The sequence below is a fragment of the Argopecten irradians genome, chromosome 5, assembly GCF_041381155.1.
Source record: "Argopecten irradians isolate NY chromosome 5, Ai_NY, whole genome shotgun sequence".
NCBI classification, from domain to species: Eukaryota; Metazoa; Mollusca; class Bivalvia; order Pectinida; family Pectinidae; genus Argopecten; species Argopecten irradians.
In genome coordinates, this window is record NC_091138.1 from 4,002,576 (window position 1) to 4,290,933 (window position 288,358).

At 38.6% G+C, this 288,358-nt stretch overlaps 6 protein-coding genes across 14 annotated transcripts; 4 read left to right on the top strand and 2 right to left on the bottom strand.

Moving 5' to 3' along the window:
• The first annotated feature begins 53,342 nt into the window (after positions 1-53,342).
• Positions 53,343-170,277, top strand: LOC138322681 (protein qui-1-like). Of its 5 annotated transcripts, none has more exons than XM_069266714.1 (24): positions 53,343-53,646; positions 104,933-105,078; positions 105,445-105,647; positions 112,112-112,211; positions 113,154-113,244; positions 113,935-114,089; positions 116,567-116,641; positions 116,990-118,321; positions 118,749-119,054; positions 119,640-119,873; positions 127,874-128,131; positions 128,322-128,445; positions 139,669-139,853; positions 142,018-142,146; positions 145,255-145,334; positions 159,258-159,440; positions 162,218-162,335; positions 163,922-164,112; positions 164,760-164,950; positions 165,456-165,618; positions 166,093-166,279; positions 167,092-167,307; positions 168,728-168,858; positions 168,973-170,277. In XM_069266714.1, the coding sequence occupies exons 2-24, from the start codon at positions 104,952-104,954 to the stop codon at positions 169,099-169,101; spliced, it is 4,908 nt and encodes a 1,635-aa protein (XP_069122815.1). In that variant the 5' UTR covers positions 53,343-53,646; positions 104,933-104,951; the 3' UTR covers positions 169,102-170,277. The 5 variants fall into 5 exon arrangements, with proteins under 5 accessions (XP_069122815.1, XP_069122813.1, XP_069122812.1 ...); XM_069266712.1 differs by lacking the exon at positions 53,343-53,646 and adding an exon at positions 94,740-95,208; XM_069266711.1 differs by lacking the exon at positions 53,343-53,646 and adding an exon at positions 95,245-95,384.
• A 707-nt stretch (positions 170,278-170,984) lies between these two features.
• Positions 170,985-186,938, bottom strand: LOC138322684 (alpha-(1,3)-fucosyltransferase 10-like). Of its 2 annotated transcripts, none has more exons than XM_069266718.1 (6): positions 186,791-186,938; positions 185,764-185,806; positions 184,977-185,158; positions 176,583-176,989; positions 175,084-175,258; positions 170,985-174,793 (listed from the first exon to the last, which is right to left on the bottom strand). In XM_069266718.1, exons 1-6 carry the CDS (start codon positions 186,881-186,883, stop codon positions 174,263-174,265), a joined length of 1,431 nt encoding a protein of 476 aa, XP_069122819.1. In that variant the 5' UTR covers positions 186,884-186,938; the 3' UTR covers positions 170,985-174,262. The 2 variants fall into 2 exon arrangements, with proteins under 2 accessions (XP_069122819.1, XP_069122817.1); XM_069266716.1 differs by having other exon boundaries at positions 184,977-185,161.
• A 9,192-nt stretch (positions 186,939-196,130) lies between these two features.
• On the top strand, positions 196,131-204,746 carry LOC138322679 (alpha-(1,3)-fucosyltransferase 10-like). The gene is made up of 8 exons (XM_069266709.1): positions 196,131-196,862; positions 200,005-200,055; positions 200,247-200,353; positions 200,691-200,956; positions 201,354-201,518; positions 201,935-202,182; positions 202,468-202,639; positions 203,285-204,746. Exons 2-8 carry the CDS (start codon positions 200,033-200,035, stop codon positions 203,813-203,815), a joined length of 1,512 nt encoding a protein of 503 aa, XP_069122810.1. The 5' UTR covers positions 196,131-196,862; positions 200,005-200,032; the 3' UTR covers positions 203,816-204,746.
• Positions 204,747-215,476: 10,730 nt separating this feature from the next.
• On the top strand, positions 215,477-227,795 carry LOC138322686 (dnaJ homolog subfamily B member 14-like). Of its 3 annotated transcripts, none has more exons than XM_069266721.1 (10): positions 215,477-215,638; positions 217,324-217,513; positions 218,206-218,351; positions 218,556-218,684; positions 219,250-219,306; positions 220,027-220,106; positions 221,745-221,854; positions 222,039-222,202; positions 223,343-225,639; positions 225,699-227,795. In XM_069266721.1, the coding sequence occupies exons 1-9, from the start codon at positions 215,506-215,508 to the stop codon at positions 223,453-223,455; spliced, it is 1,122 nt and encodes a 373-aa protein (XP_069122822.1). In that variant the 5' UTR covers positions 215,477-215,505; the 3' UTR covers positions 223,456-225,639; positions 225,699-227,795. The 3 variants fall into 3 exon arrangements, with proteins under 3 accessions (XP_069122822.1, XP_069122823.1, XP_069122824.1); XM_069266722.1 differs by having other exon boundaries at positions 223,343-225,593; XM_069266723.1 differs by having other exon boundaries at positions 223,343-225,593; positions 225,745-227,795.
• A 2,226-nt stretch (positions 227,796-230,021) lies between these two features.
• On the bottom strand, positions 230,022-255,616 carry LOC138322687 (WD repeat domain phosphoinositide-interacting protein 4-like). Its single transcript, XM_069266724.1, has 12 exons — positions 255,404-255,616; positions 250,481-250,583; positions 250,123-250,197; positions 249,815-249,919; positions 248,758-248,857; positions 248,298-248,392; positions 244,098-244,171; positions 243,585-243,707; positions 240,553-240,638; positions 235,181-235,282; positions 233,473-233,591; positions 230,022-230,160 (listed from the first exon to the last, which is right to left on the bottom strand). Exons 2-12 carry the CDS (start codon positions 250,524-250,526, stop codon positions 230,054-230,056), a joined length of 1,032 nt encoding a protein of 343 aa, XP_069122825.1. The 5' UTR covers positions 250,527-250,583; positions 255,404-255,616; the 3' UTR covers positions 230,022-230,053.
• A 245-nt stretch (positions 255,617-255,861) lies between these two features.
• LOC138322685 (pre-mRNA-splicing factor RBM22-like) lies at positions 255,862-277,017 on the top strand. Of its 2 annotated transcripts, none has more exons than XM_069266719.1 (9): positions 255,862-255,931; positions 261,949-262,002; positions 263,123-263,285; positions 264,030-264,130; positions 264,688-264,860; positions 270,667-270,867; positions 272,529-272,776; positions 276,045-276,212; positions 276,651-277,017. In XM_069266719.1, exons 1-9 carry the CDS (start codon positions 255,878-255,880, stop codon positions 276,791-276,793), a joined length of 1,305 nt encoding a protein of 434 aa, XP_069122820.1. In that variant the 5' UTR covers positions 255,862-255,877; the 3' UTR covers positions 276,794-277,017. The 2 variants fall into 2 exon arrangements, with proteins under 2 accessions (XP_069122820.1, XP_069122821.1); XM_069266720.1 differs by lacking the exon at positions 255,862-255,931 and adding an exon at positions 261,060-261,162.
• Positions 277,018-288,358: the final 11,341 nt, after the last annotated feature.

Here is a 288,358-nt window from a genome sequence, read left to right on the forward strand (position 1 = left end):
CTGCCCCTACTGTTGTTTATCTACAATATCCCTGCCCCTACTGTTGTTTATCTACGATGTCCCTGCCCCTACTGTTGTTTATCTACAATGTCCCTGCCCCTACTGTTGTTTATCTACAATATCCCTGCCCCTACTGTTGTTGATCTACAATGTCCTGTCCACGCTGTTTGTTTTATTCACTGTCCCTGTCCATATTGTTGTTTATCTACAATATCCATGTCCATACTTTTGTTTATCTACAATGTCCCTGTCCATACTGTTGTTTATCTACAATATTCCTTTTCATGCTGTTGTTTCTCTTTAATGCCCCTGTCTATTCAATAGTTTATGCACAGTATCCCTGTCCGTGTTGTTTATCTCCAACATCCCGTCTATTCTGTTGTTTATTTACATTGTTTCTCTCCATGCTGTTGTTTATTTACATTGTTTCTCTCCATGCTGTTGTTTATTTACATTGTTTCTATCCATGCTGTTGTTTATCTACATTGTATCTGTCCATGCTGTTGTTTATCTACATTGTATGTGTCCATGCTGTTGTTTATCTACATTGTCCTCGTCCGTACTGTTGTTTATGTTCAATACCCCTGTCCATACTGATGTTTATCTACAATGTCCTTGTCCATGTTGTTGTTTTTCTTCAATGTCCCTGTCCATAGTATTGTTGATGTACAATGTCCCTGTCCATGATGTTGTTTATCTACAATGTCCCTGTCCATGTTGTTGTTTATCTACATTGTCCTTGTCCATACTGTTGTTTATCTACATTGTCACTGCCCATGGTGTTGTTTATCTACGATGTCCCTGTCCCTACTGTTCTTTATCTACAATATCCCTTCCCCCTACGGTTGTTTATCTACGATGTCCCTGCCCCTACTGTTGTTTATCTACAATATCCCTGCCCCTACTGTTCTTTATCTACAATATCCCTGTCCCTTCTGTTGTTTATCTACATTGTCACTGCCCATGGTGTTGTTTATCTACGATGTCCCTGCCCCTACTGTTGTTTATCTACAATATCCCTGCCCCTACTGTTGTTTATCTACAATATCCCTGCCCTTACTGTTGTTTATCTACAATATCCCTGCCCCTACTGTTCTTTATCTACAATATCCCTGTCCCTTCTGTTGTTTATCTACATTGTCACTGCCCATGGTGTTGTTTATCTACGATGTCCCTGCCCCTACTGTTGTTTATCTACAATATCCCTACCCCTACTGTTCTTTATCTACAATATCCCTTCCCCCTACGGTTGTTTATCTACGATGTCCCTGCCCCTACTGTTGTTTATCTACAATATCCCTGCCCCTACTGTTGTTTATCTACGATGTCCCTGCCCCTACTGTTGTTTATCTACAATATCCCTGCCCCTACTGTTGTTTATCTACAATATCCCTGCCCCTACTGTTGTTTATCTACAATATCCCTGCCCTTACTGTTGTTTATCTAGGATGTCCCTGCCCCTACTGTTGTTTATCTACAATATCCCTGCCCCTACTGTTCTTTATCTACAATATCCCTGCCCCTACTGTTGTTTATCTACAATATCCCCTGCCCTTACTGTTGTTTATCTACAATATCCCTGCCCTTACTGTTGTTTATCTACGATGTCCCTGTCCCTACTGTTCTTTATCTACAATATCCCTGTCCCTACTGTTCTTTACCTACAATATCCCTGCCCTACTATCCTGTACTGTTGTTTATCTACAATATCCCTGCCCTTACTGTTGTTTATCTACAATATCCCTGCCCTTACTGTTGTTTATCTACGATGTCCCTGTCCCTACTGTTCTTTATCTACAATATCCCTGTCCCTACTGTTCTTTATCTACAATATCCCTTCCCCCTACGGTTGTTTATCTACAATGTCCCTGCCCTACTGTTGTTTATCTACAATATCCCTGCCCCTACTGTTGTTTATCTACAATATCCCTGCCCCTACTAATTGTTTATCTACGATGTCCCTGCCCCTATGTTTTTACTACAATATCCCTGTTGTTTATCTACAATATCCCTGCCCCTACTGTTGTTTATCTACGATGTCCCTGTCCCTACTGTTCTTTATTCTACAATATCCCTGTCCCTACTGTTCTTTATCTACAATATCCCTTCCCCCTACGGTTGTTTATCTACGATGTCCCTGCCCTACTGTTGTTTATCTACAATATCCCTGCCCCTACTGTTGTTTATCTACAATATCCCTGCCCCTACTATTGTTTATCTACGATGTCCCTGCCCCTACTGTTGTTTATCTACAATATCCCTGCCCCTACTGTTGTTGATCTACAATGTCCTGTCCACGCTGTTTGTTTTATTCACTGTCCCTGTCCGTATTGTTGTTTGTCTACAATATCCCTGTCCATACTTTTGTTTATCTACAATGTCCCTGTCCATACTGTTGTTTATCTACAATATTCCTTTTCATGCTGTTGTTTCTCTTTAATGCCCCTGTCTATTCAATAGTTTATGCACAGTGTCCCTATCCGTGTTGTTTTATCTCCAACATCCCGTCTATTCTGTTGTTTATTTACATTGTTTCTATCCATGCTGTTGTTTATCTACATTGTATCTGTCCATGCTGTTGTTTATCTACATTGTATGTGTCCATGCTGTTGTTTATCTACATTGTCCTCGTCCGTACTGTTGTTTATGTTCAATACCCCTGTCCATACTGATGTTTATCTACAATGTCCTTGTCCATGTTGTTGTTTTTCTTCAATATCCCTGTCCATAGTATTGTTGATGTACAATGTCCCTGTCCATGATGTTGTTTATCTACAATGTCCCTGTCCATGCTGTTGTTTATCTACATTGTCCTTGTCCATGCTGTTGTTGTTTATCTTCAATGTCCCCGTCCATACTGTTGTTTATTTACAATGTCCCTGTCCATGTGTGTTCCATTACATGCCCTGTCCATGTGTGTTTATGTACATTGTCCCTGTCCATGGTGTTGTTTATCTACATTGTTCCTGTCCATGGTGTTGTTTATGTACATTGTTCCTGTCCATGGTGTTGTTTATCTACATTGTTCCTGTCCATGGTGTTGTTTATGTACATTGTCTCTGTCCATAGTGTTGTTTATGTACATTGTTCCTGTCCATGGTGTTGTTTATCTACATTGTCCCTGTCCATGCTGTTGTTTATCTACATTGTCCCTGTCCATACTGTTGTTTATCTACAATGTCCCTGTCCATACTGTTGTTTATCTACATTGTCCCTGTCCATGCTGTTGTTTATCTACATTGTCCCTGTCCATGGTGTTGTTTATCTACATTGTTCCTGTCCATAGTGTTGTTTATGTACATTGTTCCTGTCCATGGTGTTGTTTATCTACATTGTTCCTGTCCATGGTGTTGTTTTATGTACATTGTCCCTGTCCATAGTGTTGTTTATGTACATTGTTCCTGTCCATGGTGTTGTTTATCTACATTGTTCCTGTCCATAGTGTTGTTTATGTACATTGTCCCTGTCCATACTGTTGTTTATCTACATTGTTCCTGTCCATGGTGTTGTTTATGTACATTGTCCCCGTCCATATTGTTGTTTATCTACAATGTCCCCGTTCATATTGTTGTTTATGTACAATGTCCCTGTCCATGCCGTTTTTTTTATATATATTGTTTCTGCCCATGCTGTTGTTTATCTACATTGTTCAGTTCAATTCCGTTGTTTATCAATCTACAATGTCCCTGTCCATACTGTTGTTTATCTACATTGTTTCTGCCCATTCTGTTGTTTATCTACAATATCCCTGTCCATGCTGTTGTTTATCTACATTGTCCTTGTCAATGCTGTTGTTTGTCCATTTACAATGTCCCTGTCCATACTGTTGTTTATGTACAATATCCCCGTCCATACTGTTGTTTATCTACATCTGTTGTTTGTCCCTGTCCATACAATGTCCCTGTCCATACTGTTGTTTATCTATAATGTCCCTGTCCATACAATGTCCCTGTCCATACAATGCCCCTGTCCATACTGTTGTTTATGTACAATGTCCCTGTCCATGCTGTTTGTTTATGTACAATGTCCCTGTCCCTACTGTTGTTTATTTACAATATCTCTGCCCCTACTGTTGTTTATCTACAATATCCCTGCCCCTACTGTTGTTTATCTACATTGTTACTGCCCATGGTGTTGTTTATCTACAATATCCCTGCCTCCACTGTTGTTGATCTACAATGTCCTGTCCACGCTATTTGTTTTTATTCACTGTCCCTGTCCATATTGTTGTTTATCTACAATATCCCTGTCCACTGTTGTTTATCTACAATTCCGTCCATACTGTTGTTTATCTACAATATCCATGTCCATACTTTTGTTTATCTACAATGTCCCTGTCCATACTGTTGTTTATCTACAATATTCCTTTTCATGCTGTTGTTTCTCTTTAATGCCCCTGTCTATTCTATAGTTTATGCACAGTATCCCTGTCCTTGTTGTTGATCTCCAACATCCCTTCTATTCTGTTGTTTATTTACATTGTATCTGTCCATGCTGTTGTTTATCTACATTGTACCTGTACATGCTGTTGTTTATCTACATTGTCCTGTCCATACTGTTGTTTATGTTCAATACCCCTGTTCATAATGATGTTTATCTACAATGTCCTTGTCCATAGTATTGTTTATGTACAATGTTCATGTCCATGCTGTTGTTTATCTACAATATCCTTGTCCATGCTGTTGTTTATCTACAATGTCCCTGTCCATGCTGTTGTTTATCTACAATGTCCCTGTCCATGCTGTTGTTTATCTACATTGTCCCTGTCCATGGTGTTGTTTATCTACATTGTCCCTGTCCATGGTGTTGTTTATCTACATTGTCCCTGTCCATGCTGTTGTTTATTTACAATGTCCCTGTCCATACTTTTGTTTATCTACAATGTCCCTGTCCATACTGTTGTTTAGGTACAATGTCTCTGTCCATACTGTATTTAATCTACATTGTTCCTGTCCATGGTGTTATTTATGTACATTGTCCCATCCATATTGTTGTTTATCTACAATGTCCCCGTCCATATTGTTGTTTATCTACATTGTTCCTGTCCATGTTGTTGTTTATCTACAGTGTCCCTGTCCATGGTGTTGTTTAGTTACAACATCCCTGTCCATGCTGTTGTTTATCTACATTATCCCTTTTCATACCGTTGTTTATGTACAATATCCCAGTTCATATTGTTGTTTATGTACAATGTCCCTGTCCATGCTGTTTTTTTATATATATTGTTTCTACCCATGCTGTTGTTTATCTACATTGTTCAGTTCAATTCCGTTGTTTATCAATCTACAATGTCCCTGTCCATACTGTTGTTTATCTACATTATTTCTGCCCATGCTGTTGTTTATTTACAATATCCCTGTCCATGCTGTTGTTTATTTACATTGTCCTTGTCAATGATGTTGTTTATCCATCTACAATGTCCCTGTCCATACTGTTGTTTATGTACAATATCCCCGTCCATACTGTTGTTTATCTACATTGTCCCTGTCCATGGTGTTGTTTATCAACATTGTTCCTGTCAATGCTGTTGTTTATCTACAACATCTCTGTCCATGCTGTTGTTTATCTACATCGTCCTTGTCAATGCTGTTGTTTATCCATCTAAAATAGCCCTGTCCATGCTGTTGTTTATCTACATTGTTCCTGTCCATGATGTTGTTTATTTACATTGTCTCTGTCCATGGTGTTGTTAATCTAGACTGTTACTGTCCATACTGTTGTTTATGTACAATGTCCCTGCCCCTACTGTTGTTTATCTACAATATCCCTGTCCCTACTTTTCTTTATCTACAATATCCCTGCCCCTACTGTTCTTTATCTACAATATCCCTTCCCCCCACGGTTGTTTATCTATGATGTCCCTGCCCCTACTGTTGTTTATCTACAATATCCCTGCCCCTACTGCTGTTTATCTACAACATCCCTGCCCTTACACTGCTGTTTATCTACGATGTCCCTGCCCCTACTGTTGTTTATCTACAATATCCCTGCCCCTACTGTTGTTAATCTACAATATCCCTGCCCCTACTGTTGTTTATCTACGATGTCCCTGCCCCTACTGTTGTTTATCTACAATATCCCTGCCCCTACTATTGTTTATCTACAATATCCCTGCCCCTGCTGTTGTTTTATCTACGATGTCCCTGCCCCTACTGTTGTTTATTCACAATATCCCTGCCCCTACTGTTGTTGATCTACAATATCCTGTCCTCGCTGTTTGTTTTATTCACTGTCCCTGTCCATATTGTTGTTTATCTACAATATCCATGTCCATACTTTTGTTTATCTACAATGTCCCTGTCCATGCTGTTGTTTATCTACAATATCCATGTCCATACTTTTGTTTATCTACAATGTCCCTGTCCATGCTGTTGTTTATCTACAATATTCCTTTTCATGCTGTTGTTTTCTCTTTAATGCCCCTGTCTATTCTATAGTTTATGCACAGTATCCCTGTCCGTGTTGTTGATCTCCAACATCCCGTCTATTCTGTTGTTTATTTACATTGTTTCTCTCCATGCTGTTGTTTCATCTACATTGTATCTGTCCATGCTGTTGTTTATCTACATTGTATCTGAACATGCTGTTGTTTATCTACAATGTCCCTGTCCATGGTGTTGTTTATCTACAATGTCCCTGTCCATGGTGTTGTTTATGTACAATGTTTATGTCCATGCTGTTGTTTATCTACATGTCCCTGTCCATGCTGTTGTTTATCTACATTGTCCCTGTCCATGTGTTGTTTTATCTTGTGTCCTGTATGTGTTGTTTATCTACATTGTCCCTGTCCATGGCTGTTGTTTATCTACATGTCCCTGTTGTTTATCTACATGTCCCTGTCCATACTGTTGTTTATCTACAATGTCCCTGTCCATGCTGTTGTTTATCTACAATGTCCTCTGTCCATACTGTTGTTTATCTACATTGTCCCTGTCCATGGTGTTGTTTATCTACATTGTCCCTGTCCATAATGTTGTTTATCTACATTGTCCCTGTCCATGTGTTGTTTATCTACATTGTCCCTGTCCATGCTGTTGTTTATCTACAATGTCCCTGTCCATGCTGTTGTTTATTACATTGTCCCTGTCCATGCTGTTGTTTATCTACATTGTCCCTGTCCATACTGTTGTTTATCTACATTGTCCCTGTCCATGTGTTGTTTATTACATTGTCCCCTGTCCATGTCCATGCTGTTGTTTATCTACATTGTCCCTGTCCATGCTGTTGTTTATCTACATTGTCCATGCTGTGTTTATATGTCCGTGTTGTTTATATTACATTGTCCCTGTCCATGCTGTTGTTTATCTACATTGTCCCTGTCCATGCTGTTGTTTATCTACATTGTCCCTGTCCATTGTTGTTTATCTACATATCCGTTGTCCATCTGTTGTTTATCTACATTGTCCTGTCCATGCTGTTGTTTATTACATTGTCCCTGTCCATGCTGTTGTTTTATCTACATTGTCCCTGTCCATGCTGTTGTTTATCTACATTGTCCCTGTCCATACTGTGTTGTTTATCTACATTGTCCCTGTCCATGCTGTTGTTTATCTACATTGTCCCTGTCCATGTGTTGTTTATCTACATTGTCCCTGTCCATGCTGTTGTTTATCTACATTGTCCTGTCCATACTGTTGTTTATCTACATTGTTCCCTGTCCATACTGTTGTTTATCTACATTGTATCTGTCCATGCTGTTGTTTATCTACATTGTATCTGTCCATGCTGTTGTTTATCTACATTGTCTTTGTCCATCACTGTTGTTTATCTACATTGTCCCTGTCCATGCTGTTGTTTATCTACATTGTCCCTGTCCATACTGTTGTTTATCTACATTGTCCCTGTCCATGCTGTTGTTTATCTACATTGTCCTGTCCATGCTGTTGTTTATCTACATTGTCCCTGTCCATTGCTGTTGTTTATATCTACATTGTCCCTGTCCATGCTGTTGTTGTTTATCTACATTGTCCTTGTCCATGCTGTTGTTTTTTATTTACATTGTCCCTGTCCATGGTGTTGTTTATCTACATTGTCCCTGTCCATGCTGTTGTTTATTACATTGTCCCTGTCCACTGTTGTTTATCTACATTGTCCCTGTCCATACTGTTGTTTAATCTACATTGTCCCTGTCCATACTGTTGTTTATCTACATTGTCCTGTCCATCTGTTGTTTATCTACATTGTCCCTGTCCATACTGTTGTTTATCTACATTGTCCCTGTCCATGCTGTTGTTTATCTACATTGTCCCTGTCCATGTGTTGTTTATCTACATTGTCCTGTCCATCTGTTGTTTATGTACATTGTCCCTGTCCATACTGTTGTTTATCTACATTATCCCTGTCCATGCTGTTGTTTTATTTACATTGTCTCCTGTCCATGCTGTTGTTTATCTACATTGTCCCTGTCCATGCTGTTGTTTATCTACATTGTCCCTGTCCATGCTGTTGTTTATTTACATTGTCCCTGTCCATGGTGTTGTTTATCTACATTGTATCTGTCCATGCTGTTGTTTATTTACATTGTCCCTGCTGTTGTTTATCTACATTGTCCCTGTCCATGCTGTTGTTTATTTACATTGTCCCTGTCCATGCTGTTGTTTATCTACATTGTCCCTGTCCATGCTGTTGTTTATCTACATTGTCCCTGTCCATGCTGTTGTTTATCTACATTGTCCCTGTCCATGGTGTTGTTTATCTACATTGTCCCTGTCCATACTGTTGTTTATGTACATTGTCCCTGTCCATACTGTTGTTTATCTACAATATCCCTGTCCATGCTGTTGTTTATTTACATTGTCCCTGTCCATGCTGTTGTTTATCTACATTGTCCCTGTCCATGCTGTTGTTTATTTACATTGTCCCTGTCCATGGTGTTGTTTATCTACATTGTATCTGTCCATGCTGTTGTTTATCTACATTGTCCCTGTCCATGGTTTTGTTTATCTAGTATGTCCCTGTCCATGGTGTTGTTTATCTACATTGTCCCTGTCCATACTGTTGTTTATGTACATTGTCCCTGTCCATACTGTTGTTAATCTACATTGTATCTGTCCATACTGTTGTTTATCTACATTGTCACTGTCCATGGTGTTGTTTATCTACATTGTCCCTGTCCATACTGTTGTTTATGTACATTGTCCCTGTCCATACTGTTGTTAATCTACATTGTATCTGTCCATGCTGTTGTTTATCTACATTGTCCCTGTCCATGGTTTTGTTTATCTAGTATGTCCCTGTCCATGGTGTTGTTTATCTACATTGTCCCTGTCCATACTGTTGTTTATGTACATTGTCCCTGTCCATACTGTTGTTAATCTACATTGTATCTGTCCATGCTGTTGTTTATCTACATTGTCACTGTCCATGGTGTTGTTTATCTACATTGTCCCTGTCCATACTGTTGTTTTTGTACATTGTCCCTGTCCATACTGTTGTTTATCTACAATATCCCTGTCCATGATGTTGTTTATTTACATTGTCCCTGCTGTTGTTTATCTACATTGTCCCTGTCCATGCTGTTGTTTATTTACATTGTCCCTGTCCATGCTGTTGTTTATCTACATTGTCCTTGTCCATGCTGTTGTTTATTTACATTGTCCTTGTCCATGCTGTTGTTTATCTACATTGTCCCTGTCCATGCTGTTGTTTATTTACATTGTCCATGTCCATGCTGTTGTTTATCTACATTGTCCTTGTCCATGCTGTTGTTTATTTACATTGTCCCTGTCCATGCTGTTGTTTATCTACATTGTCCCTGTCCATGGTGTTGTTTATCTACATTGTCCCTGTCCATGGTGTTGTTTATTTACATTGCCCCTGTTCATACTGTTGTTTATCTACATTGTCCTTGTCCATGCTGTTGTTTATTTACATTGTCCCTGTCCATGCTGTTGTTTATCTACATTGTCCCTGTCCATGCTGTTGTTTATTTACATTGTCCCTGTCCATGGTGTTGTTTATCTACATTGTCCCTGTCCATACTGTTGTTTATCTACATTGTCCCTGTCCATACTGTTGTTTATCTACAATGTCCCTGTCCATGGTGTTGTTTATCTACATTGTCCCTGTCCATACTGTTGTTTATGTACATTGTCCCTGTCCATACTGTTGTTAATCTACATTGTATCTGTCCATACTGTTGTTTATCTACATTGTATCTGTCCATGCTGTTGTTTATCTACATTGTCACTGTCCATGGTGTTGTTTATCTACATTGTCCCTGTCCATACTGTTGTTTTTGTACATTGTCCCTGTCCATACTGTTGTTTATCTACATTGTTACAATATCCCTGTCCATGATGTTGTTTATTTACATTGTCCCTGCTGTTGTTTATCTACATTGTCCCTGTCCATGCTGTTTATTTACATTGTCTGTTTGGTTGTTTATTACATTGTCCCTGTCCATGCTGTTGTTTATCTACATTGTCCCTGTCCATGCTGTTGTTTATCTACATTGTCCCTGTCCATGCTGTTGTTTATTTACATTGTCCCTGTCCATGCTGTTGTTTATCTACATTGTCCTTGTCCATGCTGTTGTTTATTTACATTGTCCCTGTCCATGCTGTTGTTTATCTACATTGTCCCTGTCCATGCTGTTGTTTATCTACATTGTCCCTGTCCATGGTGTTGTTTATTTACATTGTCCCTGTCCATGCTGTTGTTTATCTACATTGTCCTTGTCCATGCTGTTGTTTATTTACATTGTCCCTGTCCATGCTGTTGTTTATCTACATTGTCCCTGTCCATGCTGTTGTTTATTTACATTGTCCCTGTCCATGCTGTTGTTTATCTACAATGTCCCTGTCCATGCTGTTGTTTATTTACATTGTCCCTGTCCATGCTGTTGTTTATCTACAATGTCCCTGTCCATGCTGTTATTTATCTTCAATGTCTCTGTCCATGCTGTCGGTTTTCTATAATGTCCCTGTCCATACTGTTGTACAATGTCCCTGTCCATACCGTTGTTTATGTATAATGTCCATGTCCATACAATGTCCCTATCCATACAATGTCCCTGTCCATACAATGCCACCGTCCATGCTGTTGTTTATCTACATTGTCGTTGTCCATGCTGATGTCAGGATACCGCCATTGACAGCCAGTGAATATATTGATCACTTTATAGTATGCGTGTTCATCATCAGTTTAATTTCTACGTAAAGTTTTGATTGATTAAGTCAGTTTCCAACCAAATCCCAAGACGTATCACTGAATGTTTGGCCGGCAATCTCAGTGATTTATGGAACAATCTATAAAGGTATTTCCGGGATATTACAAAAAGTGAGGACGGAACTGATTAAAGTCTTATTACTTCAGATACGACGGCCCGTCAGGTCTGCAAAAGGAAATGTGTATTTGTTATGCTTTATAACAACCATGATTCTAATAAATGGTGAAGGAATATCACTTGGGAAAACACGGCGTTTAGACAACTCATGGGTAAAACAAAATGGCAATTATAGACAGAACCTAGACAAAACTCATTTTTCTGGGGAAAAAACAGTGTCTGGGGACGAAAGCGTTCATACAAGGAAACCCTGTCTCCATTCGGAGAAAAGCTTTTCATTATGAACCCCTTCCTACTTTATGGCGATAAAGCCTTCATACAGGAAGATCTCGACTAGGAGTGAAGACGTCAAAGATAAACAAAGCTTCCCTCTTAACGAACCATTTCTATGTCTGGAAACGATAACCTAACCAAAATCGAAAACGTCAAACTGCGATAAAGTGTCTCTTCGATGATCATGATCAAAGATATTATATTATATGCATTCAAAGTTTGCGCAATGATGCTAACGTGATTTATAATTGTTAATAAAATATTTTCTTCTTCCTATTATATAAACAGAAGGCGCGACCGATTTAAAGTCAACGATGAATCCGCCTGACTACGTCGCTGACATACAACAGGCTCACACCGCAAACCACAATCACACACACACTCGGTGCGAAGTGCCGACAGATATAGACATATTTGACGCCTTGTCGCAAATAGGCGCCGACGTCCTGGTGTAAACCGAACCTGAATACTCCAGTCGTGCACAGACCCCATCAACAATAAATAGGTGAGGCAGTGATATTCCACGTTAACGACAGGGATTACTGCGTAACCATGATTTGTCAGAAAATAAGCGTATTGGTAATGTAACATGGATGACATACGATCTGCTTCCGAGTCAGTGGGAATGCGAGTATGTAGGTTTAGTGGCGAGCAAACAGGTTCCGGCGTTATTGTCACGGGCCTAATACAGATGTATGTCTACATAAAGTACATACCAACTGGTCCAAGCTGATAGCCTAGTCTCCATAAAACGTTTTGTTCCTGGTGTCATAAGCACCTGTACTGTTAGAATTGCAGAAGTCGCAGATATAATCAGTCGAAGGAAACCCCTCACAAAACCCTCCATTCTATTTTTATGCCATTTAGTTGGAAATGGTATTTTTCTGATTGACCGTACTCCTTCCCTGAAATAACCTCAATGTAAGTAACCAGTTTAGCCCCAACCTTACCCTATGACCTAGGTGGTTACCTGTGATTTTGGCCTTTAATCACCTCTTTAACCTTAACCGTGTTATGAAATGACATTGCTGGTTAACCAGTAATGGAACCCTTCAATGACCTTGGTAACCATAGTAACGTCCTTACATTACATAGTAAACTGTATAATATCTTAAAGGACTCGGTAAACGTGAATAAGTCAGTCATTACTGCAATCCAAACGTCCCTGGCTCTAGCCATCACGCACGTGTCATTCACCAATGAAAATATAGGTACGCTATGACGTAGTCAAATTCCAAACAAGTTTATGCATGCAAATATAGTCCAAACCATGATACTGTAGTTGTACAGCCCTTCTGTTCAAATACAGGCCCCGGTGTAAGTAAATAGTAGAGAGGGCGGTCTGTTGATCTATGTGATTTTAGCACACTGATACGTTAGGCAAGGCTAATACCCCTCAAGCATTTCCCCGACCCTGCTGACGACAAGACAACCGGAAGTAGTCAAGGATCTATATTGATTCCTAATTGAATAATGGCAATTTCTGGTCGAAAATAACTTTCGTTATTCTCTTTTGATATTTTGATTCTAATTTTAGTTTCTCTGGATAATATATGGATATTATTAGTAAATGACGTTCCCCGCTTGTAATATGTAATCTATATTGTCAGCGCGCGTGGCTTGAGAATTAGCCAACTACATGGAACCGTCAACATTTATAAATGCAAGAAAGTTTCATGACCTCTAAACTTTCATTTAGATTTACAACCACGTCCAGTCCAAATTAAGTACCGATCCTTCAGTTGAACCTGTACGAAATGTCAATAGCTAGTTTGTAAATTGCAAGTAGTAGCAACAACATAATTATGAGTAGATGTGCACGACTGAGATGTGGCTTGAACTATTTCCTTTGTGTGTGACAGCTGATCATCAGCACATCTGACGTCATAACCGTTTACAATGTTTAGCAATCTAAAATGTTACATCTTACTAATTCGATTTCCGGGTAATGACGTATACATATAGTTTTAAACTTCATGGGCGAGGCGGAAGGAGCAGAATGGCCTGAAGTGACCATTTTGTTTTAAACACGTCCGATAAATCAGCAAAGGGAATGATGATGACGTGAACATTTCATTAAACCTTTACCTGTACGTCTGTAATAAATAGTGCACAATTCTCCTCCACACATGGTGAAATTATTTATGACTAAAATGACCAAAGCACATTAATCACATTACCAATTTACATATTAAGACGATTAAAGATATTTAAACACATTAGTATTGCAGATAAAAAACGGTGTTGGACATGCGTTATAACGAAAGTGTAGTGACGATTATAGGGATTACGGAAGTGAACTGCACTAGCATATTCGAGTTTCAACATTAATATAGCAAAATTAATGTGTGTATGCAGTGGTGTAGGTTTTGGGGCATTGCGGTATATTCGTGTTGTGTCTTCTTGTAACATGGAACTGTTGCCTTTTTACAGTGATATATCTCTGAAGCATGTCGCCGAAGACACCAGGTAACAGGCGAGTTCGATCATTAACTATTGTCGGGTCAACTATAAAACAGGAAACGCTAATGCGCATGTCATAGATCGAACCCGCTCTAGTTTCAGTTTGAATTAGTCAACATGGCAGCGTTTAGTACCTTCCATTGACTGTACATCGTATTCTTCGAAATTGACGACGATGAGTCCATTTTTGGTTTCGTGAAACAGCATCGGTTGGCAGCAGTAGCCGCCGCATCAATGCCCAGAGACTATATGCCAAATTACCAATTATATGAGCGCAGTGTTTAAAGCTTTCAGAATCCCAGAACATATAGACGACTTCCGTACACATTTTAGGATTAGTACCAGCTTGTTTGAGGTTATGCTACAAGAGATATACATCTTTTTAAATTTTAAGGGTTCTAGACCACACGCACCCATATCTCCCGAAAAACAATTGCTCGTTTTTTTAGTGGTATGTGGCAAATAAGAATTCTATGAAAGAAGTTTCCCATTTATTGATTATCAAAATCTACGATGCATACTGCAATATTCAGAATGTATGGGCTGGTTGTGTCCATGATGCAAGAGTATTGCACAATTCTGGTCTTTACACTGGTGCTGAAGAGGGGACTTGGTGCCACAAGATCACCATACCTTAGCAGACAATACCTACCCACTTTGGTGCCACAAGATCACCATACCTTAGCAGACCTACCCACTTTGGTGCCACAAGATCACTATATCTTAGCAGACCTACCCACTTTGGTGCCACAAGATCACCATATCTTAGCAGACCTACCCACTTTGGTGCCACAAGATCATCACACACCTTAGCAGACAATACCTACCCACTTTGGTGCCACAAGATCACCATATCTTAGCAGACAATACCTACCCACTTCGGTGCCACAAGATCACCATACCTTAGCAGACCTACCCACTTTGGTGCCACAAGATCACCATATCTTAGCAGACCTACCCACTTCGGTGCCACAAGATCACCATACCTTAGCAGACCTACCCACTTTGGTGCAACAAGATCATTATATCTTAGCAGATCTACCCACTTCGGTGCCACAAGATCACCATACCTTAGCAGACCTACCCACTTTGGTGCCACAAGATCACCATACCTTAGCAAACAATACCTACCCACTTTGGTGCCATAAGATCACCACACCTTAGCAGACAATACCTACCTACTTTGGTGCCACAAGATCACCATACCTTAGCAGACCTACCCACTTTGGTGCCACAAGATCACCATACCTTAGCAGACAATACCTACCCACTTTGGTGCCACAAGATCACCATATCTTAGCAGACAATACCTACCCACTTTGGTGCCACAAGATCATCACACACCTTAGCAGACAATACCTACCCACTTTGGTGCCACAAGATCACCATATCTTAGCAGACAATACCTACCCACTTTGGTGCCACAAGATCACCATATCTTAGCAGACCTACCCACTTTGGTGCCACAAGATCACCACACCTTAGCAGACATTACCTACCCACTTTGGTGCCACAAGATCACCATATCTAAGCAGACCTACCCACTTTGGTGCCACAAGATCACCATATCTTAGCAGACAATACCTACCCACTTTGGTGCCACAAGATCACCATATCTTAGCAGACCTACCCACTTTGGTGCCACAAGATCACCACACCTTAGCAGACAATACCTACCCACTTTGGTGCCACAAGATCACCATATCTTAGCAGACCTACCCACTTTGGTGCCACAAGATCACCACACCTTAGCAGACAATACCTACCCACTTTGGTGCCACAAGATCACCATATCTTAGCAGACAATACCTACCCACTTTGGTGCCACAAGATCACCATATCTTAGCAGACCTACCCACTTTGGTGCCACAAGATCACCATATCTTAGCAGACAATACCTACCCACTTTGGTGCCACAAGATCACCATATCTTAGCAGACCTACCCACTTTGGTGCCACAAGATCACCACACCTTAGCAGACAATACCTACCCACTTTGGTGCCACAAGATCACTATATCTTACCAGACCTACCCACTTTGGTGCCACAAGATCACCATATCTTAGCAGACAATACCTACCCACTTTGGTGCCACAAGATCACCACATCTTAGCAGACCTACCCACTTTGGTGCCACAAGATCACCACACCTTAGCAGACATTACCTACCCACTTTGGTGCCACAAGATCACCATATCTAAGCAGACCTACCCACTTTGGTGCCACAAGATCACCATATCTTAGCAGACAATACCTACCCACTTTGGTGCCACAAGATCACCATATCTTAGCAGACCTACCCACTTTGGTGCCACAAGATCACCACACCTTAGCAGACAATACCTACCCACTTTGGTGCCACAAGATCACCATATCTTAGCAGACCTACCCACTTTGGTGCCACAAGATCACCACACCTTAGCAGACAATACCTACCCATTTTGGTGCCACAAGATCACCACACCTTAGCAGACAATACCTACCCACTTTGGTGCCACAAGATCACTATATCTTAGCAGACCTACCCACTTTGGTGCCACAAGATCACCATATCTTAGCAGACCTACCCACTTTGGTGCCACAGGATCACCATACCTTAGCAGACCTACCCACTTTGTAACTGGCTGATTGTTCTATTCAATTTAACTCCTCAGCAGGTTCGGTTCAATAAGCGCCTTTCCTCAGTGAAACAGACAGTGGAAAAAGCATTTGCTCATATGAAAGGAAGGTTTAGGAAATCCAGGAGGTACCCTTCCACATACTTGAAGAAGTGTGAAGTCTTATACCTACAGTGTGCATTCTGTCTTTTGCATTGACAATGCTGATCATGTTGAAGATCCTTTTCAGGAACAGGAAGATAACCCAAATCAGAAGCAGAACATTTATGAAAATGGACAAAAAGGCATTGTAAGGCGGTTAAGATTGGTTAACATTAATTGAATGTTCAGAATATTTCCATTGCATTTAATGCACGATGCCAGCTGCATCTAAACTTATTTAAATTTAGATTAAAAGCTTAAAGGTTTTCTATGGCTGTATTGTGAACATACAAATATGAATCCAGTATTAAGAAAACAAAAGACAAAATGAAACTTTAAGCATTCATTGTAAAAAATTAAAGTATATGTTTTTCCTGTAATCTTAGGCCCTGACATGATCAATGTTTTACACCAATATGAAAATGAAACTGAACAGTTTGAATGGACATTATATTTGGCACAGAAAATGCATACATGTATGTGTTTGCATTTAAAAAATAAAAAGTAAAATTATAATTACATTTCATGTGCTAATAAAACTTAAGCCACATGTGGAATGATCAAGACTTTTACATGATCAATCTTTACAAAAATTAATTTAAAAAAATAGTTTGTGTGAACATTACAAATTGGCACAAAAAATGTATATGTATTTGCACACTGTAAATATAAAAGATAAAAACACAATTACATTGAATCCGCTAATAAATCACTGGCCAACTATGGAATGTTTCGTTTTGAGAGTGGGCAAAAAAACCCAAACAAAATTAAGTGTCCCTTCATGTGGTTATATTCCATGATAATCATATATATTCCCATTATTTAATCATCAGGTTTTATATATATATATATATATATATATATATCCTCTTCGTAAATATCTAAAAGTCTATCAAGACGTTTCATTTTGTCTTCGTGAATTTCTGTAACCTTTTCATCAAGACATACCACTTTATATAGAAATTATGTCTATTGTTAATCGCTAGGAATCTTATGTAATGTTTTACGCTAACAAATAGTGGTTATATCTGTATATATTTGCTTCTGTAGACTAGCCACTAACCAAGATCATTTACGATAAGTGATGAACCCAAGTAGAAACGTCACATCTTGGGGACAATAAATTATGATGTTCTGACTAGCATGCAAGACAAGCTGACGATAAGCTACATGCAAGGTATCTTCATGCGAAATATTTTGCTGATGACCGAGTGGCTCTAAAACAGCCCAAAGTGATACCCTCCCCTGATAGGTTCGTCAAATCACATGAGCGATGTGAACAAAATCGTGTCTTCCTCGTATTCCACGTCTTCGGAACTTTTCTTCCTTGTATGATGGTCCGAGGCGACGAAATAACGTCTAGGTCCAGTTGACCGTGAACGGTTGTTTTTTCAGGATTGATAGATAAGGATTCCATAGACACAATACAAAGTTGGATCTAGCTGTTGGATGGTTTCAAGACAACAAATCTATTTTGTGGACTACACCGTTCAAGTGTTTATCATGACGATGAAAGAATTTGTTTACATCGAGCATGGAAAGCAGAATATCGTTTTGGTGTTTAGTCGATGTAACAATTACATGTAGTTGCATTTTAATTAAAAGTATTATAATGGGTTGTTACCGGTGCCCTCGGGAAATATGATTTTCTTGTACGATCATATCTTAATATATGTCAGTAAGATGTAATGGATGCATATTATTGCCTAGTTCCTAAACAATTACATGGCTTTAATACATATGTCTGGGTGTTCTTATCTCAGTGTTGCGATGCAAAGTATGAGCAGGACGCGAAGGCGTACGTATGTACTATTATGTTGTACTTTTCCCGCCTGTACACAGCACGTGACCGATACGCGCCCAGGTCGTGCACTTACACGTCCTCGAGACACCACAGAGAAATAATTCCCTACACGTAGTCCGCTAGCATTGGTACTGGTGAATTCTCCTGTAACATGTGTCATCGCACTTTTGGAGAAATTAAATGGAAAAAAATAATATATGAAAAGTCTATCAGTTGTTCCATCGAAAATAATATACTCGTCAGCCATGTTTCTCTTGTGTCATGGTTCGTTGTTATGGTTTGACCACTTTCACCCCTATAGGCTACTCTGGTATGTCTGCATATATAAATTCAAATTTATTGGCTCAATAATAATGTGGAATATTTAGCAAAAATAATGATAACGTTAGCACTATTAGTTGAGCGCTATTGTCTCAGCGGACTTATGATATCATTATAGCATTTCCTAGAAAATTCAATTCAATTGTTGAAATCGAGATTATTGTTAGTATTGGCTAATAAGGAATTGAATCAAAAAATTTGATTTCCTGTGAAAGTACACGTACATTGTACCTACTAGAAAGAATCGATTGATATTGTCTGCGAGTTTACCAGTGAAGAAATCTCCGCCTACATTTTACACATTATGTCTTAACAGGTGCAAGCTGAAACATCGTAAAAATACAGAAATCGTACGAATTTTATCTTAGCAGCATTTTGAACTTCTGTAGTGGCTTTTAGAAACAACAGGGAATAAAGTTGCTAGAACACGCTATGTGAATATAAGTGTGTGAGGATAACAGACAAGCAATCAGCAATGCTATGTGATAGTTACCGTCGCGTGAACATGGACTTCAGAAAAAGCTAATTTATTTATTCTTCACAGAACTCTTACCGGGCCGTATTTTACACGTTACATGCCTTGAGCTGTAATTCATTTGTGGTCAAAGCATTATATGATATGACTACCCGGTAGTTATGATTTTTCCTGTTACCTGTCCTCAAGGTCACATTTGATATTTACTAGGCTGGCGACTCTCTGACCCACCTCACCGTTGTCTTCCTGTTCCGGTTTGCCGTGTTGTAGCAGACATAATTTGATTTTGTCCTTCTATAATTCGTTCTGTCTAGATTTTTATTTATTTATCCTGTTGAAAGCCAGTACCACTTGTGTCAGTTTTAGTTTGGTATATTATATTATTTAAGGACGGCCTCCTATCGATGTGGTGTCTTGAGTGTGTGAAGGGCGAGGTGCGTGTCCTTTTTAAAGTGCTATATCACTGAAGCCTGCCGCCGAAGATACCAAGCAACACACCCCACTCAGTCACATTATACTGATTGTGACAACGGGCGAACCAGTCGTCTCACTCCCTTTATGCCGATTACTAATTAGAAACAGAAACTACCACTTTGATAGTGTTTCTCGACCAGAGGATACAACCCAGAGCCTTTCTAAGGGGGTGGGGGTTGGGTGGGGGTTGGGAGAGGGGGAGAGAGGCAAGCACTCAACCGAAGGTCAAAAAATGAAGCAGTGTTAAATGAGACGTTAGTATGAGAAGTTTGGAAGAAAGAAAAGATGATGTTCTTAATTTAGTCGCATTTTACGTCATGCAATAGGGGTAGAAAGTACGATTGTTACATCCTAATTACATGACCGTCTTTGTCCGACTATTCCATGCATGTTTATCATCCTTTTCTTTTTGGAAAAAATAATTTTCTATTTCCTGATGTTCAGTCTGCATTTTCGATCCATAGTTTGATTTGGAAGTGACCATTTAAAAACGTCAACCATGTCCGTCCTTGCTCTCATGTATTGTAGTGTTGGTAAGTCCAAATCGATAAGCCTTTCAATATAGCCTTGGTTTGTATGGATTTCACTAGACTGGTAGCTCTAAGTTGTACGCTTTCAACGGCTAAAAGTGCATCTTTTTTAAGATAGCTGACCAAACCGGTGATTTATATATTATATTTTATTATGTATATGTCCTTACAAAAGATTTGTGTAGGATGTTAGTTATGTACATGTAATCAACCCAAGTTATTTAACAGACATCTGGAGGTGAGCTGAGAAGTTCACTTTACTATCTATATATACTAACTCCCTTTCTATTATTCGACATCGACTTACTCAGTTAAGAGTTCGAATATTTCCAGAATTGCAACTGCTTATCTTCTACTTCTTCTTATGTATACGGGACGCCGTCAAAGTATGACGATTATGTCACGGGGGACCTGTAGGGTGCAAGGGTGTGAAAGGATTAGATTTGTGATTTTTTTTTTTTTTTAGTATATAGATAAAAGGTGTGTGCAGAACTATTTTGTGAGGGCTTCAAGGGCTACGTTGGAAATATGTGCCTTGAAGTCCTCGAGTGTAGTGCATTGTACTGCTGCTACAGGGAGGAGATTCCATTGTGTTATTGTTTGTGGGAAAAATTAATATTTGTATGTGTCCTTTGTAGCAGAGATTTGTCTGAAGCAGTGTGGATTGGAGTGTCTGGTTCTGTGGTCTACTGGTATGAGTATGGTCTGGTATTCGACGGCAACTATATTGTGTATTATTTTGTAGAAAAGTATGAATCTTGTGTGTAGCCGTCGTGTCTGTAGTGTTGGCCAGTTGAGTTGATGTATCATGTTTGTAACTGAACTGGTGTCGTGATATTTGTTGTGAACATATCTTGCTGCTCTGCGTTGTGTTTTTTTCTATCTGTTGAATTTGGTGTGTGTTGTGGGGATCCCATATGGAAGAGCTGTATTCCAGTTTGGGTCGAACTAGTGCTTTGTATGCGTGTGCTTTTATATGTGGTGAATTAATTTTTAAGTTGCGCTTTAAAAACCCTAGTGATCTGTTTGCATTTGCGGTGATATTATTTATGTGCATGTCCCATTTTAGGGTTTTTTGTAGTGTTAGTCCTAGATATTTGCTTGAGTTTACTTACTCGAGTGTGTGATTGTGGAGTGTGTAGTTGTGATGTATTTTGTTGCGTTTTGGTGTAATACTGATTATGTTGCATTTATCTGGGTGAAATTTCATTAGCCAGTCTGTTTCCCATTGTGCTGCTGCTGCGTCCAGATCTTTCTGTAGTTTTATTGTGTCGTCTTTGTTGTTTATTGTTTTGTATATAATACTGTCGTCTGCGAATAATCTTAGTGTGCTGTACTGCATGTATTGATGGAAATCGTTAATGTATATGAGAAACAGAATTGGGCCCAAACATGTTCCTTGAGGGACTCCTGAAGTTACTTGTATTTATTTGATTGTTTTCCCTCAAGTACTACTGTTTGGGTGCGTTTTCTCTTCCAAATTTACTTTTTTCTTCCTCATCTTCCTTGATATCTCCTTACTTAAGCACTTGAGTTGGTCGTTGGGTGATGAAGTTATAAAAAAAAATGACACGACTAGTTTGCCTGCTGTCAGTATAATGTGACAGGGAGGGGTGTACTGTCGGGTGACAGGCGGTAAGATAGAACACACCCAGCAAAATGACACGACTAGTTTGCCTGCTGTCAGTATAATGTGATAGGGAGGGTGTGTACTGTCGGGTGACAGGCGGTATACTTCAGTGACCATGGATAGAACATACCACAGCAAAATGACACGACTAGTTTGCCTGCTGTCAGTATAATGTGATAGGGAGGGTGTACTGTCGGGTGACAGGCGGTATACTTCAGTGACCATGGATAGAACATACCACAGCAAAATGACACGACTAGTTTGCCTGCTGTCAGTATAATGTGATAGGGAGGGGTGTACTGTCGGGTGACAGGCGGTATACTTCAGTGACCATGGATAGAACATACCACAGCAAAATGACACGACTAGTTTGCCTGCTGTCAGTATAATGTGATAGGGAGGGTGTACTGTCGGGTGACAGGCGGTATACTTCAGTGACCATGGATAGAACAAACCACAGCAAAATGACACGACTAGTTTGCCTGCTGTCAGTATAATGTGATAGGGAGGGGTGTACTGTCGGGTGACAGGCGGTATACTTCAGTGACCATGGATAGAACAAACCACAGCCACAGCAAAATGACACGACTAGTTTGCCTGCTGTCAGTATAATGTGATAGGGAGGGTGTACTGTCGGGTGACAGGCGGTATACTTCAGTGACCATGGATAGAACAAACCACAGCAAAATGACACGACTAGTTTGCCTGCTGTCAGTATAATGTGATAGGGAGGGGTGTACTGTCGGGTGACAGGCGGTATACTTCAGTGACCATGGATAGAACAAACCACAGCCACAGCAAAATGACACGACTAGTTTGCCTGCTGTCAGTATAATGTGATAGGGAGGGGTCTGATACTTGTCGGGTGACAGGCGGTATACTTCAGTGACCATGGATAGACATAGAACATACCACAGCAAAATGACACGACTAGTTTGCCTGCTGTCAGTATAATGTGATAGGGAGGGGTGTACTGTCGGGTGACAGGCGGTATACTTCAGTGACCATGGATAGAACAACACCACAGCAAAATGACACGACTAGTTTGCCTGCTGTCAGTATAATGTGATAGGGAGGGGTGTACTGTCGGGTGACAGGCGGTATACTTCAGTGACCATGGATAGAACATACCACAGCAAAATGACACGACTAGTTTGCCTGCTGTCAGTATAATGTGATAGGGAGGGGTGTACTGTCGGGTGACAGGCGGTATACTTCAGTGACCATGGATAGAACATACCACAGCAAAATGACACGACTAGTTTGCCTGCTGTCAGTATAATGTGATAGGGAGGGGGTGTACTGTCGGGTGACAGGCGGTATACTTCAGTGACCATGGATAGAACATACCACAGCAAAATGACACGACTAGTTTGCCTGCTGTCAGTATAATGTGATAGGGAGGGTGTACTGTCGGGTGACAGGCGGTATACTTCAGTGACCATGGATAGAACAAACCACAGCCACAGCAAAATGACACGACTAGTTTGCCTGCTGTCAGTATAATGTGATAGGGAGGGTGTACTGTCGGGTGACAGGCGGTATACTTCAGTGACCATGGATAGAACAAACCACAGCCACAGCAAAATGACACGACTAGTTTTTACCTGCTGTCAGTATAATGTGATAGGGAGGGGTGTGCTGTCGGGTGACAGGCGGTATACTTCAGTGACCATGGATAGAACAAACCACAGCCACAGCAAAAATGACACGACTAGTTTGCCTGCTGTCAGTATAATGTGATAGGGAGGGTGTACTGTCGGGTGACAGGCGGTATACTTCAGTGACCATGGATAGAACAAACCACAGCAAAATGACACGACTAGTTTGCCTGCTGTCAGTATAATGTGATAGGGAGGGTGTCTACTGTCGGGTGACAGGCGGTATACTTCAGTGACCATGGATAGAACATACCACAGCAAAATGACACGACTAGTTTGCCTGCTGTCAGTATAATGTGATAGGGAGGGGTGTACTGTCGGGTGACAGGCGGTATACTTCAGTGACCATGGATAGAACATACCACAGCAAAATGACACGACTAGTTTGCCTGCTGTCAGTATAATGTGATAGGGAGGGGTGTACTGTCGGGTGACAGGCGGTATACTTCAGTGACCATGGATAGAACAAACCACAGCCACAGCAAAATGACACGACAAGTTTGCCTGCTGTCAGTATAATGTGATAGGGAGGGTGTACTGTCGGGTGACAGGCGGTATACTTCAGTGACCATGGATAGAACATACCACAGCAAAATGACACGACTAGTTTGCCTGCTGTCAGTATAATGTGATAGGGAGGGTGTACTGTCGGGTGACAGGCGGTATACTTCAGTGACCATGGATAGAACAAACCACAGCCACAGCAAAATGACACGACTAGTTTGCCTGCTGTCAGTATAATGTGATAGGGAGGGTGTACTGTCGGGTGACAGGCGGTATACTTCAGTGACCATGGATAGAACAAACCACAGCAAAATGACACGACTAGTTTGCCTGCTGTCAGTATAATGTGATAGGGAGGGGTGTACTGTCGGGTGACAGGCGGTATACTTCAGTGACCATGGATAGAACATACCACAGCAAAATGACACGACTAGTTTGCCTGCTGTCAGTATAATGTGATAGGGTAGGGTGTACTGTCGGGTGACAGGCGGTATACTTCAGTGACCATGGATAGAACAAACCACAGCCACAGCAAAATGACACGACTAGTTTGCCTGCTGTCAGTATAATGTGATAGGGAGGGGTGTACTGTCGGGTGACAGGCGGTATACTTCAGTGACCATGGATAGAACAAACCACAGCCACAGCAAAATGACTCGACTAGTTTGCCTGCTGTCAGTATAATGTGATAGGGTAGGGTGTACTGTCGGGTGACAGGCGGTATACTTCAGTGACCATGGATAGAACAAACCACAGCCACAGCAAAATGACACGACTAGTTTGCCTGCTGTCAGTATAATGTGATAGGGAGGGTGTACTGTCGGGTGACAGGCGGTATACTTCAGTGACCATGGATAGAACATACCACAGCAAAATGACACGACTAGTTTGCCTGCTGTCAGTATAATGTGATAGGGAGGGGTGTACTGTCGGGTGACAGGCGGTATACTTCAGTGACCATGGATAGAACATACCACAGCAAAATGACACGACTAGTTTGCCTGCTGTCAGTATAATGTGATAGGGAGGGTGTACTGTCGGGTGACAGGCGGTATACTTCAGTGACCATGGATAGAACATACCACAGCAAAATGACACGACTAGTTTGCCTGCTGTCAGTATAATGTGATAGGGAGGGTGTACTGTCGGGTGACAGGCGGTATACTTCAGTGACCATGGATAGAACAAACCACAGCCACAGCAAAATGACACGACTAGTTTGCCTGCTGTCAGTATAATGTGATAGGGAGGGGTGTACTGTCGGGTGACAGGCGGTATACTTCAGTGACCATGGATAGAACATACCACAGCAAAATGACACGACTAGTTTGCCTGCTGTCAGTATAATGTGATAGGGAGGGTGTACTGTCGGGTGACAGGCGGTATACTTCAGTGACCATGGATAGAACATATATACCACAGCAAAATGACATGACTAGTTTGCCTGCTGTCAGTATAATGTGATAGGGAGGGGTGTACTGTCGAGTGACAGGCGGTATACTTCAGTGACCATGGATAGAACATACCACAGCAAAATGACACTACTAGTTTGCCTGCTGTCAGTATAATGTGATAGGGAGGGGGTGTACTGTCGGGTGACAGGCGGTATACTTCAGTGACCATGGATAGAACAAACCACAGCAAAATGATACGACTAGTTTGCCTGCTGTCAGTATAATGTAATAGGGAGGGTGTACTGTCGGGTGACAGGCGGTATACTTCAGTGACCATGGATAGAACAAACCACAACCACAGCAAAATGACACGACTAGTTTGCCTGCTGTCAGTATAATGTGATAGGGAGGGGTGTACTGTCGGGTGACAGGCGGTATACTTCAGTGACCATGGATAGAACAAACCACAGCAAAATGACACGACTAGTTTGCCTGCTGTCAGTATAATGTGATAGGGAGGGTGTACTGTCGGGTGACAGGCGGTATACTTCAGTGACCATGGATAGAACATACCACAGCAAAATGACACGACTAGTTTGCCTGCTGTCAGTATAATGTGATAGGGAGGGGTGTACTGTCGGGTGACAGGCGGTATACTTCAGTGACCATGGATAGAACAAACCACAGCAAAATGACACGACTAGTTTGCCTGCTGTCAGTATAATGTGATAGGGAGGGGTGTACTGTCGGGTGACAGGCGGTATACTTCAGTGACCATGGATAGAACAAAACACAAAACCACAGCAAAATGACACGACTAGTTTGCCTGCTGTCAGTATAATGTGATAGGGAGGGTGTACTGTCGGGTGACAGGCGGTATACTTCAGTGACCATGGATATAGAACAACCACAGCAAAATGACACGACTAGTTTGCCTGCTGTCAGTATAATGTGATAGGGAGGGGTGTACTGTCGGGTGACAGGCGGTATACTTCAGTGACCATGGATAGAACAAACCACAGCAAAATGACACGACTAGTTTGCCTGCTGTCAGTATAATGTGATAGGGAGGGGTGTACTGTCGGGTGACAGGCGGTATACTTCAGTGACCATGGATAGAACATACCACAGCAAAATGACACGACTAGTTTGCCTGCTGTCAGTATAATGTGATAGGGAGGGGGTGTACTGTCGGGTGACAGGCGGTATACTTCAGTGACCATGGATAGAACATACCACAGCAAAATGACACGACTAGTTTGCCTGCTGTCAGTATAATGTGATAGGGAGGGGTGTACTGTCGGGTGACAGGCGGTATACTTCAGTGACCATGGATAGAACATACCACAGCAAAATGACACGACTAGTTTGCCTGCTGTCAGTATAATGTGATAGGGAGGGGTGTACTGTCGGGTGACAGGCGGTATACTTCAGTGACCATGGATAGAACAAACCACAGCAAAATGACACGACTAGTTTGCCTGCTGTCAGTATAATGTGATAGGGAGGGGTGTACTGTCGGGTGACAGGCGGTATACTTCAGTGACCATGGATAGAACATACCACAGCAAAATGACACGACTAGTTTGCCTGCTGTCAGTATAATGTGATAGGGAGGGGTGTACTGTCGGGTGACAGGCGGTATACTTCAGTGACCATGGATAGAACATACCACAGCAAAATGACACGACTAGTTTGCCTGCTGTCAGTATAATGTGATAGGGAGGGGTGTACTGTCGGGTGACAGGCGGTATACTTCAGTGACCATGGATAGAACAAACCACAGCCACAGCAAAATGACACGACTAGTTTGCCTGCTGTCAGTATAATGTGATAGGGAGGGGTGTACTGTCGGGTGACAGGCGGTATACTTCAGTGACCATGGATAGAACATACCACAGCAAAATGACACGACTAGTTTGCCTGCTGTCAGTATAATGTGATAGGGAGGGTGTACTGTCGGGTGACAGGCGGTATACTTCAGTGACCATGGATAGAACAAACCACAGCCACAGCAAAATGACACGACTAGTTTGCCTGCTGTCAGTATAATGTGATAGGGAGGGTGTACTGTCGGGTGACAGGCGGTATACTTCAGTGACCATGGATAGAACAAACCACAGCCACAGCAAAATGACACGACTAGTTTGCCTGCTGTCAGTATAATGTGATAGGGAGGGGTGTACTGTCGGGTGACAGGCGGTATACTTCAGTGACCATGGATAGAACAAACCACAGCAAAATGACACGACTAGTTTGCCTGCTGTCAGTATAATGTGATAGGGAGGGTGTACTGTCGGGTGACAGGCGGTATACTTCAGTGACCATGGATAGAACAAACCACAGCCACAGCAAAATGACACGACTAGTTTGCCTGCTGTCAGTATAATGTGATAGGGAGGGATGTACTGTCGGGTGACAGGCGGTATACTTCAGTGACCATGGATAGAACAAACCACAGCCACAGCAAAATGACACGACTAGTTTGCCTGCTGTCAGTATAATGTGATAGGGAGGGTGTACTGTCGGGTGACAGGCGGTATACTTCAGTGACCATGGATAGAACAAACCACAGCAAAATGACACGACTAGTTTGCCTGCTGTCAGTATAATGTGATAGGGAGGGTGTACTGTCGGGTGACAGGCGGTATACTTCAGTGACCATGGATAGAACATACCACAGCAAAATGACACGACTAGTTTGCCTGCTGTCAGTATAATGTGATAGGGAGGGGTGTACTGTCGGGTGACAGGCGGTATACTTCAGTGACCATGGATAGAACAAACCACAGCAAAATGACACGACTAGTTTGCCTGCTGTCAGTATAATGTGATAGGGAGGGTGTACTGTCGGGTGACAGGCGGTATACTTCAGTGACCATGGATAGAACAAACCACAGCCACAGCAAAATGACACGACTAGTTTGCCTGCTGTCAGTATAATGTGATAGGGAGGGTGTACTGTCGGGTGACAGGCGGTATACTTCAGTGACCATGGATAGAACAAACCACAACCACAGCAAAATGACACGACTAGTTTGCCTGCTGTCAGTATAATGTGATAGGGAGGGATGTGCTGTCGGGTGACAGGCGGTATACTTCAGTGACCATGGATAGAACATACCACAGCAAAATGACACGACTAGTTTGCCTGCTGTCAGTATAATGTGATAGGGAGGGGTGTACTGTCGGGTGACAGGCGGTATACTTCAGTGACCATGGATAGAACATACCACAGCAAAATGACACGACTAGTTTGCCTGCTGTCAGTATAATGTGATAGGGAGGGGTGTACTGTCGGGTGACAGGCGGTATACTTCAGTGACCATGGATAGAACAAACCACAGCCACAGCAAAATGACACGACTAGTTTGCCTGCTGTCAGTATAATGTGATAGGGAGGGGTGTACTGTCGGGTGACAGGCGGTATACTTCAGTGACCATGGATAGAACATACCACAGCAAAATGACACGACTAGTTTGCCTGCTGTCAGTATAATGTGATAGGGAGGGGTGTACTGTCGGGTGACAGGCGGTATACTTCAGTGACCATGGATAGAACAAACCACAGCAAAATGACACGACTAGTTTGCCTGCTGTCAGTATAATGTGATAGGGAGGGGGTGTACTGTCGGGTGACAGGCGGTATACTTCAGTGACCATGGATAGAACAAACCACAGCCACAGCAAAATGACACGACTAGTTTGCCTGCTGTCAGTATAATGTGATAGGGAGGGATGTACTGTCGGGTGACAGGCGGTATACTTCAGTGACCATGGATAGAACACACCACAGCAAAATGACACGACTAGTTTGCCTGCTGTCAGTATAATGTGATAGGGAGGGGTGTACTGTCGGGTGACAGGCGGTATACTTCAGTGACCATGGATGATAGAACATACCACAGCAAAATGACACGACTAGTTTGCCTGCTGTCAGTATAATGTGATAGGGAGGGGTGTACTGTCGGGTGACAGGCGGTATACTTCAGTGACCATGGATAGAACATACCACAGCAAAATGACACGACTAGTTTGCCTGCTGTCAGTATAATGTGATAGGGAGGGGTGTACTGTCGGGTGACAGGCGGTATACTTCAGTGACCATGGATAGAACAAACCACAGCAAAATGACACGACTAGTTTGCCTGCTGTCAGTATAATGTGATAGGGAGGGGTGTACTGTCGGGTGACAGGCGGTATACTTCAGTGACCATGGATAGGAACACACCACAGCAAAATGACACGACTAGTTTGCCTGCTGTCAGTATAATGTGATAGGGAGGGTGTACTGTCGGGTGATAGGCGGTATACTTCAGTGACCATGGATAGAACAAACCACAGCAAAATGACACGACTAGTTTGCCTGCTGTCAGTATAATGTGATAGGGAGGGGGTGTACTGTCGGGTGACAGGAGGGTATACTTCAGTGACCATGGATAGAACATACCACAGCAAAATGACACGACTAGTTTGCCTGCTGTCAGTATAATGTGATAGGGAGGGGTGTACTGTCGGGTGACAGGCGGTATACTTCAGTGACCATGGATAGAACAAACCACAGCAAAATGACACGACTACTAGTTTGCCTGCTGTCAGTATAATGTGATAGGGAGGGGTGTACTGTCGGGTGACAGGCGGTATACTTCAGTGACCATGGATAGAACATACCACAGCAAAATGACACGACTAGTTTGCCTGCTGTCAGTATAATGTGATAGGGAGGGTGTACTGTCGGGTGACAGGCGGTATACTTCAGTGACCATGGATAGAACATACCACAGCAAAATGACACGACTAGTTTGCCTGCTGTCAGTATAATGTGATAGGGAGGGGGTGTACTGTCGGGTGACAGGCGGTATACTTCAGTGACCATGGATAGACAAACCACACAGCAAAATGACACGACTAGTTTGCCTGCTGTCAGTATAATGTGATAGGGAGGGGTGTACTGTCGGGTGACAGGCGGTATACTTCAGTGACCATGGATAGAACATACCACAGCAAAATGACACGACTAGTTTGCCTGCTGTCAGTATAATGTGATAGGGAGGGGTGTACTGTCGGGTGACAGGCGGTATACTTCAGTGACCATGGATTAGAACAAACCACAGCAAAATGACACGACTAGTTTGCCTGCTGTCAGTATAATGTGATAGGGAGGGGTGTACTGTCGGGTGACAGGCGGTATACTTCAGTGACCATGGATAGAACAATACCACAGCAAAATGACACGACTAGTTTGCCTGCTGTCAGTATAATGTGATAGGGAGGGGTGTACTGTCGGGTGACAGGCGGTTACTTCAGTGACCATGGATAGACAACCACAGCAAAATGACACGACTAGTTTGCCTGCTGTCAGTATAATGTGATAGGGAGGGTGTACTGTCGGTGACAGGCGGTATACTTCAGTGACCATGGATAGAACATACCACAGCAAAATGACACGACTAGTTTGCCTGCTGTCAGTATAATGTGATAGGGAGGGGTGTACTGTCGGGGACAGGCGGTATACTTCAGTGACCATGGATAGAACATACCACAGCAAAATGACACTACTAGTTTGCCTGCTGTCAGTATAATGTGATAGGGAGGGGGTGTACTGTCGGGTGACAGGCGGTATACTTCAGTGACCATGGATAGAACAAACCACAGCAAAATGATACGACTAGTTTGCCTGCTGTCAGTATAATGTGATAGGGAGGGGTGTACTGTCGGGTGACAGGCGGTATACTTCAGTGACCATGGATAGAACAAACCACAGCAAAATGACACGACTAGTTTGCCTGCTGTCAGTATAATGTGATAGGGAGGGGTGTACTGTCGGGTGACAGGCGGTATACTTCAGTGACCATGGATAGAACAAACCACAGCAAAATGAAAATGACACGACTAGTTTGCCTGCTGTCAGTATAATGTGATAGGGAGGGGGTGTACTGTCGGGTGACAGGCGGTATACTTCAGTGACCATGGATAGAACATACCACAGCAAAATGACACGACTAGTTTGCCTGCTGTCAGTATAATGTGATAGGGAGGGTGTACTGTCGGGTGACAGGCGGTATACTTCAGTGACCATGGATAGAACAAACCACAGCAAAATGACACGACTAGTTTGCCTGCTGTCAGTATAATGTGATAGGGAGGGGTGTACTGTCGGGTGACAGGCGGTATACTTCAGTGACCATGGATAGAACAAACCACAGCAAAATGACACGACTAGTTTGCCTGCTGTCAGTATAATGTGATAGGGAGGGTGTACTGTCGGGTGACAGGCGGTATACTTCAGTGACCATGGATAGAACAAACCACAGCAAAATGACACGACTAGTTTGCCTGCTGTCAGTATAATGTGATAGGGAGGGTGTACTGTCGGGTGACAGGCGGTATACTTCAGTGACCATGGATAGAACAAACCACAGCAAAATGACACGACTAGTTTGCCTGCTGTCAGTATAATGTGATAGGGAGGGGTGTACTGTCGGGTGACAGGCGGTATACTTCAGTGACCATGGATAGAACAAACCACAGCAAAATGACACGACTAGTTTGCCTGCTGTCAGTATAATGTGATAGGGAGGGTGTACTGTCGGGTGACAGGCGGTATACTTCAGTGACCATGGATAGAACAAACCACAGCAAAATGACACGACTAGTTTGCCTGCTGTCAGTATAATGTGATAGGGAGGGGTGTACTGTCGGGTGACAGGCGGTATACTTCAGTGACCATGGATAGAACATACCACAGCAAAATGACACGACTAGTTTGCCTGCTGTCAGTATAATGTGATAGGGAGGGTGTACTGTCGGGTGACAGGCGGTATACTTCAGTGACCATGGATAGAACAAACCACAGCAAAATGACACGACTAGTTTGCCTGCTGTCAGTATAATGTGATAGGGAGGGTGTACTGTCGGGTGACAGGCGGTATACTTCAGTGACCATGGATAGAACAAACCACAGCAAAATGACACGACTAGTTTGCCTGCTGTCAGTATAATGTGATAGGGAGGGGTGTACTGTCGGGTGACAGGCGGTATACTTCAGTGACCATGGATAGAACATACCACAGCAAAATGACACGACTAGTTTGCCTGCTGTCAGTATAATGTGATAGGGAGGGGTGTACTGTCGGGTGACAGGCGGTATACTTCAGTGACCATGGATAGAACATACCACAGCAAAATGACACGACTAGTTTGCCTGCTGTCAGTATAATGTGATAGGGTAGGGTGTACTGTCGGGTGACAGGCGGTATACTTCAGTGACCATGGATAGAACAAACCACAGCCACAGCAAAATGACACGACTAGTTTGCCTGCTGTCAGTATAATGTGATAGGGAGGGTGTACTGTCGGGTGACAGGCGGTATACTTCAGTGACCATGGATAGAACAAACCACAACCACAGCAAAATGACACGACTAGTTTGCCTGCTGTCAGTATAATGTGATAGGGAGGGGTGTACTGTCGGGTGACAGGCGGTATACTTCAGTGACCATGGATAGAACATACCACAGCAAAAATGACACGACTAGTTTGCCTGCTGTCAGTATAATGTGATAGGGAGGGTGTACTGTCGGGTGACAGGCGGTATACTTCAGTGACCATGGATAGAACAACCACAGCAAAATGACACGACTAGTTTGCCTGCTGTCAGTATAATGTGATAGGGAGGGGTGTACTGTCGGGTGACAGGCGGTATACTTCAGTGACCATGGATAGAACAAACCACAGCAAAATGACACGACTAGTTTGCCTGCTGTCAGTATAATGTGATAGGGAGGGTGTACTGTCGGGTGACAGGCGGTATACTTCAGTGACCATGGATAGAACATACCACAGCAAAATGACACGACTAGTTTGCCTGCTGTCAGTAGAATGTGATAGGGAGGGTGTACTGTCGGGTGACAGGCGGTATACTTCAGTGACCATGGATAGATCATACCACAGCAAAATGACACGACTAGTTTGCCTGCTGTCAGTATAATGTGATAGGGAGGGATGTACTGTCGGGTGACAGGCGGTATACTTCAGTGACCATGAATAGAACATACCACAGCAAAATGACACGACTAGTTTGCCTGCTGTCAGTATAATGTGATAGGGAGGGGTGTACTGTCGGGTGACAGGCGGTATACTTCAGTGACCATGGATAGAACATACCACAGCAAAATGACACGACTAGTTTGCCTGCTGTCAGTATAATGTGATAGGGAGGGGTGTACTGTCGGGTGACAGGCGGTATACTTCAGTGACCATGGATAGAACAAACACACCACAGCAAAATGACACGACTAGTTTGCCTGCTGTCAGTATAATGTGATAGGGAGGGGGTGTACTGTCGGGTGACAGGCGGTATACTTCAGTGACCATGGATAGAACAACCACAGCAAAATGACAAACGACTAGTTTGCCTGCTGTCAGTATAATGTGATAGGGAGGGTGTGTACTGTCGGGTGACAGGCGGTATACTTCAGTGACCATGGATAGAACATACCACAGCAAAATGACACGACTAGTTTGCCTGCTGTCAGTATAATGTGATAGGGAGGGGTGTACTGTCGGGTGACAGGCGGTATACTTCAGTGACCATGGATAGAACATACCACAGCAAAATGACACGACTAGTTTGCCTGCTGTCAGTATAATGTGATAGGGAGGGTGTACTGTCGGGTGACAGGCGGTATACTTCAGTGACCATGGATAGAACAAACCACAGCAAAATGACACGACTAGTTTGCCTGCTGTCAGTATAATGTGATAGGGAGGGTGTACTGTCGGGTGACAGGCGGTATACTTCAGTGACCATGGATAGAACAAACCACAGCAAAATGACACGACTAGTTTGCCTGCTGTCAGTATAATGTGATAGGGAGGGGTGTACTGTCGGGTGACAGGCGGTATACTTCAGTGACCATGGATAGAACAAACCACAGCAAAATGACACGACTAGTTTGCCTGCTGTCAGTATAATGTGATAGGGAGGGTGTACTGTCGGGTGACAGGCGGTATACTTCAGTGACCATGGATAGAACATACCACAGCAAAATGACACGACTAGTTTGCCTGCTGTCAGTATAATGTGATAGGGAGGGGTGTACTGTCGGGTGACAGGCGGTATACTTCAGTGACCATGGATAGAACATACCACAGCAAAATGACACGACTAGTTTGCCTGCTGTCAGTATAATGTGATAGGGAGGGGTGTACTGTCGGGTGACAGGCGGTATACTTCAGTGACCATGGATAGAACAAACCACAGCAAAATGACACGACTAGTTTGCCTGCTGTCAGTATAATGTGATAGGGAGGGTGTGTACTGTCGGGTGACAGGCGGTATACTTCAGTGACCATGGATAGAACATACCACAGCCACAGCAAAATGACTCGACTAGTTTGCCTGCTGTCAGTATAATGTGATAGGGAGGGTGTACTGTCGGGTGACAGGCGGTATACTTCAGTGACCATGGATAGAACAAACCACAGCAAAATGACACGACTAGTTTGCCTGCTGTCAGTATAATGTGATAGGGAGGGGTGTACTGTCGGGTGACAGGCGGTATACTTCAGTGACCATGGATAGAACATACCACAGCAAAATGACACGACTAGTTTGCCTGCTGTCAGTATAATGTGATAGGGAGGGTGTACTGTCGGGTGACAGGCGGTATACTTCAGTGACCATGGATAGAACATACCACAGCAAAATGACACGACTAGTTTGCCTGCTGTCAGTATAATGTGATAGGGAGGGGTGTACTGTCGGGTGACAGGCGGTATACTTCAGTGACCATGGATAGAACAAACCACAGCAAAATGACACGACTAGTTTGCCTGCTGTCAGTATAATGTGATAGGGAGGGTGTACTGTCGGGTGACAGGCGGTATACTTCAGTGACCATGGATAGAACAAACCACAGCAAAATGACACGACTAGTTTGCCTGCTGTCAGTATAATGTGATAGGGAGGGGGTGTACTGTCGGGTGACAGGCGGTATACTTCAGTGACCATGGATAGAACATACCACAGCAAAATGACACGACTAGTTTGCCTGCTGTCAGTATAATGTGATAGGGAGGGGTGTACTGTCGGGTGACAGGCGGTATACTTCAGTGACCATGGATAGAACATACCACAGCAAAATGACACGACTAGTTTGCCTGCTGTCAGTATAATGTGATAGGGAGGGGTGTACTGTCGGGTGACAGGCGGTATACTTCAGTGACCATGGATAGAACATACCACAGCAAAATGACACGACTAGTTTGCCTGCTGTCAGTATAATGTGATAGGGAGGGTGTACTGTCGGGTGACAGGCGGTATACTTCAGTGACCATGGATAGAACAAACCACAGCCACAGCAAAATGACACGACTAGTTTGCCTGCTGTCAGTATAATGTGATAGGGAGGGGTGTGCTGTCGGGTGACAGGCGGTATACTTCAGTGACCATGGATAGAACATACCACAGCAAAATGACACGACTAGTTTGCCTGCTGTCAGTATAATGTGATAGGGAGGGGTGTACTGTCGGGTGACAGGCGGTATACTTCAGTGACCATGGATAGAACATACCACAGCAAAATGACACGACTAGTTTGCCTGCTGTCAGTATAATGTGATAGGGAGGGGTGTACTGTCGGGTGACAGGCGGTATACTTCAGTGACCATGGATAGAACAAACCACAGCAAAATGACACGACTAGTTTGCCTGCTGTCAGTATAATGTGATAGGGAGGGGTGTACTGTCGGGTGACAGGCGGTATACTTCAGTGACCATGGATAGAACAAACCAAACCACAGCAAAATGACACGACTAGTTTGCCTGCTGTCAGTATAATGTGATAGGGAGGGTGTACTGTCGGGTGACAGGCGGTATACTTCAGTGACCATGGATAGAACAAACCACAGCAAAATGACACGACTAGTTTGCCTGCTGTCAGTATAATGTGATAGGGAGGGTGTACTGTCGGGTGACAGGCGGTATACTTCAGTGACCATGGATAGAACAAACCACAGCAAAATGACACGACTAGTTTGCCTGCTGTCAGTATAATGTGATAGGGAGGGGTGTACTGTCGGGTGACAGGCGGTATACTTCAGTGACCATGGATAGAACATACCACAGCAAAATGACACGACTAGTTTGCCTGCTGTCAGTATAATGTGATAGGGAGGGGTGTACTGTCGGGTGACAGGCGGTATACTTCAGTGACCATGGATAGAACAAACCACAGCAAAATGACACGACTAGTTTGCCTGCTGTCAGTATAATGTGATAGGGAGGGGTGTACTGTCGGGTGACAGGCGGTATACTTCAGTGACCATGGATAGAACATACCACAGCAAAATGACACGACTAGTTTGCCTGCTGTCAGTATAATGTGATAGGGAGGGTGTACTGTCGGGTGACAGGCGGTATACTTCAGTGACCATGGATAGAACATACCACAGCAAAATGACACGACTAGTTTGCCTGCTGTCAGTATAATGTGATAGGGGGGGTGTACTGTCGGGTGACAGGCGGTATACTTCAGTGACCATGGATAGAACATACCACAGCAAAATGACACGACTAGTTTGCCTGCTGTCAGTATAATGTGATAGGGAGGGGTGTACTGTCGGGTGACAGGCGGTATACTTCAGTGACCATGGATAGAACATACCACAGCAAAATGACACGACTAGTTTGCCTGCTGTCAGTATAATGTGATAGGGAGGGGTGTACTGTCGGGTGACAGGCGGTATACTTCAGTGACCATGGATAGAACAAACCACAGCCACAGCAAAATGACACGACTAGTTTGCCTGCTGTCAGTATAATGTGATAGGGAGGGTGTACTGTCGGGTGACAGGCGGTATACTTCAGTGACCATGGATAGAACAAACCACAGCAAAATGACACGACTAGTTTGCCTGCTGTCAGTATAATGTGATAGGGAGGGTGTACTGTCGGGTGACAGGCGGTATACTTCAGTGACCATGGATAGAACAAACCACAGCAAAATGACACGACTAGTTTGCCTGCTGTCAGTATAATGTGATAGGGAGGGGTGTACTGTCGGGTGACAGGCGGTATACTTCAGTGACCATGGATAGAACATACCACAGCAAAATGACACGACTAGTTTGCCTGCTGTCAGTATAATGTGATAGGGAGGGGGTGTACTGTCGGGTGACAGGCGGTATACTTCAGTGACCATGGATAGAACAAACCACAGCCACAGCAAAATGACACGACTAGTTTGCCTGCTGTCAGTATAATGTGATAGGGAGGGTGTACTGTCGGGTGACAGGCGGTATACTTCAGTGACCATGGATAGAACAAACCACAGCCACAGCAAAATGACACGACTAGTTTGCCTGCTGTCAGTATAATGTGATAGGGAGGGATGTGCTGTCGGGTGACAGGCGGTATACTTCAGTGACCATGGATAGAACAAACCACAGCAAAATGACACGACTAGTTTGCCTGCTGTCAGTATAATGTGATAGGGAGGGGTGTACTGTCGGGTGACAGGCGGTATACTTCAGTGACCATGGATAGAACAAACCACAGCAAAATGACACGACTAGTTTGCCTGCTGTCAGTATAATGTGATAGGGAGGGGTGTACTGTCGGGTGACAGGCGGTATACTTCAGTGACCATGGATAGAACATACCACAGCAAAATGACACGACTAGTTTGCCTGCTGTCAGTATAATGTGATAGGGAGGGGTGTACTGTCGGGTGACAGGCGGTATATACTTCAGTGACCATGGATAGAACAAACCACAGCAAAATGACACGACTAGTTTGCCTGCTGTCAGTATAATGTGATAGGGAGGGTGTACTGTCGGGTGACAGGCGGTATACTTCAGTGACCATGGATAGAACAAACCACAGCAAAATGACACGACTAGTTTGCCTGCTGTCAGTATAATGTGATAGGGAGGGTGTACTGTCGGGTGACAGGCGGTATACTTCAGTGACCATGGATAGAACATACAACCACAGCAAAATGACACGACTAGTTTGCCTGCTGTCAGTATAATGTGATAGGAGGGGTGTACTGTCGGGTGACAGGCGGTATACTTCAGTGACCATGGATAGAACATACCACAGCAAAATGACACGACTAGTTTGCCTGCTGTCAGTATAATGTGATAGGGAGGGTGTACTGTCGGGTGACAGGCGGTATACTTCAGTGACCATGGATAGAACATATATACCACAGCAAAATGACACGACTAGTTTGCCTGCTGTCAGTATAATGTGATAGGGAGGGGTGTACTGTCGGGTGACAGGCGGTATACTTCAGTGACCATGGATAGAACAAACCACAGCAAAATGACACGACTAGTTTGCCTGCTGTCAGTATAATGTGATAGGGAGGGTGTACTGTCGGGTGACAGGCGGTATACTTCAGTGACCATGGATAGAACATACCACAGCAAAATGACACGACTAGTTTGCCTGCTGTCAGTATAATGTGATAGGGAGGGGTGTACTGTCGGGTGACAGGCGGTATACTTCAGTGACCATGGATAGAACAAACCACAGCAAAATGACACGACTAGTTTGCCTGCTGTCAGTATAATGTGATAGGGAGGGTGTACTGTCGGGTGACAGGCGGTATACTTCAGTGACCATGGATAGAACATACCACAGCCACAGCAAAATGACACGACTAGTTTGCCTGCTGTCAGTATAATGTGATAGGGAGGGATGTACTGTCGGGTGACAGGCGGTATACTTCAGTGACCATGGATAGAACAAACCACAGCAAAATGACACGACTAGTTTGCCTGCTGTCAGTATAATGTGATAGGGAGGGTGTACTGTCGGGTGACAGGCGGTATACTTCAGTGACCATGGATAGAACAAACCACAGCAAAATGACACGACTAGTTTGCCTGCTGTCAGTATAATGTGATAGGGAGGGGTGTACTGTCGGGTGACAGGCGGTATACTTCAGTGACCATGGATAGAACATACCACAGCAAAATGACACGACTAGTTTGCCTGCTGTCAGTATAATGTGATAGGGAGGGGTGTACTGTCGGGTGACAGGCGGTATACTTCAGTGACCATGGATAGAACAAACCACAGCAAAATGACACGACTAGTTTGCCTGCTGTCAGTATAATGTGATAGGGAGGGTGTACTGTCGGGTGACAGGCGGTATACTTCAGTGACCATGGATAGAACAAACCACAGCCACAGCAAAATGACACGACTAGTTTGCCTGCTGTCAGTATAATGTGATAGGGAGGGTGTACTGTCGGGTGACAGGCGGTATACTTCAGTGACCATGGATAGAACATACCACAGCAAAATGACACGACTAGTTTGCCTGCTGTCAGTATAATGTGATAGGGAGGGGTGTACTGTCGGGTGACAGGCGGTATACTTCAGTGACCATGGATAGAACAAACCACAGCAAAATGACACGACTAGTTTGCCTGCTGTCAGTATAATGTGATAGGGAGGGGTGTACTGTCGGGTGACAGGCGGTATACTTCAGTGACCATGAATAGAACATACCACAGCAAAATGACACGACTAGTTTGCCTGCTGTCAGTATAATGTGATAGGGAGGGTGTACTGTCGGGTGACAGGCGGTATACTTCAGTGACCATGGATAGAACAAACCACAGCAAAATGACACGACTAGTTTGCCTGCTGTCAGTATAATGTGATAGGGAGGGTGTACTGTCGGATGACAGGCGGTATACTTCAGTGACCATGGATAGAACATACCACAGCAAAATGACACGACTAGTTTGCCTGCTGTCAGTATAATGTGATAGGGAGGGTGTACTGTCGGGTGACAGGCGGTATACTTCAGTGACCATGGATAGAACAAACCACAGCAAAATGACACGACTAGTTTGCCTGCTGTCAGTATAATGTGATAGGGAGGGGTGTACTGTCGGGTGACAGGCGGTATACTTCAGTGACCATGGATAGAACAAACCACAGCAAAATGACACGACTAGTTTGCCTGCTGTCAGTATAATGTGATAGGGAGGGGTGTACTGTCGGGTGACAGGGGGTATACTTCAGTGACCATGGATAGAACATACCACAGCAAAATGACACGACTAGTTTGCCTGCTGTCAGTATAATGTGATAGGGAGGGGGTGTACTGTCGGGTGACAGGCGGTATACTTCAGTGACCATGGATAGAACATACCACAGCAAAATGACACGACTAGTTTGCCTGCTGTCAGTATAATGTGATAGGGAGGGTGTACTGTCGGGTGACAGGCGGTATACTTCAGTGACCATGGATAGAACATACCACAGCAAAATGACACGACTAGTTTGCCTGCTGTCAGTATAATGTGATAGGGAGGGATGTACTGTCGGGTGACAGGCGGTATACTTCAGTGACCATGGATAGAACATACCACAGCAAAATGACACGACTAGTTTGCCTGCTGTCAGTATAATGTGATAGGGAGGGTGTACTGTCGGGTGACAGGCGGTATACTTCAGTGACCATGGATAGAACAAACCACAGCAAAATGACACGACTAGTTTGCCTGCTGTCAGTATAATGTGATAGGGAGGGTGTACTGTCGGGTGACAGGCGGTATACTTCAGTGACCATGGATAGAACAAACCACAGCAAAATGACACGACTAGTTTGCCTGCTGTCAGTATAATGTGATAGGGAGGGTGTACTGTCGGGTGACAGGCGGTATACTTCAGTGACCATGGATAGAACATACCACAGCAAAATGACACGACTAGTTTGCCTGCTGTCGAGGCGAGTATAATGTGATAGGGAGGGGTGTACTGTCGGGTGACAGGCGGTATACTTCAGTGACCATGGATAGAACATAACCACAGCAAAATGACACGACTAGTTTGCCTGCTGTCAGTATAATGTGATAGTAGTCAATATAATGGTAGTATGGCATTAGAAAGCCATGTTGTGTTATGTAAACAAATACAAAAGCCGATCAGGAGGGATCACTCCGCGAGACTAGAATCGTGTGCGAATATTAAGGATTCTGCTGTGCTGTTCATTTCAATACAATGAGATTAGAAGTGTGAAATTGTGTAGCTGACCTAAAATCGAGGTAGGACAGAGTTGGATGAGCAGGCGTGATATTAGCTGACAGATTAGAACCAACCAGTGGTGGAAATGAGTAGCACACCGACCTCGATATTTAAGCCTAAGGACAGTGTAACGATAGCTAAAGGTGTACTTGGGGAGAGGTGATCTGAAGACATGAGTAAGGCCATGTCTGTGATCCTTTAAAGAGTGTGATGTAGGATGGATTTATCAGGTTAGGGTGGATAGCTGTCGGGTTAGTAGCCTCTTTTTTTATTTTTCGGCTACTGTATAAAGCTTTTGTCTATTTTATAACGTCATGATATGGAACGCCATAGCTGCCTTAAGACTATAGGTTTTATTGCATCACGACCCCATGTTATTGCATCACGACCCCATGTTATAGCATTGTGTCACCATGTTATAGCTTCGTGTCACCATGTTACAGCATCGTGTCACCATGTTATAGCATCGTGTCACCATGTTATAGCATCGTGTTACCATGTTATAGCATCGTGTCACCATGTTATAGCATCGTGTCACCATGTTATAGCGTCATGTCACCATGTTATAGCATCGTGTCACCATGGTATAGCATCGTGTCACCATGTTATAGCTTCGTGTCACCATGTTACAGCATCGTGTCACCATGTTATAGCATCGTGTCACCATGTTATAGCGGCATGTCACCATGTTATAGCATCGTGTCACCATGGTATAACATCGTGTTACCATAATATAGCATCGTGTTACCATGTTATAGCATCGTGTTACCGTGTTATAGCATCGTGTCACCATGTTATAGCATCATGTCACCATGTTATAGCATCGTGTCACCATGTTATAGCATCGTGTCACCATGGTATAGCATCGTGTTACCATGTTATAGCATCGTGTCACCATAATAAGAATCGTGTCACCATGTTATAGCGTCGTGTCACCATATTATAGCATCGTGTCACCATGTTATAGCATCGTGTTACCGTGTTATAGCATCGTGTCACCATGTTATAGCATCGTGTCACCATGTTATAGCGTCATGTCACCATGTTATAGCATAGTGTCACCATGGTATAGCATCGTGTTACCATGTTATAGCATCGTGTCACCATAATAAGCATCGTGTCACCATATTATAGCGTCGTGTCACCATGTTATAGCATCGTGTCACCATGTTATAGCATCGTGTCACCATATTATAGCATCGTGTCACCATATTATAGCATCGTGTCACCATGTTATAGCATCGTGTCACTATGGTATAGCATCGTGTTACCATGTTATAGCATCGTGTCACCATAATAAGCATCGTGTCACCATATTATAGCGTCGTGTCACCATATTATAGCGTCGTGTCACCATATTATAGCATCGTGTCACCATGTTATAGCATCGTGTCACCATGTTATAGCATCGTGTCACCATGTTTTAGCATCATGACACCATGTTATAGCATCGTGTCCTCATGTAGTAGCATCGTGTCCCCATGTTATAGCATCGTGTCACCATGGTATAGCGTCATGTCACCATGTTATAGCATCGTGTCACCATGGTATAACATCGTGTTACCATAATATAGCATCGTGTTACCATGTTATAGCATCGTGTTACCGTGTTATAGCATCGTGTCACCATGTTATAGCATCATGTCACCATGTTATAGCATCGTGTCACCATGTTATAGCGTCGTGTCACCATGGTATAGCATCGTGTTACCATGTTATAGCATCGTGTCACCATAATAAGAATCGTGTCACCATGTTATAGCGTCGTGTCACCATATTATAGCATCGTGTCACCATGTTATAGCATCGTGTTACCGTGTTATAGCATCGTGTCACCATGTTATAGCATCGTGTCACCATGTTATAGCGTCATGTCACCATGTTATAGCATAGTGTCACCATGGTATAGCATCGTGTTACCATGTTATAGCATCGTGTCACCATAATAAGCATCGTGTCACCATATTATAGCGTCGTGTCACCATGTTATAGCATCGTGTCACCATATTATAGCATCGTGTCCTCATGTAGTAGCATCGTGTCCCCATGTTATAGCATCGTGTCACCATGGTATAGCGTCATGTCACCATGTTATAGCATCGTGTCACCATGGTATAACATCGTGTTACCATAATATAGCATCGTGTTACCATGTTATAGCATCGTGTTACCGTGTTATAGCATCGTGTCACCATGTTATTGCATCATGTTACCATGTTATAGCATCGTGTCACCATGTTATAGCGTCGTGTCACCATGGTATAGCATCGTGTTACCATGTTATAGCATCGTGTCACCATAATAAGAATCGTGTCACCATGTTATAGCGTCGTGTCACCATATTATAGCATCGTGTCACCATGTTATAGCATCGTGTTACCGTGTTATAGCATCGTGTCACCATGGTATAGCATCGTGTCCCCATGTTAGAGCATCGTGTCACCATGGTATAGCATCGTGTCACCATGGTATAGCATCGTGTCACCATGTTATAGCATCGTGTCACCATGTTACAGCATCGTGTCCCCATGTTATAGCATCGTGTCACCATGTTATAGCATCGTGTTACCATGTTATAGCATCGTGTCCCCCTTGTTATAGCATTGTGTTACCATAATATAGCATCATTGTGGCCCTGCAGGTAGGGCGTTAGAAGTTTACCTGCTGCCTTTATTGCATGATCGTAAAAGGCGACTAAATTTAGGATCTTATCTTTTCTTCCTAACCGACTTTATGTTTCCTTGTGCCTTATGTTTCCCTTAACACCGCCTCACTTTTGGCCTTGAGTTGAGCGTACGCCCCTGTGAGGAAGGCTCTGGGTTCTGTCCCCTGGCCGAGACACACCAAAGTCTATAATAGTGGTAGTTTCTGCTTCTGTTTACCGCTCAGCAAACAGGGAATGGGACGACTCGTTCGCCCGTTGTCAGTATAATGTGACCGGATGGGGTGTGTTGCTTGGTGTCTTCGGCGGCATGCTTCAGTGATATAGCACTATAAAAATACAACACGAACATACCGCAGTCTCCCAAAACACGCACCTCGCACTACACACACACTAAACACTGTATACAAGGGGGGGGGCGTCCTTACATGACCGTGGCTTATCTTCAGTGTTGTTTGGCGGGAGGACGTTTGGTAGGATAGTTCGATATTCAGCTACAAAATGGCAATTTTCCGATGATTTTTAAAGGACTAATGACTGTTTCGTATCTTTCTAAAGTATCTCCTGTTTTAGGATTCAGTCGCTCTATTTTTGGCGGTGTACAGTCAAACAGAAGTGCTTAGTTTAAAAGGTCCGAGTGAAAACTGTTCCGTTTAAGAATTATACACAACGGTTCTGTTTCTATTAAAATTCAAGAAACATATTACGGCTTTGTTGTTAATTCATTGTTCTACTGTTTACGTTGTATATTTCAAAGTATTGCTGTATGAAAGTACATGTATATGTAAATAAAACAACAGAAATTATAACAATCAATATAAAGTTATCGTGTATTTCCTTTTTTATATTATTTTCTTAAAATATTAAATTTATCTTATTTATCTTATTTGTGTAGTAAAGAAATATTTGTCTAGAACTACTTAAATCGCCCCTACAGTAGTGTGTTTACCTTATTAGATGTATGTTATCTCAGTGGTTATGTATTGCATTTGTTTAACGTGCGTGACTTTGGCTCGAGTACGGGTACAGCGTACATGTTGTATCTACTTAATGTATTGATCAACGATTTAGAATTTCAACAGTATCAATCAAAATAATTAACAATGTCGTGAAATTTATCAACATTTCAATGTTTCATTAAGGAATGTAGACCAATACTTTTATGTCATATTTTGCTTCGTGGATATGTAACAGAATTAGGTAGTAATAATTATAAGCATAAATATGATTATCACATTTTGGCTGATTCGAAGGTAGATCCATCAAGTGAACAAGTTATCAATGTTCGCACGTCTCTCTAAAAAATCTTTGCTTGCAGTCAGTAGATAGCTCTAGAACATGTGGGTCATATATAAAGGAGACCACGGTAGCCCCGTTTGCCCGAAACGTGGTGCGCCGTGGAATTTTGGCTATTTTTGTATCTGTATTCAAGTTGAGCTAGGTCTTGTGAAGTTTTGCCACGGTCTTTTACGGATTACGTGGTGGACCGTGGATACAGGTGAAAGTGCTGTTCCCGGAGGTCAAAGGAACACTACGACTTTAGCACGGTCTATCAAGGATACCACTACGTTCTCTCCTGGCCTGTTACGATCTGATGAGGTCTGCTACGTTTTACACGTTTTGATCGAACTCAAATACGTTTTTCACGATCCGCCAAGGCTTACTAGGATGGAAGTCTGATGCCGGGCTTTTTGGAGCAACTGAAATAATATTTATTGCCGAAAATGTCATTTCAAACACGTTTTAATTACAAAATTTGTTAAAAGCATATTTGGTATAAATATATTAAATATTAAAGCCAAGTGTTTCTACGCAAATATTTTTTGTGTACTCTTTTAATCTGCTTTTTGCAATAATAGCTTTGGTATAATTTGAGGGTTAAACGTGTTTGGTAGTGACTATTTCTATTTATTAATACAAATAATTCAATGAAGTAGCAAATATGTACCAGGAGAGGCAATGGTACTCCATCATATTTTGCTTGCAACGTAAGACCGTAATAAAACGTAACAAGCCGTATCACGTCGGACTTTCAACCGCTACAAGCCGTGAGATGCCTTGACAGAACGCATCAAAACGGTTTTCATCCACCTTGGCTTGCCGTAAAAACCTTGACAAACCTGGACAAAACGGCACAAAACGTGCAGCCAATCTGCATCAACCGTGATAAAACGTGGAAAAAATGCAACAGAACGTCACAAAACTCGAACTCACCGTGAGATTCCGGTGAACGTGCTTGCTGCCCGTTCCACCACGGACCGTATTGAAGTTCTGTTACGGCCTCGTGCGCACTGTTACGTTTTGTTACGTCAATTCCGTTTTATGACGTCCTCTGGCGTTCACCATCTGTACCGTGACTGCCGTGGCAAATTTTTTGACAGTTTAAAAATCTGGCACGGCATCCACGGTAATCACGACCGCTCACGTTTGTCTATCACGTCCTTCTGCGTTGTCTCACGTTGTCCCGCGGTCACCACGTTTTGTCCACGGTGGCCTGAAACGGGGCTGCCGTGGCCGACGGGAACATAGTGTAAACCTAGCATAAGGGATGGGCCGTTTAAATTTTTGTTTCTTTATTTATTATTTTACAAGTCCGTTCTGCCACACGTCCCGCTCAAGTTTTTAAAATATATATATGACATTGACTTTAAACATATTTTATTGTCATAATAGGACAAATGGATATATGACTACTAGTATAAGTCACACAAAACTACATATGTATGATTCTTTAAATTCTAGGAATGCGATACATATACAGCTATTTTAGATTGCGATAATGGACTGCATGTTTTAATGACATCACCAATTTTTTTTTTTTTGAAAGTGAACGTTTTATAACATGAAAACGCATTATCTTCTTCTTCTCTCTGTGAACTGCCCACAGACAAAGGAAAGTTCATCAAAGTAGAATTTTGGAGTGAAAGTTTGACTAATAAAATGCACATTATTATATCAATAAGCCAATGTATGTATGTATAGGTAATCCCTCCGTTTACTTTTCGGAGCACTCACTGGTAGTGTAGCCACATACATTCCTAGCTGCAATATTGTAGCTCAAAAGACTTTTAGACAGATAATGGTGTCGTCTTTAGAGCTACAATTGGTGCCTATTACTGCTAATGGAGCAAAGAAATGTTTGTGCAAACCATTATTAAAACGTCTGTATGCATTTTGTCTTATTTGTTTGATATCAATGACCTACTAGGCAATCAAACTGAACCGTGTACAATATCAAATTCCTAGCGAGATATTATTTTTTTCACATATAAATATGAAGGAAAATTATACGGCAAGTCTACAAAATTTGAATTGACGTCTTATGAGTGGTAAATTAGATATAGGAATGATCGTTGTGTTTCTTTAGACAAAAGTAATATATAAATGAATGCATACGCTTAAAATAATAGGAAACCTATAACAAAGTATAGAAAACTGTGCCCTAGTGATTTTCTGAGGCAGTGCTCCACTACGACATATAGGGGCCATTTCGTACCCGGCCGAAAGGTACAGTAGGCCGGGTACGTGTATTTGTTCTAATATATTCCCCTTGGGGATTACTGGGTATGTATGGTGCATGGCATATCCGTAACCTAATATTGTACATATATAAACCGCCACCAATTCAACTGTAACATATATATATATATGTATATATATATTGAATAACATTAAATTCTCAGTGTCCGGTAAACATATAGAAAAATAAAAAAAAATGAAACACGTTGTTAGTTTAGCATTAGCGCTTTCATCATGTTCTTCAGATGCTTAACAACATAAGATGACGTCATGACAGTATAGTCATTGTGTATTGTGACGTCATATTAAGGGAGGTAATTATACATATAACAATTGATTTATACAATTACAACAAACGATTCAGTTTCGGTTTCAGAGTTCTAATAAATTGTTTTTCTTGTTCTTTTCTTTGGATGGTATTATTATTTAACATTTTATAGAACGGAAATATAGTAAACCTTTTCTTTCCGCAAATGTCCAAATGTTCACTTAAATTTATTTTCCTGTACTCCGGTACATTAATATGTTGTTTATGTACACGGACACGGGCCCTCGGACCTTCTGTATATATATATATATATATAGAACGTGGTAACATTCCATCCTACCTTACCACATCTCCCTTCTATCCTTAGGAACCACTGGAAAATCATTGTTTTCCTTCCCACAGCCACCGCTACTAGCCTACCGCAGACTAAAAATTGTAATAGAACTTGTAGTGAGCAGCAAACTTCCTCCTCTTGCTCCTGCTGCACAAACGGTTCATTCCAGACATGCAACAATAAACGGTGCATGATGTGTCCATACACAGCATCCACAGACACACTCGAATGTGCTATCAACAACAGAGCATACAACATCCGACAGAACCTGACGTGCAAATCCAGCAATGTCGTCTACCTGCTCCCGTGTAGGAAATGCACAATGCAATACGTTGGGGAAACCGGTGGTCCACTCAACGTCAGAATCAACAATCACCGCTAGTCTATCAAACAGAACAAACCTGACTTTCCGGTTGCCAGATGCAGGTGATTGCAATTGAGCACTGTTCCTACTGGACACAAACCAAGCGTCGATCGAGAGAGAGAGATTCTGGATTACCTTTCTACAGACCCGCTATCCCAAAGGCATTAACGAACGTTAAATATACTTATCTACATCAATTGATCACTTGCTTTTCAATAAGTTATCCCTACTTCCAGCATTTTCCCGTTCTGTTCTACGCGTTTTTGGTCCTTTACATATGCTACCCAGCATAAGGCGACTAAATTTGGGATTTTGCTTCTTTGTCAACACACTGAGAAGACAGGCGACTAAATTTGCAATGAGCACTATATATAGATAAATTTCGCCACTCATTTGACGTCACACGTGGCACGCTTTCCAGTCATCGCTCACATTTTAGCGTTCTGCCGAACAGCATGGATACATTTTGGTAGATCCGGCCTTCGGCTGCCACTGCCAGAGTGTAAATTGCGCTCCATTGTGCTGTATAGTTTAATATTTGTCTACTTTGTCCCGCATTACTGTTCGTATCCTAATATGTAGTCGTGTTCGTTTTATTTGTCTTGATAAATGGGCAGATCGCCTCGAAAATTTGACAATTTTGTTTTGTCCACACGGTTGGAATTACTTCCTTGTCCCATATAAGAATACAATAATATACAATTTAATTATGAACATATATATATAGAATACCAATTATCCGCCAAGCGCCCGGGACTGGAGAATGCTCTGACACCTGTTGTTGTCAATAGAATCAATAAAAATCAATTAGCTGACCAGTCCAGTAAGTCACCTGACTGGTACCTACCCTCACAAATAATCAAACAATGCGCTCATCAATCCAACACTCACTCATTCCAGGTAACATACAGGTATACAGGTAAACAAGAATGCGACATACAGACAGTAGGAGTGCAGCTAATTCCAGGTAACATACAGGTATACAGGTAAACAAGGATGCGACATATAGACAGTAGGAGTGCAGCTAATTCCAGGTAACATACAGGTATACAGGTAAACAAGGATGCGACATATAGACAGTAGGAGTGCAGCTAATTCCAGGTAACATACAGGTATACAGGTAAACAAGGATGCGACATATAGACAGTAGGAGTGCAGCTAAAGATTTAGATACATAAATACAGCAATACTAAGTACTTAAAACTAATTAATTATTTTATTAATTACCATGCCACATTTGAGATGACAATTAAAGATACAATTAAAAAGGTTACGTCTATTCTATAAACTTCTTTAAAGTTATGATGACATTCTACTTAAATTAGAGATATATCGAAAACAGTATGTACGATTATAATGGCTGATTAGTAAAATTAGAAGAGGTGTTTGTAATACTTACGATATTGTTTCCTTAATTGTATATTTTTATGTATGTATAATAAATTTGAAGAAAAATCCTTATGGACGAAATCTATAAGAAATAAAAACAATAACGATTGCCTATAGTTACGTAAGCGCTTTCGCCCCATTCAACGGAGCTTTTCAGCTCTTTATGCATGTACATATGTTATTAGTATATATACATTGCATTTATAAATCATTTTCTATAGAATAAAAGTTTTTATGATATCTTCATTGAACTGATGATGCCGCCCAACCAAAATCACGGACTACAGCCAAATTATATATATATTAGATAAGCGTCTTTATAGTTTTCATAAACTTACCGGTGAATACATAACGATATATACGCAGCTTATATCATATGTATCTGACCTTTGGAGTTCCAATATATATCGAACGATCATCATACAAAATTACACTGATATTTCGGTAAAAAATTAACGGTTTAATAAACTGGGGTACAATGACATTTCAGTATACACATTCTTCAAAAAATGTGTAATGGGTTAAGTTATATATTCCATTCTTAAAAGGTTATCTTTGGATGAATTTCTCTGACAAAAAATCACACCTTAACGAAATGAATTTCGTCTGATGATTCTTGTTCATGCATTCATGTTGATTTGAATAAATATAACACACATACACCTTCTAAAACAAAAATTTAGATAGTATAAATCAGGGATGTTATTCTTATCATTGATGTACATACATGTATACATGTAGATCTACAATGTACATGTAGGAAAAAGGTAGAGCTATGAAAAAGACAAAAATAACGCTTTACGTTTTACAAGGGAGGTAACCCTCTGTGATATACGTATAGTCCTTCATGTAGTCGATAATTTGGCCACTGTCCGGCGGGTCACAAAACAGTTAGTTCGAAGAAATGGGCGAGGAGTTCCGATTGGGCCTAGCAGGTAGCGAACGGGATCGTGTTTGCGTTTGACTGTAATGTAGAACCCAAATCCATTCCGAGTAGTCTTAATAGAAAAGGTCTTTTAAAATAACTTGACAACACGATGCAATAACATGTTGACATAATGCTATGACATGATGACACGATGCTATAACATGGTGACGTAATGCTATAACATGGCGACACAATGCTATAACCTGGTAACATGATGCTTTAACAAGGTGGCACGATGCTATAATATAGTGACACGATGCTGTTATGTGGTGACACGATATTGTAATTTGTTATATATGACTGTGCGTTTTGTCGTTTTCTGAATAGTCTAGACCGCTCGGACAGTCTTGGCAAAATGCAATGTCAAACTGTGACTGATTTCAAATCCGGTAACCTGGCTATAAATAGACACAGGGAATTCCCTGTCCCTTCCACATTTTTGACCAATCAAAATAGAGTATTGGCGATGATCATCGGGCAATAACCGAATCCAACATGACAGATAACAGTTATTCTTGATTCCTTTTGACTCTTGGATTTTACACATTCATTTTCAATATATTCTTATACATACATCCCAGCATGCTCTCTAACTATCTCTCTCCTCTCATCCCAACTAACACCTCGTATATGTATCAACCATCATCTCACCATTTCATTTTTGTCATCCCGTCTCATCCGCCATATCACTCCAACATCTCGTCTCAATCGCTATCTCACTTCTACTGCCATATCACTCCACCATCTCGTCTCATCCGCCATATCATTCCACCATGTCGACTCACCCGCTATCTCACTTCTACCGCCATATTACTTCTACCACCATCTGTGGTCATTTTGATACCTCATTTGTCTACTTCAGTTGAAAAATGTCAATGTTATGACTATTTTTCACTTTTTAGTGAAATTCGAGATGGCGGCCATTTTGATGACGTCATAACTGGATTTATACAATGTTAACATTGGTTTTTGTTGTTGTTGTTATTAAAACTGATTGATAAGAGGCCAAAAACTTATAAGAAATAATAGATTGCTGTTGGAAAACATTTTTGCTGCGGCAAGCCGGATATGAAAAATTTGGTTAAAAAATTACAATTTTTTAGCTTAAAATCCGATTTTTTCATTTCCTGTGTAAAAATCACTACTTATATTGGATTATTTGGTTCTGATATGTATTTGTGGTTCTAATGTGGTCATTTTGTTACCTTATTTGTCTACTTCGGTTGAAAAATGTCAATGTTATGACTAATTTTTCATTTTTTAGAGAAATTCGAGATGGTGGCCATTTTGATGACGTCATAACCGGAAGTTCATCCCAACTTATGCAATGTTAACATTTTGATTTGTGATCAGTGGGTCATAAGGTTTAAGAAAAAAATTTGTTTCGGAGGTTTGGGAGGGGGGGGGGGTGCATGTGGGACCCTCCTAGCCCATGGCCTAACACTTTCTTTGATCTTTTTACCTTATGTTATAGAACACACCCATGATGCTATAACATGGTGACACGATGCTATAACATGGTGACACGAGGCTATGACATACCGACACGATGCTATAACATGGTGACGCGATGCTATGGCTGGTGACACGATGCCATAACATGGTGACACGATGCTATAACCTGGTGTCATGATGCTAGAACATGGTGACACGATGCTATAATATGGTGACATGATGCTAAAACATGGTGACATGATGATATAGCATGGTGACTAGTCTTAAGGCAATTATGGAGTCCCATATCTTGATATTGATGAACATACGCGTCATACTCACCACAGCAATCCAATCACTATTTCAGAAGTTATAGATGTAATACATTCCGATGTAGCAGCACAACAGCCACCACACATCGCACGTGCAGCTGTGTACTGGAATGAGCAGTCAGAAAAACAAGACTGCTGTTTGATATGGATCATACCTTGTGCAATGGTTAACACCTTATGGAGCATGGAGGACATATCAGGCACATTAACCTTTCGAGAGCATTGTTTAAGACAATAAAACCTAACATAGTGGTACTACGCTTGATTCAGCTAAAAGCATTGATAAGAATCTGTATATAACCGCTGTCTCTGTGAGACAATCTGAAATCTGTTACGGTAGAAGATGTTACACGGTAACCCGTGTGTTATCCACGTGTTCGTCACCGATCCAACACCCTACACACCGTATCGATCTCCTGCTGTTTGGGATTTCTATAGGACGATGGCAGCTTGAAACAATACACGCGTTGATTAATGTCCGCGGATTATTGAAGAAATGACCGAGAGATGATTCTGTCAGTCTACACACTAATGGCCATTTTCAAACTCACAGCGGTCACTAATAATCGGCAGCACTTCCGGATCCAATGATTGCGCCAAATCCTACCAAAGTCCAGGACTAATACACCAAGTATATCGCGCGACAGTCCAATTCGTTACCATGGCGATCAAGCAATCCATCAGGCATTGTAAACTTTGTAGACATCCATAACATTACAATTGACACCGAGGGAGTATCCTATGTCTAGAAGTCTTAATAACGATCGGATTGACAGCTGAGAGGTAAGTGGATCTAATCGGATGATTATCATTCAAAAATCTGAAATATCACGGCAGACAACCTCAACTTCTAATCGGATGTATCATTCAAAAATCTGAAATATCACGGCAGACAACCTCAACTTTTCATTTGGAAGGGGTGTTATGTAGTTCTATATTATAACGATTCTCTTTAAGATTACTTAGGCCCGGTCCCACTGGCGTTTAGAAAGATTTGCGAATGCATTGCGCACAAAAATGGCTGATATTCGCTGAACATACGCAATAGTCGTAAATCGTACTTGTATCGGCCGCTCAATATCCGCACACGTCCGCAATTGTCCGCAATGGCATGTTTTTCCGTTCCCAGGTTTTTTGAACTGCACAAAATTTTGTTCGCGGAAATCATTCGCATCACATACGCTATTCGTACGCAATATATACTCAATTCATGCTTAGTATATGCGCTGTATATTCGCTGTTATTCGTTGTTATCCGTAACTGACAGGGTTTTGCGACTTGATAGCGAACAGAGACAGTTTGTAAAACGAATATGTATCGTATCTTTCACGTCGACATTACGAATTAAAGTAATTTGTAGCGAATGCATACTTAGTTAAGAGTTTATATTACGTCTGTTTAGCATTTGATTTGAGAACAATTTGCGAATGCATAACAAACGTGTTGCATAAACCAAAACCACTGTATAAATATGGCAGAAATCGACATATCTGCCTATTATTTCTAGTCTGTCTAGAAGTAGAGTTGTAGCAATGGGTCCTCGGCAGAAATCGACATATCTGCCTATTATTTCTAGTCTGTCTAGAAGTAGAGTTGTAGCAATGGGTCCTCGGCAGAAATCGACATATCTGCCTATTATTTCTAGTCTGTCTAGAAGTAGAGCTGTAGCAATGGGTCCTCAGCAGAAATCGACATATCTGCCTATTATTTCTAGTCTGTGTAGAAGTAGAGTTGTAGCAATGGGTCCTCGGCAGAAATCGACATATCTGCCTATTATTTCTAGTCTGTCTAGAAGTAGAGTTGTAACAATGGGTCCTCGGCAGAAATCGACATATCTGTCTATTATTTCTAGTTTGTCTAGAAGTAGAGTTGTAGCAATGGGTCCTCGGCAGAAATCGACATATCTGCCTATTATTTCTAGTCTGTCTAGAAGTAGAGTTGTAGCATTGGGTCCTCGGCATAAATCGACATATCTGCCTATTATTTCTAGTCTGTCTAGAAGTAGAGTTGTAGCAATGGGTCCTCGGCAGAAATCGACATATCTGCCTATTATTTCTAGTCTGTCTAGAAGTAGAGCTGTAGCAATGGGTCCTCGGCAGAAATCGACATATCTGCCTATTATTTCTAGTCTGTCTAGAAGTAGAGCTGTAGCAATGGGTCCTCGGCAGAAATCGACATATCTGCCTATTATTTCTAGTCTGTCTAGAAGTAGAGTTGTAGTAATGGGTCCTCGGCAGAAATCGACATATCTGCCTATTATTTCTAGTCTGTCTAGAAGTAGAGCTGTAGCAATGGGTCCTCGGCAGAAATCGACATATCTGCCTATTATTTCTAGTCTGTCTAGAAGTAGAGTTGTAGCAATGGGTCCTCAGCAGAAATCGACATATCTGCCTATTATTTCTAGTCTGTCTAGAAGTAGAGTTGTAGCAATGGGTCCTCAGCAGAAATCGACATATCTGCCTATTATTTCTAGTCTGTCTAGAAGTAGAGTTGTAGCAATGGGTCCTCTGCAGAAATCGACATATCTGCCTATTATTTCTAGTCTGTCTAGAAGTAGAGTTGTAGCAATGGGTCCTCGGCAGAAATCGACATATCTGCCTATTATTTCTAGTCTGTCTAGAAGTAGAGCTGTAGCAATGGGTCCTCGGCAGAAATCGACATATCTGCCTATTATTTCTAGTCTGTCTAGAAGTAGAGTTGTAGCAATGGGTCCTCGGCAGAAATCGACATATCTGCCTATTATTTCTAGTCTGTCTAGAAGTAGAGTTGTAGCAATGGGTCACATATCTGCCTATTATTTCTAGTCTGTCTAGAAGTAGAGTTGTAGTAATGGGTCCTCGGCAACATACTGTACATGTTCAAGCCAAGCAACTGTTTCAAAAACAGAAAAGAAAACTTTGTCTGTTTTGATTTGAGTTTCAAACAGACTGGACCTTGTTTGTATCTAGAGGAGGTAGGATAGGAGATGCAGTCTGATCATCTCTGTTGCAGTCTTTTTGTTGTGAAAAGTGGGATCGAATGCGCTTCTTGTACCCCCTCGATTCAGATGCCCAACATGCGCAACACAATCGCTCTTACCGCTGCACTTGCGCAATGCATTATCAATAGATCCGTAATGATTTCGTAAAAATCGCAATACTTACGACCTATTTTCTCAATATATGCGTTAAATATTCGTAATTGTTTCTTACATAACCGGAATATTGGAGAATTCCAAATTTAGTCTTCTTTCATGATCATGCAGTGGGGCAGCAGGCATAATCTCAGTGAAGGCGTTGCTTGAAATTAGGCTCATAAAACAAGCCTAAATAATTCAAAATCCTACTTTAAACATGGGAAAACAGCATATGCTAAGTGGACAAATGATACCATTTATTAAATATGACCTAATTTATGCACGTGACCTAGCCATTGTAACCATAGGATGTGATTATCTTAAAGTGAATAGTCGGGCAAAGAAAACCAGTCTAAATGCGTTCATTGGCCTTCCAAAAGTTCTCACATTTTAATACGACGGTCAAGTTCTGCTTACGTTTCCCAGTTCTGACCACTGAAATAAAGAAAGTTGGAAGCATTGAAAGCGAGGCTGCGTGGAAATGTAACCACGGTCATAGTCAGCCGGGAGGACGTTTTAGGATTGCTATAATTTAAATTAATTTCTTCGTACGCAGACAGATTTTGACGAGAGATTTTATTTTTCTATTTCATAAGAAGTTATACTGGATACATTCACACCATTTTTACCGACTTTAGCCATCCTTGCCCGACTGTTCACTTTAAGCAGGTCATGTCAAGATCCTTATGCAGTACTTAACATAAATTGCAGGCTATCAAATCTTTGAAAAATCCTAGTTTTCAGCAAAAATATTAAAGTTTTTAATGGTAAAATAGAATAAATGCTTAACAATGTCACTGTGACCTACTTTTTGAACTTTTCATCAGTTTTCTTAGCTGAACTTCACAAACCCAATAGTAACAGGCAACATCTGCAAAATTTTATCTCTGTTCTAATATTTAAGTAATTAGGACTTAAACAATGAGAATTTGAATTTTCACACTTTGACCTTTGACCTCTAAAATTACCATGAGCACAGAAAAAATAAGTTATTCTGAATAGCATACAATATGCAGCTGACCCTAATGTATCTTCATGCAAAATATTTGGCTTATCCCTGAGTGGCCGTAAAACGGCCCAAAGTGATACCCCTCCATTGTTATTTTTTTGCCAATTTTGTTGTGAATGACAACGAACGGCTGAAATTTGTAAACTCAGTTCATTCGTAATTAATCCCCTCTTCAGTGGGACCGGGCCTCTTACATAGTTCATCTATTGCAGGTTAAAACTGAATTAAATCTTATTTTTGACATTATTATGACACCATTTTCAAGATTGTAATGTCACATTAGAAGGTGCCATTATGCGATATTTCCTGCACTCGTTCATTTGTCTTTTATCAATCCAAACTTTTTCAATTATCGGAAATTTTATTGATTAAACATACTTTGAGTAATGTTTCCAAGACTTCCTATATGAAACGAATTTGAATGCACTTTAAATTGGATTTTACCTAGCAAATATAAAACAGATAGCTGTACGAAATTCACATGGTGAGACCATAAATCTGACCCTACCTTTTAAGATCACCTGAGACGAAATCTCAAGTGAGCTATTGTAATCGCTTTTTATCCGTCGTCGTCCGTCGTCCGTCCTATGTCCGTAAACAGTTTACGTTTAGCAAGTTGAACGATGGTTTGCAAAGCCTTCTAAGGCATAAGTCCAATCAATGTGAGTTATATGGTCCCCAAACCCCAGGGGGCTGTGGGAGGGGTCAAAAGGGGTAAAATTGACTAAAATTGACCCTGGGTTCTCTCGTTTCCCTCTGGGGAGGGGGTTGAGGGGGTAAGTTTACTATAATTTATTTAGGGAAAACACATTTTTGAGCAATAGGAAATGAGTCAAATGAAGTCAGAGTTATCAGTATAAAATGGCCATCAGATCCTATAAACAAATTTTCCATGACTGACCCCCAGGGGCCTAAGGGGCGGGGTCAAACGGGGTCAGATAGGCTAAAAGTTCAAAAATTTCTACTAAAATTCCGGAAATGGTAGAATCAAATACGCTTTACAAATTGAAAGGTCTTAAGGTGTTTTATAAATTTTGTGAATTATATGACCCTGGGGTCTCACGTTTCCCCCTAGGGAGGGGGTCAAGTTTACCTTAGTAAAAATATAGGAAAAGCACATTTATGAACATTATTTGCTAATTTTCATATGAAATAAGTCAAACTTTCTTAGAATAATGAGCATGAGATATAGCGTTTTAGCATCTCTATCAGTCCTCGCTGAACCAGGGGGACCAGAGGGGCGGGGCAAAACAGGATCAAAATGACTAAAATTTCCAAAATTTTTCTTCTGAGTTCACAGGTTTGCTTGAAGCAAATACTCTACATATATTAAAAAGTCAAATTTATAAAATCATTGACCGACTTCAAGGGCCAGTATATAGTGTTCGAATTAAAGGTCTGTCAATCGCAAGAAGACACAGCCACACTACCAGGTAGGCAAAAGGTCTATCTATCGCATAGAAACACGTTATACTAGAAGGTATAGGCTAAAGGTATATCTATCGCATAGAGACAAAGTAACACTACAAGGTAGGCTAAAGTTCTGTCTATCGCATAGAGACACAGTAACACTACAAGGTCGGCTAAAGTTCTGTCTATCGCATAGAGACACAGTAACACTACAGGGTCGGCTAAAGTTCTGTCTATCGCATGGATACACGTTACTACAAGGTAGGCAAACATTCTGTCTATCGCATGGAGCCACAGTAACACTGCAAGGTAAACTAAATGTCTGTCTATCGCAAGGAGACACAGTAACACCACAAGGTATAGGCTAAAGGTTTTTCTACCACGATAGGCGGTGTTATTCAACTCTCAGGACATTGAATAAACACTGCAGCTGTTGATTAACAATTTGTTTATAACACACGTTATATCAACTTTTTACGCATTTTGATTAGCTGACACGGTGAACTTTGACCGAAACACTTTTTTCTCAGTGTCACGTCATCATTGTCAACGTCATCAATGATCAAATGACGTCATTCTATGTTGTGATCGCCGCTTGACATCCAAATCTGCTGTTGGGAAGCGTATGCGTCGTGGTCGTTGTGTCAAAATACTTGACGTTTTCATACATGTTAAATTGACCTTAAGTACTAATAATACATCTTGACGGACAATATTTTACTGATGAGTTTTCCTAGATTTAACGTGTATAAAACGAAATTGATCTTGATGGTAATGGCTTGATGATTATCTGGCGGGAAATAGACGATGCAGTGTCGCGCGAATGCTTTTACATGTATACATGTAGTCAGACATTGAGTTTTATTTTCTGAAAGCAACTATGAAGATTTGAACTAACTTAGCAGAAAACGGTAGATTTGGACTATCTATGAAAATAAGGCGTATGCTTTAGAATTATAAATATAGTCGTTAACTGTAAAAAATACAAAAGTATATATATTAGCACAACTTTTGCAAGTACAATTTGATATTTTGATATAGTTTTGGCCATATTCTGCGCTTATTTATGCATGTGAATACCATGGTAACAACCAAAAAATACCTGAAAAATTGCAAAATATCATGATTTTTAGCCCAAAATTGCAGAAAATTGTACTCATTTTTTTTCTTAAGACCTGCCTTAAAGTGAGCACTTCTATCACAATGGCAAAATAAGCTTATTTATTTCATAGGTCGATTGTGTCAGGCCAGGTCGGGCCAGGTGAGCTAACGCCAGGTGAGCTAACGCCATGGCGCGGCGTCCGTCGTCCGTCGTCCGTCCGTCCGTCAACATTTCCTTTAAATCGCTACTTGTCCTAGAGTTTTGCATGGATTTTAACCGAATTCGGTCAGAAACTTCCTTAGGGGAAGGGGATCAGATTTTGCATAAATGGTGACCCTGAACCCCCTGGGGCAGGAGGGGCGGGGCCCAATAGGGGTAATAGAGGTAAATCCTATAAATCGCTACCTGTCCCAGAGTTCTGCATGGATTGCAACCAAATTTGGCCAGAAACTTCCTTAGGGGAAGGGGATCAGATTTTGCATAAATGGTGACCCTGACCCCCCTGGGGCAGGAGGGGTGGGGCCCAATAGGGGTAATAGAGGTAAATCCTATAAAACGCTACTTGTCCTAGAGTTCTGCATGGATTGCAACCAAATAAGGCCAGAAACTTTCTTAGGGGAAGGGGATCAGATTTTGCATAAATGGTGACCCTGACCCCCCTTGGGCAGGAGGGATGGGGCCCAATAGGGGTAATAGAAGTAAATCCTATAAATCGCTACTTGTCCTAGAGTTCAGCATGGATTGTAACCAAATTTGGCCAGAAACATCCTTGGGGGAAGGGGAACAGAACTTGTATAAATTTTGACTCTGACCCCCCGGGGGGCAGGAGGGGCGAGGCCCAATAGGGGAAATAGAAGTAAATCCTATAAATCGCTACTTATCCTAGCGTTCTGGATGGATTGTAACCAAATTTGGCCAGAAACATCCTTGGGGGAAGGGGAACAGAACTTGTATAAATTTTGACTCTGACCCCCCGGGGGGCAGGAGGGGCGAGGCCCAATAGGGGAAATAGAAGTAAATCCTATAAATCGCTACTTATCCTAGCGTTCTGGATGGATTGTAACCAAATTTGGCCAGAAACATCCTTGGGGGAAGGGGAACAGAACTTGTATAAATTTTGGCTCTGACCCCCCGGGAGTAGGAGGGGCGGGCCCAATAGGGGAAATAGAGGTAAATCCTATAAATCGCTACTTGTCCTAGAGTTCTGCATTGATTGTAACCAAATTTGGCCACAAACATCCTTTGGGGAAGGGAAACAAAACTTGTATAAATTTTGGCTCTGACCCCCCTGGGGGCAGGAGGGGCGGGGCCCAATAGGGGAAATAGAGGTAAACCCTAAAAATCGCTACTTGTCCTAGAGTTCTGCATGGATTGTAACCAAATTTGGCCAGAAACTTCCTTAGGGGAAGGGGATAAGATTTTGCATAAATGGTGACCCTGAACCCCCTGGGGCAGGTTAACAGAATTCTTATAAATTTTGGCTTTGACCCCCTGGAGCAGAAAGAGTGGGGCCCTATAGGGGAATTAGAGGTAAATATTCAAATTCCTTTAGAAAAGAAACAATGAACTTATATTCAGAACATTACATAGCATTACAAACCAGGTGAGCGATACAGGCCCTCTGGGCCTCTTGTTCAATATTTTTGCCTAAACCCGCACCATGGATTTTCCTTAAAGAAAAGTTAGCATTTCCGGTCAAGACGCACTTCCGGAGGAGCCCAGAATTGTAATCTCTAACCCATTTTTGTCATGTTTATTTTTGAAAAAAAAAATGGAAACTTAAATCAAACCCTCCATATTGGATGTACCAATTCCAGAATATATTTGATTTTTAATTTTTTATGCATGGCTCAAAACATGGGCTTCCCACTTAATAAAAATATAGACCGGGACTAGGCTGTTCTTCTCTGGTCTGCTACCTTAATAAGACGTTAAATGAGTATTATTTAACCCTAAAACTATTCCCAATTAGAAGAATTTGATATTGATGGATTCCTTATCAAACCCTGAATTTTGAATACTAGTTAGTGTCTTTTTGCTGATGAAAATATTACTACACCTTATTTGCATATTTCGGTAAATACACGTTACAGTATCCCTGGCGTATTTCTATCGGCTAAAAACGAATGTGATTGTGGTAGAAACAGGTCACACTACTCTTGGTTGTTGATTATTGACTTTATTCCACACTCGTAAGTGATTTTTTAAAAGTTACTAAAGACACTCGCTAAAGCTCGTGTCTTTTTTAACTTTTAAAAAAATAACTTACTCGTTAAAGATTAACTTGAATAGATTTTTTATGTTATGGAGATATAACACAAAAATCTAAGTGTACTCTAAATAAACCGCGAAGCGGTTTATGATGGGAGTACACTCAGATTTTCGTGTTATATCTCCATAACATGAAAAATCTATTCAAATTAATCCTTGTAATTCAATTTACTAAAGATAATCTCTTCAATATTCAGGTTTCACTTTGGGACTTTTTTGTCTATGAAATCATTACGCCGTCATCTCAACCAATTAGAAGCAACGTTACAAACGGCGACGCCATTTTTTCCATTATGGGCCAATAAAGTAAATTTTTAAGCCAATGAAAATGCTCGCAACAAGCAAAATTGAATTATTGTGGAATAAATTCAATATTCATCAACCACTCACTGTGTAACATCTATGTCTAGGTAGACTAACAGTCTGTCTATCACATGGAGACACGTTATACTACAAGGTAGACTAACAGTCTGTCTATCACATGGAGACACGTTATACTACAAGGTAGACTAACAGTCTGTCTATCACATGGAGACACGTTAAACTACAAGGTAGACTAACAGTCTGTCTATCACATGGAGACACGTTATACTACAAGGTAGACTAACAGTCTGTCTATCACATGGAGACACGTTATACTACAAGGTAGACTAACAGTCTGTCTATCACATGGAGACACGTTATACTACAAGGTAGGCTGACGGTCTGTCTATCACATGGAGACACGTTATACTACAAGGTAGACTAACAGTCTGTCTATCACATGGAGACACGTTAAACTACAAGGTAGACTAACAGTCTGTCTATCACATGGAGACACGTTATACTACAAGGTAGTCTAACAGTCTGTCTATCACATGGAGACACGTTATACTACAAGGTAGACTGACGGTCTGTCTATCACATGGAGACACGTTATACTACAAGGTAGGCTGACGGTCTGTCTATCACATGGAGACACGTTATACTACAAGGTAGACTAACAGTCTGTCTATCACATGGAGACACGTTAAACTACAAGGTAGACTAACAGTCTGTCTATCACATGGAGACACGTTATACTACAAGGTAGTCTAACAGTCTGTCTATCACATGGAGACACGTTATACTACAAGGTAGGCTGACGGTCTGTCTATCACATGGAGACACGTTATACTACAAGGTAGGCTGACGGTCTGTCTATCACATGGAGACACGTTATACTACAAGGTAGACTAACAGTCTGTCTATCACATGGAGACACGTTATACTACAAGGTAGACTAACAGTCTGTCTATCACATGGAGACACGTTATACTACAAGGTAGGCTGACGGTCTGTCTATCACATGGAGACACGTTATACTACAAGGTAGGCTAACGGTCTGTCTATCACATGGAGACACGTTATACTACAAGGTAGACTAACAGTCTGTCTATCACATGGAGACACGTTATACTACAAGGTAGACTAACAGTCTGTCTATCACATGGAGACACGTTATACTACAAGGTAGACTAACAGTCTGTCTATCACATGGAGACACGTTATACTACAAGGTAGACTAACAGTCTGTCTATCACATGGAGACACGTTATACTACAAGGTAGGCTGACGGTCTGTCTATCACATGGAGACACGTTATACTACAAGGTAGGCTAACAGTCTGTCTATCACATGGAGACACGTTAAACTACAAGGTAGACTAACAGTCTGTCTATCACATGGAGACACGTTATACTACAAGGTAGGCTGACGGTCTGTCTATCACATGGAGACACGTTATACTACAAGGTAGGCTAACAGTCTGTCTATCACATGGAGACACGTTATACTACAAGGTAGACTAACAGTCTGTCTATCACATGGAGACACGTTATACTACAAGGTAGACTAACAGTCTGTCTATCACATGGAGACACGTTATACTACAAGGTAGACTAACAGTCTGTCTATCACATGGAGACACGTTTATACTACAAGGTAGACTAACAGTCTGTCTATCACATGGAGACACGTTATACTACAAGGTAGACTAACAGTCTGTCTATCACATGGAGACACGTTATACTACAAGGTAGTCTAACAGTCTGTCTATCACATGGAGACACGTTATACTACAAGGTAGACTAACAGTCTGTCTATCACATGGAGACACGTTATACTACAAGGTAGACTAACAGTCTGTCTATCACATGGAGACACGTTAAACTACAAGGTAGTCTAACAGTCTGTCTATCACATGGAGACACGTTATACTACAAGGTAGTCTAACAGTCTGTCTATCACATGGAGACACGTTATACTACAAGGTAGACTAACAGTCTGTCTATCACATGGAGACACGTTATACTACAAGGTAGTCTAACAGTCTGTCTATCACATGGAGACACGTTATACTACAAGGTAGGCTGACGGTCTGTCTATCATATGGAGACACGTTATACTACAAGGTAGTCTAACAGTCTGTCTATCACATGGAGACACGTTATACTACAAGGTAGGCTGACGGTCTGTCTATCATATGGAGACACGTTATACTACAAGGTAGACTAACAGTCTGTCTATCACATGGAGACACGTTATACTACAAGGTAGACTAACAGTCTGTCTATCACATGGAGACACGTTATACTACAAGGTAGACTAACAGTCTGTCTATCACATGGAGACACGTTATACTACAAGGTAGACTAACAGTCTGTCTATCACATGGAGACACGTTATACTACAAGGTAGACTAACAGTCTGTCTATCACATGGAGACACGTTATACTACAAGGTAGACTAACAGTCTGTCTATCACATGGAGACACGTTATACTACAAGGTAGACTAACAGTCTGTCTATCACATGGAGACACGTTATACTACAAGGTAGACTAACAGTCTGTCTATCACATGGAGACACGTTATACTACAAGGTAGTCTAACAGTCTGTCTGTCTATCACATGGAGACACGTTATACTACAAGGTAGACTAACAGTCTGTCTATCACATGGAGACACGTTATACTACAAGGTAGACTAACAGTCTGTCTATCACATGGAGACACGTTATACTACAAGGTAGACTAACAGTCTGTCTATCGCATGGAGACACATTATACTACAAGGTAGTCTAACAGTCTGTCTATCACATGGAGACACGTTAAACTACAAGGTAGACTAACAGTCTGTCTATCACATGGAGACACGTTATACTACAAGGTAGTCTAACAGTCTGTCTATCACATGGAGACACGTTAAACTACAAGGTAGTCTAACAGTCTGTCTATCACATGGAGACACGTTATACTACAAGGTAGACTAACAGTCTGTCTATCACATGGAGACACGTTATACTACAAGGAAGGCTAACGGTCTGTCTATCACATGGAGACACGTTAAACTACAAGGTAGTCTAACAGTCTGTCTATCACATGGAGACACGTTATACTACAAGGAAGGCTAACGGTCTGTCTATCACATGGAGACACGTTAAACTACAAGGTAGTCTAACAGTCTGTCTATCACATGGAGACACGTTATACTACAAGGAAGGCTAACAGTCTGTCTATCACATGGAGACACGTTATACTACAAGGAAGGCTAACGGTCTGTCTATCACATGGAGACACGTTATACTACAAGGTAGACTAACAGTCTGTCTATCACATGGAGACACGTTATACTACAAGGAAGGCTAACAGTCTGTCTATCACATGGAGACACGTTAAACTACAAGGTAGTCTAACAGTCTGTCTATCACATGGAGACACGTTATACTACAAGGTAGACTAACGGTTTGTCTATCACATGGAGACACGTTATACTACAAGGAAGGCTAACGGTCTGTCTATCGCATGGAGGGACGTTATACTACAAGGTAGTCTAACGGTATGTTTATCGCATGGAGACACGTTATACTACAAGGTAGGCTGACGGTCTGTCTATCACATGGAGACACGTTATACTACAAGGTAGACTAACGGTCTGTCTATCACATGGAGACACGTTATTCTACAAGGTAGTCTAACGGTATGTCTATCACATGGAAACACGTTATACTACAAGGTAGGCTAACGGTCTGTTTATCGCATGGAGACACGTTATACTACAAGGTAGACTAACGGTTTGTCTATCACATGGAGACACGTGATACTACAAGGAAGGCTAACGGTCTGTCTATCGCATGGAGACACGTTATACTACAAGGTAGTCTAACGGTATGTTTATCGCATGGAGACACGTTATACTACAAGGTAGGCTGACGGTCTGTCTATCATATGGAGACACGTTATACTACAAGGTAGACTAACGGTCTGTCTATCACATGGAGACACGTTATTCTACAAGGTAGTCTAACGGTATGTCTATCACATGGAAACACGTTATACTACAAGGTAGACTAACGGTCTGTCTATCACATGGAGACACGTTATTCTACAAGGTAGTCTAACGGTATGTCTATCACATGGAAACACGTTATACTACAAGGTAGGCTAACGGTCTGTTTATCGCATGGAGACACGTTATACTACAAGGTAGGCTAACGGTCTGTTTATCGCATGGAGACACGTTATTCTACAAGGTAGACTAACGGTCTGTCTATCGCATGGAGGGACGTTATACTACAAGGTAGACTAACAGTCTGTCTATCGCATGGAGACACATTATACTACAAGGTAGGCTAACGGTCTGTCTATTACATGGGGACACGTTATACTACAAGGTAGACTAACGGTCTGTTTATCGCATGGAGACACGTTATACTACAGAACACTCATTATAATAAACATACTTAAAAAGTTATGTTGTAGATAGGGAAGTTTAGCAAAATATAACTTTACTACAATTAAGAAGATGACTGTCGTTTTGGGTTTATAAAGGTCCAACAGTCATCCGTCATAATATATTGACATGTGCGTAGGCTTTGTTGGAAACTATTTTGCTGTCAATTTAAACACGTTTATTATAAGCCTGAAACAGTGGTAACATTCAATGGTCATGCTCTATTGTCGGATATTAATTTTCCTGTTACAATGTAATGAGTGCCAGGCTTAGTCGTTGTATATTTCCGAGTCCTCGAATTGTTAAAATGCCAAAAATGGCCATGGAATGAATTTCCAATGGAGCAGGATGAGAAGCTCTTGTTCCGTGATAACAATGCACATTACAACTGTAGCGAGAAACACGGTTTATTGACAGGGAATTAGTGCTGAAGACGGCCCTGTAATCCGGTATTAGTGAACGGCACACACAGAGATGATCGGGAGGTCGGTGATCGTGTGGCCTGGCCGCAGACAGTTTGACCACTTGGTTTAATATTGTCCCTGCCTTTCTGAATACAGCGTCATTTAATATCTGCTATCAGAGGAAGACTCCTCTCCTGATGCATAATTGATATAGTAATTCATCCACGTGATAAATTGAATACATTACTGACGAGTTTATTGAATTCATCAAGTCCGATGGAGCTGATGAATGAATCTTGATTGCGGCATTCATCAGCTGATGTGAATATATTTCCTTTTATTCTGCTGCTTCTCAGAACTTTACAATGGTGTTATGTGATTTGTTTGACCTTTGACACTGATAACGAACCTTCTCACATAAGATATATAAATACGTTGCCATTATTGACAGTGATTACCATTGATAATTGGCTGACATACTGATTATTAAAAACACGTTAGGGTGATGAAGTTACTGTTTATGTATGTAATATTGTAAACAACATATTGTCGCGTATTTCGTGGGCGATCAGAATTCGTGATAATAATTCTCCATAAAGATATTCTACGTAAAGTACAATAGAGCGATTATATGTAAATATAAATAAAGTTACTGTGAAAATGGTTCACAGTAAAATGGTTCGTGACAAAAAAGACAATTGATAGTCTCCTACAAACTTATTCCCTAGGGTATCATCTGACGCTGGAGAATATTTGATTGGTTAGATACACAACATAAATAGTATTTGTTAAAATAAGAAAGGCAAAAGCAGCATCTGTAGATGTTGGGGAATACAAAAGAAAAATCTTAAGAATGAAATCGTCCCGATAAAGAAAACATTCTCAGATAGTTTCAACAAAAGCGTGCTCATAAAAGGACTGTGCCAACTATCATAGCAATATGACTAGATACAGAAATCGCTCTGATAAACAGTCGATCTAATACAGCAGGCGCTTTGATAAACAGATAAACAGTCGATCTGATTCAGCAGGCGCATTGATAAACAGTCGATCTGATACAGCAGACGCTTTGATAAAAAGTCGATCTGATACAGCAGACGCTTTGATAAAAAGTCGATCTGATAAACAGTCGATCTGTTTCAGCAAGCGCATTGATAAACAGTCGATCTGATACAGCAGACGCTTTGATAAAAAGTCGATCTGATACAGCAGACGCTTTGATAAAAAGTCGATCTGATAAACAGTCTATCTGATACAGCAGGCGCTTTGATAAACAGTCCATCTGATTCAGCAGGCGCATTGATAAACAGTCGATCTGATACAGCAGACGCTTTGATAAAAAGTCGATCTGATACAGCAGACGCTTTGATAAAAAGTCGATCTGATACAGCGGGCGCTTTGATAAAAAAGTCGATCTGATAAACAGTCGATCTGATACAGCAGGTGCTCTGATAAACAGTCGATCTGATACAGCAGGCGCTTTGATAAACAGTCGATCTGATACAGCAGGTACTCTGATAAACAGTCGATCTGATACAGCAGGTACTCTGATAAACAGTCGATCTGATACAGCAGACGCTTTGATAAACAGCCGATTTAATACAGCAGGTGCTCTGACAAACAGTCGATCTGATACAACAGGTGCTCTGATAAACATTCGATCTGATAAAGTAGGCGCTTTGATAAACAGTCGATCTGATACAGCAGGCGCACTGATAAACAGTCGATCTGATACAGCAGGCGCTCTGATAAACAGGCGCTCTGATTCAACAGGCGCTCTGATACAGCAGGTGCTCTGATACAGCAGGCGCTCTGATACAGCAGGCGATCTAATACAACAAGCGCTCTGATACAAAAGGTGGTCTGATACAGCAGGCAATCATATAAAACAGGCGCTCCGATACAACAGGTGCTCTGATACAGCAGGCGCCCTGATACAGCAGGCAATCTGATACAACAGGCGCTCTGATACAACAGGTGCTCTGATACAACAGGTGCTCTGATACAGAATTCGTTCTGATACAGCAGGCGCTTTGTAACAACAGGAGGTCTGATTCAGCAGGCGCTCTGATACAGCAGGCGCTCTGTTAAACAATCAATCTGATACAGAAGGCGCTCTAATAAACAGTCGATCTGATACGGCAGTCGCACGCTCTGATAAAACAGGCGCACTGATACAACATATGTTCTGATACAGCAGGTGCTCTGATACAGCAAGTGTTCTGATAAACAGGCGATCTGATACAACAGGTGCTCTGATAAACAGTGGATATCATACAGCAGGCGCTCCGATACAACAGATGCTCTGATACAGCAAGTCCTTTGATTAACAGGCGCTCTGATACAGTAGGCGCTTTGATAATCAGTCGATCTGATAGAGCGGGCGCTTTGATAAACAGGTGTTCTGATACAGAATTCGCTCGCTCTGATACAATATGCTCTCTGATTCAGCAGTCGCACGCTCTGATACAGCAGGCGCTCTGTAACAACAGGTGCTTTGATTCAGCAGGCGCTCTGATACAGCAGGCGCTCTGATAAACATTCAATCTGATACAGAAGGCGCTTTGATAAACAGTCGATCTGATACAGCAGTCGCTCGCTCTGATAAAACAGGCGCTCTGATACAGCAGGCGCTTTGATGATAAACAGTCGATCTGATACAGCAGTCGCGATCTCTCGTTTCTGATAAGACAGGCGCTCTGTTACAGCAGGCGCCCCGATACAACAGATGCTCTGATACAGCAATCGCTCGCTCTGATAAGACAGGCGCTCTGTTACAGCAGGCGCCCCGATACAACAGATGCTCTGATACAGCAAGTATTCTGATAAACATGCGATCTGATACAACAGGTGCTCTGATAAACAGTCGATCTGATACAGCAGGCGCCCCGATACAACAGATGCTCTGATACAGCAAGTGTTTAAATAAACGGGCGCTCTGATACAGCAGGCGCTTTGATAAACAGTCGATCTGATACAAGAGGCGCTCTGATACAACAGTCGCTTTGATTAACAGTCGATCTGATACAGCAGGCGCTTTGATAAACAGTCGATCTGATACAGCAGGTGCTCTGATAAACAGTCGATTTGATACAACAGGTGCTCAAATAAACAGTCGATCTGATACAGCAAACGCTTTGATAAACTGCCGATTTAATACAGCAGGTGCTCTGATAAACAGTCGATCTGATAAAGTAGGCGCTTTGATAAACAGTCGATCTGATACAGCAGGCGCTCTAATACAACATGCGCTCCGATACAAAAGGTGCTCTGATACAGCAGGCGCTCTGATACAGCAGGCAATCATATAAAACAGGCGTTCCGATACAACAGGTGCTCTGATACAGCAGGCGCCCTGATACAGCAGGCAATCTGATACAACAGGCGCTCTGATACAACAGGTGATCTGATACAACAGGTGCTCTGATACAGAATTCGCACGCTCTGATACAGCAGGCGCTCTGTAACAACAGGAGCTCTGATTCAGCAGGCGCTCTGATACAGCAGGCGCTCTGTTAAACAATCAATCTGATACAGAAGGCGCTCTGTTAAACATTCGATCTGATACAGCAGTCGCACGCTCTGATAAAACAGGCGCTCTGATACAACATATGTTCTGATACAGCAGGTGCTCTGATACAGCAAGTGTTCTGATAAACATTCGATCTGATTCAGCAGTCGCACGCTCTGATAAAACAGTCGATCTGATACAACATATGTTCTGATACAGCAAGTGTTCTGATAAACAGGCGATCTGATACAACAGGTGCTCTGATAAAAAGTCGACCTGATACAACAGGTGCTCTGATACAACAAATGCTCTGATACAACAAGTGCTTTGATTAACAGGCGCTCTGATACAACAAATGCTCTGATACAACAAGTCCTTTGATTAACAGGCGCTCTGATACAGCAGGCGCTTTGATAATCAGTCGATCTGATAGAGCGGGCGCTTTGATAAACAGGTGTTCTGATACAGAATTCGCTCGCTCTGATACAATAGGCTCTCTGATTCAGCAGTCGCACGCTCTGATACAGCAGGCGCTCTGTAACAACAGGTGCTCTGATTCAGCAGGCGCTCTGATACAGCAGGCGCTCTGATAAACATTCAATCTGATACAGAAGGCGCTCTGATAAACAGTCGATCTGATACAGCAGTCGCTCGTTCTGATAAAACAGGCGCTCTGATACAGCAGGCGCTTTGATAAACAGTCGAACTGATACAGCAGTCGCTATCTCTGTTTAAACAGGCGCTCTGATACAGAAGGCGCTCTGATAAACAGTCGATCTGATACAGCAGTCGCTAGCTCTGATAAAACAGGCGCTCTGATCCAGCAGGCGCTCTGATACAATAGGTGCTCTGATACAGCAAGTGTTCTGATAAACAGGCGATCTGATACAGCAGGCGCTCCGATACAACAGATGCTCTGATACAGCAAGTGTTTTGATAAACAGGCGCTCTGATACAGCAGGCGCTTTGATAAACAGTCGATCTGATAGAGCCGGCGCTTTGATAAACAGTCGATCTAATACAAGAGGCGCTCTGATACAACTGTCGCTTTGAATAACAGTCTATCTGATACAGCAGGCGCTCTGATACAACAGCCGCTCGCTCTGATAAAGCAGGCGCTCTGATTCAGCAGTCGCTCTGATACAATAGGTGCTCTGATACAGCAGGCGCTTTCATAAACATTCGATCTAATACAGCAGGCGCTCTGATAAACAAGCGCTCTGATACAGCAGGCACTCTGATACAACAGGTGCTCTGATACAGCAAATGCTTTGATAAACAATCGATCTGATACAGCAGGCGCTTTGATAAACAGACGATCTGATACAGCAGGCACCCTGATTCAGCAGGCGCTCTGATACAACAGGCGCTCTGATTCAGCAGTCGCACGGTCTGATACAACAGGCACTCTAATTCAACAGGCGCCCTGATACAACAGGTGCTCTGATACAGCATGCGCTCTTATACAGCAGGCACTCTGATAAACAATCGATCTGATACAGAAGGCGATCTGATTAACAGTTGATCTGATACAGCAGTCGCTCGCTCTGATAAAACAGGTGCTCCGATACAGCAGGCGCTCTGATACAACAGGTGCTCTGATACCGCAGGTGCACTGATAGAGCAGGTGCTCTGATACAGCAGGCGCTGTGATACAGCAGTCGCTTTGATAAACAGTCGATCTTATACAGCAGGCGCTCTGATACACCAGGTACTCTGATACAGCAGGCCCTTTGATAAACAGTCGATCTGATACAGCAGTCGCTCTGATACAGCAGACGCTCTGATACAATAAGCGCTCTGATACAGTTGTTGCTTTGATAAACAGTCGATCTTATACAGCAGGCGCTCTGGTACAAAAGGTGCTCGCATACAGCAAGTGCTTTTTTGAACAGGCGATCTGATACAATAGGCGCTCCGATACAGCAGGCGCTTTGATAAACAGTCGATCTGATACAGCTGGCACCCTGATTCAGCAGGCACTCTGATACAGCAGGCACCCTGATTCAGCAGGCGCTCTGATACAACAGGCACTCTAATACAACAGGCGCTCTGATACAACAGGTGCTCTGATACAGCAGGCGCTCTGATACAACAAGCGATCTGATACAACAAGCGCCCTGATACAACAGGTGCTCTGATACAGCATGCGCTCTTATACAGCAGGCACTCTGATAAACAATCGATCTGATACAGAAGGCGCTCTGATTAACAGTTGATCTGATACAGCAGTCGCTCGCTCTGATAAAACAGGTGCTCCGATACAGCAGGCGCTATGATACAACAGGTGCTCAGATACCGCAGGTGCACTGATACAGCAGGTGCTCTGGTACAGCAGGCGCTGTGATACAGCAGTCGCTTTGATAAACAGTCGATCTTATACAGTAGGCGCTTTGATAAACAGTCGATCTTATACAGCAGGCGCTCTGATACACCAAGTACTCTGATACAGCAGGCCCTTTGATAAACAGTCGATCTGATACAGCAGTCGCTCTGATACAGCAGTCGCTCTGATACAGCAGACGCTCTGATACAATAGGCGCTCTGATTCAGTTGTCGCTTTGATAAACAGTCGATCTTATACAGCAGGCGCTTTGATAAACAGTCGATCTTATACAGCAGGCGCTCTGGTACAACAGGTGCTCGCATACAGCAAGTGCTTTTATGAACAGGCGATCTGATACAATAGGCGCTCCGATACAGCAGGCGCTTTGATAAACAGTCGATCTGATACAGCTGGCGCTCTGATACAGCAGGCGCTCTGATACAGCGGGCGCTCTGATTCAGTAGACGCTCTGATACAACAGGTGCTATGATTCAGCAGGCGCTCTGGTACATGTACATCAGGCGCTCTGGTACAACATGCGCTCTGGTACAACAGCCACTCTGGTACAACAGGCGCTCTGGTACAACAGCCGCTCTGGTACAACAGGCGCTCTGATACAATAGGCGCTCTGGTACAACAGGCGCTCTGGTACAACAGGCGCTTTGATACATCAGGCGCTCTGATACAGCAGGCGACACCAGGTGATTGGTTAACAAAACAGACCCTCTGAGACACTACTCATCATACCCGACACAGGAAAACATTAGTTAATTACAGTCGTTGGAAAATTACATGTAAAGCACAAACAATTCCATCAATTTTACCTATAGATATATGGTTACGACTTTTAGCCTATACACATAAACAATGGGAAACCTACGTGAGCAACTCTCCATATCAATATTATGCTTAAGTCAAAACTTTCGAAAACCATAGCAGTATTTGTAAATTTGATATATTGATTTACGTATGTGTTTGTTATGGAAATATATTTTTGTTTTGTGTTTTGTTTTTAAAGTCCTGGATTTGACTTATTCTGTCGGGTATACAGTATTGACATTGAGGTTTATGGGAGGCTATGTAGTAATGAACGTATTACACCTTGCTGCATCTTGGTTGTGTGGAAAACTGCAACAAGCTGTTGTTGTTTATGAATGTCAGACTTTGACCTTGAATCAAAATCGATACGTATAGTTCTGTATATGGCCCGAGGAACGCTCAGCAGCCAAAACATCATGGCTTCTTCTCCCAGATCTGTTACTATCAGGTGATAGTCATTCCATTAGGTGGAGCTCGTGGATTTGGAATGGAAATTATCGTGAAAACAAGGAACTCCATTGAACAACGACCCCGAAACCGGTATCTTGAATAAAACACACAAGATTGGAAACGAAATTGAAAATGCTTTTTATGATAGAGATACAACATTATCTTTGTACATTAGTTCAGACAATTTAATCAGCACACAAATAAAGTGCATTTTTATGCCAAATGGCAAACAGACGAAGCCAAAAGACGGCATAATGATTTTTAACACTTTATTTGGCATGGATATAATATTGTTCTCTATAAGAATAGTGCTATATCAGTAAAACATGCCACCGAAGACAATAAGAAACACAATGCCGCTATACAAAAAGACACAACACGAATATAACGCAGTCTCCCAATGCACACACCCGCACTTCATACACGCAATACCCCGCATACTGACCTGTGATGCCGTCCTTACATGACCCTGACTTTTAGTTGGACGTAAATTAATTAAACAAACAAACAAGTTGCATTATACACGAAGACACAACACTAATATACCGCAGTCTAAACATTTTCAACTCTTTCTCCCTCTATTTTGTCCACAGGAGGTTCAATGTTGACCCGCTGTCCCACAGGTTTTGTTGGTATTTGTGGAGAATGCATGTTAGGTATTATTGATTTTACCTACTTAATTAGTTTTTTCTTTTATTGCGATCCCTTTTGTTTTCCATTTAAACGTTTATCTGTGTTAACCAGTTATTATAAGATAACAAATTTCACCTTCGGTATGTACAAACTTAAGAATATTTATAATTATACACTTTTAATCATATCAGTTCTTGATTGCCTATTCTTTTCATTGACAATACATTATTATAAAACCAAACAATACGCGTTTCAAAGTACATTATTACAAGGTATGTTCAGATTTGAATGTGATTTTTCAGGTTCAAGTTCAGTATAATCGCTTCATACTTAGCTTTGACCAGTGATGCCATTCATTCTCTGTTGTCTTTTTATCTAATCACTAAAATACATACTACAAGTTAAAAGTTCAATTTCTGCCTTTGAATTCAACAATATACCTTGCAAATATCAACAATACTCACTAAAATGTTAACTTTCTGAATTCTTGGATAATCAACACAAAGAACATACTGGATAAGGTAATGGATAATTTCTGGAGATGTTGAATAGATAAGCATAGAAAGGCCGTGATTATCGACTGGACAGTGAATGATTTCCTTTACAGACTTTTACATTCTCTGTATAAAGCGTAGATGAGTGAAGTTATACCATATATTTGAACCTGATAGTTGAGAAATATACGTACTTGTTATCTTATGGACTGATTTGAATTGAATTGATTGAACTACAAAAGAACGCACATTATTGACCAATCTGAAGCAGATCCCAAGCTTACTTTCCTCAGTTCAAAGAATCACTAATGAAGACGCTTAAATCTCAAATGCGTTTAATCAGCTATCAATAACATCTGTAGATTTTGTTCATCAAGCAAAATTTGTATTTGTATGTATTTTTGATGAAATTTGAAATTACATTGTACTAAGAATGAAATATATGTTTGTGTTTTGTAACGTGGTACAGTTGTCTTTTTAAAGGTAACATATATACTTTATTTTGTTTTAGATAAGAAACAGTTTCTCCACTTGTGATAAAAACAGGTATTTGAATCATGCATCGTTTTGATATGGGATTATTTAGTAAGTAACGTTTTAAGCACACACACTGACTCAATACCATTGCGTTTTTAAAAGACAAAGATAACCTTTAGAGGGAATGTCTCAGAATAATAGTAAGTTGATAAATCTTATGACTTCCGTGTTTTCCATTCAATAAATACATTTCATAAATTTGATCTATTACAAACGTGTAATAGTTATTATAGTACCACGTGAATACGAAAACTTGTGTCAATATTCACCATTTATGAAACATTGTACTTTACACACGAAATTAGAAAAATCTTGAGCAAGTTCGAAAATCGTTCATATAATTCCATCGCTGCCCTTGCAATTATAATCATTATTCGAATTTCTGAACATAATTTGAGTAAATATTTACCGACTTTAATGATTTTTTTTGTATGCATGCAGGCTTAAAATGAGAGATCGTGGGCGAGTTTGAAAATTGGCTCTATTTCATTGTAACTGATGGAAATATTGCCCTTTGCAATAATAATCATGTTTGGACGTTTTGAACACTGTAATTTTGGTAGGTATTCACAGAGCTTAATTAAATTTTGTAGTCAGCTTAACATTAGCATTACTTCAAGAGAGTTTGATATTGCGGTTCATTAAAGGCCCACTACCTTTCCGAAACGGCTTTTAATTTTTGAAATGGGAATGTAAAACAAGATCGATAACTTTGTAGAGTCGCAAAAATTATTAACTTACCGTTAATACTACATTTATCATCACCTTCTGAACGATTTGATTAAAATAAATAAAATGTTTATTTTCATAACGCGGGTCGTATTATGTTTCCCGCCGTCGTCCTAAATACCGGGCGGTAGTTGACTATCACTGCGCCAAAGGAAAGCTGAAGTTGGTTGCGAGTTCCTAGTTCCTAGTTCCGTTTAATAAACGGAACTAGGAACCAGACCCGAGTTCCGTTTAACTTAAACGGAACTAGGAACCAGACCCGAGTTCCGTTTAAGCTTATACGGAACTAGGAACCAGACCCGAGTTCCGTTTAAGAAAAATACTGGTCAACGAGCCGAGTTCCGTTTATTAGGATTTCTACCTCTAATTGCATGTTCAATTACATATCATATACGGGAATTAGGAACTAGGAACTCGCAACCAACTTCAGCCCTCCTGCGCGAAACGTCAAAACAGCAAATTGACTCGCTACTGTTTTCATTTATTACGCAGGAAATCTTGCATACGTTTGGTGTCGTAACCTTATTTTAGGTCATCGGTACGCATTTTCTGATGTTATTAATGTTTTTTAAGAAACCTTTATATTTTGCTCCGGAAAGGTAATGGGCCTTTAATCTGTCACTTACGGAACTATTGCCCTTTCCAATGATAATCATAATTGGACCTGGAGAACACATGTGGTAACTTGGGTAAATAGTCACCAAGCTTATGAAACGTAAGCAATCTAGCTTTAATAAGATGTGAGACGACTTTCAAAATTAGCTGATTAGATTATTGTACCTCTGGGTTTTTTTTACGTAGACTTACATTACGCAAGTAAACCAGACATCTATGTATCATAATGTCTAAGTCTGGTGTCAGGGCCAGAGCATCTCGGGCTATATTTCTTCACGTGAACCGAGGCGAAAAAAATAATCGCGTGAAAGGTTTCACATGAATTTCTCGTGAAAGTTTCTCATATTAGTTAATGTTTGTCCTTTCTCCTCTTTTTAAAGTTGGGTAATTATTGCTATGAATTGAACTGTAACTCGATCTGTAGTATACAACGCGGGGTGAAAGGACTTTCGTAACTATGTAGTTTCGTTGGTTTTACTTTGAGCATTCATATATCCTGAGATATGATACCAAGGTTTATAAAAACACAATAATTCTGTAAAAGGATTTGATCCTATGGTCACTTTCCATCGATTCATTTCCCCTCTTGGTACCGTCAAATAAACGAAAAAAGATCGTTGAACCTGGTTTTTTTCTAAGTGTTCGTTTGAAATCAAAATACCTCAACACAATGTTTGTCTTTACCATATATTCAGCTAAAGTGTTTTACAAGCGATATATTAACGACGCTGTAATCGGACATATAATTTCTCCGGTTCCTTGTATGACGAGCTCTATTTATAGGTATACATCAATAACACACAAGTCATTGTCATTATTAATCTCAGATCGATTTATCTATAATATCTACCACTACAGATAGCCTCACTGAAGCTTTTTTCATAGCTCTCCTGTGTGTCAAGAAGTGGAAAAATAATCAGGCATCGACACAGAGACTGTGTTGGTAAAGAGACTGTCTGTCTGGGGTCATTTAAACATTGGAGTGGTTGGTATAGAGACTGTGTCTGTCTGGGGACATTTAAACATTGGAGTGGTTGGTATAGAGACTGTGTCTGTCTGGGGTCATTTAAACATCGGAGTGGTTGATAAAGAGACTGTGTCCGTCTGGGGTCATTTAAACATTGCAGTAGTTGGTATAGAGACTGTCCGTCTGGGGTCATTTAAACATTGGAGTGGTTGGTATAGAGACTGTGTCTGTCTGGGGACATTTAAACATTGGAGTGGTTGGTATAGAGACTGTGTCTGTCTGGGGTCATTTAAACATCGGAGTGGTTGATAAAGAGACTGTGTCCGTCTGGGGTCATTTAAATACCGGAGTGGTTTGTATAGAGACTGTCTGTCTGGGGACATTTAAACACCGGAGTGGTTTGTATGGAGGCTGTGTCTGTCTGGGGACATTTAAACAACGGAGTGTGGTTTGTATAGAGACTGTGTCCGTCTGGGTTCATTTACACATCGGAGTGGTTGGTATAGAGACTGTCTGTCTGGGGGTCATTTAAACATTGAAGTGGTTGGTATAGAGACTGTCTGTCTGGGGTCATTTACACATCGGAATGGTTGGTATAGAGACTGTGTCTGTCTGGGTACATTTAAACATTGGAGTAGTTGGTATCGAGACTGTGTCCGTCTAAGAACATTTAAACATCGGAGTGGTTTGTATAGAGACTGTGTCCGTCTGGGTTCATTTACACATCGGAGTGGTTAGTATAGAGACTGTCTGTCTAGGGTCATTTACACATCGGAGTGGTTGGTATAGAGACTGTGTCCGTCTGGGTTCATTTACACATCGGAGTGGTTGGTATAGAAACTGTCTGTCTGGGGTCATTTAACATTGAAGTGGTTTTAAACTGTCTGTCTGGGTCATTTAACATGCAGTAGTTGGTATAGAGACTGTCCGTCTGGGGTCATTTAACATCGGAGTGGTTGGTATAGAGACTGTGTCTGTCTGGGGACATTTAAACATTGGAGTAGTTGGTATCGAGACTGTGTCCGTCTTGGAACATTTAAACATCGGAGTGGTTTGTATAGAGACTGTGTCGTCTAAGTTTATTTACACATCGGAGTGGTTAGTATAGAGACTGTCTGTCTAGGGTCATTTACACATCGGAGTGGTTGGTATAGAGACTGTTTGTCTGGGGTCATTTACACATGGAGTGGTTGGTATAGAGACTGTCTGTCTGGGGTCATTTACACATCGCAGTGGTTGGTATAGAGACTGTCTGTCTGGGGTCATTTAAACATTGAAGTGGTTGGTATAGAGACTGTGGCTGTCTGGGGACATTTAAACACCCAAATGGTTGATGTAGAGACTGTGTCTCTCTGAGGACATTTAAACATTGGAGTAGTTGGTATAGAGACTGTGTCCGTCTGGGGTCATTTAAACATCGGAGTGGTTGATATAGAGACTGTGTCTGTCTGGGGTAATTTACAAATCGGAGTGGTTGGTATAGAGACTGTCTGTCTGGGGTCATTTAAACATCGGAGTGGTATAGAGACTGTCTGTCTGGGGTCATTTAAACATTGGAGTAGTTGGTATAGAGACTGTGTCCGTCTGGGGTCATTTAAACATTGGAGTGGTTGATATAGAGACTGTCTGTCTGGGGACATTTAAACATTGGAGTAGTTGGTATAGAGACTGTGTCTGTCTGGGTACATTTAAACATTGGAGTAGTTGGTATAGAGACTGTCTGTCAGGGGTCATTTAAACATCGGAATGGTTGGTATAGAGACTGTGTCCGTCTGGAAACATTTAAACATTGGAGTAGTTGGTATATAGACTATCTGTCTGGGGACATTTAAACATTGGAGTAGTTGGTATAGAGACTTTGTTTGTCTGGGGACATTTAAACACCGGAGTGGTTGGAATAGAGACTGTCCGTCTGCGGTCATTTAAACCTCGGAGTAGTTGATATAGAGACTGTGTCCGTCTAAGGTCATTTAAATACCGGAGTGGTTTGTATAGAGACTGTCTGTCTGGGGACATTTAAATACCGGAGTGGTTTGTATGGAGGCTGTGTCTGTCTGGGGACATTTAAACAACGGAGTGGTTTGTATATAGACTGTGTCCGTCTGGGTTCATTTGCACATCGGAGTGGTTGGTATAGAGACTGTCTGTCTGGGGTCATTTAACATTGAAGTGGTTGGTATAAGACTGTCTGTCTAGGGTCATTTACACATCGGAGTGGTTGGTATAGAGACTGTGTCTGTCTGGGTACATTTAAACATTGGAGTAGTTGGTATCGAGACTGTGTCCGTCTAAGAACATTTAAACATCGGAGTGGTTTGTATAGAGACTGTGTCCGTCTGGGTTCATTTACACATCGGAGTGGTTAGTATAGAGACTGTCTGTCTAGGGTCATTTACACATCGGAGTGGTTGGTATAGAGACTGTGTCCGTCTGGGTTCATTTACACATCGGAGTGGTTGGTATAGAAACTGTCTGTCTGGGGTCATTTAAACATTGAAGTGGTTGGTATAGAGACTGTCTGTCTGGGGTCATTTACACATCGGAGTGGTTGGTATAGAGACTGTGTCTGTCTGGGGAAATTTAAACATTGGAGTAGTTGGTATCGAGACTGTGTCCGTCTGGGAACATTTAAACATCGGAGTGGTTTGTATAGAGACTGTGTCCGTCTAAGTTTATTTACACATCGGAGTGGTTAGTATAGAGACTGTCTGTCTAGGGTCATTTACACATCGGAGTGGTTGGTATAGAGACTGTTTGTCTGGGGTCATTTACACATCGGAGTGGTTGGTATAGAGACTGTCTGTCTGGGGTCATTTACACATCGCAGTGGTTGGTATAGAGACTGTCTGTCTGGGGTCATTTAAACATTGAAGTGGTTGGTATAGAGACTGTGGCTGTCTGGGGACATTTAAAACACCCAAATGGTTGAGTGTAGAGACTGTGTCTCTCTGTGGACATTTAAACATTGGAGTAGTTGGTATAGAGACTGTGTCCGTCTGGGTCATTTAAACATCGGAGTGGTTGATATAGAGACTGTGTCTGTCTGGGGTAATTTACAAATCGGAGTGGTTGGTATAGAGGACTGTCTGTCTGGGGTCATTTAAACATCGGGAGTAGTTGGTATAGAGACTGTTTGTCTCGGGGTCATTTAAACATTGGAGTAGTTGGTATAGAGACTGTGTCCGTCTGGGGTCATTTAAACATTGAGAGTGGTTGATATAGAGACTGTCTGTCTGGGGACATTTTAAACATTGGATAGTAGTTGGTATATAGAGACTGTGTCTGTCTGGGTACATTTAAACATTGGAGTAGTTGGTATAGAGACTGTGTCTGTCAGTGGTCATTTAAACATCGGAATGGTTGGTATAGAGACTGTGTCCGTCTGGAAACATTTAAACATTGGGAGTAGTTTGGTATATAGACTATCTGTCTGGGGACATTTAAACATTGGAGTAGTTGGTATAGAGACTTTGTTTGTCTGGGGACATTTAAACACCGGAGTGGTTGGAATAGAGACCTGTCCGTCTGCGGTCATTTAAACCTCGGAGTAGTTGATATAGAGAGACTGTGTCCGTCTAAGGTCATTTAAATACCGGAGTGGTTTGTACTATAGAGACTGTCTGTCTGGGGACATTAAAATAACGGAGTGGTTTGTATGGAACTGTGTCTGTCTGGGGACATTTAAACAACGGAGTGGTTTGTGTATATAGACTGTGTCCGTCTGGGTTCATTTACACATCGGAGTCTGGTTGGTATAGAGACTGTCTGTCTGCGGTCATTTAAACATTGAAGTGGTTGGTATAGAGACTGTCTGTCTAGGGTCATTTACACATCGGAGTGGTTGGTATAGAGGACTGTGTCTGTCTTGGGTACATTTAAACATTGGAGTAGTTGGTATCGAGACTGTGTCCGTCTAAGAACATTTAAACATCGGAGTGGTTTGTATAGAGACTGTGTCCGTCTGGGTTCATTTACACATCGGAGTGGTTAGTATAGAGACTGTCTGTCTAGGGTCATTTACACATCGGAGTGGTTGGTATAGAGACTGTGTCCGTCTGGGTTCATTTACACATCGGAGTGGTTGGTATAGAAACTGTCTGTCTGGGGTCATTTAAACATTGAAGTGGTTGGTATAGAGACTGTCTGTCTGGGGTCATTTACACATCGGAGTGGTTGGTATAGAGACTGTGTCTGTCTGGGGACAATTTAAACATTGGAGTAGTTGGTATCGAGACTGTGTCCGTCTGGGAACATTTAAACATCGGAGAGTGGTTTGTATAGAGAACTGTGTCAAACGTCTGGGTTTATTTACACATCGGAGTGGTTTGTATAGAGACTGTCTGTCTAGGGTCATTTACACATCGGGAGTGGGTGGTATAGAGACTGTTTGTCTGGGGTCATTTACACATCGGAGTGGTTGGTATAGAGACTGTCTGTCTTGGGTCATTTACACATCGGAGTGGTTGGTACTAAGAGACTGTCTGTCTGGGGTCATTTAAACATTGAAGTGGTTGGTAAAGAGACTGTCTGTCTGGGGGTCATTTACACATCGGAGTGGTTGGTATAATGACTGGGACTGTCTGGGTCATTTAAACATCGGAGTGGTTGGTATAGAGACTGTGTCTGTCTGGGGACATTTAAACACCCAAATGGTTAATATAGAGACTGTGTCTCTCTGAGGACATTTAAACATTGGAGTAGTTGGTATAGAGACTGTGTCCGTCTGGGGTCATTTAAACATCGGAGTGGTTGATATAGAGACTGTGTCTGTCTGGGGTAATTTACAAATCGGAGTGGTTGGTATAGAGACTGTCTGTCTGTGGTCATTTACACATCGGAGCTGTTAGTACAGAGGCTGTCTGTCTGGGGTCATTTACACATCGGAGTGGTTGGTATTGAGACTGTCTGTCTGGGGTCATTTAAACACCGGAAAGGTAGGTATAGAGACTGTGTCTATCTGGGGACATTTAAACATTGGAGTAGATGGTATAGAGACTGTGTCATTCTGGGGTCATTTAAGCATTCAAAGTGGTTGGTATAGAGACTGACTGTCTGGGGTCATTTACACATCGGAGTGGTTGGTATAGAGACTGTCTGTCTGCGGCAAATTCATTTAAAACAATTGAAGTGGTTGGTTATAGAGACTGTCTGTCTAGGGTCATTTACACATCGGAGTGGTTGGTATAGAGACTGTGTCTGTCTGGGTACATTTAAACATTGGAGTAGTTGGTATCGAGACTGTGTCCGTCTAATGAACATTTAACATCGGAGTGGTTTGTATAGAGACTGTGTCCGTCTAGGGGTTCATTTACACATCGGAGTGGTTAGTATAGAGGACTGTCTGTCTAGGGGTCATTTACACATCGGAGTGGTTGGTATAGAGACTGTGTCCGTCTGGGTTCATTTACACATCGGAGTGGTTGTATAGAAACTGTCTGTCTGGGGTCATTTAAACATTGAAGTGGTTGGTATAGAGACTGTCTGTCTGGGGTCTCATTTACACATCGGAGTGGTTGGTATAGAGACTGTGTCTGTCTGGGGACATTTAAACATTGGAGTAGTTGGTATAGAGACTGTGTCCGTCTGGGAACATTTAAACATCGGAGTGGTTTGTATAGAGACTGTGTCACGTCTGGGTTTATTTACACATCGGAGTGGTTTGTATAGAGACTGTCATGTCTAGGGTCATTTACACATCGGAGTGGTTGGTATTGAGACTGTTTGTCTGGGGTCATTTACACATCGGAGTGGTGGTATAGGAGACTGTCTGTCTGGGGTCATTTAAACATCGGAGTGGTTGGTATAGAGACTGTCTGTCTGGGGGTCATTTTAAACATTGAAAGTGGTTGGTAAAGAGACTGTCTGTCTGGGGTCAATTTAACACATCGGATTGTGAGTGGTTGGTATAATGACATTGGACTAGACTGTACTGGGGTCATTTAAACATCGGAGTGGTTGGTTATAGAGACTTTGTGTCTGTCTGGGGACATTTAAACACCCAGTAATGGTTAATTAGAGACTGTGTCTCGTATGAGGACACATCATTTAAACATTTGGAGTAGTTTGGTATAGAGACTGTGTCCGTCTGGGGTCATTTAAACATCGGAGTGGTTGATATAGAGACTGTGTCTGTCTGGGGTAATTTACAAATCGGAGTGGTTAGTATAGAGTGACTGTCTGTCTGTGGGTCATTTACACATCGGAGCTGTTAGTACAGAGGCTTGTCTGTCTGGGGTCATTTACACATCGGAGTGGTTGGTATTGAGACTGTCTGGGTCTGGGGTCATTTAAACATCAGGAGTGGGTTTGGTATAGAGACTGTGTGTCAGCGTCTGGGACATTTAATCATTTGGAGTAGATGTATAGAGACTGTGTCTTTCAGGGGTATAGAGACTGTGGTCTGATGTCTGGGGTCATTTAAACATCGGAGTGGTTGGTATAGAGGACTGTTCCTGTCTGGGGTCATTTAAACATTGGAGTGGTTGGTATAGAGACTGTCTGTCTGGGGGTCATTTACAACATCGGTGGTTGGTATAGAGACTGTAGTCAGCCTTCTGGAAGGTCATTTAAATACATTGAGGGTTTGTATAGAGACTGTCTGTCTGGAGGGGACATTTAAACATCGGAGTGGTTGTTTATATAGAGACTGTGTCTGTCTGGGTCATTTACACATCGGAGTGGTTGGTATAGAGACTGTCTGTCTGGGGTCATTTAATACAGTTGGTCTAGAGACTGGTCTTGGTCATTTACATTGGAGCTAGTTGGGTGATCGCAGGACTGTCTGTCTGGGGGAAAAACATTTACACATCGGAGTGGTTGGTATAGTGGACTGTGTTCCGGTACTAAGGTCATTTTAAATACGGAGTGGTTATGTAATAGAGACTGTCTGTCTGGGGACATTTAAACTACATCGGTGTGGTTTGTATCGAGACTGTGTCCGTCTGGGGACATTTAAACATCGGAGTGGTTGGTATAGAGACTATGTTCGTCTGGGGTCATTTACACAGTGGTTGGTCTACAGGAGACATGTGTCTGTCTGGGGGACATTTAAAGTATTGGAGTAGTTGGTCTGTCCGTCTGGGAACATTTAACATCGGAGTGGTTTGTATAGAGACTGTGTTGTCTGGGGTCATTTACACATCGGATGTGGTTGGTATAGAGACTGTCTGTCTGGGGTCATTTTACACATCGGAGTGGTTGGTATAGAGACTGTCTGTCTGGGGTCATTTAAACATTGAAGTGGTTGGTATAGAGACTGTCTGTCTGGGGTCATTTACACATCGGAGTGGTTGGTATAGAGACTGTGTCTGTCTGGGTACATTTAAACATTGGAGTAGTTGGTATCGAGACTGTGTCCGTCTAAGAACATTTAAACATCGGAGTGGTTTGTATAGAGACTGTGTCCGTCTGGGTTCATTTACACATCGGAGTGGTTAGTATAGAGACTGTCTGTCTAGGGTCATTTACACATCGGAGTGGTTGGTATAGAGACTGTGTCCGTCTGGGTTCATTTACACATCGGAGTGGTTGGTATAGAAACTGTCTGTCTGGGGTCATTTAAACATTGAAGTGGTTGGTATAGAGACTGTGTCTGTCTGGGGTCATTTAAACATTGGAGTGGTTGGTATAGAGACTGTCTGTCTGGGTTCATTTAAACATTGGAGTGGTTGGTATAGAGACTGTGTCTGTCTGGGGACATTTAAACATTGGAGTAGTTGGTATAGAGACTGTGTCCGTCTGGGGTCATTTAAACATCGGAGTGGTTTGTATAGAGACTGTGTCCGTCTAAGTTTATTTACACATCGGAGTGGTTAGTATAGAGACTGTCTGTCTAGGGTCATTTACACATCGGAGTGGTTGGTATAGAGACTGTTTGTCTGGGGTCATTTACACATCGGAGTGGTTGGTATAGAGACTGTCTGTCTGGGGTCATTTACACATCGGAGTGGTTGGTATAGAGACTGTCTGTCTGGGGTCATTTAAACATTGGAGTGGTTGGTATAGAGACTGTGTCTGTCTGGGGACATTTAAACACCCAAATGGTTGATATAGAGACTGTGTCTCTCTGAGGACATTTAAACATTGGAGTAGTTGGTATAGAGACTGTGTCCGTCTGGGGTCATTTAAACATCGGAGTGGTTGATATAGAGACTGTGTCTGTCTGGGGTAATTTACAAATCGGAGTGGTTGGTATAGAGACTGTCTGTCTGGGGTCATTTAAACATCGGAGTAGTTGGTATAGAGACTGTGTCCGTCTGGGGTCATTTAAACATTGGAGTGGTTGATATAGAGACTGTCTGTCTGTCTGGGGTCATTTAAACATTGGAGTAGTTGGTATAGAGACTGTGTCTGTGGGGACATTTAAAACATTGGAGTAGTTGTATAGTGACTGTCTGTCAGGGGTCATTTAAACATCGGAGTGAGTGTTGGTATAGAGACTGTGTCCGTCTGGAAACATTTAAACATTGGAGTGGTTGGTATAGAGACTGTCTGTCTGGGGACATTTAAACATAGGAGTAGTTGGTATAGAGAGACTGTGTTTGTCTGGGGACATTTAAAACACGGAGTAGTTGGTATAGAGACTGTCCTGTCTGGGGTCATTTAAACATCGGAGTGGTTGATATAGAGACTGTGTCTGTCTGGGGTCATTTAAATACCGGAGTGGTTTGTATAGAGACTGTGTCTGTCTGGGGACATTTAAATACCGGAGTGGTTGGTATGGAGACTGTGTCTGTCTGGGGACATTTAAACAACGGAGTGGTTTGTATAGAGAGACTGTGTCCGTCTGGGTTCATTTACACATCGGAGTGGTTGGTATAGAGACTGTCTGTCTGGGGTCATTTTAAACATTGAAGTGGTTGGTATAGAGACTGTCTGTCTGGGGTCATTTACACATCGGAGTGTGGTTGGTATAGAGACTGTGTCTGTCTGGGTACATTTAAACATTGGAGTAGTTGGTATCGAGACTGTGTCCGTCTGGGAACATTTAAACATCGGAGTGGTTTGTATAGAGACTGTGTCCGTCTGGGGACGGAGTGATGTTGGTATGAGACTGTGTCCGTCCGTGGGTTCATTTACACATCGGGAGTGGTTAGTATAGAGACTGTCTGTCTAGGGTCATTTACACATCGGAGTGGTTGGTATAGAGACTGTGTCCGTCTGGGTTCATTTACACATCGGAGTGGTTGGTATAGAAACTGTCTGTCTGGGGTCATTTAAACATTGAAGTGGTTGGTATAGAGACTGTCTGTCTGGGGTCATTTACACATCGGAGTGGTTGGTATAGAGACTGTGTCTGTCTGGGGACATTTAAACATTGGAGTAGTTGGTATCGAGACTGTGTCCGTCTGGGAACATTTAAACATCGGAGTGGTTTGTATAGAGACTGTGTCCGTCTGGGTTTATTTACACATCGGAGTGGTTTGTATAGAGACTGTCTGTCTAGGGTCATTTACACATCGGAGTGGTTGGTATAGAGACTGTTTGTCTGGGGTCATTTACACATCGGAGTGGTTGGTATAGAGACTGTCTGTCTGGGGTCATTTACACATCGGAGTGGTTGGTATAGAGACTGTCTGTCTGGGGTCATTTAAACATTGAAGTGGTTGGTAAAGAGACTGTCTGTCTGGGGTCATTTACACATCGGAGTGGTTGGTAAATTGACTGACTGTCTGGGGTCATTTAAACATTGGAGTGGTTGGTATAGAGACTGTGTCTGTCTGGGGACATTTAAACACCCAAATGGTTAATATAGAGACTGTGTCTCTCTGAGGACATTTAAACATTGGAGTAGTTGGTATAGAGACTGTGTCCGTCTGGGGTCATTTAAACATCGGAGTGGTTGATATAGAGACTGTGTCTGTCTGGGGTAATTTACAAATCGGAGTGGTTGGTATAGAGACTGTCTGTCTGGGGTCATTTACACATCGGAGTGGTTGGTATAGAGACTGTGTCTGTCTGGGGACATTTAAACATTGGAGTAGTTGGTATCGAGACTGTGTCCGTCTGGGAACATTTAAACATCGGAGTGGTGGTATAGAGACTGTCTGTCTGGGGTCATTTACACATGAGTGTTGTATAGAGACTGTCTGTCAGTCTATTTACACATCGGAGAGGTTGGTATAGAGACTGTCTGTCTGGGGTCATTTAAACATGAGTGGTTGTAGAGACTGTCTGGGGTCATTTAACACATCGGAGTGGTTGGTATAGAGACTGTCTGTCTGGGGTCATTTAAACACCGGAAAGGTAGGTATAGAGACTGTGTCTATCTGGGGACATTTAAACATTGGAGTAGATGGTATAGAGACTGTGTCTGTCTGGGGTCATTTAAGCATTGAAGTGGTTGGTATAGAGACTGACTGTCTGGGGTCATTTACACATCGGAGTGGTTGGTATAGAGACTGTCTGTCTGGGGACATTTAAACACGGACGGAGTGGTTGGAATAGAGACTGTCCGTCTGCGGTCATTTAAACATCGGAGTAGTTGATATAGAGACTGTGTCCGTCTAAGGTGAACTGTGTCCGTCTAAGGTCATTTAAATACCGGAGTGGTTTGTATAGAGACTGTCTGTCTGGGGACATTTAAATACCGGAGTGGTTTGTATGGAGACTGTGTCTGTCTGGGGACATTTAAACAACGGAGTGGTTTGTATAGAGACTGTGTCCGTCTGGGTTCATTTACACATCGGAGTGGTTGGTATAGAGACTGTCTGTCTGGGGTCATTTAAACATTGAAGTGGTTGGTATAGAGACTGTCTGTCTGGGGTCATTTACACATCGGAGTGGTTGGTATAGAGACTGTGTCTGTCTGGGTACATTTAAACATTGGAGTAGTTGGTATCGAGACTGTGTCCGTCTAAGAACATTTAAACATCGGAGTGGTTTGTATAGAGACTGTGTCCGTCTGGGTTCATTTACACATCGGAGTGGTTAGTATAGAGACTGTCTGTCTAGGGTCATTTACACATCGGAGTGGTTGGTATAGAGACTGTGTCCGTCTGGGTTCATTTACACATCGGAGTGGTTGGTATAGAAACTGTCTGTCTGGGGTCATTTAAACATTGAAGTGGTTGGTATAGAGACTGTCTGTCTGGGGTCATTTACACATCGGAGTGGTTGGTATAGAGACTGTGTCTGTCTGGGGACATTTAAACATTGGAGTAGTTGGTATCGAGACTGTGTCCGTCTGGGAACATTTAAACATCGGAGTGGTTTGTATAGAGACTGTGTCTGTCTGGGGGCATTTACACATCGGAGTGGTTGTATAGAGACTGTCTGTCTAGGGTCATTTAAACATCGGAGTGGTTGGTATAGAGACTGTCTGTCTGGGGTCATTTACACATCGGAGTGGTTGGTATAGAGACTGTCTGTCTGGGGTCATTTACACATCGGAGTGGTTGGTATAGAGACTGTCTGTCTGGGGTCATTTACACATCGGAGTGGTTGGTATAGAGACTGTCTGTCTGGGGTCATTTACACATCGGAGTGGTTGGTATAGAGACTGTTGTCTGTCTGGGGTCATTTAAACATTGGAGTGGTTGGTAAGAGAGACTGTCTGTCTGGGGTCATTTACACATCGGAGTGGTTGGTATAGAGACTGTCTGTCTGGGTTCATTTACACATCGGAGTGGTTGGTATAGAGACTGTCTGTCTGGGGTCATTTACACATCGGAGTGGTTGGTATAGAGACTGTCTGTCAAGGTCATTTACACATCGGAGAGGTTGGTATAGAGACTGTCTGTCTGGGGTCATTTAAACATTGAAGTGGTTGGTATAGAGACTGACTGTCTGGGGTCATTTACACATCGGAGTGGTTGGTATACAGACTGTCTGTCTGGGGTCATTTAAACATTGAAGTGGTTGGTATAGAGACTGTCTGTCTGGGGTCATTTACACATCGGAGTGGTTGGTATAGAGACTGTGTCCGTCTAAGGCCATTTAAATACCGGAGTGGTTTGTATAGAGACTGTCTGTCTGGGGACATTTAAATACCGGAGTGGTTTGTATAGAGACTGTGTCTGTCTTGGGACATTTAAACAACGGAGTGGTTTGTATAGAGACTGTGTCCGTCTGGGTTCATTTACACATCGGAGTGGCTGGTATAGAGACTGTCTGTCTGGGGTCATTTACACATCGGAGTGGTTGGTCTAGAGACTGTGTCTGTCTGGGGACATTTAAACATTGGAGTAGTTGGTATCGAGACTGTGTCCGTCTGGGAACATTTAAACATCGGAGTGGTTTGTATAGAGACTGTGTCCGTCTGGGTTCATTTACACATCGGAGTGGTTGGTATAGAGACTGTCTGTCTGGGGTCATTTACACATCGGAGTGGTTGGTATAGAGACTGTCTGTCTAGGTCATTTACACATCGGAGAGGTTGGTATAGAGACTGTCTGTCTGGGGTCATTTAAACATTGAAGTGGTTGGTATAGAGACTGTTTGTCTGGGGTCATTTACACATCGGAGTGGTTGGTATAGAGACTGTCTGTCTGGGGTCATTTAAACATTGGAGTGGTTGGTATAGAGACTGTGTCTGTCTGGGGACATTTAAACACCCAAATGGTTGATATAGAGACTGTGTCTCTCTGAGGACATTTAAACATTGGAGTGGTTGGTATAGAGACTGTCTGTCAGGGGTCATTTAAACATTGGAGTGGTTGATATAGAGACTGAGTCTGTCTGGGGTAATTTACACATCGGAGTGGTTGGTATAGAGACTGTCTGTCTGGGGTCATTTAAACATCGGAGTGGTTGGTATAGAGACTGTCTGTCTGGGGTCATTTACACATCGGAGTTGTTAGTATAGAGACTGTCTGTCTGGGGTCATTTAAACATTGAAGTGGTTGGTATAGAGACTGTCTGTCTGGGGTCATTTACACATCGGAGTGGTTGGTATAGAGACTGTGTCTGTCTGGGGACATTTAAACATTGGAGTAGTTGGTATCGAGACTGTGTCCGTCTGGGAACATTTAAACATCGGAGTGGTTTGTATAGAGACTGTGTCCGTCTAAGTTTATTTACACATCGGAGTGGTTAGTATAGAGACTGTCTGTCTAGGGTCATTTACACATCGGAGTGGTTGGTATAGAGACTGTTTGTCTGGGGTCATTTACACATCGGAGTGGTTGGTTATAGAGACTGTCTGTCTGGGGTCATTTACACATCGGAGTAGTTGGTATAGAGACTGTGTCCGTCTGGGGTCATTTAAACATTGGAGTGGTTGATATAGAGACTGTCTGTCTGGGGACATTTAAACATTGGAGTAGTTGGTATAGAGACTGTGTCTGTCTGGGGACATTTAAACATTGGAGTAGTTGGTATAGAGACTGTCTGTCAGGGGTCATTTAAACATCGGAGTGGTTGGTATAGAGACTGTGTCTGTCTGGGGACATTTAAACACCCAAATGGTTGATATAGAGACTGTGTCTCTCTGAGGACATTTAAACATTGGAGTAGTTGGTATAGAGACTGTGTCCGTCTGGGGTCATTTAAACATCGGAGTGGTTGATATAGAGACTGTGTCTGTCTGGGGTAATTTAAACATCGGAGTGGTTGATATAGAGACTGTGTCTGTCTGGGGTAATTTACAAATCGGAGTGGTTGGTATAGAGACTGTCTGTCTGGGGTCATTTAAACACCGGAAAGGTAGGTATAGAGACTGTCTGTCTGTGGTCATTTACACATCGGAGCTGTTGGTATAGAGGCTGTCTGTCTGGGGTCATTTACACATCGGAGTGGTTGGTATAGAGACTGTCTGTCTGGGGTCATTTACACATCGGAGTGGTTGGTATAGAGACTGTGTCTGTCTGGGGACATTTAAACATTGGAGTAGTTGGTATCGAGACTGTGTCCGTCTGGGAACATTTAAACATCGGAGTGGTTTGTATAGAGACTGTGTCCGTCTGGGTTCATTTACACATCGGAGTGGTTGGTATAGAGACTGTCTGTCTGGGGTCATTTACACATCGGAGTGGTTGGTATAGAGACTGTTTGTCTGGGGTCATTTACACATCGGAGTGGTTGGTATAGAGACTGTCTGTCTGGGGTCATTTACACATCGGAGTAGTTGGTATGGAGACTGTGTCCGTCTGGGGTCATTTAAACATTGGAGTGGTTGATATAGAGACTGTCTGTCTGGGGACATTTAAACATTGGAGTAGTTGGTATAGAGACTGTGTCTGTCTGGGGACATTTAAACATTGGAGTAGTTGGTATAGAGACTGTCTGTCTGGGGTCATTTAAACATCGGAGTGGTTGGTATAATGACTGACTGTCTGGGGTCATTTAAACATTGGAGTGGTTGGTAAAGAGACTGTGTCTCTCTGAGGACATTTAAACATTGGAGTAGTTGGTATAGAGACTGTCCGTCTGGGGTCATTTAAACATCGGAGTGGTTGATATAGAGACTGTGTCTGTCTGGGGTAATTTACAAATCGGAGTGGTTGGTATAGAGACTGTCTGTCTGGGGTCATTTAAACACCGGAAAGGTAGGTATAGAGACTGTCTGTCTGTGGTCATTTACACATCGGAGCTGTTGGTATAGAGGCTGTCTGTCTGGGGTCATTTACACATCGGAGTGGTTGGTATAGAGACTGTCTGTCTGGGGTCATTTACACATCGGAGTGGTTGGTATAGAGACTGTGTCTGTCTGGGGACATTTAAACATTGGAGTAGTTGGTATCGAGACTGTGTCCGTCTGGGAACATTTAAACATCGGGGTGGTTTGTATAGAGACTGTGTCCGTCTGGGTTTATTTACACATCGGAGTGGTTGGTATAGAGACTGTCTGTCTGGGGTCATTTACACATCGGAGTGGTTCCTTATATTTACATTTCGACCGACCATTTCAAATAAAATAAAACTGTCATACGATTGTTGGAACAGCCGGTCAATTGATGGAATCCCGGAACAGCTTGCTTCAATTTGGCGGGAAATGTTATCAAATTAAGAGAGTACACAATATATAGTTCCACATTAACTTTATTTTTTTTCATTCCATTTTTACAATATTTGTTGAATATTTTATTTGCTGATATATAATTTAAGATTTTCATTACATTCATACATGCAGCATATTGAAGATTTGTCATACAGATACAATAGGTCTAATTGGATGCGCATTCTCACTACTTGCGGAAGTCAGTGTTCCGGTGTGTGGATTCTTGCGCGGCAACCACCGCGTTTACGCAAGAGTAAACGATTTCGCAGTTGGTAAGGTTATATAGCAAAGAAAAAAACGGATATATAAATATATAGTTATAAACAGGGTACTGAATGTCTTCTGTGTCCAACATGCTTAGAACGTCACATGGAAATATGTGACACTATGTTCAATGCACCATGCATATATGGTCCAAAATAAAACGTGTTTGTAAAAAAGACTCCAAGATTTCACGTCTACATATTGTCATTTTAGAGTTACGTGGCTAGTTGTAAATATGTGATTGTAAATCATTAAAGATGAAATTAATTGATAAACAATATTCATTGAGAAAAAGAAAGCTTTGATCTAATAATCAATGTGTTTCTTTATACTTAATATGTTAAGCCTTGATATCAGTGCATTGTTCCAGGGGAACTAACGTCAAAGACTACGTATACAAATATGTGATTGTCGTATAATTTTACATGACATATAATAAATCAGGGAGCGAACAAAAAATGATTTCATAGGTTATATCTGGTTTGGTTTAGTAGGTTAAAGTCCTCACAGTCATGGTCATTTAAGGACGCCCTCCCTTGTATGTGGTTTTCTTTGTTTGTAAATTGCTAGATGCGTATGTATATGAGACTGTGGTATATTCGTGTTGTGTCTTCATGTATAGTGAAACTCTTGCCCTTTTTATAGTGCTATATCACTCACTGACGCATGACGCCAAAGACACCAAGCAACAAACCCCATCCGGTCACAATATACTACTGACAACGGGCAAACCAATCGCCCTATTCTCTTAATGCTGCGCGATAAGCATGAGCAGAAACTACCACTTTTATTGACTAGGTATTTCTCGGCCAGGAGACAGAACCCAGAGCTGTCTTCACAGGGGCGATCACTCAACTGAAGACCAAAGGTAAGGTGGTTTCAAGGGAGACGATATGAGGAACAAAGCCAGTTAGGAAAGAAAAAAAAAAGATCCTAAATTTAGTCGCCCTTTAAGATCTAACGGTCTAGCTGCATGCCTTTGATGTGTATATATATGAGACATTGGGTAAGAGTGTTAGCGGGTTTCTCTCGGACAAACATTAAAGTTATATGACCTCCTACTTAATATTGTCATGTCACAGATTAACACAGAAGATGCAGTACACGAGGAATGGTTACCAAGAAGCTGATACCAAATGACGGTATGATTCCGTGAGCAGTAAATGTAAACTGATATACTTACTAGTTTTCACTAGGAATTAATCTCTTTTCTAATCATCGCTTGGGGCTCAGAAAAATAAGCCGGGTAAGAATGAAAAGATGCATTAATAAGCATTATAAATTAATAAGACCGATGCAGTTTGACCTGAAGGCCGATATATATATTATGTGCAGTACATTGCTTCCATTTTCAAACGCATTTCATTGGTCTATATTAAAGATAATATAAGGAGCACTATATACTTGTACATCTCAAGCTGATTCCATCTGACTAGTACCTGCCATTACAACAAGAGGCCGTGCCAGGCTAGTGACGTGTACGGTGACGTACTCTTTATTACATGCTAGGCCTTGGAGTTCAGTATAGCCTGGTCTGGCTGGTGTGACACGGCTTAAGCATCATTATACTAGTATATACATGTAAGGACTGGATAGTGGACATAGCGAGAAGTGGTCCACAGACTGATAGCCACACAACAGACTCGGCAGACTCGTGTGCAAGCACTCGTGGAGAAGCAACGCTATTACTTGACTATTATCAAACATTGTAAATTTCCCTTGGTAATAAGTGTCCCGGAGTGGTATAAACCAGTGGGATAATTTAGAGTGAAAACTTCCATGTTTTGTTCAAATTCATGGTTAATATTCTCATTTTTGGAATTATTGATTTCTATCTGAGATGCTTACAACCAAAACTATGTGAAATTGAAGCGTGTTACTGAAGACAACTCAGTTTATCCGTGGTGCACAATTTGATGCACACAGAAGGATGCTTTACTTAGTGTTGTTATGGTATTCGATCAACACGTGACGAAGGGTCCATATCCGTGTAGGAAGTGGTGAGTATACATGTTGTACAACAAAAGAATTATGTGTTAGCCTTTAAGCCTTTACGTTAGCAGCTAATTAAGAAGCACGTTCAGTATAATGTCCTTGTAACAATATAAAGTGGGAATTTAATGATACAGTACATAGCTAATTAGAGGTGAAACAGGACATCCTATCGCTAACTGAGGTATATATGTATGTATGCGTTTTGATAACCTGTCGTATATGTTGTTGATTTCGTACTGAAGTATGTTTTAATTTGTTGTTTTGGAGTTGTGTGGTTTGTGAGACAGGGGTATTATTTACATGGAATGTTCTGTGAGACTGAAAAATAAGTTCAATTACGCTTAACGTGATATGATTCTGATGGTGCCACTTTTGGGACTTAGGTGTGATTTTAATTTTTGGGAAAGTTTCTAGGAAACTGCTATTTGTTTTTGAATTTAATCACGTGATTCGTCGGTGTTATGCAATGTATAATATTAGAACACGGACCGACAAGACAATACCTGGCATATTTACGTTGTAACTCCTGTACTATCTCTCCTACACAACCCTGTGTACACGTGATTATAAGTTATTGTCAGTAAATCTTTGGTGGACATATATAAGTGGAACGTCCACACACGTCTTTAGCTAAATTATATGGTACATAAAGATATAAGTCGTACCACCAACTTCAATTCAAATAAACGCTGAATGTTTACTATTCTCGGCAAAAAAGGCATATATGTACTAAGTATTCTTTGTTTTTTTCCCAGATTCAGTTCCAATATTCGAAGTTAATTTGATCAAAGGTTAAATATGTTATAATTCGATTCTAAATATTGTTTGTGAGTTTGTTGACAGTTTGTATCATTATTTCTCCCAGTAAGTTGGGTTTTGTTATAACTGAGATATACATAATAATCGTATCATTATTTCTCCCAGTAAGTTGGGTTTTGTTATAACTGAGATATACATAATAATCGTATCATTATTTCTCCCAGTAAGTTGGGTTTTGTTTTAACTGAGATATACATAATAACCGTATCATTATTTCTCCCAGTAAGTTGGGTTTTGTTATAACTGAGATATCTCCCAGTAAGTTGGGTTATAACTGAGATACACATAATAACCGAAATAAGAACTGCCTTATCATGTTGAAACCATCGTATTGACAACTGAGACAGATCAGATAACCGAGGCGCGGGATCTGATTATCGCTCAGCTAATGTGTGAACACAACACCTTTCTTTATCTTTTGTATTGTGATTAGCAAGTATATACACATACAGGTAACTCTCCATAATAAATAAATGAATGAATATCTTTATTTCCTCCAACTTGTGAAGATTGATAATTTGTACAACTCAACTCAAAACAGGAAAAAAATTAGATAGAAAAAAGATATGTACAGTGAGTTAGATATTGCAGTTATTAACTGTCAATGACTGAAGTTAAACGATTGTCAGTACTGGTACATGTATCTCATAATAACCAATGCATGAGGACTGTCTTCATTGTATATATTGTCTTTGCTGATTCCATCATAATGTATTTCCAATTATCCAGAGTGATTTCTATTGAGTTAATGTCCCTCAAAGTAGAGATTTAACTAGATCATCATCGTCATTTAGAATTCGCACACTTCGTATGACCGGAAGTAGATTTACTGGTAACTGTCCTTAGGGATCTTCAGTACCAAGTATATACCCATACTGTTAACTGTCCATAGGGATCTTCAATACCAAGTATATATACCCATACTGGTAACTCTCCATAGGGATCTTCAGTACCAAGTATATATACCCATACTGGTAACTCTCCATAGGGATCTTCAGTACCAAGTATATATACCCATACTGGTAACTCTCCATAGCGATCTTCAGTACCAAGTATATACCCATACTGGTAACTGTCTATAGGGATCTTCAACCAAGTATATATACCATACTGGTAACTTCATGGTCTTCATAGTATATACCATAGGTAATTCTTCTACCAAGTATATATACCCATAGGGTAACTCTCCATAGGGATCTTCAGTACCAAGTATATACCCATACTGGTAACTGTCTATAGGGATCTTCAGTACCAAGTATATATACCCATACTGGTAACTCTCCATAGGGATCTTCAGTACCAAGTATATATACCCATACTGGTAACTGTCTATAGGGATCTTCAGTACCAAGTATATATACCCATACTGGTAACTCTCCATAGCGATCTTCAGTACCAAGTATATATACCCATACTGGTAACTGTCTATAGGGATCTTCAGTACCAAGTATATATACCCATACTGGTAACTCTCCATAGGGATCTTCAGTAACAAGTATATATACCCATACTGGTAACTGTCCTTAGGGATCTTCAGTACCAAGTATATATACCCATACTGGTAACTCTCCATAGGGATCTTCAGTACCAAGTATATATACCCATACTGGTAACTGTCTATAGGGATCTTCAATACCAAGTATATATACCCATACTGGTAACTCTCCATAGGGATCTTCAGTACCAAGTATATATACCCATACTGGTAACTCTCCATAGGGATCTTCAGTACCAAGTATATATACCCATACTGGTAACTCTCCATAGGGATCTTCAGTACCAAGTATATATACCCATACTGGTAACTCTCCATAGCGATCTTCAGTACCAAGTATATATACCCATACTGGTAACTGTCTATAGGGATCTTCAGTAACAAGTATATATACCCATACTGGTAACTGTCTATAGGGATCTTCAGTACCAAGTATATATACCCATACTGGTAACTCTCCATAGGGATCTTCAGTACCAAGTATATATACCCATACTGGTAACTCTCCATAGGGATCTTCAGTACCAAGTATATATACCCATACTGGTAACTCTCCATAGCGATCTTCAGTACCAAGTATATATACCCATACTGGTAACTCTCCATAGGGATCTTCAGTACCAAGTATATACCCATACTGGTAACTGTCCATAGGGATCTTCAGTACCAAGTATATATACCCATACTGGTAACTCTCCATAGCGATCTTCAGTACCAAGTATATATACCCATACTGGTAACTCTCCATAGGGATCTTCAGTACCAAGTATATATACCCATACTGGTAACTCTCCATAGGGATCTTCAGTAACAAGTATATATACCCATACTGGTAACTCTCCATAGCGATCTTCAGTACCAAGTATATATACCCATACTGGTAACTCTCCATAGCGATCTTCAGTACCAAGTATATATACCCATACTGGTAACTCTCCATAGGGATCTTCAGTACCAAGTATATATACCCATACTGGTAACTCTCCATAGCGATCTTCAGTACCAAGTATATATACCCATACTGGTAACTCTCCATAGGGATCTTCAGTACCAAGTATATGTTATTGCTATGTGACCCGAATAAAATAACTGATATATAGAAACTATTTATTGTTATTTCCTGGAGAAAAGGGGCGAGATTAAGATGTCAGTCAATGGCGCGCTTTTTCTGCTTTTTAGCTCGCCTATTCGAAGAACAGGGGGAGCTAATGTTGTCACCCCGGCGTCGGCGTCGGCGTCGGATCCGTCGGCGTCAGCGTTGGCGTCCCATTTCACGTTAAAGTTTTTGAGCAAGTTTCTGTTTCGTCAATTGTTTAAGCTTAAGTCATCATAAATGTTTATGATTTTATTTTCCTAATGTGTATGGATGCTGAACGTGATGATACAACCAATTTGGGGCCCTTTAGGGTTTTTTTGAGTCTTTTAATTTGTCATATTTCCATGTTAAAGTTTTTGAGCAAGTTTCTATTTTGTCTATTGTTTAAGCTTAAGTCATCATAAATGTATGGATGCTGAGCGTGATAATACAACCAATTTGGGGTCCTTTAGGGGTTTTTTGAGTCTGTTAATTTGTCATATTTCCATGTTAAAGTTTTTGAGCAAGTTTCTATTTTGTCAATTGTTTAAGCATAAGTCATCATAAATGTTTATGATTTTATTTTCCTAATGTGTATGGATGCTGAACGTGATAATACAATCAATTTGGGGCCCTTTAGGGTTGTTTTTTTGAGTCTGTTAATTTGTCATATTTCCATGTTTAAATAGTAAATACTTGAACATCAACTTCTTCTGAATAGGCGAGCTTTGCTGTTCTTCAACAGCGTGCTTTTTCTGAATGGCTGTTGTGCACGGATAAACATGACGGCAGTATAATTTTGACGGCGAATAACACACGGTAAATGATTGCATCTGATGTTCTGATTGATTTTATTGTTCAAAGAAAATATTTTAAATATAAGTATTAACCCCTAATTTTGTTTTCAAGTTTATGAGATGATAAACCCTGATGGCCTGATGCATTCACACTAAGTTATGTTCAAGTATGCCTAAGAAGTATAACCGTACAAAATATTACTAGTTTAAACAGGGTCTAAAACCTTAATCGATCACCTAACTCGTTGCATTCCATTAATGTTAGAACACGACTCGTTTTCATTCTTCCAGCTGACGTCGACTTGGAAGATGTTGACTGTGTGTGGTTGTAAATAACGAGGAATAATGATAAGATTCCATGGATTTACTATGATAATTGATGATGCTATGACTGACTAGTACATTTACATTCTTCCCTAATGCCTTTCTGAGAAGAACATACTAGTGTTTCTCTACCGTCAGTGATAAACCGTAATTGCAGAGACATCCGGCTACGATCGATTCTTTTAATTTAGTCAAGAAATTTATCGCTAAACCACTAATGATTTATTCAAATGGCTATGTGAGGATTTCATTTTATTTTCTGATAAAGGTAACAAAACTAAAGTTGAAACTAAATCCGGAACGATAATATAAAATTTAGAAGCCAAAAATAGATCTGGTTGGATTCCGTAACGTCACTTCCGGTGGCTTGCTCAATTCAGATCTATTACTAGATTTCATAGATCGATTAGATCACTTATTTAACTAGTTTACTGCCATCCTACATCAAATGATATTAGTGACTCCATGCAGATGAAGCGAAAAATGTGACTTCGTAGTGCAATTTAAAATAGTAAAAAAGAAAAGTCCCTGAATGTCATACCCGGTTTTAATGTTATCAAAGAGAGACGTTCTATCGCGGTATATAGCTTTTTATTTTCTGGTTCCAGATACATATCAAAAATATAATCAAAATAATAAAAAAGGAGATGAATAATGAAGATTTCTAAAAACAATCAAATTAGGAATAATTCATGAAAAAAATAGTTGTGGTCCTTGACCCATTTTTGCGAAGTTTGCAATGAAGTCTCGAAGGCGATATAAAGGGGATAGGTTTTGGTGTGTGTGATAGTATCAGCTTTATTTAGGTGTTAGTTTGATTAAATGCCATCCAATAATTTAAAAGTCAAATGTCAGTTTGAACAAAGCAAATAATAAAAAGAAGCATACAAGGTTTTGCGTTATGGCCAGTTTCTGATAAAGAACAAGGGATGTTAAACTTGGCTGTCAGTGTTGTGATGTGACATACATGGAATACATTTGTGTAGTATATCACGTTTCCTTCTTATTTAAGTTTGAAAATTGCATTTATGGGTTTCAAAATTGAACATTGTCGTTTTGCAGTTAGGTCAGTTTTGAACAAGCCGCAAAAGCTCCAACAATAAATTGGTTTGTCAATGTTGTACCGTGGAATGCAATATACATTTTATAATCTTTGTATTTTAGGTTAATTCAATAATAATGCTTCATCTTTTATATGAGTTCATGGTACTTGATCACTATATTATTTATGAGACAAAATATCGAACAACTTCTTGTGAATAACTAAGAGGCCTACAGACCTGATATTTGGCATGTGATATGCTGGAATGAAGGATTACAAATTTTTTGTTCAAATGAATGACCTTGACCTTCATTCAAATAGGCTAAATCTGTTAAACAACTTCTAACGAACAAATAAATGACTTTGACCTCCATTCAATGTCACATGGATTTCCAAATAAATGATTTTGACCTCCATTCAAGGTCACATGGATTAAAAGGTTATAATCTTTAAACAACATTTTGTGAATAACTAAGAGGCCTAGAGCCCTGATATTGGGCCTGTGACATACTGCGATAATGTGCTATCAAATTTGGTCAAATAAATGGCCTTGAACTTCATTCAAGATCACAGGGATCAAATAGGCTACAATCTTTAATCAACTTCTTGTAACTAACAAAACGGCCTAAAGACCTGATATTTGTCCTGTGACATGCTGGAATGAAGGACTACCAAGTTTGTTCAAATGATTGACCTTGACCTTCATTCAAGGTCACAGGGGTCAAACAGGCTAAAATCTTTTAAACGACTTCTCAAAAACCAAAAGGCCCAGGGTATTATTATCTGACCTGCCGCATGTTGGGATGAAGGGATTACGTTAAAGATGATACGCTGTTTACGAACAACATCACCAAAGTATTCAAAACGACGATATTCCCATTTACACTATATTAAGCGTGTATTTTAATAAACACAGAAATAAAATATGACGTAGTCAATAGATTTAATTTTCTCGTTGGGATTATTGTGGAGCCTTTGTTTCCAGTGAGTTATTGTCTCATTATATGTGTCCATTATCATTACTCTAAAGGAATGTATGGGGAGATTTCACAGGAACTGATGACAAGAAGTATCGATTTATGTTTGACTTGTCAAATTTTAAACAAAATATCTACTTTCGCAAAAGGAAGTAATTATCATGATAGCACCTTGTGTGTGCTCTCTTGTAAACCTATTATTCATCTTGTATTTTGCATGCCAATGAAGAATAGGTTTAGCAGGGGAATCCGGCACCAACGCTTATGTAGAAAACTCATTAAAATCAGACAAAGTGCCCCTAACATAATAACAAAAATCTTAATTTAGTCTTATGTTGAGCCAATCACAGATGACGTTATAAAACGTTACGTCATTATAGATTGGCTTTGCAAAAACTTACGAATAAAACTTTTTCATGATTTTGGGGTCAAACCTTTATCATATTACCAATAATAATATAATCAAATAATCACACATACTGGTAGCCAACTTTTATTTAGTTAGACATTTTGAAATGTTAATTATGTAAATCCCAAATTGTTATATATTTAGTGTCAATAGTATGTTAATTCCAAATTGTTAGATGTTTCGTGTAAATAGTGGAATAATTCCATTGTTAGATAGTTCATGTAAATAGTGTTATAATTCCAAATTGTTAGATGTTTCGTGTAAATAGTGGAATAATTCCATTGTTAGATAGTTCATGTAAATAGTGTTATAATTCCAAATTGTTAGATATTTTGTGTAGTGTAATAATTCCAAATTGTTAGATATTTCATGTAAATAGTGTAATAATTCCATTGTTAGATGTTTCGTGTAAATAGTGTTATAATTCCAAATTGTTAGATATTTTGTGTAAATAGTGTAATAATTCCAAATTTTTAGATAATTCGTGTAAATAGTGTAATATTCCCAAATTGTTAGATATTTTGTGTAAATAGTGTAATATTCCCAAATTGTTAGATATTTTGTGTAAATAGTGTAATATTCCCAAATTGTTAGATATTTTGTGTAAATAGTGTAATATTCCCAAATTGTTAGATATTTTGTGTAAATAGTGTAATATTCCCAAATTGTTAGATATTTTGTGTAAATAGTGTAATAATTCCAAATTGTTAGATATTTTGTGTAAATAGTGTAATATTCCCAAATTGTTAGATATTTTGTGTAAATAGTGTAATATTCCCAAATTGTTAGATATTTTGTGTAAATAGTGTAATATTCCCAAATTGTTAGATATTTTGTGTAAATAGTGTAATATTCCCAAATTGTTAGATATTTTGTGTAAATAGTGTAATATTCCCAAATTTTAGATAGTTCGTGTAAATAGTGTAATATTCCCAAATTGTTAGATATTTTGTGTGTATAGTGTGTTTATTTCAAATTGTTACATAGGCCGTGTAAAGTGTTCTACAACAATACATCGTGGTATTCTACTATCAGGCCATTGTATAAATGTGCTGGGTGTTGGATACATATATTGATTGATATTCCAATAGTGGAATAACACCCTCCGTCGTTTCGATTGGTCTTTATTTTAAACTTTGACCCGAAAAACGTCATCAATTATCGAATGACGTCATGTTGCTGAATTCCGATCGCTGCTTGCAGAACAAAATGCTGTTGAAACCGGATGTGTGAATCCTTTTCTTATTTTCTCATTCGTAGCATTAACTTTGGACTCAAAATTCATAATTGTCATTTGTTTATTAGTACATATTACCGTATGAGGACCTTTGGGTTTATTGTGGTAGAATGAACGCACCCAGGCCTGACTTTAACTTGGTTACAATGGCTTATTTGATTATGATTATTGCAATGATTATTTGGCGGGAAGTAGATGTCACTTTGCCGTAAACATGTCGGATGTTGTTCGACAATACTTAGTTTATTGTTAAAGTTCCTATATAAATCTAGATTCAAAAAGACGTTCGATGAGTAGGAATACATGGAACAGTTGTTCAATTGTTATTAATATATTATTTAAGCATTTAAGATTTCTGGATACAAATGAGTGCCAATTTGCTTATGATGTTATCACTACCTTTTTATATGTTGGCAAATATCGTTATCTTGTTTATGGCTTTCTTGTAGATGATTTTATTGTGGTAGAAACAAGTCACACTACTCGGGGTTATTGGATATGGAATTCATTTCATACTCGTAAGTTATATTTTAAAGGTTAATAAAGATAGAGCATCTACTTGCTAAAGCTCGTGTGTTTTGCGACTTTTAAAAAATAACGCACTCATGTAAAATGAATTCCATATCCAACAACCACTCGTTGTGTAACCTGAAAAGTGTTAGATATTTCGTGTAAATACTATTTAAAATCTTGATGAAATGCTCCATTAGGATAACAAAACACACGAAGACCATTCTGACGTGTGGAATCCTGGGGGTGATGTGTCAGCGATGATAAATCAGACGGATTGGGCGTGGCAGATTAATTACCAAGAGTTAGGATCCAGTAATTAAAACGAATACTAAAACGTAATTACAAGACCGATAACTCAGGTACTTGTCAAACCTAATCGAAATGACGCCTCAGAAAAGGAGACACAATTCTCTGGGCAAGGAAGACTTAAGAGAAAAAAATAATACAAAATATGTTTGTCTAACGCTAAAAGACGTCACATGTTGTGTAATAGTTACACAGAAATGATAGACATTGCCTACACTTCGACAAAAGTTTATTGTTAAAAATTATTTTATCTGGTATAACACTCAATGAGATGACTAAATCCATGGAAAATAATTTAATATATAATGAAGCACCGTGCCAATTCCATATATATATTAGATGAGACTGGCTGATCCAGCTGTAGGTTTGGTAACAATCGATATGTTTATCATTACAATTTACACTTGAGAACCGATTTGCTCCCCAGTGGCAATGAGTTAGGAATTGAATTAAATACTATGTTTAGATTAAAATTGATTTCTATAGCGTGGATTGATACTCGATTATGCGTCCCAGGGTAGAGGCACATCTGAACTTGTATGATGACGCTGTTGACTGTGAGTTGTGTCCCTTGACCCTCCCAATATGTCCCCAGACAAAATCCACTCCCAATTAGTAAGGAATTCCGTCCGCTTCTGCCTCTCCAATCAATCAACCTTTTCGAGGACGGCCATTTCAAATCTCCCTAGGCATGACATTGCTGGGCGAGTCTCTTTTATTAATTTTTTTCCCCAGTCGTTGCTGTATCTAGAGGATGGACCGCAAAAAGAGCATTTGTGTAGAAAAAGACACAACCGCCTGTGTGATGTGTGGTCGATTGGATCTGCTGCCTCCTCTACCAGCGAAAACCCTCAAGGTGTACATTTGCAGCAACAAATCAGGTAAGTAACTGAATTAAGCCATGTAACACAACCCAATACACTCGATAATGAATGCCATGTGAGCCGTATTGCTAGTTAATCGATAAGGACATAGATATCTTCTCAATAAACTATAGGATATATAGACGATACTTATCATTTTAGTAAGAGAATTTAAAATAGAGATTCAATTATTATTCATCATTTTAACCAAAGGCATTAATAATATATTTTAATACTTTATAATATTTTTATATCTTTTTAAAAAAAAATCAACCATTATTCAGATTTTTTTGACATTTATTTTTACATTTTATATTATTTATTGTGCTACATTTATATAATGTTCTGACACTCATTTTTTATGATTAACATTGTTTTGGGCAGAGTTTGAATTAGAACGAGCGCGTTTGTGGCATGACGCTGTTCCATACCTCCAGAAATTCTGCGTCCAACATGGCCTTGACCTTATCTGGGGTGATGTGCAACATGGACGAAAGTCGGATCACGTGATGGATTCGCATGATTTCTTCAGACACCTGTCGGAAATAGAGACCAGTCATAAATCATCAATTGGACCGTTCTTTCTGGTAATCAATTCCTTCAAATTATTGTTGCTAGTAGCCATGGTGTTGTTTTACAATCTAAAGATTATAAAACAACTGTTGTTTTATAATCTGAAGATTAATAAACAAGAGTTGTTTTACAATCTAAAGGTTAATAAACAAGTGTTGTTTTACAATCTAAAGATTAATAAACAAGAGTTGTTTTACAATCTAAAGATTAATAAACAAGAGTTGTTTTACAATCTAAAGATTAATAAACAAGTGTTGTTTTACAATCTAAAGATTAATAAACATGTGTTGTTTTACAATCTAAAGATTAATAAACATGTGTTGTTTTATAATCTAAAGATTAATAAACAAGTGTTGTTTTACAATCTAAAGGTTAATAAACAAGTGTTGTTTTACAATCTAAAGATTAATAAACAAGAGTTGTTTTACAATCTAAAGATTAATAAACAAGTGTTGTTTTACAATCTAAAGATTAATAAACAAGTGTTGTTTTACAATCTAAAGATTAATAAACATGTGTTGTTTTATAATTAAGATTAATGTTTACATCTAAGTTAAACATGTGTTGTTTTATAATCTAAAGGATCAATAAACAGTGTGTTGTTTTACAATCTAAAGGTTAATAAACATGTGTTGTTTTACAATCTAAAGATTAATAAACATGTGTTGTTTTACAATCTAAAGATTAATAAACATGAGGTTGTTTTATAATCTAAAGATTAATAAACATGTGTTGTTTTACAATCTGAAGATTAATAAACAACTGTTGTTTTACAATCTAAAGATTAATAAACAAGTGTTGTTTTACAATCTGAAGATTAATAAACATGTGTTGTTTTACAATCTAAAGGTTAATAAACATGTGTTGTTTTACAATCTAAAGATTAATAAACAAGAGTTGTTTTACAAATTGAGTCGTTAGACACGTTAGGCGATGAGGAGTGGTGCCTATAACTAGAGGCATATTGGTGGTGTTTTTACTGAATGCATTCATGTTAGTATTCGAAATGATTAGGGTAAGAGGCTTTATCTATGTCTGTGGTTGCCACTGCTTGTTTGTTAATCTAAAATGGAAAGAAACCAATACAGTCAGTGAATTAGCATTAATAACACATTACCAAAACCAACAAACCATTAGTCAGTTTATTGTAGGTAAGCAAAACGAAAATCTGTAAATACGTATAACGTCGTCATGGTGACAGAATCCAATCATGAAACTGCCCTTCAGCAAATCATGTTTAATTAACGAGATAAATAACGATAAACACACATTTCTTGAATTTCTGTAATTAAAACTCCAATATATTTCTTATAAAGCATAGACAATGATAAGATGTCGGTGTTATATTGGGCAGATGATGATGTGACAAAACATATTGCACGAACAGGCTTTTTTTTCACCCGTGCTCTACAGCATGGTCTAATCTATCTCTACAGCACGGTCTAATCTATCTCTACAGCATGGTTTAATCTATCTCTACAGCATGGTCTAATCTATCTCTACAGCATGGTCTAATCTATCTCTACAGCATGGTCTAATCTATCTCTACAGCATGGTTTAATCTATCTCTACAGTATGGTCTAATCTATCTCTACAGCATGGTTTAATCTATCTCTACAGCATGGTCTAATCTATCTCTACAGCATGGTCTAATCTATCTCTACAGCATGGTCTAATCTATCTCTACAGCATGGTCTAATCTATCTCTACTTAATCTATCTCTACAACATGGTCTAATCTATCTCTACAGCATGGTCTAATCTATCTCTACAGCATGGTCTAATCTATCTCTACAGCATGGTCTAATCTATCTCTACAGCATGGTCTAATCTATCTCTACAGCATGGTCTAATCTATCTCTACAGCATGGTCTAATCTATCTCTACAGCATGGTCTAATCTATCTCTACAGCATGGTCTAATCTATCTCTACAGCATGGTCTAATCTATCTCTACAGCACGGTCTAATCTATCTCTACACAGCACGGTCTAATCTATCTCTACATGTTATATTGTCTAATCTATCTACATCATTGTTAATCTATCTCTACAGCATGGTCTAATCTATCTCTACATCATTGTTTAATCTATCTCTACAGCATGGTCTAATCTATCTCTACAGCATGGTCTAATCTATCTCTACAGCATGGTCTAATCTATCTCTACAGCATGGTCTACAGCATCTATCTATCTCTACAGCATGGTCTAATCTATCTCTACAGCATGGTCTAATCTATCTCTACAGCATGGTCTAATCTATCTCTACAGCACGGTCTAATCTATCTCTACAGCATGGTCTAATCTATCTCTACAGCATGGTCTAATCTATCTCTACAGCACGGTCTAATCTATCTCTACAGCACGGTCTAATCTATCTCTACAGAATGGTCTAATCTATCTCTACAGCATGGTTTAATCTATCTCTACAGCATGGTCTTATCTATCTCTACAGCATGGTCTAATCTATCTTTACAGCACGGTCTAATCTATCTCTACAGCATGGTCTAATCTATCTCTACAGCACGGTCTAATCTATCTGTACAGCACGGTCTAATCTTTCTCTACAGTATGATCTAATCAATCTCTACAGCATGGTCTAATCTATCTCTAAAGCACGGTCTAATCTATCTCTACAGCATGGTCTTATCTATGTCTACAACATGGTCTAATCTATCTTTATAGCACGGTCTAATCTATCTCTACAGCATGGTCTAATCTATCTCTACAGCATGGTTTAATCTATCTCTACAGCATGGTCTAATCTATCTCTACAGCATGGTCTAATCTATCTCTACAACATGGTCTTATCTATCTCTACAGAATGGTCTAATCTATCTCTACAGCATGGTCTAATCTATCTCTACAGCACGGTCTCATCTATCTCTACAGTATGGTCTAATCTTTCTCTACAGCATGGTCTAATCTATCTCTACAGCATGGTCTAATCTATCTCTACAGCATGGTCTAATCTATCTCTACAGCACGGTCTCATCTATCTCTACAGCATGGTCTAATCTTTCTCTACAGCATGGTCTAATCTATCTCTACAGCACGGTCTAATCTATCTCTACAGCATGGTCTTATCTATTCTATGTCTTATCTATGTCTACAACATGGTCTAATCTATCTTTATAGCACGGTCTAATCTATCTCTACAGCACGGTCTAATCTATCTCTACAGCATGGTCTAATTTATCTCTACATCATTGTCTAATCTATCTCTACAGCATGGTCTAATCTATCTCTACATCATTGTCTAATCTATCTCTACAGCATGGTCTAATCTATCTCTACAGCATGGTCTAATCTATCTCTACAGCATGGTCTAATCTATCTCTACAGCATGGTCTAATCTATCTCTACATCATGGTCTAATCTATCTCTACAGCATGGTCTAATCTATCTAAGTGGTCACTGTTATCGGTGTTCTATTCTCAAACGCTTCAATTTATCATTGAATTGTAATATGCATTGATTATTTCATGTATTTCAAGAAAGTAATGTCAGACAAATAGGATTTTAGGTGAACGTTTCTTCTTTCAAATCATTATATAAAACATATCTAAACAAATATTTACTTTTGTAAGCCTTGACGAACAAAAATAAAATCTGATATAAAATTTTGAAATTATGTGAACTGCATGCTGTATAACAAGATCCTACACGGACAATAATTTGCTCATGTCGTACTCGATTCATTGTTTATAATTTCCTGTGGATTCCCTGCGTAGCAATGAATGTAGCTCTATGTGATAATATAGTAAAATAATGTGATAAATCGAGTTATTATTTGGGTAAAGCATAGTGTTTATTTTTTTTCGTTGCGTTGTTTATATAATCAAGTTTATTTTATAACGTAGGAGTTTCCGTATGACAACCAGTGATAAACAAAGACACTTTGGTATTTAGGTATTGGAATCAATTTAACATTGATAAGTACAACACCTAATTATGAATGTATGCACCTTATTTCGTAGTATAATCGAAAATTGAAACTTTTAAGCAATTTTTGGATTATCGTTTTAGAATGTAAAATTAACATCATTGCTTTGACATCTATATCTACATTATTATCGGGAATGTCATTCCCAGCATCCCCACAATTTGTATGCAGGAAGGCCCATTTTACTCTCATCATACATCAATGCAGAACTTGACAATTTTAAATAGAATTGACCACATCCTGAGAGATACGCAAACGATACTTTACATCACAATTACACGTAAATGTCGTTTTCGCAAATATACATTGGCTTTTCTTTTTTCCTTTTTCTTATTACCGGAGGTTAAGTTATATTATCAAATATGTGTTTTTTAATGTCTTCTTTTCAGAATCTTACTTAGTAATTTCAGTGAATGTTGGGGGAAAAGTTATATTATCAAAATTAGTTTTCGTTTATCAGACACTTACGATGTAGGACACATAATGTATAGTTTTAGTTTTCTCTTATTACGTTAATATGACATGACGTACCTATGACATACCTATGACGTACCTATTACTATATCATCTCTCAGTAACGAAGTCAGCTGTTCACACCTCTGTAACATTATTTACGTTAATATGACATGACGTACCTATGACATACCTATTACAATATCATCTCTCAGTAACGAAGTCAGCTGTTCACACCTCTGTAACATTATTTACGTTAATATGACATGAAGTACCTATGACGTACCTATTACTATATCATCTCTCAGTAACGAAGTCAGCTGTTCACACCTCTGTAACATTATTTACGTTAATATGACATGACGTACCTATGACATACCTATGACGTACCTATTACTATATCATCTCTCAGTAACGAAGTCAGCTGTTCACACCTCTGTAACATTATTTACGTTAATATGACATGACGTACCTATGACATACCTATGACGTACCTATTACTATATCATCTCTCAGTAACGAAGTCAGCTGTTCACACCTCTGTAACATTATTTACGTTAATATGACATGACGTACCTATGACGTACCTATGACGTACCTTTTACTATATCATCTCTCAGTAACGAAGTCAGCTGTTCACACCTCTGTAACATTATTTACGTTAATATGACATGACGTACCTATGACGTACCTATGACATACCTATGACGTACCTATTACTATATCATCTCTCAGTAACGAAGTCAGCTGTTCACACCTCTGTAACATTATTTACGTTAATATGACATGACGTACCTTTGACATACCTATGACGTACCTATTACTATATCATCTCTCAGTAACGAAGTCAGCTGTTCACACCTCTGTAACATTATTTACGTTAATATGACATGACGTACCTATGACGTACCTATGACATACCTATGACGTACCTATTACTATATCATCTCTCAGTAACGAAGTCAGCTGTTCACACCTCTGTAACATTATTTACGTTAATATGACATGACGTACCTATGACATACCTATGACGTACCTATTACTATATCATCTCTCAGTAACGAAGTCAGCTGTTCACACCTCTGTAACATTATTTACGTTAATATGACATGACGTACCTATGACGTACCTATGACGTACCTATTACTATATCATCTCTCAGTAACGAAGTCAGCTGTTCACACCTCTGTAACATTATTTACGTTAATATGACATGACGTACCTATGACGTACCTATGACATACCTATGACGTACCTATTACAATATCATCTCTCAGTAATGAAGTCAGCTGTTCACACCTCTGTAACATTATTTACGTTAATATGACATGACGTACCTATGACGTACCTATGACATACCTATGACGTACCTATTACTATATCATCTCTCAGTAACGAAGTCAGCTGTTCACACCTCTGTAACATTATTTACGTTAATATGACATGACGTACCTATGACATACCTATGACGTACCTATTACTATATCATCTCTCAGTAACGAAGTCAGCTGTTCACACCTCTGTAACATTATTTACGTTAATATGTCATGACGTACCTATGACGTACCTATTACTATATCATCTCTCAGTAACGAAGTCAGCTGTTCACACCTCTGTAACATTATTTACGTTAATATGACATGACGTACCTATGACGTACCTATTACTATATCATCTCTCAGTAACGAAGTCAGCTGTTCACACCTCTGTAACATTATTTACGTTAATATGACATAACGTACCTATGACGTACGATACAATATCATGTCTCAGTAACGAAGTCAGCTGTTCACAGCTCTGTAACATTATTTACTACAGGACACTGTGTGGAATAGTATGAAGGTGTTGGACTTGTCAGTCCCCGTTATAAATCAACACCGCAATAGTTCTGGGGACCGCTGTATCCCGCGATAATGAACTCCGATGTTGTTTAAATTGTCCCATTTATCCCCATGGTATATGGTACTGCTTTTTGTGTCTGGCTTTTTTTATATTTCCATTGTTAATTAGCCACTAAAAGCGTTTTGATTCTTGTAAGAAAACATACAAAAGTGAGGCCTTTTCTTTATATTTTATACTATAGTGTCTGTTCGGAAACACGTACGGAGAGGCAGCTCTACCACTGACCCTGTCTCCCAAAGAATTCCTTTACTTAAGGAAATATGCCACGGACGAAGGGAAAGGTAAATAATTCTCTTTGATTTCACGTACATGTAGGAAATCATGAACCTGTCTCATTCACTATTAGTGACATAGTCCTGAACTCCCACATATATCTAAGTACAAAGGGAGTGAATCACTTAAAGGTCAGATGTATTCCCAAGATTGAATGAATCTGTATGGTAAGAAGATAGTAGATGATATTATTCTTTCAATTTGAGCTTGCAGAAATATGGTTATATTCTAAAGTTTGTTTTATTCATTTTACCTCACGCTCATTTTACCTTTGTGTTACAATAATTTCTGAAGTGGATTTGTTATAAATAGAGAGCTTCTAGCAAACCAAAAAGAATGAACGACATTATGAATAAGTAGCATTATATATGTGTTTTGTGATCGTAATATCGGTTATTTCTCAGTAAAAAATGTTCCATCAGTGTACCAGGTTATCATGTAACACGTCTGTACTAGCTCCAGGCGATATATCACAAATTGTCACGCTGGCAATGATTGGGTGGAGGATATTTCCAGGAAGTACTATTAACTCTGTAATGAGCTTTTACTGACACTAGTCTTTATTAAAACTGGCAGGTTTTGGCAAAGTTATAAAATGGCTTTTCGTAATGTATTACGTCATATTACAGAGTTACCTCCCTTTGGGTAGGTAAATATTGTGACGTCGTTTTCTTTTAAAGTATGACGTTATGCGACACAATCAATACCTATCCGCAAGGGAAGATTAGTCTGTAATATGTAAATACAGAATAGAGGTGTGAGAATGATGAAAAACAGCTGTTCGCGTGGCCTGGTCATACTTTTTATGCTATGTGTTTAGAAAATATGAATATGATATTTATCAGTATAAATTCTTACAAACACACAATTAACATATCTGTGTTTAATCAGACAAATAAAATAAAATGATACGTTGAAACACCCTGAGTGTAGACCGAATGTATTTACAGATGTCAGCGTTTTAGACAAATGGTACGTTCTAGACGAGAACTCTATTCCTCCCCAATACCACCTGCAATCCTTTGACGACCCATTCCAAAGGTAAGCTGAAACATCAAACTAAATACGTCAATTAACGCCTTGACTACGATAAACATTTCAATCTGAATCATTTATTACATGTTATGTGATTGTTCATACTTTTCATATAAACATTTTGTTAACTGATGCATGTTTATTTCGTCATAATATATAATCATTAGTGTTATTACGTAATTACAATAAAAATCGACTTATGAACGGAATTGTGAGTGTGTGAGGGTGTATGTGTGTGAGGGAACGTGTGTGTGTGAGGGTGTATGTGTGTGAGGGTGTATGCGTGTGAGGGAACGTGTGTGTGTGAGGGTGTATGTGTGTGAGGGAACGTGTGTGTGTATGTATGCACCTTTTTAAATGTCATCATCCTCTACATACCATGAATTACTATCATTGTCTTTATATACACCCCTGGGCTATGTCAGCAAAACTGAAGGTTCTGTGTGTGACAACAGATGAGACAAGTAGTTTGATCCTTTGATGTGCACCAGAAGAATAAAAAGCTGTCCACTGTATAGCTTTGAAGTTTGACTTCACCCTCTGTGATCCTGAAAAATATAGTTTCCTTAGATGTCAGTTGATTTTCTCATGAAATGTCTTCAGTTTTACAATGAAATAGCCCAGAGGTGGATATCATGACAGTGACTCTTACGATATCAAAAATGGTCATTCATCTGAGGGGTTTCAATGCTTTAGTAGCAGACAAGTGACACAGGACACGGAGGGGAAAGACAAAGATGGAATCTACAGATTGTTATTAGATATCCTTACTATGGCTGTCAAATATGGCTTGTCTAAGTCCTCTAAACATCAGGATATAGCTAGAACCTTACAGAGACATCTCATCTCAGGTGAGTCGTAATAATTACAGTATTCATATACGCATACTTTATTTTCACTTTTATTTCTAATGCTAACAAACTTTTAATAACGGATATTTTCCCAGTATTATCCGACGTCATATTGTGACGTCAGCCTACGTACTGGGATAAGATCAATCCACATTGGATTTTATTTTCTCTCTTTGACTTTTTTTTTGGAGGGGGGGATGTGAAAGTGGAGGGTGAACATGAGCTGCTCATCTGGGCAATTAGTTGTCGATTAAAAATTATCTCTCTCGAGTATAACAACTAGGATCAATTTGTTTTATATCTTAGTCTCGAGTATAACATCTAACATCAATTTGTTTTATATCTCAGTCTCGAGTATAACATCTCGCATCAATTTGTTTTATATATCGTCTCGAGTATAACATCTCACATCAATTTGTTTTATATCTCGTTCTCGAGTATAACATCTCACATCAATTTGTTTTATATATCGTCTCGAGTATAACATCTAACATCAATTTGTTTTATATATCGTCTCGAGTATAACATCTAACATCAATTTGTTTTATATCTTAGTCTCGAGTATAACATCTAACATCAATTTGTTTTATATATCGTCTCGAGTATAACATCTCACATCAATTTGTTTTATATCTCAGTCTCGAGTATAACATCTAACATCAATTTGTTTTATAATATCGTCTCGAGTATAACATCTAACATCAATTTGTTTTAATATCTGGTATAACATTAACATAATTGTTTTTATAATATCTCGTCTCGAGTATAACATCTCACATCAATTTGTTTTATATCTCGTTCTCGAGTATAACATCTAACATCAATTTGTTTTATATCTCGTTCTCGAGTATAACATCTAACATCAATTTGTTTTATATCTCGTCTCGAGTATAACATCTCACATCAATTTGTTTTATATCTCGTTGTTTTATATCTCGTTCTCGAGTATAACATCTAACATCAATTTGTTTTATATCTCGTTCTCGAGTATAACATCTAACATCAATTTGTTTTATATCTCGTTCTCGAGTATAACATCTAACATCAATTTGTTTTATATATCGTTCTCGAGTATAACATCTAACATCAATTTGTTTTATATCTCAGTCTCGAGTATAACATCTAACATCAATTTGTTTTATATATCGTTCTCGAGTATAACATCTCACATCAATTTGTTTTATATATCAGTCTCGAGTATAACATCTAACATCAATTTGTTTTATATCGTTCTCGAGTATAACATCTCACATCAATATAATTTGTTTTTATCAATGTTTATATCTCGTTCTCGAGTATAACATCTAACATCAATTTGTTTTATATCTCGTTCTCGAGTATAACATCTAACATCAATTTGTTTTATATATCTCGTTCTCGAGTATAACATCTAACATCAATTTGTTTTATATCTCGTTCTCGAGTATAACATCTAACATCAATTTGTTTTATATCTCGTCTCGAGTATAACATCTAACATCAATTTGTTTTATATCTCGTTCTCGAGTATAACATCTAACATCAATTTGTTTTATATATCGTTCTCGAGTATAACATCTAACATCAATTTGTTTTATATATCGTTCTCGAGTATAACATCTAACATCAATTTGTTTTATATCTCAGTCTCGAGTATAACATCTAACATCAATTTGTTTTATATCTCGTTCTCGAGTATAACATCTCACATCAATTTGTTTTATATATCGTTCTCGAGTATAACATCTCACATCAATTTGTTTTATATCTCGTTCTCGAGTATAACATCTAACATCAATTTGTTTTATATCTCGTTCTCGAGTATAACATCTAACATCAATTTGTTTTATATATCGTCTCGAGTATAACATCTCACATCAATTTGTTTTATATATCGTCTCGAGTATAACATCTCACATCAATTTGTTTTATATCTCGTTCTCGAGTATAACATCTAACATCAATTTGTTTTAATATATCTCAGTCTCCAGTATAACATCTCACATCAATTTGTTTTATATCTTCTCAGTATTTGTTTTTATATCTTGTTCTCGAGTATAACATCTAACATCAATTTGTTTTATATCGTTCTCCAGTATAACATCTCACATCAATTTGTTTTTATATATCGTTCTCGAGTATAACATCTAACATCAATTTGTTTTATATATCGTTCTCGAGTATAACATCTAACATCAATTTGTTTTATATATCGTTCTCGAGTATAACATCTAACATCAATTTGTTTTATATCTCAGTCTTATCAACATCACATCAATTTGTTTTATATCTCGCAGATAATATGGTCGCATTATCGCGTACTTTCGAACCTCCGTGCAGATCTCCATTAAATTCTCTATTGCCAAATAAATCTGAATCCCGATTAGCAATTTAATATTCAACATCTGACTTTAAACTACATTGTTGTACATATATAGTTAATTATTATTAATCATTGAGATGTATTATTCCATGTCCATTATGTGTCTTAATTCCAGGGTTGGAACAGCAGATACAGAAGGCAATACATTTGTCTCCGGAGGATTGTATTTTTATCGAGAGAACAATAGAAAGTAAGTTGATAGATCACATGGTATAATTCTATAATCTAAGGTAGGGTATATATTATCGTGTAGTAGTATACGATCGGATCTATTTTATTGATTTAATGCCTAATGACGATCCTACAATTAGAGGGTAATGCAGAGATGAAAGTACACGTATTTTAATTGACCGGAAAAGAATATCGTGCAATTATAATCATCAAGGATGTTTCCTCGTGGGTCAATGTTTTATTTGAATTTCATAATTATGAAATGTCAAAATTAAGTCACTTATTGTTTGTAGAATGTGTATAATTTCAAATATGAGAATTCAAAAAAAAATATCCATTCAGCAAGATTCCGTGGTATGATTTGTAGATTCTCCTGACACCGAAAATAAAGCCCATCCCGTGTTCGGTGCTAAAGAACCCAATGCCAGACGACAGCGGTATGAGGAACTACAGAACCAGATCAACGCAGCCGTGTCGTCTTCTAACAGGTTTGAATTTCTCATTAAGTTCAGAGAAGAGGGAATCACGCCTCAAAACTGCCAGGACCATGCCGAATATATGGACAACTTCGCTGGTGCTGCGGCAACAAGAATTAAAGAATTAGCTGAAAGCTATATCAACAAAACACAGTGTTTTAAAACTATAGACCAATTATTTTACAACGAAACATTGCTCCATTTGCATCATTGTAAAACGTTAAACAAGTCTCTGTGCGGTACCGCCATGGACCACCATATAGCGACCGTACATAAACTGCTGACATACGGAGCGAAAAATGAACACTACGCCATCATGATTAAAGGAGCTGTACATTCTGGCAAATCTATGTTTGTATCCAAGTTATGTTATAAAGCGAGAGAAATGTTCGGGAAAGACACAGTCCTCATCGCTAGGTTTGTCGGACTGACAGACGCTTCAACCTGCTGTGAAAATATTCTCAGATCCATTTGTAGCCATTTAAATCAAATCTTACAACAGAATGTATCGTTGAAATCTTACAACATGAGCAAATTAAGAAATTATTTTCACGGCTTACTGAATAGAATATCAAAAGGGAAGCGCCATATTGTAATAGCAGTGGATAGTATTGATAGAATGAAAGTGCCAATGTTAGAGACCGACCCATTCGTCATGCTAGACTGGGTGGTCAGTAAGCTTCCTCCCAAAGTCCACTTTTTTGTTAGTTATGACTCAAGTCCACTGACCCCGGCTACACAACGTCTCGAAGACAAGGCACCAGCAACCGACCACATGATCGAGTTCTCAGACAGCACAGAGAATGAAATCAAATCAATGATCCATACCAGTCTCAAATCAAAAATGCGAACTCTGTCGAAGGAACAAGAAAACTTCTTCCGGGAGCTGCTTCCCTCAAATTGCAGCCCAATGATGACGAACCTGTTACTGGAAACAGCCGTCAGAATGCCTTCACATTACGTGCCGGAGGGCTTGGCTCTTCCTATATCGGTGGAGGAACTGATCATGAAGCGTTTGATGAGGTTGGAGCAAAGTCTTGGTGCCAAGCTAATCCGTGCGATATGTAGGTACATTACGCTGTCCAAGGACGGACTGAGTGAGATGGAAATACTGGACGTTCTTTCGTGTAACAATGATGTTCTGTTGGATACAATTCCCATAGAACTGACAAAAAACCTCAGGTTCCCGTTTCACAAGTGGCTACATGTCAAAGAGGAATTAGGTACGTGTATTATTTCAATTGTGATTTCTTTTAGCAGTTATTCATTCTATGGTTCTTCATCGTATTCGGTAACTTTAATCACTTCTTATTGAAATCAATTTTAAAAGAATCGAACTGCAACCAAAACAGGATACGAAAATGTGGCAATGCCAAATACCACTACATTGAAGCATTTATGTCACTTTCTTAAGTTCATATAAATGTGGGAAAATTGTTTGCGAGCTGTGTAAATCCGCGTAGATTTAAAAGTCACTTGTACTGCCAGTGGAACCATTGACCACTATGTTTTTGACCCTATGTTGGTGAGGACTGCCTAGTTTGACAATGCTACTTATGGTATTTACTATGTGTATTTCACTATTTAAGTAGGTGTGTGATAATTGTTATCATTATGGGGTTAGGAACTAGTCAGTTATGTTTGTTCCAGGGAGTCTGCTGTGCACGCGCCTGATACACGGAAAGTACTTACTTCGCTGGGCACATCCGAGTATCCAGGATATCATGCGGAAAAAGTACCTGTGTCACGTGGACAACATCTGTAAGGCCCAAGTGGAGCTAGCTGATATCTTTATGGACACATGGGTGAGGGGAAAACCCCTGGTAGACAAAGAACGAGGCGTACAGCTGATTGACGGGGCGTCTCGCTACGTATGTCCACAACCTTTACTCTATAATGAACACCAGTATAACCAGCGAAGGATCGACATGCTCTGGATCCAGCTGTTACAGTCAGGTACTTTCTGGTTCTCTGTCATCCTTGATGCTCCAGGAGTTGCTATCATTGTCGTTAAGTCGTCTACCCAGTCACAGGCCTACATAGACATCGTATGTAGATTTACGGAAAGCTTCATCCATCTTCAAAGCTGTACAGGTGTACCCCTTTTTGATTCGTTTGATCACAAGACCAAACTACCCGCCTCACCTGTTGTCGCACAAAGGGTCTTTGTTATGATATTGTACAGGAGTGGATATAACGCTAGTGATAGTAACCCCTGGAATATGGAGGATAATTCTCTGTGCACTGTTTTCTATGTATAGTCTTAATTCTGGTTCTGTATTTCTTCCGTTTAATGTCGTTGTTGATAAATCTGTGATTATGTCATATGCAATAAACGTAAAATATACAATTTGAAAGGTTTTTAAATCTAAAATAAAAAATAGATATTGAAGTTGTTATACAAATGATTTTACCGCGACCGCTTGCTACTCTGAGAAACACAGGTAGGTATGTCCTTCTTGTACGTTTCCAGTAGACTATGTATGCTTATGTTCCCTCCCAATTTCGAGATATATTGGGATTTGGTTTTATTTTGAGCAGGTAGTATCCCAATGCTAAAGGAGAAGACCTTCTGTAACTTTGAGTACATGCTGTCTATGGCCCATTCTAAGTCTGCTGACACCTTACTGGAGAACCTCCGACTGACCACTTCTAATCTGCTAGACGCAGATATCCTCATGATTTCCAACACACTAAATATGTCTCGGGCGATTCTGACGGATGACTATCTCCAGTTAGCTAACGAGCTCATCGGTCGAATTCGGCATATTACAGGTACCAAGTTTATTATCTTCATGAAAATTTGGGTATCAATGTCTCCACACTTCATATACATTATACCTCCGAATCTCAATCTTACAACACAGTTATTGACTTCTCCTCATTACAAGATAGTAAAAGGCGACTAAATTTGGGATATTATCTTTTATGATCTTTCTAACTGGCATTTTCATCATAATGTCTCCCTTCACAAGGAGGTATCGCTTTTGGCCATGAGGTGAGGGTTTGTTTCTGTGGTTAGCCCTTGGTCGAGCCACGCCATTGTCTATAGTGTCATGCTTAGCGCTCGGTTTTCAGGGTTCGTTTGTTTGATTAAACTTATTAACATCGAGGGCTATAAAAGGATGGCCTTCCATGTATGCGGTGTGTAGCGGGTATATAGTCTGCGGCGAGTGCTTTGGGAACTGCGGTATATTCGCATTCTGTCATCTTGTATAGTGAAACTGTTGTCCTTTTTATAGTGCTATATCACTGAAGCATGTTGCCGAAGAAACCAAGCAACACACTCCAACCGATCACATTTATCTGACAACGTGCAAACCAGCCGTCCTACTCCATTTATTCTGAGCGCTAAGCAGGAGCACAAACTACCACTTTTTTAAACTTTAAAAATGGTGTGTCTCGGCTAAGGGACAGAGCCTACCTCCCAGGGGCGAGCGCTCAACAGAAGGCCAAGGGAGACGTTAGGAAGAAAAAAGTTAGTTAGGAAGAAGAGAAAAGATAATATCCTAAATTTAGTCGCCCTTTACGATCATGCAATAAAGGCAGCTGGGCCCAGTTTCATGAACATTCTTTAACTTTAAGGAATTCCTTAACTTAAATTTTCCCACAGAAAAGCATTACAAAAGTTAAGGAAAAAATCTTAAGTTAAGGAGCCTACCTTAAAATCTGTAATGCTTTCCTGTGGATAATTTTAAGTTAAGGAATTCCTTAAAGATGCTCCACCGCTGACAAACGTTATTTTTTCACTATCAAAAACATGAGCAGATGATTTAGTATTTTTCTTCAGTTAAAAAAGTTACTTACTTTACACCATTACCACCATTGAAAAGTTTGAGCTTCTAATTTTACTTTAAGTTAAAAATATAAAAAATAATTAATTGCATCCCGAAAAAATTCCATGTCACTATATCCTATATGGAATGAAATACTGATTGCTTATGCACCAAAGGCAAAATGAATTATTTTATTACATTTTTTGTGCTAATTATACATATATATACACGATTAACTACCAAATACTGTTCAAGTGATGAATATCATTTATGCTCTGTCGGCGGTGGAGCATCTTTAAATTTAAGAGATGTTCATGAAACTGAGCCCAGGTAAAATTCTAACGCCCTACCTGAACTTTCAGAAAATGAGACGACATGTTTACCTGTTGTCGGTGCAATGTGGCCAGATGGGGAGTGCATAGTCCTTGTTACTGTTTATATTCATCAGTGAAAAGAGCAAAAGTTCCGTTATTACATAGAGGCACAACACGAACATACCACAGTCTCCCAACACCACTCTAACACCGCACTTGTAGGAGTTAAAGCCATCACTTACGACGCCTCAAAATATACCACAGTCTCCCAACACCACTCTAACACCGCACTTGTAGGAGTTAAAGCCATCACTTACGACGCCTCAAAATATACCACAGTCTCCCAACACCACTCTAACACCGCACTTATAGGAGTTAAAGCCATCACTTACGACGCCTCAAAATACACCACAGTCTCCCAACACCACTCTAACACCGCACTTGTAGGAGTTAAAGCCATCACTTACGACGCCTCAAAATATACCACAGTCTCCCAACACCACTCTAACACCGCACTTGTAGGAGTTAAAGCCATCACTTACGACGCCTCAAAACATACCACAGTCTCCCAACACCACTCTAACACCGCACTTGTAGGAGTTAAAGCCATCACTTACGACGCCTCAAAATACACCACAGTCTCCCAACACCACTCTAACACCGCACTTATAGGAGTTAAAGCCATCACTTACGACGCCTCAAAACATACCACAGTCTCCCAACACCACTCTAACACCGCACTTATAGGAGTTAAAGCCATCACTTACGACGCCTCAAAATACACCACAGTCTCCCAACACCACTCTAACACCGCACTTATAGGAGTTAAAGCCATCACTTACGACGCCTCAAAACATACCACAGTCTCCCAACACCACTCTAACACCGCACTTATAGGAGTTAAAGCCATCACTTACGACGCCTCAAAATATACCACAGTCTCCCAACACCACTCTAACACCGCACTTATAGGAGTTAAAGCCATCACTTACGACGCCTCAAAATATACCACAGTCTCCCAACACCACTCTAACACCGCACTTGTAGGAGTTAAAGCCATCACTTACGACGCCTCAAAATATACCACAGTCTCCCAACACCACTCTAACACCGCACTTGTAGGAGTTAAAGCCATCACTTACGACGCCTCAAAATATACCACAGTCTCCCAACACCACTCTAACACCGCACTTGTAGGAGTTAAAGCCATCACTTACGACGCCTCAAAATATACCACAGTCTCCCAACACCACTCTAACACCGCACTTGTAGGAGTTAAAGCCATCACTTACGACGCCTCAAAATATACCACAGTCTCCCAACACCACTCTAACACCGCACTTGTAGGAGTTAAAGCCATCACTTACGACGCCTCAAAATATACCACAGTCTCCCAACACCACTCTAACACCGCACTTGTAGGAGTTAAAGCCATCACTTACGACGCCTCAAAATATACCACAGTCTCCCAACACCACTCTAACACCGCACTTGTAGGAGTTAAAGCCATCACTTACGACGCCTCAAAATATACCACAGTCTCCCAACACCACTCTAACACCGCACTTGTAGGAGTTAAAGCCATCACTTACGACGCCTCAAAACATACCACAGTCTCCCAACACCACTCTAACACCGCACTTGTAGGAGTTAAAGCCATCACTTACGACGCCTCAAAATATACCACAGTCTCCCAACACCACTCTAACACCGCACTTGTAGGAGTTAAAGCCATCACTTACGACGCCTCAAAATATACCACAGTCTCCCAACACCACTCTAACACCGCACTTGTAGGAGTTAAAGCCATCACTTACGACGCCTCAAAACATACCACAGTCTCCCAACACCACTCTAACACCGCACTTGTAGGAGTTAAAGCCATCACTTACGACGCCTCAAAAATATACCACAGTCTCCCAACACCACTCTAACACCGCACTTGTAGGAGTTAAAGCCATCACTTACGACGCCTCAAAATATACCACAGTCTCCCAACACCACTCTAACACCGCACTTGTAGGAGTTAAAGCCATCACTTACGACGCCTCAAAATATACCACAGTCTCCCAACACCACTCTAACACCGCACTTGTAGGAGTTAGAAGCCATCACTTACGACGCCTCAAAATATACCACAGTCTCCCAACACCACTCTAACACCGCACTTGTAGGAGTTAAAGCCATCACTTACGACGCCTCAAAATATACCACAGTCTCCCAACACCACTCTAACACCGCACTTGTAGGAGTTAAAGCCATCACTTACGACGCCTCAAAATATACCACAGTCTCCCAACACCACTCTAACACCGCACTTGTAGGAGTTAAAGCCATCACTTACGACGCCTCAAAATATACCACAGTCTCCCAACACCACTCTAACACCGCACTTGTAGGAGTTAAAGCCATCACTTACGACGCCTCAAAATATACCACAGTCTCCCAACACCACTCTAACACCGCACTTGTAGGAGTTAAAGCCATCACTTACGACGCCTCAAAATATACCACAGTCTCCCAACACCACTCTAACACCGCACTTGTAGGAGTTAAAGCCATCACTTACGACGCCTCAAAATATACCACAGTCTCCCAACACCACTCTAACACCGCACTTGTAGGAGTTAAAGCCATCACTTACGACGCCTCAAAATATACCACAGTCTCCCAACACCACTCTAACACCGCACTTGTAGGAGTTAAAGCCATCACTTACGACGCCTCAAAACATACCACAGTCTCCCAACACCACTCTAACACCGCACTTGTAGGAGTTAAAGCCATCACTTACGACGCCTCAAAATATACCACAGTCTCCCAACACCACTCTAACACCGCACTTGTAGGAGTTAAAGCCATCACTTACGACGCCTCAAAACATACCACAGTCTCCCAACACCACTCTAACACCGCACTTGTAGGAGTTAAAGCCATCACTTACGACGCCTCAAAACATACCACAGTCTCCCAACACCACTCTAACACCGCACTTGTAGGAGTTAAAGCCATCACTTACGACGCCTCAAAACATACCACAGTCTCCCAACACCACTCTAACACCGCACTTGTAGGAGTTAAAGCCATCACTTACGACGCCTCAAAATATACCACAGTCTCCCAACACCACTCTAACACCGCACTTGTAGGAGTTAAAGCCATCACTTACGACGCCTCAAAACATACCACAGTCTCCCAACACCACTCTAACACCGCACTTGTAGGAGTTAAAGCCATCACTTACGACGCCTCAAAATATACCACAGTCTCCCAACACCACTCTAACACCGCACTTGTAGGAGTTAAAGCCATCACTTACGACGCCTCAAAATATACCACAGTCTCCCAACACCACTCTAACACCGCACTTGTAGGAGTTAAAGCCATCACTTACGACGCCTCAAAATATACCACAGTCTCCCAACACCACTCTAACACCGCACTTGTAGGAGTTAAAGCCATCACTTACGACGCCTCAAAATATACCACAGTCTCCCAACACCACTCTAACACCGCACTTGTAGGAGTTAAAGCCATCACTTACGACGCCTCAAAATATACCACAGTCTCCCAACACCACTCTAACACCGCACTTGTAGGAGTTAAAGCCATCACTTACGACGCCTCAAAATATACCACAGTCTCCCAACACCACTCTAACACCGCACTTGTAGGAGTTAAAGCCATCACTTACGACGCCTCAAAATATACCACAGTCTCCCAACACCACTCTAACACCGCACTTGTAGGAGTTAAAGCCATCACTTACGACGCCTCAAAATATACCACAGTCTCCCAACACCACTCTAACACCGCACTTGTAGGAGTTAAAGCCATCACTTACGACGCCTCAAAATATACCACAGTCTCCCAACACCACTCTAACACCGCACTTGTAGGAGTTAAAGCCATCACTTACGACGCCTCAAAATATACCACAGTCTCCCAACACCACTCTAACACCGCACTTGTAGAGTAAACAGAGTTAAAGCCATCACTTACGACGCCTCAAAATATACCACAGTCTCCCAACACCACTCTAACACCGCACTTGTAGGAGTTAAAGCCATCACTTACGACGCCTCAAAATATACCACAGTCTCCACACAACACCACTCTAACACCGCACTTGTAGGAGTTAAAGCCATCACTTACGACGCCTCAAAATATACCACAGTCTCCCAACACCACTCTAACACCGCACTTGTAGGAGTTAAAGCCATCACTTACGACGCCTCAAAATATACCACAGTCTCCCAACACCACTCTAACACCGCACTTGTAGGAGTTAAAGCCATCACTTACGACGCCTCAAAATATACCACAGTCTCCCAACACCACTCTAACACCGCACTTGTAGGAGTTAAAGCCATCACTTACGACGCCTCAAAATATACCACAGTCTCCCAACACCACTCTAACACCGCACTTGTAGGAGTTAAAGCCATCACTTACGACGCCTCAAAATATACCACAGTCTCCCAACACCACTCTAACACCGCACTTGTAGGAGTTAAAGCCATCACTTACGACGCCTCAAAATATACCACAGTCTCCCAACACCACTCTAACACCGCACTTGTAGGAGTTAAAGCCATCACTTACGACGCCTCAAAATATACCACAGTCTCCCAACACACCACTCTAACACCGCACTTGTAGGAGTTAAAGCCATCACTTACGACGCCTCAAAATATACCACAGTCTCCCAACACCACTCTAACACCGCACTTGTAGGAGTTAAAGCCATCACTTACGACGCCTCAAAATATACCACAGTCTCCCAACACCACTCTAACACCGCACTTGTAGGAGTTAAAGCCATCACTTACGACGCCTCAAAATATACCACAGTCTCCCAACACCACTCTAACACCGCACTTGTAGGAGTTAAAGCCATCACTTACGACGCCTCAAAATATACCACAGTCTCCCAAACACCACTCTAACACCGCACTTGTAGGAGTTAAAGCCATCACTTACGACGCCTCAAAATATACCACAGTCTCCCAACACCACTCTAACACCGCACTTGTAGGAGTTAAAGCCATCACTTACGACGCCTCAAAATATACCACAGTCTCCCAACACCACTCTAACACCGCACTTGTAGGAGTTAAAGCCATCACTTACGACGCCTCAAAATATACCACAGTCTCCCAACACCACTCTAACACCGCACTTGTAGGAGTTAAAGCCATCACTTACGACGCCTCAAAATATACCACAGTCTCCCAACACCACTCTAACACCGCACTTGTAGGAGTTAAAGCCATCACTTACGACGCCTCAAAATATACCACAGTCTCCCAACACCACTCTAACACCGCACTTGTAGGAGTTAAAGCCATCACTTACGACGCCTCAAAATATACCACAGTCTCCCAACACCACTCTAACACCGCACTTGTAGGAGTTAAAGCCATCACTTACGACGCCTCAAAATATACCACAGTCTCCCAACACCACTCTAACACCGCACTTGTAGGAGTTAAAGCCATCACTTACGACGCCTCAAAATATACCACAGTCTCCCAACACCACTCTAACACCGCACTTGTAGGAGTTAAAGCCATCACTTACGACGCCTCAAAATATACCACAGTCTCCCAACACCACTCTAACACCGCACTTGTAGGAGTTAAAGCCATCACTTACGACGCCTCAAAATATACCACAGTCTCCCAACACCACTCTAACACCGCACTTGTAGGAGTTAAAGCCATCACTTACGACGCCTCAAAATATACCACAGTCTCCCAACACCACTCTAACACCGCACTTGTAGGAGTTAAAGCCATCACTTACGACGCCTCAAAATATACCACAGTCTCCCAACACCACTCTAACACCGCACTTGTAGGAGTTAAAGCCATCACTTACGACGCCTCAAAATATACCACAGTCTCCCAACACCACTCTAACACCGCACTTGTAGGAGTTAAAGCCATCACTTACGACGCCTCAAAATATACCACAGTCTCCCAACACCACTCTAACACCGCACTTGTAGGAGTTAAAGCCATCACTTAGACGCCTCAAAATTACCACAGTCTCCCAACACCACTCTAACACCGCACTTGTAGGAGTTAAAGCCATCACTTACGACGCCTCAAAATATACCACAGTCTCCCAACACCACTCTAACACCGCACTTGTAGGAGTTAAAGCCATCACTTACGACGCCTCAAAACATACATAACTGTGTACACTAATAGCTCTCATTACATCTCATCTGCTGAATCTGGAAACATAACGCACAGGTACCAGGCGCCATCTTCTCATAACACCAAGGATATCAGATTTAACAACTCACAATCAAAAAGTCTAATCATTTGAAATAACGTCTTCTAATAACATATCCAAGATTACGAAACAACCAATAGAAAATCGCGTAATTTTTTGTAAAGTCGTCTGTAATTGGCTATGCCAAAATACATACTTATAATTGTAATGCAGTTTGGTGTTCCCGTTTTCAGATTAATTTTGTACTATTGAATAAAGTATGGTGTTAATTTATCTGTATTACAGAACAGTGCCCTGACTATCTCTAGCCCATAGTTATTAATGTTAATTAAATTATACATCGTGGTAATTCTATATTACAGAACAGTACCCCGACTATCTCTAGCCCCTAGTTATTAATGTTAATTTTATTATACATCGTGGTAATTCTATGTTACAGAACAGTACCTCGACTATCTCGAGCCCCTAGTTACCCAGTGTATGCAGTGGTGTGACGCCTATAGCCAGCCCCTGTTGATCCCCCTAACTACGTGGCTACCCAGCCCCTTCGTGCCCCTCGCCACCACCATACCGGAAGTGTGGGGCTGTAAGGTGATAACCACAGTGTTTAGTAGCCAACATGTGATATGTACTGTCAGACAACAGGATATCGCACTTTACCATGTATCCACTGGCAAGATTGTCAAGGCGTTCTCAGGTAAGTTTTCAAAACGTAAAAAAACAAACAAAATATTATTATGAATAGTTCTCCGTAGAATAAAAAAAAATATGCACTAAAATGAAAAAAAAAAACAAAACCTGCAGCGCTAATTGGGGAAAAATAAATATTATAACAGGACAGCCAACAAAATAAGGTAGAGTTTAGTGTTTTGTGTTACTAACTTCAGGTCACAAAGGTACCGTGAAGTGCATTCATGTGTGTCGAGGCGGGCGCGATTTTGTCAGTGGCGATGATGAGGGTGTGGTCAGGGTGTGGGATACTAATGCCGGACAATGTACGGCCGTCATCAGGTAAGTTTACACATCGTAATGTCAGACAATGTACGGCCGTCATCAGGTAAGTTTACAAATCGTTATGTCAGACAATGTACGGTCGTCATCAGGTAACGGTACACATCGTAATGTCAGACAATGTACGGTCGTCATCAGGTAAGTTTACACATCGTAATGTCAGACAATGTACGGTCGTCATCAGGTAACGGTACACATCGTAATGTCAGACAATGTACGGTCGTCATCAAGTAAGTTTACACATCGTTATGTCAGACAATGTACGGCCGTCATCAGTTAAGGGTACACATCGTAATGTCGGACAATGTACGGTCGTCATCAGGTAAGGGTACACATCGTAATGTCGGACAATGTACGGTCGTCATCAGGTAAGGGTACACATCGTAATGTCAGACAATGTACGGTCGTCATCAGGTAAGGTTACACATTGTAATGTCAGACAATGTACGCTGTCATCAGGTATTTTTACACAACGTAATGTCAGACAATGAACGGTCGTCATCAGGTAAGGGTACACATCGTAATGTCAGACAATGTACGGTCGTCATCAGGTAAGGGTACACATCGTAATGTCAGACAATGTACGGCCGTCATCAGGTAAGTTTACACATCGTAATGTCAGACAATGTACGGTCGTCATCAGGTAAGTTTACACATCGTAATGTCAGACAATGTACGACTGTCATCAGGTAAGGTTACACATCGTAATGTCAGACAATGTACGGTCGTCATCAGGTAAGGGTACACATCGTAATGTCAGACAATGTACGGCCGTCATCAGGTAAGGGTACACATCGTAATGTCAGACAATGTACGGCCGTCATCAGGTAAGGGTACACATCGTAATGTCAGACAATGTACGGCCGTCATCAGGTAAGTGTAGTAAATACGGTACACAGTGTTATTTGTATAACTCGGACTTTAGTAAGTCTGTTAATCTGTATCACTACACGCTTGTATGTCTGAGCATGCGCATTGTAATAAACTGAATACAAGATGGAAACCTCACTGATGATGTCACGTTGTGTTGTAAGCTACAAGAAACGGGTTTTAGCTACGATATAACATTCTGGCGACGAGGATGGCTGGACGCATGGGGAAAATCGACAACTTTGACGATTCCGTCGAGTCGTGGAAGTGTTATCAGGAACGTCTGGAACAATTTTTTAAGGCAAATGAGGTGCCAAATGGAAAAAAAGTTCCGGTGTTGTTGAGTGTTATTGGCGGGAAACCATATTCCATCCTGCATGACTTGGTTGCACCAGATTTACCGGGTGATAAATCGTATGTAGATTTGGTCGGCGTCTTAAATGGACATTTTAACCCTGAACCGCTACAGATAGCCGAGCGTTTTAGGTTTCACAAGAGATACCAGAAGTCGGGTGAGTCGATCAGAGAATTCAATGCAGCCATACGAAAATTAAGTGAGCATTGTGGGTTTGGACAGTCTTTGGATGAGACTTTGAGAGACAGATTAGTGTGTGGTCTACGTAATGACAATATACAAAAGAAACTGCTGTCTGAAGATAATCTGACCTATAAAAACGCGTTAGATATTGCAATTGCAATGGAAACTGCATCCCGAGATGCTGTGGAACTTCAGAGGGAAAAGTCACGAAACATTGTAAACAAAATAAACAAGGTTAACCCAAACAAGAAAATGAAAAAAAAAACTCAACAAAGCGGCTTAAAGAATGAAAAGAAATCACAGAAACCATGTTTTCGGTGCAACGGAAAAAATCATAGTGCGGAGGAATGTTTCTACAAGGACTACTCGTGCAACGCTTGTAAAGAAAAAGGACACATACAGAGAGCCTGCCGAAACACAGAAAAGAAGTCTAATTCTGGAAATAAAAAGGGGAAGGTGTACTCTCTAGATCACGATGGCAGTGATGATGACAGTCTACTTGGAAGTTTAACATTCACGGTAAAGAACCTCGACAGTGACGTCATATGGGTAAAACCGGAAGTGAACGGTAAAGTAATCGCTATGGAACTGGACACCGGTTCTCCAGTTACCATCGTTCCTGTGTCCGTCTATAAGAGACATTTCAGTGACTGTAAACTGGAAACGACAGATTTAAAACTTCGTACGCTAGTCGGTGAGAAAATAAAGGCACTAGGTCAAATTAAGGTGAAGGTCAACCTAAACGGACAAAAAGCAGTGCTACCGATACACGTTGTTAGTGAGGAGTGCAGAGGTCCGCCATTACTCGGAAGGAACTGGCTCGATGTGTTGACACTTGATTGGACGGCAATCAAGGAAGCTCGGCGACTCAACTTTCACGAGAAATGTGAAAACATGACAGTACAAGGTCTCAAACTGAAATATGCCGCCGTGTTCAAGGATGAGTTGGGTACGTTAAAGGACATTACCGCTCAGATCAAAGTACGCCCCGGGGCCAATCCGAAATTTTGTAAGGCGAGAACTGTGGCATACGCCATTAAACCAAAAGTTGAAACTGAGATAACACGATTAATGGGTGCTGGTATCCTAAAGAAGGTCGAAACGAGTGAATGGGCCACACCGATTGTGCCAATCCCTAAGAAAGACAATTCCGTGAGAATTTGTGGAGATTTCAAGGTCACAATCAACCCGGTACTCGACGTGGACCAGTATCCGTTACCGAAAGTTGAGGACATATTCGCTTCGTTAGCCGGAGGTGTGAAATTTACAAAGTTGGACTTAAAGCAGGCGTACCTGCAAATGGAGGTGAGACCAGAGGATCGGAAATTCCTAACTATAAATACCCATCTTGGCCTTTTCCAATATCAGAGGCTCGTGTTTGGTATAGCCTCGGCACCTGCCATTTGGCAAGTGCCATGGACCAAGTGCTTCAAGGGATAGGTCGTGTCCAATGTATTCTTGATGATATGATTATAACCGGCGAAACGGAGGAAGAACATATGCGAAACCTCGAAACCGTGCTTCAGCGCCTAGATAAATTTGGTCTACGCCTAAACAAGGAGAAATGTGCGTTTATGCTCGACAAGATCGAATTCTGCGGTCATGTAATCGACAAGGACGGTATTCACAAAACCGACGACAAGGTCAACTTTGTAGTCAACGCTCCGATTCCGAAAACCGTGAGTGAGCTCCGAGCTCTGTTAGGGTTAGTGAACTATTATGCGAGGTTTCTCCCAAACCTTGCTACCGTACTTAGCCCGCTACACAAACTTCTGGAAAAGGATGCTGAATGGGAATGGACCGAGGAATGTCAGAAGGCCGTCGACCGTGTGAAGGAAATGATGACATCGGACGAAGTTCTGAAGCATTACGACCCGCGATTACCCGTGGTACTCTCGTGCGATGCGTCTCCGTTTGGTATCGGTGCTGTATTGTCTCATCGTCTCCAGAACGGCGACGAAAAGCCAATAGCATATGCCTCGCGCAGCCTTACTGCTGCTGAAAAAACTACTCGCAAATAGACAAGGAAGCTCTGGGAATGGTATGGGGTGTGAAAAAGTTCTACGCCTATCTCTACGGTCGTGAGTTCACACTAATAACGGACCATCAACCCATGGTGTCTATTTTCCACCCACAGAAAGGTATTCCTGCTACGACAGCCGCACGTCTTCAGCGATACGCGTTGTATTTGTCCGGTTTTCAGTACAAGATTGACTTCAAAGGTACGAAAAGTCATGGAAACGCTGACGGTCTATCGCGCTTACCGATCGTGAAGGAACGAGAAACCGACGAGCCGGATGTCGACTATGTGTTCATGACGACTCAATTTGACACACTACCGGTGTCGGTCAAAGAATGCGACAAAGTACAAGGAGAGACCCAGTATTGTCGAAAGTCTATGAAATGACATTAAACGGTTGGAATAATGACGTGAAGGCAGACCCCGACATAGCTGCCTATGCTAACCGTAAAACGGAACTATCGTTACACGACGGATGTTTGATGTGGGGGATACGTGTAATAATTCCCGAAAATCTCCGTCTCAAGGTCATGGATCAAATACATGAAGGTCATCTTGGTGCGAGCAAGATGAAGGCGCTAGCCAGGAGCTACGTCTGGTGGCCAGGAATAGACAGTGACTTAGAAACACAAGCTAAAAAGTGTCATGGGTGTGTGATGCACAAAAGTAGCCCGAACGCCGCACCTGTGCACCCATGGGAATGGCCACAACTACCATGGCAGCGAGTCCATGTCGACTTCGCCGGACCTTTCGAAGGGTCCATGTTCATCCTCATGGTGGACGCTCATTCTAAATGGCCGGAAATAATACCAATGTCAACGACGACGGCGTCGAAAACGATCGAAGTTATGCGTGAAGTGTTCTCCAGGAACGGCTTACCCGAATGTATAGTTTCGGACAACGGCCCACAATTTGTATCTGACGAATTTCAACACTTCATGAAATACAACGGTATACGTCACACTACGTCCGCACCATACCACCCTCGTACCAACGGTTTAGCGGAACGACTAGTTCAAACGTTCAAACAGGCCATGAAAGCATCGCGGAAGGACGAAGGAACGTTAAATAAAAGACTATGTAATTTCCTACTAGCCTACAGATCGACACCACATGCGACAACGAACGAAACCCCGGCGCATTTGTTCATGGGAAGATCGTTACAAACACGCCTGAGTCTTATCCGACCGAGCACGAGTCGTACAGTTCGTAATAATCAGGAGAAGATGATAAACGAAAATCAGTCGTCTCGACAATTCAGCGAAGGAGAAACGGTAAATGTACGTGATTATCGACAAAGCGGAGAAAAGTGGATCCCAGGAACTATCGAATCGAAAACAGGTCCACTTTCGTACCGAGTAAATGTTGGTAATGGAGGAGCGGTGTGGCGGAGACATACCGATCAAATCATCAAAGGGAAATTACCCATCCCTGAACTCGTTGTTGACTTACCACCCAAATTACCAATACCAATCACACCGAAGGCCTCAGAAACAGTCCCTATCCAACCTCCATCCGATGTCGCGACGCCTCCTCCACCGTAGGAAAATCCTGTGGCTGTGTCCTCGGGCAAGACTGTGTCAGCACCATCTCCGAGACGAAACCCAGCTCGACGAAGGAAAGCTCCATCGCGTTTAGATTTGTAGCTAGGTATAGGTCAGAGCTGCACTGTGCTCTGGGGACATAATAACTCCGCGTGCAGACTCTTAAGAACCCCTGGGTTCTATAATGTTTCAGTTTTGTTTAATTTGTCTAATGACAAAATGACAATGTTATACTGTTAAAGTGTTTTATTTCATTTCATAAAGTTAAAAATGAGTGTTTTAAAAAATCCATCTACAGTGTCGTATAATTGAGAAACTGACATTGACATTTATGATTTAAAAGAAATGAGTAAATTTAAAGTCTATAATTTACTGTGTATCTTTAAAGAAAAATACTCTAAATATCCCCTATAATAATTAATGGTGAAATTATAGACATTTAAAGACTGACTTTTTAAATAGAGGGGAGGAATGTAGTAAATACGGTACACAGTGTTATTTGTATAACTCGGACTTAAGTAAGTCTGTTAATCTGTTTCACTACACGCTTGTATGTCTGAGCATGCGCATTGTAATAAACTGAATACAAGATGGAAACCTCCATGATGATGTCACGTTGTGTTGTAAGCTACTAGAAACGGGTTTTAGCTACGATATAACAGTAAGGGTACAAATCGTAATGTCAGACAATGTACGACTGTCATCAGGTAAGGGTACACATCGTAATGTCAGATAATGTACGGTCGTCATCAGGTAAGGGTACACATCGTAATGTCGGACAATGTACGGTCGTCATCAGGTAAGGGTACACATCGTAATGTCGGACAATGTACGGTCGTCATCAGGTAAGTTTACACATCGTAATGTCGTACAATGTACGGTCGTCATCAGGTAAGGGTACACATCGTAATGTCAGACAATGTACGGTCGTCATCAGGTAAGGGTACACAACGTAATGTCAGACAATGTACGGTCGTCCTCAGGTAAGGGTACACATCGTAATGTCAGAATTTACACATCGTAATGTCAGACAATGTACGGTCGTCATCAGGTAAGGGTACACATCGTAATGTCAGACAATGTACGGCCGTCATCAGGTAAGGGTACACATCGTAATGTCAGACAATGAACGGCCGTCATCAGGTAAGGGTACACATCGTAACGTCAGACAATGTACGGCCGTCATCAGGTAAGTTTACACATCGTAATGTCAGACAATGAACGGTCGTCATCAGGTAAGGGTACATATCGTAATGTCGGACAATGTACGGTAGTCATCAGGTAAGGGTACACATCGTAATGTCGGACAATGTACGGTCGTCATCAGGTAAGGGTACACATCGTAATGTCAGACAATGTACGGTCGTCATCAGGTAAGTTTACACATCGTAATGTCAGACAATGTACGGTCGTCATCAGGTAAGGGTACACATCGTAATGTCGGACAATGTACGGTCGTCATCAGGTAAGGTTACACATCGTTATGTCAGACAATGTACGGTCGTCATCAGGTAAGGGTACACATCGTAATGTCGGACAATGTACGGTCGTCATCAGGTAAGGGTACACATCGTAATGTCAGACAATGTACGGTCGTCATCAGGTAAGGGTACACATCGTAATGTCAGACAATGTACGGTCGTCATCAGGTAAGGGTACACATCGTAATGTCGGACAATGTACGGCCGTCATCAGGTAAGGGTACACATCGTAATGTCGTAAAATGTACGGTCGTCATCAGGTATTTTTACACATCGTAATGTCAGACAATGTACGACTGTCATCAGGTAAGGGTACACAACGTAATGTCAGAATTTACACATCGTTATGTCAGACAATGTACGGTCGTCATCAGGTAAGGGTACACATCGTAATGTCAGAATTTACACATCGTTATGTCAGACAATGTACGGTCGTCATCAGGTAAGGGTACACATCGTAATGTCAGAATTTACACATCGTTATTTCAGACAATGTACGGTCGTCATCAGGTAAGGGTACACATCGTTATGTCAGACAATGTACGGTCGTCATCAGGTAAGGGTACACATCGTAATGTCAGACAATGTACGGTCGTCATCAGGTAAGGGTACACATCGTAATGTCGGACAATGTACGGTAGTCATCAGGTAAGGGTACACATCGTAATGTCGGACAATGTACGGTCGTCATCAGGTAAGGGTACACATCGTAATGTCAGACAATGTACGGTCGTCATCAGGTAAGTTTACACATCGTAATGTCAGACAATGTACGGTCGTCATCAGGTAAGGGTACACATCGTAATGTCGGACAATGTACGGTCGTCATCAGGTAAGGTTACACATCGTTATGTCAGACAATGTACGGTCGTCATCAGGTAAGGGTACACATCGTAATGTCGGACAATGTACGGTCGTCATCAGGTAAGGGTACACATCGTAATGTCAGACAATGTACGGTCGTCATCAGGTAAGGGTACACATCGTAATGTCAGACAATGTACGGTCGTCATCAGGTAAGGGTACACATCGTAATGTCGGACAATGTACGGCCGTCATCAGGTAAGGGTACACATCGTAATGTCGTACAATGTACGGTCGTCATCAGGTATTTTTACACATCGTAATGTCAGACAATGTACGGTCGTCATCAGGTATTTTTACACATCGTAATGTCAGACAATGTACGACTGTCATCAGGTAAGGGTACACATCGTAATGTCAGACAATGAATGGTCGTCATCAGGTAAGGGTACACATCGTTATGTCAGACAATGTACGGTCGTCATCAGGTAAGGGTACACATCGTAATGTCGGACAATGTACGGTCGTCATCAGGTAAGGGTACACATCGTAATGTCAGACAATGAATGGTCGTCATCAGGTATTTTTACACATCGTTATGTCAGACAATGTACGGTCGTCATCAGGTAAGGGTACACATCGTAATGTCAGACAATGTACGGTCGTCATCAGGTAAGGGTACACATCGTAATGTCAGACAATGTACGACTGTCATCAGGTAAGGGTACACAGCGTAATGTCAGAATTTACACATCGTTATGTCAGACAATGAACGGTCGTCATCAGGTAAGGGTACACATCGTAATGTCAGAATTTACACATCGTTATTTCAGACAATGTACGGTCGTCATCAGGTAAGGGTACACATCGTTATGTCAGACAATGTACGGTCGTCATCAGGTACGGGTACACATCGTAATGTCAGAATTTACACATCGTTATGTCAGACAATGTACGGTCGTCATCAGGTATTTTTACACATCGTAATGTCAGACAATGTGCGAATGCCATCAGGTAAGGGTACACATCGTAATGTCAGACAATGTACAGTCGTCATCAGGTAAGGTTACACATCGTTATGTCAGACAATGTACGGTCGTCATCAGGTAAGGGTACACATCGTTATGTCAGACAATGTACGGTCGTCATCAGGTAAGGGTACACATCGTTATGTCAGACAATGTACGGTCGTCATCAGGTATTTTTACACATCGTAATGTCAGACAATGTGCGAATGCCATCAGGTAAGGGTACACATCGTTATGTCAGACAATGTACGGTCTCCATCAGGTAAGGGTACACATCGTAATGTCGGACAATGTACGGTCGTCATCAGGTAAGGGTACACATCGTTATGTCAGACAATGTACGGTCGTCATCAGGTAAGGGTACACATCGTAATGTCAGACAATGTACGGTCGTCATCAGGTAAGGGTACACATCGTTATGTCGGACAATGTACGGCCGTCATCAGGTAAGGGTACACATCGTAATGTCGTACAATGTACGGTCGTCATCAGGTAAGGGTACACAACGTAATGTCAGACAATGTACGGTCGTCATCAGGTAAGGGTACACATCGTAATGTCGTACAATGTACGGTCGTCATCAGGTATTTTTACACATCGTAATGTCAGACAATGTACGGTCGTCATCAGGTATTTTTACACATCGTAATGTCAGACAATGTACGACTGTCATCAGGTAAGGGTACACATCGTAATGTCAGAATTTACACATCGTTATGTCAGACAATGTACGGTCGTCATCAGGTAAGGGTACACATCGTAATGTCAGACAATGTACGGTCGTCATCAGGTAAGGGTACACATCGTAATGTCGGACAATGTACGGTCGTCATCAAGTAAGTTTACACATCGTTATGTCAGACAATGTACGGTCGTCATCAGGTAAGGGTACACATCGTAATGTCGGACAATGTACGGTCGTCATCAGGTAAGGTTACACATCGTTATGTCAGACAATGTACGGTCGTCATCAGGTAAGGTTACACATCGTTATGTCAGACAATGTACGGTCGTCATCAGGTAAGGTTACACAACGTTATGTCAGACAATGTACGGTCGTCATCAGGTAAGGTTACACAACGTAATGTCAGACAATGTACGGTCGTCATCAGGTATTTTTACACATCGTTATGTCAGACAATGTACGGTCGTCATCAGGTAAGGTTACACAACGTAATGTCAGACAATGTACGGTCGTCATCAGGTATTTTTACACATCGTTATGTCAGACAATGTACGGTCGTCATCAGGTAAGGTTACACAACGTAATGTCAGACAATGTACGGTCGTCATCAGGTACGGGTACACATCGTAATGTCAGAATTTACACATCGTTATGTCGGACAATGTACGGTCGTCATCAGGTAAGGGTACACATCGTTATGTCAGACAATGTACGGTCGTCATCAGGTAAGGGTACACATCGTAATGTCTTACAATGTACGGTCGTCATCAGGTAAGGGTACACATCGTTATGTCAGACAATGTACGGTCGTCATCAGGTAAGGGTACACATCGTTATGTCAGACAATGTACGGTCGTCATCAGGTAAGGGTACACATCGTAATGTCAGACAATGTACGGTCGTCATCAGGTAAGGGTACACATCGTAATGTCAGACAATGTACGGTCGTCATCAGGTAAGGGTACACATCGTAATGTCAGACAATGTACGGTCGTCATCAGGTAAGGGTACACATCGTAATGTCAGACAATGTACGGTCGTCATCAGGTAAGGGTACACATCGTAATGTCAGACAATGTACGGTCGTCATCAGGTAAGGTTACACAACGTAATGTCGGACAATGTACGGTCGTTATCAGGTAAGGGTACACATCGTAATGTCAGACAATGTACGGTCGTCATCAGGTAAGGGTACACATCGTAATGTCAGACAATGTACGGTCGTCATCAGGTAAGGGTACACATCGTTATGTCAGAATTTACACATCGTTATGTCAGACAATGTACGGTCGTCATCAGGTATTTTTACACATCGTAATGTCAGACAATGTGCGACTGTCATCAGGTAAGGGTACACATCGTAATGTCAGACAATGTACGGCCGTCTTCAAGGAGAGACATCATGTATTAAAAATGTGTACTCTGCTAGCCTTTTAGTCGGTTTTGTTGCTGATAATGATAAAAGATCATTAGATGACGTCACAGTCGTTAGAATGTATCCATGGTGACCGAAGGGTCGTTAGTGGATGACATATATTTGCTTATTGTATATCCAAATGGAACAACATAAAGATTTTAAATAGAAAGAGATTGAAAGGAATGCTCTGTCATTTCTGTCATAAGGACTGTAATTATATTGAAATGGAGACAACGATGCATTCTTTCTGAGGAATTAGACATTGGTTATGATTTATAAATAAAAGTGTTCATGTTCAACATGAATATAGTTTTAATTTCGCTTTTGCGTTTAGTCATTTACAAACACTACGATTTATCGACATTCTCTTAGATAAGTAAGTATCAGTACTGGTACAGATTTGAAAAAAAATGAAAAAAATTATGATAGTCATTAAATCCTTTACGTTTCCTTGGCTGGGTTTCGATATTCCATTGATTGAGATAGTAAAATACTTGAATCGTGAAAGTAATATGAAACAGAAGGTAAAATTGATTGGTTTTAAAACACTTTTTCTGGTACGTTTTTTTGCATCACTGTATCACTGAATCACTGTTGACATGAATTAAGTGAATCCTGACTATAAAATACGATTGCGTCATCATTTTATTAGATTTGTATGGTTACAGAGAACATACTGGTGACGTGAATTCCTTGATCGTGACTACTATATACGATTGCGTCATCATTTTATACGTTTTGTATTGTTACAGAGAACATACTGGTGACGTTAATTCATTGATCGTGGCCACTAAATACGATTACGTCATCATTTGATGTGTTTTGTATGGTTACAGAGAACATACTGGTGACGTGAATTCAGTGATCGTGGCCACTAAATACGATTACGTCATCAGCGGATCAGACGACACCACTGTTCTCATCTGTAGTTATGTGGGAAAGAAGATTTGCGTGTTAAAGTCACATATTAAAGGCGTAACGAGCGTTCGTCTCAATAGCTCCAACAGCATCCTGGCATCAGGTAGGCCACAGTAACCCTGAAATGAACTCATAACGAGGATTAATAATCCACACATGTAGTCAGACAATATTCATAATGCGAACTAGCGCATTATGAAATGATTGTCTGCAAAGTCTGGCACCTATACATATCATATATCTTAATGTTAAATTGGATAGGTATGCATTAAAATTATATAAGTTAGACCTGTAAAACCGTTTATCAACGACGGTATACTCCACAAGATGGAACAACCATTTTGATCAGTTCACGGTATTATATTGACTTCAAAATGGTCTCGGTTTTGGTGTCACTTTGTAAGTTTATACAGATAGTAGAAGTGAATATAAATATGATATCATACATCTTCCAACTGAAAATGTATAGATTTAAATGCTGATGGATGGTGTTCAAAGGCTCCTACAATTTCCCCTTTCCTTTTAGTGTCATAATATTACATGCAATTAGTAATATATATCAGAATTATTCTCATATTTTCCCCAGATTTTTAGGTCCTCTGAGACGAATTCTAATCGCCTTTTGTCCGTCGTCGTCCGTCGTATGTCTGTAAACAATTTACATTTTCCAAACCTGTTGAAGCAGTTTCAATCACAATTGTGATTTATATGGTGCCCACACCCCACGGGGCTGTGTGAGGGGCCAAAAGGGGTAAAATTGGCTAAAGAATTCAAAAGAATCAATTATTCTTCATAAATAGAAAGGCCTAAGATCCTTTACAAAAATCGTGACTTACATAACTCTAGGGTCTCTTGTTTCTCCCAAGGGAGGGGTTAAGTTTACTATAGTTTATATGGGAAAGATTCATTTTTGAGTATCAGTATGAGATTGTCATTAAATCATATTAACAAATTTTCTATGACTGACCCAGGGGCCTTTGGGGAAGGGTCAAATAGGCTCAAACTTCAAAAATCTTCTGAAAATTCTGGAAATGATAGAATCAAATACTTTTCATAGATGAAGAAGTCTGAAGGTGTTTTATAAATATTGTGAATCATATGACCCTGGGATCTCACGTTTTTCCCTGGGGAGAGGGTCAAGTTTACTTTAGTTTATATTGGAAAAGCACATTTATGAACATTATTTGCTCAATTTTCACAGGAAATGAGTCAAACTTGATAAGAATTATTAGCCTGAGATATAGCATTTTAACATTCATATCCGTTCTCGCTGACCCATTGCGGGACCAAAGGGGCGGGACAAAACAGGGTCAAAATGACTAAAATTTCAATTTGAAAGAAATCTCCTGAGTTCACAGGTTTGATGGAAGCAAATATTCTTCATAGACTAAAAAGTCATATTTATAAAATTACTGACCTACTTCAAGGCCCAATATATAGTGTTTATATGTCATTAATTTGTTACATTAAATGATAATATTGCACTATACTGAAATTATAGCGCTACTCACTCGATAGTGACGTAATAGTATAGCCAAACGATTTTGAACATCATCTAATAACAATACTCAAAGATTAACTTTAATAGATTTTTTTATGTTATTGAGCTATAACACAAAAATGTGAGTATACTCTAAATAAACCCCGAAGCGTTTTATGATGATAGTACACTCAGGTCTCCATTAAATAAAAAAATCCATTCAAATAATCTGGACTCTTTGTCTATGAAAACATTACGGCGTTATCCCAGCCTATCCGAAACGACGTTGCAATTTTTACCATTAGGGGCTGATGAAGTAAATTTTTATGCGAATGAAAATGCTCATTACAAATGACGCATAAAATTCATGTTTGAAGGATATATAGAATGAATTGATTATGACGTTTTGTTTTTTTCCTATAATCTGATTTCATATGGGTGTTCGTACGTCCCCAGACAATACGATACATGAATATATTGTTCCGTCTATCACGGTGCCTTCAGTAAGATACTTCGGTCCTGAGATTTAGACGGACAATCAAATTATGTATTGCAGTAAATACAAATCTCAAGTATATTAGTGTGCAATAAAATTAAGCAGAGTACCTGGAAATAATCACCGACTTGCAAACAGTTAAAGGGAACTGTCTGTCCCACATGTCGAAGTCAAAACTGCGGTCCTATAATGAAATTACTATTTAAACATCCTTCTGCTGTCGTTACTTTCTTTATTAGACTCGTCGAATGTCCTAACCCAATTACCCACTATTCTGTTTCCTTTTAACAGCTTCCCGAGATAAAACCATTGTGCTATGGAGCCTTGAAGACTTGGTGAAGCTCGGCAGTATTACAGACAATATTACATCCCCAATAACATGTATGGAGCTTACCTGTGATAACACGTTTCTCATTGTAGGTAAGTATACCTAGTGGGATATTGTAAAAGATGTTAGAATTATGTCTGAGATTACAAGACATTTGTATCGAACACAACCTGCAGGGATACCTTCAACAGCATTAAGGATGCGGCATGCAAGTAATGTGTGTATACTGCGATGATGATTTAAAGATGCTCCACCGTCGACAGAGCATACACATATGTGTCTAATTAACATAAAAGTACATATAAAATAATTTTTTTTGCTCTTTGTGCATGTGCAGTCAGTACTGCATATCATATAGGACAGAGTGCCATGGATTTTTTTCGGCACGCAATAGATAATTTTTGATATTTTCATCTTAAGAGCAGGAAGTATTCCTTGCGCATGGCTACCTTTTTAAGTTCGAGGCATTATGGAACTTCTTCGATTTACATTCATCTTTTTATATCATTCGCTAGTGGGATTTCTTTTGAGTCTTTTACATAACAAATGTAATGTCGAGGGCGATAACTCGTCAAATTCTATTAAAAGAAAAACTGAAAAAAAAACCTCATCACTTCGGTAAAATGCATGACAAAAAGTGTAATCCCACCTCAAATAAGAAATGAAATCTTAAAAAATAAAATAAATATTATTTGTATGATTTTCTAGTAACGCTCATGTACCACCATGGACAGACCAGTATCTATTTATAGTTTTTATAATATCTAAAACATAAAACCGCCTACAGTTTCCTGCAAGCCTAGCAAGTAAATTCGGCATGAGGATGAGACTTGTAATGAGACATTGTGAAAAAGATAGTATAGATGATATCGACATCACTTCCAACAGTATCACATTTACATGACAGAACTATATAAATGACGCCTTGCCTTTACTACACGTATGGTATAAGCACCTGTAGGACGACACACAGACCTTAACAGGCAGCTGGACATTTCTTTTGATACATAGCAACTAATCAGGAGAAGGAGTCTTTCTAGTGTTTATATACACTGTAGATATAACATTAGGAGAAGGACGGATCTCATTAACTATTCAGAATTTATATATGTCGTGTGTTTCATGTCGTTTATATGCGTATAATCCTGCGTTTATAGTCTAGGACATTGCATTTGTGTCGACGTTTTCTTAAAAGGAATTTGATGTATCGACTGTCGTTGACGTGTGTCTATCACAACAGCAGACCGTCTTTACTGATTCAATTGGATGGTTTTGCTGTGTTGTATGCTACACAGTTCAATATCACAATGCATGTTTTGAAAACCGCCACAACAGAACGCTTGCGTGATGTACTTTGTTCGAGATACACAGATGCTTTAATCTTCTGGATTTTAGAAGTAAAGTGAAGAGATGAATGTAACATAGGCATCGATTCGAATATAGCAACAAAAGCTTACTTTTTCCGCCAAGACTTTAAACTAACGGCTTACTTTGTACCTACAGATAAAAAAACTGATCAATATTCAACAAGCTAAGCATTATATGATTTAGAAAGGTCGGCAGATTTTTCAGGATTACACAGGAACAAGATACATCAACACAATCACCCTATGTATACTGTATTGCTGTAAATAGGTATGGTAAATAGCAGGTGTAAGGCGATCCATTAGTCACACTATCCCTAATGATCCCTCCCATCACTAGGCACAGCCACACTATCCTTAATGATCCCTCCCATCACTAGGCACAGCCACACTAACTTCACATTAGATAAATAATCATTGCTGATCGTAGTAGTCTTTGTATTACAAGGTACGACAAAACTACTATTGGGGCGAACAATGGTATCCAGATATTCACGAAGAGGATTTATAGAGATTACGGCGTTAACGGACACAATTAAGTCTTACAGATTTGTATGATTATGAACCGTATCTAGTAGTCAGATCTCATATCATCAACATATCTGTACATAGACACATTTCTAGGACCAATGCGTATATAGAAATCATTCTTCAGGATAGGTATTCTGTGAAGACATGCTGCACCTGAGGCTCTGTAATGACTTCCAAACCGTATGCTGTAACAGAAAATTTCGTATTCAATTTTCACACGAGTTATTTATTTACTTATGTAGTCGTCGGATAACGTAAATTATCTGTATGAAGAAGCCGAAGCCGTGTATTGTATTGCCATATAATGCCCGGTATCGACTGATCATCGTGTAATTAGACCATATTTAATTTTATTCTTGACGTAACCGGAAGCGGTCGACCGTACGTAGGTTAGTTCAGACGAGAACATGCCCAAGAACATTCACGCAACTAACTACGTTTGTAAGCGGTAACAAAGTCAAGATTGTTGTAAACCATACCTTTTAATCGTATGATTTTCTCTTTTGTGATAACATTTACATTAACAATTAATATCGGTCGGTTATAAAGAACACTAGGCAGTACAGTGTAGTTTAGAAAGCGACTTCCGATCAATAAAATCCGGATCGTAATGATCGATATTCGGTTCACTTCTCCAAACCGAACCCTCTCTTAACCGGCCGAAATTCTATGCACCGACCATTATCGGTTTAGGGAAGTTCCACTGTATATAATTTTCAATATATCGGATTTCTGTTTGTCTTTTAGGGAATAAGTTGAATGGCTTATTACAGAACTGAGATCAGAACTATGACTCTAGCTCCTTTGGAATGCCAGGTCGTCATCTCGTTTTTCCGAAGGACACATATTATTTTCACAATATGTCTTTACTGTTATAGGTCGGAAGAAATCTCTTTATTATCACGTTATTCTGTTGTTCATAACTTAAAATATGACCAGTTTACAGTTTAAATTTGATCCTAATTAAATCAATATTATGTCATCGTGTTTCCAAACATGTTTCAAAAACTATAGATTATTTAGTAATTCCCCTATTTTCGAAAATCTGTCGTGGCGTCGGTTGCAGAAAATAGTTGATTGGCTATCTCAAGAAGTAATTAATTAAAATGGTCTTGAGATCGATATCATCATTTTTTTTCCATTAAGACGATGTTCTATTACATGTATTTTGAATCTTATTGGTCTAGTTTCATGAGATGGTGATGTTCCGTAGACTATGTATAGAAATGTGCGGAGCACGTTCTGTTACCGAAACACAATGATCTTCTATACTGGATCAGGTTACAAGGCATTAATCTGTTTCAGGATGTGAGGACAATTCCCTTCACGTTGTCTCTTTCATCACCGGCTCTTGGATTCACCAACTTAGAGGACATGCTGTCGGTGTAAGTAAAACGCATATCGGAGTGCTAAATGTAGTGTTTATCTTGTGATACAAGGTGTCATGATGGGGGTGTGATTGATTCATTTATAAGGCAAGGTCACGAAGGGGTCATAAGGGGGGCATGAGTGATTAATTTATACAGCGAGGTCACGAAGGGGTCATGATGGGTCATGAATGATTCATTTATACCATGTGGTCACGAAGGGGTCAAGATGGGTCGTGAATAATTGTTTATACAATGAGGTCACAAAGAGGTCAAGATGGGTCGTGAATAATTGTTTATACAATGATGTCACAAAGGGGTCAAGATGGGTCTTGAATAATTGTTTATACAATGATGTCACAAAGAGGTCAAGATGGGTCGTGAATAATTGTTTATACAATGATGTCACAAAGGGGTCAAGATGGGTCTTGAATAATTGTTTAAACCATGAGGTCAAGAAGGAGTTATGATGGGTCGTGAATAATTGTTTATACCTTGAGGCCATGAAGTGGTCAAGATGGGTCGTGAATGAATTTTCTATAACACGAGGTCAAGACGCGTCATGAATGATTGTTTATACCTTGAGGCCACGAAGTGGTCAAGATGGGTTGTGAATGAATTTTCTATTACGCGAGCTCAAGATGGGTCATGAATAATTGTTTATACCTTGAGGCCACGAAGTGGTCAAGATGGGTCGTGAATGAATTTTCTATAACACGAGGTCAAGACGGGTCATGAATAATTGTTTATACATTGAGGCCACGAAGTGGTCAAGATTGGTCGTGAATGGATTTTCTATAACACGAGGTCAAGATGGGTCATGAATAATTGTTTATACAACGATGTCACAAAGGGGTCAAGATGGGTCTGGAATAATTGTTTAAACCATGAGGTCAAGAAGGAGTTATGATGGGTCGTGAATAATTGTTTATACCTTGAGGCCACGAAGTGGTCAAGATGGGTCGTGAATGAATTTTCTATAACACGAGGTCAAGACGGGTCATGAATGATTGTTTATACCTTGAGGCCACGAAGTGGTCAAGATGGGTCGTGAATGAATTTTCTATAACGCGAGGTCAAGATGGGTCATGAATAATTGTTTATACCACGAGGTCACGAAGTGGTCAAGATGGGTCGTGAATGAATTTTCTATAACGCGAGCTCAAGGTCAAGAAGGAGTTATGATGGGTCGTGAATAATTGTTTATACCTTGAGGCCACGAAGTGGTCAAGATGGGTCGTGAATGAATTTTCTATAACACGAGGTCAAGGCGGGTCATGAATAATTGTTTATACCTTTAGGGCACGAAGTGGTCAAGATGGGTCGTGAATGAATTTTCTGTAACACGAAGTCAAGATGGGTCATGAATAATTGTTTATACCTTTAGGCCACGAAGTGGTCAAGATGGGTCGTGAATGAATTTTCTGTAACACGAGGTCAAGATGGGTCATGAATAATTGTTTATACCTTGAGGCAACGAAGTGGTCAAGATGGGTCGTGAATGAATTTTCTATTACGCGAGCTCAAGATGGGTCATGAATAATTGTTTATACCTTGAGGCCACGAAGTGGTCAAGATGGGTCGTGAATGAATTTTCTATAACACGAGGTCAAGACGGGTCATGAATAATTGTTTATACCTTGAGGCAACGAAGTGGTCAAGATTGGTCGTGAATGGATTTTCTATAACACGAGGTCAAGATGGGTCATGAATAATTGTTCATACCATGAGGTCAAGACGGGGTCAAGATGGGTCATGAATAATTGTTTATACCTTGTGGCCACGAAGTGGTCAAGATGGGTCGTGAATGAATTTTCTATAACCCTAGGTCAAGATGGATCATGGATAATTGTTTATACCACGAGATCACGAAGGTCTCAAGATTGGTTGTGAATGAATTGTTTATACCACGAGATCACGAAGATTAGTCGTGAATGATGCATCTATACAACGAGTCCATGAAGGGTCAAGATGGGTCGTGAATGATTCATTTATACAGCGAGGTCAGGGAGGGGTCATGATTTATCTATTCATCGAGGTTACGAAGGGTTCATGATGGGTCATGAATGGTTCATTTATACAGCGAGGTCACGGAGGGGTCAAGATGGGTCATAAATGATTTATTTATAGTAAGCTGTAACGATAGGTCATGTGCTTAGACAATTAAACAACATTTAAACAACATAATGGGAAATAAATAATAACGATATATGTATATATGTATTATGTTTACAGATATATAAACTGATACCATGGAAAGCTTGACATCGGCGAAAGTCGTTTATGAGGATCATAACAATCAAACATAAATTAGTTTTTGATTTTGTCTCTATTCTTGAGATTTACTTGAATTAATATCTCTATTCTTGAGATTTACTTGAATTAAATTCCTAATATATATCTTCTACACTGAACGTACACCAGAAGTAATAAGTACCCTGTTCTATCTCATTACTATTAGTAACGTACACCAGAAGTAATAAGTACCCTGTTCTATCTCATTACTATTAGTAACGTACACCAGAAGTAATAAGTACCCTGTTCTATCTCATTACTATTAGTAACGTACACCAGAAGTAATAAGTACCCTGTTCTATCTCATTACTATTAGTAACGTACACCAGAAGTAATAAGTACCCTGTTCTATCTCATTACTATTAGTAACGTACACCAGAAGTAATAAGTACCCTGTTCTATCTCATTACTATTAGTAACGTACACCAGAAGTAATAAGTACCCTGTTCTATCTCATTACTATTTATAAGTACACCAGAAGTAATAAGTACCCTGTTCTATCTCATTACTATTAGTAACGTACACCAGAAGTAATAAGTACCCTGTTCTATTCATTACTATTAGTAACGTACACCAGAAGTAATAAGTACCCTGTTCTATCTCATTACTATTAGTAACGTACACCAGAAGTAATAAGTACCCTGTTCTATCTCATTACTATTAGTAACGTACACCAGAAGTAATAAGTACCCTGTTCTATCTCATTACTATTAGTAACGTACACCAGAAGTAATAAGTACCCTGTTCTATCTCATTACTATTAGTAACGTACACCAGAAGTAATAAGTACCCTGTTCTATCTCATTACTATTAGTAACGTACACCAGAAGTAATAAGTACCCTGTTCTATCTCATTACTATTAGTAACGTACACCAGAAGTAATAAGTACCCTGTTCTATCTCATTACTATTAGTAACGTACACCAGAAGTAATAAGTACCCTGTTCTATCTCATTACTATTAGTAACGTACACCAGAAGTAATAAGTACCCTGTTCTATCTCATTACTATTAGTAACGTACACCAGAAGTAATAAGTACCCTGTTCTATCTCATTACTATTAGTAACGTACACCAGAAGTAATAAGTACCCTGTTCTATCTCATTACTATTAGTAACGTACACCAGAAGTAATAAGTACCCTGTTCTATCTCATTACTATTAGTAACGTACACCAGAAGTAATAAGTACCCTGTTCTATCTCATTACTATTAGTAACGTACACCAGAAGTAATAAGTACCCTGTTCTATCTCATTACTATTAGTAACGTACACCAGAAGTAATAAGTACCCTGTTCTATCTCATTACTATTAGTAACGTACACCAGAAGTAATAAGTACCCTGTTCTATCTCATTACTATTAGTAACGTACACCAGAAGTAATAAGTACCCTGTTCTATCTCATTACTATTAGTAACGTACACCAGAAGTAATAAGTACCCTGTTCTATCTCATTACTATTAGTAACGTACACCAGAAGTAATAAGTACCCTGTTCTATCTCATTACTATTAGTAACGTACACCAGAAGTAATAAGTACCCTGTTCTATCTCATTACTATTAGTAACGTACACCAGAAGTAATAAGTACCCTGTTCTATCTCATTACTATTAGTAACGTACACCAGAAGTAATAAGTACCCTGTTCTATCTCATTACTATTAGTAACGTACACCAGAAGTAATAAGTACCCTGTTCTATCTCCTTACTATTAGTAACGTACACCAGAAGTAATAAGTACCCTGTTCTATCTCATTACTATTAGTAACGTACACCAGAAGTAATAAGTACCCTGTTCTATCTCATTACTATTAGTAACGTACACCAGAAGTACCCTGTTCTATCTCATTACTATTAGTAACGTACACCAGAAGTAATAAGTACCCTGTTCTATCTCATTACTATTAGTAACGTACACCAGAAGTAATAAGTACCCTGTTCTATCTCATTACTATTAGTAACGTACACCAGAAGTAATAAGTACCCTGTTCTATCTCTTACTATTAGTAACGTACACCAATAATAAGTACCCTGTTCTATCTCATTACTATAGTAACGTACACCAGAAGTAATAATACGTACTCCAGGTATAAGTACCTGTTCTATCTCATTACTATTAGTAACGTACACCAGAAGTAATAAGTACCCTGTTCTATCTCATTACTATTAGTAACGTACACCAGAAGTAATAAGTACCTGTTCTATCTCATTACTATTAGTAACGTACACCAGAAGTAATAAGTACCCTGTTCTATCTCTTACTATTAGTAACGTACACCAGAAGTAATAAGTACCCTGTTCTATCTCATTACTATTAGTAACGTACACCAGAAGTAATAAGTACCCTGTTCTATCTCATTACTATTAGTAACGTACACCAGAAGTAATAAGTACCCTGTTCTATCTCATTACTATTAGTAACGTACACCAGAAGTAATAAGTACCCTGTTCTATCTCATTACTATTAGTAACGTACACCAGAAGTAATAAGTACCCTGTTCTATCTCATTACTATTAGTAACGTACACCAGAAGTAATAAGTACCCTGTTCTATCTCATTACTATTAGTAACGTACACCAGAAGTAATAAGTACCCTGTTCTATCTCATTACTATTAGTAACGTACACCAGAAGTAATAAGTACCCTGTTCTATCTCCTTACTATTAGTAACGTACACCAGAAGTAATAAGTACCCTGTTCTATCTCATTACTATTAGTAACGTACACCAGAAGTAATAAGTACCCTGTTCTATCTCATTACTATTAGTAACGTACACCAGAAGTAATAAGTACCCTGTTCTATCTCATTACTATTAGTAACGTACACCAGAAGTAATAAGTACCCTGTTCTATCTCATTACTATTAGTAACGTACACCAGAAGTAATAAGTACCCTGTTCTATCTCATTACTATTAGTAACGTACACCAGAAGTAATAAGTACCCTGTTCTATCTCATTACTATTAGTAACGTACACCAGAAGTAATAAGTACCCTGTTCTATCTCATTACTATTAGTAACGTACACCAGAAGTAATAAGTACCCTGTTCTATCTCATTACTATTAGTAACGTACACCAGAAGTAATAAGTACCCTGTTCTATCTCATTACTATTAGTAACGTACACCAGAAGTACCCTGTTCTATCTCCTTACTATTAGTAACGTACACCAGAAGTAATAAGTACCCTGTTCTATCTCATTACTATTAGTAACGTACACCAGAAGTAATAAGTACCCTGTTCATTACTATTAGTAACGTACACCAGAAGTAATAAGTACCCTGTTCTATCTCATTACTATTAGTAACGTACACCAGAAGTAATAAGTACCCTGTTCTATCTCTCTTACTATTAGTAACGTACACCAGAAGTAATAAGTACCCTGTTCTATCTCATTACTATTAGTAACGTACACCAGAAGTAATAAGTACCCTGTTCTATCTCATTACTATTAGTAACGTACACCAGAAGTAATAAGTACCCTGTTCTATCTCATTACTATTAGTAACGTACACCAGAAGTAATAAGTACCCTGTTCTATCTCCTTACTATTAGTAACGTACACCAGAAGTAATAAGTACCCTGTTCTATCTCCTTACTATTAGTAACGTACACCAGAAGTAATAAGTACCCTGTTCTATCTCATTACTATTAGTAACGTACACCAGAAGTAATAAGTACCCTGTTCTATCTCTCATTACTATTAGTAACGTACACCAGAAGTAATAAGTACCCTGTTCTATCTCATTACTATTAGTAACGTACACCAGAAGTAATAAGTACCCTGTTCTATCTCATTACTATTAGTAACGTACACCAGAAGTAATAAGTACCCTGTTCTATCTCATTACTATTAGTAACGTACACCAGAAGTAATAAGTACCCTGTTCTATCTCATTACTATTAGTAACGTACACCAGAAGTAATAAGTACCCTGTTCTATCTCATTACTATTAGTAACGTACACCAGAAGTAATAAGTACCCTGTTCTATCTCATTACTATTAGTAACGTACACCAGAAGTAATAAGTACCCTGTTCTATCTCATTACTATTAGTAACGTACACCAGAAGTAATAAGTACCCTGTTCTATCTCATTACTATTAGTAACGTACACCAGAAGTAATAAGTACCCTGTTCTATCTCATTACTATTAGTAACGTACACCAGAAGTAATAAGTACCCTGTTCTATCTCATTACTATTAGTAACGTACACCAGAAGTAATAAGTACCCTGTTCTATCTCATTACTATTAGTAACGTACACCAGAAGTAATAAGTACCCTGTTCTATCTCATTACTATTAGTAACGTACACCAGAAGTAATAAGTACCCTGTTCTATCTCATTACTATTAGTAACGTACACCAGAAGTAATAAGTAATAAGTACCCTGTTCTATCTCCATACTATTAGTAACGTACACCAGAAGTAATAAGTACCCTGTTCTATCTCATTACTATTAGTAACGTACACCAGAAGTAATAAGTACCCTGTTCTATCTCATTACTATTAGTAACGTACACCAGAAGTAATAAGTACCCTGTTCTATCTCATTACTATTAGTAACGTACACCAGAAGTAATAAGTACCCTGTTCTATCTCATTACTATTAGTAACGTACACCAGAAGTAATAAGTACCCTGTTACTATCTCCTAGTACTTCCTATTAGTAACGTACACCAGAAGTAATAAGTACCCTGTTCTATCTCATTACTATTAGTAACGTACACCAGAAGTAATAAGTACCCTGTTCTATCTCATTACTATTAGTAACGTACACCAGAAGTAATAAGTACCCTGTTCTATCTCATTACTATTAGTAACGTACACCAGAAGTAATAAGTACCCTGTTCTATCTCATTACTATTAGTAACGTACACCAGAAGTAATAAGTACCCTGTTCTATCTCATTACTATTAGTAACGTACACCAGAAGTAATAAGTACCCTGTTCTATCTCATTACTATTAGTAACGTACACCAGAAGTAATAAGTACCCTGTTCTATCTCCTTACTATTAGTAACGTACACCAGAAGTAATAAGTACCCTGTTCTATCTCATTACTATTAGTAACGTACACCAGAAGTAATAAGTACCCTGTTCTATCTCATTACTATTAGTAACGTACACCAGAAGTAATAAGTACCCTGTTCTATCTCATTACTATTAGTAACGTACACCAGAAGTAATAAGTACCCTGTTCTATCTCATTACTATTAGTAACGTACACCAGAAGTAATAAGTACCCTGTTCTATCTCATTACTATTAGTAACGTACACCAGAAGTAATAAGTACCCTGTTCTATCTCATTACTATTAGTAACGTACACCAGAAGTAATAAGTACCCTGTTCTATCTCTCATTTACTATTAGTAACGTACACCAGAAGTAATAAGTACCCTGTTCTATCTCATTACTATTAGTAACGTACACCAGAAGTAATAAGTACCCTGTTCTATCTCATTACTATTAGTAACGTACACCAGAAGTAATAAGTACCCTGTTCTATCTCATTACTATTAGTAACGTACACCAGAAGTAATAAGTACCCTGTTCTATCTCATTACTATTAGTAACGTACACCAGAAGTAATAAGTACCCTGTTCTATCTCATTACTATTAGTAACGTACACCAGAAGTAATAAGTACCCTGTTCTATCTCATTACTATTAGTAACGTACACCAGAAGTAATAAGTACCCTGTTCTATCTCATTACTATTAGTAACGTACACCAGAAGTAATAAGTACCTGTTCTATCTCATTACTATTAGTAACGTACACCAGAAGTAATAAGTACCCTGTTCTATCTCATTACTATTAGTAACGTACACCAGAAGTAATAAGTACCCTGTTCTATCTCCTTACTATTAGTAACGTACACCAGAAGTAATAAGTACCCTGTTCTATCTCATTACTATTAGTAACGTACACCAGAAGTAATAAGTACCCTGTTCTATCTCATTACTATTAGTAACGTACACCAGAAGTAATAAGTACCCTGTTCTATCTCCTTACTATTAGTAACGTACACCAGAAGTAATAAGTACCCTGTTCTATCTCATTACTATTAGTAACGTACACCAGAAGTAATAAGTACCCTGTTCTATCTCATTACTATTAGTAACGTACACCAGAAGTAATAAGTACCCTGTTCTATCTCATTACTATTTAGTAACGTACACCAGAAGTAATAAGTACCCTGTTCTATCTCATTACTATTAGTAACGTACACCAGAAGTAATAAGTACCCTGTTCTATCTCCTTACTATTAGTAACGTACACCAGAAGTAATAAGTACCCTGTTCTATCTCATTACTATTAGTAACGTACACCAGAAGTAATAAGTATCCTGTTCTATCTCATTACTATTAGTAACGTACACCAGAAGTAATAAGTACCCTGTTCTATCTCATTACTATTAGTAACGTACACCAGAAGTAATAAGTACCCTGTTCTATCTCATTACTATTAGTAACGTACACCAGAAGTAATAATAAGTACCCTGAGTAATCTCTATCTCATTACTATTAGTAACGTACACCAGAAGTAATAAGTACCCTGTTCTATCTCATTACTATTAGTAACGTACACCAGAAGTAATAAGTACCCTGTTCTATCTCATTACTATTAGTAACGTACACCAGAAGTAATAAGTACCCTGTTCTATCTCATTACTATTAGTAACGTACACCAGAAGTAATAAGTACCCTGTTCTATCTCATTACTATTAGTAACGTACACCAGAAGTAATAAGTACCCTGTTCTATCTCATTACTATTAGTAACGTACACCAGAAGTAATAAGTACCCTGTTCTATCTCATTACTATTAGTAACGTACACCAGAAGTAATAAGTACCCTGTTCTATCTCATTACATTAGAAGTAATAAGTACCCTGTTCTATCTCATTACTATTAGTAACGTACACCAGAAGTAATAAGTACCCTGTTCTATCTCATTACTATTAGTAACGTACACCAGAAGTAATAAGTACCCTGTTCTATCTCATTACTATTAGTAACGTACACCAGAAGTAATAAGTACCCTGTTCTATCTCATTACTATTAGTAACGTACACCAGAAGTAATAAGTACCCTGTTCTATCTCATTACTATTAGTAACGTACACCAGAAGTAATAAGTACCCTGTTCTATCTCATTACTATTAGTAACGTACACCAGAAGTAATAAGTACCCTGTTCTATCTCATTACTATTAGTAACGTACACCAGAAGTAATAAGTACCCTGTTCTATCTCATTACTATTAGTAACGTACACCAGAAGTAATAAGTACCCTGTTCTATCTCATTACTATTAGTAACGTACACCAGAAGTAATAAGTACCCTGTTCTATCTCATTACTATTAGTAACGTACACCAGAAGTAATAAGTACCCTGTTCTATCTCATTACTATTAGTAACGTACACCAGAAGTAATAAGTACCCTGTTCTATCTCATTACTATTAGTAACGTACACCAGAAGTAATAAGTACCCTGTTCTATCTCATTACTATTAGTAACGTACACCAGAAGTAATAAGTACCCTGTTCTATCTCATTACTATTAGTAACGTACACCAGAAGTAATAAGTACCCTGTTCTATCTCATTACTATTAGTAACGTACACCAGAAGTAATAAGTACCCTGTTCTATCTCATTACTATTAGTAACGTACACCAGAAGTAATAAGTACCCTGTTCTATCTCTTACTATTAGTAACGTACACCAGTCCAAGTAATAAGTACCCTGTTCTATCTCATTACTATTAGTAACGTACACCAGAAGTAATAAGTACCCTGTTCTATCTCATTACTATTAGTAACGTACACCAGAAGTAATAAGTACCCTGTTCTATCTCATTACTATTAGTAACGTACACCAGAAGTAATAAGTACCCTGTTCTATCTCATTACTATTAGTAACGTACACCAGAAGTAATAAGTACCCTGTTCTATCTCATTACTATTAGTAACGTACACCAGAAGTAATAAGTACCCTGTTCTATCTCATTACTATTAGTAACGTACACCAGAAGTAATAAGTACCCTGTTCTATCTCATTACTATTAGTAACGTACACCAGAAGTAATAAGTACCCTGTTCTATCTCCTTACTATTAGTAACGTACACCAGAAGTAATAAGTACCCTGTTCTATCTCATTACTATTAGTAACGTACACCAGAAGTAATAAGTACCCTGTTCTATCTCATTACTATTAGTAACGTACACCAGAAGTAATAAGTACCCCTGTTCTATCTCATTACTATTAGTAACGTACACCAGAAGTAATAAGTACCCTGTTCTATCTCATTACTATTAGTAACGTACACCAGAAGTAATAAGTACCCTGTTCTATCTCATTACTATTAGTAACGTACACCAGAAGTAATAAGTACCCTGTTCTATCTCCTTACTATTAGTAACGTACACCAGAAGTAATAAGTACCCTGTTCTATCTCATTACTATTAGTAACGTACACCAGAAGTAATAAGTACCCTGTTCTATCTCATTACTATTAGTAACGTACACCAGAAGTAATAAGTACCCTGTTCTATCTCATTACTATTAGTAACGTACACCAGAAGTAATAAGTACCCTGTCTCTATTACTTACTATTAGTAACGTACACCAGAAGTAATAAGTACCCTGTTCTATCTCATTACTATTAGTAACGTACACCAGAAGTAATAAGTACCCTGTTCTATCTCATTATATTAGTAACGTACACCAGAAGTAATAAGTACCCTGTTCTATCTCTACTTTAGAAGTACACCAAGTAATAACCCTGTTCTATCTCTTACTATTAGTAACGTACACCAGAAGTAATAAGTACCCTGTTTATTCTAAAACGTCGAATAATAGTATATCATTACTATTAGTAACGTACACCAGAAGTAATAAGTACCCTGTTCTATCTCATTACTATTAGTAACGTACACCAGAAGTAATAAGTACCCTGTTCTATCTCTTCTATTAGTATAACGTACACCAGAAGTAATAAGTACCCTGTTCTATCTCATTACTATTAGTAACGTACACCAGAAGTAATAAGTACCCTGTTCTATCTCCTTACTATTAGTAACGTACACCAGAAGTAATAAGTACCCTGTTCTATCTCATTACTATTAGTAACGTACACCAGAAGTAATAAGTACCCTGTTCTATCTCATTACTATTAGTAACGTACACCAGAAGTAATAAGTACCCTGTTCTATCTCATTACTATTAGTAACGTACACCAGAAGTAATAAGTACCCTGTTCTATCTCATTACTATTAGTAACGTACACCAGAAGTAATAAGTACCCTGTTCTATCTCATCACTATTAGTAACGTACACCTGAAGTAATAAGTACCCTGTTCTATCTCATTACTATTAGTAACGTACACCAGAAGTAATAAGTACCCTGTTCTATCTCATTACTATTAGTAACGTACACCAGAAGTAATAAGTACCCTGTTCTATCTCATTACTACGTTAGTAACGTACACCAGAAGTAATAAGTACCCTGTTCTATCTCCTTACTATTAGTAACGTACACCAGAAGTAATAAGTACCCTGTTCTATCTCATTACTATTAGTAACGTACACCAGAAGTAATAAGTACCCTGTTCTATCTCATTACTATTAGTAACGTACACCAGAAGTAATAAGTACCCTGTTCTATCTCATTACTATTAGTAACGTACACCAGAAGTAATAAGTATCCTGTTCTATCTCATTACTATTAGTAACGTACACCAGAAGTAATAAGTACCCTGTTCTATCTCATTACTATTAGTAACGTACACCAGAAGTAATAAGTATCCTGTTCTATCTCCTTACTATTAAAAAGTGCTGTTTATAGGAACGACAATGGATAACAGCATCAGATTCATGATAATTAAAAACCGCCACCAATACCGGCCCGGTCCCACTGAAGAGCGGATTAATTACGGATGAATTTAGTTTACAAATTTTGGCCGTACGTTGTCATCCGCAACAAAATTGGCTTAAAATAACAAATTTTCAAGTACAAATTACGGATATATTAATAACATTCTGCGAATTTATTACGAACAAATGCGGATATTTCACGAACAAATGCGGATATTTCACGAATACAAGCGAATACGAGAACGCACGCTCTCCCGTGAGGTGTACAATCGGTAAGATTATCCAACAATGCGGATACGTATCAAACAATTACGAATATATAACGCATATATTGAGGAAACAGATCGGCATTACTGCGATTGTTACAGAAATATTACGAATCTATCAATAATAAATTGCACAGATGTAGCGGAAAGAACAGTTGTATTGCGCATGTAAGGCATCTGAATTACGGAGGTAAAAGAAGCGCGCTCGGGCCTTTCGGTATCGCTTTTCACAACAACACGACTGCAACAGAGATAAGCAAGCTGCAACTTTCATCCTACCTCCTCCAGATACAAAGAAGGTCCTGTCTGGTTCAAATTCAAATCAAAGCAGACAACTTTTTCTTTTCTGTCTTTGAAACAATTTCACGACATGAACAAGTAGATTAATATGCTGTTGGATACCATTGTTACGCTGCATTGGTATTATTGCCGATGACCCATTATTACACCTGTACTTCTCGACGGACAGGAAATAATAGAAAAATATGTCGATTTTTGCCATATTTATACAGTAGTTTTGGTTTACGTAACACGTTTGTTATACATTCGCAAATTATTCTCAAATCGAATGCAAAATAGACGCAATACAAACGTTGAACTCATTATGCATTCGCTACAAATTATTTTAATTCGTGATGTCAACGTGATAGGTACGCTATACATTCGTTTTACACACTGTCCCAGTTCGCTATAATGTCGCAAAACCCAGTCAGTTCCGGATATCCAAGAATAACAGCGGATATACAGCGCATATAGTAAGCATGTATTGAGTATGTATTGCGTACGAATAGCGTATCTAATGCGAATGATTTCCGCAAACAAAATTTTGTGCAGTGTAAAAATCCTGGGAACGGAAAAACATGCCATTGCGGATAATTGCGGACGTGTACACGTAAGATTCTTGTCTCCGTTACAAAAGATAATAAATGATAGTGGCAAAAACATGCTTATTCAGGAGCATTAGTCTCATAGTCATATTACATGATTTTGTTCGTCATAAAACCGAATTAATATTTAATATCAATATTTTGGTACATATAATATGAAATATGTATATCAATTATAAGTTATAAAAACATGTATATAACAAACATAATGCGACAGTCCTGATAACATAGTAAGGTAGACAATGGTTGTCAGGCGTCAGTATATACAATTCGTACTCTAAACGAGACTGGAGATATTTTCTGTTGATTGATGTCCTGCCCCCAAGTCAGTATACATATGTTATTCTTCTCTCAATCCACAATACACATTTCATGACATTTTGTGTCATTTGTGCGGCAAGGAATAAAGCTTCCGTAATTGATTGGATGCTAATAGCAATCTAGATCATGTACTGCTTACATTATTATCCATGCATTACCAATGGCAATATGTTGCATTTAAGACTTGATCTTTGTCATTTTCTGATTTCAATCATTAATTTACCATTTGTAACTTTTCTATCTTTCAATGTATCTAGAAATCACCATCTTACCTTATCATTTACCTGTTGCAGGTGACATGCATCGACGTGTCTAATGACTGTTTTCACGTGGTGGTAGGATGTTTAGATGGGAACGTGTACCTGTATAACTTGCGTACCACCGACCTTCTGCAGACGTTGAAAGGCAGTCCTAGCGACCCTGTTCGAGACGTCTGTATTTCAAGAGACGATTTCTTCATTTTCAGTGCGACTGAGGTAATAAATATTCATGTCTTATTTTGCGCTAATTGTTCTTTTGGTTTTAAAACGTAAACAGTTGGACAGTTTAAGATTTTGTTTTCTGCATAACGAATTGGTTTGCATAATCCGACTCCGTTATTTAGGAGTATTGATGATAGCAGTGCCCATATTAATATTGTTCGCCTGTCCCAATGTTTAATATTCACCGTCTATGTCTTGCAGCTTGTCAGTACGCAAGGAATAACGTATTCGTGCTACATTTCTGTTATTATCTTTGTCCTCGGGAAGAAGTATCCATTCGGGCAGTTTTATGTCCAGTCAGTTAATTATTTTGCATGAAAATACTTTAGGGCAGCTGCATATTATATGAAACTCAAAACATCGAATTGCCTCGAGCTCATGGTTCCATAGGTCAAAGGTTGAAAACTGTGTAGGAACATCTGTGTACTTACCAATAACATAGAACTGTGTAGGAACATCTATGTACTTACCAATAACATAGACCTGTGTAGGAACATCTATGTACTTACCAATAACATAGACCTGTGTAGGAACATCTATGTACTTACCAATAACATAGACCTGTGTAGGAACATCTATGTACTTACCAATAACATAGAACAGTGTAGGAACATCTATGTACTTACCAATAACATAGAACTGTGTAGAAACATCTATGTACTTACCAATAACATAGACCTGTGTAGGAACATCTATGTACTTACCAATAACATAGACCTTGTAGGAACATCTATGTACTTACCAATAACATAGAACTGTGTAGGAACATCTATGTACTTACCAATAACATAGACCTGTGTAGGAACATCTATGTACTTACCAATAACATAGACCTGTGTAGGAACATCTATGTACTTACCAATAACATAGAACTGTGTAGGAACATCTATGTACTTACCAATAACATAGAACAGTGTAGGAACATCTATGTACTTACCAATAACATAGAACGTGTAGGAACATCTATGTACTTACCAATAACATAGAACAGTGTAGGAACATCTATGTACTTACCAATAACATAGAACTGTGTAGGAACATCTATGTACTTACCAATAACATAGACCTGTGTAGGAACATCTATGTACTTACCAATAACATAGACCTGTGTAGGAACATCTATGTACTTACCAATAACATAGAACTGTGTGGAAACATCTATGTACTTACCAATAACATAGACCTGTGTAGGAACATCTATGTACTTACCAATAACATAGAACTGTGTAGGAACATCTATGTACTTACCAATAACATAGAACAGTGTAGGAACATCTATGTACTTACCAATAACATAGAACAGTGTAGGAACATCTCTGTACTTACCAATAACATAGAACTGTAGGAACATCTATGTACTTACCAATAACATAGAACTGTGTTAGGAACATCTATGTACTTACCAATAACATAGAACTGTGTAGGAACATCTATGTACTTACCAATAACATAGAACAGTGTAGGAACATCTATGTACTTACCAATAACATAGACCTTGTAGGAACATCTATGTACTTACCAATAACATAGAACTGTGTAGGAACATCTATGTACTTACCAATAACATAGACCTGTGTAGGAACATCTATGTACTTACCAATAACATAGACCTTGTAGGAACATCTATGTACTTACCAATAACATAGAACTGTGTAGGAACATCTATGTACTTACCAATAACATAGACCTTGTAGGAACATCTATGTACTTACCAATAACATAGAACTGTGTAGGAACATCTATGTACTTACCAATAACATAGAACTGTGTAGGAACATCTATGTACTTACCAATAACATAGAACTGTGTAGGAACATCTATGTACTTACCAATAACATAGACCTTGTAGGAACATCTATGTACTTACCAATAACATAGAAGTGATCGTAAAAAGCGACTAGATTTGAGATCATGACCTTCATACTTTATCAACCATTTGATAGCTTGAGATTGATGTTTAGCAGTTTAAGTTATATTTATATATCCTTACTACAAGTCTTCAGGTTTTCGTACGATATTCGTGATCGCAATGTTCTCATGATTTCGAATTAATTGATAGATTTTACTCATTGCCACTCCTTTTTCAATTCTCGATTAACCATTTCAAAGCAAAATACATCTTTGATTTCTATGAACATAACACTTTGACATGCCACCCGATCTCTAGAATATGACGAAGTGTACAGTATAATTTGTTTTAATATCGATGCTATTTCTTATAATGTATTCACAAACGTTTTCCTTATTTTCATCTTATCAATGAAAATTAAATAGTGAGAAACTCTTGAAATAGCTGTAATAGCCAGTGGTTATAACAGGATCAATCAATTACTGAAAAATTAGTTAATACTTTAAAGGCTTTACAACGACTTTGTTTGGCTGATGCTATGGCAACAGAGAAAAAAACTTAGTTACCATGACAACTTAAACCTCGTCTGTCTATTTTTGCCTTGTGATGACGTTCGACTCAACCTACGTTACAATTTCCTTGTCGAACCCTTCCGATTTATGATAATATCAATGATATTTCGTCTATAAATAACAAGAAATTGATTGACTAAGCTGATCTTAAATAGATGGTGTGCTTTAAAGGTACTACAGATCGTACCATCAACCACTCATCTGGACTACTCCTAACATGGACAGACTGCGGTCATTAGCTATTTAGACTTTAACATTCAGTGTAGTCGACCATTATAAAAGACGGAATACTGTGCCTCTTTAATAGGGTGTTTGTGAAACCTGACCATGTCTACAACGTGTGATTTCAGACAAGGATCAACGTGTGGAATCTGTATAAGAAGACTATGAATAAGGCGACAGAGAATGACCACAGCGGCAGTGTAACTTGTGTTTTTATGGACGAGCAGGGTCGGTTCGCACTTTCAGGTAACACAAAATAGAAAATATAACAATATTCATAAAATACGCAATGGTAATAAAATATAAAAATTTCATTATTATTGGATATTATGGGGTTGGACTGGTTTGACTAGTTAAGGATGTACACCTCTGAGAAGTCAAAATTTTCATGTTTTCTTCTTATATATATTTTTAGAAATTGGAGTTTATACCATAAAAGAAAATGGATGAAAACATATGTTCGTGTTAGGTTTTGAGCTGTTGTCACTCAAAAATGCCTAATTGACAAAATATTGGGTCTTATGGGAATTTTGCCGTTTTTAGCGTATATACGATAAATTAAATCCATAATTTCCTAATGAGGTGTTTGATATGTATATGAGTGTTTGCAGAATTAATTGTACAGAAGTCTTATAAGACACATATTTTTTCTATGAATAATAACTTATTAAATTATTCATGCTACTTTCATTTTAAGCTCCAAAATCCACCATTTTCATCTGTTTTTGCCAGATTTCATCCTTCATAGAAAAAGTTGGCATTAAACTTTTGTAAATAATTTGAATATCAATATGAAAATGGATGCTCTTTCTAAATCAGGCAGCACAATAGGGGGTCCGTGTGCTTTCAATTTTCGATATCATAGAGCAAAAAATAAAAGTGTTCAAATTACCATTAAAAGTAAAAGTAAAATGACAAAAGTGTATCATTTCACACATTAATACTAAATATTTCAATTACCATGAACATAGAAAAGATGTACAGATAATATTAACTCGATATAGCTAACAATGCTGGCTTAGTAATGACTTAAGTAAAAACAATCTAAGCAAAAAAATGGTAAAATTTTTACTATACTCAAAGCGAAAACTAAACACATTTTCAAAACGGCTGCCATATGGGTCATTTCTTAAATTCTCTATAAAATGTATTGATCCTTCATTCCTTCATCCTTCATTCAGTATTATTGGATATTACGTGTTTGAACGGGTTTGACAAGCGAAAGAAATTATTTTGTATATTTAGTGGTTTTGAAAATTCCTCCAACCTAGAAAACAGTAACATGCGCAATATTTTAAAAGACACTTGAAATATATAAATGAAATATATAAAAGACTTTATGATTTCAAGCTGACTATTTTTATTTATATTTTTTATCTTTTCTAAATTTATGAAAGATTTTTGTAAATTTAAAATTAAGGGTACACTTTCTGCATTTTTTAAAGAGTGACCTCCACACTTATACTAATGCTTGGTACGGTTAACTCTAGATATTCTAAGAAGCCATCTGTCTTTAAAATAGAATTTATTGAAACCAACGCTCTTAAACAGAGGAACTATCCCACCTCATGAAGTCAAATGGTGTTATATGGACAACATATTTGATTTGGATAATAAAACCAAAACGTAATTTCAAAGTACTTCGTACCGTATGTCTCCACAATTTCTTCTATGACAATAATGGTATTATTATAAAAAAATACATATAGAAAGTATTACTTTTTTCGCAATAATTAACAATATTTCTCTGTAATGACTGGTTATGAATTAATCGTATAGAGTACTTTTTTCTATGTAATGATTTTGTATTATAAACATAACTTAATTTTTAGGAGGAGAGGATGGCGTACTGAAAATGTGGAATTTGGAATTAAATGAGTTCAAGGAAAATCTTCTTGGACATTCTGCTGGTATTACTTGTATCGCAGTATCCCCTGACGGGTCCTGCTGTGTGACTGGTTCTAGGGACCGGACCCTTTTACTCTGGAGCCTAGAACTCCTTACCTGGGCACTGTCCTACAAGGTAGACCGTCTATCTTACTACTAATGATACACGATGTGTAGGATTGGAATGGTAATATGAAACATGCATTTTGTGCTAGCGGCGACTCGTGTGATATCTGACGATCTTGCATATGAATATAATTTCTTCATTCTGTCGTCGAAACGTGTCAAAATTGTTGCCAATTATTTCCGAATTCAGCAGTCAATCATTTGGTTTGGTTGTGTACAAGATGTCATTTGTGATGTCTAATGTGTTGCTTTATGATTACTTGTGCTTTAATGGTTTCGAAAATGTTCCTCATACTTGGATTTTCCTTATTTGTTTTGGGACTTTTATTACAGCTAGATTTTAATAGTCTTGTTTTAATAACGTTTCCTACTGGTTGATGATTGCAGTAGAGGCACACTATTAGTTTACAGTAACTGCGATAATGCAGTAATGCGTGTGACGAGCGTGTGTCTGATATCATTTTCAAGTAAATATTATTTGATTTAGGGTTACATGTAACTCACATGTCTAGGCTCTCACTGGACCCCTCAAATAGATAATCAGGTCTTCCAAACAATATACCTGTATTTGAATTTCAGTGCTCTTTTGTGTCCTTAAACTGTTACTTACCTATTGTCTGACACTCTGCAATAAACAATGCAAATTTACACTTACAGCACCACGACCTTATGATTCAAAGTGTGGAATACGTGGACGAGGAACGAATTTTGTCCTACGATGTCCAAGGTAACTTCCATATATGGCAAGCGGAGACCGGGGTAACCCTGACGACTTACAATATCCCTGTGGCCAGCTTCGTCCTGTCCAGTGACGGCCAATACCTAGCAACGTGCCGCGGAGATCAGAGGTAAGTATTTATTTTAGGTTCTCTCTATGTATGTTTTATTTTGTCAATGATTGTTTATTTCATTAAGCGCTAATCTAATTAAACCAAACGAACAAAATATTTACATGCGATTGGTTGGTCATTATATAACATTCTTGTAGAAGATCCACCTTGGTAACTGGATGCATTGTTTGTACATATGTAAAAAGTCACTCACGATACTCCCGGGGTTAATGTGGTGATATTTACCCCTGGACTAAATCATGTCAGAATTGGAGACATTTCAGGAGAGAAAAAAAATCAGAGACTCCTGGGAACGACGTCAAAATTCAAAACCACACAATGTACGATTCTTTTAATGTATATCAAACTATTTCTGGCATCCGTAATCGAAGAGCCTTCAGATTTGCCGTGCCATCATCCAGGTGTGGATATTACGGCTGTATATAAAGTAACCATTTTATTGTTAAATCAGAGTTGGATATTTTGGAACACATGCTATTCAGTCTTTCGTATTTTCATGTAGTGGAAAGATATGGAAGACAAATGATGGCTCTTTGATTGGCTGTGTAAGTCACACTGAGAGGATCACGTGCGTCGCACGCTCATTCGATGACCAATACCTGGTGACCGCTGCAGTGGACGGATCTCTCAAAGTTTGGGAACTCTCCACCGCAAAGCTAACACAGGTATCCAAAAATTGTTTAGGCACCTTGAACGGACTGAACGATGGATGTCCACCTTAAAATGTTAATACGCAAATCATGATCAAATTATTTCGTCATGAGGATCATGAAAACTATTGATGTAGAGTAGGATTTATGCTGAATTTCCAATAAAACTCTCTGCCATAATACATGTAAGTAATATAGATAAAGCTTTCGATATCGGCGCGTATCTTGTTTCAGATGTGATAAATAAGGAATGGTGTTAAATGTATTCTTACCATTGATATGTTCCAAAAGGAACATGTTATGCAAAATTGTCAAAGGTTTTTGTTTTCATCCATTTCTTTCCTGACGTAAAGACGAACTAATGTTGTATTATATGGGGGTTCCAATTTGGATGATGGGAAGCTACCTTAATGTTTCCATTTGTCTAAATAAACTGAAGCCCAATCCTTGTGCCTACCTTTGTGTTACATCTTCCCCGTATCTATACAGGTGTTAGTGGAGGAGGACTGCGCGGTGACGGCGGTGGCCTTACACACGGAAGTGGTGTCTGGGTCTGAGCGTGGTACGGTGCTTGTGTGGGACCTGTCGATAGGAGAGCCCCGTCACCGCCTCACAGGTCATACTGGCAGTATCACAACAATCCGCATCACACAGGACGGACTCTTCGCTATCTCTGGTAGGGTGACAATTAGTTTCGTTTGTTTTAACCTGGATCATGTCGTAAGTCTAAAACATTCTCAAGTTTAGACTTAACCAATGACAAATCCAGGCCAGGTTAACAAACCTTACATACAGTTTGATATATTTATTTGTATACTTTGCTCATATTCTTTCCAAAATGGTTCTCATCAAAGAAGATAAATTAAAACTTTATACTGCCGTGATGTCGGTTATTTTCACAAGTCAATTTGACGATTTACACTAAAAACTGAAAATAACAGTGATTCAAAATGTTGTTGATATGGCTTTGGTAAGTCCATGTGATTTATCTTTTATATATGTTTTGTTTAAGAAATTTTCGTGACCACATCAATATCTCGTGAAATCGGGGAAATTATCACATATACTCTTAACTTTTTGTTAGCGGACATGTTAACTACTAATCAGACGATTTACAGGATAGGGCACACGCTCCATAACAGTCCTCTTACTGATGGACTTGATTCTATGGTCTGCGCCAGCTCCTAAGACTGAAAAAGACAATTCATCTTATTTTCATTACTAAACATTGTTCTTTAGTCGCTCGTGACCACACCACCCACCTTTAAGCTGACATTGCGAGTTAAGAAAAGGATGCATTTGAGATTTAAATATATATATACATGTATATATAGTGAAGTAACATGTTTCAAAAACCATGGGTGGTAGAGAGAGAAACTTAAAGTCTATCCTCGAAGACAGAAATGTCTTAAAACTGTCAATTGAATGTTTTGTAACTTTCATTATTAGCTTTAAGACTGATATTAGCCATTCGTCCTACTGTTTTAGCGTCACGTGACCACACGATCCGGTTGTGGAGTCTCCGACATGGACTGCAGGTGACGCTACTGTCGATGCACATTCCAGTGTTGAACTTCATGACGACAGCAGACGCTAAGCGCATTATTGTCCACCTTGAGAACGACCACCATGTCCCTCTCCTGTGTCTACACAATAGTCCTGTCGACCCGGACTCAAACAGCGAGTGGACACCATCCATCGCAGGCAAGATTCATTATCGCTCCTATAATGTTTTATTGGTCCATAGCACTTTTAGAGTTCATAAATTAAGATAGTTTAGATTCTTAGATTTCTCCAGAATTCTTTCAGTGCGATAGAATTCTTATAGTTTAAAAAGATTTTGTATTGGTAGACATAAGTGTTTAAATTGAATATATTTTCTATAGTTCAATACATGTACTTTAGATCTACAAATTCTTATAGATTAGTAAATTATCAATTATTGATCAATGAAATTCTTATAAATCAGATTTAATACAATTCTTATATTTTTAAAGTATTGGTAGTATTTTTCAACATATATCAGCTCTGCAGAATCTTACATCTTATGCGTTCAATAGATTCGATATATTCAATTGATTTCATAGCAATCACTAGAACTAATGTTCATTAAATATTCATATGCTCATAAATTTCTTACACGTAATTAGTTTTCTTGAAGTTCAAAAGAGTCCTTAAGATTCGAGACATGTTATAGCTTAATATTTTTATTGTTTTTATAGACAGATTCGTTATGCTAGTGCTTAAGGATCTGCTCTGGTGAAAAGTCAAAATTTCCTGATGACTAGCTTTTTCTAATATAGATTTTTGGAAATGTAATAAAAATATTATGGTGTTGTTCTTGATTTTGAGCTATCATAAATCAAATATAGCTATTTGACCTAAATTGTGATTTGACCGAAATTTCACTGTTTTGAGCATACACACGACAAATTAAAGCAATATTTTGGAAATTAGTTGGATAAGTATGAATATTATTTTCTAAAATTCTGCTATTCAAAAGAAGGAAGTTGGTCTTTCTATAACCATCATAAAATAGGGGTCAGTGTGCTTGATTTTTTGTCCCATTACAAAATTTGTTAATGTTCAGCACTTCTTGCTAAAACTCTAAATAACTTAATGGTCACTAAAATGTAAAGAAAAAGATTTAAAGCAAAAAATAAATTAAAAATGTTGTCGCATCGGCGAGTTAAATAAAAAATATTGAAGGAAAAGGGTTGAAATGTCACCTCTCCACAAAGTGTAAAAAAATATGCACCTTTTTCAAAATGGCCGCCAAATTAATCATTTCCTGTGTATAAAAAATCTACAAACAATAGAAGTCCAATTGTTTGCAATAATTTGTTTATGGCAATTTGCTACACATTATGACAATCAGTTCTTGAAATTCACAGAAACTCATTGATTAATGTTGAAACGAGACTTCATCAAGACAAAAACCTCTCCAGAGCAGATCCCTAAATAGAATTACAGTGAAGACTACCGATCATGAAATAATGATATGAAAATAAACTGAGACGGTCATTTGATGTCAAATATTATATTCACCACACCTTCAAATTATTTAGCAAAATCCATGTAATAAAATGCAAGATGATTTTTATATTTTTATTTTATTTTTAAGATGCCCTAGGAATTTTACCTCTAGTCCCTAAGCATACATTTCCGCATCGTAATTCCGGGATGTTTCCTGTGCCAAAGTTACCAGTAAAGAGAAAGCGGAGTTCTGTGTCGAGCCTTCCTCAAATGATCAAGGTAAAAACTTATACACACCTTAAGTTGCTGCTCAGCTTTCACACACAGCATTATATAAGCGTTATTTAACTGGCCATTCACAGATTGCTCACAGAGTGTGTTACTCTTTTGCAGTTATCTCCAATCAAAGGTCCACCAAAGTCAACACCGAAATCGTACCGAACAAGGTTCAGAATTCCAAAAATCCACAGACGAGAACAAAATCCAGACTCGAAGATGTCAAAAATGTGTACCATAGTGTGAGATGTGCTAAACATTGCGTCAAAAGAGCAAAACCTTCCTTCAATGTTTCAATGAGACCAAGGTATTATGCGATTTACAAGCTTAACATCGCCATTTGGAAACAATCACTGTGGATATTGAATTTCCGTCAAAGTGCGTGGTAGTGTCAAGTTCATCCATCTACCATAAACATTTCTGGATAAACATGTACAGTGACGCTTAAGACATCCGGCAATTATACACAAAACCGGAATACAGACAACTATTGACTTTCAATAGGTTAAAACGAGGAACTGCTAACCCGAGAAAGGTGATATCCCAGAGGCCCGAGGCAGAGGTAACTTACCATGACCAACATGTTACTCTCTGTGTGGAAGTAACGGACAAATTTCACTGGTCTGGCTGAATTCGTTAAGAATTTCAATATCGGCCATAAGATGTGACTAATGACATTTACCCACACTACCTGTCGACTTTGTGGGACAGGGACCTTTACACCTTTATAAGCTTTAATGAGCATCCCTTTATCAAGACCATTCATTGTTTGATATTCCTTCCATTTAACCCTCATCTGTGATGAAATTTGACTTTTTATTACCTTATTAACATGTTCAATCAACTCTTGAAAACTTTATACATTCATCGTCCTTAAATACACTGATCAAATAATTAGACGCATGTTGTGCAAATTAGTTCATTGTCATTCCTGATGTATTATGTTAATATCCAGGTTGACTTGAGGATACTAGTAACTTTCACATTTTCCAATGCGAACTAATTCACTTTATTCTACTTAATGGCGGTTGTCTAGACTTGGATATTATTTATCAACATTTGCGAGAGTAAGGATCAAAACAACATTATTTAATATGACGGATTGGTATCCAGGTGTAGCACTACCAGGTGACATCAGAGCTACATGCTGTGTCCATCACCATCACCCTATATTTTATATATACCTACTGTACATTGTATAACAATCCTTTTGTCGATCTCAAAGTATGTTGTCAGAAGTGCATGACAGATTTTTAAGAGTAAGGTCGAGATTTAACATATATACAATGCTTATGAATGTATTTTATGTTTTGTTGGTGTTACTCGTTACTATACCCCATTTATATACTTTATTTTTTAAAGAATTGTTAGTTACTCCCTCAATATTATTGTTACACGTCATGAATAAAATATGTGCTAGTGGATTTGATTCTTGTGTCAGTGAAATCCAAACGCCCAGTATCACAAAGGTTAATGGGACGATGGCTGATATGGAGGCACCAATTCATTACATCAACTAAAACATCATACTTCATTTCGTTGTTGATTGACATTTTAACCAACTTTGTGGAATAACGTAATGTGTTTGCGAGAGTAACGTCATACTTTTCGACGCGAGTTTGCTCACAAATGACGTCAATCGATGTCTTCCCGCAAGGGAGATAACTCTGTGATATGGAAAGACGGAATTGCTGTAGCTACATTTCCACTATGATTTCAGCTACTAACAGAAACCTAGTGGTTATTATGAGATTAGCTAGTAGATGTTAGGAGATTAGCTTTTCTTATTAACATAAACCTAGTAGTTATGATGAGATTAGCTAATCTTATTAAACTTTAATTATTAATATTTATTCTATTTCATGTCTAGTATACATTGGCGTACTCGCGAAGAGATACAAACCTGTAACGGATTACATAAACTTGTGTAATTTAATGAAAAAGAACCAACAAAAAAGAACCAATGACTAATGAACTTTATTATAGTGTCATTTAGTCAATTGATAATCCTGTCTTTATACTGTGGGCTATTTATTGTTTGCACAAGCCTCCATAAGAAAATAATAAATCATGTCTGAGGATCCTGATGACAATGATGATATGATATTACAAAATACATGAATACTGAATTTGATTGTTTTTTTTTATTGTGTTACTTTTAGAGAATAATTTGGGATCCCCGACATGATATCACTAGCCCTACAAAGGGTTGGGAACACAGCGCTAAACAAAATGAGAGCATTTATTTTTTGCTTTTTGCTTATTTTAATTTGATCAGGTTACAAACGAAAAATTCGGATCACCAAAAAATTGTCTGTCTCGTTTATCCTTACCGGTTTACTTAACTTATAATAGATTTAACAATATTTCACGGACCACTTCACATATGTAATCTCCAGCGCATGAAAAATATATACAATCAATTAAAGTAATACAGTTTTGTACATAAACAATGTAAATCATACTGGCGGACTAAGTGATACGCTACCCACATGACGATAGAATAGCACCATTTATTAAGTCATCAACATCAACAGTATATGATGAATAATCAATGTTCCGTATACATTTCATAAGATAACAATAAAAAAAGAGAATAACTGGATTTCAAGGTAGACTAGATCTTTGTTCGTTTTATGACCCAATTTTCAACCAAACTGTTTTACAAACTTTCGACTAAGATAAATTTATGGACTCGCAGTGATATCTATAAAGAAAATTAGTCTGCTGTATATAGTGAGTTTCTCAATAAAAGATTTTTTTTCCAAAAGTAGGTGTAAATTAACAAGTCGCTCTATCAATATCAATACAATTGTTTTATTGAGATATGTACCAATAAATAGTGAAGTCATATAACATTTCCCTGATAACTTGATATAAACCATACATTAGCTGTACATAACATAGGAGGACTAGTAAACGACATTTTCTCATTATCTGATAAGATAGGTAATTGTTATCGAATATGACTGTTTTATATAGGGATTGAATGTATTTTTGTAATTTTTATAGCGGCTATGAAAAGCAGAAGCTATCTACATATCACGTGGAGCGCGTTAGCGCTCCTCGGAAGATATGTATATAGCTTCTGCTATTAATAGCCGCTATGAAAATTACAAAAATACATTCAATCCATATATTTACATTAGAATAATTAATAAAAATAAAAATTATTGAAAGGTTATTATATTATATCTAAAATTATGATACCCATATACGACGAGAAACGAAATTAATGGAACAGCTTATTGACAAATTCGTTTCACAACGTCAGGTTTTCAAGCTTCCGCCTTCCGGTCGACCTTTTTTCGCAAATGACAAACAATAAACAAGAAATATAGTTAAAATAAAATTTGATTGACTTATAACAGTAAACCTTAGTTGATTCTATATCAAGAAACAACACATTAAAGATTATACATTAAAATATTGGGAGGGACTATTTTCTATTGATATGAAACTGGCGTAATGTTTGAAATCAGCTGATTGATGCACGAGAATCGTTGTATTCATAGTGTATTCATAGTGTTTTCATAGGCAAATGTTTGTTTTCGTCAGTTGGTTGATTCATATAGTGACGAAACACTCAGAATGTAAATATATTATGTATATATACAAATAATTGTGATGTTGATATATGGATTGTGGAATGACACGTCAATCAACATAAAGTAAACTTACACTTTCTATTACATCTTGAATACAATTATTAACTTCAAATATTATCAAGAGTGATACATGTATAAGTGACCAGGATTTCTCAAGCTATAGATAAATGACTATGTATAGATAAAAACTTGATGATCATATTAACCCATACACACCCGTATACAACGTCTACTCATTTACTTGTGATCCACGATAAATATTCCCATAAAAACATAAATTGCACCTTTTACTTTCATTTTCTAATTCGTTCACATAAAAGCAGTTATTCTATAAGATGTCTATTGGCTTCATCGCTCTCTGAAGTATTACGATCAGAGAATAGGGTTTGATAAAATTGTTCCAATATATTCTTAAAATCAGTATTTTGTTACAAATATTTTCAGGCATGATTTCCGTCGACGGCCAAATAAGACGATAGATCTAAATCACAACTTTGCTCTCTCATTCACTCGCCAACCACAAGATGGCATGCCTAAAACAAGAGATCCCAGTGGGATCTTGGCGCCCACCAAAGAATGATATATGTCTGACAAACTTTTTCAAATTTTGACTACATACTACATATAAAATATGAGACAGATCACTTCAGTCCTTTCTCGGAAATAGCGGTAACAAACTTCAATTATCGAAATTCAGGATGGCATTCTGTTGACCATTTTGGTCATCGGTCGGTCCCAAAATGCAATATGCACAACTATGGTCCTAGAGGAGCCTGTACATGAAACTTGAGACAGATCCCTTCAGTACTTTTTTGAGAAATACCGATAAGAAACTTCATATATAAAAATCCAAGATCTTGTTCATTGACCGGTCCCAAAATGCAAGTCGCACAACAAGGGCCCAAGGGGAACCTTAATATGAAATTTGAGAACGGTTCCTTCAGTACTTTTTGAGAAATAGCGGCAACAAATTTCAACTATCAAAATCCAAGATGGCTGCCTGGCGGCCACCTTGTTCACCGATCTGTCCCAAAATGCAATATGCATAACTAAGGTCCTAGGGGAACCTACATCTGAAATTTGAGACAAATCCCTTTGGTACTTTCTGAGAAATAGCGGTAACAAACTTCAACTACCAAAATCAAAGATGGCTGCCTGGCGGTCATCTTGTTCCCAAATTGGTCCCAAAATGCAATATGCATAACTAAGGTCATAGGGGAACCTACATCTGAAATTTGAGACAAATCCCTTTGGTACTTTCTGAGAAATAGCGGTAACAAACTTCAACTACCAAAATCAAAGATGGCTGCCTGGCGGTCATCTTGTTCCCAAATTGGTCCCAAAATGCAATATGCATAACTAAGGTCCTAGGGGAACCTACATCTGAAATTTGAGACAAATCCCTTTATTTCTTTCTGAGAAATAGCGGTAACAAACTTCAACTATCAAGATCAAAGATGGCTGCCTGGCGGCCATCTTGTTCCCAAATTAGTCCCAAAATGCAATATGCACAACTAAGACCCTAGGAGAAACTACATGTAACATTTGAGAAAGATCCATTAAGCATTTTAGTGAGAAATAGCAGTAACAAGAATTGTTAACGGACGGAGGAACAACGGACGAAAAGCGATTTGAACAGCCCACCATCTGTTGATGGTGGGCTAATAACATAACAGCAAGCATCAACCTCTTTGTATCTCTCTTTCAATCTAATATTGTATCAATAACAAAATATTATCTGATCCTCGCATTTTGATTACAGATTTTCCCACACATGATATCCCTTTCTTATACTTGACCTACTTCTTCAGATCCTTATTAAAATTTCCATCTCTCATCATGTTGGCCGTCGCCAATAGTTGTTTATTTGTATACGGAAGACCTTTTTCTACATGGTACCTCAGTGCCGAGGCGGTAAACTGACTGTTAGCGAACTCGTAGTCCCAACTGTTACTGCCATCAGACCTAATACCATCACTGTTATAGGCAGTCGGACCTGGACAGCCGTAGTGACTATGGCTAGAAAGGTATGTGCGTGGTTTTTCACCATGCTTCATTGCTAATTCATTTTCGTGGATCCTTTGGCAGACGAAACACTCAAATCCATCGATAAAATTATGATATTTTGTACCATGAGATCCATCAACTCCCCATTCGCGTTTTTTCATCAATTCTATAAGATACTTATTTTGTATTCCTGTCTTTTTCCAGGAAAGATATTTCTCATATTCGTCGTCATTTTCATTAAGAAATTTTAGATATTCAACTAGTTCTGTAATGGATTTAAAATCATCCACTATTATTGCTGAGTGGTTGGAAGGCAAGAAATCCTACAAAAAGTAAATGATGAATTAATAGTCAGTGGAGAAGGTGAGTACATTTTACTTTTTACCTTTATTGAAATATCTATATCAAATTGTATGAAAACATCACTTTCCAGTACTACTACATAGAGTGAATAGATTATTTACAGAAGATACTCAGATATTACAAACATCAAAACGGATATAAAACATTGAAGAAAACTACATTTAACTTCATAATATAAATCATTGAAGTAAAATAACAAAAATGCAACATGAGAAATAAGTCTGTAGTTTGATGTTTATTAGCGACCTACCTTGACCTTCGGTGACCCCATGACTATCGGGACAGAGCCCAGCATCAGAGGGCGCCATAGTTTCTCTGTCATGTAGTCATCACACAGTGAATTCTCAAACGCCAACGAGAACTTATATTTGGATATCAGCTTATAGAAGTCGGTGTGGTCCATGCCTTGTATAGGGTGTTGTAAGCTAAAACAAAATCTTTGATTTTGGTAGTTGTTCGTTTATCTCATTTACTACTTAAACCCTGGATTATCGGAAAATGATAATGCGTCGGTTTCCATCTGATATCTATGTTATTTACTTTTCCACTTGATATTCTGAAAATAATATAAAATCACCAGATTCGTCTTTAATTAAAACAAGAGGCCCAGAGGGCTTGTATCGCTCACCTGGTTTGTAATGCCAAGTAATGTTCTGGATACAGGATCATTGTTTCTTTTCTGAAGGGATTTAAAGATTTACCTCTAAATTCACTGTTGGTTCCTACTCTTTATGCTCCATGGGGGTCAGAATCAAAATTTACACAAACTCTGTTCCCATTCACCAGAGGATGCTTCGGACTAAATTGAGTTACAATCCATGAGAACTCTATGACTATATAGTAGCGATTTAACAGAATTACCTCTATTTCCTTATTGGGCCTCGCCCTTCCTGCCCCCGGGGATCAAACCCACAATCTATATAACCTCTGTTCTATATCCCTCGAGGATGTTTCTGGACAAATTTGGTTGAAATCCATGTAGAAATCTATAACTAGTAGCAATTTAAAGGATTTACCTCTAAACCCCTATTGGGCCCCGCCCCTCTTGCCCCCGGGGGTTCAGAACCAAAGTTCACACAACCTCTGTTCCCCTTCCCCCAAAGATATTTCTGGTCAAATTTGGTTACATTCCATGCAGAACGGAGAGCTAGGTCCAACCGGAAAATGCCCAAGGGTGTCGAGGATGACAAAACATTTGAGATATGTAAATTTGTGAAGAAATTCATCACGATTCAAACTACATTATACGTTATACTAAGTCTGCTTTTCTATCATCAGTGATGTCCGCCATAAATGTGACGGTATAACATGGTTCTTACTGCGCTCAGTGTCACATTGAACAGACATCATTAGGCTGTAATGATCGATTAGATCCGATAATGTGACCATATTAATCCTCCTGCTACCGTGTTCTAGCTTCATCAGTCCACTAACGTCATCCTTATTTCAATCATTACTTCAGACATGACAAGTAATGTTACGGAGGCACACCCACACTCCAAATAAAATTATATCTTAACGCAATAGAATATCCGATAAAGTGACCTGTTTCCAATCCAAGTCCCTTTCTGTTGTAACGTGATCTCTGATGAAAAAATATTAAATGAAGTTTTGACTGCGATATTCATTTCTTAAAGTTCCATTACACCGAAAAAACAATATTCAACAAATGAGACATGTGACTTATGAATTATATAAACTAGTTACAGGAGAAAACCACCATGTGAATTGGTTACTATGACGACTTACTGTGGAGGGAGGTCCTTGTTGTGGAGACACTTGCCGTAGGAGTCTACATTCATGTGCTTCATCAGTAGTTCAACATAGGTATCGCGATCACTAGGCGTACCACAGTCACTATGCACATAGAGAAGGGGAGATAACTCTGCTTTCTGCAAACGGTTCTTTTCTGCGACAGGAACTATGTACTTGGTGCTGGAGAGCCAGTCTAAACTCGGGAGGTATTGTGTGGAGATGGGGTAGTCAGATTCTCTTTTAAACGTACACGTATGGTTAAATAAAGTCACTATGGCCTTGTGAGAGTAAATGTAGTTGTTTTTAGGGGACTCCTCGTGCAGCAGGCCCCAGTGCTGGTTTGGATTTCTGGGTATTGGTAGGTCTACGTGATCCAGATCAGTACCATAGAACATAAAAACCTACAATATAAACATATATGTGTTATTACCTTTCTCACATCAGGAAGTAAGAGTTTGATTTAAAAAAGAAATATATGTTGAGATAGTTTGTACCTGTGCATGATCAGGCCCTGTTATAATGTCCTCCTGATATTGACGATACCGGTATTTGTCTATGTTATGTGGATTATTGTGCATCAAGGCACAGTTGGCAATCGCTGAATAAACAGTATAACATCAATCGTTATACTGAAATGTTCCATCTGCAGAAGAACATTAATGATGTGATGATGATATGTATCAAGACAATATTTGTAAACAAATAGGGTGGTTTTTGTGTGTCCTCCATAGAAGACTTGTTTGGGTGTTAACCGCTCTGATGGGATCTACTATCAGTACATGTAATACTTGTACTAGACTTAGAACCATCAACTTTATTTTGTGACTTCTGAGCTGTTAGAGGATACAGCACTCGAATACGAGGAGTTGAAGGATATATTGGGTACACATCCGGCTTCTTGTAGTGAAACCACTTCGGTTGGTGGCAATCCAATCATTCCTGATTTTGTAGTGTCGGGTGGCATTCCAATCATTCATGATTTTGTAATGTTTGGGTAGGATTACAATTATTCATGATTTTGTAGCGTTTGGGTGGGATTACAATCATTCATGATTTTGTAGTGTTTCGGTGGGATTACAATCATTCATGATTTTGTAGTGTTTCGGTGGCATTACAATCATTCATGGTTTTGTAGTGGCTTTACAATCATTCATGATTTTGTAGTGTTTCGGTGGCATTACAATCATTCATGATTTTGTAGTGTTTGGGTGGCATTACAATCATTCATGATTTTGTAGTGTTTGGTGGGATTACAATCATTCATGATTTTGTAGTGTTTGGGTGGCATTACAATCATTCATGATTTTGTAGTGTTTCGGTGGCATTACAATCATTCATGATTTTGTAGTGTTTGGGTGGCATTACAATCATTCATGATTTTGTAGTGTTTCGGTGGCATTACAATCATTCATGATTTTGTAGTGTTTCGGTGGCATTACAATCATTCATGATTTTGTAGTGTTTCGGTGGCATTACAATCATTCATGATTTTGTAGTGTTTCGGTGGCATTACTATCATTCATGATTTTGTAGTGTTTCGGTGGCATTACTATCATTCATGATTTTGTAGTGTTTCGGTAGCATTACAATCATTCATGATTTTGTAGTGTTTCGGTAGCATTACAATCATTCATGATTTTGTAGTGTTTCGGTGGCATTACAATCATTCATGATTTTGTAGTGTTTCGGTGGCATTACAATCATTCATGATTTTGTAGTGTTTGGTGGCATTATCATTCATGATTTTGTAGTGTTTCGGTGGCATTACAATCATTCATGATTTTGTAGTGTTGGGTGGATTACTATCATTCATGATTTTGTAGTGTTCGGTGGATTACAATCATTCATGATTTTTGTAGTGTTTCGGTGGCATTACAATCATTCATGATTTTGTAGTGTTTCGGTGGCATTACAATCATTCATGATTTTGTAGTGTTTGGTGGCATTACAATCATTCATGATTTTGTAGTGTTTGGGTGGCATTACAATCATTCATGATTTTGTAGTGTTTGGGTGGGATTACAATCATTCATGATTTTGTAGTGTTTGGGTGGGATTACAATCATTCATGATTTTGTAGTGTTTGGTTGGATTACAATCATTCATGATTTTGTAGTGTTTGGGTGGGATTACAATCATTCATGATTTTGTAGTGTTTGGGTGGGATTACAATCATTCATGATTTTGTAGTGTTTGGGTGGGATTACAATCATTCATGATTTTGTAGTGTTTGGGTGGCATTTTGTCGTGGCTTTACAATCATTCATGATTTTGTAGTGTTGGGTGGGATTACAATCATTCATGATTTTGTAGTGCTGGTTGAGATTACAATCATTCATGATTTTGTAGTGTTTGGGTGGGATTACAATCATTCATGATTTTGTTAGTGTTTGGTGGGATTACAATCATTCATGATTTTGTAGTTTTGGTGGCTTTACAATCATTCATGATTTTTAGTGTTTGGGTGGGATTACAATCATTCATGATTTTGTAGTGTTTGGGTGGGATTACAATCATTCATGATTTTGTAGTGTTTGGGTGGGATTACAATCATTCATGATTTTGTAGTGTTTGGGTGGCATTACAATCATTCATGATTTTGTAGTGTTTGGGTGGGATTACAATCATTCATGATTTTGTAGTGTTTGGGTGGGATTACAATCATTCATGATTTTGTAGTGTTTGGGTGGGATTACAATCATTCATGATTTTGTAGTGTTTGGTGGGATTACAATCATTCATGATTTTGTAGTGTTTGGTGGATTACAATCATTCATGATTTTGTAGTGTTTCAGTGGCATTACAATCATTCATGATTTTTGTAGGTTTGGTGGGATTACAATCATTCATGATTTTGTAGTGTTTGGGTGGATTACAATCATTCATGATTTTGTAGTGTTTGGGTGGGATTACAATCATTCATGATTTTGTAGTGTTTAGGTGGGATTACAATCATTCATGATTTTGTAGTGTTTGGGTGGGATTACAATCATTCATGATTTTGTAGTGTTTCAGTGGTATTACAATCATTCATGATTTTGTAGTGTTTGGGTGGCATTACAATCATTCATGATTTTGTAGTGTTTGGGTGGGATTACAATCATTCATGATTTTGTAGTGTTTCGGGTGGCATTACAATCATTCATGATTTTGTAGTGTTTGGGTGGGATTACAATCATTCATGATTTTGTAGTGTTTGGGTGGGATTACAATCATTCATGATTTTGTAGTGTTTCAGTGGTATTACAATCATTCATGATTTTGCAGTGTTTAGGTGGCATTACAATCATTCATGATTTTGTAGTGTTTGGGTGGGATTACAATCATTCATGATTTTGTAGTGTTTCAGTGGCATTACAATCATTCATATGATTTTGTAGTGTTTCGGTGGCATTACAATCATTCATGATTTTGTAGTGTTTCGGTGGCATTACAATCATTCATGATTTTGTAGTGTTTCAGTGGCATTACAATCATTCATGATTTTGTAGTGTTTCAGTGGCATTACAATCATTCATGATTTTGTAGTGTTTCGGTGGCATTACTATCATTCATGATTTTGTAGTGTTGGGTGGGATTACAATCATTCATGATTTTGTAGTGTTTGGGTGGCTTTACAATCATTCATGATTTTGTAGTGTTTCGGTGGCATTACAATCATTCATGATTTTGTAGTGTTTCGGTGGCATTACAATCATTCATGATTTTGTAGTGTTTGGGTGGGATTACAATCATTCATGATTTTGTAGTGTTTCGGTGGCATTACAATCATTCATGATTTTGTAGTGTTTGGTGGATTACAATCATTCATGATTTTGTAGTGTTTGGTGGCATTACAATCATTCATGATTTTGTAGTGTTTGGTGGATTACAATCATTCATGATTTTGTAGTGTTTGGTGGGATTACAATCATTCATGATTTTGTAGTGTTTGGTGGGATTACAATCATTCATGATTTTGTAGTGTTTTGGTGGATTACAATCATTCATGATTTTGTAGTGTTTTTGTGGCATTACAATCATTCATGATTTTGTAGTGTTTCAGTGGCATTACAATCATTCATGATTTTGTAGTGTTTCGGTAGCATTACTATCATTCATGATTTTGTAGTGTTTCGGTAGCATTACAATCATTCATGATTTTGTAGTGTTTCAGGTGGGATTACAATCATTCATGATTTTGTAGTGTTTCGGTGGCATTACAATCATTCATGATTTTGTAGTGTTTCAGTGGCATTACAATCATTCATGATTTTGTAGTGTTTGGGTGGGATTACAATCATTCATGATTTTGTAGTGTTTGGGTGGGATTACAATCATTCATGATTTTGTAGTGTTTGGGTGGGATTACAATCATTCATGATTTTGTAGTGTTTCAGTGGGATTACAATCATTCATGATTTTGTAGTGTTTGGTGGCATTACAATCATTCATGATTTTGTAGTGTTGGTGGCATTACTATCATTCATGATTTTGTAGTGTTTCGTGATTACATCATTATGATTTTGTAATCAATCATTCATGATTTTGTAGTGTTTGGGTGGCATTACTATCATTCATGATTTTGTAGTGTTTCGGTGGCATTACAATCATTCATGATTTTGTAGTGTTTCGGTGGCATTACTATCATTCATGATTTTGTAGTGTTTCAGTGGCATTACAATCATTCATGATTTTGTAGTGTTTTGTGGCATTACAATCATTCATGATTTTGTAGTGTTTCGGTGGCATTACAATCATTCATGATTTTGTAGTGTTTGGGTGGGATTACAATCATTCATGATTTTGTAGTGTTTGGGTGGGATTACAATCATTCATGATTTTGTAGTGTTTGGGTGGGATTACAATCATTCATGATTTTGTAGTGTTTGGGTGGGATTACAATCATTCATGATTTTGTAGTGTTTCAGTGGCATTACAATCATTCATGATTTTGTAGTGTTTCGTGGGATTACAATCATTCATGATTTTGTAGTGTTTGGTGGCATTACAATCATTCATGATTTTTGTAGTGTTTGGGTGGGATTACAATCATTCATGATTTTGTAGTGTTTGGGTGGATTACAATCATTCATGATTTTGTAGTGTTTGGGTGGGATTACAATCATTCATGATTTTGTAGTGTTTGGTGGGATTACAATCATTCATGATTTTGTAGTGTTTGGGTGGGATTACAATCATTCATGATTTTGTAGTGTGTTTGGGTGGGATTACAATCATTCATGATTTTGTAGTGTTTGGGTGGGATTACAATCATTCATGATTTTGTAGTGTTTAGGTGGCATTACAATCATTCATGATTTTGTGTAGTGTTTGGTGGCATTACAATCATTCATGATTTTGTAGTGTTTGGGTGGCATTACAATCATTCATGATTTTGTAGTGTTTGGGTGGGATTACAATCATTCATGATTTTGTAGTGTTTCAGTGGGATTACAATCATTCATGATTTTGTAGTGTTTGGGTGGGATTACAATCATTCATGATTTTGTAGTGTTTCAGTGGTATTACAATCATTCATGATTTTGTAGTGTTTCGGTGGCATTACAATCATTCATGATTTTGTAGTGTTTGGTGTGGATTACAATCATTCATGATTTTGTAGTGTTTGGGTGGGATTACAATCATTCATGATTTTGTAGTGTTTGGTGGCATTACAATCATTCATGATTTTGTAGTGTTTCGGTGGCATTACAATCATTCATGATTTTGTAGTGTTTCAGTGGCATTACAATCATTCATGATTTTGTAGTGTTTGGGTGGGATTACAATCATTCATGATTTTGTAGTGTTTGGGTGGATTACAATCATTCATGATTTTGTAGTGTTTCAGTGGATTACAATCACAATCATTCATGATTTTGTAGTGTTTGGGTGGGATTACAATCATTCATGATTTTGTAGCGTTTGGGTGGGATTACAATCATTCATGATTTTGTAGTGTTTCGGTGGCATTACTATCATTCATGATTTTGTAGTGTTTCAGTGGCATTACTATCATTCATGATTTTGTAGTGTTTCGGTGGCATTACTATCATTCATGATTTTGTAGTGTTTCGGTGGCATTACTATCATTCATGATTTTGTAGTGTTTCGGTGGCATTACTATCATTCATGATTTTGTAGTGTTTCGGTAGCATTACAATCATTCATGATTTTGTAGTGTTTGGGTGGGATTACAATCATTCATGATTTTGTAGTGTTTCGGTAGCATTACAATCATTCATGATTTTGTAGTGTTTCAGTGGCATTACTATCATTCATGATTTTGTAGTGTTTCGGTGGCATTACTATCATTCATGATTTTGTAGTGTTTGGGTGGCATTACAATCATTCATGATTTTGTAGTGTTTCGGTGGCATTACAATCATTCATGATTTTGTAGTGTTTGGGTGGGATTACAATCATTCATGATTTTGTAGTGTTTGGTGGCATTACAATCATTCATGATTTTGTAGTGTTTCGGTGGGATTACAATCATTCATGATTTTGTAGTGTTTCGGTGGCATTACAATCATTCATGATTTTGTAGTGTTTGGGTGGCATTACAATCATTCATGATTTTGTAGTGTTTCAGTGGCATTACAATCATTCATGATTTTGTAGTGTTTCGTGGCATTACATCATTCATGATTTTGTAGTGTTTCAGTGGCATTACTATCATTCATGATTTTGTAGTGTTTCAGTGGCATTACAATCATTCATGATTTTGTAGTGTTTCGGTGGCATTACAATCATTCATGATTTTGTAGTGTTTCGGTGGCATTACTATCATTCATGATTTTGTAGTGTTTCGGTGGCATTACTATCATTCATGATTTTGTAGTGTTTCAGTGGCATTACTATCATTCATGATTTTGTAGTGTTTCGGTGGCATTACTATCATTCATGATTTTGTAGTGTTTCGGTAGCATTACTATCATTCATGATTTTGTAGTGTTTCGGTGGCATTACTATCATTCATGATTTTTGTAGTGTTTTCGGTGGCATTACTATCATTCATGATTTTGTAGTGTTTCGGTGGCATTACTATCATTCATGATGATTGATGTTACGATGATTTTGTAATGGTTTTACATTCATGGTTAACATTCATGACATTACCACATTACAAATTCATGATGTTGTTTGATTTTGTAAACTCAGTGCATGTTTTTGTATGACAGTAAAGGCATTACATCAATCAATTTTGAGTGTATGTTTTTCGTTTACTGATCAGAGCAAACTACTACCGATGCAGACAAATGACAAAAAATAAATATTAAAAGCTCGGGAAAAATGGGTTACATCTATGTTTACAACACCTGTTTGGGTGGAAGAAAATCACCAATTCTACATATTCAGCATCTGTAAATCAAGATTTCATATTCCATCACATGAAAACCCACCTATGAATATATATTTTAAAAAATACAGTTATTAGCCACATATAAAATTATTGATCAAATGATTTATGTCTTAAAATCAGTTATCACATATTCGTTGTTTTAACTGGGTTTATAACGCTTAATCTTTGAACGCTCAAAATCACAATAGACGTTTCAACATAAAAATGGCATTAGATGAAAAATAATGGTTAACGGAATTATAAAGCAAAATTTGAAGACCCTTTGGGGTAATGTGCAATGCCGTTTAGCTCGAAAAGAACTTTCATAAATTGGATATTTTGTATGTACATAAAATGACCTTCACAGGGGGTAACAACTCAATGTAAAAAATTGAATGTTGTCATTCACAGTTTTTGTATTTGGTGGATGGACTGATGAATGGATGTATATATGATTTAGAGTCATGTGATTTTTTTTTCCAAAAAATACCAGTTTTTCGTTTTATTTGAAATATTTGTCCTTCATCAATAATAATTAAAATTTGGAAAATTATTAAAAAATCAGGATATTTAAAGTTAAAACTTAAAACAGGGGGCCCCACAAAAAATGATTAGGTTTTTTTTGACTGGCATGTGGATTACAGATTATTGTCTTGATTTCTTATTATTTCTTTAAAAAGTCACAATCCGTTGTTGACCTGGCATTTTTAGAAGTAAACTTTCTGAACAAGGTATAGAAAAAAATATTGGAAATGTTTGTAGTACATAATGACCTTCTGTTCTTGTTTTTGACACGCGTGGTATCGTTTCACTGAGAATGGACGTTAGGCCCAGTATCAAACGATCTCAGTTTGTGTGTGTGTTTGTGGAAGCATTGGTTCTATGTCATGCAGTCGATTCCACTTCTATTAGTTCAATACAGGGCAAACTTCAAAGCGTTTTTTTTGGATTATTCCATCCATCAAAAATACAATTGGTGTAAATTAATTTCTCTCTACCCTACTTTGGAGTGGCGAATTTCTTCTACCTTAACTGGTTAAGTGACTTTCACCCCGACCTACCTTGGTCTGGTTATGGCGTCGGTAATGCCGATCAACAGTAAAGAAACACTTGTGGTTGCCACATCGTTTGTAAGATCCAGGGTCCCCAGTAAATGGTGTCCACCAGAGAATAATCGGAGCGGTGATAACTTCCTTAAGTGCCCTCAACTCGCCAGCCGGGTCATGACGTTCTTTTGTTTCACCTGCTTAGTATTTCAAATGAAGTTGTTTTAAACTTAAATGTATCAGTATTTTCACTGCTTAAGATGTTGCCATTCCCGTTATCCAGAAACGTGATTGTAAGAAGGAGAAGATACCATCCATTTCGAAATTTACAAATTAACTACAAGACATAATACATTAATTCTAGCTTTATAGTCATTAACAAATAATACGTTATGAAGGCATTTACATGTTATTTGCAAATACCTAAAGCAGTTTTGCAATATGCTTTTATAAAACTATTTCAAATTCCATATGTATACAATTTTGAAAAGACGCTTAGAATTCCCGAAGATAGTTGCTTTCAGCACAGTGGGACCAAATGTTTTCGAAATTAACATGAAAACTGAAAAGGGCACATCCAAAATAATTTAAAAGATTTAATCACTGAGTAATGATTCCAATATATAAAATGATAACAATTTATACCCTGGCTTTATCTAATTGATAGTGGCAATGTGAGTTATTATAAGACTACAACGATATAACGATAGTTACATGTATAATAGCTAAGAATGACACCGGCTGCCAGTAGTATCAATGGGGATTTTACCAATGGATGTCATGCTGATTATAACATACATACCTTCTAGTTCAATGTCAGGAATACTATAGGAATACCGGTCAATCTAAAAAAAACAATGAAAACTACAGGTATTGACATCTGTTTATGAAAGTTGCTATACACACCTGAGAAATAATACATTTCATCAAATAAAAACTTGAAACGTTACGAAAGTTGTAAATTTTACAGTTTCAACACCCTTGAAATGTTTCAATTTTTTATAAATTTATCTTTAATGGCATCTGATCTTTGGTTTTAGAAAGGCAGTCTACCTAATATGTTACACTGAAAATCAAGGATCAAGTGTGATGTTCCAAACAAGAGGTCTGGAACAGCCAAGGTCTTCACAATACAGTATTACATTTTGATTAAAATATCCGGTTTTTGACATGTAGAGCATATTTACAGAAAGGAACCTAATCAGACAGGTAAATTTACTTTACTGAAAGTTTACCCATTACACAATAACTTGATCGCACGGTACGTGTGACAGCCATTATTAAACTTCTAGCTACATAGTAGTCGGGTAATACCAGCTTTGCATGTAGTCAAAATAGTCTGTACATTGTAAGGGATAACAGTTTTACTTTAGTAAACACATGGCTTAACAAGATAAACAATCAGAATAACGCAGACTATCTGATAAAAAACAAAAACAGAAAAGTTTTACCAGCCTTTGGACATGCACATAAATTATATTTTATTCACAGCTTTCTTATCAGATATTCGCGATCCCTATATCCTAGCCTTTACACTCAGCCTGTGTGAAATGTACATTATACATTTGTACATTTGGATGTGTCTATATACATGTATACACATAGACATCGACTTGTTTATTTTATGTACAATGTCAGAAAACATGGAAACATACATTTCTTTTCATCGACAAACAGTAAATACATGTTGATATATGTTTCGTAAATATATGAGTTCGCACACGTACACTAAGCTGACTAGACCTAGACTTTAAAGTATACCTTAGTAACATCGTTACTTCCTTATTGATTGGAAATGTTTACACTGTTAAATAGTAACGTATACTTACATATTCCACATACACAAAGACGATGAAAGGTATCAGGACGGAGAAGCAGACCACATAGAGGAAGGATCTAAACAGGCATCGTTGTGACGGCATTTTAACTGAGCCGTCTGCTCACCGGCTCCAGTGTCAACATACACACGTGTGTACGCATTAGTACTTCCGGTAGTGATAGTGATATCTAATATAAGAAGCGGAACGAAAATAGGAGTTGTACGATGCGCCTATTATCAAACGAAAGGAAATCTAACATAGTATCAAAACTTTGCATAAATGAAATTTTTATCCAAAGAAATCTCTGACCCTATGATATGACTGAAGGCCATTTTCCAAGATTGTCGCCAAAATCAATTAAAAACAATAGTCCCTGAAGCCTTGCTTTTCAAGGGTTAAGGACTAACTATTTAAGATTAATTCTAACATTAAAACAAAATATTTCTCACATATTAATTTTCAAACAATATTGAAATAATAAAGACTTTATTAGATTTTATTATGTTATTATTTAGAGATATTTTCGTATAATGTATCTGGCGGCAAAGTTGGCCGTAAGACTTGTAGATAGCTTTGGGTGATATGCTAAGTTTATGAAAGGTATACCTTCTCAGGTGATGCTAAAATATTAAAATAAATTGTTAAATGTAGTTTTTACTAAATAAATAAGATTTATTTAAAGACATCTAATGTTACAATATCGGCTAACTTCGGTTTCTTTGACTGAATGGGACCCACTCAGCGATGTTCAATATTAATTTGATTTTTATCAAAAGTTTCCGAATTATCATCGCTCATTGTGACTTCGACTTAGTCCTGTCTCTGCATGATTTACTAAAATATTTTTTCAACATTCTTCTAAATTATGAAAAAATAAGACAGACACGGATATTGGGACTTTTATTGAAATACATCATTAGATCTATAATTATGATAATATTGACATGAATATATTATAGCCTAATTGTCCCCTTCCTGCCCCGGCCACAAGCCCTTGGGGGTAAGCAATTACAAGTCATTTGTACAATTTTGAATCCAAAATCCTTAGAAATACCCCATCTGAAATATGGGAAATATTCCTTCATAATTGTGTTTTCTTTTGGGCAACCCAATAGGGATTCCATACGTACCTAGACAATACAAGTGATATTAGGCTAGCAGAGATTGTTCAGTTTGGTTTCAAATTCAGATTTCTTTATTACACGCTCTGGCACACTTACGTGTGTAACAAGACTAGTCAAATGTGTATTACATTTTAAGGCCTCGCCTCCCAAGGTTGGGGGGGGGGGGGGGGGGGGGGGGGGGGGGGTAGTCAACCCAACCAATTGTGCAATATTTAATCTTTACTCTTACTAGGGATACTGCCAGGATATTAATTGGATTTTTTACATATTATCATTGACCCCGCCTCTCAGGCTCCAGAGTATTTTTCATTTGAAACCATACAATTTTCAGTCCCTTACCCATAGAGATGCTAACAGCTTACCTTTGGTTGTATGATCTGGTCGAGCCCAGTTGTTACTAATTCTTTGGTGTGTAGTTGTTGTTGTTTTTTTTTTTTTTTTTTTGTAGATCAAAGCAATGCATAAGACAATAAGCATACTAAATCTATATAATGTTACATAAGCCGGTGAAAGTCAATTATGATTTTGGTATCCCTGATATTGCTCCATTTTTTGTTAACGTTCATATGACGAAAAAAAACATAGGCACGCAACGGGAGTAATGGTTTTACGCATTTGCATTGAATTGTTTCCATATGATAAATCCAGGTATTGCATCAGCTGATTTAAGACCAGCTACAACTTATGGCCTTTCTGTAATGACATCTTTACTGAGGTATCTGCCTAGTAAGTCTACTAGCAATGGAACCCACCTGGTGTTTCAGCAATTCTATCAGTTTTGCATTTTCACATATTCAGATAGCTTTCGACAATTGTGATAAGGATGTTGGTCACAGCTGATTCATCTCAATTAATTTCCTGAGTACAATTTAAAACTTTGCAAACAAGGACTTATTCACATTTGTCTTTTGACAAAAGAGTAGCAATGAGTAAGATATTAATACATTGATTGGCATCCATATTTTATATTTTATATATTCAAATTTTAGTAATTTACCAATTTGATATTGTTAGAAGAACGATATCACGTGTATCCAAAACAACGAGGATATCACTTTTCCGTTGAATGATTTCCTATTTCCTGAATAGCCTGCACCAGTGACCTGGCATACCTGACTACACGGTGGGGAAACTACGTCACAAACATAGTTGCCGTTGCTATCTAAATGGCGGAAAATTGTTCGCTTCAATATGGAACGCCATAGCTGCCTTAAGACTAGGTGTTTTATTGCATCACGTCACCATGTTATAGCATCGTGTCACCATATCATAGCATCGTGTCACCATGTTATAGCATCGTGTCACCATATCATGGCATCGTGTCACTATATCATGGCATCGTGTCACCATGTTATAGCATGATGTCACCGTGTTATTGCATCACGTCCCCATGTTATAGCATCGTGTCACCATATAATAGCATCGTGTCACCATGTTATAGCATGATGTCACCATATTATTGCATCATGTCACCATGGTATAGCATCGTGTCACCATGTTATAGCATCGTGTCACCATATCATAGCATCGTGTCACCATGTTATAGCATGATGTCATCGTATTATTGCATCATGTCACCATGTTATAGCATCGTGTCACCGCGTTATAGCATCGATTCACCATATTATAGCATGATGTCACCGTGTTATTGCATCATATCACGATGTTATAGCATCGTGTCACCATATTATTGCATCGTGTCACCATGTTATAACATGATGTCACCGTGTTATTGCATCATGTCACGATGTTATAGCATCGTGTCACCATATTATAGCATGATGTCACCATTTTATTGCATCGTGTCATCATGTTATAGCATCGTGTCACCATATTATTGCATCGTGTCACCAAGTTATAGCATCGTGTCACTGCGTTATTGCATCGTGTCGCCAAGTTATTAAGACGTTTTCTATTTAGACTGGATTGCCTGCCGTAGTTTTTCTACTCTCCGCTAGGCTTCGCTCCGAAAATACAACTTTATATTTTGTAACCCCCCCAAGCGCCCCGCACCCACATGGATACTTTATAAAAAAAATTTCATATATCATTACATATAACCCTTGTACACATCTATAGACAGTAGCGTCGCTAACAGGAAATTAATGAATACACAAAGTAGCGTGCGAGCGCCAAAGTCTCGAGATTTTGAATGTTTGGGGGTCTGGGGGTATCCCCCGGAGAAAATATTAAGATTCAGAATGACTGAGATGAGTTTTAAGATGTATTTTGATGATTTTGGAGCGCTGAAGGCGCGAGATTTTGTTGTTTGGAAGGTCGAGGGGTCTCCGAAAAAATATTACGATTTAGAATGGCTGAGATGAGTTTTACGATGATTTTGCGAGCGCCGAAGGCGCAAGATTTTGTTGTTTGTGGGGTCCAGGGGTGTCCCTCGGGAAAAAAATATTACGATTTAGAATGACTGAGATGAGTTTTACAATGTATTTTGTTGATTTAAAAGCGTTCCTAACACGGTAATTTTTCGATTTAAAGTACCTGCATTTAGAAATGATAATTGTGAATGTCGTCATACCATTATGCAACCCTGCTCGATCTGAACATGTACATGTATACCAAATTCACACCATCGGCACATTGTTGTGTATCTCAAAAAATAATAATGAATTAATTGTCTTGCTAAAACATATAACAAACGAATCTTTTAAGAATCATTTTTTGAAACACTATTATCTCTTGATGGACATTTTAGTCTAGTTTGTGTATATCTAGTTATCATTATTACAAGGTTTGAACATTACATGCTTGAAAGTTTTGGGAAACACGCCGCGCAGCGGAAAATTTTCTAAAAATGAAGTACGAAAAATGTGCAGGATGACACTTTTTTCTTTCAATGTGCATTCAATGTGCATTTTTTAGAACATCACACTTGGCGTAAATGGGGGGACATGTTTGCAATGTCGCCCCCGCCTCCTACGCCCCTGAGTGTTAATGACTGTATATCTGTACAGGTTGAAGAACTAAAATGCCGCGGTACCACAAGAAATTTGAAGACAACAACTATCGGACATCAGTTTCATAATAGAGATACGCAATTTAAAAAAACACTTTATATTTGACCCATATTTTCCACATTTTCTCTATCTACTGACTGCAAGGAAGGATTTTTTAGAGAGACGAGCGAAATTTTGGCCGAACTTGTTCACTTGATACCTTCGAATCAGCCAAAATGTGATAAATATATTTATGCTTATAATTATTACTACAGAAGCAATAAAAAATCAATTCTAGACATTAAGATAAATTAAGTATTTTAAGACAATTATATGAAAAAAAGAAAGATGAAAAACACGATAAACATTAATTGATCGTTTTACTCTCTATTGTTTTATTTACATGTACATGTACTTTCATACCACAATACTTTGAACTATTTAACGTACATTGTAAACAGTTGAAATATTAATAAACAACAAAGCCGTAATATATTTCATGGATTTTAATAGAAACAGAACCGTTGTGTATAGTCTTTTCACTGGGACCTTTTAAACTAAGCACTTCTGTTTGACTGTACACCGCCAAAAAAAGCGACTGTATCATAATAAAAAAGAGACACCTTTTCAAAGATACGAAACTATTAGGAAACATAATATATATTCGCTACCTATTTCATTAGTCATTAAAAAAGTCATTTGAAAATTGTCATTTTGTAGCTGTAGATCTAACCATAGATCTAATCATACCTACCAAACGTCCTCCCGCCAAACAACACTGAAGATAATTTCCGGCTAGCAGATGGTGATCGGGATCGTCTTTTCGCTTGACTGTAAGGTAAAATCCAAATTATGCATTCCGAGTAGTCTTAATAGAAAACGTCTTAATAACTTGGCGACACGATGCTATGACATGGTGACACGATGCAATAATACGGTGACATAATGCTATAACATGACGACACGATGCAATAACTCTGTGACACGATGCTATAACATGGTGACATGATGCTATGATATGGGGACACGATGCTATGACATGGTGACACGATGAAATAATATGGTGACACGATGCTATAACATGGGGACGTGATGCAATAAAACGGCGACATCATGCTATTATATGGTGACACGATGCTTTAACATGGTGACACGATGCAATAACACGGTGACATCATGCTATAACATGGTGTCACGATGCCATGATATGGTGACACGATGCTTTAACATGGTGACACGATGCAATAACACGGTGACATCATGCTATAACATGGTGTCACGATGCCATGATATGGTGACACGATGCTTTAACATGGTGACACGATGCAATAACACGGTGACATCATGCTATAACATAGTGACACGATGCCATGATATGGTGACACGATGCTTTAACAGGTGACACGATGCAATAACACGGTGACATCATGCTATAACATGGTGTCACGATGCTATAACATGGTGACACGATGCTATGATATGGTGACACGATGTTATGACATGGTGACACGATATTATAACATGGTGACACGAAGCTATGATATGGTGACACGATGCTATAACATGGTGTCACGATGCTATAACATGGTGACACGATGCTATGATATGGTGACACGATGTTATGACATGGTGACACGATATTATAACATAGTGACACGATGCCATGATATGGTGACACGATGCTTTAACATGGTGACACGATGCTATGATATGGTGACACGATGTTATGACATGGTGACACGATATTATAACATGGTGACACGATGTTATAACATTGTGACACGATGTTATAACATTGTGACACGATGCTATATTATGGTAACACGATGTTATACCATGGTGACACGATGCTATATATAACTGACACGATGTATAACATGTGACACGATGTTTATAACATGGTGACACGATGTTATAACATGGTGACACGATGCTATGACATGGTGACGTGATGCAATAAAACATCTAGTCTTAAGGCAGCTATGGCGTTCCATACTTCAAGGTAGAAGATGATATGCTGTGTCACCAATAACGACATTTCCACGTGACTGTAGCTAGTGGTATTTGTGTTATAAATACAAATATAATATATGTAGAGTATACAAATGTCTACTTGTCAAACACTCCAACACAATTTGAAAATAGTACCTGATATCGTTAACACCATTACGCTTGGTTTTGTAAACAATCTAAATTTTTGCATATGTCCGTTCTCGCATTTTGCAGTCTTTGTTATATTATATCGCATCTTGTAATTAATCATATTTTTAATTTTGCATCACGTATTTTATTATATGTAATATTTACTTTTTATAAAAATGTTGTTGTTTAATAACACTATTATTCAATGTTTATGTTTGGTGGCTCGTTTTCCGATAGTCATGTTTTTACACATTGGGAAAGGACTTGTTCCTTACCAGATGTTTTTGCAAGTCCTCAAAATCAATAAACTTGCCATGGAGTATCACTATATATTTATTACCAAACACAGTCACTTACGCTGGAGATTTGTTAGGCATAATACACAGTAATTGTATGTCACATGTAATTGTTTCTTTTCATCAATTAGATATTAAGAGTTTTAACCTATATGTACTAATCACTTTCCTGATATCTATACGAAAGTCCAAAAATGCTAATTTAGGAAAACACACATAAAATATATATAAAAAAAATGTCATGTAAATAACCAAGCAGAAAATTGTTCAAGTAAAAACAGTTCAGAATCTCCATGCAGAATAGCGTGGGCTAGTTACACTGAAATTAATGGTTCAAGAATGAGATACTAAGCTACAAATTAACTTCATGGATTGTTTAACTTGCCTATTGTTTTGTCACGCGCCAAAGGACCTGTTACAGCTATCATTGAATTTTGTCCACGAAATAAATAAACAAAACCTAGGTGCATTTTGTAGTATTATGAAAGAGAACCTGTAAGATACCTTTAAAAAATTCAAAAGGTCCCAGGCTAGGGATGATTTAATGTTACCTTCCGAGGTGTGTCCCTGGGTTCCCTTTTTGGTCCATCAAATTAATGTTCAATTTCGTAACACGATATCATATTCTCAAAGGTATATATTTCTGCAAAGTGTGACTGACCGATGTTGCTTAAAAATGTAGAATTATGTTAAACAAAACCAAGTACCAAATTTGGAGGCCATTTTTTCACCGAAATGGTACACCCACTTCCAGGTCTTGTACACCTAAGAAATTGCAGTTATTTGGACTATATGTCAACAAAAGATGATGGAAATTTAAGAGAAATTTGAAACCGGTAAAGTTGTCACTAAATATGAATATAAAGATGAAACTATTGGAGAGTGTATTTTAGAAACTTGAAGCATATAATACAACTTTGCTCGCAATCTATAATTAATTACGAAAACAATATTATCTATTTTCAAACATATTCATGATTACATCACTGAAGTTTCATCTAATGCTCAAAACAATTTGTGTTGAAATATATAGTGAAATAGCAGCTTTTGGATGCTTCAATAAGAAAATGAAAGGAAATTATATGGAGATTTTTTTTTCATTTTGTCAAAGTTTTCTTTCAATAGCTCCCCCACTTCCGGTTACTATACACCTACATAGTTTTGTATTTGCAAACTACAAAATAATAATTCAACATAGTGAAAAGTTTGGCAATATCGAAAACCGAGAAGTTAACCATTTCTAGGTTATATCTTGCGTATTTGGTCAATTTTTACTAATTATCAATATCGTATATGACACTATATGCTGTTTATTCAACTTGAACATCTTTTTGTTATTCTTTTTTTTTATCAAATCTAAGACTAGAATTTATTGGAAATTATCTTATACACGTACCATAACCTTTATATTTCAGTATAATGATACAGATTCTTAGATATGTTGGTTATTTAATATTCAGGTCTGTTCATAAAAATGCTATTTGTAATGTATTGGAGCGTAACGTAGAATATCGATCATATTGGAGGAGAATTACAAGTTTAATTTTAATTAGATTGGGTTATGTAGTTAATAATTTATTCTTCATTCAAACACCAAATTAATTTCCATCCCCACATGTTAACCTACACCAATGAATTGATTGCCTGCCGTTTACCGTCAAAACATGTTCAACTACATAATTACATCCCGACACCAGATGTCGCCTTCTCTAGATATTTTTGTCACTACAAGTTTTTCTATCCAAATTCTTAAGTCACTTTGAAAGATTTCTTGTCTTCTCATCTTATTTAGCCTCGTTTACAAATTGTGAAAATATCATCTTTCTCTATAGTTTTGCCTATCTTAATATTTCTATCCGCTTTGTTAACATTACATTGTATTTACACGTTTAATGATTTTGTAGATCGACCATTTGTCGACATGTGGAGGACAGAGACAGAAGCACAGAGGGTGATCCAGTACAATACCTGCCGGATGGTAGACTGCTGGGATAATAGTATTCGATTACTTCTATGTTTCTTTGTGCTGCAATAAAATGTGAGTATGAGGAGAGCTCATAATCAATATAAAACATCAAGTGATTCACATACACACGAAGAAAACATCTATTTAACTGAAGGGAAGCACTTAAACTAGACTTTATAACAGAGGAATAGATATAACTTAATTCCAGATAATAATACTGCAGTGAAAATACTGTGAAAGTACTGTAGGTTACTGCCTGCTGTACTGGTATTGTAAGAGGACGGTTATATGATTGCTGTGTAAACATGGGCGCTTACTGTCTGTACATTGTGATGTAACAAACTTCCTAACATTCATACAACAAGTATTGTTTGTGTGGTAATTTGGAGATCTGAAACATCCATTAGACCTTTTCATCTTGAGTACATGATCAATGTGTTCAAGTAAAGAGTTGAGTTATGTGGGCATCAAAGACAGGATGGCATGTGACGATTGTTCGTAAGGGAACCAGTTGTTGTTCATTGGTAGAGCCAACAGCTACTACATGTACACAGCCTGTCTGTTCGAGGGCGAAGATTTTGAGAAAGGAGAAAAGAGTGGGCTGTTTTCTAGGGCAAAGACTTTGAGAAAGGAGGAAAGAGTGGGCTGTTTTCTAGGGCAAAGACTTTGAGAAAGGAGGAAAGAGTGGGCTGTTTTCTAGGGCAAAGACTTTGAGAAAGGAGGAAAGAGTGGGTGGTTTTATAGGACAAAGACTTTGAGAAAGGAGGAAAGAGTTGGCTGTTTTCTAGGGCAAAGACTTTGAGAAAGGAGGAAAGAGTGGGCTGTTTTCTAGGGCAAAGACTTTGAGAAAGGAGGTAAGAGTAGACTGTTTTCTAGGGCAAAGACTTTGAGAAAGGAGGCGAGAGTGGACTTGTTGATTGGTTTATTTATGTCATATTAACATCTATGGTAATTTAAAGACGCATCCCCATAAGCAATATGTTTGTGTGAATTTACATATTTTTGGAGACTGTGGTATGTTCGTGTAGTGTCTTTTTACAATAGTACTAACTCTTGCTATCCCTCTGAAGTACACCACCAGAGACATCGGATAGCACACCCCACCCGGTCACAATATTCCACTCCTTTTGTACTGAATGCTAGGCAGGAGAAGAAATTAGCCCTACTATAGACAATTGCCGGTCTCCTGGCCAAAAGTGAGGCGGTGTCAAGGGGCTCAAATGTGTATAAATAATTGATATTGCGCAATATCGACCTATCAACTGAGTTCTAAAACCTGAAAAGTTTTATAAATGAATGTACACGTAAATAAATCATGGTAGCAATTCGAACTCTTTTGTGTTAAATACTCGGCGAGCACGCATGACACGAGTTTAAACACATGTGTATCTATATCGACATTACATATCTGGGCCTAGGTAAATTAAGGTAGTGCCGCTGTCGTCAGGCTATTGCTATCTGGAGCACTGGTTCCACATTCCCTGGGGACCAGTTACAGGGATCCCATATGGATAATATATTTGATATATTATACAGTGGTCTATAATTTACAGGTAATCTATACTGCAGTAGAAAATACCGATGCAGCCATTACTAGATAAGGTAAGTCCCTTACAGCGACCAAATACACAATACGTGTATGGATTAGCATGTGTATTGTTTGTATAGGTGTACTGGTGTTGGTCCAGTTTTAGGCTTTTATTTACGTCTAATGTTTTATCTGTGGTGTTAATGTCTTTACATGATCAGAAGAAGCCATGCTTATATTTGTTCATAGTTTTCGTGTACCAATGTGTAGTTTTATTTATCTACTTTTTATCGTGAAAATTGAAGTTCTAATCCGTCGTTTTGTTGACCCTTTTTCACGACGAAATTCATTAAAACCATGATATTCTCATTCTAGTGTCTGAACGATAAACTTTGAATAGAAAGCTTCTTTCCTTTGCTAAAGATGTTGAAAGAATCACCGATTTGCATCGTTTACAATAGTTGCTTCAGATCTTGAAAGATCACCTAATGAAATATTTACCGAAGGCGGGTTAATATGATGGCTAATAGGGGACGATGTATATCATCAAAAAAGTGGTCGTTTTAATTTCATGTCAAAAAAGACGTTGAGAATCCATATCACATTGACAACGACCTTCATGATTTACATTAACTCACCGTAACAGTCAGAATATGAAACCTTTAAACTACAGCAAAATAACTAAATTAAGAGGAGAAAAACTCAAATCAAAGTGGTGGAAAATCTTTGTCACTCGTATAAAGTATTGTGAAAAGTATACTCTAAAGGAGGAAATAGTCTCTCAAGTATCCCTAGGAGAAAACATGCTCTAAATTATCTTCTAAGAGAAAATATTCCCTAAAGTATCCCTAGGAGAAAACAACTCTAAATTATCTTCTAGGAGAAAATATTCCCTAAAGTATCCCTAGGAGAAAACAACTCTAAATTATCTTCTAGGAGAAAATATTCCCTAAAGTATCCCTAGGAGAAAACAACTCTAAATTATCTTCTAGGAGAAAATATTCCCTAAAGTATCCCTAGGAGAAAACAACTCTAAATTATCTTCTAGGAGAAAATATTCCCTAAAGTATCCCTAGGAGAAAATATACTCTAAATTATCGTCTAGGAGAAAAAATATTCTAAAGTATCATAAAAGATAATACTATACAATTATGGCCCTCTGTGTATTCGACACATAGGGCCATATTAATTATCAATTATATATAAAATATTTTATTATACCGAACAAAATTAAAAGAAAAAAAATCTCTGTTAAAAGAACCCATGAAGATATTTCCCAACAACAACGTTGTTAAATTCGTTAGGCTACAAAAAATAAGCAACAGCGTTGCCATTGTTGGTTGACGTTGCAGATGACGTCAACTTCCGGTCACGTGCGGAGCTTTCAAGGGTTTATTTCCCTGGGGTTATTTCCCTCGGGGGTTATTTCCCTGGGGTTATTTCCCTAGAGGGTTATTTCCCTGGGGTTATTTCCCTCGCCTTCCAATTCCGGGGAAACATCTAGCTTATTCAATGTCATGTGGTCAAGTTTAATCCAGTCAGAACATCTTAAATGGAAGTGAGGTATAATAATCTCTAAATTATCTTCTAGGAGAAAATATTCCCTAAAGCATCCCTAGGAGAAAATATACTCTACATTATCGTCTACAAGAAAATATTTCTTCTAGATTTATCAAAGATTAATAAAGTATCCTAGAAGATAATATTCTCTAAAGTACACCTCTAGGAGAAAACATACTCTAAATCATCCTCTAGGAGAAAACATACTCTAAATCATCCTCTAGGAGAAAACATACTCTAAATCATCCTCTAGGAGAAACATACTCTAAATCATCCTCTAAGAGAAAATATACTCTGAAGTATCCAAGAAGATAATATTCTCTAAAGTACCCTCAAAGAGAAAATATACTCTGAAGTATCCTAGAAGATAATATACTCTAAATTATCCTCTAGGAGAAAACATACTCTAAATCATCCTCTAGGAGAAAACATACTCTAAATCATCCTCTAAGAGAAAATATTCTTTTAAGTATCCTAGAAGATAATATTCTCTAAATTATCATCTAGGAGAAAATATACTCTAAATTATCCTTTAGGAGAAAATATACTCTAAATTATCCTCTTAGAGAAATTATGTTCTAAATTATCCTCTAGGAGAAAATATACTCTAAATTATCCTCTTAGAGAAATTATGTTCTAAATTATCCTCTCGGAGAAAATATGCTCTAAATTATCCTCTAGGAGAAAATATACTCTAAATTATCCTCTTAGAGAAATTATGTTCTAAATTATCCTCTAGGAGAAAATATACTCTAAATTATCCTCTTAGAGAAATTATGTTATAAATTATCCTCTAGGAGAAAAACATTCTGAAGTATACACTAGGAGAAAATGTATACTAAATAAATTAAGTATCCTCTTCCTTATACGTGACTTTGTATGTACCCAGCGGGATCGTATCATGGTTATGTCTATCGATGCTTGTCATACGAATGGTAATGTTCCTGTTACTTCGACCGTTACCACATTAATGAATTATTCATTTCCTTATTTGACAGGTGAATAGCTTTGTTTTGTACCCGTGTATAGTGGTATAGGTGAAACTGTGTAAAGTGTAGTGTGACGACCAGTATCAGTATAGCACGCTGAACTTTATATTATTCATTTCCTCATTTGATGATTTATTCTTATTTTTCGGTCGGTTGGTAATGAAATGTCCTGATGTCACGAAACACTACATGTACATATGTGAATTATGTGAAAATATCGCTGTTTACAGTTGTTTATAATAAAGACTTCGTATTTTATCGTCAGTATATTTTATTGATTGAGACGATGCTGAAATAGCTTCTTAGATTAGACTCAATGCATGGAAACGAGCGCAGGTTTGGGTCTATAATCAACACGGTAATCAATGTATATTTCATCATGAACACAGCAGTACTGCATATTTATTGATGCATATGTGACGACGAAACCTTGTATCGTCATCACATAACATTCATAACCGGTGATGGAAAACTTGTGTAATGTGCGTTCGTCAGTTCATCACCTGTACTGAAAACTCTAAAGTGACATGTAGTGTTAGTTCGACATCGCTTCACAAACGTATGTTTTACTTTGTTCTATAGAATTATGCTTCTTTCTTACTTCAAATAATTGACTTTTGCATTTTTGCGAATTTTTTAAATCTTAAAATATATCACTCTATTTCAGACGAAAGAAGTTCTTTGTACCGTTAGAGATGTTACGCAGGATTTGCAGAAGGTAAGCTATGAACAAAACATGAGCGATTTTTGTTAGTTTTTCTTAGGATATTTAATAACAGATAGTAGCATTACTAGATATCAAATGTACACATATTTGTCATAGAGTAATGCGGGGAATGCGATGAACGACTTACATGTACCAATCAAAATAAGTTTATTTAACACACGACACATTATATCCTTTTTCAGAAACAGCCATCTTCTTTATCTGCTCCTAGTCTTCTCGGCTGTTATGCCGTTCGCCTTATGGACAGCGTTTCAGAGGAGGGACGAAGCGGAAGGTTCGTATTCCTCTGGTCAGTTCAATGTTTTGATGGATGTCTTATTTGAAATGTTTAATTTGAATTACAATTTAATTCACTACAAATACCACATAAAAGCTTCGACTTTATATACTATATATTTAATAATTGGATTTAATCACGTTGACTTCTAGAAATGTTCAGTCCCTGTGTAATTTGTTGAACTCATACACACAAGTTAAACTATTCTTATTGTACATGTCGAATGTAGATATCACTACGAACCTAGATTTAATATTTTTACAAAGCGATGTGTATTCGAATTACAACTGCATTTATTAAGAGATATATATCTAAGTTTCTTCGCGTAAAGTCGTAAATGTTTTTGTAGTTTCAGTTGCAGCCAAAAACACTCAACAACGAGACATACTTAAGCAATATGTGCTACAGACGAAAAAGTTCTCGATGGACGCAAAGATATCAAATTGGAAGAATTCAAAATTCAGGGGCGAAAATGTTGTTAAAAGTGCACCCCAACATCCCTTGATAGTATGGTGGGCCCCCGTTTCCGGTATGACGGATCATGGGGTTGCATGTGATGACGTAAAATGTGATGTGTCGGTCAAAAGAGGAATGAAAAACAATATGAACGTACGGGTAAGTGACTCCAAAACACTACATAACAAGAAGATAAATGTTGTGTTATCCTCTTTAATGTACTAATCATCAGTTCTGCTGTCACTAAATAAATGAGGAGATGTAAGCAACATCAGCATGATAAATCTGTCTTGCTTCATATGAGCGGTACATTTTCTAATCTAGATTCTATAACAGCTATTTTCATTTGTTTCGCCATGTCAGTACTAAAGGAGTACAACGAAGGGAAGTAACTCTGATGGATAAGAACGATAGGACCAGAGAAGCTTAGTAAAAAGGGCATAAAACGCAAACCTTTACGTAATTAATTATTTTTTTATTGTCAGAATGATATATAATTTAGAAAGATATAACGATATATGTCGAAACTTTTTGAAATATGTTTGAATTCTTCCAGGCGTTTCTGTTTTACGGTACAGAGTTTGAGTTCAGTCCTCTGCCTTTACCTCGCCTTCCACATCACATATGGGCACTCGAGCATGACGAATCACCGAAGAATAATGAGTTTATATTTTCACACGAGGAAGTCATGTCTCTCTTTAACTTCACGTCAACATTCAAGGTAAGCAATTAGTACGAAAATGGTCTACTCAGTAGAAGTATCATTTTGTTTTTCGAAATGTTCGGGAATTCGAAAATGCTTAACTGAATGTACAATATTTTGATCAATGTGTTGTGACATAAGAGTATCGAATTATCTGACGTTATGTTGTGAGACTTTCCCATAAATTAAATGATTTTGTTTAGCAACTATAGAGTCGTTTTTTAGATAAGAGCATCTGTCAAATATTATCAAATATCGAAAGGTACATTTCCAGTCAAGCCTTGGTTTTACAAACTAGTTAGACTAAGACATTATCTTGGAATACTCAAAGACAGACTTCGGAAGAAACAACAGAGAATACCATTAGTATGTGTCCTACTTATGCCATGAAAGAAAATGTCACTCCCTAATACAATGAAGTTGTTATGTTATAGCGGGAGTCTTCCTACCCCATATCGACTATGGCTTTGCCAAGTCTAGAGTGGCTTCAGAGTAAGGAGTTCTTCTTGACCTCTGGCGAGAAAAACAACTTGCAGACCACAAAAGGCCTAGCGCCGGTTATATTTGTCCACAGCGACTGTCATGTACCATCTGGGCGAGATACATATTTAAAGTTACTTCAGAAGTTCATACAAGTGGACGTTTACGGGAGATGTGGCTCTAACAAGGATCTACCTTCAGAGTAAGTTTTACACGCGCATCAGTTCCTGGAAGTATAAAACGAAGACTTCTGAGAGCTGTCTACAAAGTAATTTGAAGAAACCAAAATTGATATTCTACATACATATCTTATTTAGTAACTAATTGTGTATTGTAGACACCGCCATTCAATCTAATATATAATAATTGGCTGGTCAGTTCCACACATCCTAGTGATAATGAATAAAGTTGTGGAACACTTAAAGTATGTGTAGCCGTTATAAAACCATCAAATTCCTACCGATATCATCGATGTGTTTCGTTCCAGGTTACAGGGCATGGAGAAGTACCAGGATAAGGCCTTCTTTAGTTTTATAGCCCAGTACAAGTTTGCCTTCGCCTTTGAGAACGCCGTCTGTGAGGACTACATGACAGAGAAGTTGTGGCGACCTCTGCACCTAGGGGTCGTGCCCATCGTCTTCGGGTCACCAAAGGTCAAGGTAAACTCATATACGTGCAACCTTTAAAACTTTAAACATAGTTTAGCAGACCTATCTTTAACGGGTAACTAAGCTTATACATATTGGATCGTATGTTTAATATTCTAGTGTCTTCGGAGTTAGAAGTTTGAATTAAATCAAATGTCGATCAGTTAGTTGCTAATTTATTTTTCAGAAGAATGCTTAATATGATGAATTGCAGAAAACACTCCTGTAAAGAAGAAAACGTTATTCTTGGATGACAAGTACAATAAGTATTTGCGTGTTTCTTATCTATCGTGATATATAGAATCTAACTGTATTTGATACTAAACCTATCTAACTGAAAAGTTTCTAATTGAAGTATACTTCTTATGTTTAAGGAGTTCCTCCCCAGCGATAAGTCTGCATTGGTAGTTGAAGACTTCGGAAGTGTTGAGGAACTGGCAGAAAAAATCAAACTTTTGGATGACAATGATTTTATGTACGACGAATACACAGGTTTCAAAACAGATGGAATAACTAATAAAAATCTACTGCGGGTTGTAAATGATCGAGACTGGTCTTTGAGCGGAAGAGATCGTTCCAAGAAGTTTTATAATCATTTCGCTGGATTCGAATGTTTTATATGTCGAAATTAATTGAAGTATACTTCTTATGTTTAAGGAGTTCCTCCCCAGCGATAAGTCTGCATTGGTAGTTGAAGACTTCGGAAGTGTTGAGGAACTGGCAGAAAAAATCAAACTTTTGGATGACAATGATTTTATGTACGACGAATACACAGGTTTCAAAACAGATGGAATAACTAATAAAAATCTACTGCGGGTTGTAAATGATCGAGACTGGTCTTTGAGCGGAAGAGATCGTTCCAAGAAGTTTTATAATCATTTCGCTGGATTCGAATGTTTTATATGTCGAAATATTCATGAGAACATGCGCCGTGAAAATGAGAATAATTCCCCTGTGATCTCAGTAGCAAGTAAGGACCACTACGGCTGTCCCCGACCCAAGAGTTTCAATGAACTAGGAAAGTATGTATTAGATAACAAAGGCTATGACGATGTTTACTCTCATTCACATCACATGGCGTTGGCATTTCGACACTTTTATGACTCGAGAAACGTTACTTATACAAACAAAGATGTTGAAAAGCTTGCTGGTTTGTATTATAGAAAAGACAAAAAGAGACCTCCGTGATTCACATCATCGGTTTATTTTCATGTACAGTATAACAGTTTAGTGGTGGGTCGGCTGGTTCCCGTGCCATAGGATGTGAAATACTCTCTTTACCATGGCTTAGAAATCAGGAGACCAACGAACGGACGACATACTTACCCGGAAATATTTCTGTCGTCTTGTATAATCTATTGTCTTGATGGCGGAGCAACGGTTACAATATTAGTCTCGCATGCAAAGTTGACAGTCCCTAAAATTTCATATACCTGTTTAGAAATTAAGCAATATTGAAAACAAATCCGACCACTAATTAATATGATATAATGTTTGTTATAATTGGCTAGTGGTCTAAATCTGCACGTAGAAGAGCATGTTTACTATGAAGAATATAAACAATATATATTGTAACTTCTGGTTGATTATCAAAGCTCAGTTATGTGGTACAAGATTTTACGCTAGGAGAATACAGGGTAATCATTTAGTCGCTTCTGGAATCAAATAATTTGTCAATTATACATTGGATGTAAGAGCGTACGCTATTTATTGTATTATCGGGTGAGTATTTTCTTGTGATAGGCAAAATTTTACGGTCAATGGTCGCGGTCCATTCCAAATAGTGATAGCTTACTCAACTTTATCCTTCGATAGAACCATCAGAAAGATACTTAAATCCTTAAATATTAGTGCAATACATTTCTACTAACGAATCCGTGTGTATGGCAAGCCAGGTTGTCATTTATTCGTGAAGCCATTTTGATGCAAAGTGTTAAATATGATTATTCATAAGACAATGTATAATTTGGATGCACTTTCTTTATGTGGCACCTTACATCAACCTTGCTCCGTTAATAAATGACAACTTATCAATTACTTAGCCTCGATTATTGTGTGACTTTGTGTGGAACAGATACATTGATGTTACTACTGAATCAATAAATGGTTAAAGAGTAAATCAACGTGTGTTTGTTACGAATGGTATAAATGAGTAATATTCCTCATGCCTTTTATTAATTTGAATGTTTTTGAACTCCTTTTCGTGTGACACTTTCGATTTTGAGAAAATGTCAAACAGAAGACTGATGGAGCGGTTAAGGTTTTGGAAATTCTACCGACAGCTTCCTTCATCTTATAGAAGCCGAATCCCACGTTCGTGGCTCTCAGTAAACATCGCCATGTAAGTTTGTTCATAAAGAAATGCAGATCTCGTGTACTGCGGAAGCTTGACATACACTTAAGTTATCACAGCTGTCAACCTGCTGTAAAACACAAAGTCAATCATTAAGTGGGCCACATTACTCTTCATGGGAGAAGTACCTTTGGTTAGATGGTGGGTTATTATATAATTACCTTTGGTTAGTGGTGGGTTATTATATAATTACCTTTGGTTAGATGGTGGGTTATTATATAATTACCTTTGGTTAGATGGTGGGTTATTATATAATTACCTTTGGTTAGATGGCGGGTTATTATATAACTACATTTGGTTAGATGGTGGGTTATTATATAATTACCTTTGGTTAGATGGTGAGTAATTATATATTTACCTTTGGTTAGATGGTGGGTTATTATATAATTACATTTGGTTAGATGGTGGGTTATTATATAATTACCTTTGGTTAGATGGTGGATTATTATATAATTACATTTGGTTAGATGGTGGGTTATTATATAATTACCTTTGGTTAGATGGTAGATTATTATATAATTACCTTGGTTAGATGGTGGGTTATTATAAAATTACCTTTGGTTAGATGGTAGATTATTATATAATTACCTTTGGTTAGATGGTGGGTTATTATATAACTACATTTGGTTAGATGGTGGGTTATTATATAATTACCTTTGGTTAGATGGTGGGTTATTATATAATTACCTTTGGTTAGATGGTGGGTTATTATATAATTACATTTGGTTAGATGGTGGATTATTATATAATTACATTTGGTTAGATGGTGGGTTATTATATAATTACCTTTGGTTAGATGGTGGATTATTATAAAATTACCTTTGGTTAGATGGTGGATTATTATATAATTACCTTTGGTTAGATGGTGGGTTATATAATTACCTTTGGTTAGATGGTGGGTTATTATATAATTACCTTTGGTTAGATGGTGGATTATTATATAATTACCTTTGGTTAGATGGTGGGTTATATAATTACATTTGGTTAGATGGTGGATTATTATATAATTACCTTTGGTCAGATGGTGAGTTATTATATAACTACCTTTGGTTAGATGGTGGGTTATATAATTACATTTGGTTAGATGGCGGGTTATTATATTAACTACATTTGGTTAGATGGTGGATTATTATATAACTACCTTTGGTTAGATGGTGGGTTATATAATTACATTTGGGTTAGATGGCGGATTATTATATAACTACCTTTGGTTAGATGGTGGGTTATATAATTACATTTGGTTAGATGGTGGATTATTATATAAATACCTTTGGTTAGATGGTGAGGTTATTATATAATTACATTTGGTTAGATGGTGGGTTTATATAATTACATTTGGTTAGATGGCGGATTATTATATAACTACCTTTGGTTAGATGGTGGGTTTATATAATTACATTTGGTTAGATGGTGGATTATTATATAACTACCTTTGGATAGATGGTGAGTTATTATATATAATTACATTTGGTTAGATGGTGGGTTATATAATTACATTTGGTTAGATGGTGGATTATTATATAACTACCTTTGGTTAGATGGTGGGTTATTATATAATTACATTTGGTTAGATGGTGGTTATTATATAATTACCTTGGTTAGATGGTGGGTTATTATATAATTACCTTGGTTAGATGGTGGGTTATTATATAATTACCTTTGGTTAGATGGTGGGTTATTATATAATTACATTTGGTTAGATGGTGGCTTATTATATAATTACCTTGGTAAGATGGTGGGTTATTATATAATTACCTTGGTTAGATGGTGGCTTATTATATAATTACCTTGGTTAGATGGTGGGTTATTATATAATTACCTTGGTTAGATGGTGGGTTATTATAAAATTACCTTTGGTTAGATGGTGAGTTATTATATAATTACCTTTGGTTAGATGGTGGGTTATTATAAAATTACCTTTGGTTAGATGGTGGGTTATTATATAATTACCTTTGGTTAGATGGTGGGTTATTATATAATTACCTTTGGTTAGATGGTGGGTTATTATATAATTACCTTTGGTTAGATGGTGGGTTATTATATAATTACCTTTGGTTAGATGGTGGGTTATTATATAATTACCTTGGTTAGATGGTGGGTTATTATATAATTACCTTTGGTTAGATGGTGGGTTATTATAAAATTACCTTTGGTTAGATGGTGAGTTATTATATAATTACCTTTGGTTAGATGGTGGGTTATTATATAATTACCTTTGGTTAGATGGTGGGTTATTATATAATTACCTTTGGTTAGATGGTGGGTTATTATATAATTACCTTTGGTTAGATGGTGGGTTATTATATAATTACCTTTGGTTAGATGGTGGGTTATTATATAATTACCTTTGGTTAGATGGTGGGTTATTATATAATTACCTTGGTTAGATGGTGGGTTATTATATAATTACCTTTGGTTAGATGGTGGGTTATTATATAACTACCTTTGGTTAGATGGTGAGTAATTATATATTTACCTTTGGTTAGATGGTGGGTTATTATATAATTACCTTTGGTTAGATGGTGGGTTATTATATAATTACCTTTGTCTCACCAAACAATAACCGTGGACGTCAGTCACATTAAACTGTAGGAGGTAATATATTGTTATGTTGGTATCTCTACATGTTTTCATATGTTGCACAATTTTTTTATGAATTATTATTTATTTTCTCATTAATTGAACGTGCATTTGCTGAATAAAACCATTTGAAAACGACAAAAATAGCTTGCTTTATCAATGATTCTGCTAAATTAGATTTAAGGCACTTGTAAAGGGAGAACATGTATGTCCTCCTTGGACCTTAACCAGCACTCATTAATGTCCGCCTTTCATCACTAACACTTAATAATGTTCGCCTCCCATCACCAACACTTACTATTGTTCGCCTTCCTCAACACCTACTATCACAGCATACTTCCGACCTCTCACAAAGGAAAAGCGTGGCCAACAATCAGGATTACATGGCAATGAAAGGGGATGAATCCTCCCTTTCATGGCCAATCAGGATTACATGGAAGGGGCTGGACCTGTGTACAGTCAACCATGGTAACAAAATGCTGCAGAAAAGGGGAGATAATCACTAATCACATTGTTCTAATAATTGAATTAATCAATAGACCACCTAACCAATGCTGACAAGATTTTTAAAAATGCAATGCAATAAAAAAATCCCATTATGAAATCTACATTAAAATGCTTCATTTATTATTATTTCAATTAATCATTAAATGATAGTAACTTCGCATTATAAAAAAAGTTTTTACTCCTCATGAACCTTTATATCAACAAATGATGCCTTGGTATTAATAAATATACATTTTATAAATTGAAAGCACAGATGGAATTAATTGTTCTTGCTATCGCTGAACAGAGCTTGATAATAATCCAATTGCTTCATACTGTACATATCTCCTAAAACATTTTGATGCAGCATTTTGTAGATACAAAGTTTTGATCTCTACAAATGGCAAAACTCCTTGTGCTCCTTACGATGGGCAATGACAAACTGGTGTATTAACATTGAGCAAAGAACCTCAAATACTAAAAAGTGCTCACAAGCAAAATAGGTACAGGTAAATCAAAACAGAGAACAATGGGAGAGTGGGGGTAAAGGGATGGAAACGTGTGTTTTTTCATCAGTCCTTTTGTTCGAGGTTAAGAAGCATGCAGTAAGTCAGTTATTGAAGATTTCTCGTCACTCGGGACTGTTCGCCTTCTATGACCAACACTTACTGTTGTTCGCCTCCCATCACCAACACTTTCTATTGTTCGCCTTCCATGACCAACACTTACTATTGTTCGCCTTCCACGACCAACACTTACTATTGTTCGCCTTCCATGACCAACACTAACTATTGTTCGCCTTCCATGACCAACAATATGTCCTCATGACAAACTAACTATTGTTCGCCTTCCATGACCAACACTAACTATTGTTCGCTTCCATGACAACACTAACTATTGTTCGCCTTCCTGACAACACTATCCAACCAACACTAACTATTGTTCGCCTTCCAGACCAACACTACATGTTCGCCTTCCATGACCAACAACTAACTATTGTTCGCCTTCCATGACCAACACTAACTATTGTTCGCCTTCCATGACCAACACTAACTATTGTTCGCCTTCCATGACCAACACTAACTATTGTTCGCCTTCCATGACCAACACTAAGTATTGTTCGCCTCCCATCACCAACACTTACTATTGTTCGCCTTCCATGACCACATAACATTGTTCGCTTCCATGACCAACACTAACTATTGTTCGCCTTCCATGACCAACACTAACTATTGTTCGCCTTTCATGACCAACACTTACTATTGTTCGCCTTCCATGACCAATACTGACTACTAGCTTCGCCCGGGTGTAATAAATCCCTTATTACTCGAAAGCCGTGCAATAACCTTTACTTATTCGCCTTCCATTACCAACGCTTACTGTGTTCGCCTCACATCACCAACGCTGACTGTTGTTCGCCTCACATCACCAACGTTGACTGTTGTTCGCCTCACATCACCGACACTTACTATTGTTCGCCTCCCATCACCAACACTTACAATTGTTCGCCTTCCATCACCAACACTTACTATTGTTCGCCTTCCATCACCAACACTTACTATTGTTCGCCTTCCATTACCAACACTTACTATTGTTCGCCTTCCATCACCAACATTTACTATTGTTCGCCTTCCATCACCAACACTTACTATTAATCGCCTCCCATGACCAATACTGACTATTGTTCGCCTTCCATCACCAACACTTATTGTTGTTCGCCTCACATCACCGACACTTACTATTGTTCGCCTTCCATGACCAACATTTACTATTGTTCGCCTCCCATCACCAACACTTTCTATTGTTCGCCTTCCATGACCAACACTTACTATTGTTCGCCTTCCATCGACCAACATTTACTATTGTTCGCCTTCATCACATCACCGACACATTACTATTGTTCGCCTCACATCACCAACACTTACTATTGTTCGCCTCACATCACCAACACATTACTATTGTTCGCCTTCCATCACCAACACTTACTATTGTTCGCCTTCCATCACCAACACTTAATATTGTTCGCCTTCCATCACCAACACTTACTATTGTTCGCCTTCCATCACCAACACTTACTATTGTTCGCCTTCCATCACCAACACTTACTATTGTTCGCCTTCCATCACCAACACTTACTATTGTTCGCCTTCCATCACCAACACTTACTATTGTTCGCCTTCCATCACCAACACTAACTATTGTTCCGCCTTCCATCACCAACACTTACTATTGTTCGCCTTCCATCACCAACACTTACTATTGTTCGCCTTCCATCACCAACACTTACTATTGTTCGCCTTCCATCACCAACACTTACTATTGTTCGCCTTCCATCACCAACACTTACTATTGTTCGCCTTCCATACCAAATATTACTATTGTTCGCCTTCCATCACCAACACCTTACTATTGTTCGCCTTCCATCACCAACACTTACTATTGTTCGCCTCCCATCACCAACACTTACTATTGTTCGCCTTCCATCACCAACACTTACTATTGTTCGCCTTCCATCACCAACACTTACTATTGTTCGCCTTCCATCACCAACACTTACTATTGTTCGCCTTCCATCACCAACACTTACTATTGTTCGCCTTCCTTCCATCACCAACACTTACTATTGTTCGCCTTCCCATCACCAACACTTACTATTGTTCGCCTTCCATCACCAACACTTACTATTGTTCGCCTTCCATCACCAACACTTACTATTGTTCGCCATTCCATCACCAACACTTACTATTGTTCGCCTTCCATCACCAACACTTACTATTGTTCGCCTCCCATCACCAACACTTACTATTGTTCGCATCACATCACCAACACTTACTATTGTTCGCATCACATCACCAACACTTACTATTGTTCGCCTTCCATCACCAACACTTACTATTGTTCGCCTTCCATCACCAACACTTACTATTGTTCGCCTTCCATCACCAACACTTACTATTGTTCGCCTTCCATCACCACATTACTATTGTTCGCCTTCCATCACCAACACTTACTATTGTTCGCCTTCCATCACCAACACTTACTATTGTTCGCCTTCCATCACCAACACTTACTATTGTTCGCCTTCCATCACCAACACTTACTATTGTTCGCCTTCCATGACCAATACTTACTATTGTTCGCTTCCCGTCACCAACACTGCCTCCTATCACCACACTTACTATTGTTCGCCTTCCATCACCAACACTTACTATTGTTCGCCTTCCATCACCAACACTTACTATTGTTCGCCTTCCTCCACACTATGTTCGCTCCATCACCAACACTTACTATTGTTCGCCTTCCATCACCAACACTTACTATTGTTCGCCTTCCATCACCAACACTTACTATTGTTCGCCTTCCATCACCAACACTTACTATTGTTCGCCTTCCATGACCAACACTTACTATTGTTCGCCTTCCATCACCAACACTTACTATTGTTCGCCTTCCATCACCAACACTTACTATTGTTCGCCTTCCATCACCAACACTTACTATTGTTCGCTCCATCACCAACACTTACTATTGTTCGCCTTCCATCACCAACACTTACTATTGTTCGCCTTCCATCACCAACACTTACTATTGTTCGCATCACATCACCAACACTTTCTATTGTTCGCCTTCCATCACCAACACTTACTATTGTTCGCCTTCCATCACCAACACTTACTATTGTTCGCCTTCCATCACCAACACTTACTATTGTTCGCCTTCCATCACCAACACTTACTATTGTTCGCCTCCCATCACCAACACTTACTATTGTTCGCCTTCCATCACCAACACTTACTATTGTTCGCATCACATCACCAACACTTACTATTGTTCGCCTTCCATCACCAACACTTACTATTGTTCGCCTTCCATCACCAACACTTACTATTGTTCGCCTTCCATCACCAACACTTACTATTGTTCGGCCTTCCATCACCAACACTTACTATTGTTCGCCTTCCATCACCAACACTTACTATTGTTCGCCTTCCATCACCAACACTTACTATTGTTCGCCTTCCATCACCAACACTTACTATTGTTCGCCTTCCATCACCAACACTTACTATTGTTCGCCTTCCATCACCAACACTTACTATTGTTCGCCTTCCATCACCAACACTTACTATTGTTCGCCTCCCATCACCAACACTTACTATTGTTCGCCTTCCCATCACCAACACTTACTATTGTTCGCCTTCCATCACCAACACTTACTATTGTTCGCCTTCCATCACCAACACTTACTATTGTTCGCCTTCCATCACCAACACTTACTATTGTTCGCCTTCCATCACCAACACTTACTATTGTTCGCCTTCCATCACCAACACTTACTATTGTTCGCCTTCCATCACCAACACTTACTATTGTTCGCCTTCCATGACCAATACTTACTATTGTTCGCTTCCCGTCACCAACACTTACTATTGTTCGCCTTCCATCACAACACTTACTATTGTTCGCCTTCCATACCAACACTTACTATATTCCTCACAACACTTACTATTGTTCGCCTTCCATCACCAACACTTACTATTGTTCGCCTTCCATCACCAACACTTACTATTGTTCGCCTTTCCATCACCAAACACTTACTATTGTTCGCCTTCCATCACCAACACTTACTATTGTTCGCCTTCCATCACCAACACTTACTATTGTTCGCCTTCCATCACCAACACTTACTATTGTTCGCCTTCCATCACCAACACTTACTATTGTTCGCCTTCCATCACCAACACTTACTATTGTTCGCCTTCCATCACCAACACTTACTATTGTTCGCCTTCCATCACCAACACTTACTATTGTTCGCCTTCCATCACCAACACTTTCTATTGTTCGCCTTCCATCACCAACACTTACTATTGTTCGCCTTCCATCACCAACACTTACTATTGTTCGCCTTCCATCACCAACACTTACTATTGTTCGCCTTCCATCACCAACACTTACTATTGTTCGCCTTCCATCACCAACACTTACATTGTTCGCCTTCCATCACCAACACTTACTATTGTTCGCCTTCCATCACCAACACTTACTATTGTTCGCCTTCCATCACCAACACTTACTATTGTTCGCCTTCCATCACCAACACTTACTATTGTTCGCCTTCCATCACCAACACTTACTATTGTTCGCCTCTCAACTATATTTCGCCTCCACACACTTACTATTGTTCGCCTTCCATCACCAACACTTACTATTGTTCGCCTTCCATCACCAACACTTACTATTGTTCGCCTTCCATCACCAACACTTACTATTGTTCGCCTTCCATGACCAACACTTACTATTGTTCGCCTCCCATCACCAACACTTCGTATTGTTCGCCTTTCATAACAAACACTTAGTAGTATTCGCCTTCCTCAACACTTACTATTGTTCGCCTTCCATCACCAACACTTACTATTGTTCGCCTTCCATCACCAACACTTACTATTGTTCGCCTTCCATCACCAACACTTACTATTGTTCGCTTCCCGTCACCAACACTGCCTCCCATCACCAACACTTCGTATTGTTCGCCTTTCATAACAAACACTTAGTAGTATTCGCCTTCATCAACACTTACTATTGTTCGCCTCCCATCACCAACACTTACTATTGTTCGCATCACATCACCAACACTAATATCATTGTTCGCCTTCCATCACCAACACTTACTATTGTTTGCCTTCCTCAACACTTATTATTATTCGTCTTCCATTATCAAAACTTACTATTGTTCGCCTCTCATCACCAACACTTACACTTATTCGCCTTCCATGATCAACACTCATTAATGTCCGCCTCCCATCACCAACACTAATATCATTGTTCGCCTCCCATCACTAACACTAATACTATTGTTCGCCTCCCATCACCAACACTAATACTATTGTTCGCCTCCCATCACCAACACTAATACCATTGTTCGCCTCCCATCACCAACACTAATACTATTGTTCGCCTCCCATCACCAACACTAATACTATTGTTCGCCTTCCATCACCAACACTAATACCATTGTTCGCCTCCCATCACCAACACTAATACCATTGCTCGCCTCCCATCACCAACACTAATACTATTGTTCGCCTCCCATCACCAACACTAATACTATTGTTCGCCTCCCATCACCAACACTAGTACTAATACTATTGATGCGGATTATGTTCACTAGCTATATAAATAATAGTACAAATGATTCGTCTGCTTTCGTCTAGCAAGCTGGATTTTTCCAGTAAACTGGGTTGTTTCTTCGTCTGGAAAGATTACTTATGTGTGCGTCTAAAGTAGGAGTTTTGATCAGTGAATGAAATAATTTTCATTTCCATATAACGTTGACCGAGTTGATGTAGTATATTATATCAGGCCTTCAAGTTTCTGGCTGTAGGCCAAAGAGAGGTAACTCTTTCTATTGCATAATACAGAAAAAAATAAATGGTGAAAAATAAAATGTAGGAATAAAGTCAATCTTTAATGATGATCAATATTAATATTGTGGTATTTGCTGAAATAATGTAATTCGTCAGATGTTTTTTTGAAAAGTTGAAAAATAAAATAAATCTAAATAGAATCTAAATACATTGAAAACAGTAAGACAGACTATATTATTTAGTAAACGCATGCGAGTTATAGACCCATTATCCAAATCACCGGTAGATAAATGCATACATATATAGGCTACCTTGGGAAACATAATACTTATCATTAAGCCATAATCAACAACCTAGTATATGGGCAATCAATTATCAAATTTCACTTTTTGAAATAATTTTGATCAAAATCTTTGTAAGCAAAATATAGATAGTAAATGAAACAGATTAATCGCTCAAGGAAGAGCCTCATTTTATAAATAAAAAAGCCATAGATACCAAAAACTTTAAAACCTACTGTACAGTAGGTCTAGAAAATTTATAGGCCAGTTAGCAAGTATAAATGAAAAATGCATTTTCGGTTGGCTTGGCCAGAAATTTAAATACATTTCTAGGTTTTGCTACGTTGTTGTCAAATAAGTTCTCTTTTTTGTAGACAGCTCGCTGATGTCATTGTGTCCTTGGTTCATGAACTTGAATGTAACTTGCATTTTTTTTAATTGCAAAATTTTCACCGTCGATGCTGACTTTACAAGTCTACATTACGACCACATCAAGGGAGGTAACTAATGAAACGTCATCATTTCTGTTGTACCGAACGACGATGTCTCGGCGTTTTCTATTGGCTATTCGATGTTCTCGTCTTACAGTTGGAAATGTATTTTATTTGACCATTTTCTAGTACTGGGGTTATTAATAGTTTTCAAATTGTGTTTTAAATATTAAATGATACATTCTTTTCACAGTTTTCCATCGGTTATTTTTCTTAATCGCAATTTCTTGCTATTGAGTTATAAGACAGTCTACCGGTTCTGGCCAATCAAATTCCCTGTTGCAGAAATTTTCCACTTCCTGTAACATGTAAAACAAAAATGGATGGAAATAAGGACGAAAGCGAGCGATGTATTTCGCTTGCGAAGAAGTATTTGGCGGAAGGCGAGAAATCAAAAGCTTTAAAATTTCTCAACAAAGCAGAAAGACTCTATCCTTCACAAAAAGCGAAAGGTAACATCCGGATTACATTCTTACAGCAGTCTATTCGTTGATCATAAATGGAACACCGCTAGCGATGATCACTGATCGAGTGACTGTGCTATTTGAGATATCGTTGCTATTTCTGACCAATAGTTTACCAAAAAAGTGTGTCTTAAATGGGTTTTGATGAAGTTGTTTTGACTTAACATATTGGTTATCGTTGACCTTTTAGACAAGATGTTGAAATATACGTGATGTAACAATTCAATCAACTTGTCCGATTGTCATGTGGCTGTAACGTTGGCTTTGCTTGGCTAATATTAGCTGTCTCCACTCGCAGTATGAAAATCTGAACATCACGTCGAATGGCTGATATTACGTTATTGAAAAAAAAAAACCATCAGCTATCATAGTCATCGAGAATACAGAAGAAATGTGGCACAATTTGTCAAAAATGGTACAAAATTAAACCACTATTTTAGAGTATCTACTTTCGGATAGTTTTTTTGTGCCAAAAAATGTGACTGTAATGTATGACTACAGCATTTTTGCAGTGTAGGTACGGATTATAATTGTAACAAAATTGAAAGTATTCCTCTTTTTGAAAGTCAGTTCATATTACACAAAGGGACTGGGTCCTCATTTTATCTGAGAAGCACTCCATTTATTGAACACCATGCAAGCACAAATTTCTGTAATTTATATGTAGTGGATTTCTTGTCTTGGCCTTTAGAGTTAATGTGTTAGCAATATTAAGACATCAATAATAAGATCAACAAATGGCAAATTCTTCTTTTTATATCAAAAAGTCAACTTTGAAGAAGTCCATCATCAAGACTTATATGGAAATATGAACTTCCATGTAATCCATAAATTATGAAATACTGATATTGGGAAAGCCTGTGTTTATGACCATGCAGAACCAAACTACTAAGGGTGCAAAATCGAAATAAGGTTATAAATTAAAGTATTAAATGTACATGTTTCTAGACTAGTGTGGATCAGTTTGGATTGTGGACAATTAAATTTAGTCCCATGAATTTCTCTCTGTAATTCCTTGTTTTCGACCAATGATAATGGTCAAAAATGTGGTTGCTGTATTTTCAATTCTGGCCCATTATACACTTTTGTCTTGTCATATACTGGAAGTATTTATCATAAGATATATATCCATGACAATGTGTACATGTGCGTAGTGGATAGAATAAGGAATGTATTTTTGTTGGACGCATTGGGTGAATGGTTAGAATATAATTGATAACTACAAGCCCTGGCTCCGATATCTCGAAACAAAAGTGCAGACTTAAGTTAAAACTTAAGTTTTTCTCCTTATGTAAGTTATATGAAACTTTCGACTTAATGCAGTTTTGGACTTAAGTTTGGTTCGAGAAATCGGGGCCAGGTCTTCACCAAAAAAGTCCTGACTCCTTTGGGTCACGAGTTCAAATCTCATGGGCAGTTGGCAAGAACTGACTGCTGGTCAGTGGTTTTTCTCTGGTACTCTGGTTTTCCTCCATCTATAAACCTACATATAGTTGGCACATCCTTCAATTACCCTGTCTGTTAAAAGGACGTTATAAACGAATCAAACCAATAGCACGTTTAAACTGTTGTCTTGAAGATTAATTTTTAATGCACCATTTGTACTATTACTGTGACCCTCAACAGTCTAGCTGATTGAACTTCATTTACATTTTATACAATTGTCTTTTTAGAGTTACTGGAACAGATAAGTACTATGAATGGAACCACTGCAGGAAAAAAGCCACATACAGAAGACAGCACAAAAGAAAATGTGCGACAGAGGAGAGGCAGTACGGGAAGGGCGGCCTCGGAGGATAACCCTGGGGAGTCTGATTCGGTGGAGAAAAGTTACACACAAGATCAGATTGATGCAGTGAAAAGGTTAGTATATAGTGATACTATACAAGTTGTACATGCTCTATACGTTCAATACATGTATTAGATAGTTACTTTTTGGATTTGGGTGGTGTATGTATTTCATTTTTGAGTTTTTCTTATGAAAGCTGAAGCAGTGACATTGATTTGTTCTTTAATTTCATTGTTTGTTTTGATTATTTGTGTCCTAAAATGAAGTTTCAATTAAACTTTACTTGATATACAGTAGATTTGTAGCTGTAGAATTTGTTCAGTCAATATTCACACAAATGCATGTATCATGATGAGTTATCGTACATATAGCTCCTTAAGTGATTAGTTATTTATACTTATACGCAAAATGTAACATTATGACAAATGGAAATGGGATGGAGCATCAACACCAAGGATTGTGTGCAAAAGTAATTTATTTATAATTAGTTGACATGTTTCGGATGGCTAGGCCATCACCCAACAGGAGTTATTTTGGTACAGAATCCTTGGTGTTGATGCTCCATCCCATTTCCATTTGTCATTTTAACTATATTGTCTATTGTACGGAGCCCTGTTGAATACTTCTTTTATCCACCTTGTATTCCTCCTCTGAACCTTCACTGACCAGCACCTTGAGGACGTTGGATGTCTCTACCTTCCCCCTTTATTCACTTTTAATTATACTGTCTACTGTAAATATTGTATATCCATTTCTCCTACTCTAGGGTAAAGAAATGCAAGGATTACTACGATATACTTGGGGTGCAGAAAGATGCGACAGAAAATGATTTAAAGAAGGCATATAGGAAACTAGCTTTACAGATGCATCCTGACAAAAACAAAGCTCCTGGAGCTACAGAGGCATTTAAAGGTATTCATCAGTAGTTGACTTTACATTTTAGTGCAATGATTAATTCTTACATTTACCACAATAGCTATACAAACGGTAAAGAGAAAATAAATTTGTGCAATCATATACAGTTTATACGCAGATATTTAAGGAAAGTTCCTTTTGAGATATCATTAATGGGCTATTTATACATATATATTTTTTGTTTATGTCTTTTCCTTGCAGCCATTGGTAACGCCTTCTCTGTTCTCAGTGACACAGAGAAAAGAAGGAAGTATGATTTATATGGTCCTGAGACAGATACAACAGATTCACGGAGAGGTCATCACCATGACTACACACATGGTTTTGAAGGCAAGTAAAACGACATCAGCCAAGTTCCTGTTTAGCAGATGTAATTGAACATGTGCTTCTCCTTTAATGTTTCATAACCTAGCTCTTAAACAGTTCATAAATGTTATCAATGCAGGAAAACATTTAATGATTCTTCTAATAAAATGCACAAAATAAATCAATTTGATCAAAATTTTAAAAGATCTTATTTTAATTAATCATATACACCTATCCTGTGATCAAAGTTACACTGTCAATACGTGTTCAGTGTAGTAATCTTGTGAATATATTGTCAGCGTGTTTTACTGTCCATCTAATCACAAAATCAATCCTATGTAGCTTCATAAATCTGAAGACATTTTCTATAACAACTGTAGGATACTTGGTTAAGAAGTTTAATTCATAAAATTACATGTACATATTTTTTATAGTGTAAAATATCAAGTTTTAATATGTAAGTTTCATGTATCAAAATTATGACTACCAGTATATCATTAAATTGACATTAGATAAATTTGAATTATGCCTGTCAATTCCTCACTGTATCATTTTGCAGTTTTTTAATCATTGTATTATTCTTGCACAGGTGATATATCTCCAGAAGAACTGTTTAACATGTTTTTCGGTGGAGGATTTCCCACAAGTAAGTTTTCTACAGCTTAAATGTTTGATATTTGGCTTTGATCAAAACTTTCTTCGGGTTCAATGGTGTTTCCATACAAAATTCATATGTACTTTAAATAATATACATAATTACTTGTATTTTAACAATTTATGCTGTAAGCAGAATTATTGTTTTATTTTTATAAACAAGATGAAAATGCACAACATTGAATATTTGATTTTGTGTTGTAATAATAGTGGTTAAATTTCATAACAGGTGAAAGACTTAGCAAAAAAGATGTTAGATGGGAATTATACTGGAATGATTCTGTCTATCATATTCAAATCCTGTCCAGACTGTCTTAAACATTATTAACTGATGTTGATGAAACTACACAGGAGTTATGGGGACTGTGTATAAATGTCTTCTTTTGAAAACAATGTTGTAATGGAAATTGGGTCATTGTACTTTTGTGGAGAACCAATATATCAATGGTTATAATTTTAAAAACATCAAATGCCATTTGGTTGTCAATAGTTACCAAAATAAAATATCATTAAACTGATGGTCACAAATGAGGGGTAGTGTGGGCATTATAATTAGTTGGCCATTTGATTATATTTAACGTCGATAATTTTGCATGAGACTTGGGTTTCCTGTAATATTGAAGGTCTATTGCTAAAATTCTTTCTTTCCTATCATGATTTTCCTATCATGATAAACCATTTCTTTGTATAATTCTGACATTAATCTTTTCAGATCATGTGTACACAACACACAGACAGAGACATACACAACATCACCATCAGCATCATCGTGCTAATAATGTCTCCAACGACGTAAGTACATCATTGTACTAGTAATGTCTCCAATGACGTAAGTACATCATCATGCTAGTAATGTCGCCAACGACGTAAGTAAATCTTCGTGCTAGTAATGTCTCCAACGACGTAATTACATCATCGTGCTAGTAATGTCTCCAACGACGTAAGTAAATCATCGTGCAAGTAATGTCTCCAACGACGTAAGTACATCATTGTGCTAGAAATGTCTCCAATGACGTAAGTACATCATCATGCTAGTAATGTCGCCAACGACGTAAGTAAATCTTCGTGCTAGTAATGTCTCCAACGACGTAATTACATCATCGTGCTAGTAATGTCTCCAACGACGTAAGTAAATCATCGTGCTAGAAATGTCTCCAACGACGTAATTACATCATTGTGCTAGTCTCCAACGACGTAAGTACATCATTGTGCTAGAAATGTCTCCAACGACGTAAGTAAATCATCGTGCTAGTAATGTCTCCAAGGACGTAAGTACATCATGCATCGTGCTAGAAATGTCTCCAACGACGTAATTACATCATCGTGCTAGTCTCCAACGACGTAAGTACATCATCGTGCTAGTAATGTCTCCAACGACGTAAGTACATCATCGTGCTAGTAATGTCTCCAACGACGTAAGTAAATCATCGTGCTAGTAATGTCTCCAAGGACGTAAGTACATCATGCATCGTGCTAGTAATGTCTCCAACGACGTAAGTACATCATTGTGCTAGTCTCCAACGACGAAAGTACATCATCGTGCTAGTAATGTCTCCAACGACGTAAGTACATCATCGTGCTAGTAATGCCTCCAACGACGTAAGTAAATCATCGTGCAAGTAATGTCTCCAACGACGTAAGTACATCATCGTGCTAGAAATGTCTCCAAGGACGTAAGTACATTATCGCGCTAGTCTCCAACAACGTAAGTACATCATCGTGCTAGTAATGTCTCCAACGACGTAAGTACATCATTGTGCTAGTCTCCAACAACGTAAGTACATCATTGTGCTAGTAATGCCTGCAACGACGTAAGTACATCATCGTGCTAGTAATGTCTCCAACGACGTAAGTACATCATCGTGCTAGTAATGTCTCTAAGAATGTAAGTATATCATCGTGCTAGAAATGTCTCCAAGGACGTAAGTACATCATCGTGCTATTCTCCAACGACGTAAGCAAATCATCGTGCTAGTAATGTCTCCAACGACGTAAGTACATCATCGTGCTAGTAATGCCTGCAACGTCGTAAGTACATCATTGTGCTGGTAATGTCTCCAACGACGTAAGTACATCATCATGCTAGTAATGTCTCCAACGACGTAAGTACATCATCGTGCTGGCAATGTCTCCAACGACGTAAGTACATCATCGTGCTAGTAATGTCTCCAGCGACGTAAGTACACGTCCAAGTGTGTAATGTTATGATAAATAAGTATCATATAGATACCAGTTAAAAATCGATTGAAAAATGAAAATGCCTTCTTGATGTCTCACCAAGCGTTATATATTGATAAGTCCAGCAATAGAAGTTGCTACATTTAGAAAGCAATGAAAAATGGGATGTAATTGATTTACAGGGTGAGCCAATGTTAAGTGTTACAGTATGTATATCAGAGGTAATATCAATGTGTTTTGTTTGATTTACAGGGAAGCTACACTCTACTACTGCAGTTAACGCCAATTATCTTACTAGTCCTTCTATCCCTTCTTAGTAGTTTCTTCGTCAGTGATCCACTCTTCAACATGCATAAAACAGAGTAAGTGATTATTGCTACAAACAAACCTATCTGTGACCATGGTCATATTGTCACAAGAATCAAGTGTTCATTGCTCAAAGCAATGTTATAATGCTGAAAGATTATTAACTGTAAATTTTATTATTTATTGTTTTAATATTTATTGTATTTCATTGTTTAATTTTAGAATTTACTTGCTTTGCAGAAAATATGCTATTCAGAGAAAAACAGGAAATCTTCAAGTTCCCTATTATGTAAAAAGAGATTTTCGAGTTGAATTCAAGAGCGATTTACGGAGGTTAGAGCGCCAGGTAGAAGAAGAGTATATATCATCATTACGCCAAAACTGTTGGAGGGAGAGAAGCTATAGTAAGTAGAAGATTGATATTAGGATTGTTAACTTTAAGCTTAATCGGGGGTCAGAGATCTGTAGTTTTGTTCTTCCAATCTATATATAACCCTGGTTAATACTAGCCGCAATATATCGCTTGGCTAGAGAGAACTTTTCTTTAGCTCGATTGGTTGAGCGTCAGACTAGTAATCCAGAGGTCCCGAGTTCGATCCCTGGCAGAGGCAGGTATTAAATTTATTGTAAATCCTGCACCCTGTTACATTGGCGCCCGTGTAGGGACTCGGAGTGATACTTCACGATACCTGCGAAGGAATCGTTGTAACCCCTGGAAACTCGAGGACGAGTTGATTCCTGGAGGGGGAGTATGTAACCCTGGTTAATACTAGCCGCAATATATCGCTTGGCTAGAGAGAACTTCTCTTTAGCTCGATCGGTTGAGTGTCAGACTAGTAATCCAGAGGTCCCGAGTTCGATCCCTGGCAGAGGCAGGTAATAAATATATTTTAAATTCTGCACCCTGTTACCTTAAACAGAAACTCTAAATTAAGAGATAACTAGTCTGTATAGCTGTTTGTAGTTTCGTGTATGAGATTTATTATGGATTGCTTATTAGCTTAAATTGAAGAGAGTCCAATACTTCATAATCCATACCAGAAATTAAAAATATGAAATTCGTTACAACGGGTTATCAAACTATGCTATTACTTTATAGTCCATAACTGCTTCATGCTTGATTGCCCATGTCTTTATATAGAGTGGTCAGTTTCTGATCACTTGCAAGCCGCTTACCAGGTAAACACATGTTAGCCTTTTGCTATTTCAGTGGTGACATATACCGAGACGGTAGTTTGTTGATGGCGATTTTGTAGTTTGTGTGGGAAAGGGCTGGGGCAGAGTATAAGCTGAGTTTTGTTGTTATGTATTCTGTATTTACTTACCATTGTGGGTAGCTATTGATTATTGCATTGTGTTTTTATGTCAGTATAACGTCATGTTTTAGAAAAAAAAACATAAATTTTGCTCTCAAGGTAATGATGTAATAATCCATAGCTACTTGCAAGGGAGATAACCATGTAATATGCAAATATCCAATACAAAAATATTATTATTCAATCTAAATTATAACTAATATGTCAATTCTTTTTTTTTTTGCGCAGAGGAAAATATGTTGTGGAGAGCAAGGAATTATGCAGATGGAAAATTATATGAAAAAGCCAGCAACTTAGAGACTCCTTCGTGTGATCAGCTGAATAAGATTTATTCTTCATGATAGAGTTTGTTTAACAATCGGATTGTGATGATGGTGGTTCCTTTCATTTTCCCTGTGATGACAGAATGGAACATTTCAGGTTCCTTGTGGCCCTAACGACCAACCCGTGGAGTGGTGAATCCTTGAGGACCTGTAACACGTCGGGTCTCTTTACTGTTACCAGATATGTGATATGTAGGCTCAATTTTGTATAATGAGTTAAGATAAAGGAAACATCAAATTAACATATTGGGTATATAAAACTGTACATAAAGTGTCATGTTGTGTATGATTTTATTAGAAAATAAACTATGAAATTAATATATGATTTAAATATATAAAGGTACCTATTTGTGAATTTCAAATTCTATCAAAAAAACCATAGCAGTCTAGCTGGTTAAATATAAATAAACAACCTTCTCCTTTTGGTTGTCCTTGGTAGTAGATGTGGACTGCTGTGATGAATTTTAGATGTACATTATTTCATGGTGTTTTTAATTCTATTGAGCCTATCAGTATTGAAAATTGATGAAGAGGAAAACATCTGGCATTTTCACTTGTTTGTGGTAACTTTAAAAAAGATAGATGTGTTATTGAAAATTGGGTATTCTCATTTTTGTCCAGATTAGACTGTGTGACCATAATGTGTGAAGAAGATGAGAAACTGGAGTGTGAAATCGAGTTTGGTGTGTGTGATTTTGTTAATTACAGACTGTGGTGTGTGTCCGACAAGTGATATACATGTGTAAAGTGCTTGAGTAGACAACCACATGAGATAGATATGTATCGGAGATGTGTTATTTAATTCAGAGTGTATCCTAGCAACAGTCAAAGATATTGTCTTAGCTTGTCAAATTCATTTGAAATTTTGTTCCTTTTAATTTCATATGGGTTTTAATTTTATCAAATTAAGTTATAGCTATTTTTGCATAAGTCCAAGTGTGCCTAGATTTGTGTATGTAATATAAATATGATTTACATAATGATTTTTCTGTGAATTACATACAAAGAGTCTAGGTGTAAAAATGGATTATTAATAGATATGAATTTCTAAGAAGAACTTACATATGTTCTATAAATTTGAACAAATTAATTTTCTATTGCATAATGCATTCCATATTTCACTAAAAACGAGTGGGCTCAAAAATTAAAAGAAAATCTACTCGGTTAGCCTATAGATACAATGTACACAGACCTTTTTCTATAAACATATACTAGTATGTAAAATGGATGTTTGTGTTTATGGTTGATTGATGTTGTAGTGATGGAAATGTTCATATATTACAGTAACGTTATGATTTGTTTTTCAGAGACAGTTAATATATGATGTTTTATTATCCTTTGTATTTAAAATTTGTTATATGATTTTGTGTAAATATAAAACTTTCTATTTATAAGTGTCTTTGGAGATATTTTGTACGAATGTTGATTACTATGATAGTGCAATTATTCTGTCAACTGTCACTGTTTTTACTAGACTATCTAATCTAATTAATTTGTAAAATGTCATCTGTTTATACAGATAGCCATGTAAAAAAAAACAAGGGTTGCATTAGATTCCCGTAGTTAACTCAACCCTTGGGTTTTCTGAAGTTTGGTGACAGATTTGTTATGCAAAGAAACTGAAACAGTGTCTGAGAGTATGTAGTTATTGTGTTCCCATTATAAAGGGAAAGTTCCATTAAGCAAGTTTTTGCCTGAACCTTTAATCATATTGTTATTTCAACCAACTTATTTTTGTGTGCAATCAAATTTAGCGTGTTTCATGGGCTTTAAGAAATTAAGAAAATAAATCGCTTTCAAAATGTTTCAATATGGATATTAAAGTAGAATCAGAAAAGTCAAAATCACGAAATTAAGTCTCAGTGAAAACTTGCTTAGTATGCCAGTGCAAAAGTAAGTTGGTTAACAGTAATCTAAAAAAACTTTTTTTTGTTTTGTAAAATGGTTGTCAACACGAAAAAGGTAATGTGATGTGCATTAACTAAAAGATAGAATTTTCAATTCATTGATATCAATGCTTAGATGGTTTTCAATCCTTCATATTTGTCATCTACTTATTTGTTGAATGATAATTTCATGCCTGAAGAAGTAGTAAATTACCTATCACTGTAACAGGACACTATCAAATTAACCCTTTCATATAAGGAGATACATAGGTATTGTTCAAATAAAGGAGATAACTTCATATAAGGAGAGACATAGGTATTGTTCAAATAAGGAGTTCAAATAAAGGAGATAACCTCATATAGGGAGAGACATAGGTATTGTTCAAATAAAGGAGATAACTTCATATAAGGAGAGACATAGGTATTGTTCAAATAAAGGAGATAACTTCATATAAGGAGAGACATAGGTATTGTTCAAATAAAGGAGATAACTTCATATAAGGAGAGACATAGGTATTGTTCAAATAAATGAGATAACCTCATATAGGGAGAGACATAGGTATTGTTCAAATAAGGGAGATAACCTCATATAGGGAGAGACGTAGGTTACTATTCAAATAAGGGAGATAACCTCATATTAGGAGAGACATACAGTCGTGTGCCAAAAGTCTTCGTAATTTTTATTTTTTCCCTATATATTCTATGTTTTTTTTTTTTACATTTTTTCTTAGAATTTTTCCTGAACTCATCTAGGGGTTGATTTTAATCAAATTTGGCATACTTGTAGAAAATTATCTACAATTTCAGCTTATAATATTTACATAATTTTCCTTCATGCACTTTTTGAGAAAACCGTATTTCATTACCACACAATACTTTTTCGTTGCCATTTTGGTAAAAACAAAGAAAGAAATGACGTCATAAGTGTAAGTAGTGCACAAAAAAGATATATATTTTGAAAACAAAATATTGGAAAATTATACAAATATTATGAGCTGAAAGTGTAAATAATTCTCTATAAGTATGCCATAATTGAGTAAAATCCGCCAATAGACAAGATAAGGAAAAATCAAAGAAAAAATGTAAAAATACATTGTATATAGGGAAAATGAAAATTACTAAGACTTTTGGCACGTTACTGTAGGTATTTTTCAAATAAGGGTGATAACCTCATATTAGGAGAGACATAGGTATTTTTCAAATAAGGGAGATGTGTTAGAACACCCGATGCATGTTACACATCGATGCATGTCCAAAATATGACAACCCATGCTATAATAACAATCTGTAATGACTAAACAATAAAGCGTAATACAAATTATCAGTCCTCGTTTTAACAGGTTGCATATATATATTAGGTATATGTTCACTCATGAGAAGGTTATGAATCTTCATTTAAGGTAAAGATTGTACTTAGGTAAGCATTCATCAGTAGTTTTTAATTAGTACATCAAGTAAAATGCTAGATTTTGTCACTTTTTAAACATTGGTAAAACACCTTAGCAGTTTTATGCTCCTCAGACTTGTACTTTTGACTTAGTTTTTGGCTGTACTATTTGTATCTCAGTTCTGATGCTCCCACCACCGTGGAATGGGGAGGCACGGGCCATGTAATGCTTCCATCCTGTCCGTTTTGAGACAAGGAGGCAGGGGGCATTGATTTGTTAGACATTTCTAGTCAAATATGTCGAACTCTTTTGTGTTATAAAGAATCATTATTCTATGATCATAAATGGAATGAGGGAGGTGAAAGACATTTCTTATTTACAAAACTCCTCATTTTGGATATTAAACTGTTTTTAGAGGACAACATCACCTTTGATTGAGATTTATAAATGAAAAGCTCTTACTCAATTTATCTCTTCTTCTTTGAAAAAATATTAGATAATTAATAAAATGCTTTATATATGTATTAGAAATCCACACTAATTTGCTTTTTCTGTATTCTAAAAGTAAGCTTTATTTATTGCTATCATTTAACTACAATTACATGTACCTATATCCTGTGGCAGTTGATTTATTCTCACCATCAGATATTGAATCAAGATGTGTGTATGGTCAGTATCAGGCTCAATGGAAACATTGTTTTAAGCAAAAATTATTTCATTCATTCACTATTATTAATGCAATACAAGTGTTTTCTACAACATTATAATTCAGTTATGTATGTAAATAAACATTGAACTTTTAACAGATCTTAAATAGGAAGATGCCAACATGTTTTCCCTTTGCTGTGGACTTTGTATGGCGATGTTTTTACACTGTGGGGTTATAACATTTTTATATAGAAACGGATTTAATAATAAATGTAACCCTTGTGGGGTTAAAACAATCGTAAAGGTACATGTACATAAGCACATGTATATATACTCATCATTGTACCTTGTTGATTGTGTTTGATGTCTCTTGTCCACCCTTTGTTTACAGTGTTGAATCACTGTCAATAAACTACACTCCAGAATCGTACCATTATTCACATGTTTGTTGTTCAATGTTGTATTGAGTAACAACTGTCTGAACACGAGGGCTTGCCTTCTGTGTAAGTTCAGTGTGATAGCACTATAAACCAGGTTTGTTGCTGCCATCAGCACCAGATTTATTATGGCCCCTGGGTAATTAAATTGAATAACAAGAGGCCCATGGGCCTTAATGTTCATCTGAAAATCATTTCAACAAATTATACAAGAAGAAGGAAAAACAAATATTTGGTGAAATAGAAACCTAAACAACAGTGTTGGGCAGAGTCACTTTACAAAATCTTTTCTCATTCCCAAAAGGTTGTTTGATAAAGTTTGGCCAAAATTTTATGATGTGTTTATGACTACTAGCTTTTTCAAAACAAATTCATCGTCTCCTATCGGGGCCCAAACCCTCCTGCCCCAAGAGGATCAGAGCCATCATTTATACAAATTCTCTTCACATTCCCCCAAAACTGTTACTGACACAATTTGGTAAAAATCCAAGGAGAACTTTATGACTAGTAGCGTTTTAAAGAATTACCAAAATTTCCCCTATTTGGCCCCACCCGTCCTAACCCAGGGGTGTGTGTGTGTGTGTGTGTGTGAGTGTGTGTGTGTGTGTGTGTGTGTGTGTGTGTGTGTGAGTGTGTGTGTGTGTGTGTGTGTGTGTTAGAGTCACCATTTATATAAAATATGTTCTACGAATGTTTCTGGCCAAATTTGGTCAAAATCCAATAAGAACCTAGATCCTTATGACTAGTAGTGTTTTGAAGGAATTTTCTCTATTTCCCCTATTGGGCCCCGCCCCTCAGGCCCCAGGGGGGTCAGAGTCATCATTTATACAAAATCTCTTCCCCCTTCCCCTACGAATGTTTCTGGCCAAATTTGGTCAAAATCCAATAAGAACTTTATGACAAATAGCGTTTTGAAGACATTTTCCTCTATTCCCCCTATTGGGCCCCAGAGGGGTCAGTAACCATTTATACATAAATTTTTCCCCTTCATCTAAGGATGTTTCTGGCCAAATTTGGTTAAAATCTGTTGCAAATTTTTTGACAAGTAGGGTTTTAAAGAATATTACCAAAATGTCCCCTATTGGGCCCCGCCCCTCAGGCCCCAGGGGGTCAGAGTCACTATTTATACAAAATCTGTTCCCTTTCCCCTAAGGATGTTTCTGGCCAAATTTGGCACGGCGGAATGGTGCACGATGACAATAGGTCATCTTGACCTTTGGGGTCAGATGACCTAAAAAGAAAATTATGGTAAAATGTCAGTAAAATGTTTTATTTCATATGATATTGTGAAATTCATTCAGACAAAAAAGGCTACATGAAGACAAAGCTTAACATGGACAAAAACTTCTGTTCTAACAGGACAATCCTGTATCTCACATTCTATAACTTCTATACAAACATACACTATATGTATTAATATATAATGATCAACTCTTTTACAAACTGTACACATAAAACAACTTATCACATAAAGGCATCAAGTCAACAATCATTGAACAGGTATCAACATCATCTTATAATTATTCAAATGCATTAATAATATAAATACTATACATGTATCATAAGAATTTTTCTTGTGTTCAGCTGAATATTATACATTCACTGTCTGTTATACTTGAGTGTCTTTCCATAAAAGCTGCGAATGAATTATGATAAATAACGTTTCTTATTCCATATTCTTTCAAAAGTATATGATATAACAGTACATCTTTTGCAACTGATGTAATAACGTTCCCTATTTGATATAAGCCTCCCTGTTACAGCTGTGAGAGTTTATGGTATGATGAATGTTGTTCCTGTCCATATCGTCCCAGATTAAAGTATACATTGTAAGCCTCCATGTTACAGCTTTGAGAGTTTATGGTATGATGAAGTCCATACATTGTAAGCCTCCCTGTTCTTGTTGTTCTGGTCCATATCGTCCCAGATTAAAGTATACATTGTAAGCTCCATGTTACAGCTTTGAGAGTTATGTATGATGAATGTTGTTCCTGGTCCATATGTCCCAGATTAAAGTATCATGTAAGCCTCCCTGTTACAGCTTTGAGAGTTTATGGAATGATGAATGATGTTCCCTATTCCATATCGTCCCCAATATCTAGGTATACAACGTAAGCCTCCTTGTTACAACTGTGAGAGTTTATGTTATGATGAACGCCGTTCCCTAGGGATTCCATATCGTCCCCAATATCCAGGTATACTTTGTAAGCCTCCTTGTTACAACTGTGAGAGTTTATGGTATGATGAACGCCGTTCCCTATTCCATATCGTCCCCAATATCTAGGTATACATCGTAAGCTTCCCTGTTACAGTTGCCGTCAGTGGTGAACACATATTTATGGAAGGTACCATCCACACATACCGCTGGGGAATAAAGAAAAAAAAACATTAACTGGCCAGGGATCAAGTAGTATAGAATTATTATCAAAATGAATGGAACTCCTTTCTTAAATTCAAAATGAATATACATAACTGATGGTTAACAATCGGACTACAATTCCCGAGGGGGGAAATATTACATTACTGTAGGAATTTAATTTTCAATATCAACAAGGACATAGTCATTCAGATACCCTGCCAATGGAGATATCAAAGCTGAAGTAAGTTTGATTGTGGAGACTTATGTGTATGAAAAAAACAGGAAAAAGGAAGTTGAGCTAGAGAAAGATGGAGTATAATTCAAGTAGAGCGGGGCTGCAATTGTTGAATCAGGTATACAGCCTTGACATTTATATTAGACTATATACACAAAGATGGGTGGAGTGTTGCAAAGTAACATTTACCATTTACCATGATATTTTCAGCAATGTTTCCATGGTAACGGAAAAAGTGCAAAAAATGAAAACCTAAAAATAGCAAAAGTTACTACTAGACCATAAAAAGAATGTGTCTATGAGGTTTCGTGGAAGTATCTCTGCTGGTTTTAGAGTTATGCTCCGGAAATGAACCTGCTACAAAAATATGATATTTTCAGCAATGTTTCCATGGTTACGGAAAAAGTGCAAAAATTGAAAACCTAAAAATAGCAAAAGGCACTACTAGACCATAAGAACAGTGTGTCTATGAAGTTTCATGGAAATATCTCAGCTGGTTTTAGAGTTGTGCTCCGGAAACGATTCTTACACAAAAATCTGCCATTTTCAGCAATGTTTCCATGGTTACAGAAAAAAGTACAAAGTGAAAACCTTAAAATAGCAAAAGGCACTACTAGACCATAAGACCAATGTGTCTAATGTGTCTATGAAGTTTCGTAGAAATATCTCTTCTGGTTTTAGAGTTATGCTCCAGAAAGGAACCTGGTACAAAAATATGATATTTTCAGCAATGTTTCCATGGTTACGGAAAAAATGCAAAAAATGAAAACCTAAAAATAGCAAAAGGCACTACTTGACCATAAGACCAATGTGTGTATGAAGTTTCGTGGAAATATCTCTACTGGTTTTAGAGTTGTGCTCCGGAAACGATTCTTACACAAAAATCTGCCATTTTCAGCAATGACCCTTCGGGTCAGATGACCTAAAAAGTACAAAGTGAAAACCTTAAAATAGCAAAAGGCACTACTAGACCATAAGACCAATGTGTCTAATGTGTCTATGAAGTTTCGTAGAAATATCTCTTCTGGTTTTAGAGTTATGCTCCGGAAAGGAACCTGGTACAAAAATATGATATTTTCAGCAATGTTTCCATGGTTACGGAAAAAATGCTAAAAATGAAAACCTAAAAATAGCAAAAGGCACTACTAGACCATAAGACCAATGTGTGTATGAAGTTTCGTGGAAATATCTCTACTGGTTTTAGAGTTATGCTCCGGAAACGATTCTTACACAAAAATCTGCCATTTTCAGCAATGTTTCCATGGTTACAGAAAAAAGTACAAAAAGTGAAAACCTTAAAATAGCAAAAGGCACTACTAGACCATAAGACCAATGTGTCTATGAAGTTTCGTGGAAATATCTCTTCTGGTTTTAGAGTTATGCTCCGGAAACGAACCTGGTACAAAAATATGATATTTTCAGCAATGTTTCCATGGTTACGGAAACAAGAGGCCCAGAGGGCCTGTATCGCTCACCTGGTTTGTAATGCCTAGGAATGTTCTGAATACAAGTTCATTGTTTCTTTTCTGAAGGAATTTGAATATTTACCTCTAATTCCCCTATTGGGCCCCACTCTTTCTGCTCAAGGTGTCAAAGCCAAAATTTATACAAATTCTGTTAACCCCAAGGATATTTCTGGGTCAAATTTGGTTAAAATCCAAGCAGAACTATATGGCTATTAGCGATTGATAGGATTTACCTCTATTTCCCCTATTGGGACCCGCCCCTCTTGCCCCCAGGGGGTCAGAGCCAAAATTTATACAAGTTCTGTTCCCCTTCCCCCAAGGATGTTTGTGGCCAAATTTGGTTACAATCCATGCAGAACTCTAGGACAAGTAGCGATTTATAGGATTTACCTCTATTTCCCCTATTGGGCCCCGCCCCTCCTGCCCCCAGGGGGTCAGAGCCAAAATTTATACAAGTTCTGTTCCCCTTCCCCCAAGGATGTTTGTGGCCAAATTTGGTTACAATCCATGCAGAACTCTAGGTCAAGTAGCGATTCATAGGATTTACCTCTATTTCCCCTATTGGGCCCCGCCCCTCCTGCCCCCAGGGGGTCAGAACCAAAATTTATACAAGTTCTGTTCCCCTTCCCCCAAGGATGTTTGTGGCCAAATTTGGTTACAATCCATGCAGAACTCTAGGACAAGTAGCGATTTATAGGATTTACCTCTATTTCCCCTATTGGGCCCCGCCCCTCCTGCCCCCAGGGGGTCAGAGCCAAAATTTATACAAGTTCTGTTCCCCTTCCCCCAAGGATGTTTGTGGCCAAATTTGGTTACAATCCATGCAGAACTCTAGGACAAGTAGCGATTTATAGGATTTACCTCTATTTCCCCTATTGGGCCCCGCCCCTCCTGCCCCCAGGGGGTCAGAGCCAAAATTTATACAAGTTCTGTTCCCCTTCCCCCAAGGATGTTTGTGGCCAAATTTGGTTACAATCCATGCAGAACTCTAGGACAAGTAGCGTTTTATAGAATTTACCTTTATTTTCCCTATTGGGCCCCGCCCCTCCTGCCCCCGGGGAGTCAGAGCCAAAATTTATACAAGTTCTGTTCCCCTTCCCCCAAGGATGTTTGTGGCCAAATTTGGTTACAATCTATGCAGAACTCTATGACTAGTAGCGATTTAAAGGAAATGTTGACGGACGGACGACGGACGCCGCCTTATGACATAAGCTCACCGGCCCTTCGGGCCAGCTGAGCTAAAAATGAAAACCTAAAAATAGCAAAAGGCACTACTAGACCATAAGACCAATGTGTGTATGAAGTTTCGTGGAAATATCTCTACTGGTTTTAGAGTTATGCTCCGGAAACCATTCGTACGGACGGACAGACGGACGGACGGACAGAACCTATTTGTATATCCCCCGCCAACTTCGTTGGGCGGGGGATAACAACACGTATAATGGAGTTCAGTTATAAATTATAATTAAAGTTCCATTATATATTTAATGAATTGGCTCATGTCTTACAAAATAACAGACTTAAACATCAATCTACTACCGGTAACATAGATTTCTTAGAAATATCTAAATGGACTTTGATGTGTTGACGATTACTTTATTAGGATTTGTTTTTACCTATGACTGAATGCCCAGGTCCAAAAGCACAGGCACAAGCACACTCAGCAGCCACTGTGAAGTTAGCTAGACCCCACTGGGACTCCACATAAGTTCCCAAGAATCCCATCTGTTTAAATCTGTGGAAAACAGTTTGATATTTTCATGTTTTATGTAATAATTGTCCATCATGTATTTCAAGATAAGGCCAAAAAAATATATGTCCGTTTAGGGTGACATTAGGAAAACAAGAGATCCCAGAGGGATCTTGGCGCCCACCAAAGAATGATCTATGTATGACAATGGAAAGAGGGATCTTTTCCCTGCTTTTCAAACTTTTTCAAACACACTACATATAAAATTTGAGACAGATCCCTATAGTACTTTCTAAGAAATAGTGGTAACAAACTTCAACAATGAAATCTAAGATGGCGGCCAGTTTGCCATCTTGTTTACCGATCAGTCCCGAAAGGCATTATGGATCAGTCCTTAAATGTACTATGCACAACTAGGGTACAAGGGGAAACTATGCATAGAATTTGAGAAAGATCCCTTCAGTACTTTCTGAGAAATAGCGATAACAAACTTTAACTATCAAAATCCAAGATGGCCGCCTGTCGGCCATCTTGTTGACCAGTTGGTCCCAAAATGCAATATACACAACTAGGGTCCTAGGGAAACCGACATATGAAATTTGAGAAAGATCCCTTCAGTACTTTTTGAGAAATAGCGGTAACAAACTTTAACTATATCAAAATCCAAGATGGCCGCCTGTCGGCCATCTTGTTCACCGATCCGTCCCAAAATGCAACATGCACAATTAGGGCCCTAGGGGACCCTATATATGAAATTTGAGAAAGATCCCTTCAGTACTTTTTGAGAAATAGCGGTAACAAACTTTAACTATCAAAATCCAAGATGGTCGCCTGTCGGCCATCTTGTTCATCGATTGGTCCCAAAATGTAATATGCACAACTACGGTCCTAGGGGAACCTGTATATGAAATTTGAGAAAGATCCCTTCAGCACTTTTTGAGAAATAGCGGTAACAAACTTTAACTATCAAAATCCAAGATGGCCGCCTGTCGGCCATCTTGTTGACCGATCGGTCCCAAAATGCAATATGCACAACTAGGGTCCTAGGGGAACCGACATATGAAATTTGAGAAAGATCCCTTCAGTACTTTCTGAAAAATAGCGGTAACAAGAATTGTCAACGGACGGACGGAAGGACGGAAGGACGGACGGACCACGGACCACGGACGAAAGGCGATTTGAATAGCCCACCATGTGATGATGGTGGGCTAAAAATAGGGTTGGTAGGTTGGGATATTTTTGTTTGGTTTTTTGTTTGTTTGTTTTTTATGTGTCTGTCACTCTAAAATAATGGCCGGAACTGAAGTTTGAGATCGAAATCCCGATTTTTAAACATTTTTTGTAGAAAAGTGAAAAAAAAATAATTAGGGTCTGGGGTGTAAAATTAGGGTCGGTCAGGTATTTTCTTTGGCCTAAGTACATGTTCTCAAAAGAAATTTTTGCTTGTTTCATTCTCAAGTACATGTATTCAAAATAATAATAATCTTAGCATGGAATCAAAGTGATTATATTGTAGATGCACAGCACATAAGGTAATGTAAGCAATAATCACACAGCATATAGTTTGAAAGATAACTTAGCCAAACTATTAATGCACAAATGGCTCACTGTTCTTAACAGGTTGTTATACTTACGAGGATCTTTTATTGAGATGAGTCTCTTTGACAGCAAATATATGCACCGTCCCTTTGTCACTTGATGCACACAGAAAAGCAGAGTCATGGCTGAAGGAGATGCTACAAATGAAATAAAAAGTCAGTCATGACTAAAGGAGATGTAACAAAAGAAATATCGGGTTAGAGTCATAGCTAAAGGAGATGTAACAAAAGAAATATCGGGTTAGAGTCATGACTAAAGGAGATGTTACAAAAGAAATATCTACTCAGAGTCATGACTGAAGGAGATGTAACAAAAGAAATATCGGGTTAGAGTCATGGCTAAAGGAGATGCTACAAAAGAAATATCGGGTTAGAGTCATGACTAAAGGAGATGTAACAAAAGAAATATCGGGTTAGAGTCATAGCTAAAGGAGATGTAACAAAAGAAATATCGGGTTAGAGTCATAGCTAAAGGAGATGTAACAAAAGAAATATTGGGTTAGAGTCATAGCTAAAGGAGATGTTACAAAAGAAATATCGGGTTAGAGTCATAGCTAAAGGAGATGTAACAAAAGAAATATCGGGTTAGAGTCATAGCTAAAGGAGATGTTACAAAAGAAATATCGGGTCAGAGTCATGACTGAAGGAGATGTTACAAAAGAAATATCGGGTCAGAGTCATGGCTAAAGGAGATGTAACAAAAGAAATATCTACTCAGAGTCATGACTGAAGGAGATGTTACAAAAGAAATATCGGGTTAGAGTCATGACTAAAGGAGATGTAACAAAAGAAATATCGGGTTAGAGTCATAGCTAAAGGAGATGTAACAAAAGAAATATCGGGTCAGAGTCATGACTGAAGGAGATGCTACAAAAGAAATATCGGGTTAGAGTCATGACTAAAGGAGATGTTACAAAAGAAATATCTACTCAGAGTCATGACTGAAGGAGATGTAACAAAAGAAATATCTACTCAGAGTCATGACTGAAGGAGATGTAACAAAAGAAATATCTACTCAGAGTCATGACTAAAGGAGATGCTACAAAAGAAATATCTGGTCAGAGTCATGGCTAAAGGAGATGCTACAATGAAATATCTGGTCAGAGTTATGATGAAAGGAATTATGACTGAAGGCGATGCTACAATGAAATTTTGGGTCAGAGTCATGACTGTAGGAGATGCTACAATGAAATATCGGGTCAGAGTCATGGTTAAAGGAGATGCTGCAAAAGAAATATTGGGTCAAAGTCATGACTAAAGGAGATGTAACAAAAGAAATATCGGGTTAGAGTCATGACTGAAGGAGATGTTACAAAAGAAATATCTGGTCAGAGTCATGACTAAAGGAGACGCTTCAAAAGAAATATCTGGTCAGAGTCATGGCTAAAGGAGATGTAACAAAAGATATATCTACTCAGAGTCATGACTAAAGGAGATGTAACAAAAGAAATATCTGGTCAGAGTCATGACTAACGGAGATGTAACAAAAGATATATCTACTCAGAGTCATGACTGAAGGAGATGTTACAAAAGAAATATCTACTCAGAGTCATGACTGCAGGAGATGTTACAAAAGAAATATCGGGTTAGAGTCATGACTAAAGGAGATGTAACAAAAGAAATATCGGGTCAGAGTCATGACTGAAGGAGATGTTACAAAAGAAATATCGGGTCAGAGTCATGACTAAAGGAGATGCTACAAAAGAAATATCGGGTTAGAGTCATAGCTAAAGGAGATGTAACAAAAGAAATATCGGGTTAGAGTCATGGCTAAAGGAGACGCTTCAAAAGAAATATCTACTCAGAGTCATGACTGAAGGAGATGTAACAAAAGAAATATCGGGTCAGAGTCATGACTAAAGGAGATGTAACAAAAGAAATATCTACTCAGAGTCATGACTGAAGGAGATGTTACAAAAGAAATATCGGGTCAGAGTCATGACTAAAGGAGATGTAACAAAAGAAATATCGGGTTAGAGTCATAGCTAAAGGAGATGTAACAAAAGAAATATCGGGTTAGAGTCATAGCTAAAGGAGATGTAACAAAAGAAATATCGGGTCAGAGTCATGACTAAAGGAGATGTAACAAAAGAAATATCGGGTTAGAGTCATGACTAAAGGAGATGTAACAAAAGAAATATCGGGTCAGAGTCATGGCTAAAGGAGACGCTTCAAAAGAAATATCTACTCAGAGTCATGACTGAAGGAGATGTAACAAAAGAAATATCGGGTTAGAGTCATAGCTAAAGGAGATGTTACAAAAGAAATATCTACTCAGAGTCATGACTGAAGGAGATGTTACAAAAGAAATATCGGGTTAGAGTCATGACTAAAGGAGATGTAACAAAAGAAATATCTACTCAGAGTCATGACTGAAGGAGATGTTACAAAAGAAATATCGGGTTAGAGTCATAGCTAAAGGAGATGCTTCAAAAGAAATATCTACTCAGAGTCATGACTGAAGGAGATGTTACAAAAGAAATATCGGGTTAGAGTCATAGCTAAAGGAGATGCTTCAAAAGAAATATCTACTCAGAGTCATGACTGAAGGAGATGTAACAAAAGAAATATCGGGTTAGAGTCATAGCTAAAGGAGATGCTTCAAAAGAAATATCTACTCAGAGTCATGACTGAAGGAGATGTTACAAAAGAAATATCTACTCAGAGTCTTGACTGCAGGAGATGTTACAAAAGAAATATCTGGTCAGAGTCATGACTGAAGGAGATGTTACAAAAGAAATATCGGGTTAGAGTCATGACTAACGGAGATGTAACAAAAGAAATATCGGGTCAGAGTCATGACTGAAGGAGATGTAACAAAAGAAATATCGGGTCAGAGTCATGACTGAAGGAGATGTTACAAAAGAAATATCGGGTCAGAGTCATGACTGAAGGAGATGTTACAAAAGAAATATCGGGTTAGAGTCATGACTAAAGGAGATGTAACAAAAGAAATATCGGGTCAGAGTCATGGCTAAAGGAGATGTAACAAAAGAAATATCGGGTCAGAGTCATGGCTAAAGGAGACGCTTCAAAAGAAATATCTACTCAGAGTCATGACTGCAGGAGATGTTACAAAAGAAATATCTGGTCAGAGTCATGACTAAAGGAGATGTAACAAAAGAAATATCTACTCAGAGTCATGACTGAAGGAGATGTTACAAAAGAAATATCGGGTCAGAGTCATGGCTAAAGGAGACGCTTCAAAAGAAATATCTACTCAGAGTCATGACTGCAGGAGATGTTACAAAAGAAAATTTAATATCTGGTCAGATTCATGACTGAAGAAGGTGTACATGTAACAAAAGAAATATCGGGTCAGAGTCATGGCTAAAGGAGATGCTACAATGAAATATATTGGGTCAGAGTCATGACTGAATGCGATGCTACAATAAAATATCTGGTAAGAGTCATGACTGAAAGAGATGCTAAAATGAAATATCGGGTCAGATTTATGACTAAAAGTGATGCTACAATGAAATATAGGGTCAGAGTTATCACTAAAGGAGATGCTACAATTAAATATCTGGTCAGAGATATGACTAAGGGAGATGCTACAAAGAAATATCTGGTCAGAGTCATGACTGAAGGAAATTTTACAATGATATATCGGGTCAGAGTTATGGCTAAAGGAGATTCTACTATGAAATATCTGGTAAGAGTCATGACTGAAGGAGATGCTACAAAGAAATATCTGGTCAGAGTCATGACTGAAGGATATTTTACAATGATATATCGGGTCAGAGTTATGGCTAAAGAAGATTCTACAATGAAATATCTGGTAAGAGTCATGACTGAAGGAGATGCTACAAAGAAATATCTGGTAAGAGTCATGACTGAAGCAGATGCTACGATGAAATATCTGGTCAGAGTTATGACTGAAGGAAATTTTACAATGAAATATCTGGTAAGAGCCATGACTGAAGGAGATGCTACAAAGAAATATCTGGTCAGAGTCATGACTGAAGGAGATGCTACAATGAAATATCTGGTCAGAGTTATGATGAAAGGAATAATGACTGAAGGCGATGCTACAATGAAATTTTGGGTCAGAGTCATGACTAGGAGATGCTACAATGAAATATCGGGTCAGAGTCATGGTTAAAGGAGATGCTGCAAAAGAAATATTGGGTCAAAGTCATGACTGAAGGAGAAGTTAACAAGGGCCCAATGGGTCCAAATCGGTCACCTGCTATCTGGTAATCATGCATGGTTAATACTTAACAAATAGGAGAGTGAATAAAAATTTATATCATACCCAAGCATGTTAGAGGCCCATTTGCCTCTTGGTTATTAAGAAGTCGTTTACAGATTTTAGCCTATATGTCCCCTTTGACCTTGAATGAAAGTCAAGGTCATTCATTTGAACAAACTTGGTAGCCCTTGATACCAGCATGCCACAGGCCCTATATCAGGTCCCTAGGCTTCTTGGTTATTAAGAAGAAGTTGTTTAAAGATTTAGGCCTATTTGACCCCAGTGACCTTGAATGAAGGTCAAGGTAATGAATTTGAACAAACTTGGTAGGCCTTCATCCCAGCATGTAACAGGCCTAAAATCAGGTCCCTAGGCTTCTTGGTTATTATAAAGAAGTCGTTTAAAGATGTAAGCCTATTTGACCCCTGTGACCTTGAATCAAGGTCAAGGTCATTCATTTGAACAAACTTGGTAGTCCTTCATCCCAGCATGTTACATGCCAAATATCAGGTCTCCAGGCCTCCTGGTTATTTAGAAGATGTCTGTTAAAGATTTTCACCTATTTGACCCCTGTGACCTTAAATGAAGGTCAAGGTCATTTATTTGAACAACCTTTGTAGCCCTTCATCCCAGCATGCTATAAGCCAAATTTCAGGACTCTAGGTCTCCAAGTTTTGTAGAAGAAGCTGTTTAAATGGACGACGGACGGACAACGTTTAAATGGACGACGGACGGACAACGGACGCTGCACCAAACCATAAGCTCACTTGACCTTCGAACAGGTGAGCTAACAAGATGATAACCCTATTATTATTACTAGTATACACCTTTAACAGTCAGTTAATATACAACATACATTTGAATATGTTTTCTGCATGTATTTAATGTGTATACTACCTAATAATGAAATTTATATTTTCCTGTAGTGATCAGCTACTTAATACCCAGTGAACATATTGAAACATTATCATATGATTAACAATGATCAATTTTCGAATCAAGATAAAATACTTTCTGGTAATACAAATTTTTACAAAATTTTATAGGATTCTTAGGAACTCCATTCTTTACATACTTGCTGATTTTATAGAGATATAATTTAATACAAACATGGCAGCAAATGAGAACTGACATTTTCAATAATCATGTGATTAAGCTAATCATCTTTTGAACAACCGGCCCAGGACTTCAGAGTAACTTGCTCATAACTTACCAGTATAACATGGCTGTATCTGCTCCTCTTCTCAACTCCACCACTTGTTTCTTGGTCACAAGGTCAAACACTCGTATCAATGTTCCCTGAAACAACACACAAGTATAAAAGGTAGAATCTTAAGTTTTTAATGGTGGTGGTCAGCAGTGTGCTGTTCTGATCTAATTACCTTTTTATGGTGGAGGTCAGCAGTGTGCTGTTCTGATTTAATTACCTTTTTATGGTGGAGGTCAGCAGTGTGCTGTTCTGATCTAATTACCTTTTTATGGTGGTGGTCATCAGTGTGCTGTTCTGATCTAATTACCTTTTTTATGGTGGAGGTCATCAGTGTGCTGTTCTGATCTAATTACCTTTTTATGGTGGAGGTCAGCAGTGTGCTGTTCTGATCTAATTACCTTTTTTATGGTGGAGGTCATCAGTGTGCTGTTCTGATCTAATTACCTTTTTATGGTGGAGGTCAGCAGTGTGCTGTTCTGATCTAATTACCTTTTTATGGTGGAGGTCAGCAGTGTGCTGTTCTGATCTAATTACCTTTTTTATGGTGGTGGTCAGCAGTGTGCTGTTCTGATCTAATTACCTTTTTTATGGTGGAGGTCAGCAGTGTGCTGTTCTGATCTAATTACCTTTTTATGGTGGAGGTCAGCAGTGTGCTGTTCTGATTTAATTACCTTTTTTATGGTGGTGGTCAGCAGTGTGCTGTTCTGATTTAATTACCTTTTTATGGTGGAGGTCAGCAGTGTGCTGTTTAATTTAATTACCTTTTTTCTGGTGGTGGTCAGCAGTGTGCTGTTCTGATCTAATTACCTTTTTATGGTGGAGGTCAGCAGTGTGCTGTTCTGATCTAATTACCTTTTTATGGTGGTGGTCATCAGTGTGCTGTTCTGATCTAATTACCTTTTTATGGTGGAGGTCAGCAGTGTGCTGTTCTGATCTAATTACCTTTTTTATGGTGGAGGTCAGCAGTGTGCTGTTCTGATTTAATTACCTTTTTATGGTGGAGGTCAGCAGTGTGCTGTTCTGATTTAATTACCTTTTTATGGTGGAGGTCAGCAGTGTGCTGTTTAATTTAATTACCTTTTTTCTGGTGGTGGTCAGCAGTGTGCTGTTCTGATCTAATTACCTTTTTATGGTGGAGGTCAGCAGTGTGCTGTTCTGATCTAATTACCTTTTTTATGGTGGAGGTCAGCAGTGTGCTGTTCTGATCTAATTACCTTTTTATGGTGGAGGTCAGCAGTGTGCTGTTCTGATCTAATTACCTTTTTATGGTGGAGGTCATCAGTGTGCTGTTCTGATCTAATTACCTTTTTTATGGTGGAGGTCAGCAGTGTGCTGTTCTGATCTAATTACCTTTTTATGGTGGAGGTCAGCAGTGTGCTGTTCTGATCTAATTACCTTTTTTTCTGGTGGTGGTCATCAGTGTGCTGTTTTATTTAATTACCTTTTTTATGGTGGAAGTCAGCAGTGTGCTGTTCTGATTAAATTACCTTTTTATGGTGGAGGTCAGCAGTGTGCTGTTCTGATTTAATTACCTTTTTATGGTGGAGGTCATCAGTGTGCTGTTTAATTTAATTACCTTTTTTCTGGTGGTGGTCAGCAGTGTGCTGTTCCGATCTAATTACCTTTTTATGGTGGAGGTCAGCAGTGTGCTGTTCTGATCTAATTACCTTTTTTATGGTGGAGGTCATCAGTGTGCTGTTCTGATCTAATTACCTTTTTATGGTGGAGGTTAGCAGTGTGCTGTTCTGATTTAATTACCTTTTTTGGTGGTGGTCAGCAGTGTGCTGTTCTGATCTAATTACCTTTTTATGGTGGAGGTCAGCAGTGTGCTGTTCTGATCTAATTACCTTTTTATGGTGGAGGTCAGCAGTGTGCTGTTCTGATCTAATTACCTTTTTTATGGTGGAGGTCAGCAGTGTGCTGTTCTGATCTGATTACCTTTTTTCTGGTGGTGGTCATCAGTGTGCTGTTTAATTTAATTACCTTTTTATGGTGGTGGTCATCAGTGTGCTGTTCTGATCTAATTACCTTTTTTATGGTGGAGGTCAGCAGTGTGCTGTTCTGATCTAATTACCTTTTTTATGGTGGAGGTCAGCAGTGTGCTGTTCTGATCTTATTATCCTTTTTATGGTGGTGGTCAGCAGTGTGCTGTTCTGATCTAATTACCTTTTTATGGTGGAGGTCAGCAGTGTGTTGTTCTGATCTAATTACCTTTTTTATGGTGGAGGTCATCAGTGTGTTGTTCTGATCTAATTACCTTTTTTATGGTGGAGGTCAGCAGTGTGCTGTTCTGATCTAATTACCTTTTTATGGTTGAGGTCAGCAGTGTGCTGTTCTGATCTAATTACCTTTTTTATGGTGGAGGTCATCAGTGTGCTGTTCTGATCTAATTACCTTTTTTATGGTGGAGGTCATCAGTGTGTTGTTCTGATCTAATTACCTTTTTATGGTGGAGGTAAGCAGTGTGCTGTTCTGATCTTATTACCTTTTTTATGGGTGGTGGTCATCAGTGTGCTGTTTAATTTAATTACCTTTTTTTATGGTGGAAGTCAGCAGTGTGCTGTTCTGATTAAATTACCTTTTTTATGGTGGTGGTCAGCAGTGTGCTGTTCTGATCTAATTACCTTTTTATGGTGGAGGTCATCAGTGTGCTGTTCTGATTTAATTACCTTTTTTTATGGTGGTGGTCAGCAGTGTGCTGTTCTGATCTAATTACCTTTTTATGGTGGAGGTCATCAGTGTGCTGTTCTGATCTAATTACCTTTTTTATGGTGGTGGTCAGCAGTGTGCTGTTCTGATCTAATTACCTTTTTTATGGTGGTGGTCAGCAGTGTGCTGTTCTGATCTAATTACCTTTTTATGGTGGAGGTCATCAGTGTGCTGTTCTGATCTAATTACCTTTTTATGGTGGTGGTCATCAGTGTGCTGTTCTGATCTAATTACCTTTTTTCTGGTGGAGGTCAGCAGTGTGCTGTTCTGATCTAATTACATTTTTTATGGTAGTGGTCAGCAGTGTGCTGTTCTTATTAAGTTACCTTTTTTGAGGCAGTGGCCATCAGTGTTCCGTTTTGATTGAGAGCCAGACAAGCGAGATCATTCTGATGGGCGTTGATGGTGATAGGGGAGGAGGATTGACCAGGCTGGGTAGTCTCCAGGTCCTTAATAATATACAAGTGATAATCTATAAGCTACAGCTGCAGGATATTCTGTTTGGGTTGGTTCATGTTTAGTCCTAAGTATCAAACAACGCAATCTGGTGAAACAAATTTTAAGGCAAAATGTTGTTTTTTCTAAGCTTTATTCATTTGAATTTAATGTCAGATTACCTCCCCTACTTTCAAATTGAAACTTTTTTCAGCAAGGATTGACAGGATCAAAATAAGAAAGTTCAATTTGATTGGTAAATGAAACAATCTCTAATCATGGATATTGTCTCATAATATATGAACACTAATTATGTAATCTATGATTTAAACTATCACAGGTTCTGAGAAAACTAGGTGACCTCATGAATGCTTTAAGCCTTTGACTCATAAGTGAATACATACCACAATTTGAACACTTCCACACTTGTGTCCAGGGAACACCAGAGTCTGTCCAAATCCACTAACTTCACACAAACCTACAAGGTCAAATATCACAATCACACAGTTGTGATATATCAACACCTGTATAGTGTATTATACTGGAAATACCTGACTATGAGGGAATATCATGTATCTCACTGTTCTATAATACTTTATGATGGCAGATGCTGCACAATACAACTGAGGAACTGTTAAGCCATTATTTACAAACATTTTCATTCCTATGACGTGTACTTTGTCACATTATGATGTATGCAATGAAGAATCAGCACATTCACACTAATCTTAAGAATCAACACATTCACACTAATCTTAAGAATCAGCACATTCACACTTATCTTAAGAATCAACACATTCACACTTATCTTAAGAATCAACACATTCACAGAATCTTAAGAATCAACACATTCACACTTATCTTAAGAATCAACACATTCACACTTATCTTAAGAATCAACACATTCACACTTATCTTAAGAATCAACACATTCACACTTACCTTAAGAATCAACACATTCACACTTATCTTAAGAATCAACACATTCACACTTATCTTAAGAATCAACACATTCACACTTATCTTAAGAATCAACACATTCACACTTAATTATCTTAAGAATCAACACATTCACACTTAATTATCTTAAGAATCAACGCATTCACACTTATCTTAAGAATCAACACATTCACACTTACCTTAAGAATCAACACATTCACACTTATCTTAAGAATCAACACATTCACACTTATCTTAAGAATCAACACATTCACACTAATCTTAAGAATCAACACATTCACACTTAATTATCTTAAGAATCAACACATTCACACTAATCTTAAGAATCAACACATTCACACTTATCATAAGAATCAACACATTCACACTTATCTTAAGAATCAACACATTCACACTAATCTTAAGAATCAACACATTCACACTTACCTTAAGAATCAACACATTCACACTTATCTTAAGAATCAACACATTCACACTTAATTATCTTAAGAATCAACACATTCACACTTATCTTAAGAATCAACACATTCACACTTACCTTAAGAATCAACACATTCACACTTATCTTAAGAATCAACACATTCACACTTATCTTAAGAATCAACACATTCACACTAATCTTAAGAATCAACACATTCACACTTACCTTAAGAATCAACACATTCACACTTATCTTAAGAATCAACACATTCACACTTATCTTAAGAATCAACACATTCACACTTATCTTAAGAATCAACACATTCACACTTATCTTAAGAATCAACACATTCACACTTACCTTAAGAATCAACACATTCACACTTATCTTAAGAATCAACACATTCACACTTACCTTAAGAATCAACACATTCACACTTATCTTAAGAATCAACACATTCACACTTATCTTAAACAAATAAGAATCTTAAGAATCAACACATTCACACTTATCTTAAGAATCAACACATTCACACTAATCTTAAGAATCAACACATTCACACTTATCTTAAGAATCAACACATTCACACTTATCTTAAGAATCAACACATTCACACTTACCTTAAGAATCAACACATTCACACTAATCTTAAGAATCAACACATTCACACTTATCTTAAGAATCAACACACTCACACTTATCTTAAGAATCAACACATTCACACTTATCTTAAGAATCAACACATTCACACTTATCTTAAGAATCAACACATTCATACTTACCTTAAGAATCAACACATTCACACTAATCTTAAGAATCAACACACTCACACTTATCTTAAGAATCAACACATTCACACTTATCTTAAACAAATAAGAATCTTAAGAATCAACACATTCACACTAATCTTAAGAATCAACACATTCACACTAATCTTAAGAATCAACACATTCACACTTATCTTAAGAATCAACACATTCACACTTATCTTAAGAATCAACACATTCACACTTACCTTAAGAATCAACACATTCACACTTATCTTAAGAATCAACACATTCACACTTATCTTAAGAATCAACACATTACACACTTATCTTAAGAATCAACACATTCACACTTATCTTAAACAAATAAGGATCTTAAGAATCAACACATTCACACTAATCTTAAGAATCAACACATTCACACTTATCTTAAGAATCAACACATTCACACTTATCTTAAGAATCGACACATTCACACTTATCTTAAGAATCAACACATTCACACTTACCTTAAGAATCAACACATTCACACTTATCTTAAGAATCAACACATTCACACTTAATTATCTTAAGAATCAACACATTCACACTTAATTATCTTAAGAATCAACACATTCACACTTATCTTAAGAATCAACACATTCACACTTAATTATCTTAAGAATCAACACATTCACACTTACCTTAAGAATCAACACATTCACAGTTACCTTAAGAATCAACACATTCACACTTATCTTAAGAATCAACACATTCACACTTAATTATCTTAAGAATCAACACATTCACACTAATCTTAAGAATCACACACACTCACACTTATCTTAAGAATCAACACATTCACACTTATCTTAAGAATCAACACATTCACACTTTATTATCTTAAGAATCAACACATTCACACTTAATTATCTTAAGAATCAACACATTCACACTAATCTTAAGAATCAACACATTCACACTTACCTTAAGAATCAACACATTCACACTTACCTTAAGAATCAACACATTCACACTTATCTTAAGAATCAACACATTCACACTTATCTTAAGAATCAACACATTCACACTTACCTTAAGAATCAACACATTCACACTTATCTTAAGAATCAACACATTCACACTTATCTTAAGAATCAACACATTCACACTTATCTTAAGAATCAACACATTCACACTTATCTTAAGAATCAACACATTCACACTTATCTTAAGAATCAACACATTCACACTTATCTTAAGAATCAACACATTCACACTTAATTATCTTAAGAATCAACACATTCACACTTATCTTAAGAATCAACACATTCACACTTAATTATCTTAAGAATCAACACATTCACACTTATCTTGAGAATCAACACATTCACACTTATCTTATGCTAGGTTTAAACTATGTTCCCAGCGGCCACGGCAGCCCCGTTTCAGGCCACCGTGGACAAAACGTGGTGACCGCGAGACAACGTGAGACAACGCAGAAAGAGGTGATAGATAAACGTGAGCGATCGTGATTACCGTGGATGCCGTGCCAGATTTTTAAACTGTCAAAAAATTTGCCACGGCAGTCACGGTACAGATGGTGAACGCCACAGGACGTAATAAAACGGGATTGACGTAACAAAACGTAACAGTGCGTACGAGGCCGTAACAGAACTTCAAATTAAAACACATTCACACTTACCTTAAGAATCAACACATTCACAGTTACCTTAAGAATCAACACATTCACACTAATCTTAAGAATCAACACATTCACACTTATCTTAAGAATCAACACATTCACACTTACCTTAAGAATCAACACATTCACACTTACCTTAAGAATCAACACATTCACACTTACCTTAAGAATCAACACATTCACACTTACCTTAAGAATCAACACATTCACACTTACCTTAAGAATCAACACATTCACACTAAGTCTTATCTTAAGAATCAACACATTCACACTTATCTTAAGAATCAACACATTCACACTTATCTTAAGAATCAACACATTCACACTTAGTCTTATCTTAAGAATCAACACATTCACACTTACCTTAAGAATCAACACATTCACACTTACCTTAAGAATCAACACATTCACACCTATCTTAAGAATCAACGCATTCACACTTATCTTAAGAATCAACACATTCACACTAAGTCTTATCTTAAGAATCAACACATTCACACTAAGTCTTATCTTAAGAATCAACACATTCACACTAAGTCTTATCTTAAGAATCAACACATTCACACTATCTTAAGAATCAACACATTCACACTTATCTTAAGAATCAACAAATAATATATTTCATGATATTATTACCATTAAGATATTATATAATTATAGCAATGTATCTAGCATTGTCAGTCTTGTATTACCTCAATACTTATCCCCCATTTACATGACTATATGTACTAGTATCTGAGAGGTGTGTAAAGACTGTATCTGACTTCCATACCTTTGGGATTATCTCTTGTACCAAATGTAAACAGCTTCTGGGGCTTGTTGGGGAAACTGAACACATGGACTTGGTTTCTTAACACAACTATCAACCTGTAAACAAGAATTGTAAGTATCTTAATCTTCATTTTATTGTGGAAATGTTGCTTTAAGCAATCAGACTGAAGCACCTTTAGTGGTGTATAACACTACTACTATCTAAATGTAATGAAGAGCTGCCTCTCTCATACAAGTCTTACAGAAATGCCATCAAGATTGAAAAAGTGCCAGCACAAGAAAGAATGATTATAATGAGTAAACTAGATTTATTTCACACATGAGGCAAACGGAATGCAGATGAAAATACCAGGGCCTTTTATATTTAGATGATTGGAGAGGATGTGTGAGAAGAGCTGCAGATGATACTTGTATTACACAGTGGAAATGGTAAAACAGCATTACACTTGACACAAACATACCTTTCCCTTTTCAGTTTCATAGCCACTACCGATTGGGCAAATGTGATTTCCATGACAACCTTTTTGGCAAGTTCCTTCTGAGAGTCATCCCAAATCAGCACTTAAAAACAACAGATTTAGTGCATTGCATTTCCATTTTTGAAGAACACACATTAAAAACGTTTTAAGGTAGAAAAGCTAGATAAAGGCTAGAAAAATCTATGTCTATAAGGTAAGTTATTGTCCCTCACCTTTTCAAAACTGAGCTAGGAATTGAAACAAAATTGCTTTGAATAAGGAACAATATTCTAAATTAGAAGTCACTAGGTTTCGGAACCAATTGGTAAAATCACAATTAATTTAAAGTAAATAGAGCAACATATAGATAGCAGTAGAAAAATCTACATCATCTAAAAGATAGGTTGAATATGAATTCCATTTATGTTTTGAAGTACTTTCAAAAATGCCATATACACTGAATATATACACCAAGATGTGGTTTCTCATCTTGGCAAAATGTTTCCTCATGTACATAATCTGAGTATTTATATGACGAGGGATGATGGACTTTCAGAAGGGTACTGTTTGAATCAGAGTCACTCTAAATTAAGATGAGGGCAGCCAAATTTTCCACTGCTATCTATATGTTGCTCTTTTTCCATCAAATTCACTTGTTTTGCTCCGTCCATTGAGTAGATCACGTGATTTAATAACAATTAATGTGACGTCATTTCGTGAACCATAATTTGCACTTTAGCTCTGAAAATACTGATTTAAATTTTTGTCTGGTGACGGTTGGGCTAGCCATCCAAAACATGTAAATAAACTATTTTTTTGTAAGGAATCCTTGGTGTTGATGCTCCATCCTATTTCCAATTGAGCATTCATAAGGAGAATGATGCATTAAGACACAATTAATTGTTTGCTTTTCTGAAAATAAAAAATATCGTAAAATGTAGTTTTATCCACATACATGAATTATAATTGTAGTATACTAATGATATGAGTTACCTCCACCTCATATGATAAGAATCCGCATACAGACACATCTTATCATAATGCTTCGTAAAACAGTTACCTGCTTTTTCGTCAAACCGTGGAAAGCTGCCCCCTCCAACCAGGGCCAGAAGATTGGTCCGGAACAACATCTCAGCGCAGGCCAAACTTCCCACTGTGTCATGGTCTGTATTAGTCATATATAACAGTCATTCATTCATTTTATTGTCATGATAATAATTAGCTTTAAGCTACTGATTAGCATTTAACAATATTGAAAAAATTTAATCAATCTGTAAATGAACTTTAAACATGCTATTAAAATTTGATGCTCATTTTCAACTTACTTAACATCCATACTGCTTCAAAGCAAATAAATATCATACTTACTAAGAAAAAGTTTCTGTGTCAATGGTTCTACATTGTAAATTCGTAGACCTGAATCTGTCGCACATATGAAACAACCTGAAATAAAACAATCATATCAAGCATCCTAAGTTCAGCGACCAACAGAGTGGCACCGATCATGCATGACCAAAGATGCCATAGTAACATCTATATCATCAACAATTGGAGTATTAGACTAAACAATGCTATCTTAATATTCAGTTTTGAACTTTGCATGTTGAAACAATAACAGAAATATTCCTACTGATTGAGAAGAACAATTTATGCTAATGACAGTAAAACATATAGGCTTGAATAACCTTTGACCTGAACAACATGTGGTAAAAATGTTAAGACTTACCGTGGTCTTGGTTGAAACTTATGGAGAAGATTCCTTTTGATGACATTGTGTAGTGTTGTTTAGATTTAAACTGCAAGACTTTTTCCTACATTATAACGTTGTGCTGTAATATTAGATATAAACCATATATTTACATTGTTTTTATTGAATTACCCAAATCTTCCAAATTCTTTTACAAACTTGACAGGTATGATAACTCAAACTTGTTACATGTACCTTGAAGACCCTAACAAAATTCTCACAGCATTTAGATCAGGTACCAATACAATAACATTAAACTTTAATATATTCACATCTTTATCTTCTATGTAAGGAAATATGATTTTGTTATTATTTTGCATGTTATTTATACTATGTATTTTTCTGTGGTGCAAAAACTGTAGCGTGCAATGTTCCTTTTTTGGAGATAAAAATCTACCCAATTTTGATCACCAGAGGTTAGGCCAAACATGTCAAATTATTTCTTAATTATTTTCATGATATTGACACGATCTGTAATATGATAACTATATATAGATATATTAGTTCTTGAGAATATATATTAGTTCTTGAGAATATGAAGTGTACTTGAATTCAATATGAAACCATGGCAAAACTCCCACATGAGATTCAACTGGTTAGCTGATTTCTTATCGGGCTTTATTTTGCTGACTGTGAAAACGACAAAATGTTTCAAAAGTGTTTTGTTGTGTTATTTAAACCTCTAACATATAATGTAAGTCCCACAGTCCCACAATTGAGTAACATAATTAAGGCATTGCTAACATAACTTAATTAGTACATTTGTTGTTTAAAAGTCACAAACTAAATCAATACTACATAGCTACAATACCGGTAAGTTTGTTTTCTACCAAACTTTCATTCTTATGACGCTGAAGTGTTGACATGCAATGGTTTTTGAGCTACGCATTAGAGTCCTGGCGTGTTTATCGGAGGACACCACAGTGTCCGACCAGTTGAAATCTGGCTGTTTTCCGATGTTTCTGGATACCTAGTGACATTTATACGGCATGATATATATTGTATCATATACCAAATTAAAGATAAATTATCTGGCTGTCGATTGAGAGTATTCCTATTATTATATCCTATACGGTTGGTTAATAATCATACTTTTTCTGAAATTGGGTAGTGTTATATGGCCGGCCGAGTTATAGACCTTGACCCAGTATTATACTTATACTTATATTAGAAACGAACACCTGTGGTTTAATAGTTAAACAGTTACAAATGGGTAACTGTTACTCTACTACAGGAGCAAGTTTTACTAAAGGTCGTTGACGTAAGCGTAAACATAGACGTAAACATAGACTTTACGTCTAACTTTACGTGTGCGTAAATTGAGTTTTTACGTGTGCGTAAATTGAGTTTTACAACAGGGTGTAACTATGCACGTAAATGTAGAAGTATATATAGACGTAAAACTTATGTGTGAATATATTTTGTAACGCGACATTTGATTTGCTAAAGACACTTGGCACACGGCCAAAGTAGACTGAGTTTACATTTCGTAATTTTCGTAGCTTTGATTAACAGTCAAATTATTTTTTTTTTAAAAAAGAAGAAAAAACATATACTAGTAATTTAGATATAATAAATATCTAGCATAATTGTACATTCAATTTGATACATGTACATGATGCTTTTTTCTCTTCATTTTCATACACTATTCAGAAAATCACTTATACTATGAAAAGGCTGATTTTTTGTAACAGTTTTGGAATTTTCTGAATATACCGGAGCTAAATTTTAGACAATTGAAAATATACAATGTACCTCTAATTACACTCGACAATTTTCAGGAAATCCCATCTTCTGACTTCAGATATATACATGTGCATCTAATATACATGAAGCATAGGCTTGCATGTAGATGTATCTATTTCATGAAATAAGGAATATATTCTATGATTTTTACTTAAACCTATTTTGATCACTTAGAGATGTTATTAATTTGTTTTATTGGTTTACATAAAAGGGATTCCCAGCCAGAAATGGCTTATTAGATACGGATACATAATGTATATGATTTGCCGGGTGTGGTACATGTACGTGTATGTGTTTATAATGTAGAAAGATTGCATGTAGCATGCAATTTTGTAATACAAAATGGCGATACTGGCGAAGTTTGAAAATATCACTTCAAAAATATTGACTGCCTCAGACCGACACAAAATTAACAGCACTTAGTTAGGGCCCAATCAGTGTCACTCTAGTCATTTTTCGGCTCTAAAATATCAAGGATGGAACGAATTGAGAAATAATCTTTAAAACGCAACAAATTCCGAACTCTGGACGCTGACACACAAAGCACGATAACTAAATGTAAAGATTATACTGGACGACCAGATGACCTACGCGTGGGGGAAATTTTCACACTTAGATGTCTTTGTGATATAGAGCGTAAATTCCACGTTCACAGTAGTCAGTTTTTCTTTATATTCAATGTTACCTACAAGTTAAAAAGTGTTTCGTAATTTCGCTTACAATGTCTAAATTTAAATAACGCAATGACTGTTTATATAAGCCAAAAAATAAGCGTCTATAGTTGACTCTGTAAGAGATTTTGAGAAATAATTTAACTAAAAAGTGAAACCCGTATCTCTAAAAACACTTTCCTGCTAAATGTCCTCATTTTCTCCGTCACAAATGATATAAGAACTGAGGATATAGAATATATACTCGCTACGTGTAAGGTTACGTCTACTTCCTGGCACCCGTAGATTTTTACGTAAACATAGACGTAAAACGTAAGCTACAACTTTTAGTAAAACACAAAAATATTGTGAGTTACGTCTACGTTTACGACTACATTTACGTTTACGACCTTTAGTAAAACTCGCTCCAGGGCCCTTTTTTGTTTATTCGGAACAAGCGGTTCGACCGTTTGTTAAAGTCATTATTTCAAGTATAAATCCTGACGGACCTGCAGTTTTTTATACAAGCCCGTCAGGGCTTTGTCAAGGCTCGTCTGAAAACAAAATAAAATCAACAGTTAATTCATAAACGAACAACTAGGTCCAACCAGTCAAACCGTATAATCGAAAACGGCCCAGGACTGTTAACCAGGTTGGGCACAACCCTGCACATGGGTAATAGTTACCCATTTGAGTAACAGTTACTTGTTTGTAGTAATCAATAAGTTACCCAAATGAGTAATTCTGTGAAAAGAAAACACATAATGTTGTTTTAATTCTGTGAAAAGAAAACACATAATGTTGTTTTAAAAATTATTATCGAAAAAGGGCGTCATAATTGATGGATGCAGGCTGGAACCCTCTATATCCATTTCAACAATATATACATTCATAAAAAATAAGTAAATAAATTCCAGTATATCAATGGCTATGATCCTACAATATAGACTATTAGATTTTAAAACAAATATTTTTCCAGTGTTCATTTAACATTACTTCAAAGTTGTATAAAGTATCTGCGATACCATCTATAATATGTTGCGAAAAATTATTCCATACATCTACTATTCTGTTAAGAAATTCTTTCTTAATTCTAAATTGCAAATTTTCTTAAAAATTTTCTCAGAATGACCTCTCGTTCTGCCTGTACTGTCCATTTGGAAAAAGTTCTCAGTTACTCTATGATCATATATGTTTTTAACTATTTTAAAAACATTTTTAATGTCCCCTCTAGTTCTCCGATGTTGTAAAGTTGAAAGATTTAGTCTTTCTAAGCCTTCCTCGTAAGTTAGGTTTTTGAGTCCAGGAATAAGTTTTGATGCCATTCTCTTGACTTTCTCGATCAGGTCGATATCTGCCACTCTATATGGGTTCCATACACTCGCCGCTATTCCAGGTGTGGTCTAACGAGAGCTTGAAATAGTAACTTGAACATTGACTCATCAAGATATACAAAAGACCTTCGAATCAGTCCAATATGCTGTTCGCTTTGTTCACAATATTATGCAGGTGGGTTTTGAAATTCAGGTCCTCATCGATAGTAACCCCAATGTCCTTTTAGTGTGTGCTGTTTTCCAATTGAATCCTCTCTCCTTCTGTTTGACCAGTTTTGGAGTTTATACAGGTCCTCTTGGAGATTTATCACATCATTGTCGTTTCTAATCTGCCTGTAAAGCTTTGTGTCATCTGGAAATAGTGGCGATGAAGATGTTGTTATTTCAGGGAGATCGTTTATATACACTATAAATAAGATTGGGCCCAGTACACTTCCTTGTGGGATGCCGCTGATTACAGGGTATGTTTTTGACATCTCACCATTAACAATAACACGTTGAAATCTATTACTCAGGAAATCCTCTATCCAATTTACTACTTTTTGACTGACGCCATATCCTATCAATTTCTTTAAGAGGCGTTTACACAGGACCTTATCAAATGCCTTCATAAAATCCATGTAAATTACATCTAGTTCTCCGCCATCTTCTATAATTTCAGTCCAATTTCTAAAACGTTCAGCAACTGAAGTTGGGTTGATCGTCCCGAGATAAAACCAAAATGTTTAGAGCTTAAAAAATTATTCTTATCCTTGTGTTTAACTATACTGTTTCTAACTAACTTCTCTAAGGTTTTAACAACAATACTCGTGAGGCTGACAGGTCTATAGTTTCCTGGGTCTGACTTCAATCCTTTCTTGAATATGGCAGTGATGTTAGCTTCTTTCCATTCTCGAGGTAGTTTTCCATCTTCCAGTGAACGGTTAAATATACATTGGCTAAGGGTGTACTAATAAAATGACATGTCAAATTTATTACGCCCTTTTTTGATAAAAAAGGTTTAAAACAACTTGATGCATTTTTCTTGCACAAAATTCCTCATTTGGGTAACTTATTGATTACTCAAACAGGTAACTATTACTCAAATAGGTAACTGTTACCCATGTGCAGGGTTGTGCCCAACCTGTTAACATTATCAGTTATGCAGGGTTTAACCTGATAAACCTAAATACCTTTCTCACAATCCTATCGGCCAATATATTCCCAATGTAATTTCGGTGCAACGCAATGAAACAGCTCGTATACGAGCACCTCTAGATCTGTACAGGTGTAATCTTCATGTTTCATTAACGTAATAGCTGATATTGATGTAAAACCCTTATTGCGTTGAATCAGCAATGCACAATGAAGAAATCTCGCACCAAAACAAAACACAGTCACGTAGAAGCTTGAAATGTATACCGAAGTAAATCGTAGATGTGATTAGGATGCACCAAACGCATAATACGAAACGAAAAGTTACAAACATAATAAAAAATGAGTTAAAACCACAAATCTGTAGCTATCTACGATCTAAGAATCCAAGTTTTCTTTTCAATTTGCTTTGTAAAAAGTTTTAAGATGCAATAGAGTTTTGTTTTTTTGTTTTATAAAATTATTTTCGTTTCGTGTATAACTTTTTTATCAACCAATCACTGAGGTTCAAGATGGCGGCTTCTAAAGGAGCGAATACGTACAATCGACAGAACTGGGAAGAATCGGTAGGTCTAATATGGAAATCCGTTTATCATTAATCTTTTGCGAATAAAGTTTTTACTATATTGTTTAAGGTAAGTTTTACTGTTCATGGGAAAACTTGTTTTGATCCACCGAGTTAGAAGTTCGGGTCTTTACACGAGGCTTCGAACAGGTCGGGGAGAAGTCCTGGGCCGTTTTCGATTATACGGTTTGACTGGTTGGACCTAGTTGTTCGTTTATGAATTAAAGACGGACCTGGTGATTTTACATTGTTTTCAGACGAGCCTTGGCAAAGCCCTCACAGGCCTGTATCAAAAACTGCAGCTCCGTCAGGACTTATACTTGAAATAATTACTTTAACCAACGGTCGAACCGGTTGTTCCGAATAAACGAAAACGGCCCTGATTTGACTATAATAGCCAAGTACGGCTATAATAGCCAAATATAGCTATATAAACAGTGGCAAAACACATGGAATCTGCCGAAAAATGTATTTAAAGCAAAAAGCGAGTTTTACAGTAAATTGGATTATGATCCATGTTCTTAGTTATTACAAAAACGATGTTGAAACAAAAAACTCACCGGTGCAATTTTGTGTAAAATCACTGGTTTTTATCGCCATGATAACAGAATGAACAAAGGGGAGTAACTCTAACTGAAGCCATACCCAAGTCGGCCCATTGACATTTTCGGCCGCCGGTCAAAAAGGGGAAAAAAAAGTCGTATAAATTAGTGTTTCCCACAGCCCCGATTAGCATGGCGCCGCGCCGTGCCCTTTTTTACCTGACGCCATGCCCCTATGACATAACGCCGTGCCCTGTTTGTCCCCAGTACACTTCTACTAAACTACCAAAACACCAGGTAGTGGCTTGATAATTAAGTAAACAAAAGAAGTGTGACCACTCCCTGACCCCCTGACCAACACCCCAGTGGCCCTAATTAGCAGCCTTGGGCTAGCTATTTCCACCTTGGCTTGTGGTGTCACTTTCAGGTCTGTGTATTACGTAAGCTGAAGTCAAGCAGCCGATCGGCAGCCTAGAAAACAATCAGCTGGCCTTTCAATAAGTTTTATGACTACAGCTAGTGAGCATTACTTCAAAAACAAATACTGCTTACAACTGTAAATGATTTACTCACGTTTTTAATGTTAAATAGGCCTATCTATATCGGATGGATGTCACAAGATTTGCAATCGTAATGGCCGCCATTTTGGGTGTATTGTAATAGTAGATCCGGAGGTATTGAATTTCAGGATTTTACTAATATTCACGTTTTTAAAAATGAAAACGGTATTATTTTTTTTAGAATTTCGGTGTGAATTTATTTTTAGAAAATATATCTTAATAATAATAAAATTATTAATAGCAAAGTAATTAAAATAAATCAAATTAAATAGAAATCAACTTTTTTCTCTATCAGATTAAATTGAAATATTTTGCATACTACTCTAACACTTATCTGTATTTTCTTAATTTAGTGCTTGTAAATTTAGAACATTATTTTAATTAATTGTCCATTATTATGAAACATGTTATCTTATTCAAATCAATACAGTATTTTTAATATTTAAATAAAGATATATATTAAAATAAATGTAATTGGATTGAAATAAAGGAATACATTTTGAATTTTCCCATTCTTTTAATTAATATAAATGAAATTTAGATCTTTATTGTGAATCAATTATAGTCATGATCATATGATCTGCAGATTACAATTTTCAAAATCATTTTTTTCACTTAGAATAATTAAATAGATGTCCTGATATTACTTAGCAACACAGAGAGTTTAAAGCATTTAAATGATATTAAGTTGAATCAGAATTAAATAAACAACAAGACAGTTTTAAAGATTTCCCCTTGTATTGGAAGTTGTCGATATAACCTTTGTTCCCCTCTTATGGTTATTTATCGCGGTCAAGGTGCCCTTTTCAAAACCCAGCACCATGCCCTTTTTTTTCCTGTGGGAAACACTATAAATCCCCTTCCGGTTGAAGCGACTCTGACTCGATTGGCACAAATGTGGGAGAACATGTGCAAGTTATTGTGACCTTCAGATGGATTAGAAATTGGTTAATAAGCAAATGCAGACAACAATTGCAATTTCCTGCTAGAAAAAACGATGATTTTACAGAAAAATGCACAGACGAGTTTTTCATTTTAACCTTGTTATCGTGTCAACTTAGGACAAGGATAACGTACATAGCACCAAAAACTCTCGCTTTTTGCAACATATACCTCTTCTTGAAGAATCAATGCGTTTTTCCACTGTTTATATAGCTATATTTGGCTATTATAGCCTTATTTGGCTATAATAGCCAAATCAGGACTTCTCCCCGACCTGTCGAAGAGCCTGATTCTGTTTGTTTTCAAGTCCCAAGCTACTCTACTCAAATATGTCGTCAATGAATGGCACAATACCATGAATACAGAGATCTGAATGCAAAGCGAGTTGATCTCTGGTATCGGTCACAGGTGGTTTCGGCCTAAATCCTGTTTGCACCAAGGATTGTTAGTTTTTAAGTTGTTTCGTCTCTAACAATTAGATCAACATGAACTTTTAATGACTGAAGGCAATGCCTTGAAAAGAAACATAATATGAATTAAAGCAAAGCCTTTAAGAGCGCAGCTCATTTAAAAAATTAGTGAAGAAACCAGGAAATAACCATCATGTGGGTTTTATGATTTACAACATTCAGGCCTATGAGTGGTATATCATAATGGCACTTATATTGATAAAATGTTCTTGAAATTTCAAAACAAATTTAGAACTTGAGACTGTATGCTCTTCCTTTTGATATGTTTGAAAAATTTCTCCTTTATTTAGTTTTTCTGAAGTATATGATAACTTGCAGTGTAGCAAAACCTTGACGTCAATATATAATGTTAGTTTTTTAATTTCTTACTTCATACTTTATCGCTACTGAAAATTTTAGTTGATCAGAAAATTCCACCTAATGGGATATTGTCAGATCCTCTACGAAAAAATGTAAGAATAATCAGGATCTGTATCAACTAAACTCTGCATCAGTGCATGAGATTCTGACACAAGTTTATATGAACAAGCTCATTATATACATGTAAAAGAATAGGGAAAATCACACATACAGGGTGTCCCAAAAAACATGTCCCGAGTTTGACGCTTTATAAAAAAGGTTTTGATAGACGGTAAAAAGGTAGTGATCTGCTCTGTACAACGATATATAACAACCTAGAGAAATATCTTTTTGTTAATACTGACATTGAAAATCGAGAGAAAGTCATATTTCGCTAAATTTGTGATTTGTTCAGAAAATCAATAACTTTCAGTTAAAGAAAGGGCGTGAGGTGTCCGCCCTTCTTTTCGATGACATGAGGAATTCTGTCCCTGAAATTCCTCACCACCTCACAATTCTGTAAAACTGCTTCCTGGAGATGAACAACATACTTGGGTGACATTTTCATAACATTTCATTTACTAAAGTAGGGGATTTTCCGACCGCATTTTAGATTTTAATAACTTCAGCCAAAATCTTCATGGTGCTAGAAAGTCATCAAGATGTGACATCATCGATGATGTCATCATTTCTATTATGACGTCATCACACATAATGACAATGTAATCTGTACATTTTTACCCAATTAATTTAAATTTGGATACTCCTGCTTTCCAAATTATTTTGAAATTTCAAAAAAAGCTTAGTATTCCAAAATTTATTACCCGTCAAAGTCGGGACATGTTTTTTTGGACACCCTGTATATATAATAATTATTCCTGTCGAGTACACTATACCCTGAGCAGAAATCTAACCCGGGCCGGCTCCCAGGTCTATGGTATGAAAATTGGGAGTGCGTAGTGTTAAAGGAGCGCAGTGTGGTTGTACATAGTGTTTGACACAGTCTCTTCTTTGGCTCAGCCGGCATCTGAGCAGTAGTTTTTCACATCGGATATTCCCGGTCAGTCACTCGTCAGGAATACCGTATTTTCTCTAATGAGGGCGCCGGGCGCGGGTAAATGGCCTAGGGGGGCGCCGTTATTTGAGACCATTTTTAGATGTTTTTTTCTGAAACAGACTATAGTCATCTTGCTTTTAGTTTCGTATTTTTCTGAAACTTACTATAGCCAAATTACGTTTTGAAGTCAAGTAAGTATTGAAATTACATAATTATGAAGAAATGTTTGCACCAGAAGTATTAAACATTGGTTAAATATGTATGTTTCACGGAATTTTGGCATTTTATGCTAGCCTGTTTGTTTACCATGCGTACACAAAATGGCGGACGGTGCTTTCGATCGCTACTTTCGTTTTGTGGCAGATGGGAAATACCGACAATAGCACACAATTAAATGCTTAGAAATGATAACATTCCTGTTATTTAGGAACCTTTATCATAGATATACAGTAAGTATTCATAAAACCTGTATAGACATCGCTAAAATGTTGTTGCCAGTTAGTCTTCATCCATACACGTGTGTGGGCCGGGCATTCAAGTGACACGTTTTGTTTTGAACATGGCGTTCTCGCTGTTTCTATGTGTAAACACTTGGCAAAGATGTCCTAAGTTGCCCAATGCAATAAATTTATAGCTGATCGGATATCTGTTAAGCATCAGATTGATGTGAAACAGTATTTTATTAGCGTCTGCAAAGACAAATCGTCACAATCTGGCACAAAAATTGTATGAAATTAGCTGATTTTTTTTCAGCAAAAAAAGTGGGGGCGCCCTTATTAGAGGAGGCGCTCTTAATAGGGAAAATTCGTCAGGAATATGTATTTTCCTTGTTCTTCTACATATGAATATATATAATGATTTAATCAATCTGTAAATGAACTTTAAACATGCTATTAACCCTATAGCTAGTAGCGCTGAACAGGTATATATCTAATCCATCGGTCGGGTGCTGAGCGGGTATATATACCCGCCAGACAAAAATGGGGAAACCCCATATTTCTGTGATCAAAAACGAAAATGTGTGACTGAAATAATGAAAAGCATTTGTGTTGATCATAAGTTTAGAATCTCAAAGAAATATTTCCAAAATATTTTATCCTAAAACGCCATGGTTTAGTAGTTGTCGTAACAAAACCAACAGGAATCCCCAACTTCAGTCAGAACGACAGTATTTTTAGCTTAGCGGAAGCGGTTGAAATATCGTGGTTTGCGCATGAGTTGTGAAAGTAGATGACGTAATTTTATCGCCATGCGGGAAAACAGGTGCTCTATTATTTTAAAGAAAATGCTATCTTTTGGCGAGTTTACAAATTAAAAATAAGGTATGTAGTGACATTCTGAATATATAGATATTCCTTGTGATATTTCTTACGCTTAAATGAATGACCTTACTGTCGTTGTTTTTAACCAAGTCAAAATTCGAAGCCAGCAGTCGTTGTCAAACAGTGCCATGCGCAGTTGATCACTTTGCCGGAGTTAATGACATAAATTCGATAATTTGATAGTTTCAGCAAAATAGCGAAATATTAAATCACTGAAATATAATATTTATATGGTTTTGTTATTTATCATTACAAGTGTTCTGTTTATTGTAACGTAATTATGCTGAAACAAACGTAATCTTATCTCGACTTTCACTTTGACCAAATACCGGGAGTGATCGTCGCTGTTGTAAACAACATGGCAGTCAGCATCATAATCGATCAAGTACCTACTGCGCGAATTTGAAGATGTATTCGAGGGAATACATGAATAAATATTACAATTGTTTTGACAGTTGTTATACTGATGAAAAGGAGAACAAGTACGATGTTTTAGAGCCGTTTGCTGAGGAAACTTCGGTAGAATATGAGAAATCACCCGCTGCCTTATTAATAGTTTTAGTTTCTTTCTTAATGGGACCATTCAGTCTAAGAGTTCATCAAAATGCATATATATCGGAAACAAACCAATTCTAATGGAAATTAGCTTAGTTGCTTTTACTGTGATATAAAAAAATAACTTTTTGTCCGCTGTCTAGCATCTTTAATGTTTGATTTGTTATTTCTGTAACTTTCAAGATAATCTGGATTTTGTTTTCTTTATCATGTTTTTTCTCTTTCTTTCAGGATTTCCCAATATTATGCCAGACATGTCTTGGGGACAACCCATATATACGCATGGTAAGTATAAAAGATTGTCGAATTTTTGAGGCGATCTGCCCCTTTGTCAAGACACAAAAAGAAACATCCTTGGGGAAAGGGGAACAGAGTTTGTGTAAATTTTGGCTCTGACCCCCCTGGGGCAGGAGGGGCGGGGCCCATTAGGAGAAATAGAGGTAAATCCTTTAAATCGCTACTTGTCATACAGAGTTCTGCTTGGATTGTAACCAAATTTGGCCAGAAACATCCTGTGGGGAAGAGGAATAGAGTTTGTATAAATTTTGGCTCTGATCCCCGGGGGCAGGAGGGGCGGGGCCCAATAGGGGAAATAGAGGTAAATCCTTTAAATCGCTACTTGTCCTAGAGTTCTACATGGATTGTAACCAAATTTGGCCACAAACATCTTTGGAGGAGCGGGAACAAAGTTTATATAAATTTTGGCTTTGACATTCAGGGGCAGGAGGGGCGGGGCCCAATAGGGGAAATAGAGGTAAATCCTTTAAATCGCTACTAGTCATAGAGTTCTGCTTGGCAATACAGGCCCTCTGGGCCTCTTGTCATTTATCAAAACTGGTAATATCAACATGATAATTCATAAACTGAAAATTGTTGTGAAAAAGGACAAAAAAAACTATCTTTCATTTTCCCTCCAAATACGTTTACACAAGATAATATCTGTGATTGACAAAAGCTATGTAACTGTAACAGCTACACCCAATGTAATGGCTGGTGACAATGTTTTCTGTACAGTCATTTTAGATTTCACCTATTGTTTGAACAAAACCTTAATTACAGTCACCAATGTGATATTAAGTGGGTTCCACTAGTTTTGTATCTACATGGATAATCAAACCAGTTATAAAAAACGCTTCTTGTCTGCTTTCAAATTAGAAAATTCTATGTCTTGGTAATGATTTTACAGATTGTTTCAATTTGACACATAACTGTCTGGTGAACCTTTAAAGTGAAAGAATAAGATTTAAACCAAAGACTAATTATATCCTAAAATATTATAAAATAACAAAAACAACTAGTAAAACATATATATGCTGAGCTATTTCTATTTGTTGAATTATATTTAATGCCTGCTTCAAAGTTGTGTAAGTGGTTCATAATTTACTTACTGTAATTTTACTTCCAGATGAAGGAGAAGTATGGAAAGGAGTGTAAAATCTGTGCACGTCCCTTTACAGTGTTCAGATGGTGTCCTGGGGCACGTATGAGGTTTAAGAAGACAGAAGTTTGCCAGACATGTTCAAAGATCAAAAATGTCTGCCAAACTTGTCTTTTAGATCTTGAATATGGTAATGATATATTTACATGTTTCCTTAAGTTTATTTTATGAAAAGAAAAATAAAAAAAATACATAATGATATTTGTATTCAAATAAATGTTCATGTTTTTTTACCTGAATTACTTGACTTACCATACTTGATATACCATACTCGCCATAATTAGCACCCCAGTCCCTCCCCCTATAAGCACCCTTCCCCTTTTCTGGAGAAGGGATTGAAGTTGTAAACGCCCCCATCCCATGGATTAAACTATGTTTAATAACATGTAAGGCCTCAGACATTAGCATTGTATCCCATATTACATAAACTTGTGAGTTGTTTTACATGTGAATCACATCATAATAATGCGTCTCAAAGGTTAAAAGGCATAGATATATATGCATGTTTACTGAACAGTAACATATAATGTTTCATGAGTCCCGAAAGAGTTAGAAATATGGCTGACATTTTTTGTCCTCAGGCAGCTTACATTTAATTCACTAATAAGTGTCCCCCTCCCCTTTTTAAAAAAAATTTAAGCGCCCTGGTTGCTACTTACGGTGAATACGGTACATATATATGTCAGTAATGTTAAATGCTTTCCATATGCAAGCTATTGATTCTATCACTGGGAGTATCTGTGTAGGTGGGATTGTGATATACAGGCCCCTCTGGCCTATTGTCTATTGAGTTGCTAGTGTTATATTCAGGCCCCTTTGACCTCTTGCTATATAGAGTATCCAGGTGTGTACAATGATTTGATTGTGTTGACAGGTTTACCTGTACAGGTGAGAGATGCAGCTCTGAAGATCCAGGACAACATGCCAAAGTCAGATGTAAACAAAGAATACTACACACAGAACATGGAAAATGAGGTTTGTACCCATCTAAGACAGGTGAAGTATTGTTGTACACTTCTGATACATACCTCATATGCTTCACATTATGTCACCATTACACCATGGTCCCAGAACATCTGATAAGTATAAAGATGTGACACGTACGCTTTTTGTTAGGCCTAGCAATACACGACAACATGGAGCGAATTTTCTATATTTTCAGCTTATAAAGGAATTGGGGTCAGGCATAATACAAAAGCATAATACTTTTCGTTCTTTTCTGCATTTCATCTTAAATGAAAATGTTTCTCCGCATTTCATTCGTAATGAAAAGATTAATAAACAAAATCACTTATTGTTTAAAGTTTTAAGTGCATTATATTGTATCAATTGACAATAATTGAGGTGTTTGACAATTTGTGACTATGAATACACCTTGGATACTATATATACTCCATTATTCAATTTTTGACCATTTCAGTGTTTTGGTATGAGGAAATTTTTGAAATGGCAGGAGTAAACGAAAATCAATCTACCCAGTTGTGATTATAGGCCTAATGATAAATCCATTAAATATTTAATTGTGATTTCAGATTGCCAATAGTGATGGTACAGTTGCCCCTGGACAGTTGGGTAAAGCTCAGACACCTAGTGATATGTTACTAAAACTGGCCCGCACCACACCCTACTACAAACGGAACAGACCACACATCTGCTCCTTTTGGGTGAAGGGAGAATGTAAGAGGGGAGAGGAGTGTCCATACAGGTAACAGAATTATTAGATAAAGTCAGATTAACTTCTTCACTTACTGAATTTACCTATTTGAAATTCTCCATACTGATTAGAAGAAGCATTTGTAATACTAGTGCTTTCATGGGAAGAACTGTAAGTTAAGGATTTTCCCTAAGGCCACACCAAATAAATCAGTTGTTCGTCGGGAATCCCGCTCCTAAAATGTCTACCGTATTTCACCGCAAATAAGACCCCCCTCCCAGAGAAGAAATAAAGGTCAAAAGTGGTGGGGGGTCTTATTTGCGGACAACCCGCCTGATAACATCGATCTATGAGGTCGCCATCTTGGATTTTTTTAATGTCCTGTCATCGTTGTAACAGTCGTATGACAGATGGGTAATAGCAACATGTTCAAGTATATTTATAACAATAATGAAGACGCATGAGTAAAATTAAATCAAATGCTATGACAAATTAAAATATAACTTGTTAAACAATATTAGGGCAGTCGTAATTTAAGTCTGAAAGGAAACGCACATTTTTGCAAGAGTCACGCGGACATTCACCAATGAATCAAAACGAAGAAACAGCATCATAAGCAATGTCATTTTAATCTAGAAGTTTTAATAATCGTATTGTTATTTTAAAATATTCAAATTAGGTTATTGTTTACGATCACAACTACATCTCCGTCTTAGTAAACACGTGAATCAATCGCCGTGAATCGGAAGGACGATCGCCATTCAGACTCGGGCCTATTTAAAATTCACTGCAAACGTTTACATATCAAATTTGCTCATAGAGAGAAGAATTTGCGTACATTTGTCTCAGTCAAATGAGCAAACGATCGTGATTTAACTTCAACGTGCCGACATGCACTGATGCAGTTGTTTGTAACATCGTACACACATTTGTAGGAAAATGGCGCCGGGTTGAAGCCATACTTTCACATTTTCACACCGGTCGTGTTTGGGAATTTGATCGGTATTGCCATTGATACGACGATAGTTTTTGATAACATTTCAGATATTTATCCAAGAATTAACTGCATTAAAACATCGTAGCAAGTATTTTTGTATCCAGAGTAAAATACGAAACTTTGCGGTTAATCATATTATACTGACTGCGTAAACAAAACATGGCGGCCGAAAAGTAAAGCATGGTTTCTCCAACTGATCGTGAACTACAGGTACGTTACGTTCACAAATAAACATATTTGAAACTGTAAATGCCTTAAGTAGATGTTTTAGGTAATGATTGTATTAAGTTAGAATCCACGAGTGCCGAAACGATCTGCATCAATGACGAATTTCTTTGCCGAAGCATGTAAAAAATGACAAGCCGTACGAACACTAAAACGTGTTGAAGTGTTAATGGAAACAAATATCGGCGTATTTTGTTGAAAATAGCCTCCGATTAAATATAAGCACTGTTCACATTTCGTAGTTATTGATAATTAAATTAAATCACCCGTGAATTAACTTGAATTAAATGACAAAAATAACAAGCACACAAACAGTTCTTTACTACGTGATTTTTCTATGCCGATAAAATAAACCAAAAAAAGTTCCGATACAAAGTCACTTTGGTGATATTTTTAATTACTCCATTGCTCAAATCCATCATCCAGTAAACTGAAAAAATAGGTGGGGGGTCTTATTTGCAGACATCCCCCCTAAGTCTGAAAATGTGTCAAAATAGGTGGGGGGTCTTATTTGCGGGAGGGGTCTTATTTGCGGTGAAATACGGTAAGTTGAGAAAAAAAGTAATAAACAATTGCAGACAACTTTGAAAAAATTGCCAGATTTCATATGTTTTTATACGGTTAAATACGCCAATCCTAGCCATATCTACATACCAGGTAGTGGAGCACTGGCCATGGCTTGATAATGAAGTAAACAAACAGGTGTGAACACTGTCTGACCAACATCAGCAGTCCTAATTATCAGTCAGTCATACATTCACGTGTGTAACGTTATTGTATGTGTATTACAGCTGAGTCTGAGGTCGAACGACTGCTTATTAAACAATCTTTCAAGGAATTTTGTGCATTATAGATAGTGAGCATTACTTCAAAAACCAACACTACTTGCAACTGTTAATGATTTACTCACGTTTTTAATGCTTAATAGGCCTAATTCATGGACGTCACAAATATTGCAATCATACTAGCCGCCATTTTGGGTAATTGTAATAGTGGATCCGGATTGGTATACAATTTCCATATTTCACTAATATAATCATTTTTTAAATTGGAAGGGAATTATTTTTCCAGAATTTTGGTGTAGATTTTAAACTAAATGTTGATAAAATCATAAAATTAACAATAGTAAATAAATTTAAATCAATCAAATATTTGATATCTTTTTTTTTTCTCTTTCTCAGATTAGTTACATTTTGATTATTACTGTAACAGGTCTGGCTCCGATTTCTTGAAATAAAAGTGCAGACTTAAGTCAAAACTTAAGTTTTTTCTCCTTATGTAACTTATATATGAAAACTTTAGACTTAAGTCAGTTTTGGACTTAAGTTTGTTTCAAGAAATCGGGACCTGATATTTTCTAAAATTAGTACTTGCGTTGAAATTAATATTAGGTAAATTGCTTCATTATACATAATTGTGAAAAATGTTAAACTGTTCAATGGTTAATTAATGTAAGCCTAGTATTTTTAGCCCACCATCGCTTTTTGTCCGTGGTCCGTCCTTCTGTCCGTCCGTCCGTTAACAATTCCTATCACTATTTCTCAGGAAGTACTGAAGAGATCTGCCTCAAATTTCATATGTAGGTTCCCCTAGGGCCCTAGATGTGCATATTGTATTTTGGGATCAATCGGTCAACAAGATGGCCGCCAGGCAGCCATCTTGGATTTTGATAGTTAAAGTTTGTTATCGCTATTTCTTACAAAGCACTGAAGGAATCTGCCTCAAATTTCATATGCAAGTTTCCCTAGGGCCCTAGTTGTGCATATTGCATTTTGAGACTGATCGGCCAACAAGATGGCCGCCAGGCAGACATCTTGGATTTTTAGCCCACCATCATCAGATGGTGGGCTATCATCAGATGGTGGGCTATTCAAATCGCCCTGCGTCCGTGGTCCGCCGTCCGTCGTCCATCGTCCGTCGTCTGTCATCCGTCGTCCGTCCATAAACAATGCTTGTTATCACTATTTCATAAAAAAGGACATGGAGGGTCCCTTGCATTTGTGGATTTTGAGGCTTCAAACTTCACATGGAGTTGGGTCCCCTTGAACTACTGAAGGGATTTGTGCCATACAGAGGTTTTGAGGCTGATTTGAGGCTGGTAAAAACAAGATGGCCGCTAGGCAGCCATCTTTGATTTTGGCAGTTGAAGTTTGTTATCAATATTTCTTGAGAACTACTGAAGGAATTTTGTTCAAACTTCAAATGGAGGTTACCCTTAGTCCCTATTTGTGCCATACAGATTTTGAGGCTGATAGGAAAAACAAGATGGCTGCCAGGCGGCCATCTTGGATTTTGATAGTTAAGGTTTGATATCCCCATTTCTCAAAAAGTACTGAAGGGATCTTTCTCAAATTTAATATGTAGGTTCCCCTAGGGCCCTTGTTGTGCATATTGCATTTTTGGACCAATCGGTGAACAAGATGGCCGCCAGGCCGCCATCTTGGATTTTGATAGTTAAAGTTTGTTATGGCTATTTCTCAGATAGTACTGAAGGGATCTGTCTCAAATTTCATATGTAGGTTCCCCTAGGGACCTAGTTGTGCATATTGCATTTTGGCACTGATCGGTTAACAAGATGGCCGCCAGGCAGCCATCTTGGATTTTGTTATTCAAAGTTTGTTATTGCTATTTCTCAGAAAGTACTGAAAGGATCTGTCTCAAAATTCATATGTAGGTTCCCCTAGGGCCCTAGTTGTGCATAATGTGATTTGGGACCGATCGGTCAACAAAATTACTGCCAGGCAGCCATCTTGGATTTTTATATTCAAAGTTTGTTATCGCTATTTCTCAGAAAGTATTGAATGGATCTTTCTCAAATTTTACATGTAGGTTCCCCTAGGGCCCTAGTTGTGCATATTGTGATTTGGGACCGATTGATCAACAAGATGGCCGCCAAGGAGTCATCTTGGATTTTGATAGTTGAAGTTTGTTACCGCTATTTCTCAAAAGGTACTGAAGCGATCTGTCTCAAATTTTATATTTAGTATGTTTGAAAAAGTTTAAAAAGTAGAGAAAAGATCCATCTTTCCTTTGTCAGATATAGATCATTCTTTGGTGGGCGCCAAGATCCCTCTGGTATCTCTTGTGATAGTTAGAGTTTGTTATCGCTATTTCTCAGAAAGTGCTGAAGGGATCTGTCTCAAATTTCATATGTAGGTTCACCTAGGGCCCTTGTTGTGCATATTTTGTTTTGGGACTGATCGATCAACAATATGGCCGCCAGGCAGCCATCTTGGATTTTGATAGTTAAGGTTTGTTCCTGCTATTTCTCAGAAAGTACTGAAGGGATCTGTCTCAAATTTCATAGGTAGGTTCCCCTAGGGCCCTATCAGCTAGTTGTGCATATTGTATTTTGGGATCAATCAGTCAACAAGATGGCTGCCATCTTGGATTTTGATAGTTAAAGTTTGTTACTACTCTCTTTCTCACAAAGTACTGAAGGGATCTGTCTCAAACTTCATATGTAGGTTCCCCTAGGGCCCTAGTTGTGCATATTGCGTTTTGGGACTGATAGTTAAAGTTTCTTATCGCTTTTTCTCAGAAAGTACTGAAGGGATCTGTCTCAAATTTTATATGTTGGTTTCCGTAGGGCCCTAGTTAAAGGCATATTGCGATTTGGGACCGATCGATCAACAAGATGCCACCAAGGAGCCATTTTGGTTTTGCTAGTAGAAGTTTGTTACTGCTATTTCTCAGAAAGTACTGAAGCGATCTGTCTCAAATTTTGTATGTAGTGTGTCTGAAAAAGTTTGAAAAGCAGAGAAAAGATCCATCTTTCCATTGTCAGACATAGATAATTCTTTGGTGGGTGCCAAGATCCCTCTGGGATCTCTTGTTTATTATCATTTCCAATAACAGATATATTAAAAAGAATAAGGGTCTAATAGGATTGAAATACAGGTATCTTCATCAATGAAATTAGATCTTTTCCTGCGAACCATGGATCGTCTTAATTTAAGACCAGTTAGTTCCAATTGGCTAATCAATGTTTTGACCTAGTGCTAGTGGGTTTTTTTTTTTTTTTTTTCATTTTGAATAATATTTTATATGAACATGGGCTCAGTTGGATCATTAAACTTTTTTTTTGTTTAGTTTTTTTGTTGTTTATAATATTGCTTTTTTAATTATTTTTGTAAATGAAAGGGTGCAAAATTAATAAAATTATAATTGATTTTTGAAATGTAAAAAAAAAAAAAAAGAAAAAAAGGCCAAAAAATTACTCGCATGACAATTAGATCCATTCGCCTCTGAAAATGGATATTTTATTAAAAATAAAAATAATTTGCTCCCTCTCTGCCAATGTTTTACACAGTTCCCAAAGAACAACTGATTTATTTGGTGTAGTCTAATTCAAGGAATATACACAAAACTTGATTGTTCAGCAGATACAAGTCAAATCCTTTGTAGAGATATATTTGGTATAAAAAGACATGCTATGATCTAACCACAATGTATTGAAAACATTTGACATAGACTTTCTATATTGATAGAATTAATGGTACACAATCTGCTCTTTGTCCAGATTCTTATTTTATAGACAAAGTGTCCTATTTGTTAAAGTAATATTTGTTCCTGTTTTTCAAAGTTATTTGATGCAGTTTATGCGTACGGCACACCATAATCTCTATTCTACAGACATGACAAGCCCACAGATCCAGATGACCCTCTGGCAGACCAGAACATCAAGGACAGATTCTACGGGATGAATGACCCAGTGGCAGACAAACTAATGAACCGGTACAGCAATATGCCAAAGTTAGATGCCCCGGAAGATAAATCCATCACAACTTTGTATGTGGGAAATCTCGGGGACAAAATAGGGGAACAAGAACTCAGGTATGTAATGTTGTGTATATAAAGGTGTATAGTTATCTCTATTGTGTCACAGACAACATGTAATTGTATTCTAATGAGTTATGTTTCTCTTATTCCACTACATATGCTAGGCTTCTCTTACAATAAACAATGATAGTATTTCTGTCTATTCATCTATCCATGTGTTGTTTCAGAGACTCAATGAGGTAAACAGCCTCATCAAGAGCCTAATCCTTTAATTGAATTAAGCAAAATGCTCTTTTCCCATTTTTAAACTTTGTGTGAGCAAAATTCATTACATTTTTCGCAGTGAAATTTAAGTTGTTATGGTGAAAATATAAGTGATATGTTCACTGGAGTGAACTTTAACATAACTTTTGATATTTTCACTTGCTTTTGACCAATTGGAATGCAGCATTGACAGTGAAAATATCATTTTGATTGTAAGGTCATTAGTTTGTGCAGAAAAATGACCTCACATTTTTAGGTCATCTGCCCCGAAGGGTGTGATGACCTTAGTCATCATGCTTTGTCCTTAGTCTTTCGCCATCAGTAAACTGTTCATATTTTGGATTTCTTCTCCAGTTCTACCTGTGTGATTTGGCTGAAAGTTACCTGAAATATCCTGACATAGTTCAGACCAAGTGTTGTTATTATTGGGGTAAATCCAAAATCCAAGATGGCCACCACAGCCGCCATTTTCAAAACCCGTTTTGAACTTCTTTTCAAGTTCACCTGGTGCAATTTCACTGAAACTTGCCTGCAATCATCCTGACATGACAAAGTATTGTTATTTTTCGGGTCGATCTGAAATCCAAGATAACTGTCACAGTCACAGCCACCATCTTGAAAACACATTTTGAACTTTTTCTCAAGTTCTATCAGTGTGGTTTGGCTGAAACTTGCCTAAAAATGATCATGACATGATCTCGACAAAGTTTTGTTATATCTCTGGTTGATCTTAAATCGAAGATGGCGACCATGACACCATATCTAATTAATTTCCTTTACAACTATTGTCAATATAGTCAGATGACCATTAAGGCCTTTGGACCTATAGTTGTGTAGAAATATGACATAATGCTAAAACAATACGATGTAATAATCACAATGGCAATTGTAAAATACAATGGCAAAATAACCTTTGGCAGAGCTAGCAGTGATGATCTTCTGTAAATGGAAGCGAGAAACAAATGTAATAAATAGAAAATTCCTTGCTTCTCGATGAATACTAGTTATATTTCATCTAGTGAGGTGGGAACTTTGGTTTTTTCAGGAGTGCGAATCAAGAAACAAGGAATATCCTCTATATATATTTTTTTCATTTCTAAACTGTATGTGAAAAAGATGTTTTCTCATTTCTAAACTTTGTGCAAGAAAAACTGATTTTTCATTTCTAAAGTTTAAGTGAAAATTACATTTTCTCTGACTCATTTCTAAACTTTCTCTAGTACTGATGGTGCAAAATATATAGGCCTTGAGATTTGTCAAGCAACAAATAGTTATGTGTATTACGATTTAGATTCATTAGTATTCTAGTTGGTTAACTATTGATTAACTAAAACTACCAGAATGAGCAGGTCTATTTAAAGAGTTATGTGCCTTTGTCCTGATATACCATGTGAGAATGACTAGATAGTTTTACTACAGCATTTAACATACATAACTATGATTTATCACAGGGACCACTTCTACCAGTTTGGTGAGATCAGATCTATCAACATCGCCAGTAAGCAGCAGTGTGCATTTGTACAGTTTACAACACGACAGGCAGCTGAGAACGCCACAGAGAAGTCATTTAATAAACTGATCATGGGAGGTAGACGTCTAAACATCAAGTGGGGTAAATCTCAAGCTCAGCTTGGAGTCACAAAGAAAGATGGAGATGAATCAGAAAAGGCACTTGAACCGGTCCCAGGCCTACCTGGAGGTATGAATTTATACAAAGTTTTATTTATCTGATTTATTTTCACAGAAAAAGAATTCTTGAAGTGATGATGTTTTCGATAGATAGGATTAACGTATGTAATTTTTAGCTCACCTGGTCCGAAGGACCGAGGTGAGCTTATGGGATACCGCAGCGTCCGTCGTCCGTCAACAATCAACAATCAACTTCTTCTCCATAACCACTGGTCGGATTTCAACAAAATTTGACTGGTAGCATCCTTATGGGCTGCTAACTATAAATTGTACAAATGATGGGGCTGACCCCCCAGGGGCCTGAGGGGCGGGGCCAAAAGGGGTCAATTTGGCTATTTCCATATAAACAACTTCTTCTCTGAAACCAAGCATGGGATAGCACCCATAATGCTATGGTAGCATCCTTATAGGGTGGGGATTCAAAATTGTACAAATGATGGGGCTGACCCCCCGGGGGCCTGAGGGGCGGGGTCAAAAGGGGTCAATTTGGCTAATTCCATATAAACGACTTCTTCTCTGAAACTAAGCATGAGATAGCACTCATAATGCAATGGTAGTATAATTATAGGGTGGGGATTCAAAATTGTACAAATGATGGGGCTGACCCCCGGGGGGCCTGAGGGGCGGGGTCAAAAGGGGTCAATTTGGCTATTTCCATATAAACGACTTCTTCTCTGAAACCAAGCATGGGATAGCACCCATAATGCAATGGTAGCATCCTTATAGGGTGGGGATTCAAAATTGTGCAAATGATAGGGCTGACCTCCCGGGGGCCTGAGGGGAGGGGTCAATTGGGCTATTTCCATATAAATGACACTCTCTGCAACTAAGCATGGTATAGCACCCATAATGCAATGGTAGCATCCTTATATGGTGGGGATTCCAAATTGTGCTAATGATAGGGCTGACCCCCCGGGGCCTGAGGGGCGGGGTCAAAAATGGTCAATTTCCATATAAATGACTTTTTAGGTCACCTGAGACGAAGTCTCAAGTGACCTATTCTAATCGCCTTTTGTCCGTCGTCGTGCGTCGTGCGTCGTGCGTCGTCCGTCGTATGCAATTTACATTTTCGACTTCTTCTCCATAACTGCTGAAGCAATTTCAATGAAATTTTGCACAAACCTTCTAAGGTATAAGGCCAATCAAAATTGTGAATTATATGGTCCCCACCCCCCAGGGGGCTGTGGGAGGGGCCAAAAAGGGTAAAATTGAGTAAAATTTCAAAAATCTTCTTCTCTACTCACAGATGTGGTAGAATCAAATACTCTTCATAGATAGAAAGGTCTTAAGGTCCTTTACAAAAATTGTGAATTATATGACCCTGGGGTCTCTAGTTTCCCCCTGGGGAGGGGGTTAAGTTTACTATAGTTTATATTGGGAAAACACATTTTTGCACATTATTTGGTCATTTGTAATAGGAAACGAGTCAAATGTTGTCAGAATTATCAGTATGAGAAGGCCATTTCATCCTATTAACAAATTTTCAATGACTGACCCCCAGGGGCCTTAGGGGCGGGGTCAAAATGGGTCAAATAGTCTAAAACTTCAAAAATCTTCTTCTGAAATTCTGGAAATGGTAGAATCAAATACTTTTCATAAATAGAAAGGTCTTAAGGTCCTTTACAAAAATTGTGAATTATATGACCCTGGGGTCTCACGTTTCCCCCCTGGGGAGGGGGTCAAGTTTACTATAGTTTATATAGGGAAAACACATTTATGAGCATGTTTTGCTCAATTTTCATTGGAAACGAGTCAAACTTGGTTAGAATTATTAGCCTGAGATAGCATTTTAATATCATATCCACATTGGTCCTGGCCGACCCCTGGGGGCAGAGGGGCGGGGCTAAAAAAGGGTCAAATAGGCTAAAACTTCAAAAATCTTCTTCTGAAATTCTGGAAATGGTAGAATCAAATACTTTTCATAAATAGAAAGGTCTTAAGGTCCTTTACAAAAATTGTGAATTATATGACCCTGGGGTCTCTAGTTTCCCCCTGGGGAGGGGGTCAAGTTTACTATAGTTTATATAGGGAAAACACATTTATGAGCATTTTTTGCTCAATTTTCATTGGAAACGAGTCAAACTTGGTTAGAATTATTAGCCTGAGATAGCATTTTAATATCATATCCATATTGGTCCAGGCCGACCCCCTGGGGGCAGAGAGGCGGGGCCAAAAAAGGTCAAATAGGCTAAAACTTCAAAAATATTCTTTTAAAATTCTGGAAATGGTATAATCAAATACACTTTATAGATGAAAAGGTCTTAAAGTTTGTTTATAAAAATTGTAAATTATATGACCCTGGGGTCTCCTGTTTCCCCTTGGGGAGGGGGTCAAGTTTACTATAGTTTATATAGGAAAAACACATTAATGAACATTTTTTGCTCAATTTTCATAGGAAATGAGTCAAACTTGGTTAGAATTATTAGCCTGAGATAGCATTTTAATATCATATCCACATTGGTCCTGGCCGACCCCCTGGGGGCAGAGGGGCGGGGCTAAAAAAGGGTAAAAATGATTAAAATTTCAAAAAATACCTCTAAGTTCACAGGTTTGATGGAAGCAAATACTCTTCATAGTCTAAAAAGTCAAATTTATAAATCACTAACCAACTTCAAGGCCCAGCATATAGTGTTTATATGTCATTAATTTGTTTCATTATTTGTTTCATTATATATTCTAACTCAGGTGACCGTTAAGGCCCATGGGCCTCTTGTTCTCTGCAACTTAACATGGGGATTACGCTCATAATGCAATGGTTACATCCTTATAGGGTTTGGATTCAAAAGTTTGCAAATGATGGGGCTGACCCCCCTGGGGGCCTGAAGGGTGGGGTCAAAAGGGGTCAATTTAGCTATTTCTATGTAAACGACTTCTTCTATGCAACTGAGCATGGAAGAGCACTCATAATGCAATGGTGGCATCCTTATAGGGTTGGGATTTGAAATTGTACAAATGATAGGGCTGACCCCCCGGGCCTTAGACGGCAATAGATGCGGGGTCAAAAAGGTCAATTAGGCTAATATTTTCATATAAATTACTTTGTCTCTGAACCAATGTATTGGATAGTATATTTGTATGGTATCAATAGCATCATTGTATGGTTGTGATTCAAAATTAAACTTTGGGAGTCAATTTTGCTTATTTTTCTAATTGTCAGAGTCTTGTGATAATTACTAAAAAAAAAACCAAGTGAGCGATGCAGGCCCTCTGGGCCTCTTGTATAATTCAAGGGATATGAATTTTTTATAACATTTATCACAAAATTAATTTATTTGCAGCTTTGCCTCCTCCACCAGAAGAAATTGCTAATAATTTCTTTAACCTGCCCAATGCACCTAACCACATGCCGATGCCGCCAGGACCCCCTAGAGGAATGCCACCCCGTCTCATACCTCCTGGTGCTCACATGATGCCATTTGGCATGTTCCGTGGACCTCCACCTCCAGGTTAGTGGGACAAATATTGTAAAATCCTAATGTGCAAAATCATGAACTCCTGAGCACTAGTAAAATATACATTATACACATCATCCATCAATAAATTCTTTTTCAATCAAGTATAGCAAAGAGATTGGGAATAATTCAAGTACCATTTTTATACCAGATTACGTTTATGCGGGAATATTGTTTCTCTTGGTGGTGGAATAACGCTAAAAAATAATATCCCTCACTAACATCATTTCAGCGGGAAGATTACAAATATTTACGTTCCATCACCACTGGAGATACTAGTCCTGCACAAACGTTATCGGATATCACGTGGTAAATGAATTAGTCCCATTAAAATTGTTATAAATTCAAATATCACATATCTAAAGATGTGTATTGTCAGACATTTTAAATTTTTATAACCTATTTGATGAATTTTGTTTTGCCATTTTGAAGGTGTGAGACTACCTCCCCCACCCCCAGGGATGATGCCAATGCGCCCGCCCCCCAGAGTGATGATGGGTAACAACATGCCAGTACATTACCCCTCTCAGGATCCTACCAGGATGGGAGCTGTCACTACCAGCAGCAAGTCGTAATCAATCGTCTAGGCAGAGTCTTTACAATAAGGAGAGGAAGATGGCGCCTGTATGATATTATACACACACAACACAGTGGTTAATACTACTGTCCTGGGTTGTCCCTGTAATGTACCAGATGTATAATTACATTGGGGTAGCTGTAACAGTCAAAATATAAAAACTGGTAACCAGGCAAGGGGCATAACTCTAATGTACAGTGAATGGGTCATCATGTCCACTTTAATGGGTCATCATGTCCACTTTTAATATATTGTTTTAAATCATGTTATACATTGGAAATTTAAATTAAAAACAGATTTGAAAAAATATCAGTGTTTCTCAAGCACAAATTGTCTCGAAAATGTTTATTGGACAGCAAAATTTTATCTCAATATTGTTTTGTAGAGAATTATATGAAAAGTTAAATATGTAAAAAAAAAACAAAAAAGTTTACAAAATGACTATTGTACAGAGACAAAAACAAAAAGGGAGAGAAAATATTTGTATGTATAACGAGAGATTGCAATTGAGTTTAATGAGTGAATAGTGTCATTATAAATATTTTAGATAAGAATAATGATAGGTCCTGTCTTTGAAATGAATGGTTTGTGTGAGTGAATAAAGTAATGTGAGAAATCTTTTCTTTTGGTTTTCTTTTGTAACACAGTTTATGTAGCTTTCAAGCAAAAATTAAGAAAAATGTAAGAAACAGAGAGATCTTGGCGCCTACCAAAGAATGATCTACCTCTGACAATGGAGAGAAGGATCTTTTGTCTGCTTTTCAAAATTTGGCTACAAACTACATATGAAAGGATTATGTATGGTACTGTTTGGGCCTTTATTGGCCCCCAAATTTATCAAATTTTCAACCAAGTGTTACAAAATTAAGCTGTTGTATCTGAAATATTTAGTACATCCCTGATATATTTAGATGGCAATTTTCTGTCGTTACCGCACTAGTTGTCATGGTAACCATTCAAATTATGCATAAATCAAGCGAATGTGGAGAATTTGTCGTTTTCCCCTATTTTTTGGTAGTTTTTCTCTAAGCATCAACAGAGCACAATCTTAAACTTATTTACTGGGAATATGTTGGCACTTATTAAGATACATCTTTAGGTGAAATATGAAGTTTGCTCAAGGATGTGCTCTATGATTCCCAGATGAAAAACTTATTCGAAAATAGGCGGAAAATGACCAAATCTTCACTTAAGCTTAATTTATGCATATTTTAGATGGTTACCATGACAACTACAACTCCAATGATACATAACTATCATACTATTTAACAATTTAATCACTTAATAACAGGTTTTGAAATTTGACAGATTTGGGGTTCAAATATGACCAAAACCATACATAGTCTTTTAAGAAAGATCCCATCAGTACTTTCAGAGATACAGGGTAATAAACTTCAATTATCAAAATCCACAGAAATGGCGTCAAAAAGTAATGGAAGACTTGTCACGAACAAATGAAGACACATTCTATACCCATAAAAAGGACCCCAACACCTTGGACATAACTCAAACTCTACCAACCATCATAGAACTAGGCCTAATCTATTGGCAGGGTCACCCACTCTACCAACCATTATAGAACTAGGCCTACTCTATTGGCAGGGTCACCAACTCTACCAACCATCATAGAACTAGGCCTACTCTATAGGCAGGGTCACCAACTCTACCAACCATCATAGAACTAGGCCTACTCTATTGGCAGGGTCACCAACTCTACCAACCATCATAGAACTAGGCCTAGGCCTACTCTATAGGCAGGGTCACCAACTCTACCAACCATCATAGAACTAGGCCTACTCTATAGGCAGGGTCACCAACTCTACCAACCATCATAGAACATCCTACTCTATAGGCAGGGTCACCAACTCTACCAACCATCATAGAACTAGGCCTACTCTAAGGCAGGGTCACCAACTCTACCAACCATCATAGAACTAGCCTACTCTATGGCAGGGTCACCAACTCTACCAACCATCATAGAACTAGGCCTACTCTATAGGCAGGGTCACCAACTCTACCAACCATCATAGAACTAGGCCTACTCTATAGGCAGGGTCACCAACTCTACCAACCATCTACCACTCTAACCATCATAGAACTAGGCCTACTCTATAGGCAGGGTCACCAACTCTACCAACCATCATAGAACTAGGCCTACTCTATAGGCAGGGTCACCAACTCTACCAACCATCATAGAACTAGGCCTACTCTATAGGCAGGGTCACCAACTCTACCAACCATCATAGAACTAGGCCTACTCTATAGGCAGGGTCACCAACTCTACCAACCATCATAGAACTAGGCCTACTCTATAGGCAGGGTCACCAACTCTACCAACCATCATAGAACTAGGCCTACTCTATAGGCAGGGTCACCAACTCTACCAACCATCATAGAACTAGGCCTACTCTATTGGCAGGGTCACCAACTCTACCAACCATCATAGAACTAGGCCTACTCTACAGGCAGGGTCACCAACTCTACCAACCATCATAGAACTAGGCCTACTCTATAGGCAGGGTCACCAACTCTACCAACCATCATAGAACTAGGCCTACTCTATAGGCAGGGTCACCAACTCTACCAACCATCATAGAACTAGGCCTACTCTATAGGCAGGGTCACCAACTCTACCAACCATCATAGAACTAGGCCTACTCTATAGGCAGGGTCACCAACTCTACCAACCATCATAGAACTAGGCCTACTCTATAGGCAGGGTCACCAACTCTACCAACCATCATAGGCCTACTCTATAGGCAGGGTTACCAACTCTACCGAACATCATAGAACTAGTCCTACTCTACAGGCAGGGTCACCCACTCTACCAACCATCATAGAACTAGGCCTACTCTATAGGCAGGGTCACCAACTCTACCAACCATCATAGAACTAGGCCTACTCTATAGGCAGGGTCACCAACTCTACCAACCATCATAGAACTAGGCCTACTCTACAGGCAGGGTCACCAACTCTACCAACCATCATAGAACTAGGCCTACTCTACAGGCAGGGTCACCAACTCTACCAACCATCATAGAACTAGGCCTACTCTATAGGCAGGGTCACCAACTCTACCAACCATCATAGAACTAGGCCTACTCTACAGGCAGGGTCACCAACTCTACCAACCATCATAGAACTAGGCCTACTCTACAGGCAGGGTCACCAACTCTACCAACCATCATAGAACTAGGCCTACTCTACAGGCAGGGTCACCAACTCTACCAACCATCATAGAACTAGGCCTACTCTACAGGCAGGGTCACCAACTCTACCAACCATCATAGAACTAGGCCTACTCTATAGGCAGGGTCACCAACTCTACCAACCATCATAGAACTAGTCCTACTCTACAGGCAGTGTCACCAGGCAGGGTCACTCTACCAACCATCATAGAACTAGGCCTACTCTATTGGCAGGGTCACCAACTCTACCAACCATCATAGAACTAGGCCTACTCTATAGGCAGGGTCACCAACTCTACCAACCATCATAGAACTAGGCCTACTCTATTGGCAGGGTCACCAACTCTACCAACCATCATAGAACTAGGCCTACTCTATAGGCAGGGTCACCAACTCTACCAACCATCATAGAACTAGGCCTACTCTACAGGCAGGGTCACCAACTCTACCAACCATCATAGAACTAGGCCTACTCTATAGGCAGGGTCACCAACTCTACCAACCATCATAGAACTAGGCCTACTCTACAGGCAGGGTCACCAACTCTACCAACCATCATAGAACTAGGCCTACTCTATAGGCAGGGTCACCAACTCTACCAACCATCATAGAACTAAGGCCTACTCTACTATAGGCAGGGTCACCACCAACTCTACCAACCATCATAGAACTAGGCCTACTCTATAGGCAGGGTCACCAACTCTACCAACCATCATAGAACTAGGCCTACTCTATAGGCAGGGTCACCAACTCTACCAACCATCATAGAACTAGGCCTACTCTATAGGCAGGGTCACCAACTCTACCAACCATCATAGAACTAGGCCTACTCTATAGCAGGGTCACCAACTCTACCAACCATCATAGAACTAGGCCTACTCTATTGGCAGGGTCACCAACTCTACCACCCATCATAGAACTAGGCCTACTCTATAGGCAGGGTCACCAACTCTACCAACCATCATAGAACTAGGCCTACTCTATAGGCAGGGTCACCAACTCTACCAACCATCATAGAACTAGCCTACTCTATAGGCAGGGTCACCAACTCTACCAACCATCATAGAACTAGGCCTACTCTACAGGCAGGGTCACCAACTCTACCAACCATCATAGAACTAGGCCTACTCTATAGGCAGGGTCACCAACTCTACCAACCATCATAGAACTAGGCCTACTCTATAGGCAGGGTCACCAACTCTACCAACCATCATAGAACTACTCAATAGGGCCTACTCTATAGGCAGGGTCACCAACTCTACCAACCATCATAGAACTAGGCCTACTCTATAGGCAGGGTCACCAACTCTACCAACCATCATAGAACTAGGCCTACTCTATAGGCAGGGTCACCAACTCTACCAACCATCATAGAACTAGGCCTACTCTATAGGCAGGGTCACCAACTCTACCAACCATCATAGAACTAGGCCTACTCTACAGGCAGGGTCACCAACTCTACCAACCATCATAGAACTAGGCCTACTCTACAGGCAGGGTCACCAACTCTACCAACCATCATAGAACTAGTCCTACTCTACAGGCAGGGTCACCAACTCTACCAACCATCATAGAACTAGTCCTACTCTACAGGCAGTGTCACCAACTCTACCAACCATCATAGAATAGGCCTACTCTATAGGCAGGGTCACCAACTCTACCAACCATCATAGAACTAGGCCTACTCTATAGGCAGGGTCACCAACTCTACCAACCATCATAGAACTAGGCCTACTCTATAGGCAGGGTCACCAACTCTACCAACCATCATAGAACTAGTCCTACTCTACAGGCAGGGTCACCAACTCTACCAACCATCATAGAACTAGTCCTACTCTACAGGCAGGGTCACCAACTCTACCAACCATCATAGAACTAGGCCTACTCTACAGGCAGGGTCACCAACTCTACCAACCATCATAGAACTAGGCCTACTCTATAGGCAGGGTCACCAACTCTACCAACCATCATAGAACTAGGCCTACTCTATAGGCAGGGTCACCAACTCTACCAACCATCATAGAACTAGGCCTACTCTATAGGCAGGGTCACCAACTCTACCAACCATCATAGAACTAGGCCTACTCTATATGCAGGGTCACCAACTCTACCAACCACTAGAACTAGGCCTACTCTATAGGCAGGGTCACCAACTCTACCAACCATCATAGAACTAGGCCTACTCTATAGGCAGGGTCACCAACTCTACCAACCATCATAGAACTAGGCCTACTCTATAGGCAGGGTCACCAACTCTACCAACCATCATAGAACTAGGCCTACTCTATAGGCAGGGTCACCAACTCTACCAACCATCATAGAACTAGGCCTACTCTACAGGCAGGGTCACCAACTCTACCAACCATCATAGAACTAGTCCTACTCTATAGGCAGGGTCACCAACTCTACCAACCATCATAGGCCTACTCTATAGGCAGGGTCACCAACTCTACCAACCATCATAGAACTAGGCCTACTCTATAGGCAGGGTCACCAACTCTACCAACCATCATAGAACTAGGCCTACTCTATAGGCAGGGTCACCAACTCTACCAACCATCATAGAACTAGGCCTACTCTATAGGCAGGGTCACCAACTCTACCAACCATCATAGAACTAGGCCTACTCTATAGGCAGGGTCACCAACTCTACCAACCATCATAGGCCTACTCTATAGGCAGGGTCACCAACTCTACCAACCATCATAGAACTAGGCCTACTCTATAGGCAGGGTCACCAACTCTACCAACCATCATAGAACTAGGCCTACTCTACAGGCAGGGTCACCAACTCTACCAACCATCATAGAACTAGTCCTACTCTACAGGCAGTGTCACCAACTCTACCAACCATCATAGAACTAGTCCTACTCTACAGGCAGTGTCACCAACTCTACCAACCATCATAGAACTAGGCCTACTCTATAGGCAGGGTCACCAACTCTACCAACCATCATAGAACTAGGCCTACTCTATTGGCAGGGTCACCAACTCTACCAACCATCATAGAACTAGGCCTACTCTATAGGCAGGGTCACCAACTCTACCAACCATCATAGAACTAGGCCTACTCTATAGGCAGGGTCACCAACTCTACCAACCATCATAGAACTAGGCCTACTCTATAGGCAGGGTCACCAACTCTACCAACCATCATAGAACTAGGCCTACTCTACAGGCAGGGTCACCAACTCTACCAACCATCATAGAACTAGGCCTACTCTATGGCAGGGTCACCAACTCTACCAACCATCATAGAACTAGGCCTACTCTATAGGCAGGGTCACCAACTCTACCAACCATCATAGAACTAGGCCTACTCTACTCAGGCAGGGTCACCAACTCTACCAACCATCATAGAACTAGGCCTACTCTATTGCAGGGTCACCAACTCTACCAACCATCATAGAACATAGGCCTACTCTATAGGCAGGGTCACCAACTCTACCAACCATCATAGAACTAGGCCTACTCTATAGGCAGGGTCACCAACTCTACCAACCATCATAGAACTAGGCCTACTCTATAGGCAGGGTCACCAACTCTACCAACCATCATAGAACTAGGCCTACTCTATTGGCAGGGTCCACCAACTCTACCAACCATCATAGAACTAGGCCTACTCTATAGGCAGGGTCACCAACTCTACCAACCATCATAGAACTAGGTCCTACTCTATAGGCAGGTCACCAACTCTACCAACCATCATAGAACAAACTAGGCCTACTCTATAGGCAGGGTCACCAACTCTACCAACCATCATAGAACTAGGCCTACTCTATAGGCAGGGTCACCAACTCTACCAACCATCATAGAACTAGGCCTACTCTATAGGCGCAGGGTCACCAACTCTACCAACCATCATAGAACTAGGCCTACTCTATAGGCAGGGTCACCAACTCTACCAACCATCATAGAACTAGGCCTACTCTATAGGCAGGGTCACCAACTCTACCAACCATCATAGAACTAGGCCTACTCTATAGGCAGGGTTACCAACTCTACCGAACATCATAGAACTAGTCCTACTCTACAGGCAGGGTCACCCACTCTACCAACCATCATAGAACTAGGCCTACTCTATTAGGCAGGGTCACCAACTCTACCAACCATCATAGACTACTAGGCCTACTCTATAGGCAGGGTCACCAAACTCTACCCAACCATCATAGAACTAGGCCTACTCTATTGGCAGGGTTACCAACTCTACCGAACATCATAGAACTAGTCCTACTCTACAGGCAGGGTCACCCACTCTACCAACCATCATAGAACTAGGCCTACTCTACAGGCAGGGTCACCAACTCTACCAACCATCATAGAACTAGTCCTACTCTACAGGCAGGGTCACCAACTCTACCAACCATCATAGAACTAGGCCTACTCTACAGGCAGGGTCACCAACTCTACCAACCATCATAGAACTAGGCCTACTCTAAAGGCAGGGTCACCAACTCTACCAACCATCATAGAACTAGGCCTACTCTATTGGCCAGGGTCACCAACTCTACCAACCATCTAGAACTAGGTCTACTCTATAGGCAGGGTCACCAACTCTACCAACCATCATAGAACTAGGCCTACTCTATAGGCAGGGTCACCAACTCTACCAACCATCATAGAACTAGGCCTACTCTATAGGCAGGGTCACCAACTCTACCAACCATCATAGAACTAGGCCTACTCTATAGGCAGGGTCACCAACTCTACCAACCATCATAGAACTAGGCCTACTCTACAGGCAGTGTCTCACCCAACTCTACCAACCATCATAGAACTAGTCCTACTCTACAGGCAGGGTCACCAACTCTACCAACCATCATAGAACTAGGCCTACTCTATAGGCAGGGTCACCAACTCTACCAAAAACCATCATAGAACTAGGCCTACTCTATTGGCAGGCAGGGTCACCAACTCTACCAACCATCATAGAACTAGGCTACTACTCTATAGGCAGGGTCACCAACTCTACCAACCATCATAGAACTAGGCCTACTCTATAGGCAGGGTCACCAACTCTACCAACCATCATAGAACTAGGCCTACTCTATAGGCAGGGTCACCAACTCTACCAACCATCATAGAACTAGGCCTACTCTACAGGCAGTGGCAGGGTCACCCAACTCTACCAACCATCATAGAACTAGGCCTACTCTATAGGCAGGGTCACCAACTCTACCAACCATCATAGAACTAGGCCTACTCTATTGGCAGGGTCACCAACTCTACCAACCATCATAGAACTAGGCCTACTCTATAGGCAGGGTCACCAACTCTACCAACCATCATAGAACTAACTAGGCCTACATAGGCCTATACAGGCAGGGTCACCAACTCTACCAAACCATCATAGAACTAGGCCTACTACTATTGGCTCACCAACGCCACCAGGGTCACCAACTCTACAAAACCGACATCATAGAACTAGGCCTACTCTATGGCAGGGTCACCAACTCTACCAACCATCATAGAACTAGGCCTACTCTACAGGCAGGGTCACCAACTCTACCAACCATCATAGAACTAGGCCTACTCTATTGGCAGGGTCACCAACTCTACCAACCATCATAGAACTAGGCCTACTCTATAGGCACCAAGTCTACCAACCTCATAGAACTAGCCTATCTCTATTGGCAGTCACCAACTCTACCAACCATCATAGAACTAGGCCTACTCTATAGGCAGGGTCACCAACTCTACCAACCATCATAGGCCTACTCTATAGGCAGGGTTACCAACTCTACCGAACATCATAGAACTAGTCCTACTCTACAGGCAGGGTCACCCACTCTACCAACCATCATAGAACTAGGCCTACTCTATAGGCAGGGTCACCAACTCTACCAACATGTCACCCATACCGACCATCATAGAACTAGTCCTACTATACATGCATGTCACCTACTCTACCAATCATCATAGAACTAGGCCTACTCTATGGCAGGGTCACCAACTCTTTTTACAAACCATCATAGAACTAGGCCTACTCTAATAGGCAGGGTCACCAACTCTACCAACCATCATAGAACTAGGCCTACTCTATAGGCAGGGTCACCAACTCTACCAACCATCATAGAACTAGTCCTACAACTATAAGGCAGGGTCACCAAACTCTACCAACCATCATAGAACTAGGCCTAGTGCCTACTCTACAGGCAGGTCACCAACTCTACAACCACCATCATAGAAACAAGTCCTACTTCTCTACTTGGCAGGGTCACCAACACTCTACCAAACCATCATAGAACTAGGCCTACTCTATAGTGCCAGGCAGGGTCACCAACTCTACCCAACCATCATAGAACTAGGCCTACTCTATTAGGCAGGGGTCACCAACTCTACCGACCCACCATCATAGAACTAGGCCTACTCTACAGGCAGGGTCACCAACTCTACTACCAACCATCATAGAACTAGGCTATGCCTACTCTAGCAAGGCAGGGTCACCCACTCTACCAACCATCATAGAACTAGGACCCCTACTCTACAGGCAGGGTCACCAACTCTACCAACCATTCAAGAACTAGGCCTACTCTATAGCAGGGTCACCAACTCTACCAACCATCATAGAACTAGTCCGTACTCTATAGGCAGGGTCACCAACTCTACCAACCATCATAGAACTAGGCCTACTCTACAGGCAGGGTCCACCCACTCTACCAACCATCATAGAACCAGGCCTACTCTATAGGCAGCGGTCACCAAACTCTACCAACCATCATAGAACTAGGCCTACTCTATAGGCAGGGTCACCAACTCTACCAACCATCATAGAACTAGCCCTACTCTCTACAGGCAGGGTCACCAACTCTACACCCATCATAGAACTAGGCCTACTCTATAGGCAGGGTCAAACCAACTCTACCAACCATCATCAGAACTGGCCTACTCTATAGGCAGGGTCACCAACTCTACCAACCATCATAGGAATGAGGCCTACTCTATAGGCAGGGTCACCAACATCTACCAACCATCATAGAACTAGTCCTACTCTATAGTCACCAACTCTACAACCATCATAGAACTAGGCCTACTCTATAGGCAGGGTCACCAACTCTAGTAACTACATCACTAGAACTTGTGTGTACTAGAGAACCTGGCACCCCCACTGTGTATAGTAAACTAACACTAGACTGGTGTTGTACAGAGTGGTGTAAACTATGTAGACCAGGTATAGTGACCTGGCACCCACTGTCGATAATCTGTGTGTATTCGCATGGAGGGTAGTTGGATAGTAAAATTACCCACGTACTAGAACTGGCAGAGTCGATACCTGTGTGTATCGCATGGAGGGTAGTGGATAGTAAACTACACACTAGACCAGTGGAGGGTAGTGTGTACTAGAGACTGGCACCCACCTGTCGATATCTGTGTGTATCGCATGGAGGGTAGAGAGGATAGTAAACTACACACTAGACCAGGTGTGTACTAGAGACTGGGCACCCACTGTCGATATCTGTGTGTATCGCATGGAGGGTAGTGGATAGTATAAAACTACACACTAGACCAGGTGTGTACTAGAGACTGGCACCCACTGTCGATATCTGTGTGTATCGCATGGAGGGTAGTGGATAGTAAACTACACACTAGACCAAGGTGTGTACTAGAGACTGGCACCCACTGTCGATATCTGTGTGTATCGCATGGAGGATAGTGGATAGTAAACTACACACTAGACCAGGTGTGTACTAGAGACTGGCATCCCACTGTCGATATCTGTGTGTATCGCATGGAGGAATAGTGGATAGTAAACTACACACTAGACCAGGTGTGTACTAGAGACTGGCACCCACTGTCGATATCTCTGTGTGTATCGCATGGAGGATAGAGGATAGTAAACTACACACTAGACCAGGTGTGTACTAGAGACTGGCACCCACTGTCGATATCTGTGTGTATCGCATGGAGGGTAGTGATAGTAAACTACACACTAGACCAGGTGTGTACTAGAGACTGGCACCCACTGTCGATATCTGTGTGTATCGCATGGAGGATAGAGGATAGTAAACTACACACTAGACCAGGTGTGTACTAGAGACTGGCACACCACAGGTGTGTAGAGACGATCGATATGTGTGTATCGCATGGAGGATAGTGGATAGTAAACTACACACTAGACCAGGTGTGTACTAGAGACTGGCACCCACTGTCGATATCTGTGTGTATCGCATGGAGGATAGTGGATAGTAAACTACACACTAGACCAGGTGTGTACTAGAGACTAGCACCCACTGTCGATACCTGTGTGTATCGCATGGAGGGTAGTGGATAGTAAACTACACACTAGACCAGGTGTGTACTAGAGACTGGCACCCACTGTCGATATCTGTGTGTATCGCATGGAGGGTAGTGGATAGTAAACTACACACTAGACC

Coding starts and splice junctions, on each gene's coding strand:
- LOC138322685 (XM_069266719.1), top strand. CDS start 255,878: ATGGCGGCTTCTAAAGGAGCGAATACGTACAATCGACAGAACTGGGAA. Junction 263,286..264,029: donor TCTTTTAGATCTTGAATATG/GTAATGATATAT, acceptor TTGTGTTGACAG/GTTTACCTGTACAGGTGAGA. Junction 272,777..276,044: donor GGTCCCAGGCCTACCTGGAG/GTATGAATTTAT, acceptor ATTTATTTGCAG/CTTTGCCTCCTCCACCAGAA.
- LOC138322679 (XM_069266709.1), top strand. CDS start 200,033: ATGTTACGCAGGATTTGCAGAAG. Junction 200,056..200,246: donor TTACGCAGGATTTGCAGAAG/GTAAGCTATGAA, acceptor ATCCTTTTTCAG/AAACAGCCATCTTCTTTATC. Junction 200,354..200,690: donor GGAAGGTTCGTATTCCTCTG/GTCAGTTCAATG, acceptor ATGTTTTTGTAG/TTTCAGTTGCAGCCAAAAAC.
- LOC138322684 (XM_069266716.1), bottom strand. CDS start 186,883: ATGCCGTCACAACGATGCCTGTTTAGATCCTTCCTCTATGTGGTCTGC. Junction 175,259..176,582: donor AACAAGGACCTCCCTCCACA/GTAAGTCGTCAT, acceptor ATTTTGTTTTAG/CTTACAACACCCTATACAAG. Junction 174,794..175,083: donor TGGGGTCACCGAAGGTCAAG/GTAGGTCGCTAA, acceptor TACTTTTTGTAG/GATTTCTTGCCTTCCAACCA.
- LOC138322687 (XM_069266724.1), bottom strand. CDS start 250,526: ATGTCATCAAAAGGAATCTTCTCCATAAGTTTCAACCAAGACCACG. Junction 249,920..250,122: donor GACACAGAAACTTTTTCTTA/GTAAGTATGATA, acceptor TGACTAATACAG/ACCATGACACAGTGGGAAGT. Junction 230,161..233,472: donor ACCTGGGCATTCAGTCATAG/GTAAAAACAAAT, acceptor TTTATTCCCCAG/CGGTATGTGTGGATGGTACC.
- LOC138322686 (XM_069266721.1), top strand. CDS start 215,506: ATGGATGGAAATAAGGACGAAAGCGAGCGATGTATTTCGCTTGCGAAG. Junction 219,307..220,026: donor CGGTGGAGGATTTCCCACAA/GTAAGTTTTCTA, acceptor TAATCTTTTCAG/ATCATGTGTACACAACACAC. Junction 221,855..222,038: donor TTCAACATGCATAAAACAGA/GTAAGTGATTAT, acceptor CTTGCTTTGCAG/AAAATATGCTATTCAGAGAA.
- LOC138322681 (XM_069266714.1), top strand. CDS start 104,952: ATGGACCGCAAAAAGAGCATTTGTGTAGAAAAAGACACAACCGCCTGT. Junction 116,642..116,989: donor TATCGAGAGAACAATAGAAA/GTAAGTTGATAG, acceptor TATGATTTGTAG/ATTCTCCTGACACCGAAAAT. Junction 119,055..119,639: donor GATCCAGCTGTTACAGTCAG/GTACTTTCTGGT, acceptor TATTTTGAGCAG/GTAGTATCCCAATGCTAAAG.